We start from the raw sequence: 272,492 nt of genomic DNA, 5'->3' as shown, positions 1-272,492 counted from the left end.
ACAGAAAAAAACTTTTTTTTGGTTGTAAATATTACAATTTTTCAAGACACACACTCACACATTATTTGTTAATCGTTTTTATGATTGTTATGATTGAAAATAAATTTCTCTTTCTAAATATTTTGTTAAGTGTAACAAACCTTTTTTGGATTGTCAATGAGTTACCGAAAAACAAATTTGAAAAATTTGGTTAGACTTTGAGTTCGTTTTTAGTTTAGGCCCATCTGATTTATTGTCATAAATTTCATTGAAATTCATGAGGCTCTTGGATGAACCTCAAAAATGTAAAAAAAAACAGGGCGTGGCCTAAATGATGTGTGTGTGTGTTGCTGCGCCTACGCAATGCCCCAAAAAAGATTTATTTCAATGGAACGAAGGGAAATTATAATATTTTCCAACTTCTATTATCGAATGAGAAATATAAAAGAAATAAAAAGAAATACAATTCTGTGGGGAGATTATGAAAAGAGCTGTTGATGTATGAATTGTATGGGCCTCTCATAAATCTAGGGGCCCTGTCAAGGTGTCCAATACGTTTTTCTTGGCCGTCTCTGTGTGTTTGTGCTCAAGTGGCAGTCATAAATTTGAAATTTATGTTCATCTCTCGTTTGGATTTCGTAGTTTTTTTTTCCATTTACCATTTTTTCGGTTTTGGTCAAGAGAACCTGCCACAAAGCAAAGTTCTTTCTTCGCTTGTTAATTAAATGCGATTGCATCATCGCATCTTTCAGCTGTCCATCTCTATGTTCACAATTGAGGTTAAAATAATAGTAGTGTTCAAAAAGTTTTCAAAATAAAATTTAAAAAAATAATTACGATTGAAAACATATTTTTTATTATAATTTTTAATAAAATAAAAATCTGAAATTTATTTCAAAAACACCACCACTAATTTAACCTCAGCTGTGCGTATCTCTATCCCATTTTATCAAGCTATGACTGGACAGAAATTGTCGCTAATCGCTGCTCATGTACCCCAAGACATGCCGCATTTGTCTTTGTCTTTATTTTTTCGGCTTTGCCGGCTTTGACACATTTTTCTTATGAATTTTCTGTATTTTTCCCCCCTCTCACTAATTTTTCGTGGCGTGTTTGTTCTGACCGCCAAAATTGCTTGTCCGACATTTGTTGGACATGTTTTTGTACTTTGGTTCGGTTTTTTAGGAACATACGAACTACACGCAAGTGCGGAAGATTTTTAGGCAGATCCGTTAAACATCAAAATCAACTCTTTCGAGCTCATTAAACAGCCAGGGAAAAAAACGTGGAATAAAGCCAAAAGTTGACCTTCAAAAACGCAACGCAACCAAGCGAAAATGGCAAACAGAAAAAAAAATTCAAATACATAATACGAAAAATAACAAAAGTCAGGCTTGGAAACAGGTTGTTGTTTCGCTCTCTCTATTGTTAACATTTTATTACGCTTTTTTCAAGCGGAAAGCAACAAAAGCCCCCGAAACTCTTGCATTTTTACGATTATTTACGATCGAAATTCATTTCTCTGGCGATTTTTGACCTTGCAGTTGTTGCACTTAACACGTGCCAGAAATTGATAATGAAAGAGCCCGTTTTCAGGTGTTAATCACACTGCCGAGCTATAAAAAAAACATGCGAAAAAGCAGATATAGCCAGCTGAAAATAAAAGCCTAAAAAGGCGCCAAAAATAATTCAACGACGAACCGAAAAATCCACAATCTCGAGAGGTAATTCACTTAGAAGAAAACCGAATTCCATATACCCTAGGTAAAATGCCAAATTGTATACATATCTGATTAAAACATTTGTATTTCTAAACTTTCTGATCTTAAAAATGATACTTTCAAGGATTGGAAATACATCTTTCAGATAAAAAGTTAAAATTCTTTCTAGATACTCTCTATACGAAATATTCTAATCATATTCTAATCATAAAACAAAAAAGCGCGCTCGTCGCGCGTATCTAGATAAATATCTGTGAAAATACACTTGAGGCCAAGCTACTGTAGATACGCACGGCGACTGCGACGTCGACTGCGAAAGGGGTAGGCACAGTGGGCTCAAATAAATAGTAAAGTTCTTAATGTTTTTTTAATACATTAATTTTTTTAATTTTTTTTAATAAATGGAAAGAGAAGTTTTTCCGAAAAATTATATTCTAACGATAGTTCGTCAAAAGTTCAAAAAATAACTTTAAGTTACAGGAAAAAGAGATAAAACAATTATATTTTATCTTTTTAAAAATGTGGTAAGTGAAAGAAAAAAGCAAAAAATCGGTAAATACTCTTTAATTCAGTATCCAAAACTTTTGGAGGCTCTCAATATTTTGCCCTTAGCTGTGTTGTTTTGTGGCTGCTTTTTCCAGCGGAGGCAACGACCAACAATAACATCAAGAAACAGCAACAACAAGCGATGACGACGCCAAGCAAAAACAATCGTAAACAGATCATCGAACTCCGTTGCTTTGTTGCTGCTTCTTATACCCTTAAAGAGGGTATTATAATAACAGTCAGAAATTTTTTATTTCATTTTTATAATATTTCAAAATTTTGAATTTAATTTAAAAAACAACAAGACCACTTTTATATAAAAAAGACACAGAATCCTATGCGTAACTAACGAAAAAGTAAAAAAAAAACAAAATTATACTATATTTTGTTCAATGAAAAATTTTAATTTTTCTTAAATTAATTCTTCATTTTTTAAACGTTTTTCAAGCGTATAGAAATGTCCGATTGTTGAAGCTACCTTCTTTCCTTTTTTTTGGTTGTTGTTTTGCCGTTTGGCCTTGAAATGCCCCTTGAAATACATTTTTTAACGGTGTATGCCTTTTTTGGCTCAAAACTTTTTAATTGTTTCATTAATTAAAAGACGCTTTTTTCCTATTTATTTATTTTGTTGTTTTTTTTTTGGTGATATTAATTGAGTTGAAAACGCGTGCGGCGCCCACGCAGCAAGCAGCGACGTCGACGCCGGCGTCGGGTCGGCAGAGCGGCTTTCACCGCTGCTTGCGTCATGTTGGGCTACAAAGCGGCAAGGCTACAAAGCGACACCAATATGCATTCGGTGTGTTTGCATGTGTGGGTGAATGCAGCCGCCACAAGTGGGCAATTCACCACACATCACCTTTGGAAAACCACCACCAAAGAAACCCACCACGGCAGCGACGTCGACAGCAACCAACCACGAAACCGCGTGCTTTTCAGTTTGCCGTTTTAGTCGCCAAGCGATTCTAAACAAACGAGGTTGAAGGTTAAAAACGCGGATAAATTTCAAGCGCTTCTCTTTATAATAAAAAAAATACGAAATTTATCAGAACAATTTTTTTTCGAAAATTAATAAGAACCTTTGATTATTTCCCTAAAAATCAATTTACAAATCATGTTTTTCGCGGTACAAAAGATAAAACAATCCGTTTAAGAATACGAAAAAACTGGAATTACTTGATCGGTCAGATACATTCGTTTATATCTGTGTGTGTGTGTGAGTGCTGCACTTGTAGCGCTGCTTACGTGCACAAGTGAACGTCGACGCGTTTTCTAATCTGGCGATTATCGATTGATAGCGATAAGCCTCGGTCGACGCCGCCGCAAGCAGCGACTGCAATACCCACACTATAACAAAAACCACATACACAGAAAATAAAATACGAGTACACTGCAAAGAAACCGCACACATTTCAAAAAATAACTCCATAGCTGCGCGCGACTTTGGCCGAAGTTTCTGCGCGCGTTTAAAGTCGCGCGATCAAAAACCTCCGCTGTGTCGCCGTCGGCGTCGCTGCCAGCCGTCTCTGCCGCAGCCGCTGCCGCTGCCGGCGTCGACGTCGAACATCGCCGCATTTCGAGTTATTTTCTGCGCGACTTCGCTGCGTTTTTTTCAGTTAGGTTTCGGAGCTCCAAAGTCGCGCATCAATCGCTCGCAAATCGCTTCGTGTTTTCGCATTCGCGTGACTTGACGAAAAATTCGTAAAAATTGGAAAAACAATTTAAAAGTGTTGATGAAGAATACAAGGAATGAAAAAATATATGGAAATAACAAGCTGAAAAATAAAACAAATAAAATTTAAAAGAACGTTGAATATTTTTGGCGAATTAAAAAGGAAGTTAATGCATTTAAAACTGCAATTGGAATAAAGGCATTAAATGTTACTAAATATGAGTTTCGAACTAAAGTACATATTAACAAATTTAAACAGAAAATAAAACAAAAAAAAATTAATCGGAATAAAACATGGACAAAAATATAAAAAAATTAAACCGAGAAAAGTTTATATACTTATAAAAAATAAAGCGAGTATTTTCCTAAAATAACGGGATTAAAAATAACAACAAATCCAGATAAACAAAAAATTAAATTTCAAAACCAAAAAAAAAAAGAATTTGGAAACATATCACACCCAAAAATTTAACTAAAATTTCTTTGGAAACTTCCGTTAAAAAAATAATAATATCTAAAGAAATATGCTTCAAATATAATTGGGATCCTGTTTTAGTAAGAAAACAAAATTATATTTGCGTTACTTCCTCTTAAACTTATTTAAAAAACATAAAAGCTTGAAGCAAATTTCCTCTTAATATCCCAAATGAATAAACATTCTTAGAACTCAAATAAACATTCCCACTTTGCATAGACTTCCTGGAAATTACCAAAAACTTTCCACAGCAATCAAAAATCATATTTTGAATAACGCAACAATTCTATTTTTAACTAATATAAAACCCGACACACACACTTCCAGATTATTAATAATGATTTGAAAATTATTTAAATTCAATCAAACAAAAAGTTGATTCAGCAAAAAAACACCGAACCCTAAAAAAACAACACTAAAAAAGCTGCCAAGCGAGAAACGACGGAGGACCATATATAACCTCGTATAACCGTCGTCGTCATCATCATCAAGCTAGAAATTCCCCCAGCACAAATCCCATGAAGAGAATCCCATCAGCAGAATACAACATCTGAAATACTACAGAAAAAAGAGTTGGAATTTTTGTAAGCTGGTATGTGAGTTGTTGTTCGCCTCTTTTACGGTTCGAGTTTTGTGAAAAAGAAAAAGGGAAACGCTGCCAAGATATTTTTTACCTGGTTTTTGCCATCAGCGAGGTATAGAGTTCCTACGTTCATTATAAACTCGTAGGAACTTCATACCGTGCTCTTGGAAGACCAAAAAACAACAAAGTAAATGCAAAAATCCCAAAAAGCAAGACGAAAACAAACAAAAAGTGCGTTTTTATACGATGAGAAATCGCTGGAGAAACGCTGCAAACGATGGGAAAGTAAGAGTTACAATTATTGGTCATGATTATGCTGAGAAGGTCGACCTCGGTAGTGATGTTTATCCCAATGTACTATAAGAATTTTACGCAAGACCTTAATCAAAACTTAACCAGGAAAGTGCCAATTGACAATCCAGAGAAACTGAACAATCTTTATTTTTGATTGGTAAGAAAAGTAAATAAAGTAATATTTCTTAAGTAATGAAATACTAATTTAAAAAATGTATTTAAAGGTGTTGAAGAATATATGACTAGTTTATTGTATATGGTTCTGTTTTAAAATTATTTTGTAAGGTTAAGATATGTTTCTTGTACCGAAGTTTATAATATAACTTGGATTGCAAGAAAGCACCTAAAAATTATATTAAACATAAATTCAAATAATGTGAAACAGTTAGGAGCACTAAAACACAGCTAGCGATAAGATATGGTAAGGCAATTCCGAATGACTAACACCGAGTAAAAGGGTGATTGAGGTGAGGCTGATCCGAGCCACTTGAAAGTACTTGTCATAAATTAACAAGCATTATTTCTAATTTCAATTAATTTCCAAGTACAGATAACGATGCTCTGTCCCGCTCTACATATGCTTATATCCCTCTCTTTCGCCGGCTAAATGGCTTCCACTTTGGATTTGCTAATTGCTAAAGTTGTCTCCCGGCTAATGGAAATTGTTTGTTGTTGATTGGTTAGTACGGGGAGAATTGCTTAATTGTAATTTGAGAAGTGAATGAAGGAGAAGATTGCAGCTGCATTAGGAGGGGTTTAGATGGGGTTACGAAAAAGCGTTAAAATCGTATGAGAATATCACTGAAAACCTCTGAAAGAAATACGCTAATTTGTTTTTTTTTGGAAAAATTTCACACAGTTCAGTCCCATCTCTAAAATGTATTTTACTCGATATGACTGCAAAAAAGAGATATGACTGACCAAACTCAACCGAACTGATAGGAGAAATGCATGCCAGTTTTATTTTATTTCTTTTTTTTCGCTATGCCCGATAAGCAGGGAAATAAAAAATAATATCGCCAACACACACAATTTGCAATGACACACCAAAAGGCCACAATGATAATTTTATCAACTCGAATACAAAAAATGGAGGAGGGAGAATAAAATAAAATAAAATATATATATATTTGCTTTATCGTGCAAAATGGGAATGAAACGAGCAAACGGCTTCCTTGTTGCTTTCGCAATTTTCGCAGCATATTTGCCACTGTCAGTTGGCCAAAAGGATGGCGATGTCGGACCAGGCCAACAACAACAACAGCAGCATTGCGCTGTTGATTTCAACGCTTTAAATTCCTTCACTTCTGCACTGCTGTTGCAGCAGTTAATTTAATTTCAGCTCATAAATCAAAACTGTGCCGCGCAAAATGTTTGCTTTTGACGCGCCGTTTTTGTCGCCAGACTACCGACATCGCTGGACATTGGACAACTGGAACGGACATATAGGACAGCAGCTGGAGGACCGGGAGGCGATGGAGGAGGAACTGGTGTTGGCCAACGGAAGGTGGTGACCGGGTCCACTTCACAGCCGCCTGATGTTTGGCAAACATCGGCAGAATGGAGCCGCAATTGGCAGGGGAATAATAATGAGACCATTTATAAGCTGACGAAGTTAAAATATTGAAAACAGGACCATTAGTTAATTAATAAAAAAAATAGTAATTAGGTTAAAATTTAAAAAAATTTTTGTTTTGTTAGTTTCAAAAATGCGATTTTAAATTTTGTAACAATAGTTACTTGTCATCTTGTATATATTTGAAAAATATTATTAAACATTTAATGATTCAAAATATTAAAATAAAAAGATTAGAGTAAGAAGTACATATAATTTTTGTGTATAAATAAAATATTTTAAGATTGTTTGGGTGTAATACTCTATTGTTTAAATAAAAAATTATCATTCCATATATTTCTGAACATAACCTGAATTGCCTCATTAGAATATTTACATTTATTAATATTGATGAAAAGCTAATGGATTTTTATTCAACCTTATCATAAGCTTACTTTACCTACTGATTCACTGGCCAAACAACTGGGCTTAGCTTTATCGCAGGTCAGTCTCCGTCTCCATCTCTGTCCTCTCGAACTCCCTACACTCCTCTATATCTCTCGGACGGCCCTTCCCAGTTAACCAAGCCCCTTCGGCCACAGACCCATTCCCATTTCCATTCGAGGGGGCACTCAAAAGCGTGACAGTAAATAGTAAACTAAATGACAAGTACTCACAATAGTTAGATAGATAGCCCGGGATAGTTGGGACCAGAGAAGAGATGGGCGACACAGATATATGTGCTGTTAGAAATACTAAAAAAAACGTAGTAAAATACATGAAGGAGAAATAGAAACTGGGTGTGTACTTATGCCAAAATGTTAACCCTATAAGCAGTGAAGCTCGTTAAATGCCAATCGCATTGACACGACCCAAGCTGCTGACTAACTCGGGAAGACAACACGTAGTAACTACTCCAGAAAAGCTCAGATCATGGATAGTAAATTAACTTAGATGACCGCTATCAACATTTCCGTATTTTAAAATTATTTTGTAATTCTATTCGAAATAGTTATTTGAAATTATTGAAGTGAAATTATTGGTATTAAAAAAAATATTACGGGGCTAAAGAAAATAAAACACAAAAAAGGGAAATCAAATGATGACTTAAACAATACTAAATGCCTTAACGGACTCTTAATAGTTTTACATTTATTGTTCTCCCCTTGAACATAAATCTTGTAAAACAATGCTTGTTGTTTATTCCAAAAACAAAAAAAAATTAGAAGATGGTTGATAAAACGGAGAGACAATACAAACTAACGGTCAAGGCATTTTCGGTTTTATCAGTATATTATACAACGTTTATCATTAGGCCCTAATAAAGTTTCCTAAAATGCTTTCTGTAGAAATTTAAATTATTTTAAGGAAATTACAAAATGAAGAATAATTGTTATTTTAATGCAACAAAAAATGGGAACTTTTTTAATTAAAAATCTAATAAAGAAAAGTGTCCCTTTTATATGTTGAAAATATATCTATAAAATCAATTTCTTGCCTTTGGTTTAATTGTGAACTAGTACAACAGATAGAGAAACCCAAAGCCAAAGTGCCAAATTTGTATTCATTGCACAAAAAGAAATCTACCATTTAATGTACTCCTCTCTAGGCGAATTTAGCGTTCAGTTTAAGTTGTTCGTATCGAGTGGCGATTCCCTTCCACCCCCTCGATTTAAAAAGAGCTTTGTTTGACGGCCCAACCCAGTTTTCAGAGCGAACACAGTAAGGCACAGCTAAGGCTGACCCATATCAGCGCAAAATATGCTAATTATCTGGGGGCGAGCACTGTGCCGCCACAGATATGTGTATATACGACTATCTCTAGTCAGTCTGTCAACTCGAACTCGACATCGCCGGCGGTCAAGGCTGGGCTAATGGGCAAAAAGGTTCGGGCCTGCAATTCCCCTTTATTCCGTGGAGGTGGGCTATAACCATTTAGCTATATAGCCTCATGGATATGTAATAAATCAGCCACGTGCATTCGAGTGATTCAGCTCGAGAGAGAGTCGTGCAAAAGATTTGTGCATTTTTTTTTCATTCGCTCATGTAATTAACGCTGACGTCAACCGAAATTATTTACAAGAATCAATTTTCAATCGATTAAGTTTAGTTGCGGCCCGCGGCTTCGAGATCGCTCGGGAGCAGCTCGACTGCCTGACTGACTGTTGTCACGTCGGATGTTGACTCAGCTAAAGATTGCCGGTGCACTTTTCAAATATTTTTTAGAATCATTATGAAGATAGAATAGATAGACGCACTGACTTCTCTTACCGTTAAACACAATTATTTCCATGGTAGGTACTTATATCAATAAAAACCAAAGAAAGGAAAAAATTATTGAACCATTTATGGACTTGCGCTTCCTGTTTAATAGAAAAAGTAAATTAGAAAATATTTCTTGAAAGCTTGCTGAAATTTTAAGAATCAGTATATGTATATTTTGTTGTTTGATAAAATATTTAGAGTAGAGTATTTTCGTTTTTTTAATGGTATATTATTTTGAATTGACTGTTTTTTCTGACTTTGACTCAGCTTCTCAGCTTAATCAGTAAATTAAAAATCTGGAATGAAATTAAGGTCTTCAATATTCCTTATTTCTGAAAAATACTACTTGTTGAAATCTCCTTAAAATAATTTCAACTCCTATATAAAACATTTTAGCAAACTCTTTAAGGGCCTAATAATACTACGGTTGAAAATTAGTGATTACTTTGTTTTACAATTTTTGTTTAAATATTCTCTCCCTCAGCCTATTTTTTTTGCAGTGTACCTCTGCTGGAAAAAGTGGAATATAATTCCACCATACACTTAATGGCAGCAGCAGGAAATGCTGGGCCACGATTTAAGCTCGGCTCGAAACTTGTTTCGTTGGCCGGTCAACCCACATACTACCCGTATTTTACTGACGTCCGATCTGCGAGCGGTAGAACGATCTAAACAAATCATTTAGATCATTTGTTATTCATTGAAATGTATTAATTTTGAATTTAACATTCAGCAGCGAGCAGTCAACATTGTGTGCGGCTTACCGATACAAAGTGTGTGACTTTGTATCTGTATCTTTATACTTTTTTTTTTCTTCTGATTTTTGACTCTTATTTATTTGAGTTATCGCCGGTGTCCCCACATTATTTCACTGTCGGATTTGCGTAGCATTGTTCGGGGACCGAAAACTTGAAAAAAAAGCTACAAACTGAAAACGAAAAGCCAAAAGCCAAAAGCCGATTTCCAACTAGATACGCTGGATTGGCATTGCCCCTAACGGATTGTGCGGCGACATAAGCTTTGATGGATTTTGACATAAATATGAGTTGGAATTTCGTGCGAGCGCGGCCATGTTTGGCATGCCAAAAGCGGGGCTTATCAGTCGACCATATAGCGACCATATAAGCGATCTATGCTCGATCTACCTATTGGATTGGATTGTAGTGGATTGGATTGGCAGCCAAACTGACGACGACAGGCCAGAAAATAAAAACACGGCCGTGTCCAAAAGCCACGACTATATATGCGTATGCTTATGGGCATCGGCATCGATCGGTCTGAAAACGAACAACCGAGCGAGCGAAACCAATACACAATTTATGCTAATCCCGCCGGCCATAATTTGTATTTTGTTGGGCAGTGTAGCCGATGAATTTTAGCAAAGTGAGCGCGTGTGGAGCATGAACAAGCAGCAGCCAGCCAAGCAGGGTCCATCCCATTGCGTTTAAATGATTAATTTACATAAATATTTTTATGATTTGCCAACAAAACGGCCGACAACAGAGTGAACCTGGCCAGCTGCCAGCTTACACTAAAACTAAATTGTCCAAATTTTTACGTTATAAAAAAACCTAATTCAAATAACAATTCCATAATCTTATAAAAAGTTCTATCAAAAGAAAATATTAGAGATAGTTTTAAAATCCGCCTCCAAAAATCCTGACATTAAAGAACATTAATTCAGTTTCCAACAAATTTTTCAACATTACATACTAATTTTTAGGGGAACCTTAAAATGATTTTCATTTTATTTTGACAGAAACAATTGGGCAATACAATTTTTTTGCCAAAATAAATAACTTTTAATGTCTAATACATAATATTTAATACATTAGTGTCCTTTAGTCAAAAAACATTTTATTCTACAAAAAACTAAAAGTTAAACTTCTGGAATTATAAAAAAATTGTCTGAGTGTATAAGGTCCAGTGGCTCTTATGCAATCCAGCCAGTTGGCCGAAAAAGTTGCGCCCCTTTTTTCAAAGTTCTGCTGGTTCTGGCCACGTGCCTTTAACGCAATGTGAGGGAGTGAGAGGGAGCGGCGCAAGAGGGAGGCAGAACTAGTTCAAGCAACTGTAAAAGCCAACCTCTATGGGCTTCGCTGTTTTTTTAGCCGCCACTGGGTGTCATCAACCTCAAACGTCTTTTGTCTTTGGCTTCGGTTAAAAAAAATGAAATAAAGAGCCCAGATGACAGGCTTAGTCGAGGAACCGAAGGAACCGGAGGTTCTAGAGGGGAGGTGCGGATGCACAGGACACAGGACGTGAGCCACATGTGACTCAAATGCTCAAATGCCAATGAACCCAGAAGAACGAACGACGAGCAAAACCAGGAAGTAAAGTTCTGCTTCCTACATCAAACGCACTACTGGCAACAGGTGTAGATTTTAGACCCCTGTTCCCGCAAGATTTTTCCATTGCCATCGAGATATTATATGTACAAGTAACTGCGTCAGCAAATGGATCCCGCTCCTGCATCTTGTCAAATGGCATTTAGATAAGTAAACGATCGCCGTAATCTGCAATCTGTAAGGTAATATCCATAATGGCATTTGCATAAATTAGATAATTCAATGCTTGGGGGATTAGTTATAATGTAAAGATATAGGAGTACGGGAAAGGAAACCACTTTAAATGTGGCATATATTTACACTGCATTTTATTGAAATTTTATTTTTCCTAAAAAATTTTTTTATTTGAAATAAACAATAAACGTTTTTCCTTTAACATTCCTAATATTTTTATTTATTATACCCGTTACTCGTAGAGTAAAAGGGTATATTGTATTCGTGCAAAAGTATGTAACAGGTAGAAGGAAGCGTTTCCGACCCCATAAAGTATATATATTCTTGATCAGGATCACTAGCCGAGTCGATCTAGCCATGTCCGTCTGTCCGTCTGTCCGTCTGTCTGTCTGTCTGTCTGTCCGTCTGTCCGTATGAACGCTGAGATCTCGGAAACTATAGAAGCTAGAAGATTGGCATTTTGCATGCAGATTCTAGGAATTCCTACGCAGCGCAAGTTTGTTTCAAAATGGTGCCACGCCCCCTCTAACGCCCACCATCGCTTATATACGATTTTAAAAATTTTAATATTTTGGAAAAGTAAAAATGCAGTTTTATTGTGTTTATCAATACCTATCGAAATGTAGAAGAAATTTTTCAAATCGGACCATTCGTTAAAAAGTTATGCGTGATCAACGTTTTCTATCTCTATCTCCATCTCCCTCGCACTCCCTTTACCTGAGTAACGGGTATCTGATAGTCGGGGCATCCGACTATAACGTTCCCTCTTGTTTTTAACTGACTCTGTTAAATTTTTTTTTTTTTGTAAACTAAAATACATGTTGATAAGAACTACGTATAAATAAACTTGTCCAAACCAACCTCTCTATTTATAGTACTTTTCAAATTAATTTTAAGTGCTAGAAAATTCCTTTTGATAAGTTAAATAATTATATTATATTTAACTTTAAAAATATGACAAGCAAGAACACAATTAAAAACAAATTACCAAAGCCTGAAATATAAATAAATGAGATCATTTAAAATAATCGTGCTAGTGACAGCACCCTCTTAAAACTATAATTAGTTGTATTTATAATGTAGAAATATAGTGGTTTTACTTATTTGAAGCTTAAATCGTTAATCACATTTTAAACATATGCAGTTCTTATCTCTTTTGGTTGCTGTATAATTAATTTTTCCATTAATAATTAATACTTTCATTAAATTATTTTATTCTCTGTCTATTTTTTTTACAGATAACTTAATGGTGACCCCATGACAGAGGCTTGGTCATCCGACAGCACCGTCATCCCAATCTCACACTCTATAGTTGTTGTCGTTGCTTGTTAATCTTCAGCTACTCAAACCCTTTTTATGCAAATTCAAGAAAAATATATATGAGTGAAAAATATAGCAGCAACAAAATGCTGTATAAATTTATACAAATATATGTATATATGTATATTTATAAAGAGTATGTCTGGAAGTTCATATGTGGAGACTTTGTAGATAAATTTGCATATTTCAGTCGTTCATAATCCAAGTCTTTCCCTAAGTTGAAGTCTGAGTCTGCGACGGAGACCTTAAGGGGAAATCAGCCAAGCAGCAACAAAATCGACAACTACAAAAATGTAAAAAAAAAAATAAAAAAACAAGAACAACAACCTGGGGCCGCGTCACTTTGAGAGGCGTCGAACCATTTGAATGCCACACCTAACTAATTTTTGGTATTTTTTGTTCGTTTTATTTTTGCGCCTACTACCAAGTTTGTTGTTTATTCCTCCGCATAATTATTTTTTTAGCCATATTTTTACCACTCCAAGGAGGAGAGAAAAAACACCCATATCATCTCGACAATTTCTCCTTTTAAAATATATAAGAGGCGGGGGAAGCTCTTGCGGTGATTAGCATTTTTGTTGAGTATTTAATTTGATTTTATTGAATTTGTTATCACGCTGACAAGTTGCCGGACCACTTAGTGGAGTCGAGGAAACGGTTATACACAGATATTTCAATGCTTTAATGTTTCCAGTTTTGAGTTTTCGTTTTTCGATTTTCGAATTTCGATTATTGTTAGTCTGTCGAATTGCCAAACACACGTGTCTCTGGGAAAGTTCTGTCGATGACATAGTACCGTCTGTCGCACCTCAAAAACAAATTGTCATAAAAAATGTTCACGATTTCAATTTAAACGTTGAATTAATTTCGGGTTTCTTTATTTTATTTTGTGGCTGGCAGATCCTTATCTATGCTAAAATATCTTCCAAAATAAAGCCAACGCAAGCCATAAATGTGACTAAGGAGGCGCTGAGTAAGCAAACACGAAAAATCCATACTAATTAATTGTTCAATCAGATAACACTCGACTTTTGATATAAAGACATTTCATTTCCCTACTAAAAAAGATATTTCACGAAAAGAAATTAATAACAGATGCAAAAGTTTTCATTGTTGTTGTGGAAGCTTCATTAATTCGTTGTTTTTGGCCAACAAACTGTTGTTTTTTTTTTTTATTTTGGTTAATTTATTACTGCTGTTGGCTAATTTTGGCAGGCACTGTGTCGTCAGCGCCCTAGTAACAGCAAAGCTCAACAGAATGAGGGAACTCATCCGAGTTTAATGATCTTTGGGCTAATAGAGTAGGCATTTAGGTAGGTTGAAAATGCTTACCTAGGGAATACTTTTATTATAAGGAGGAAAGCTTATATTTTTTTAATTTTATCTTATGGGAATATTAAATTGTTAATAAATTCGATTTATCGATTTATAAACAAATGAAGATTGACAAGACCCCTAATTAAATGTAGATAGAAAGAAAAAACAATTTGTCTTAGAGGGAATCCCCGTTTTTTAAACAAAATATATTAAAAGAAACGGTAGAAAGACAATTAAATCATATGGCCTATCATTTATTTCATAGAAATTTAAACTTTATCGAGATCTAAACATTTTTCTTATTGGGTCTCCTTTTCTTCATCGTTCCACCTTAGCCAATATATAACCGGAAGATTTGGCATATGAACGCACTAAATCACTTCGCCAAGGCGCTTGGAAACAACATGTCAACAAAATGAGCAATTCAACAAAATTTAGCGGGCAAGAAATATAGCTGTGGAAAACAACAAACAAAATAGCAACAAGAAAAAACAGCGAAATAAATTCGCCAACAAACGAAAACATTATTCATTGAATGTCTATAAAGACAGCGGAAAGGAAAAAAACACATATACGCGACCTGTACGAAATAAAATAAAACGATTTTAATAAATACATATATTTATTCACACATATGTATATGTTTGCAGCGGCGACAAGAGAGTTATATTTGCTGCCGCTGCTGGATTTATATTTTTTGAAAGGCAAATTGATTATAAATTATGACGCTGCCAGCTGACTGACAACTATTTAAGATTCAAACAATTATGATTTATGGCGGTGTGTGTGCATAATGAGGATGAGGATACCTTGACATGATCGCACAGAATCGCAAAATATATGCGGACTAGATCTCTGCGTAACAAATAAAAACGTTGAAAATAGCTCAAAAAAAGTTTCCTTAATTTGTTTTTTTTTTGAGCTTAATCAACATAGAGAAAAAATGAATAAAACGGAAAGCAACTGCCATCAATCATTAGAGCAAAAATTAGTCACTCATTCTTTTCGCCGATCTTCTTTTTTGGTTGGCTTGGCGAGTTCAAGGCAATCGCCTTGGCTACTTTTGGCAAACTTTTCAGGCAGCCCCCGCAAAAACATATCAGCTCAACATGCTGGTATGGGTTTATAATGTGTATTTAATAGACCATTTTACAAGCTAACTACAAATGAGTCGCTGAAATCATCAAGGTCAGGTTCAAATTATTTGACACACAAAATGCGAATAAAAATACATGTATTTGAAGATGAAAAATTAAACAAGACAGATGAATAATGTGTAGCTAAAAATATTTATAAACGAAAAAATTAAATAAAATATGAGTTGTGCTTTAAAAATATAAATTAAAACAAATTATGCTTGCAGCTCAACAGGAATTACAAGTATAATTTTTCATTGAGAAAATTGGTTATTAAATATAAATATATAAAATATATATTCTTCTTTATATGTTAAATAGCCACCTTCTCCATTGAATTTTAATAGTTTTAAAACGTATTTCTTTCCATCGACTGCAGCTGTTACCCCTTACTTTTCTGGGGAATGTCACGTATATAGAATACATATTCAATTCTTGATGGTGCATATACAATATTGCGCAAAATTCGAATAAAAAATATTAAGCAAAAACTAAATAACAAATGTCAATATGAAACGTGCCACTTGCAGCTGTTGATAACGAACGGCAAACATAGCTCGACTAAATATTTTTTTAAACGAATTTATAATAATCAACATGATTTATTTGGCAGAGGTCATTGCTGTCTGCCGTCCATAAATGCTGCTGCTTTAATACCCAAACATTTTTCTCGTATTTTAAAATAGTTTTATTTCTGTTTTTTACTTTGCCAGAGCATAAACTTGATTTATTTGCCAGGCCAATGCCAAAAGGAGAATGCATTAAAAAATCGGTGAGAGACGGGGGTATTTGGCTGCCAAAAAATGTCTCAAATGAGTTTTTCCAGCTAAACTGGAAACTTGAAACTGTACGGGGCGACCATTAAACTGTCGTCGAACATTTGCAGCTTGGCGAATGCCCCGGCAATTTGCAACATTTTCCTTGCTAATTAAAACACTCAAATCCATTTAGCAGTCTCGAGCCTCTGGGGTGGGGGACGGGACACCAAAGGGGGGGAATTCGAGGCTGCCCCTTAAGCCGATTAGCGCATCGGATTCCGAGTCAAGTCGTATGACAAGCGAGGCCTAGGCTTCAGTTCCCCTGGCATGACAATGTTATCAAATATCAATAAAATGAGTGCAATGCGGACAGAAGAGGACCCCATTCCCTTTTTTTCCCCGCCTTTGACTGGGTTTCTATATTTAGATGCATTCTATAAAGTGCAACATTGTTGCAAATCGCCTACAGATTAACGGATCGAAAGAGGTCGAGAGGTAGGAGGCAGCTCAAAAGTGTCTGAAGACTCGACTCTTTGATGACCCATTCGCTGACTATTTTAGTGGTCTTAAGATTAAGATGATGAGCCATTTGCAGGGAATTTTATTGGGTCCACGATAAGGCGTTAGCTATGAGTAATTTTATTATGATTGAGATCATGTGTTTCTCTGTTATGACTTTAATCTACAGTTGGTAATTTATTAGCTACATTTTTCTGGTTTACTGATAAATTTAACAAATTTCTAATTTTAAGAAACTGAAATTATTTTTATCATAGTAATTTTGAATACTTTGGATCATGCTTTTTAAGCTAAACAAGACTTATTTTAAAAATAATTTAAAATAATTTTTAAGTGACCAAGTTCCTGCTTGGTATAGAACCCATAGTGGAAAGACCGGGGCTTTATGGAGCGTACCCAGTTATTAGCACATGATAGATTGCTGCCGGCTGAGGGCACCGTTATTTGCACTTTACTTTACATTTTTACAACAGCCAAAACATTTAAGCCAAAATCAACATGCCAGCGACGACAGAGTCATAAAACAGCGAGGAAAATGCAGCGCCAAGCTGAAGGAAAACCAAGTGTAAGGCGGTACAGGGGCGGAGGGTAAATTTTTCACAGGGGGGTCTTCGCACAGGGATGCAGTTGGCAAGTGGGCGGGGCATCGAAAAGGGTGATGGGGGAGGGGAGGCAAGGCGGCAGGGGTAATTGCAACTAGTGATTTTCGCGCATGTTTCATAGTTTTAGGTGGTTGCTTTGCCAAAAGTTGTTTGTTGCTGTTGTCGCCTGTCGTTGTCATTATGTGTGCTCCACTCAACACTTGGGAAAATAGTTTTAAAATTTTGAAAAACAAGATCACCTACTTAAAATAATTTAAAAATCAAAAGGTTTTTTATACACAAAAGAAAGTGTAAATAACACAAGTTTGAATCAATTTTATTAAACTAAAATAATTTTTTTAGTATACACCAAGAAGGATGATGGTAGTTCCTGGAAAGTTCACAAAAAAAAAATCAACAAATTTTTTGTATGGATAAATATTTTTTTAATACATAAAATATCACTTTTTTAAAATAATTATATCATTAATCATTGATTGTTTGGACACCGTGAATGCGAATGGGTTATTTGCAATTTAGAAAGCCCATTTCTTCGAGTGCAGTCGCGTTTAGAGCCCACGGAGAATGGGTGCTGTGTGTGTGCCCTGTCTCGTGCAATTTTCAAATCAATTTTGTTTACTTTTTATGCAGCGAACACTGAAGCGACAAACACGCACGGCCACTTTCCACACTCCACAGCCCGCTCGTCATTTTCCCCCGATCACCAGTTAGGTTCACTTCACTTCAGTTTAGTTTATTTTAGTTCACTTGAGCAAAGTTCGGTGCATCATCGTGTGTTTAACAACATTTTTATGGTTTGGCACACACCCCAAGACGATGGCACACACAAACACAAAAACAAACACAAGGAACACAGAAACGGGGCAAACAAAGTTTGTTGTTCGATGGCTAACTGTAAATTATACATTTCATAATTTTCGCTACATATTTCATGATAATCGCATGTAATTGCACTTTATCTACACCTTTCCATCCCCAGCGCAAACAACTGAAGTTTTATATTTTTAATGTATATATGGGTATATGTTTTATTTTTGTTGTTAAAGGACAACCCCCTGCTTGTTTGCACCTTCAACTTGTGACCAGAAAGTGCAGAATGCAGAATGTAAAATGCATTTTCAGGGTGCGCTTCAATGGCGATTTACATCGGCCGATAGCAAATTATGCGAGCAAACGGTAAATGCACTCGCTTACAATTATATTTGGGTTACAAGCCTGGGCAGCAACCCCGAAAAGGAATTGTCCAGCATTATCCCTCGGGCCTGCGGCTTTCACCGACGTGCCGACGGGTAGCTAATGGCCTCTCCACCTTCTCCACGAAGTCCCCTCGAATGTTGTGATAACAACTCACGCGATTATCAATTTGACACCCAAACACACTGGAATTGGCCAGAGGAGCGATCACGAAACCGGTGGCCAAAACACGGCACCAAAATGTTCTTTTGGCTACCGACTCAATGGGGTTTGGGCTTAAAGGGGCTAAGTCGATTTGGCGAAATGCAGCTGGGTTTTTTGGGCAAATGATGTGAAAACGGAGGGAGCCGAGAACATTAATATAGCAATTTGGCACTGAACAAAATATGTAACATCGGCCATCAAAAAATAATTAGAGAATGCATTTGAATTATAACCGATTGGTTTAAAGAGAAAGCATTAAAAAAAAGATTATAATATCATTATTTAAATTAACTGAATCATTTTTATAATAGGTACTTTTTTTGGTAACAAAAATTAAATATAGTAAAAATATGCAATACAAATTAATTCGGTAAAAGTCTGTATAACAAATTTATTTAACAATAGGCATCCCTTTTTATTTTATTTTCATACATTTATAAACATTTTCTTTGGTCTGGTAACGAATTCAGTTAGAATAGAACGGCTATGACCACTTCATCAACACTTTAGTTCCAGTTATTCATTATGAAACAACTTTTACTCATCTGCATAATTTGAGTGTAAAAGAAATTTCCAAAACTTAGTTATTCAAAAGGCATTTTCCTCGACAAATACGAATAAACGATTCGAAGATATGGCGAGAGTGAGAAGGAGACGGCGAGTTTAATTATGCTGTCAAAGTGGCTTAAAAAAGACTTTCATCTTTCACCAGACCAGAGACCCAAAGAGGCTACCCGACCAGCCAAGGTCCAGCTAAGTAGAGGAAAAACGAAAATAAATTCGAATTTATAATCGCTTAATTACATTTGACATGACATGTTGACGGAGTGGCGAATAAAATGATGTTGGTAGTGTGTGCGTGTCCGCGTGTGTATACAAGATCAAGTGGCATTAAAGCAGCAGCGATTGGAACAATTATACCAACAACTTTTTCCCCGATAAATTCTCTTTGAGTTTGAAGAATAATAAGTGTGGAAATTTCGTCGAATTTAGAAATGGAAAAAGAGAAAACAGGAAAAGAGATCTTCTGGGGTTTTAGGCTCATGATCAGAAATTATTTTTTTAAAAATTAAGATTTTTTGAAAGTATGTAAATAATTTTTTTATAAAATACTACATTTTGGATTTAAAAATAATATTTTTATAAATTTATGGCAAAGCTCATATGATAAAATATTAAGTTGATATGCTTAAATCATAAATGTGAAATTATTCATATTGGCTTTATATTGGTATGAAATAAGGTAAAATTGACCCTATTTGACCCTATAAATTAGATTTAATTTTGGATATTTTGTAGTTCTTTTTAAAATTGTAATATTGGATCTGATTAAATAAAGTAACTTTAGTAAACAATTCCAGGGTGCCATAAGGGTTTTTTCAAACGACGCCTGGTCCCTAAACCGATTAGTACCAGGCCACTAATGAAAGCAGAAAATCGTTTAGCTGTTAACGAATCACTTAGCAAACCACTGACTGCATGCTGCACACTTTTACCTCCCTGGACAATTCATTTGAATTCATTTACGGAAAAAGAGGAGGAGGCTAGGTCATAAAAGAGCTAACTCGGGGTAAGCAATTTGCGCAGGCGCTTTCAGCTGAGCCGATGACATTTATTGTAGTACCTTACAAAAAAATAAAAATAAAATGCATAAAAAGATGAAAAAAACACAAGGAGATGTGGAAAACAAAAGGCGGCCATGTTGCGGCCAACCGCAGAGTTATTATTTAAATGTGCATTGCAGTAAAAATCGACAGTTGGCTGTCGTTGGCCGCCTGCTTCTTTTCCCCATTCCCAGCCGAAAATAAAAAGACCCATTCCATAACCCTAACCATTTCCATTCCCTGACATGTTGTCATCAACCCTTTCGCTGCTCTGCGGCTGCGGCGGCGTCATAATTAATAAGAGAAATCCCTTTTCAATTTGACGGAGTGCATTTGTCATTGCATTTAATTTGCGGAGTACGCGGCGGTCTCCGGGACTCCGGAAGTTTGGGCTTGGGCCTGGGCAAAACGGGGATCTTTCCAATCGTCTGGTGTCAAGTAGGGGCTGTTTCCTTCTGGTCCCTTCTGCCTTTCGGTTTTTGGGTTTTTTTTCGGTTTTCACACGAAGCATTATTTAAATGCCCGCCTAGAGAGCGCTTGAGTTGGCAGCAAGGACTCGCGTTAAGGATGCGAGCCAAATGAAACGCGTTAATTGATTTTTATGTAGTTATGTATCGATATCGGTAGAGGAGAAAGGGTTTTTGGGAAACAGTTGGCTAATAGTCAGTTAAGTGGCTAACAGTTGGTCTACTGGGTGGGATGGAATGGGATATTCGTAGTTATGGCTGATTGGTTGTAAGGACTTTTATAAAGATGGTAGAAATACCAAAAATGGAGGTTCTCTAAATAAATAATACTTTTTAGGTATGTATTAACATATTTTTTAAACTATTGTAGTTTTTCAATTTTAGTTAATTTTTTATTAATTTAAAAATAATAATATTCATAAATATAATAAAATTTGTATTTATTATATTTTAAAAATTGAAGTTTTATTTAATTATTATCCGTTGTTTTAACTATATGAATACGACTAGTACTTTTCTTTTAAGTTTATCTGAGGCTTAATCACTTCGATGCCAATCTGACATTAATCTCCATCAGTCCCCAAGCACACACCGTTATCTACCCATTTAGACAACGCACTTATCGACGATTTCCCACCTCATCGCCCTGAATTTCTGCTCATTTCCTCTGCCCACAAATGGGGTTTGGCAAATTTGCAGTAAGCCATAGTCATTGCCATAGGCCTACTTAACACGGCGATGGCCCAAGGGCATTGCCAATCACTTGTGGCCCCCGGAATTTCCCTACTCTCTTCTCTCTCTCTCTCACCCCTACAGATTTTCCAACGGAAGCGGATGCATTCGAGGAACCAAAGTCAAAACTTTGGCTGAAGCTGTTTGTATTTTAAATTGGCAGCGCGCTTTTGCTGCGTGATTAGAAGGGGCCAAAAAGGGGATTGTGGAGGGTGAAAAAGTGCACGGGGAAAAAAAGTGCACCATTATAAGTTATTTTAAAGAATTTTTCCTTTTTTTGATTAAATGATTAAAATAATATTTTTCATAAAATTTAATAAATCAAAATGACTGCACGTCATTAATAAGAAAAAACTTCATAAGACAGAGGAGAGTTTGAAACGCCTTTCTTTTTCACTTTTTGATTTCGGAAATTTTTCTATCTTTTTCTTTATTCAAAAAATATAGAAAAATCTTTGTATTTTTTTATCCGTGTGGTAGTGGAAAAGTCGAAGGGTAGCCAATAATTGATTGACTAACCGATTGGCTGCAGCATCAGCGATAGCTCAAAATGCGCAAGCGACAGCAGGTGAATCGGGCGAGAAGCAACCGTTACCTGGGCCCACCTGCTCGCCGGAATGCCTTGCAATACCTCCTCCTCCTCCCCAATCCTCCTCCTTTACAGCCACTTTGGCGAGATGAGATTTTCAATTTGACTAGGGCCCGGCCCGAAATGTTTGCGTATTAAATTTGCATGGAAATCTGTCTATATTGACCGAGAATGGCCAATGCAAATGTTTGCGGGCCAAATGAATGGCCAGTGGACACCCGTACAGTGGACACTGGCCACGCGGACAGTGGACAGCACAGACAGCTGAGATCGGCCATTGCACCCGGGAAAGCAAATGGTGAACCAATATCGGAACATCACACAACGGGCATTGGCATTTGCCTTCGCCAATGCTCTTTGGGCATTTTTAATACGCGCCTGCGTTTGGCTTGCCGTTTGCATTTGCCAAATGTTATCAGTCCAGGCTACGACATCATCATCATTACACTGAGAAAAATGTTAGAAAACCAAAAGCACAGAAAATATAATATAATATATATATATTTCTCGATAAAATTATATTGTGTTGAAATTTTTTGTATGGTATTCTTGAAAATTTTTAAAGAAAAAATAATTAAAAACACAACCCTAAAAAGAAAGTTTTTTTAATTTCATTATGCTGTAATTTTAAATATGGTATTCTTCAATTTTAATTTTTTTGTATGTAACATAATGTATGTATGTAACATAACTATTTCTTTTGGTGCAATAATATCATCATCGAGGTCTTTGTCAGTGGCCGGTCCAATGGCCTCAGTTGTTATCGATGAGGCCTACGCCTGCTATCAGCTTTCAGGGTTCAGTTGCGCCACTAGGCCCCCGGGGCGTGGTGCCCCCCGCCTACATCTGCAAACCCCATCCCCGCGATGCGCAACCCATGCGCAATGCCCAACCCGCTTTGTAATCCCACTCCCCCTGATTGCACTTAGAACGGGAAAAAGCAAACATTTTACTTGAGTAACATTTGTTACTTACCCTTTGCTGGGAATATTGTAATTTAAACAACAAAGTTAAAAGTTAGTTAGGTAAAACCCAATAAAAAACATATGGTGTTTATGGGATTTTAATTAAAATATTATGGGTTTAATAAATCAACTGGTAATTGGTAATTGATACTTGTTTTGGGGATTTTTTTTATGTTTTTTTAACGTGTAAAATTTAAAATTGGGTATAGGAAAATTTTGAATAGACGCTGGGTAATTTAATGACACCTTGATTTTAGTATTCACTTTTATTATCATAATAAATAGTTTTTAAAATAGTTTCACTTTACTAGGGTACCCAAAACGTCGATTCCCCTGCAATGCCTCCTTTTCTTGTTTTTTTTTGCCTTCTGCTGTCTGCAAATAGACGGAAAAAGTCGGGAGTTGCTCTCTGCGTTGATATGTGGACACATGTGGACTACTGGATGTCCAGTCCACATCATGTCATGTCATCAAGCGTCAGACTTTGCACAAACAGTTTCAAATTGATTATTTGCTGCTGCAAATTAAAATTAAGTCATTAAGTCTGTCAAATGGACAAGCAGAGTAAAGAAAATGTGGAGGAAGTTTTGCCATCGAAGGGGGGATGGAATGTGTTAATTAACTTTGAAATTGGATTGGGTTGGGCTGCCTTCAGATCGCTCTTACTTGGATAGAGTAGCGTACTCTGCACTGCACTGCACTGCACTGCACCACGAGAATGGACAACTGATATTATAATATTTAGACTTGACTTTCACAAAGCGTACAGCTTCCATAAAAATTCAAAAGCATTCGCTTGAAAATGTGCACAAAGCATTAAACCGCAATCAATATTAATTAAGCAAAAAATCATTTGTCTTATCAATAATATTGCCTTGCATTTGCATTTGCAGCTGCTGCATCGTTAGATGAAACAATAGAATTCGACGGCTGACTTCCTCATTGACCCCGCAATTTGAACTCGAAACACGTGCTTATCAATTTTGCATGGTAGTCAGGCAATGACACATTTTGCAAAAAAAAAGGACATAAATTAATACAAAAAAGACCACAGCAGGCATTACCAATTTACAACATTTATTCATTATAATTTTCTATTTATTTTAATTGATGACTTAATGGCAAAAAGCTCAGGCGCTCTGTTGTCACAACTGCAATTGCAATCATTATGACAAAGTCAACAATGAGGTTCTGCCGCCCTCTCTCCTCGCCAATTGCCGCTGATAAGCGTTTTCCATAATTGAGCCAGCTGAAAACTAACCAGCAAAACAATAAATCAACGATGAGTATTTTGCGGGCAAAAAGTGCGGCATATATTGTTTTAAGGGGAAAATTGTAATTATTTAATCGATAAAGTGGGGGGATAAAATGGTTGAAATTAATTTGGATTATTTTATACAAAAGTAATAGTAAATTAATATAACTTCTACTCAATTTAATTAATATATTTAGTTTACTCTGACTTAAAAAATGTGTATTATAATTTCATAAAAAAATCTTTTTATAAAGCATCAATAAACACATTTTTTAATAATACGTTTAAAACACCTCTTATCTGGTGATTGATTCATTTAAATTTAAAGGGGAAGTGGTTTTGTATTTGTTTTTTTATTTGAAATTAGTTAATGATGTTTATCCTTACAAAAAGATGTTCATATGAATTTATAAATATTTTTTTTATAAAAATAAGCATTTAAAAGGGACAATTATAGAAGGGCAGAGCTTGCCTCTTTCTCATATTTTGCCCATTAATTTTCCCACTTTAGTTGACCAGCTGGATTTTCCCTCTCTTTCTGCTTAGAAAGCCTTCTAAATTTAGCATTAAACCCGCACAAATTTGCAATGAGCAATTAAATTCTGCGTGTTGTGGAGGCCTGGTATTTATAAAACCCACAGCCCAACAGCACAGCTCCCTGAATTTAAGCCACAAATAAAGGTGGATCCATTTCCAGCCACCCAAAGCGGCAGGCGGGGGAAAAGCAGGGAAAACAAGGAAAACAGGACCCGTCGATGACTGATGAGGGGAAAACAGGGACAGTGCGGTCTGCCTGGAATGGACAGCGATGGTTGAAGATGAGGAGCGAAGGGTGAAATTCAATTACATGTTTGTGGCATGCCGCAATGCTCAATAATGCAGTTAATATTGACAGCAACATTGGAGAATGGAAAATGGGTGGTAGAGAAGTCAGGTTGTCTCTCTGTGCTTCCCTGGCAAACACACGGTCTGCTGCATCTAATTCAATTTTCAAAACCCGAAAATTCTGTTGACCCAACTGCGTTGAAGGGTTGATCTGATCATCAACCCCCTCCCAAAAAACCCCCCTCCGAAAGTCCCGCCCACAAAGTGTTTATAAGTTTTTGGCTATTTGACTGCCTGTTTGTGTTGCTGTTGTTGTGGCTGTGGTCCGAAATGGAATTTTGTTAGCTAATTGAATTTCAGTTGCAACTCATTTGCCATGCACAGTCTAAAGGAGTGGGAAGTGGGGGCTTTCGGTTTGGCTTTTGGCCATTTAATTGCTGTTTTAATTTTACCAAACAACACCAGCACCCGTTTTGGCACAAAAAAGGCAACGAATCGCTTTTGGGACAAAGAGTTTTGGTGCGTTGTTGCTTTTGCTATCGATCAAGTTGGAGCCAGAAAATAAAACAACTACAACACACATTATGTTGATTAATGCAACAAAAACTCCCACAGAGCAAATTAAAAAAAAGAAAACAAGGAAACCAAAAAGGTTGGATACAAGAAAGCAAGTTGGTTGAGGTAGAATATACATTTTAAATACCCTTTGAGAATATAAAAAAAACCTAAATAAAACATTTAATTTTTTGTATACTTTCTTTGAATATTACCAGCTAATTTCATATTTACCTTGAAAAAGGGTATAGGAGGGTATAAGAAAGCGACTTGTATTTTAAAAAATTGTATATAATTTATTAATATGATTGCGCAATTTTTATTTAAGTCTTTGTATTTAATTCGAAAAATAAATTTTGGCAAGCTCCTCATTAGTTTTAGTTTTAGATTTTAAACTTTTACATTTCTTGAAAAACAGATTTTACAAAATCATTACCTCATATAATCTTAAACCAGGCTGAAATAAAAATATGTAGTAAAAAATTGATTTAAATACGCGTGACATGCGCCTGACTTTTGCACTCTGCGCGCGCCGCCATAAAAACAAACCGAAGTAGGAAAAAAAAAATAAAATAAATCGCAATAGAGGCAACAAAACCGCAACTGCCCCGCCCCCTTTGTTCCCTCTCTATAAACCCAGTTCCCTCCTTATCCTCACAGACTTTCAGTCAGCACAGAGCTTAGCACAGTTTGCGTTTCGGGCACACACAACTCACTCGCATCGTGTGATTATTTTGGATTTTATATTATATATATATATATGCACTGAGCAAAATACTGGGAAGTGAAAAATTTAAAATTAAAACTAAGTACTTTAAAAAGCGAATACTCCATTTTCATAGATTGGTTTACATTATAAATGTAACATTACTTCAATAGGTTTGGTACTAATTACAAATAATAAATAAATAAAATTTAATAAATAGATATAAATAACCAAAGAAACAGTTTTCTAAATATGTTATACATTTCTTATAGAGTTATTTGATTTTTGTTTTTAAGTTTTAATTATTATAATTTACATTTAATTTGGTTTTTGTAACTAATTGATTTCCTATTTGCATAGCATTTTCTCCCTGTGCTTTTGTATATTTATTCAGAGTTTTATTTTTTTCCTCAGCTGAGCCTGAGCGCATGATTCATGCTGTGATTTCCTGAAAAAAAAACACAACAACAAAAAAGCAAAAATCTTTGCCGCAGCTTTAGACGCGAAGTCAGCCTCAGCTTTTGCCAACAACAAACAAAATTGACGTGACTATGACATGACGCGATGGTTGTTGTTGGTTCAGTTGTTGTTGTTGTTGTTGGTGCTGCCCGCTTGGGCATTATTATTTGCAATTGCCGTTTGCTGGCTTTGCCCGTTCTAGTTGCTATTGCTGATTGCCATTGTCTGCCGAAAAAGCCGCAAACTCCAGCGGAAAAAAGGAGAAAAATAAATGTATAAAAAATGTGAAAAAAGAGCTGGCACAGCTTCGTCCAGCAGCAACACAAACAACAGCAGCAACAGCAACACGAGCAACAACAATCGCTCCGTCTACGTCTCTTTTTGATTGTGTTGCTCGCTTTGATTGAAGCCTTTCACTCCATGCAAGGCAATTGTCGTTGATGTTGCTGCTTTTCGTTTTGTAGTTTTATTATTGAAATTACCAGCAGCAGCAGAAACAACAACAACAAAATCAACAACACCACAGTCAGTTCTTTAGCTACTAAACATAACTTAACGTCTATGAAACAATTAACGAAATGCTGAAGCAACAACAGCAACTGAAATTGATGTCAATATAATGGCAAAATAATGGCATAGCTTCACTATATCTTTCCGACTACACCGGACCATCGATCGGTGGGGAAGAACACTAAACAAAAAAATTATTGCAATATTGCTTTGTTTAAAAATATGACATACTTAGGTATAAACACATAAAACGATTTTTTAGATTTTTTGTATGCTTTCAGTAAGCTGGAATGTAAAAATGTAGTTATTTTTAATAATTTAATGTATTACCCTGAAATTCATTAAAATTGTTTTCGTAATTACAACAAATTATTTCAAACGTTTTCAGTTTTTGGGCGGTAGATAATCTTTAGCATCTTAAGCGATTGTGGGCGTTAGAGTGGGAGTGGCACATTCGCAGTACAAACTGCTGCTGAATCTGAAAGTATGGGATATAAATCTATAACCCCAACTCTTTAGCTCTTAGGGCGGACGGACGGACGGACAGACAGACAGACGTACAGACTGTCGGACAGACGGACGGAAAGACGGACGGACAGACGGACTGAAAGACGGACGGACAGAAGGACGGACAGACGGACGGACAAACGGACGGAAAGACGGACGGACAGACAGACGGACGAAGAGACTCAGCTAGTGATCATTTATGCCCAAGTAAGGAAATGTAACTTAGTTAAAGATTTGTTCCACGTTAGTAGGGTATTTCAGGAAGCATTTTGGTTGACCTAAAATTATTTAGTTTTCGCTCAGTGTACGAGTATTGATGACGCTGATTGCTGACTTGGCCGACACGTTGCTGGTCTTTGACGTTTTCAAAATGATTGCAACGAATTACAGACAACAGCCACAGCGGAGAGCCGAGCAAAACCTTTCATAAAAACAATGCCAATGCTGACATCGAATCAATGTAACTACCAAGCTAAGTTAAGACTCCACTCCACTCGACTCTACTCCAATCCAATCGGCAATCCACTCCAATCGACTCCAACTCGACTTGGCCGAAAGGAAGGAGAGAAAAACAGACGGCACATTAAACATGCATCCTGTCTGTGCCAAGGTTGCCGCATTTGCCGCTCTGCAACTCTGCAACTTGACTGAAAAAGCCAACCTCAGAGAGATATACTTTGCCACCAACGCCGACGCGAAGAAGCAGGTGTTACCCACAATTACTTTGCACACGGCGGCTGCTCCCTCGCAGATGAAGACAAAACAAAAAAACAGAAAAAGGCCAACTCCAACACCGGCAACAACAGCATGTTGCTGCTGCGCCAGTTGTTGTTTACAACTAGACAGCCTCTAAAGCTAGACTCTGAGTTTCTACCCTGGCGGATGCTGGCGCATATTAAGCGCAAACTATTAAAAATAAATCATGGCACAGTATCAAGATCGGGCAACGACGAAGACCCGGTCTGGGATGTTGCATGTGCTGCATGTTGCCGCTTGTATGTCGCTGCATGTTGCTGCTGTTGTGGCCAAGCGCCGTGCGGCGCTTTTGCATGCCACTGCTGACCACACGGGAAAAAAAATATAGTCCAGTTTGATATTGACTTACGATTCATCCACATTATCTGAAATGATTAAAAAAAAAATAAATTAATATTTAAAAAATTAATACATTAGTAAATATTTATCAAATAGAATAGAACCAATCTTCAAATTAGGATGGTACCTAAAATACCATAAATCTCGGTTTTCCGTCCTAAGAATATTAAAACTCCTGATGAAGCCGAAGGTCTCACTCAAAATAACCGAATAAAACCGAAATATACACTTTTTATACAATAAATAGTGTATTCAAAAATGTAGAATTTTATTTTGATTTTAATACCAAGGATAGCGAGCCAATATTTAAATTTAGAACTTAACAAAATAATATTTTAAAGTACGAGGTATTGTATTGTATTGTGTCGAAAAATTGTTTGTTGTTAAAATGGGAAAATATTTTTTGTTATATTTATGAATTATATATAAACTTTCCGAACAGATCAATTTAATCAAATATCTTGTTAAAATGGGAAAATATTTTTTGTTATATTTATGAAATATATATAAACTTTCCGAACAGAAGAATGTAATCAAATATCTTGTCATAGAAGCCCAGATTTTTAAGCCTTTCACCCCAAGATGAAACTAAAATTTCTTGGCAAATCAAATTAAGGTGTGTAATATTTTGTGTCAGAATATTTCAATTTGTCGTTGTTTTAAGCTCTATATTTATTGTGAGTGTACTGACCACTGTCCAACTTTAGCAGCGGAGACTGCGGGCTGGTTGGTTAAACTCCTACATAAGAGTTGCCAATAATGTCATTGTGCTGCAACTGCCATGCCAAAAGACAGCCAGCGATGCCCTGGGCGGACTATGTGGAGCAGTTGTTAAAGGACAAACAAAGGGACAAATGATTGTTGCTGCCGTTGCAGCGACATAAACATGTGGCAGGTCGTACACTTGAAAAAATTCGAAATTATTTTTAAAACAAAGCTTTTGAACGGTGAGATTTATTTTCTAGAGTTATACTTTATTTAAGATTTATTTTTACCTCAGCTTATTTCAAGATTGCCGGGGGAGCTAAGAATTTAGATAGTTAAAGCGTATGATGGTAGGGGACACATGTTGTCGGTAGTTCGCGCTAATGTTGCTGTCGGGAAGAGCCAGATATTGCAGCCAGCCCTGGACTGATAAGTAAATCATTGCACTGTTCAGTGCACCGAAGGGTTGCACCTAGATTCGTGTTGCTCCTAGCCATGATAAATAAACACAGAGCACATGTTGCACATGTCGCTGCCGTAATAGCAATAATGGTTACCAACAATCGCAGAGGAAGCGATCGGATCTTTAGTTGGGAACTTATTATAGATAGATACACCAACTGCTGCTCATTATGTTCATGAGTCTGTAGCGCAGAAAACATAGAGTACGATAAGCCCATAGATACATTATACATTTAGGCTCAATTCAACATTATAATAAAAAAACGTATATGTTTATTGCCAAATTTATGGTTCAAACCTAACAGCTTCATATTTTATCATATCAGTTACTCCATCAAAATTATAAAAATACTATTTTAAAATATTTTTTGAACGCTTAATCTTTATTCATATCAAAATGATCTTCTAAAATATAAATTGATCTGTTCGAAAATATCATTTTTATATGCCAAATTTCTCACTGATATTATAATACCCTCGGGTAAAACCAATAAAAGTTAGTTAGTAATCGCGGTGGAAGTGATCGTATCTTTGGTTGGGAACTTATGCTCATTATGACTCTGGCCTCGCTGGCGCAGCCCGGATATTAGTGTCACATGCAACAGATTTGGCTGGGAGCAACATGTTGCTGCTGTAGCGGTTGCTGCTGCCGCTGCCGCCGTTGCATATCCGGCTGGGCTGCCCACAACAATTGCGCGGCATTTAACTGCCAAATCAGCGTTACTTATTGCCAATACGTATACGTAGCATGTTGGCCAGCAACAACAATCGTCCATTTCTGCACGGCAGCAACATGCAACAAGAGTTGCTACCGTGCCTTAGACATTTCGCTGGACAGAACAAAAAAAAATTTATGGTTTCCCTATTACGGCTTTGACATGTATTGGTGGAATTATTTTTAGATTTATTGATTACGCGTTCGTCGTTCGTCGCTCGTCGCTCTGTTGCTGTTGCTGCTGCCCGTAATCGCTTGGCTCTATTAAAAACAACAAAACGTTTATGCCCCTGCCTTTTGGCACGGATGTGTGGGCCCAAGTCAGCGGCCAGTCAAGACCGAGCACGGCAGGAACAACGATTGCTGCAGCTGATGTTGCTGCTGCTGTGGCTGTTGCTGTCGCTAATGTTGCTGCTGCGTGGTCGCTACTGTGGGCCACTTAGTTTGCTGCATCCAGCCGATCGTCTGACAGCAGTTTAATATTGAAAACGTTGATCGGGAGGCGCCCTAATGGGGCGAAAAGATTGGATTGGCATGCCAGCGAAGAAAAAATAATACAGACTTTCCAGTACCGGTTCCTGTGGACGACAAACCAGTCAAATTTGTTATTGTCGCTCGCTGATAAGCAGCAAAAGATCTCACATTAGCCGGGCGCACAAAACTGTCGGGGGAAAAGCTTTACAAAATTTTACGATCTCAATTAAATGTCAAATGAAATGCCAGAAAATTGCTATTTATGCGACAAACCCGAGCCAGTGGACAATCACAACAGCAACAATTCGCCGTGCAGGTCCGTCTACGATAATTTCTAGGCAAATAAAATCAAATAGAAATCCAAACAAAAACAGAAAATGCACTTGAAAAATAAGATTTGGGATTGCATTCTGAACTTATTTTAGCTGTATTTTAATTTTAATTTATAAGAATTAAAAGTTATAATTTATTTTCAGATTTTATTCTGATTGCATCTAATAACTTTGTAAGTTTTTTGTTATTCCTTGTTTTTTGAGGATCTTTTATCTATGGATAGATACATTTTCAAAAACTGTATACAATTAACTGTAGTTTTATAATTTTTTTACAACTTTCAGAATAAAGTTAGACTCTATATATTTAGATTTATCTAAGTGTAAAGTGCGGAGTGCTCTGTGGCAAGCCGCCACGTTTAATATCACATTTTGATCATGACAATTTCGTTGCCATGTTTATGCAACTGGCTGCGTTCAATTGACAATCTCTGGATGTCGGTAAGGCGGCTGTGAAATTCGATATTTATGAAGCAGGTTTTGCATTTTATGCTTATCAAAATGGTTCGGTATTAAGTTTCACGCACCACTTGCATGCGGGCCCAGCGAATACATCCCAGTCCCAGTCCCCCGAATCCGAATTCAATCGAAAAAAATGCACCAAATGCATGACAATTAAACGAGTAAGGAGCGCAGGGACAATCCTTAAAATGTTTGCCCCAGCACGATGCGGTGGCAGTGGCATCTCGCGCAGGTTTCTTAAGTTCCCCGGGTCTATGAAGACAAAAGGCCACTGCTGGATGATGGGGTGTGTCCGAGGCACACAATGTTTACTTTACAATTCAATTGAAAGTTATTCAACTCACGAACTACTTAAGACTCGAGTGCCGAGCAAAGGCAAAGCCAAATAAAAATATAGAAAAGGCAAAAGAAGCGACAATGCGACGCTGGGAAAGCGTTTGCAACTGCAACTGCAACGGCAGCCACAACAAACTGCAGTAACGGGCTTATTGCACACGTACGCCGATTGCTGTTGCTGTTGCAGTAGCAACAGTTGTCGCTTGTAAGGTTAAGGCAGCCCCCAGGCTTAACCGATCAGTTCGACTTGGCTCGGTATCTGTGTTGATCATTTGTATGCGACAGATTGCAGGATCACCAGGAAGACTTTATAGGAGGAAATAGGGAAAAAGTATATGTAATAAAATATATTTATATTATATTTTAAGAAAAAATCTTTTTCCACCATGAGGCGGGTTTTTTTTATTTTGCCGTTCAATAAAAATAAAACCATTTATTTATGCTTTTAAATAAATAAATATTATGAAAAACGCAGATTAAAAGGGTGATACTGGACCGTTTTTTCCCGACCGATAATAGGAAGAGTAATTGTAATTTATTAGGTCTTAAGTTAAATTAGGCTTTAAAGTCTGTATTCCAATACGTTTTCAAGGTTTTATACCTATTTTAAGTTTACAATGCGAATGGTATGAGAAAACGGCCCTTAGATGTTCAAGCAAAAGCATGTTTTGAATCAAAAAGTAGGAGTTTTTGTTGATCTAAATTCCGTCTATTCGATATTTTTCTGGTCGATCTTATTAAGTATGATAATGTATAAATAAAATTCTAAATATATATTTGCATCATATCCACTGACACACATTTGGGTATCTATGTCCATTTTGTAAGTGGAAAACCGTTGATCTTTCGCTTGGCTCCCGTTTGTTACGTTACCAATGTTGTGTTCCCTGTCCATCAGATGCATACGAAATTTTAGTTGCTCTGCCGGGAAAGATACTTAAAAGCAGGCAAAATAAAACCAACTAGGAAACGAGTCCAAAAGGAATTTAGTGGCTGCAGCAAACAGCAGCAACAAATGGCAGCCTGAAGTTTACAGTTCGCCGGAGGAAAATGTCATTGTATGATAATGAGCTAGTCCGAGTCAGATGCAGCTGAATGAATGATAAAATATACTTTAAATGGTCGTTTCGACTCTTGTCCGTCTAGTGAAATACACTAGGAAAAAATTACAAATAAACTCGAGGAGATAAATGTGGAAAATTTACAAAAAAATTCTTTATTTTTCCTACGCACAATAATCTTAGAGGGTTTTCATCTAAAAAATCTAAAAGAAAATAGACTAAAACAAAAAAAAAAATCCATTAAAATCAAATCATTTCGAAAAAAAACTCGAAGATAAAATGACAAAAAAGAATTTAGTTTGCGAGAAAAAATTAAAAAGAGCTAATTTAGGTTTCAAGAATAATTGAAAAATAATTTCTATAAATTTTTGAGAGTAATATTTATTTGATTTATTTTAATAAATTTCATAACTTGAGCTGAATTCAGAAACGAAAAGATTACACCTTGCCTTATTTTGTATTTTTCCTTTCAGTGCATTTAGCGGTTCAGTTTGTGTTTCTGTTTTTTTTTCAGAGTTTTTCTTCCTATTTCTACATCTTTGAGCAGATCCACTTTAACTGGTTCACATCATTTCAGCCAAAGTAGCTCGCGGCTCGGCGACTTCTTGTCAGCTGCAGATGCAAGCGACTCGATGTTGCTGATGTTGCTGCTGCATTTACTGTGACTGCTGCAGAGTTTGTCAAACGTTTTCTTTTGGGGTCAAAGCAAAGTTCATTTGGGTCGCCTTTTGGACGTGCCTCCCGTCTCGGCTTTTGAGACTGGGCCGCGACGCGTGTTGCGCATGGCCAAGTGACTTGAACTGTGGCCCAAGATACTTTATCTACGAGATTGCAGTTGCAGTTGCATAGTTCCAGTTGCAGTTGCCGTTGCTCCGGAGGTACCACATAATTTGGCGAATGCTTTTTTTGAGTAAAAGGCTTCGGTAGATCATAAATTAATTATTCGGCTGTTAAGACCTTTAATGGGTTTTTACTAACGGTTCGGGCCACTAAATAGTACATCAAAGCCCGGCCTGCCGACTGCATTTAATTGCACTTTTCCCACTGCGCCAGCATAAATTAACGAGAAATATTCTAATTTGCAGACAGCCGATAATGTCGGACCTTAAATGCATTTCAGTAGGAAAAACCTTAAATTGTTCTATTTGGTTATTTTTTTCCCTCCCGTATATTTTCTGTTATTAACCCAATGCGCGTTTATGTACCTGAAATATATGTATGGGAGTGGAAATGGGAATGGGAAGGGGACAGTGGTTCGTTTGTATGAAAATTGAATTCTAAACAGGTCTCGACTGCCGCCAACGCCCCACCCCAAAATGTGCGCTGAAGCACGCACAGCAACAACTCTATACATTTGGCGTTATAAAGTAGCAGCGTGACCAAATCAGATAAGAAAGTTGACACATTTTCACCATATATTTTGACATTTGACATTCCGCATTAGACGCGGCCCGTTGGTCAGCGTTGGTCAACAACAGCAACACCAAAAGGCACACCAGCAACATTGCTCCCTACTTTTGTGTTTTGGGATTTCGCATGTTTCGCTTCGCATGTGATGGGGGTTGGCTTCCACTTCCACTTCGACTTGGACTTTGGCTATAACAACTACCTACTACATACTACACCAACTGGCTGACCAGCGACCCTAGGTCGCTAAAAGGTTACTGAACCTGCAATTAAAACAGCAGCAGCAGCATTATCGCGCACAAACGCCCACAAGAAGCTGTTCAAGAAAGTTTAAGTAAGTAAGCCACCGAAAACGAAAAAAAATGCGGGTCGAATCCCAGCAGACAAATGAATTACAAGTACAAATTGTTTTTATTTTTTGTTCCCTGTCTGTTTGTGCCGCTCTCATGTCGTCTATTTTAAACTGTAGCATTTTATGAGCTATTAAAAAATTATTGTAATGTTCGCCCGGCTTCCACGGCCAATGACAATGTGTAAAAATATTTTATGAAAGTGTTGAAAGCATTTTACAGCAGCCCCTCACTTCTGACGACCGAACTGGCCTGTTATCTGTTGGCAATTCGAATGTGTTTTTCGAGTGTGTCATCGTTAAAACGCCCGACTCGCCTTTTACGACTGAGAACTTTCGTGTTTGCCCGAGACAAACAGGAAAATACTCTTTATCTGAATACTCTCCATATGCTCTGTGATATCATGTTGGTGATTCAGAAGCCACATTTAAATATGATAAAGCTTTAAAATTTTAATATATTCAACGGGGAGTAACATTCATTACTTGAAATGATAAATTGTATTTAAGAGAGTAGCTAATAAATATTTGTAATCCTGAATTTAATCCTTATTTAATTAATAATTTTTTTTATTTATATTTATTTTAATTTTAATTTGTATTTTTTTTTAAATTTTAATAACGAATTTGAAGTTCCCCTAACACCTAATTAAATAAATAAAAATAAAACGTTTAAATATTTATTTTTTAGGAAGTTGTAAATGAGTATTTTGTAATCCTGATTTAATTCCTAATTTAATAAGTTGTTGTAATTTTTTTAAATTATAATTTTAATTATTTTTATAAATGTTTAGTAAATTTTAAACTAAAATAACTAAATAATAAAATGATTATTTATGAGCACCACTATCATTAAAAGTGCATCTAAAATAACCTAATAACCATTCTTCTCTATTTATTATCCAACTGCTTGAGTCTTAACAGATCCGATCCCTCAAGATACATATACCCTAACCCCTTCTATGGGGCGCTAAAAGGGGTCACATTATTGGACGGCCAAAGGGGGCGGGAAGGTCAGCGTCGAACATTTGAGTGGGAGCCTAATTGCTGGCCTCTCACCCCCCAGAAAAACTATTGCCCCATGTGGCACTAATTTGTAAATTGCCGCTGTAATCGCAAACATGCTCGACTTCCAAGCCATTAAGACTTATTAATTTGTGTATGAGGGTGGACCCGAATTTCATTGGTAGCTGTTGCTTCAATTATGCCGATGATTTATTGTATCGGAGGCTCCGAAAATTATTGTGAAATATTAAGGAGAGATTTATGCCAAGGGAAATGTGGCTCTAAAGATGGGGGTGTAGAATGGGTGGTTACAACTCGATATATATGGGGTAGGCATACAAACATATGTGCCCAGCCACGCATAACCAAATGCAATTTTGCGGAGGGGCGGCTAAGACCTTGGCACAGAAATTATGGCATTGCAAAATATGATGTAGTAAGGGCGAGGCTTGGATCGGGATTCGGAATGGGAATGGAAATGGCAATGGGACTGCGAATGGGGCTGGGCTTCCCATCATTCATTGTGGCGAGCGGAAGTGCGTAGCATGTTCATTAGAAATGCAAACGCACCTTCGCCGCAGCGACTGAGTCGAGCTCTCCTATTGTTGTCAGTTACATGCGAATAGTTTGCAGGGAGAATTCCCTATAAAAAAACCCAGATACTCTTCTTAGTTAAGAATATTGCAAAAACAAATATTGCTTAATTTTTATATTAATATTTATTGTAAAAATATTTTTTAAATTTTTCACCCCCGTTTTAAGAATAAAAATTATTTTTAAGCACTAGGCAAGACCGCACACTAAGACCGCACAAAAACGTTTTTTATATTTTCAAAATTTTCATCAAATTTCTTTTCGAGCTCCAAAACAATGGCAAAATTAAAATTCATAAAATAACTTCCTCGGAGTGCAAGAAGGCTCTGTCCGTTCGTTGACTCGACGGGGAGTTCAGTGTACGCCCCACAAATTATATGGCTAAATATTTGCCCGGCACTTTTGGTAACCGGCAATCAAAGAGTGGCTCGCTCGAATGCCAAATACCAAATCAGTAAAGTGGCAAAGTGGCAGCCTGATTGCGGCAAGTATGCTGGATTCTTGTAGCTCTTATTGTTGCTTTTCTATCATTTCCATCGATACAAAAAGCTGGGGAAAAGCGAGGCGAAAACAAAGGCTTACTGCTAATTGCATATTTGTCTAGAGTCGATGACCAAAAAGGGGTTGCAGAGGGGGTCAACTGTTGCTCTGACACTAAGTAGCGACAGGCGGTGGAACGCGTGGAAATTGCAAAAACTAATTAGAGCCTTTGCCCCATGTTGCTGTTGCTACTGCTACTGCTACTAGAAATTGCTGGTTTGGTACGCAGCAGAAACTGCAACAGCGTTGCAAGTTAGCAGTTGCCGCAAAATGTTGCACGTTGAATAATTGCACTTCCGCTTGATAATGCATTGTTGGATTTTATAAATATTTGCCTTGGCCAGAGATTCAAAGGGGGCGAAAGATAGGCGGGCAGACAGATGGACAGGTGAAAACGAAGGCTGAGCTTGATTTATGTCGGCAGCCTGGCAAATATTTCCATGGATTTATTGAAAACTTTCTGGACCCGAGAGGCAATTAAAATATTTCTTATTTTAAAGCTGTAAGTAAATGGTAGTGCAGAAAATGTATATGTAAAGGAAAGCCATTAAAATATTCCTGGTGGATATTTGTTGTAACTTGATATATTATTTGGGATGTAGTTTACTTATCATTAAACTTTTATTTAAAAAAAAATGTATCCAATTACTTTGAAACTAAAGTTAGAAGTTTAGTTATCTTTCAAACTTAAGTACAAAGATTCAATTAAATATAATGAAAATACCTCAAATATTAACATCATTTAATAAAATATTTATTAAAACATTAATAACATAATAACATTAGTAACTGAGAAAAAAATATTATTTGCCCAAAAATTTGTATTAGCAATTTTTCATACGTTAAATAAGAAACTTTATGGCACCTGACTAACTGTATTTACCACCTCTTCAACTGCAAGCTTATCCTCCTCGATTCTAACGAGGATGCAACCTGAGCTGTTATTTTCCCATTTGCCACACGACTCTTGCACCTCCGCCACCCCATCTTTACACCGCAGGCCATAATTATAGGACTCCCCCTACTCCCTACCACCTCTTACTATAATTATAATGCCATTTGGCGTGCAGTGTTGCAACAGTTTGCACCGCTCATCGCTCATGCGTCTTTGATTGCTTTGGCTTTGGCGTTGGCTTTTCAGTGGCTATCGCTGCTCTATCGCCTTGCAACGTCGACGGCAAAATACGCAACACCATCGGGCCACGCCCACAAAAAAGCCCACACTCACGCACTCACCGTCGTATGTAAATGCATAATTACAGCACGCGTCTAATTATGCAGGGGCGTGGCAACGGAAAGGGGTAACAGCCCACTACCAAGTGCAAAGGTAAAGTTAAAACCGAGGAAAAGACAAAGTTTTTACAGGGAAATAAATATTTTCGAGACCTAATAAAGATTTTGAAATATTTGTTAATTTGGTTTTTTTTTTAATATTTGGGAATCTATAGAAGGTGTATAAATACAATTATAGATATTAAAAGACCCATTAAAAATTTAGAAATATAAGAAATTAACATACATTTTCTGTATATCATAGGAAATTTTAGATAATATTATAGATAAAAGTTGTTTTAAAGTTGTATGTACTTTTGGGTAATTCCCATCATACGCTTTTAACAAGCCTGTATAAATGACAAGCTCTAAAAATTCAGAGAACACCTTTTTGCAAGGTATGTAAAGTGTAAAATACGTGCCCTATCGAATGCCTCTGGTGATGGGACGATGCCACGCCCACTGTCCAACTCCGACTGAAGATTTTGTTTTGCTGGCATTTCAGCTTTTTTCTACTTTTTTGCCATGGGATCGAAAGAGTGAGTGTCTAATGGCAAACGACACGTACGTGCCAATAACCATTTGTATCTATTTGTCAGGCCGCATTTTGGCTTTGGCCTGGCCAGCAGACTTTGATTTAATTAACGTTACATTGACCAATTTTGGGCGCAACACGGCGCAACCAAAACGGTTTTGGCCAGATGGAGGAGTTGGCACAGTGGCGGGGTTTTGGGGGCAAAAGGAGAGTGCCAGTCATTACCATCATTAAGGCAATATCATTTTCAGGCTACTCGTATGGGCCTGGCTCGTACATTTCCGAGAAACGCATTAGAGCCGCTCCAATATGGTCTAATAATTCATGCCACATAATATAATTATGGAGCGGACCCGGCCAGACAGTAAGGCACGGCCATGGCCACAGTTCCGATTCCATCCATCCTGGTCTCCGCTCGCTAGTTGCATCTCAAATATGATTGATATCTGTGGATGTTGCTGCCGTTCGTCAGTTGGCTCTTGTTGCAGGTTGCTGCTGGGATGTTGCTGGTTGCCGTTGGCTACACAGATAAAAACGGATTTATTTTGAACTACAATATCCGTTTATCCGTTTTATCGTTTTCTTTTTATTATTAAATAATCATATTTATTTTATATCGATTGATAAACCAATAAATAATTTGATAACTATGATTTGGACTTATCAATTTTAGTTTTAGAATTTTCCTATGGTTAAAAAAATAAGAATTTTTATATGGAATTAAAAAGTAAGGACTTATCAATCTGATGATTTGAAAATGTAAAACCAATATACTTGAAAATTTTTGATCTCAAATTCTTAAAATTTTTTGAAATTTGAATTTAAATTTGTTAAACTGCTTGAAAATTTTTGATCTCAAATTCTTAAAATTTTTTGAAATTTGAATTTAAATTTGTTAAACTGGTTGATACCATATAAAAATCCTAAAAAATATTTGTTTTCCATTCTTAAATCATATTTCTCTGTGTAACTGCCTCGCGCATTCATCTTCACTTAGTTATGTCAGTCAGTTAAGGCAACACAAAAATGGAGCACATGTCTCAAAATGATGATGAAATGCGCACATTTTCTAGGAATTTACAGCGCCGTCGAATCGCAATTGGCAGTATACATAGAGAGAGAGAGACTGAAGTTGCAGTTGCGGATTGGGGATTGGGGCTCATTCCGTGTGCCCAAGTTGGTCATCTGGCCATAATGAGTGGCATCGGCGGCCAGGCCACAAACGTCAGCTGTTGACAGCCGTGGCATGTCAAGATGCTAAAATGCTAAAATGCTGGCTGGCCATCCAGCTAGAGGCATTGATTAAAATTGCTTCTTTTTTCCGCAGCCACCGTTTCTTATTCGATTGCGTTCCCTGGCATAATTAGAGATCAATAGATATCCCGTATACAGATTCCCTTCCTCATTTGTCAGGCTCAGCAAAGGAGCTTAGCACTGAGAAAAATTGACTGTATGAAAAGAATAACACTATTTAAGTTTTGATTACATTAATAGTAAAAGTATTGATCAATATCTAATTAATAATATTTTTTAAGTTTTCTTTTTATCTCCACCAATTTATTAGAAAACAAAAAAGTAGTGGAAAACACTATTTTATTTATTGTACATTTACGCTTTAAATTTAATATTTTTCAAATTGTTTATTACATTTTGATATAAAATGTTGGCCTAATAAATTTAAACATAAAGGAAAACTGACAAGGAATTTAAAAGAATTTTTTTGAAATATGCTGTATGAAAATAATAAACTACGAGACTTTGAGAAACAAATGGTCAAAATTTAAAGGTTAAAATTATGTCCATCTTAAAACTTTTTAGGCACATTCTCAAACAACCTTTAGTTTTGAATTTGCGAGTAACTGCAAAATAAACGATATATTTTTGCTATAAAACCATTTATTTCCTATAAAACCATTTTTTCTATTGGTCAGTCAAGTTTTATCACTCCAACGAGTGGGTATTACTTGAATTCATAGTTTTCTTTCCGGCAGTGCACTTTACCTGCCCAATGCTGATGAACTTTAAGTCGAATCAGCCACAGGGGGCCATATGCAAAAAAGCGGGGTTAGTTGGGGGAAAAACTGATTGAATGCTTTGGTCCGCCATCCGCCGTTCGATGGCCATTAATATGCGCTCTAAGTGATGGGAATTACTGTAATTTCAGTGCACCTAGTCCAGCTCCCTGGCTAGTCCGACTCTTTTGGCTTTGGGCCTTAGCTTTTTCTGGTATTTCCCCCTGGCCCCCTCTTTACCCCTTTTCTTTCTCATTTTTTTTTCTCTCGTTCCGTTCGGGGCGTTTGCAGTAGCCGTGTTCGTAATTGAAACCTCTTTAGTGTGGCTAAATGGCAGGGCCAAGAGCTTCGGGGGAATGAGGAATGTAAATGGAAATGGTGTTCATCCTCTGGCCAATATTCAAAGTGCTCTATGAGCCGAACCGAGCCATAATTTTTGCATAGTTCTTGCCACGTTTTTCCGTTCATCGGTTTGTGCGGTTTGATCTTGCCACAAAAAAACAAAAAAAACCTAAAAAAGTGTTGGTGCCGTAGTGGTAGCCAGCTTTTTGGCCCGAAGGCCGCCGCCACATATTTGCCAAGCATTTTGTGTGGCCAAAGCTGCAGATATAGCAACAGCTTGATCTGCCATGAATTATGCATGTTGAGATACAAAACGAAACGGCAGTGGGAGGTGGATATTCCGATTTGGGTGCGATTTATGGCGCGGCAGATCTAGCAGGCAATGCATACCTAATCGCGATTACAATATATTATAACAGCAAATGTGTATATTACAAGATAATATACATATAGTTTGTATGTCTGTATAGGACAGATCCATCTGCATCGATCGCTGAGGGGGTGGCATGTTTGCACCGTTAGCTTTGCAATTACAATGCAATTACTCTGCAATCGGGCAAAAGGAAGTGCAGTTAAGCGTGCGCCGCCGCACAGGAGGTGAAAACTTTCCCTCAAACATCCGCCTGGAAACCTGCTCGTGTTTGTTGTGTTCGCCATTGCAATCGATGCGTTAATACGTTAATAAAGTGTGTAAATTGCGGCTGAGGCTTATCGCCGGGACACGAGGCCAAAATGCTGCCAAGCGAACGAAAAAAAAGCTATAAAAATGCAGCAAACTTCAGTTATACACTGGGAGAATGTTAAGCCGAAGAGGTATTTTGATTTTAATCAAGGGAGATATTTTAGGTTTTTTTAAAATTCACTTTACATGTTTTACATTTGGTAACAAAACATGGTTTAATTTTATGGATTTTATTTTTCGATAATAAAATAAATTAAAGTCCTCGGAATATATTTATAAAAAAAGTAAAAATAATAAAATAACGCAATAAATATAAAATAATTATAAATTCCATACATTTTTGCAGTACCTTTTTAAAATACATTTTTTGAGTATAAATAATTCTATGAAAATATTAATTGTCATAAATGTCTATGCATCATGAAGTAAGAATAACATTTTCAGGATAAGGATCTATAAAAATTTAAAAACTCTTGATAATACGTAAATTAACTTTCTTAATTTTAAGGCGTTTAAAAATTCCTTAGGTACCCATTTTATAGCTTGAAGAAGTAAGATATCCACTTTTTAACGTGTGGCCTGAACTGCAAACGGAGAATTAATAGAGCGTGTTAACCGTTGTGCAAATTATAAACATAATTAATATGGTAGGCCATACTCGCACACACATGATCGGGAAAATGCGGGGAGGGCGGTGAGATTAATTTTAGCGATAGTGTTTGCTTTTGGCTTGAGGTTACTTGCTTGGCCCGGTCGACAACTGCCTCTGGTTTGGCTTGTTAGCTGATTGATTTGCGTTTTGTTTGCACTCTGGACGTGGTCGAGTATGGACATCAATTAGAAATGCCTGCTAGCCACAATTATGCAGATGAGCCTGAAGACTGGACGGGGTCTGAAATCTCGATGGTTCTCGGGGATGAGCTGGCAATTGGCTTTTGCCATTTGCCAAATAAATCACGAAAAATGTCTATATAACGGGTCACAAAATTGATAGCAGTGAGTTGGCAAATGTTCATTAGCAGATTGATGAAGACAAAGTGGAATATATCGGCTATACGTCCCGATACCCTAAGATAGGATGGGATGATTTACTCATAGACTACAGGAAAGCTATAAAACATTTTTTTTGGAATTGAATCAGTCCGATATTAAGAAGTAAGAACTTTAAGCCTAAAGTTTAACCCATTTAAATTCAATTAACCTTTTCAATCACCAACCCACAATTTAAATTACTGCCATTTACCACTTCAATTCTTCTCCCCACCCAAGAATGAGCCTCAACCGACTCGGATCCGCACCCAAGCATCCGATGCACCCATCTGTTTGAATCCGTATAACCCATCCCAGCCCAGGCAATTTTCCCACAATCATCACATTCAAACACGCCAACCATCAACGCCAACATATTGGCATTTGTCCATTTGAAATGTAAAAAAAAAAAAATAAAGAGAGGAGCCAGCCAAGAAAAATGGCAAGAAATCTTTACAAATTAATGCCAATGGCAACACAGCATTCAAGTATCCGATGGATGGCGGGGCAGAAAATGATATTTACACCACTTACATATAAAATTAGTTTGTACAAGTTGTCTGGGGGCTCCTAGTCCCCCCATTCGCATTGAGCCTGTCCAACTGCCATTGACTTATATAAATACATTAAGTCACAAATCACAATTTCCCGATGCTTGAAATGAGCAAACGGAAGGCATACATTTTAAATTCGCCATGTGTGTGCATCAGCAGCTCCTGCATCTCCTGGCTTTTTACTTCTCTCTCTGTTGCAGACGACCAGTGTCCATTTCAGACCCGATCTGGCCAGTAAATAGCCCGCGGCGATTGCCGGCCAACCAACGGCACCAATCAATGCAATGTCGTCTGGTCCAGACGCGATGTCGCATCGTCCCGAGGTCCAGAAGTCCAGGGGACCATCTCCCAGTCACCCCACCACCTGACTACCAACTGCCCACCTGCCTATCCTCACGCCCCTCGGAACCAGCCAAACCCATCCCCGCCCACCTGCTGCACGGGCCTTGCGTGAGATTGGATATCAATCTTTTTGCAATTTCGTATGCAATTTAAAATTCATGAAACACATTCCGTTTGACTCAAAAGATGCAGGCAAATGTGTCTAGCTGCACTGGTAAAAAGATATAAGATTTAAAGCGACAGAATCAATTTGAAGGGAAATTATAAATTATATATATAAAAACGAGCCTGTAAAAAAAAAGTAAGTGCAATTTTAGTTTAGATTAGTAATATTTTAAAAAAATATATTAATATATTAAAAAAATTTTAAAATCGTACCATTCATTAAAGAATTATGACGCTTTTTGAAACAGTCGCTTTGCTGCATGCATATCACCATTTCTCTCGCGCTTTTTCAGCTGAGTAAGTTAGCTTGATAGTCGAAACACACGACTATACCGTTATGTCTTATTTTTAATGATAAGATAAGAATTATAATAATACATTTTTATGTTTTTTTTAATGCTATATAATTTTTAGATTCCATAACATATTTCTGACATATTTTGGGTGCCCTTTTTTCCAGTGCATTGCCTGCTGCTGTCTCCGCAACCACCAGCAGGATTGGGATTGTGATCTTCCTCATCATGGTCGACCGATGTCCGGTGGGCCACTGCCACTGTCCTCTGTCCGTTGGCTTTGGGGGGCAGAGAGCAGGCTCAAATTGCCGTTTGCATTATTTATTTTGCCTCTATTGATGAGGCGGCTGTCGGCTGTTGACGGCTTTGCCAGCACTGCACTGTTTTGGCCAGGCCAGGCCAGGCCAGGCTTTTTGAGCTGGTGGTTGAGGAGGTCTCTGCGGCTGTCTCTGCGGTCGCCCCACGCATACACAGAATCCAAAGGGGAATCGGGCCGCTGCCGTTACTTGTTTAAAATATTACAAAAAGCTGGAGAACATAATAATGGCAAACTGTGTCCCCGCGCACTCTTCCGCTATTAGTTTAATGTTTTGTTTATTGTCCAACGGCCCGGGTGCGTCTGAATGGCACTCCATGGCCCATTATGCTGAGTAGTTTCACAGCCGATTCCATCCGATATGTGAGTGTTTGTCCGCTCGATTGGTTAGCCTAATGGTCAGTTGGACACTGGGTGGTTGGGTTCCTGTTTTTAAAGTGGAGTGACAGTGGATCTGCCTCTGAATGTGGCAACAATTGAATGCTCGAGCCACAGACGACGAGTGCCTACTATTTTGTTCAATTGGTGCGGAAGAAAAACGTAAAATACATTTTATGGAATATTTTTCAACAGAACTTTGCTAGCTTAAAATTGGATTTTTGTCAAAAATATAAAGAAAACAGGGGTTCGCAAATGCTTCTATAGAGAATTTGTAATGGTTAGAAAATTGTAAAATGGATGGGTATTGCTTCTTAATTTATTAATCTGATCATTTAGGGATAACAAAAAAATGATATAAATGATATTTATATTATGTAATCCCAATCAGTTTTACCTTTTTAATATTTCCAGATTTATTTTATTTATGGCTGCCAAATTGTTATAATAATAAGTTGGTTTTAAATTTTGTTTTTAAATTTACAGTCTAGCCTACAATATTATTTAAATGTGTATCTAATGGAAATTATCTCAGCTTAAGGCTTAGTACTCAACCCTTGTTAAAATTTCACTTCCATTATAAGCTTCCTAAATTATAACGGCAGCCTTTCTCATTTGATTACCCCCCAAGCACCATCAAGATACATTACTTTTGTTGATTTAACCCAAGTTAAATTAGGACCCCTCAGCCCACAGTTTCCAGTGCATTAGTCTCTGCTGTTTACCTGGTTATTTATGCTGTCTTCTAATGCAACTTTAACGTTAGTACAACTGCCATTCCCCACACCCACCCCCTCCGATTTACAGCCATCACATCAACCCTTTTGGCCCGAGTTCACCTGCTTATTAGATTATATGCATTACACCCTCCGGCCGTTGAGCATTAATCCATAGACTGAAACACGAAAGCCGGGAGCGGTACTACTTCTACTTCTACTACCCACTAAACCCAACCGAAACCTGCAACAATGATTACCTCTACTTTGGGGGCAGGTAACATGTTAACGTTGCATGTTGCACATACAAGAACTGCTTATCTCTGGTTAGCCAAAATCTTTCCATTGGGGTGGGAGGGCAACTCCATTCAACTAGCCAAGTTTTCGACGGATTAAGCTGATTAATTTGTGGCGATAAGAGTGCGGTGATGGCCCCCAGTGGATCCAGGTTGCTTTCGCAGGTGGGGGGCACAGGGGCTAATCCCGGCAGTTCGAAGGGTAAACAAAAATATGTTTTGCCGTTAGTCGCTGCCCGGGCATATCAGAAGTCAGCCAGGTAACAAAAAACTTTAGCTTCCTGTCTGCCAAGTTTTTAGGCACGACGTGCCTCTCTTTCTCACAATTTTTAGGCGGCATCGTCTAGCGGTAACCAAAAAAAAATGTATTAAAACAGTGAAGATTTGATAAGGGAAATTAAATAAATTTAAATTAAATTATATAAGTAAGAAAATATATTTTTAATCACTTTAAGTTTCAAAATATAACTTTTTTTGTGCGTTTTAGAAGTCTTGGAACGCCAATAACTTATAATACTTCATACCATCCATATTTGATATTTAATAAATATTTCTTTTCCAATAGCAACTACCAACATTGTTGCCCTTTTCGATTGTTTACTGTATACGGAAAATAAATTTGTACAACAACAAAGAAAACAGAGAAACAAAAATGAACTGCTTTTTCATTTCGTGGGGGGGGGGGGGGGGGGGGGCTGGACAACAGCATAATTTTTTATAAAATTTCAAATTCATTTTAGCATCGAATTACGTGCATGTTCCGAACTTAATAGAGTGGGCGGCTGGAGAGTAGGCGCCAATTAAAATCGTTTCGAATTTCGCAGAAAATATCATAATTCCATGGAACTAACATGCATTTGCCAGCAACAATGTTCCATTGAAATGCGATACTTTTCCAGGTTAACAGGGAAAGGGCCGCGGGAATGGGGTATCGGGGAATCGAGGGGCTCTTTGGGGTCCAACCGCAAAATTCTGACAAGGCCTCAACCTCAATTTCCTCAGAGCTCCTCCACTCAACTCATCTCATCTCACATGTGGGAATCGATCGAGTGTGTAAGCTTTGGGTATAAACAAAAAATTAAAGACGGACTCGGAAAGGGCTAATAAAATATAACGTCAAAATGACAAAAAATATACATATAAGAAATAAAAATTCTAAATAAGAGAGAAATGCCTAATTTTAAAATAATGACTAATATTAATAAATAAATAATTTCAATTCAGTCACTCAGTGAATTCAATAAATTTTAGAAAATAACAATAAATTTTTTTAATACTATAAGTTTTCCTAAAATATTTATAAAAGATGCTTAAAAAATTAAAATTTTATGATTCTTCAAACATTAACTGTCTTTTTATGAACCACATACCACTTGAGATGAACAATTGCTTATGATGTTCAAGACCCAAATTAATAGAATATTTCCTCTGTCGCTGGACCGCTTAAAGCGTCAAAGTTGTTTTTTCCTGCCGCCGCCAATTGAGCTTCTCCCCAATAATCCGTTCAAAGACACAGGCAAATTGGCCGGATTCAGATTCAGATTCAGTTGGCCGCCGATCGTTAAAATGCCTACGCTCAAATGTACCCCTCAATCCGCACCGGTCACTCCCCGATTCCGAAGTTTTGGACCCAGTTTACGGGGTTTGGACCCAGTTTACATGCGGTTAACATGTTTGAGGCTGGTGCCGGGCGTCATTTACATGTCCGCGTGCCTCTCCTCCTCCTTCTGCCCCTGCCCCGCCCCCTAACCCTCCCCTGGCTTCGACAACATGTTTACATTTTTGCACTAATTTAATTTTTTCGCGTTTAGCCGTTGTTGATGCTGTCGGTTAGTTGAAATTTTTTGCCGGCTTAAATTGCTGTTGAGTTAATTTAAATTGGTATTTGATTATATTTGGACGACCGTTTATGGCCAACTCAATTAAGCCCAATCAATGGATTGGCGAGATTTTTGCATTCAGCTGGCTTTATTGGCATCGGTTAAATTTTATGTACAGGTATATTTTCTTTTTTTTCCAAGTGAAGATATGCCATCGTCTGCCGAAAAGCTCCACCCAAGATGATGATGAAAAAGATGGGAGGCCGAGGCCACATGACTTGGCCAAGCCCAGACGGAAAACATGTTTTCTGTGGCCCATTGCATGTCAAATGAAAATTAATTTTGGCACTTAAACAAAAGGATTTGACTTTTAATCCCTGGCTATAAATGGCATGTGTGCATATATACGAGTACCTGGCACATAAATATCCCCGAGGAGTGTGTGTGTGTCGGCTTAAGCCAAAATAATGAAATTTTCTAACAAAAGCAACACCTTGCCTTGTCCTCATCATCATCATCACGTAGACTCGTAGTCGTAGTCATCGTCTGGCTATAGCAGCAATTTGTGCTGACTTAGGTAACCTCCATGGGGAGTGGGCTTCAAAAAGGAGTGGGAGGCGGTGGACAGGTTAGATTTTGATAGCCCAAAATGTGAATAGACAGCTAGCTCTGCAGGGGTATTTTAAATACTCACACGAAGATTTTCGAAATTGGACGGGTTTAAGGCTCAACAAGAAGCCGATTTACTCCAGTCCGGAAAATATGATTGTTATTTTTTATTGAGCTCCTTAATTTAAATATTATTATTATGATTATAATAATAATAATTATTCTTTCAAAAATTGTATTATGTGTTATTTAATTAATAAATAGGGCTCTCATAAAAATCATGATTTTTTTTTTTTATTGGCATTGAAACAGGATAGGTGTAAATTTTATTCAAAAATAAAACTTAAATATTCCATAAAAAATAAGTACATAAATTACAGCATTTTACTGAATCTATAACGTGTATGAATAAATCAGTGATCATTTAATATTTATCACATGAATTATTTGCAAAACCCCTAATAAATTAAAATACGGTTTGAATAAGGAATTTTTCAAAATTTATTTTGCAGTTAATAACAATGAACATTAAATCACCATATTGTTTATTAACTTTTAATATTTTTTGTTTATGTGATTATACCAGTTTTGAATTTTGAAATTGCCATTATTTTTTAACTGTTTCGAAATTGTGTTAAAGGCAATTTACTTTATTTATTAATCAATATAGGAATATTTGTCAAATTTTAATTACAAACATAACTTTGTAATTGCCAAATCTATCTTTATGGCATTTTAAACAGAGATATGGGAATTATCAACTAATATCTTAGCGATGTTTATGGAACTGTCAATATTGGTTTAGAGAAAACTGTTATTACTCTTTTTACGATCTTATAAACAGGATAAAGGGAAAATATTTTTATTTTTTTAACAAACTGAAGAGCTTTTTTTAATTACATACTTTTGTGTCATACAAATTGTAATTTATCTCAGTCATTTAAATATTTTTCTGCGTGGGCAGCCATTTGCAGGAAATCTAACATATAACTGCAATTAGTGAAAATATTTGAGTGTGTTACGACTAGATGAAAAAGGCGAAAGGCAAGTCAGTTGCTGGCCACATATATTAATTTTGAGGCTGGCGAAAAGTGAAAAGTGTCATAACAAGGCGCAGAATGATGGGACTACCGCTGTGACTCTGTATGTAAATACATATATGCGACGGAGATGCGATGACGTTTGCAGCTGAGTTTTAATGACTCACTAAATTATTCATACGCCGTGGATGCCGACGAATGGCGTTTTGTTTTGAGCACGCCAAGCGCTAAATGTAAACAATTCAGCGCCAGGCAAAATGAAAAGTCAACAAACTTGCGCCGAGCATATGAATATGCAATGAATGCGCCAGCCTGTGCCTGGCCAAGATGATGTTGATGTCCTGCCGTTGACAGGATTGTGAATGTGGCTGGATGATGGGGATGTGGATGTGAAGAAGCACGTGTAGTGAAGTCACTTTCTACCCTTTCGCTCAAATAGAGGGATCACATGACTTGATTGCTTACACAGCCGCCATAGAACATGGAATATGGCATGCTGGTTGGTATACGTATACGTATTAATATGAAACGCTTTTGAGCACGTAGCAACACTTATGGCCCCTCAGTCAGCCATCCTGGATGGGATATATCACGACAATCATCAGTTCAGGACGAGTATGAGTGCGAGTACGGAGACGAGGACAACGGCAAACGACAATGACGAGCACAATGAGGACGGAACTCTGGAGTTCTGGAAGCTGTGCGTACGATTCCATTACCAAAATGCCAGTGGAGTGATGACGAGATGACGACGACGATGATGATGATGATGTATCATGCATGAAGCATAAATTCCATTTTCAAGTGCACCTCAGAATCCTTCTGGCGAGCCCCATCACGGGTTATCCTTTTTGTTGGCTTTCCATCTCTCATCTCATCTTTTTTTCGTTTTTTGCTGATTTTTTTATTTTTATTTTCATTTTACTTGAGCCTACACTTCATTTAGCCCCAGCTGTATAGCCCTCGCTTGCATTTATTTGTTCAAGGGTTTTTTCTTCGCTTTTTTTGCGCCCTGGCTCCCTGCTTTCTCACTCAAGTGTCCATGCATTTTCTTCATTGATTGCATTTTTTGTTCGTCCTGCTGATGCTCGTTGCTAATTAGCCGAAGGGGTTGAAACAAAGGACTTCTGAGGGATATCGCATAATAATTATGCTCAAGGGGCGGATGGAAATCCGGGAATAAAATGCAATAAAGATTAAGGGCGCACATCTGAATTTAATTGCATGCAAATAAAGTGAAGTTTTTAAATGAAAGTTGCTTAAAAAATCATGGAAAAAATTATTTGAAAATATTTAATATAAATTTTAATTCAGAAGTGAAACATTTAAATATATTTTATTGTTTTTCTTAGCTTGGCTTCAAGTCTAATAAGTCCCAAAATATTATCATAATACTCCGGAACGAAAGTCACACATTTAGCAACTGAATTCCACACCTTTGTCGCAGCCATTACAACTGTATCAGTTTCATTCACAATTGAGTTGTTGCCATTGTTACGACTTTATAAGTGCCTGTATCTAAGTATCTAAGCAATGGCATAGTTAACGTGTTTTTTTGCCAGCTGCCGCCTGCTATATAAATATTTCTGATTGCGCTTTATAGAGTTATAAAAGAGTAAGCGCAAAAAAATGGCAAAGTATGGTAATAAATGCCATGGCATTTGAAAATGTTATTAAAAAATACTGGAGAAAAAATATACGGCATAGAGAGAGAGAAGTCAGGCCATGCATATAAATTGCACGGCCTGCATATAGAAATAAATAAGTGAAAAAAATAAAATGGTATACCAATAAGTGGTGGACAGGCTATGACGTCAGTTGGCCAAAATACCAAGCCAAAAGCCAAGTGGTGCCAGCCACAAAGATCACAGCTAAATCAGAACCATAAACCAGAAACGACTTCTAAAAACAACTTTCATTTTGTACTCGAGAACGCCGCGCTAAAGTACTGCAGAAAAAAATAAAATTAAAATTAAAATTGAACAAAAAAGAGCTGGACATACAGACTGAAACTTCAAATGATTGGGTTTAATTTCCCATTGAGAATGAAAAGTGCCAGGGGGTAGAGTAGGGAGGAGTGATTGGGAGGACCACGTTCGTAATTAAGTTGAAGTCGCATAATTCAATTAACGTCTTGGCTGTCGATGGGAAAAGGGTGGTGTTGGTGGTTCTAGTGGTTCTGGTGGTTTTAGAGGTATTTCGCACTGCTGCTGAAGCACACGCAAGCGCTGGGCAGCAAAAGCACCCACTGTTGCATTGTATTTACTAAGTGGAACTGGTCACTGATCTGGATTAGCAGCAATAACAACAGCCGGCCAAGTAGACGTCAACACAATCACCACACAGAGACTCGAATGTTGCACTGGGCGAAGGATTGGGAATTAGAATGCTTAAGAAATTGGCTTAAAAGGTTTTGACAAAAAAAGATGAGAAATGTTCACTAATTTTGGATCTAATTTTATTTTAATATCCATTATCATTTATATATCTTACATTTTAATGGATAATCCACGGATTTTTTAATAGATTGACAAAGATTTTCTTTGGCACTGATTAACCATGTTTACAAAACATATTTGGACAAAGATTTTATTCAAACCATTTTTAAAAGATCTGATTTACTTTTGAATAACATTTGATTTTTTTATTTATATTTTTCATTACATAAATACATACATTAAAACTTTCTTAAAAAAGTGTATAATAAAATAAAATAATAATATTTGAGTTTATTAGTATATTTAATTTTAATAGGAATATTTTTTCTAAATTTAATGACAGTTATGGCGAACTTTAAATTGACTTTCGATTGACTGTCACTCTTTTTTATAGAATACTTTCTAGAAAGTATCCAAGATGTGACCCAACGATTTTCCCAGTGCATTAGAGCCGGGCTAGGAAATATTGTGGGGACACCGCTGTACCAAAGCGTGACAGGCATGAATTAACAATTTGAATTAATGTCAGTTACTCATGGCATGGCTGCTGCTCCAAAGAGCGAGTGCGATGGCCAGGGGGGTGGAATTGAGTGGGCGCCCTCGTTTTGGTTCGCCTTAGTTGCACTTACTAATTTCTGACTGCGACTGGCATTGATCTTTGCATTGTCCGTCCGCCGGCGGCCACAAAATGAAAGGAAAAGTAAGTTACGATTACGTTAGAGCAGCGGCAACGTTAACGTTAACCAGAGGGAAAGGTAATTGCGATTTGGCCAAAAAGGGAAAGGAAATGTTTCCTGCGCTGTGATTTTTGCTTGGCCAAGTGTCAAAAATGTGGCTGTCCCCCTTTTGACTCAATGGAGAGCTACCAGAAAAGGGGAAGGGAATACGAGACTGGAACCCGGCTGAGCTGGCGCCAAATTAACCGGAAATGTCACAATGGCAATGGGCGACGTGCGGCCCGCTGCCCGTTTTGGAAATTATACAATTTTGTCACGTGACGTGCATTAGAAAACACAGTCACACAAACACCAAGATATTACCAAGACGTGCCAGACAGTCGCGGTCCAAACAACAAAAAAAACGGCCAAGAAAAAACGAAGAAAATACGAGAGAAACGAATCAAACAATTAAAGGCCGACCAGATAATCTGAACATATTACGAGGAATGAAAGAGGAATTCTGGAGGAGATGTGGTCCCCAAAACTTTCCGACTTATTTTTCAAATATTTATTATACTTATTACATTTTTAAATAAGCTATAACCGTCAAAGGACTTTTTTTATTAAAAATGTAACTATTTTATTAATAACTAAAGAGATTTAAAAAATGTCATTTAATATTTCTAACTTTAAAAAAAATTTTCATTTAAGAGCTAAATACTCAATTCTTATATTTCCCTATTTTTGCCCTATAAAGAATTTCAATTATTTCCTCATAAGTCTCGATAACTTTAAATACAACCCTGTGTAATTCGCTTTAATTACAACCAATCCACCCCTGAGTACCCATTAGAAAGGCATAAAAAACAGTACCGCCCCTCACTTAGACGAGTGTGAACCCGTCAAGTCCACTAAATGTCAACTGAGCACGCGAAATTCCGCAGCGGGACTTTCACTGGTCAGAGTCAGGGTCCTATTCTGAATCATACATATACACATATTAGCATTCCCTCGAAAAAGTTTTCGAAAACCAAAGTCAACGTTCTCTATGTCACAATGGGGGGTTAAAAAGAGTTGGGGTTACCACCGAAAGAAGCCACAAAAGCGCGAGAATATTGGCGGACGAAATGCAAAACCCGCTTTGAAGTCTGAGCCCACTGATTTGCCTTCTTGGGGGCCAACTTACTAACTAAACTGCCACTTTGAAGTGGCGTAGTTTTCCCTCTTAACGCACTTTCTTTCCAAAACCTTAACGGCTACCATTCCACCCAGAAAAGATGGCGGAAATGCTTCAATTTCAAAGGCGAAAAGCCGCCAAACGATGGAAAGAGATAGCTGCTCGTGCGAGGCCACATATGTGGTGGAAAAAGTTTTTCCTTTGCTGATTTCTTTTTTTGCTTTTTCGGGGGTTGAATGTCTAAGGGGGAGCACTTTCACTTTTCTTCTCACCCAAGTTTTTGTTTGCCTGTCACAAGGACACATTTATTTTTTTTGCAGACCCTTTTTGATTGGAAGTATTTGCCAAAATTGTGTGGGGGTGGTGGATTGTGATAAGGATGTGCCCTGGGGTTGCAGTAGAATACAATCGTTTTCAAAGCAAATTTTTGGCAATGATTTCTCTTTGACGAGAAGAGATGAAAGAACTGTGCGATGACAATTGCAAAAGGCAAGTCATAGTAAAGGGTTAGGGAAATTTTTAAAAAATGAAAAAGAACTCAACCAATTTTAAATCCTAAATTAGTGATGCAATAGTGTCAGGTAATGTAGCACCTCCGTTGCTATTATACGATATCCATCTTGAAGAATATTCTATGATGGATGGAGCTGTTCCCCTAACCCATTTTTCTAACCAACCGCTTCATGAATGATCACCCGGATCGCATTTAAAACGAATTTAAAGTCTAGACTATAGACCAAAACGAAATTCACATAAATCTCTGACACACTGGAAACTTGAAATTAATTTTTCGTATATAATTAATATACGAATTCATCGCTGGCCCAGCTACTGTTAAACCGCTAGTCAAGGTCAATCAATGGCGCAGAGAAAACATACATAAATTCAGCTGTCCATGCGAACCGTTAATGTAATAACTCATGCCTCACCGCGACTTGATTATGAGTCGAGAGCCCGGCTTTATACAGAAATATACGCGCATTCTTCTATATCATTTCTCTGGGCCTCGTCGCATCAAAATCAAATTAGTTCCGAGCGCTGATTTTCTTCCACAGTGTCGGCGCTTCATGCTCGTTGATTTCCAGCTAATTTTTGCTTTTCAAATCGACTACACAATACCAGACAAGAGAGTAATTATAATGCGAGAAGCGGGCGAACGCATTTATCGGCGCGATCAGCATACATCCGTTTGCCGCTGATATAAAGCTTGTCATTACCTAGCTAATTTACATGAATTTCCAAGCGAACATCCTTTTGGCCAGAAACCATTTGGGTAGCTGGAGAAATTTTTCCCAAGAATATTTTTCCAGCAAATAGTTGCAGGAACATAAAATACACAGGGGGAAAAAAGATTGGTCTGTTGAAATTAGAAAATAACGGTCAACCAACTGCTTAGCAAGTTATACAACCCTTATATTAATTTAGTTTTATTCGTATTTTACACTCGACATTTTGCAAGTAGCTTTAAATCATTAAAAAAAATTCAAATTAAATAAAATACAAATAATAATTTTAACAAAAATGTATTCTTTAGTAACCTTCTTAAATTTTTGTATAACTTTTTTTTTGTTTTAAGCCTATTTTTTATTGAACTGACTGTTCTATCTATTACTTTAATTTTTATAAAATTCTTACTGAATAACCAACCATTTCTTTTAGTGAACAACTTTAAGTAGGCTCAGAGAAATGCCAGTTGGCCTGGCCGGGATTGTTGGCCTATCAGCTATTTGGCATCATCATTGGCCAGGCTTTTGGTCTTTTGGCGTGGTCACGTCACAGGGCCATCGCTGTTGACCATCATCATCGGAACTGGCCATTTCTTTCGGCCTCTCTCAACGAGATTGGCAATGATAAAGCGTCGTGGTCAACAAGTGGCGCATCTTTGTTGTTATTGCATTTGCATGTTCACAGGAGAAATTCTTGAAATTTTCCACATATGACAAAGGCCACGCCCACAATCGTTGGCAGCCGCCTTCCTCCGCTCCTCTTTTATTTTTCATTTGCTTTTTCTGCAGCAAATGGTCAAATTATTTCCTTTTCCGCATTTTCCACCAAAGCATTCACGCGCACGAAAGGATTTCTTGTAATTTGGCTGTGACTTGAAAAGATGCTGGATGGAAAAAGGGGGCGAGAATGTGGATCTCCAACCCTGCGAACTGATGAAAGGGATTTTGTGGCTGCCTTTGCTGTTTTGGCGACTTTGCATTTTTATTTGTAATGATTTTTGCCAGCTCTTTTCGCTTTACTTGTTTTTTTTTTTTATCCTGGAACGGGCCACTGTATTTGGTGGGTTTTTGTGCGGCTTTTGTTTTAAATAAAAAATAATACAAAAAAATAGCAGGGAGAGAAGGAAAGAAATAAAAGCTACGGCAGCCTTATGAACACGATGTGTGTTTCTCCTCTATAAATGCATAAACTCACATATATAAAATCGAGAACACTTAAAAAAAATTATTTTTACGAATTAATTAAAAAATTTAAGGAAGAAATATCCGTTAAAAAATTACAATTTTTCTTTTTTCTAATGGTATCTTTTTACGATTTTAATATACTGTACACTAAAATATACCAAATTTTAAAAAATGTTAAGTGCTAAACAATATTAATTATAATATTACTTTTTCCTAGTTCTGAATTAAATATAAATCCCTTTCAAATTATAAATAACCTAAATTTCTCCCAGTGTTCTCACACCCAAGTGCAGCTCGGCATGGCAGATTGAGCCCGTTTGTTCAATGAGTGCTAGAGAGATGGGCTGGATTGGGTTGCGCCTGGAATCGTGGAATCCTGGTCCGGGATCCTGCATCTGCATCTGCATTATGCACACTCATTACCCTCTCTCTCTTTCGCTTTCCGTCCCTTTCTGGTCGCCATTATCCTTGTGCACTCGTTCACTTTCATTTCACATATCGCGTGTGTGTTTTTTTCCTGGATTTTATTCCTCTTTTTTATTTACGTGCCTTACCCTTGCCACTTGAGACATTGCTTTGTTCTGTTTTATGCCACGAAGGGGTTATGAAAAAATATATATCCCGAAAAGCTTTTAGTGTGCATGTGAGAATGCGTTGAAAGCGCAGGCCAAATGCATTTGGATGGTCTCTCAACTCGGTACTAAAACAGCATGATTTTTCAAAAACCGCATAGCAACTAACATATAGGATAAAGCAAAGTAAAAAAAAATTATAGTATTTTCCGCGAAATATTAATTTATTGTTTACAAATTATGTTTCAAACAGTTTATACATTTTTCGTAAAACATTACAACTGTCACGTAAAATATTTAATTTTTGTATTAAATAATAAATTATTCAATTTTTAAGTCATTAGCGTTTGGTTGTCATTCAAGAGGAATTGGTTAATGTTTTAATTTACACAGCATTTATTGCAACTAAGGTAAGGTTTAAAAAATTTACAGGTTCTGGATTTTTTCTGGTTTTATTTCCTACTTTCAACACTATTAATATTTCCCAAAATAATTTTTCTAAAAGTTAGGTAATAGGAAATCTTGTCAGGTGTCAACCGAGTAGGTTCAGTCTTCAGTAGAAATACGAAGAAAATACAACATTTCATCGCATAGAACGTGTTCAATATTCCTCAAATCGATACACGTGGTCTGATAAACGTTGTTGCTGCTGTCACTGTTGTTGTCCCATCAGCTCCACAAAAAAAAAATCCCCAAATGTTTTAGGGTTTTGTGGCGAGATAAATTCTAACGCACTTTAGCCCACATGCTGGTAATATGAACTCGGACTCGGAATTCTCTGATGAGGATCACGGCGACTCGCATCACAGTCACATGAGTTGCGGAAATTTCGACAGCGACAGCGAGGATACCTGCACGGGGATCGTTTTGGCGGAGAATCCTAATCGTAGTGCCGATGCAGATGACTTTGTGTACAAGGTCCTTTCGGTGGACCAGATCGTCCAGCACCAGCGCAACATCATCGACGAGGTGAACAATGTCCTAAATCTTTCACCGCAGGTCACGCGGATTATACTCAATCATTTCAAGTGGGACAAGGAACGGCTGTTCGAGAACTATTTCGATAGCAGTCCGCAGGATTTCTTCCAGCGTGCCCACGTGGTGAATCCCTTCGAGCGGAAGAGCGAACTGGATGTGGAAAGTAAGGTCTCGACATCATCCTCTAATTCCTTGCAGAAGCTCTGTGGCATTTGCTTCTGCCCCTGCGAGGAGCTCAAGGGTTTGGGCTGTGGTCACAGCTTCTGCGCCGCCTGCTGGAAACAATACTTGGCCAATAAAACCTGCAGCGAGGGCTTGGCCAACACCATCAAATGTCCAGCTGCCAATTGCGACATCCTAGTGGACTATGTATCCTTTCTAAAACTAGCCGATGATCCAGAGGTTGTTGAGCGATATCAACAGCTCATAACGAACACCTTTGTGGAGTGCAACATGCTGATGCGATGGTGTCCCGCCCCCAATTGCACCCATGCCGTCAAGGCCGTTTGTGCCGAGCCAAGGGCAGTTCACTGCAAGTGTGGCCATCAGTTTTGCTTTGCCTGCGGCGAGAATTGGCACGAACCGGCCAGCTGCAGTTCGCTGAAGAAGTGGCTGAAGAAATGCCTCGAGGACTCGGAGACCTCCAATTGGATTGCCCAGAACACCAAAGAGTGCCCGAAATGCAATGTGACGATCGAGAAAGACGGTGGCTGCAATCACATGGTCTGCAAGAATCCTTCCTGCCGTTATGATTTCTGCTGGGTGTGCTTGGGATCCTGGGAGCCACACGGTTCGTCCTGGTACAGTTGCAATCGGTTCGACGAGGAGGAGGCCAAGCAGGCCAGATTGGCCCAGCAAAAGTATCGCTCCTCGATGGCCCGATACCTGCACTACTATAACCGCTATATGAACCACATGCAGAGCATGCAAATGGAGAACAAATTGAACGCCAGTGTTCAGGCCAAAATGGAGGATATGCAAGAGGAGATGAGCTGGATTGAGGTCCAGTTTCTGCGCGATGCCGTCAATGTTCTCTGCCAGTGTCGCACCACTCTGATGTACAGCTATGTCTTTGCCTTCTACCTGATGAACAACAATCAGAAGATCATATTCGAGGATAACCAGAAGGATATGGAAATGGCCACCGAGAAGATCTCCGAGTGTTTGGAGCGAGAAATTACCGTGAAGAACCTGTACGAGGTCAAGCAGAAGGTCCTCGATTTATCGCACTACTGCCAAAAGCGACGACATGTCCTTCTGTGCCACGTGAGGGAGGGTTACGAAAAGGACTGGTGGGACTTCATCGAGGATAGCGCTACATAAATCCCCACGTCATCATCCGATCTAGACTACCGGCACATGCAACACAGAAAAAAAAAAACCCACCGATCTCATTTCACTGAAGACTTTTAATCATCACACACAATACCCTTTTCGATCTTCTCTCTGGTTGAATTGTTTTCAGTCGATTCGACCGGAGCTCTCAAAATTATACAGTTTATACAGGAATAGAAAGAAATATACCAAATTTTTCATAATTAACTTATAAACGGAATATTTGTACTGCTTATAGAGGGAGTTCGAAATTTGGTTTGAGAATCATATTATCTTTTAAAATGACAAATACAGTGCTTAGCTCTTCTAATTCGCCTTTATTTTAAAATTTAGACAATTTAAGTAGAGGAAAGCTTGTGAAGATTTTCAATGTTAAGATCTATAACATATCTTCAGCCTCTGTTTATTTTGGCCTTTGAAGAAAATATTCCGTAATTTGGCTAGATTTCTTCTTTTTTAATCGACTTTGAGACATTGTCGACAGGGGGGCGGTGAGCGGGGACACCAGGATTAGGGTCAGAAGCTTCGACTTTGCGAGGTGGATCCGGTACAACCGGAACGGGAGCTGGAAGACGGCGAGGTGAATCGGCATCATAGGGAGCGGAAGCTGAAAGACGGTTAGAGCGGCGACGAGAGGGACCGGGGGCTGGGCGGCGGTATGATTCTGGGGTATTCTGCATAATAATAATATTTATAATAAAAAAAATTGCTAAAAAACATAAAACACTTACAGAATAATCATTAAACCTTATACGGCAATTATGAAATTCCATTCGAGGGCAACCTGGGATACGGCGAAGTAAATCGGGTAAATTCGGAGCACTAGTGGAGCGAGGGGAACGGGAAGATGGACTGCGAATTGATTCTGGGGAATTCTGTACAATAATAAGTGATTTAGTAAAAGGAACACAATATTTGCTAAAAACACTCACAGAAGTATAATGAATGCTTATATCGCAATTATGAAACTCCATTTTTCGCATTTTTCGATGATGAGGAAAGTAGGAAAGTTGATGAAAGAAAAATTGAGCGTCTGCCAAAAAGTTTGGCCCAATACACGTGGTTCAAGAAAATACAATTTTTTTAAGGGTCTAGTGTTGGTTAAACTGGTAATATTCGTGTTTTATTTTACGGTCATACTGGCTCAAAAAATTAATTTTTTTAACTTGTACATTACAAGAGAATAAACGGAAGCTAGTCATTTAAAATGTATTTTTCACATTGCGAGTACATTTGAGAGATTTCCGTAAAAGGTTACCTTTCGGAAGTGTATGAAATTCATTGTTTTTTGAGCGGTATTTTAGTATTTTTTATGTGAGGCATGAACCAGAGACATCAACCATAATTTGGTCACCAAAAATTGGGTGCAGTTTTTTAAACATTAAGTTTTTGGTTTTTAACGGCTTTTTAGTAGGTTGAATACTTAACTTTTTTAATTATTATTATTAAATGGTTGATTCGATAATATCGATTAGGTAAGGACTTTTGTCAACCAGCGAATACTGATCTGAATATAGTTTTGTTTTTACATAACAAATGCATTTCATTGATTGAAAAGTTTTACTTTAGTTTCGGAATTACAATTTCTGAAACCTACGACCAATTTCGAAGTGTAGATCAAAATCTATATCGACTGCCCCACTGTTTACTCTCCTCTACGGCCCCCTAATATGCGTCTGGCTTTTGTAATTATAACATAAATCAATCCCAATTTCATGTTATACTTTTCAGCGAAGCAAAGCGATTAATGTCGACAATGGACCAGAGAGATATGGCATGGCAAAAGGAAAATCATAAATAAGCCATATATTGCCATGGCCAATAACGGAATGGAATGGAACGAAATGAACACCCCACCGACCGACCGACCGTATGAAAAATATTTCCTTATCGCGATGCTTCCCCAAGAGAAACGCCGCCAGGTGCAAAACGAAACGTGTGGATAGTGTGGATATATCGAGGAAGGGGGTTTTCTGTGGGGTTTGGGGGTTAGGAACTGGGAACTGGAAAAGCCTTGGCCAATAGATTTACGGCAAACGGCAGCCGAGTCGTGCCTGCCTTGGCTTAGAGTGTGAATTTTCGCACCCGTGATGAAGTTTCCAATTAAATTTTATTGGATTTCAAATTGAGGCTGAGACTCAAGCCGCTGATCCGATGCCTTTGCCTTTTTGCTGCGGCTGGCTGGTAAATATTTGCGCACCATTGTTGTGGCAAGTGTTGAAAGTGGGCGGTGCACTGTTGGCCCCCTCAACCTCCCAATCCACCCACTTCTCTTGCTGCTTAACACCCCCCAACAAATAATCCTCTCCCTCGCAGAGTGATTTCTTATGGCAGTTCAATTGCGGGGTCATCAACGTGTCAGCATTCGAATTGCACCACTGCGGATGCACCCTGGAGTTGACTATTTTATGATTGCATTGTGGGAACGCCTTGAGAATTTCGGGAGGCCAGAATTACGATGTGCGATTGGCAGTATATTTTCCTGAATGAGGTGAAAGTTTAGTCTCTAAACATAATTGACTGAGATACGGAAGTGTGATATGAATTGCGTTTTCATATAAGTAGCTAACAAAAATACAATACTCTTAAATCAATTTAGTAAGACAATTTTAGATAGTTTTTAAGGATTCCTAGAAAATTAAATACATAAATTTACCTAACCCAATATATTAATATTTTTTAAATAATTACTAAAAAGTTTGAATCTAATCCTAGGGATTTTTTTCAATACTACTTTAATTACTCTTCTGATTTGAAACTTGAATGTACTTAAATTCTTTCAAAAATAAATTCCGGTAGCTTTCAATTTCCTAGAATTTACTTAAACAATTTAACAATTTTCTTGGCCCGACTTTAAGCCCTCAGTTTCATCTCTATTTACCTTCAATATCGGCTTGGCCATAAGGCTGCAAGTGCCAGTCAACAGTTGGCCTGCTCCTGGCCCTTGGTCTTCGGCTCATTCAACAAGTCAACAAACAAAACACACAGTAGAGAATGGAGAAAAAATGACGAGCCGAGGGAGGGAAGATGGAAGAAAAAACCTCAGAAAAAAGAAACGTAGTCCTTTCGTCGGAGACCTGCTCCCCGGTCAAGTTGTGCTCAAGTGCGTTCGTATTAATTTTATTTATTGGCCACAAAATCCCAACCGCAGGCCCCCTGCCCCCTTGTTCTTCGGGCTTAACGGTCTCGGTTGGCGTTTCCTGCTCCTGGGCCCTTGGCCTGGCTTATTGAATTTTTATCTACAGTTTGCCTTTGTGCTTATGGCATCTCACTGAATCTTGAATCTCGGGCTGGGCGTTAGCTATTTTTATTATGGTAAATTCTTCTTCAGTTTTTTTCAGCTCAGCGGCTTCGAGCGGCAGACACTTGATGTCCTTACATCTGCTTTACAACTTGGTCGCGTACTTTCAATTACGCGTTCTCGTCCTGCCATTGTCCTTGGCCTCCGTCGAAGGTCGGTTAATAGCCAAGCGGGCTGACAATGGACCCGGCCAAAAAGTGTTGTAAGCCAGCTGAGATTACCGTAGAAACTGTGTCAATGGCAGGGATAAATCAATCAAATGAATAAGGAAGTGGACCGGTTGATAATCTTTCTTTTAGCATCAAGTAGGAATTCTAACTTTAATTTTTAGTATCAATAAAAAAGTATCTTTAAGTGTAGTCTTTATAAAAAATATATAACTCTTACTTAAAATATTAAAAGGTAATTTCGAGTGGAGCATTTATTATTCGGGCTCGTACTGAAAATATAGGTTTGTATATTGGCTTTCCTCTCCACATTAGAAGCACTTGTTCGTAGTGAAAGACGGCTTAGGTAATTCGCGATTGCAGCCAATTTGTTTTTGCACTTTCTAATGGCTTCCCCTTTATTTCCTATCTGCAGCACATTAGTTGTCCCATTGAGCAACAATGTTGTTTTGTTGGATCTTTTTGTGCTGATTTTTGCGGCGAAGTCATAGCTCTGCAATAAACAATATGCAGCTTACACTGGATACACGGAGAAAAATCATGATATTTTGTAAAATATTTGATCAAGGAGCTAGAACTGAAAGACTGTAATTTTTTAAGGATTTTTTCCGAAGAAATCAATTTATATCACCTTAGTTGGGATTTAATTTTTAATATTTTTTTTGCAAGGAGAGGTTGACATGCGAAAGTTTTAGGTGTGAGTTACAATACAATAGATTCTTAATTTAACTTACCACAATTAAATTATCACAATTTTTTGTGGTATTTCCGTAAACTTAGAATTATTTTAACTTTGGATAAAGCTGTATCAAAATCTGTTTTTTTTTAGCCGTGTCGCTATGGCTATAACTGGATCTGAATCTAAGGCTGCCTGTGCGACTCCTTAGCCGATTTTTCTTGACCGTACTCTTACTCTTACTCCTCGCACTATCACTTCATCAGCGACGTGAATTTATGAGGCACTTTGCGCAGTCGCCGAGCATCGTTGGCCATAATTTGCCGCCGTCTTCGCTTCTCGGACTCGGTCTCGTCTATTGGCGAGTGCACAAATTGCGTTGATATGCTGACAGGCGGCACACAGCGGGTACACGGCGAGAAAACCCCCCACTTTATTAGCAGACTCATTTGCCTATCGCCTATCCGCAGATGTGGCAAAGTGCATTAAAAATGTTCCGACTTCGGGCCACTAAATTGAGGCACGCGCGCAGGCGTTAAAGAGTAAACAAATAAACAGAAGCCAGCGGCCTACAGAAACCAAAAACGAAAAACAAGAATAAGAAAACTTCAATTGAATTTAATTGGCCAACTGCGAGGGGCAGACTGCTCTTTTCGACACTAACTAGCTGTCACATTTTTGTGATGCGCGAGAATTGGAGCTCAGATGCGTAAACAAGAGGCGAATATCTGAATTTGAGAATTGCCTAACTAATTAATACTCTTTAGTAAAAAGAAATTTTGGAAAATATATCCAAATTTATCATGTTCCACGTTTCCAAAAAATAAAATAACAATAAAAATTATCTCAACAGCAGAAAATAGGTATATATTTAAATAAATAAATTTGAACAAATATTGATTTAATCTCTTACATTTCGATAAACAAAATTATTATTTGTTAAATTATTTTATTATTAAATTTATACTTTGAAAACCAATCGATTTTTTATTTACAATCTACAACTTTCCATCTTTTATTCCCATTAATGCAGGGTATTTTACACTTAAGTCATCGTACAAATTAAACGCATTCCTCAGGCTTTCAGCTGCCCTGGCTTCTGTTTTTTCTGCTTATCACTCGAATCATCATCATCATTCCTCGGCAAAAGCCACATCGAAAAAGGTCGTGCCAATTTAATTAAGCGACATTTTATTTAATTATTTCATATATTGATTGCAAAATGTGTAAAGCTTTTAATTGCGAAAAATGACCACAATTCCCCAAACAGAGAACCGCACCGAAAGCCCAAGCCTCATATTCGCATTCCCTTCCATATACATACATAAATATTGGGCATCAATAATTTCAATAATTTCGCATGGAGAAAATGGCTGGAATGAAATTGATTTGGGCCGACAGCAGATGCATTTAATGCATTTATATTGCATTTCATTATGCTTATTTCATTTCGTAATGATTGAATTGAAACGGCTGGAATGATGACTGCCAATAACAATGGACAATTGGACAAATCAAACAGATATGGGGCTTTTTGGTCTCGTCCTGGAAATGCCAGTCTCCTGGTTTCTGGTTGCTGTTACACAGGGAAAGGCAAATGGGTATTTAATGATTAAAAACACTCGCTGAAAGGATTGCTTTTCCTTTAAAATATTTGTATTTTCTAGCCTTTTAAGAATTTAATTTTAAAAATATAATTTTAAAGATTTATTGGCTTTTAAAAAACATGTTTTTTTTTTAATAAAATTAAAAATCATTAATAGATCTATACATTATTTTATGGTAGTTAAAAGGAAGGTTTTTATTTAAAAATCTATATTTTGCTCGCACTGACATAACGGCTATTTATTTTGTCAAAATAAATCAAAACTCCTGAACTCATTGAACATTTATGATCCCTGCCCCATTGTTTAGATTTATTTTGCAATGTGTGCCTTTTGGGCAAACATATCAATTATGCGGCACATTTTCACTGTTATAAATATTTACGCAGAAATTAATTATTTTATATTAAAATGACCGCAAAACATTTTACACTCGACTGGGGATCTGGGAAATCCACTCGGGATATTGGCTTTATCCCCGGGCTTCCTGCGGTCGATTTTTTTTTTTTGTATTGTGGCCCGAATGACTGGTTGACTGGTTGAATGGCCATGGCCTGGATGTGTGCACTGTGATTGACACGGTAAATGATATTCGCATTATGCACAGGATATGTTGCTGTCCACTGCGAAGTGCCAGTGTGTGTGTGTGTGATGGTTAAACAGGAAGCGGAAATGGCAACAAGCATTGTGTGCAGTTCCATTGGGAGCCATCTGCATCTGCATATTGCATATTTGTTGTTTCTTCAGCCACTGTGATTGCCATAAGATCCATTGTTGTTTTTGTTGTTTGCCAAATGGCAAATTTAAAGCCTGATGAGCCGATAAATGCTTTAAAAGTGTAACGATGTTGTTGGGTAAGCTTTTGCCTGCTGCCCATCATATTGCTGTTTCAGCATTCAGATCCATCTTCATCAGCATTGCAGACCCCCAAGCCCGGTTTCGCATCAGGCCCATTCAGAATGTAGCTATACTCTCAAGCCCCTGCCCGGATAAAGGCATCTGCGATGGATGGCAGGAGCTGAAGAAATGCTCTTTAAGGATCCACTTGTGTGCCTGGGCTCTCAAGTGTCCTTTGCATGTTAGCGAAACCACTCGAAAATATGACGCGTTTGCTGAAGTATGCAAAAATTGCACATGGAACACGGAACACAGGAGGAAAAAAAAAAACAGAAAAAGTAAAATAACCACCGAGCTCAACTGCTCAACAATAACGCGGAACAATTCAATGTTTTCGCTGCTTTAAGTTGTATGCCGACACAGAACGATTTTTTCCGATTTTTCGGCTTTTTATGTTCGACAAAATGTTATCAATCGATGGCTATCAGGGAGGCAAATTCTAATAATAGTCACATAAAAGAAGCGAGGTCCTTAAGAAAAACAATTATAAAACCATACAAAATTTAAAAGGAATTTAAGTAATTTAAGTATGGATTATAATAAATTTAACAATGTTTCATATTACAATCAACTATTTAAATAATTAAAATTAATTTAACAAAGGTGTATGCTATGCTAATTTTTTTTTAATTTTTAGACTTGAACTAAATTTTGTATAATTTAATTACTGATATAAAAATGATTAATAAAAAAACTTACAATAATTAAAATTATCGAGAGCAAGCCAAATTATTCAGAACTTTAACCATTGCTCTAAGGGGCATGGAATAAAATATTGTATTTAGACGTTCCAATTCCAAATTCACCAATCTTTCGCCTACAGATTCGATCAATCAATACCCAGAACTTTGGCGTTGGCGGCGGCGAACATGAAATATCACAGCCACAGCCAAACCCTTTTTCCCGAGCCCCGAAAACTTTTCGATTGGGAGCTTGGGACTTGGTATCGCTATCGGAGTTTCGGTTACGGTTTTGGTTATTCGGATTTCCCTCAGCTGGATTTGGATTTGGATTTCCTGCAGCCGCCGCCGCGAACGTGAGCGTAACCAAATTTTGCCAGAGGGCTTGGCCGAATCAATTCAATTGCCAAATTATGCCAAACCTAGGAAATACAAATGGAATCGGCAGTAGAAATGGGGAATAGTCATGGCCAATATTCGGCGCTGTTCCAATATTTGTGGCCGCAATTGTTTTGCATGACTCGACTGGGGCTCAAAAGGCCTCAAAAGCCGAGAGACTGAGCGACTGCATTGGCCTAATCGATCATCGGGCCATGTTTTCTTTCCTTTTTATTTTTTCGGCTGCATTTTGGCTCATTGGCTCGTTGTGTACCCACAACTTTTTTGTTATACTATTTTTTGTGACGGCGGGTTTTGTCATTTGGCTTCGGTTCGTTTGTTGGCCTGCTGTCATTTTTAACTGTCTATCTCGGTGTCTCTGAGCCGTGCTAAGACTTCGGCTCTTAGCCTGGCCTGCAACTATTTTCCGTGCCACATTTTAACGTAATTATGCCGAAAAAGTAACACGAGCAACGACGCGACGCGCCGCGGCATTTGATTAATTGTCGAATCATGCACACCACTGGGGCTATTTGTTATCTCAAGGCGTTGAAATTATAAATTGTTTTGAGTGCTAGCCCCACGCCAGTTAAAAAAAATAATGGCAAGAGGAGACTGTACCCGGACATCGCCTGCTGATCGTCGTTTAAGTTGGGACGAAAGTGTGAAAGGGTTCAGCAAAGGGTTCACACGAAACATCACCAAAAGTATGAAACAAAAAATATAATTTATTTCGACAGGGGAAGTGTACTTGATAAGACAAGGCGACATAAAGATATTAAAGAATATGCCAAAAAAATTATCAAAATGTGTTTAATACAATGCATTTTTTTTAAATGTTCTAAAAAATATTTTTTGTTTATATACCTGTTAGTCAGTTTTCGACACAGAGTATTTTTGTTTAAAATTAATTAATTATTACAAAAGAAATACTTTATAATTTGTCTTGTTTATGAATACTAGTGTTCCCACATTTTGTAAGTAATAATAATAATCAAAAACATTAATTAGGATATTACCATTCAATGGTAAAAATAAAAAAAAATTCCTAAGAGATTCAATCATATTAATGGCTTTATTACAAAACGATCCCCCTCAAAAATACATTAATTTTGCAGCTTTTCATTCTACCATATCAGCTTCCTTTGCCATTCATAATTTGGCATTTCCTTAAAGTTCAACCAATCCGGCAAAGTTCTTTGTCACTCCCGCCCCCTCCAATGACCTCCACCCATCGCTCGAAAAACCACCCACTGAGTGCGCGGTGAAGTGCATAAATGCTGAGTATCCCGGTGAGAACATGGATATTTCCATGGCCCGGACTCACATGAACCTGTCGCAGCAGCTAGAAAATCAGAAGAGCACGTGACATTGTGTGACATCATTGAGCTGGAAAACTCCGAAAACCGAAACGACAAACAGAACTTTCGCTTTATGGAGTTATGGAGAAAGACAAAGCCAGACGCCTTCCAAGTTTAGGTTGTTTTTTTCTTCTATGATTTATTCAGATTTTTTTTTTAGAATTTCTCCTCTTTTTATTTTTTTTTTCGTCACTTGCAAGTGCACACTTGAGACAGCGATGATGATGACGATGGGCGATGAGTGACGAAAACCCCATGGGAGGTGTTTGTTTTCAGGGGGTGTGGCAGTCAGGTGCCGAGCGATGCATTCAGCACGTAGAACATAGATCAACGCGTTTGCATACATGAAACACGGGTGGGGAGAAGAAAAACGAAGGTGAGGTGCCAACTGCAATCACGTTAATTAAAAAGGTGCAAATTGTGAAAGGCGCTTGGGGAATCCGAATGCAGAATGCCAAATGTGTTGGCAGCTGTTAATGAACGAGCCAAGTGCCGAAGGAATGGGCCATCATCACTTGTTCGCCAGTCACGTGCTCCACTTGGTAATTAAACGTATCATAATTTCTTATGGCAAACAATCTCACTGGTTCTCTTATTTTTCACATATGTGAGCTTCGCTTTGCCACCACCACCGAAGGGAGCATTTTTCAGCGAAATTCCCAAACCCAAAGGACTGCTGCATTTTTACATGCATTTTAATATTAACGCCCCGCGAAATGAAAGGCGACGCGGCGCAGACAAAAAGGATTTTTTCCCTTCACAGGCACCAGGCAGGCGTCCTACCAAAAAGGATGCGACGACGACGACATTTGCTTTTGGCCATGGCATGGCTCAGTTTGGTCTGCAATTGCTAAATGCGACTGTCTACGCCTTCGGGGGGCTGGGTGGATAAATATTTGGAGTGGGCTGGTTAGTACATTAAATGAAGTCTCAGTCCACTAGAGCCCTGCACAGACTCGATCACTAGAAGAAATATATTCTTGGTTTTATTTGGTATTAAAAAAATTCAAATTGAAATAATGATTAACTGCGCAGAGAAAGAATTTCTAATATTTTTAATAAGACATATTTATTTAAACAAAATTTATAGAACAATTCCAGACAATTTGGGAAATGTTCTAAAAATTATTAAAGTTTACGCTTTTACTGTTTACTTCCTTTTTTCTTATTTGTAAATTGTTTGCTTTGAAAAAAAATTATTTCCAAAGTGTATAAAAATTATGAAAAAATGTTTGCAGTTTTTTTGCGTTTGTTGTGCAATAAGAAAATATGAAATTTCATTTTGCCGACTGCCGCCGACGCGTTGCATGCAACAATGGCGTCAAAGCAGCGGCAAATATGCACGGACACCAGCGGCAAACGGCCAAGAAGAACACAGCTGGGAATTTAAATGGTCGCCCATATGGGACAGCTCTCGGAAAAAAGCAATAGCCATGAAATGGGACGAGCAAAGTGCATTAAAATGTTGTAAATTCGAATTATGATATTAAATTTTAGTCAAGTGGAGGCGCGAGTGAGCACGAAATGAAAGCCAGATGCCAGCACACGAAATGGAAACTAATAAATTCAAATGAGTGATCGTTAAATAGAAAACATCGTGATGGAGATCAGTTCAAGCTTGGAGCGCTATAAAAATGATCAAGAACTTTCTTCAAGTCTAATACAATTCTTGAGGTTTTTATGGTTAGTTTCAACTTTATCGATCGTTAAATGATAATTTGGAAAAATATAAGTATGCCAAGTAGGAAAGAAATGTCAGAAAAATGTTGCAATGTATTTGTTTGAGTAAAAGAACAGGGTAATTGAGTGGTCATAAAAAATGCATTAGGGTTGGGGGGTTGTCCTAAATAGTATTTTGTTTAATGATGGCTTAAGAAATGTTCCTTAAATGTCATAGAGAATTGATTTGTAAATACTACTATGCAGAGACATTCAAACTCCTTTGTAGACCATATAATTTTTATTTTTTTTTTAAGTTCGTAGTCGTAGTTTAAGTTAGTCATAAAGTCAGTCTAGAAATTCAATAACCAATAAATAAAGTTATTAAACAGTTAAGAATTTAGTTCTGACAGTAATAATACCATAATATATAAATAAAAAATTGACCAACATACCCTAGACAAGTTAGACAATTAATCTAAATCAATAGACCATGCCCAAGGCTATGCAAATTTGGCAATAGCTCAAAAGCAATTCCCCCACTTTAAATTGGTTTCTGTTTACGATCTCTGATTTTAATTGCAGTTCTTGCAAATTTTTGCGTTCCCTGCTGTGATTATTTTCATTTATCGAACCATTAATATCAAATCATATATGGAATTCTCAAAAGTCTTTGACAGTTTTCGCAACAATAAAATAAAAAAACCTAACCAAAATACTTGGATTCAAATTACGTTGATCGTGTATTTTGTAATTAACATTTCATAAATTTGCCATCGTGATAAGGCATATTTTCCATTAAGAATCAATTAAAATGTAAAAAAAAAATATTGCTGTCTGAAATTATCGCGATTGAACCACTTTTCACACTAGATTTAAGATAAAGTCGCCGGCGCACTCTTCGTAATGTGTGGCAATAAAAGAAAAATGAATTTTTATTGAAATAGCATAATTCACATGAAAATACCAATAAATTGGCAGGAGATTATGCGGCCGGCTCCATTAAAAAATGAATAAAAATAAATATATATGTGCTCAAATAATATAGATATACATAGTATGGGCTGAGCGATTTAATCGCCGCCAGAGCTCGGTTAATGAATTGAATTGAGCTGGAAAACCCAAGTGGGCAGTCGCCAAGTGGGCCGGCACTCGCTGCTCCGTAGGCTTTGCGCTTTTTGATCTACTCTAGATTGGCACTCTTAGCATAGCGCCATAGATACCAAAGCGCCTGAGAAATAATAATAATAAAAATTATGCACTTGCCACTGCGCAAAAAATTTGCATAGACATACGACTCTATTTCGGTTCGGATCGGTTTGGCTTGCATATCTTTCTCTCTGTCCGCTTAATCGCCATCTATGTGGGTTACTCATGGCATCTGGTGAAAAAGGCAATCGAGCGTGCCAAATGGAATTTTTGTAAGTAATTGAAAAATTTGTATAATTGAAATGCAGTTGCGGGAGGGAAGTATTTGTTGGCGCCACCTATAGGGGATGTGCTGAACTGCGGAAAATGTCCTTCAGGATACAGGTTGATGTACGTGCTAATTGCAAGGATAACCGTTATACAAAACAGCTTTTGGGGTAGGAAAAATAATAGTCCTGGAAATTTTTAAGCTTTAGGCTTTGTAATATTCAATATCCTGCGAAAGGATCTTAAGATATATAAAAATTTCAGAACTTAAATATTAAAGAAGTCAAAGCGACGTGCCAATATATTCCAGAATAATAATAATACATTTTTCTGAAACTTTTTGCCTTTAAACCACTTTTGTGCTATTTCATTTTAATTCCCCAAAGGGTTTATTTTCTAATCTCTAACATATAAAATTAAGCTGAAAATTCTAGAAAAGAATTTCCCTTAAAAACATTTTCTCATGTGGGAAACTTAAAAATGCTTGATATTTTCTTGGGTAATCCCGCACTTAACTTAACCCTGGGAAAATGATCGGAATTCGGCCCACCGAAACTCCCATTGATTTATTGGCATAGAAGGCGAAAAGCTTTAAAAGAATGGACAACAAAAAGAAGCATTTTAATGTAATATGTTGTAAAGCCACCACACGAAAATCACCCATACCGACCACATGCTGGTGTCCCAAATGCATTAGGGGAACCCACGAGAAAAGCGGAGCCGCCTAAAAGAAAATAAACAAACACAGCAACGCCCGCATTCCAAGGAAAGCGCCAGCAGCAGCAGCTGCATGAAAAACAGCGACTAGTAACAGCAACTAAACAGCAAAAAATAATTTATTTTATTGTTAATTTCATAGAATTTTTTTAATTTAATTAACAATTAAATATTCATATTTTTCAAGACTTATTTTAAACTAAAATAAAATATTTTATAAAAAGGTCACTACTTTATTTTTGGGGAAAGCTTTTAAAATATTTAAACTTGCATAGCTAAACCATAAAATACAATTAGTTTAGCTGGAAACAATTATATAAAATTCTTTTAATTATTTATTTCAATTAAAGTAAATATTAAACTATAAATTTTTAATAATTCATTTTCCATAATAATGTATATTAAAAAAGAAAATATACATATATCTAGAAATTTATTTCCGTGTGGCATCGGCTACAACTAGCAGCTTGCAGTCACACACAAGTCAAAGAAATTTGCTGTTAATTCACGTATTAACCTTTTGACATTTGGCAGCATCGCCAGCGACGACGATGCCGAAGTGGGAAAAAAAGAAAAACAAGTCGACAAAATTCCAATATGGGGAGACAGAGTCGCCGGAGGGAAATTCAAGAGGCAAGGAGGTGGGCGGGGGGAGCAGGGCTTGGGCACATCTGCCATGGAAAACTGTGTCAATGTGCCAGCAACAACAAAAAATACAGGGAAAACTTTTGCCAGGGCGTCGGTTTTCCACATTTGGGTGTGTGTAATGTGTGTGTCTTTGCTGTTGTTGTTGTTGTTTGTGTGAAGATGTTGGCATGTGGGAGGGCACAAGCTGTGATCGGCGGTCGGTTCGCTGCCACGCCAAATGGAAAGCTGCAGCAGCTATAAGATAACCAATATTCGAACTAATAGATACCTCTATTACAAATGATAGCTGATTATAATACAATAAGATTAACAATGAATTTTACTTATATTGTAAACTAAGCATATATTTTTAAATTTTTAGGTAATGCATTTTAGTGTGTTTAAATATTATTATTATATATATTTTCAAAATTGCGGATATTATTAAAAAATCAAACAATAATTTTGTAAAACAACATTTTTTTATGTCTATTTTTTTTTAATGTAGATTTTTAAAATAAAAATAAATTGTTATACCTCTAGAAAAATAAAGTATTTAAGCAAGTTGGTAAAATTTCTTAAAATCGGAATAAATAAAAACGAGAATATATTTAAGTTTAATCAAGACCTCCTGTTAATCACATCATACCCTCACTTAATAGGGTACTACGAAACTCGTGTCTAAGAAGTACGTGTGCTTCAATGACTTTCAATTAAATCAATATTCATCGTTTTGGCTGAGGCAGCCGCTTCGGGCTAAATGGCAATGGGGCGACCAAAGCAGCGACTCTTAACTCCGCTCCTTGATTAGACGCGACAACAACAACATAGCCAGGCAACAACTGGCAACATCGGCTAGGAACAACAACAACAACCACAACAACCGGCAACAGCAGCATGGGAAAATGTGCAATTTTGGCCAAAAATAAATAAGCCAAGCTGGAGGACAGAGGACGGCGGAGATTCGACCTGACCGTCCCTCGTCTCACATTCGTTGCGCAAAAATTGCTGCCTGTGTCTGATGATTTTACACACAGAAAACGTTAATATCTGAATACTTTGCTAATATAAAAATAATAAATATTGTATTTATATCCTCCAATATCGGGATTATTTTTTAGTTAATTATAATTATAATTATTTAAAATATTAGGAGACACTTAAGCGCATTAAAAACTATCTATGCAAATTAGACAATTAATAAAATCTTTAAAAGCTTTTTTAATTTAAAACACTTTCTTATTCACTATAAAAATTTCCCCAGTGTAGGCAGCAATCAAAGATACACAGGGGAGAGCAGAAAAATAAACATTTGAACTACTAGCCCAGGCCTTTCACAAAAAAGGAGGCGGGCGCCAAATCGCGCGCAAATAATTAATGTTTGGCAATAATCGAAGACACCTTCGGAGGCAGTTGCAACTTTGGCCGGTTGCCAATTGCCAGTTGCAGGTTGCCAGCTTGCCATTTGGCCATTTGGGCAGTGGATTTTGAGCCGCGACAAGTGCAGCCAACGGGCATGCAAATGAGGCCGCAAGGGAGGCGTCACCTTGCCGGCAAAATATTTTAGCGTATTTTCGTTGTAATTACAGTTGGGTGGAGAGTTATGGGAAGAAAACGGTTGCGACTAAAGTTTATTTTACATCCCCACTGAGCAACAAAATATGACACCAGAAATTGCACTCACAAAACTGGGTATTCAATAGATACTTGCTAAATATTGGTTGCAGTTGTTTATTAAGTATGTAAATAGTATACAATCGATTTGATTTAAATTTTTAAAGGAACTGAGGTATGAACAATTAAAAGTTTAATTTTCTCTGGCATTTTTTAGGAACTATTTTTAATATTTTAAAAATTAAATTCAATCTTTAGTACTAAAGTCTATAGTAACATTAATTCTAGTTGATCCCATAAGCAATTCAATGAGAAAGGTTATGGTGGCTAAAGTCAAGCCACCCAACCACAATACAGCAATCGGGTAATAATATTCCACATCATTCGATTTCACTTCCAAATGCCGATCACGAAAACCGAAATTCAATAAGCCGCTTTGAATTCCATGTCGATAGGCATCGTCCTTCATTTTTAGATAAATTCCACTTTCGAAAATTTTTCTGACAAACCAATTGAATAACTGCAAGTAAGGACGCTCGAATGCAGCTGAAATTTGAAGAGGTTGCTGGTACAGAATGTGTGGAAATTTCCGGAAAATGGGATGTCTTAAAAATTGCTGCTGGTACAGAGCAAACTCAATGCGATCATAAAATCCTGAGTGAATACAACTTGTGTTTAGATTCCTTCGATATATATCTACATCTGCCTCAGATGTGGGCACTATGCGTTTCAGTAGTTTCTTTCGATCGGGGATAAGTTTTTCCATAGTTGTTATGTCCACGTCTATCAAAGGCCAGATTCCATCAGTTTCGTCCAAATCTTCCCAAGTGTTTATTTGTTTTTCGTAGAGTCCTGCAGCCAAGTTACTCGAAAGTTGAGCCAGATACAAATTGGTGAATATAAATCCTGAGCCTATTAATATTATAAAGAGTACGAAACGATGATGAGATGGTCGTTTTCCCATATCTCTGCCACATGAGAGATACAATACCAATCGAAGAATTTTCAAAAAGGAGGCGCTGAGACTTATTTGTCCTCCGGTTAAAATCTTAAAAGCCAAGGAGCAGTATATCAGCATAATAAGCAAAGTAATCCAGGTGCTAAATGAATAGGGCTTGATCAAATAAACCCATTTATGTAAAGGTCTTGACGAGGGTACTATAACCCCACAGTTCTCCAGATAAAGAATATTTGTCATTGCGAACTTTTCAAGCGGTCTGATTAGAAAGGGAAAGAAGTCTATAGAACGATTGGCCAAAAGTTGAAGGCCATCATTTACAGTTACCACATCCCTTAGGCGAACGGTTCCATTAAAATGATTTGTAAAATCCACAATAATCCGAAGCATATATCCCGATAGGATTAATCGGTTATGACGATCTCTGAAGGAAAACCAACGAGGAGCTCCCGCTGTTACAAGACCACTGGTAATATTATATCCATTAAAATCGATTTTCTTACGAGAGTGATCATAAAACTCCTTGACGCTTTTAAAGTGCAAAATACGCAATTCATGATAGGGCATAAAGCTGTAGATTCCTTCCGAATCCGGTAACATTACAAGTAAATTGAAAAATCCTTTATTAAAGCAATAACTGAATACTTGAGTTATTTTTTTAAAAGTTCCTCCTTTTAAAAATATTAACACTTGAAGGTGATGATATTTCCAAAGCCATTGCATAAGATAGTTAAGATCACGATACAGATACTCATCCTCCAGATACAAAACAGTAAGGGTGCAACTACTGAAATTTCCTTCCAGGACCATTTGGTTTTCTGAACGTTTGATCGAAAGAGTGGGTACAAAAGGCTGCCGTGCTGCTTCCAAGATATCAGAACCATTTCCAAAGTTCAAAAACACATTTAGTTCCGTTTGGTACAATGTATTCAGCTCCTGAATTGTTTGACCCAAGCGAGTTCCGTCCAGCAGTGAAAGACTTTGAAGAGTGTTGAGGTGAAGCAAATCCATCGAACTGGCTCTAGAAACCACAGTTCGGTGCTTCTTTTATAGGCAATATTACACACAAGTCCGTAAATGGTATCATTATATAATTACAGGTCCTGAAATAATGCAAAGTGGTAATGCCACTTTTAATACATCTAATGGGTAGCCAGAGGTATATTAGGAAAAGCACATAAAAGTTGCAAGTCATCCAGTGACAAGCTCTAAAATATGATATTTCAAGTTACATAAGTATTTTTATAATTATGGGGAATTACAAATATTAAATAGACGTACCCATTTCTCATAAATATTACTTGTTACCATTAAGTCCTTTTTCCTTGGATATTTATTTTATTTTATTATTTTCTTTGGATGTAGTAAAGATTTTATTTTACAAATTATATAAGTATCATCCATTTTAAAGCCCTTGTAACCCAATTGTGATTTACTTTCTCAACCTTTCTAAAATAAAAACGATAGTGCTGACAAACCATCCCACTCCCAGTAATATGTAGGCGAAGAAATAAAATTCCTTATCAAAGACCTTTTTTTCGCGGGACTTTGACTTCCGAAAACTAATTTCTCCACTGGCGATTCCTTCAAAAAGTGACTCCTTCTGCAGCTTACCCCAAATGCCCGACTCCCAGATTCGCTTAAGGTAATCGTTGAATAGCTCCACATAAGGCAATCCGTGACGAAGTGCCACAAAAACAGGCTGTTGGTCGTAGACCTCCTTTAAGGTCTTGAAAATCGGTACTCGAAGATACTTTTGCTGTAGCAGCTCAAATGCAATGCGATCCTCGTAGGCCTCATAAACATAAGTAGTATTGAGGCTCTTGCGATGTTTAAAAACCTCCTTTATCGAGGTAACTAGTGTAATATTTTCAAACTCTCTTTGGATAATATTGGCTTTGGTCATGTTGTGTAGTACTTCAGCGTCAAAACTTTCCACCAAAAATGTGCGTTTTTCACGGAATAGATCCTCAAAGGTGTTGATATGTCTTTTGAACAAACCGGTAGTTAAAAAACTGGATAGCTGAGCGGTATACAGATTTGTCAGAATAAAACCGACGGTGAAGAGGACGATGAAGGTGAGCACCTGATGTAATCCCAAGTTGAAGTGCCACTTTTTGCTAAAGGGAAGTTGAAACAGCAGCTGCAGCACATCCAAAAAAGAACGAGATAAGGAAGAGTTCTCCCTCTGTCTATATCTTATCCACCAGATGACGATGGAGGCGTAGATAAAGCTCACCAAGAAAGTTAACCAAGCAGCATTACCAAAGGGTCTTATAAAGTACAGACTCTTTGGCAAGGGTTCGGGCCAAGGAACCATGATAAATGTTTTAATGTTGTACAAAATGTGACTGCGGTAGAAGTAACGCCACTCCAAGGAGTGAATAATCCGAGGCATCATATCGATTTCTCCGTTTCCAAGTGCTTTCAGGCCCTCTTCATACGGAATGGTATCCACATTCCCAAAAACATGCTTCTCAGTGCCATTGTAGGTTTCAATAAATCCTTTTAGCATCCTGTACATATAACCAGCATAGACTTTTTCACCATAACGATTGGTATAGTGGTAACATCGGGGCGTCATCGTTTCCACAGAAATGTGCACGACCTGTTCTTGTAGATTTTTCAATTTTCTCAAGGCATAGAATTGCTCCACATTATCTATATTGCGAATTTTAACTTTGGGATACGGTGTATAGGTGTGGAGCGTTCCATTCCGTAAATTCAGAGCCAGCACATGAATAAATCCTCTGTTTAAAGATTCTTGAAAATAAAATTCCATATTGGAATTTACGATATACAATATGGGCAAGTACTGTAATCCCCAGAGAAGTTCCTTTATTCCATTTAGAGTTCGATTATCTTTGGTTTCCTTAGGACAGGCAATGATCAAAGAACGAGAGCTGAATCTACCCAACACTTTATTTTGTTCCCGAGAACTACTTAGCAGTAAGTTGGGCACATCCTGACTTATTTGCAATTCGATGCCACCGCAGTCCAAGTAAATATTAAGTTGTAGTCTTTGATCTTCATTTAGCTGATGTATAACTTCCCTGGCTGACCAGCCTTTGGATCTTCCTAAGCACAGGATAATTAATAAAAGAATTTGCAAGCGACACATGATGCAGGCCAGCCCGAAAAAAGGACACTGAAAACCTCGATACAAAGACTTTGCGGTTTTAAGGCCTGGTCAAGATCTTAATCGGAAACAATTACATTGCATTGTCAATAAGTTAGAGTTAAAGTGGAAGTCAAAGGCGATGTTAAAGTCGAAGTCCAAGAGCGAGTCGTGCGCGGGTGAAACCACTGAGGGAAATATCCATTAATTCTCAAGAATATTCAAATAAATTGTTTTCAATATTTTTATAATTTGATTCAAGTTTACTTGTCTCAGCTGTCCAAACATATTACCTTCATAAAAGCTCTTAAAATTGAAAAAAGAAAATCTATAAATTGTTTTACAAAAACTAGTAATTATAGAAATCCATAAGCATGTAATGAGAATAAAAATTGTTTACCTTTTTTAATAATATTATATTCTGATTTTCGACTCTGTTGTAAGCTATGCACTTTTTCTTTATGTGTACTGCTTATCGCAGCATCTACCAAATTGCCCCTTTGACCACGACCACGTAAACGTAATTGTTTGCGGTCTGGCTTCGGCAGTTCTAACGTGACCAAACAATTGCTAAATGTCATAGATATTGTTAATAAAATTACATGATTGCATAAATGGGCGCTAAACTGGGCGGTGATCTAAGAAAATTATGTCAGCCAGATGGTATGTGACAATGAGTGATTCCAAGTGGAATCTAAACGCTGATAAATGTGGCTTGTTCATGGGGCAAGATGATCACTAAACTCAGAAAATTCTTATAGTATCTTATAAATTTTTTGAAAATTCATTTCATTGTCTCAATAGAGAATTATATTGGAGAGTATATTAAAAAATAATGAAATTAAATAAAACTTATACACTTGTAAATTATTTTATAAATAAATTTAGTACCTTATATTATTTTAAAAATAATTTCCATGTATTTTCTTAATAAATAATAACATATATTCGTTAGCATTTTTTATTGACCCTTTGCTCTGATTAGTTATAAATGCTGTCAGTGACTTTGACTTTGTTATTTAAGACGATTGTCATTGTTGTTCTTGAATTCGTTGCTGCAGTGGCTTTTGGCCAGAAACTCGTTAGCCCACGAGAGAGATCAGCCGGGCCAGGCAAAAGCAACAAACAACCGCATTGAAATTGAAATCGCTCATAAATTTAGCTGCTAATTGTAAAGAATGGCAGACCTTGGAATTCAAAGAGACAAAACTCATTTCCAGTGGCTACTGCAGAATGCGAAAAACAGACAGCCAAACCGGGCAAAAATGCCTCGAAAAAAATTATGAAGCTGCAGCAAAGCCAAACTGGCGAACAGAAATAACAATAAATAAATATAAATTTCAAGCGCAAACATAAAGAGCTATTGACTGTTGACTTTTATGAACAATTAGGCGGCAGCCACTTAAAACGGCCAACATACTTATATGCATACGAATACGTATCCCCTAGATGCAGATACACGCAGCTCCGTTGACGCCGAACAAAAGATACAGATACTCGCACATATAAGGCCGATACGCTAATCGTAATGGTATAATGGCTTCTCTGGGCCTGGCCCAATAATAAAAAACAATTGATTAGATCGACAACTGCAGTCTTAGATATTCTGGGAGGGGGCGTTACTGTGGGTGGGACTTAGGCCGGGTAGAGAGCAAGAGGGAGTCAGGGCATTTGGACTTTAATTAATGCATTCAAAGCATTTATGTAAATGGCGGGAAATAATTTATCACCCATTCAAGACAGCAACAACGAACGGCAACAACGACCAATCAAATGTGGCATCCAAGCATTGCAATACAGTAAAAATACATATATTTCAATGGAGATTGAATAATTATTTAAATACAATTTATTTAACATTTTAAAAACATTAAAATAAATATTACATTTTTCTTTATATATTTATTTAATTGCTTATTATTAAGTTACTTGTTACAATTTAATATTAATTAAGGGACAGAAAATAAAAAACTATCTATATTGACATATAAACAATTGTAATTAATATTTTAATTTATCACTGTTTTTTTGTATTTCGTTGGCTCTACTGTGCATGTCTCTTTTTCCATTTGTTACAAAATGTTTCGATATTTCCATTTTTTCTTGATTTCTGTGTTCATTAGTGCAACGCCCACACATTGGGCATTAGGTGGGCGTGGCCGCAGCGAACATTAAAAGCGGCAAATCGTTTGATTTTCCCAAGATTTCTCGTTGGCTGTTTATGGTTGTTGTAGTTGTCCATGTAATTAGTACTTAATTTATAATTTTTGTACCGCAAAAATTGCAAACCAAATTGCTGAGCAATGTTCTCTGTGTGTAAATGTGTGTGTGTTTGTTTGTTTGAAAAATCGGCGCAAGGTTATAGATACTAAATTCCAGATACGGGCTATAGGAAGGCGGTTCTGTGGGTCGGCCCAAGGCGTTTCTGTGTGGGTGGCTTGGAAATTTTTTCGCAGGTCTCCGATTTGTGATATTTATTCCAATTGTCGGCGGAAATGCAAAATTATTGAACTAAATGTGCCACATATTCACTTCTCTTTAACCTTCTCTTTTTGTCCGATTTTTTTTGCCGGCACTTTGCCAACAATTTCCGCAAATTAAAGAACAATTTCTATCTTCCTTGATACCAGATAGCCAAGCGCTTAGCTCACATTGGCCACAATCATTAACCGGAGCTATTATGGAGCGAAGGATACGACGCAGCACCAAGAATTTCCACATTTCTTTAGAGGCAGAGAGATACACTGGGAAGTCAAATTTTAATTCTAGAAAAGTTAAATCTTATTTTAAAAGTATATTTATATTGGAAAATATAGTATGAGAATTATAATACCATTAAAACTAGTTTAAAAAGAATATAACAAAAATAAATTGAATATTATAATAAGATCGAAATTTAATTTATATAATATTTAATTTTCACAATAAATCATGAAAGTTTACTGAGAAAGTTTTAAACCAGTATACAAATCCTGAAAATAAAAGTTTATATTATCTTTCATTTTTGTAGCAAATAATCAATATTGCTGCTATATTTGAATTAGGATGTTGTGCGAAGGAAACACATAAAAATTTTTCTTCAGTGCACATTAAATCAGGTGGCTGCTTGATGCTCATCCAATCGAGCCATACAATTAAATAACAGTCCAGCAAGATAATGCGACTAACTAGAAATAAATAAACAAGGCAAGCAGGCGCCCAGTGGCAACCACCACCTCGGATGCGAGGACTTTCCGCACCACCGAACCCCACTGCACCAGCGAATCGCGACGCTCCATCACTCAATCCTCATTGTGGTCGTCAATCAAGGTTGGCCTGTACTTTTAGCTGGACTACGACTACTGTGCGTACCCGATGGGAGGGACCGGCTTTGTCTGTCTTTTCCTTGGTCGCGCAGCTTGGAGACCGCATAATGATAGAGCGGACCCGGGGCCTGGCGTTAGCCGGGCTTTCGAGACGGGGCTTACTCAATTACCTTTGACTAAATTATGGCCAATTGTTGCATTGAACATGTGTTGCATAATTACGGGCTGTGGCGGCCACGTACGCTGCAAGTTGGTAGCTGCGAGCTGAAATTTGATTACTGCTTATAGATTAGAGCCGCGGACGGAACGGCGATGGAGTTGCTGCGCGTTACGATGCACTGCTAAAAAATTAAGGGATAGAAGTACGACAATAAAGTAGGGGAACAATGATGTCAAATGTACTACTTAAAATGGCTAATTAAATGTAATAATTAATTTTAAAAAGTAAAATCCTGGAAAAAACGTTTCTATCCCATATCATAATTTAATTTATTAATAAATATTTTCTATAACACAGTTATTTTATCCTTATTTATTTTTTTACTATTCTTAACCTCTATTATGTAAAATATGGTCATTTAAGACATAAAATTTCCATTTTTCTATTTTTCCGACAGTGTACTTAGCACTTCAATTTGAACTTGCGCCTTCGGGCCGGCCACTAAATGTGTTGCAAACTTGGCCACGTTGACAGGTTAATGTCCATGGCCGAAAGGGCCAAAGGAGGAGGTGTTTTTCCTGAAGAGGTGGAGTGGTATTTTTGGGGCCTGGGATTCTGCGGTTTTGGGCGTTAACGCTCAGCGTCAACAAAATCAGTTTTTAGGACCCATAGAAAAAGTGTGGAAAACTGGCGACCCAAACGTGTGTTGGCAACATTGTTGTTGTTACCATTGTTGTGGGCTGTTTTTTATATTTTTTCCAATATATTTTTTTTTTTGTTCACTGGCAATTAGCGTCGCAACATTTACGAGTGCCAGACAAATTACCGGGCAACATGGTGCAATTAAAATAACGGAACGCCAACAACTTTCGCCGCAAATCGTTCGCCGCAAAAATGTTGCGAGCACGCGTGCGACAAGAAAACAACAAACAAACACGCTTGTTTGTTGCCGTTTGCTGTGAGTTTATGGCGTAAAACACTTAGCCAAAAGAGCCATACTTCAGAGCCAAACCTTTCGCACACAAATTCAATTTGTTTGCATTTTAATTGTCGTTTGTCGCCGATGCAGACCAAAAAAAAGAAGAAAAATTGCCAACAACTCGTCGCCAGTTGTCGCAGCAAATGCAACATATACACTCGATATGGGTGTTTTTTTATGGCCTTATCCTACGCATTTCCAATGCTGTTAACAGCTTTGTCCGAGGGTGTGTTAAATATTTTTTATGGCTTACTTTGTGCGCCCAACAATCATTTCGGTTTTCCTCCTCGCGCGCCTGGCATTTTCGGCCTTAAGCTGCATTGACTGCCATTTTTATGGTTATTAAAGCCGCGAGCCGTCTTTTTTGGCCCTCATGTGTTACCTGTTGGTTGTTGGCTGTTCGTTGTTCGCCCCGTTCGCCGTTAGTTGTTCTCGTCGTTGTCGGTGTGGGCGCAAACTTCAAGATAATTACGTGCTAAAAGTCAAGACAACACAAAGCGCTCAAAGATAAGTCTGCATTTTTATGCCGCAAATTTATGAAACTTTCAATAATAGACATGAAATTCAAAATATTTGAGGAAATTGTTGGCACGCTTTTTTTATAGATACAAAGTTTCAAAATTGTATTATAATCTTATGTGGAAATCTTAAAAGAAATAAAAAGTGGGTACAAAATAAATAATAAATAATATTTTCCAGTCAAGCTATAAAAAAAAATTATAACAAAATAATTTATATATTTATCAAAACAAATTGCCGAATTATGAATAATTTCATATTTATATATTGCATATTTTAACCAAAATGGTTAAAATTACAAAATAAAAAAAAATTTTATTTTACAAATTTTTTTTTAGTTTTATAAATACAGACGAATACTTCCATGTAATACAAATTTATACCAACTTTGTTCTTCTTATAAATACTGTAATCTCTGTGAAATCTGAAACGCCTGAAATTGTATCTGAATATTAAAGACTTCACAAGATTATCATTTCACAGACGCGATTTCAATTGGAGAAAAATATCGTATAACTGGGGTTCCCTGTGTGTGGTCCTAAGCCCGTGTAAGTTGTGCCTAAGCCCTGGGACGCAGACTGGTAAGCCCCACTGTGACCCGAGACTGGAACGACCAAAAGGTATGCAGACACAAAAAAAGGTGGCTTAGGAAGGGGACAGGAAAAAAAACAAATCAATAACCAGGCAACACCTGCAGTCCGACACATACGGCTGTCAAAAAAGCAACAAATACAAAGTCAGGCTGCCAATTGTCGACAATCAATCAACTATTGTTGTTAAGTGCCCGTTTCTGTGGCTGATTTTTTATTGCAAACGCATTTCCTCGCCGTAAACTAGAAAAAATGAGGGAAAAAGCAGACATGGGCAAGTTTTTGACTTGAATCCATGAAGTGGAGATACTCTTTTTGAGGCGCAAACAATCCCATTTAAGTAAATAACTTTCTTATAGCCAATATACAGTCAATCTTTCCTAACATTAAAATATTTTTTTATGATTATTTGGTTATAAAATATTTATTATGCATTTTAAAGTGATCATAAATATCATAATATCATATCATCAAGTTCTTGGGTCTCCATAAATCAAACTAGTTTTATTGCTAAACTAAAGTGTAAGTACAGAAATATTCTTTTTTCGTGTTTTTTTTTCTTTGTACTACAGAGGTTTTACCGTAACCTGTTGCACGTTACTGTTGCCGCATCATGTTACCAGCGACATTTGCATGCCGTTTGCAAACTCGCTCTTGTTGCCTCTATCGATTGGCAACAAGTGCAATCAGGTGATGTATTTTTCACTGCCCGTTGCAGTTGCCAATGTTTCGGCCGTGTTATGCAAACGAAAAATGTCAGGCACCTGGGCAACAGCGGCTGAAATCGCCAAATGAATGTCAAACATATTGAAGCGCAGTGCTGCCATCACTCAGCTTGAAAAACAGGAAAGATAAGCCAAAAAAACAGGGAAAAAAGTACAAAAGTATATGCTTTTCTAGGTTTCCGCCATTACCAATGGGTTATATAGTTACTTAATTTAAATGTATTTTATATTAAGTTCAATTATGTAATGTTCTTCTGCGCCCGACTCACAACCTTCTTCGTTTATTCATTTTACCATGGTAAATTTTTGTGCGTATACGTAAGAGTCTAAAATTATTAAAATAATAAAAGCATTTCAAGTAACTTCATTGGTAATACAAAAAAATTCAATACATGCGTTAAACCCCAATATGAGTCGTTCAAATCTGAAATTTTTTCTGAAAAAAAGGAGAGAATAAAAATTAAGGTAATTTTAAAATGTTTTCCTCTTCTTTTTTCTACAGAAAAAATCGTACTATAAAGAAAATCCATCGACTGCTTTACGTCTCTTTGATTTCCGATTTCCGGATAGGTGATGTTTGAAATTTTTTCCGTATAAAGCCGTTAAGAATAGATCTGTCCGGAAAAAGGACAAAATGGCAGCACTGTTGGAGCGACCGTTGCAAATGTCAGTATTTGACAGTAAACAACACAAGCAACTGCACACATTTGCACTTGGAAAATGTATGATCATATTTTTGAACTTATACATTTTTATTTTTTAACCAAAATAATTTTAAACCTCATGAAATTTAGAAAGGCAATAACTTTATTTTAATTTGAGTTAATTATTTAGGAAATAATTTACAATTAATATCTTAAGAATTGTTAGAAAAAAATAACTTTCGTTTAATTGTTTGTTTTAATGAGTTTATTATTAGGAAAATAATTTATTTTTACTGTACTACTACTTTTTATTTTAAAAAAGTTCAAAATTTAGTTCAAAGCATTATCAAGATCATTAAGTTACAAATTGTATTTAATTGTCAGTAAATTATTTATTAAATGATAAATTAGAATACATTTTATGGCTAGAAAAGGTTTAATTCTTTAATTTTGTTTTACTTACTCAAAATTTGTTGGCCAGAAAATTCGTTTGTTCATTTCTAGTACTTTTTCTCCAAGTGCCCTAACTATGTTGCACTTGTTGCGCCTGATTGGCCTGGCAAGCGACAAATTAGGCAGGCAATCGCTTGACTCCGGCTGTGTTTATAGCCCATTAACTTTGGATCGGCATAGCCAACGCCTTGATTAAGCAATTTTCTCTTCCAATAAGTTGTATTTTCGGCCACTCTTATGATGGCCAATTAAGTTGGTGGCATGCGTGGCTGATATATAGATACTATACTATAGTATAAGGTGCTCCTTGGGGGTCAGCAATTTTTGATTAACCCCTCGCTACGGCAATGAAACCATTTGCCGACTGACCACTGACCCACAAGTACACATAACAAGTGCAATCGCAACAATATCGCCTGGCTTTTCAACTTTTTCAGCTCTTTCGCTTTTTCGGCCCACCCATTTGCCTAATCTCTGACATTAGTTGAAAGCGTTTGATGCGAAAATTGCAGTTCTCCACTCGCCCCAAACTGAATTATTATATTTGGCACTCTTTTCTTCATCGAGGATTGTAATTTATGTTTGGCCCGAAAAGTCAATTGATATGGCCCAAGCGATAACAGAAATTTAAGTGTTTTTTTGGCTTTTTTTGAGGGTGGTAGGGGGTATTTCTTGAGGCTATGAAATGCACTCTAAGATTGATGCCAAGCAGATGGAGTTGTCTGGGCCAACTCGGCACTAGAAAAGATTATCTTGCCGTGACACAAAAAATATTTTTATAATAAATACTAAAAAAAATAATAAAAATAAGTAAAATTTAAATTAAGGAAATGGAAATGAGAGCAAAGTAATTCGTGATTGACCCGACAGTAAATTCAATCACGAGCTCATCCCTAGCACTTTAACCCCTCGCTGGCCCCTCTGATAAAGTTGTAGATGTTTTGGCAAATTGATTTTACGGATTTTCGAGTTGAGTTGAGAGGGGGTCGAATAACTCAAGTGTCGCCAGGGGGCATACTTAGACTTTAAACAGATCGTTGGCTGGAGATTGGAGGAGGCGTTCCCAGAAGTGGAGGGATAAGTAAGTGGTAGACGATTGTTATTTTAATGTTATGGTCATGCCGATTTTTTTCGCTTTGAATTGGGTGACGAATTGTGTGGGCGTTGGTAACGGATTGACAACAGATCGAGGAAAACCCCCCTCTTGAAAACGAGGACTTTCCCATACCGCGCTCACTTACGTCACCTTTTGACCCCGCCGACAACTGATCCAATCGGAGACAATCGCCCAGACCATATTTGTTGCACACTTCACTTCATTTGTGCCACATTGTACACCTACAAATGTCACTCAAAGCAAAAAACATGTTAATTTAACTCACAAAATACAGAAAAAGGAGGAAAAAAAATTAAAACACAACTTTAAATACCCCCAAGACAACAATGGCCAGCCAAAAAAGGTTTAAACGAAACGGAGATCACAAGTCACGATAATGATAAATCGCAGCACAAACATTTAGCCAGAGCTACTGCCACAAAAGGTCGAGGGTGGGTACAGTAGCACTGAATTTATTTACTCATTGTACAATCAAGAAATAAATAATAGCAAAAAGAAAAAACAAAAACCAAATCCAAAAAAAAAAAACAAGCAAACAAGGAGAAAATAAACCAAGCAAAAACTTATGGCAAACATCAAAAAAAGGCAACGTGTCACAGTTCGTGAAATAACAATAGTTCAGTATCGGCCCGGCGGCTGGAAGATCAGACTCCAAGTCTGTCTTGGCCAAAAAAATATCGAAATTCGGGGGACTCGGGGATCGAGGAGGGGGTGTAGATCAATATCTCAATGAGTTGACGATTGAGTCGAGGCTGCCGAATAAGTTTCGAGGGGTTAGGTGGCTTGTCATTCGTTCGGCTTCTGTGGTAAATGTAGTTTATTTTCATAGCTTATGACAACAACAGTGGCTTTTAGCCCCCAGCTCTATGGTTTTTCTAGCTTATTTGATTATACCAAATATTTGGATTTTTTTTCTTGGTTGCGCTATGCATAAATTATGGCATATTTATTTAAATGCATTTGTCGCTAAAGGTCATCTACAAAATGGAAACATTTTCTGATTGTATTATATTATTCGGTTTGGAAAATTTGGAGCAATGTTTTTGGCGTCACGAAAAGTAGCGACCCAAATTGAAATCGCAAATTTAGTATTTGGTAATTTGTTTGGGCATATAGCATGAACAGCATATGATTAAGTTTTAAAGATGATGTTTCTATTGACATTTAGTCGTTCAATAAGGTTAACCAAATCTGGGTTTCCTTCAACATAAATATCACATGTGGCAACGAATTGCTTGACCTACGATTATTTATTGAAAAATATTTTAAGCGGATTTTGCCTTTTTAAGCGTAACTTGACAATTTCAAGTAATATTTATCTAAATTGATCTAAATTATATATTAAAAAAAAGAAAATCTTACAAATAAATAAAAAAAATAACAATTATTTTAAAGAGGTTTATTTTAATTAAAAAATTTTCGAATTGAAATATAAAATATTTACTACTTAAACTATAAATAGACAAAAATATATATCTATATTTTTAGAAAATATACATATTCATTTAAAAGATTGTGGCCTTCCTTTTAATCTGCATTTATCAAAATCACCTTTATTGTTGCACCTGATTCGCTACTCTGCTAAAAGATCCTTGTGTGTTTCCCTGTGCAATAATTGCCGATTATCTGATATTTTAATGCACTGTAATAAACGCTTATGTTGTCGTCATCGTTGCTGCCGTATCTGGCATAAATAAGCCTAGCTCGTACTCAAATGAACGATGCTTATCTGCGGCACAACTCAGCAGAAATATCAGAACGGTCGGTCGGAGGGGAGGAGGGGTTTTCATGGGGGATTGGCAGATTGTTGCAAGGGGGTAATGTGGCCAATAAACTTTAACTACGACAAAAGACGCATTTTGCTGCTACTTAAGACCAATAAATCTAAGCAGCTGCACTAAGTTGCTAGTGTTGCTGCTGCTGATGTTGCTAGTTGGCCGCTGCACTTTTCAACTCATCGGCGGCGCGGCCAAGAAAAAACGATCAAGTCGAATCCCAGGCCATGTCCGTGTCTCCAGGTCTATACGATTGTCATCAGCAACGGCTTTATCATTGTTGTTGCTGCCGCTGACTTGGCATGTAATAAGTTTCAAGATGATGCTGCAATTACCGCAAGCAGCAACAACATCGACGCATTGATAAAATAGCCTTGAGTGTTGATGCATCTGCACTGCGAATAAATAGGTGTCTCATTTGCTAAGTGAATTCTCATTCATAGAAGCTGGTAAAGAAATAATTCCAATCGAAGAGTTAAAAAACATATTTTAAATAAATTTTTGTTCATTTTTTTGTACTTTTCAAAACATATTTTCAAGAACTTTAGAAATACAATTTAAATTATTTTGAATTGCCATTTATAACAGTCGATTAGTTCCGCTTTGATTATAGGTAATCAAAAATTTTACAACAATATTTAAACAAGTTTTTAATTATTATTAAGTGCTTGCAATAACTTTTCAATGTACATTAAAATAATGTTAAAAATAATAGTTTTTTTTATGTGATTTCGTGCTTAAAATGGTTGTCTTCAACTTTGAAATGAGGTTTAACCAAATATTTATTTTAGAATATAAAAAAAAAACAGAAAAATTCTAAAAAATATATTTCCTTCTATGTAGTTAATTTCAAAAGACTTCCTAGATTTTTTCCCAGGTGTAGAGTGGGCTCGGCTTTGGTCGCATCGTTTCTGCCCCATCTGTTGCCTCTTGGCTGCGTGTGGGGCAACTCATTAGTGGCATTTGACCTGCTTGCACTCTTGGCTGATTGAATTTGCCATAACAAACAGCAACAACGGCGGCAATAGCAACGATTTCCGCCTGTCAAAAAGCGTTTTTCTCCAACACTCGAGTGTGGCCGACTCGAGAGGCGACATGTTTGCCACCCAGTCCAAAGGAAAAATCGGGGAGGGGCTTTCGAGATTGGCATTTTGTAATCAACGCTATGCAAATGCCTCGGCATAGTCACGGCATAAATTAAGCATCTAAATCGCTGATGTTGTCGATGTGTTGCTGATGTCCCAGCTGATATTCGTGTTTGAAAGAAGAAAAAAAAATGAAAGCTGGGAAAACACCTCGAACGCGATCGGATCGGTGAAAATTGTTTTGATTTGACACTGATCTGGTGCAGTGTTTATGTTGTCGCAATTAATTCTACCATGTTGGTGCTGCTTTTGTTTACTTTTATGCTGATTTTTATGCAGCCAAGTTTCCCGATTTTCCGCTTTAATTACAGATAAAAGACTGGAAGCTAATTTTATGTAGGTCGAATTTATTGTACTCGTATATGTTTTTCTCCCGTTGATGTAAATTTGCTCGTACCATTTTGTTAAGCTTTTATAGTAAATCTCAAATACATTTTTTTAACCGCCTTGTATTTTTAATTAAATTTTTGAATTGATTTGATATCGACATTTAAAGCTCTACGAGTTTTCCTTTACAAGTCTATTCAAATCCGTGTACTTTCTGTCACACCTTTTTAAAATACATTTTCCTCCTTTTTTTTATTCCGTCGTCGTTGCAATTTCAGTTTATGTTGCTCCTGTCGAATGTGTGAATTTGCGCCATTTATATCTTTAGTTTTTTATCGCCTCACCGACTCAACTTTATTTTTCACACCACATTTTGAGATTTGCGTCAACAGATTTTTCCTGACAAATGTTTGCTGGTCGATTTTTGTTGACTGATTTGTTATTTGATTAAACGAAACGATAAATGTGAAAACAGGTGCCAAGAAGTGTGAGAAATAAATCACATGTATCGATAGGATATTCACATAATTTACCCACCGCCTCCAGTGGACATTAACTAATTGAAACATTCTCTCACATTGCCAGCAGTCATCTCTTCGGTAGGTGAACTTTGTGAACTCCTTTTCCGTGGAAAATGGCTTGCCACATACGGTGGTCATGGTGGATATGGTGGCTATGGCCATGGCGGTTACGATTATGGCCCACATGTGCAACCTGACTTCTCGCCACGCTGGAAAAACAATTTCCATCTGCACGGCCATAACTCAGCTCATTGTCAGCCCCACGACCCACACACTGACCCCCCACAAAAAAGGCAGTAAAAATAAAAGACGATTCGAAGAGAAGTGAAACCAACTTGGTTAGGCGGCGTCAGGGTCAGCAAAAAGCAACTTGCAGCAGTCAGCGTGCAACATGTGGCATGTAGCAGCCAAAAGGTCAAGCGGCTGCTGCGGCTATTTGTCAATTTCATAACTCTCAGTCCCACATGGAGAAAAGAGGAATTATATGATCTTCTGGTATGCAGACTTGCGGGAAATGAAGATTAGATTTTTCATATTCTTTGTAACAAACATTTTGATCTAATATCTGGGTTGTTTTTCCCCTATTCTGGTTAAGGCTTCCTAAAAATATTGAAATTATTGTATTTGCAGGGGAAAATAATATCTTAAAATATTGAATAGTTTTATTAACCTTATCATTATATATTTATAGCATTTTTTTTTGTCACATTCCTTTAACTTATTTTTACCAAAAATAATAATTATTAAGTTGTACTTGGATATTTAGAACGAAATGTTTAAAATAAATAAATAAAAATAAATTGTTTACTTTTATACTCAAGGAATTTTTCTGTCATTTAGTTTATTTTTAACTTTGTGCACTGGAGAATGCCTTTGCCTGCATGGCACCTTCAACACTTCTGTTACCCATGCAATATGGTGAAATAAGGGGAGCAGGGAGGGGGTGGAAGCATTAGAATAGGGCAACAAATCATCTCCATTAACCCAAAACAAAACTGCGCATACAATCGCGGAACGTGCATCTGCAGCACGCTCTAACTTCGGCCCTGATGGTGGTCCCCATAAAAACAACATGGAACATAACAGAAACAGATACAAAAAACAAAAACAAAAGCCGGGCTGCACTGCACAACTAAAGGTGGTAAAATTGGTGTCACTTGTCACGTAGAACGTTAATTGTGAAACGGAAACGCTGTTGTTTCTGGCGCGCCTTGTCAACAAGTTGCAGCTCACAAGATCGCCATATAATTTGCGTTTGCAGCTTCTGCTCCTCCTTCGGGTTTTCAGCTTGTTGTGGAAATTGAAAAATGAAATCAAGATACACGGCCGAATATGTCACGAGTGCAATTCTCTAGCGCACAGAGGGAAAAATGGCCCTAAAAGATGTGTATTTCTTATTTTAAAATAAATAGCTAGAAATAGCTTTTATGCTGAAAATATTTAATAATCTCAAATTTTAATTTAAAAAACAAAAACAATTATAATAAATTACAATAATGTAATGTAATATCAAAATAATGTTTTGTAAGTTATAAAATTATTGTTCGATAAATTTAAAATCAAGATTTATTGTTTTATTATTTTAAATAAGAAGAACGTAAAAATCAGTAATGTGTATTATAATGTAGGATATTTCAGACATGCCAATAATTTTATTTTTTTTAGTTTTGTGATAAAACTGAACAAATTATTTAAATATAAATTAAAATATTTTTTGTATTATTTTTTGGACTTTTGTTCTGTTACTTCCAAAGAAAAATTAATTTCGTTTCCTTTATTTTCCTTGTGCAGTAGACGACCCCTTCCCTTTTTGCCAACAGGTTACGGGGCATTCCTTCGAGACACCATTTGGCATTTGCATTTTCTGATAATTGAATTGTTTTTCAGTTGGCTTGAATGCAACATTTATGTGGCGTGAGTGGCCAATCCCGCACCCGTGCAGCCCAAAAATGACAATTTCCAACAATCAGCAATAAAAATAAAAGGAACGCAAAGTGTCTCCAGATCCGAAAGTTTGAGGGTTTGGGGGGTCGTGAGGGGTCTTGAGTGGGTTATGCGGGGCAGGCAGTTAGCCAACATGCAAAGCACATCCAGAGAGAGAGATGCCAAAATATTTAAAAGAAAAACCGGGCAGCTGGATGGCATGTGAGGGCGCCGTAGGCAGATCAAGAAACGGAGTAGGACAGATCTACAGAGAGTTTCTTGACTTGGGGATACCTTAGATTTTGTTGGCATAGAAATAAAAATTATAACAAATATTTTTTAAATTAAATAAATTTTATTTATTCATTTTATCAAAAGAAAAAAATTTTAAAAACATTAATTTCATATAGTTTTTTGATTCCCAATTAATGTAATAAAATCCCCTTGACTTTTTCCCATACACGAATCGCTACCCTGGCCATCATTTCGCATAGAAAAGCAATCAAAACACGTAGGAAAAAAACGGCAGCCAAGAGACAAGACAACGCAACAAAAACAGAAACAGACGTAACAGCAGTTGGCGTTGCACAGTTGCGCGATTAGTCGCGTGGGCAGACTGGAGACTGACTACGGGTATGGGTATGGGACTCGCATTCAGATGCAGATGCAGTTGCAGGCGCAGGCGCAACATGACGGCCAACACACAGCGACATATGCCGTTCGAGATTCAGATTCAGAGACCAAGGCGGACAGGCAGACAGATCCGATCCGTTCCGTTTCGTTTCGTTTCGATCCGAAACCGAAAAAAAAAACCCAACCAATCCTAACCGAAACGATCCCCACTTTTTCTCTCCTGGCTGCTTGAGCTGGCCTAAACGATCGCCGTCCTACGGCTCCCAAAACGACTGGCAACTTGCGCGGGCTTTTGTGATTGGATTTATGTTAATTTCTGACGAGATTTGTGCAATGCAGTTGCTGTTGCCGTTGTCACTGTCAGTTGACGGCTGCTGCAAGTTGCAAGTTGCAACTTTAAACTGTTTTGTGTGCGTAATTAAATGGTGACATTTTCCGATTGTAAAGTGTTTTCTTGCATAATGCCATTGAGCACTGTCTTGCCCAGGAAGAGTTTATTCATTGATAAGTTAATACACTTGGAGGTAAAGGCGTGGGAACTTAATGGATAATACATTTTATATTTTTATTTGAATTTTAAAGAGGAATTGATATAAATGATAAATGTTTTATTACTAAAATAAATAAGTAGTTTGATTGTAAACTTAAAAATATATTATTATTATTAATATTTATATTTACATTTTTATTATAAAAAAATGTACCTTTAAATGCATGTTTTATTGAATATTTACCTGCAGCTGTTCCTCACTAATGAATTTCTTGTTCCTTTTCCCATTGCATTAATCTAAATGTTAACCACAAATATGCAACTCCATTTACATTGGCAGCATTTATTTTGTTGTAAAATTTATAAATAGCCCGCAAGCTGACAACGGCAATTAACAAGCCTGAGAATTTTTGTGCGGCATTGGCATGTCAGTGTTGGATCTAGTTTTTTTTTGTATATTTTTTACTGACCGGCACAGCTGCCTTCATGGAAATGGAACTGCTCCAATTTGCCAAAAAATCTCAGACCACCGCAATAAAATTCCTTGGTCGGCCGAGACATAATTGAACCGGATCGGATATACATATATATATGAGTGTGCTCCGAATTAATTATCGTCTCAGCTGCAGAAACTTATGTGACTGCCGAAAGCCCAGAAAAGCACACACAAATAGAAAAAAATACAAAAAAAATAAGAAAAAATCATAAAACAGCGAGAAAAGTCAAAGACTCAAGGCATTTTCCAGCTTGCACCTGGCAACGGTCGCGACAGGTCAGGCTATGAAAACCCCCCGAAAATCGTAAAAAGAAAAATCAAACAGCAGAAAACCCGCTTCGCAATATTGCACAAAACTTGCAGTCACTTGTGAAAAATTAACTACAAGTGATCATTGTTGCTGTTGCTTTTGTTTGCAGCTGCAAGTGTTTGGCGGCACTTGCATTGCCTCACAGACTCAAAAGACTCTCAAAAGTCCAACAAAAAAAAAACCGAAAACCCAAAACCCCAACTATGCTGCGGTTTCTCCTGCTCGGAAAGACACGGCTGGAAAATTATATGAAAATTTATGATACATTTGCCTGCACTTGGTTGTCAACGTTTTGGCCTGTGGGCTGAAGATTGTCATGGTTTCCAACATTTTTTCGTACTTTGTATTTTATTTTCTGTATTTTCCACTGCTCGCCTAATGATCGCAGTGGGGTTTGGGTCCGTGCCACTTTGACCCAGTTGGCTCCCTAAGCGGGCTAATGGGGAAAGGTGTAGCCAAACAAGCTGGCTAGTAGCCACTGCCATTGTTGCTGCCTTTTTTCATTTTTTTCATTTTTTCAGATGCCGTAGTTGATGCCGAAGTTTCGGTAGTTTAGTAGTAGTAGCAGTAGCTCCAAGCTGGGGGCCAAACAACAAAAAAAACGAAACACTGACAGAGACACCTTTTGTTTGCTCTGGCATTTCGGAGCTGCCTTATTAAGATTGGTGTGTGCAGATGGAGAAGGACTCTAATAAGGGGAACTAATTGCAACTTAGAAGAATATATTTTAAGGTGAATCTTAATTTAGTCATTGGGTATTTCGTTTTAAGATCAAAAGGTTATAAAAAATATGTATGTATTTAGAGTTTTCAGTTCAACTTGATTTTTACAATCTCAGGTAAATTATAACTAAACGTTTTTTTCGAAACAGTTGAGGAATAAGATCTTAAGTTTATAAAATAATAGGTTTAAATTTAAATTGTTTTTATATTTGGTTTAAAATATCTTTAAAAAATAAGGATTTATGTTCATTTTTTAAAAGCACAATACAAATTTTTTAAATGGTCTTAAATTTTTAAAAATATTAGGAACCTTTTTTGACATATATATGAAAGTTCTAACTTAAGGTTTCCCTTCAATTTGTGTTTATTTTTGTTTAAAATATATTTAAATAATAAAGAGTTTAAAGTTTATCTTTTTCAAGCCATTCAGCATAATTAATTTTTTACATATATATTTAATTTTATTTTTAGCACTTGATAGTTACAAATACATTTCATATATTTATACATAACTATTTGTATTAAATGGTTAAACATAAACACTCACAATATTTATAAAAATAAGTGTAAGAAATGCAAATACTATAACCTAATCCCTATTTTCCCATTATACATAAGCCACGCAATACAGCCCCCATAAAGTCACAGCCTTCAACGTATTATTTATGCATTTCCCTTTTCGATATTTTGGATTTTGATTTACCAAATCGGAAACCAGCGGGCCATGCGTGAGTGCCGCAACTTTGTAGATGCCGTGTGGCCCACATTTTGCTGGGCCAATTCACACCGCAGACAGCAAACGACGAACAGCAAACAACAAACAAATAACAAAACAGCTGGCAAGCCGGCCAAGCCCGCACCTCCGCCCACATCCGCCACCCGCTTGCCACTTTGCATAACAAACGACTTTATTAATTTTCAAATTACCGAAAGTCAGAGGCCGGCTGAGCATTTTGTGGCCTTTTTGTGGCACTCCACTCCGCGGCGCAAAAAAAAATGAGAAGAAAAAGATCTGGCTTATGAGCTCCACTCTGCTGGCGGTGGGCGTTGTGAGAAAAATCTTTGCGCCAAATGCCAAAAAATGCTGCAACGAATCGCCAAAGGGGGCCCGCAATGGAGATAAGAAATAAATTCCGTCTTATGCTAATATTGACTAAAAGCAAAATGTCGCTTCGTGCTTTTGCGGCTGGCTAATAAATCAGCAAATTATCAAATGCCCAAACGATTGATGAGCATTAACGATCTGACAACTTGTCTTGGCGATCGAGGAGCGGGCAAATATATAAAATGTTAATTTCTCAATTAACATTAACATAACGCGAAGCGCTTTTGTGGAATGCCATAAATCATACAATTAAAAACTAATCAAGCGGTGACAGAAGGCTTAAAAAAAAAACGAAGTACACAATTGCATTGCCAACTGCAACACTTGGCACAACAATCATTTTTTTTTTGTCGGTCCCACTTCAAAGACAAATTTATGTATTGTCAGACCAGTGAAATACAAAGAAGTACAAACAAAGCGCAGAGGAAACTGCATAATTCCAAAATTGTTAGACCCATTAGAGGAGACAAAAGGGAAACTGCAGAGAACCAATCCCCAGAGAATAATGTGCATTTCCTTCGACCAGGAATGCGACGTCTTTCAGTAAATTATCTTAACTTAATTTTCGAATAGTTTATTTATTTAAAAAAAAAAAGATTATGCGCCCAAGTCCTTCAATTATACTTTAATTTTTTAAAGAAATAATTGTTTTATATAAAGTTGGTTTAGCCTTTTTTTATACGTGGACATTCTTGATAAAATTGGAAATTCAGTTAATACAAAAATAAGTAAATAATTTAAATAAACATTTATCAATTAATTCATCAACAAAAGGTGTCTAAACTCTGATATATTGCACATTTTATTGTTTGATTAATTTTCTAGCAACAACTCAAATATTTTAGAGATAAATCATGCAGAGCTAAGAATTTTGATCTCGCTGCAATATGGGAAATAAATCGCTGGCGTGGCATTTGTTTGTTTCTGTTTTCAACACTTCCCCTTCAGATTTGTGGTGGGTGGCAACCTGGCAGTTGGATTGTTACATTGTTGGATTGCTGGTACGTTGTTAGTTGGCAGTTTCGTTTGGCAAAATTAAAAGCCGCCAACAGAAAATTGCTGGCTAATTAATGCCAATTGGCCGATGGCAAACACAAACACTTGAACACTCAAAAAACAACAGCAACAAATGTGGGCGCAACGTTAGCTTTTATGCACGGTATTTATTAGTAACTATTATTATTATTTCAGGCGGTGGCATTTGCATGTGACATAAAAGTGATTGGAGTAATTGATAATTGTGTAGAGACACGAAAACGTTGCAATGGACAAACGACCAATTACGGGAAAAAACGGAAGACTTTTCTTGGTTCTCAGACAAGTTCTTTGCCTAAATCTTTTGTTTATTACTTTGGCATATTTACAAATATTTTGTTTATTTTTGGTTTAAAATTTAAAACAATTAATTATGTTTAATTAAGTTTGTTGGTATCATATTTTTGTTTAATTTTTATGGAGGTTTTAAATACTGTATCCACTATGCATAACAAATTAAAATATAGTCAATTAGCTGAAACAATAAATGTAAACGAAAATACAATTGTTTACATTTATAACAATCATATATTTTTTATTAAACAAGCTATAGTGATTTATCATCTTGACTGAGCTTTAAAAGTCCTGATGTAAAAAACCAATTACGAATGCAAATTGAATTAGCCAAAAGCAATGGAAATCAAACAAAAATCCCCCAAACATTTTTCATTAAAAACAGCCAGAAAGTATATTTACGAAAACACATTTATTGGGGGAAAAATGCATTTGAAAAATGTATCTACAATTGCCGAGGCTAGTTTCTGTGCTGTGCTGTGTGCCGGCCAATCTCTTGCCATAAATCAAGCGGTAGAAATGACCGCAGGCGCCTTGTAAGCGAGTCCCAGTCACCGACTCTTTTATTTTCAGTCACAGTCACAGTGACTGACAGCCGTACGAACCGAGATCTTGACCAGTCGAAATGGCCAGAAAGACAGCCAGCCGGACAGACGGATCGATGTTGGCCCACGCCAGGCCTTAGCAAATCAAATACAAATTCAAAATCTAGCTAATTTCCAAAAGTCATTTAACTGGCCCCGAGTGGGACAACAAAATAGAAAAAAAAAGTATATCTAACCGCAAAGTTAATTTTATTTTCCACCTACTGGCAAAATCAATTTGCTTCGTGTGGCACGTGCGCCAAATAGAATGAAATTTTTTGGGGTTTCGTCGGCTTTTGGGGGTATTTGGGGGTGGTTGAGGGGGCGTTGGTGGTCCGTCAGTCGGTCATGTCGTGTGCGTCACTCCAAGAGAGGGAGATCTCGGACATCGGTCGTGCCAAGATTGGGCCACAACGGTAGCCAAGAGCCAAAGCGACCGACTTCGACTTCTTGGCCAACAACCGGCGAGCCATTTAAAAAGCAACATTTTGCAATGCCAACAATCACAATTACGAATTTTCGGTTCAATTGCCAGGGGCCAAAAAGAAATTCTACACTGGGAAATAAGGGTTTCTATTCTGTCATTTTTCTATTCAAAGCATTTATAATTCAATCGTAATAATTTTTAATTTCAAGAACTAAGGGCCGTTTTCTCGTTAAACTCGGAGTTCCCATAGGCTTTTAGATTTTATCCTCACATTAAATTTAACATGCGGGCAAGAAAACGGCGCTTAAAATATTAGATTTAAAATTTGACTTAATTTAAAAAAAATGCTTTGAGTTGACTTAAATGTAATTTTCTAATTATTTTTATTAGTATACATTTCTTTCAACCAAGTTCGTTGTCTAAGTCTTTTGTTTTTTATATTTCAGATTATTTTGTTTAAATTTAAAAAAGAAAATTTATTCGTTATATTGTGATTTCCACGATTTAAGTACTGATACTATCTCCTTATATCCCTTCTAATTTTTGTTTAAAGTTAAATTTTCCCTTAGTGTACCAAAACTAAAAAGCAACCCAGAGCCACTAAATAAAAAATTACTCAATTGAATAATGGACAAGGCTACGCCTGCTCTCAGTTCGTTTTTAGCTCTCGGTTAAGTTATCCATTCCAACTTGCGACACATAACAAATGCGTATTTAATGTGTCGAGAAGGGGGGGACGCCACTGGACGCCCCGAGGGGGGGTAATTGCAAAGGCGGCAGGGAGCGAAGGCCCCACTTCGATTTCCATTTAACGCGCCGCAAGTAATTCGCTTAGTTTATGGGTGGTCAGCGATCTCGTCGAGCGTTGAAAGCCCTCCGGGCTCTTTTGCTTGCATTTTTAATTCGTTTTTAATCAACGTAGCCGCCGCCGCAACGGTTCACATTGATATATGTAACCAGATTATAGAGCTTCGATGCTTTGGCACGGGTAATTTGGAATTCAACACTTCGGTCCAAAAGCGAGCCCATAAAATGGCCAATTGCAAAATGCTGGGTTGTCATTCGCCGGCAGTTTATCGCTGCCAGAGATGGTCACTGGAAAATTGCCAATGACAAATTCTGGCCGGCAGCTAAATTGTATCAGAAATAAATTGGGATTTTCCCAAGACTGAGCTTAGCTTAAAATCTTGTCGTACAGTGGTAAATTTCTCTTTTATAGCATGAAAATTATAGTTTATAAAAAAACAGCACCCCTTAGTAATAAATGTAAAAAATAGAATATATTTTTATTCAAATTAATCTTAAGTCCTAATGGTGATTTTTGTAAAAAAAATACTTCAAGCGCTTGATAAAAACTAATTGATCATAAACAATTTTTTTATAATTTTTCTATATCATAAACTTGGTAATTGGTCCATATTGAATAAAATGCATTTTATGATTTTCATTATCCCATAGTTATGGTCAGTCTTAAGAAATTTATGGCCCATTGCTTCCGATTTAATGAGGTGCACAGATAAAGAATAATTTCTTTATAAATGTCAGCCATTGAAAAGAACCCACTATAATTTTAATTGAGTTAGCAAGAGACCAACGTTCTGTTGAAGTTCCTTAGCGAAATAAATCGTGATATTTCGAAAATCAGGGTCAGACATTTCTGGTACTTTGGATGGAATTGTAAATTGCAACTTAATGAGCCATTTTTGTGCAGGAAAATCAACTTCAATTATATAATTTAAGCGTGAATTAGCAGTCGCGGCAATATAGCAATAGAGATCGAGGAATCGAACGAACAACGACAACGACAACAACAGGCAACTGGATTGTGTAAGAACAAGAAAACATGTTAAGTGCAGTCGCATTATGTTGCAAAATGTCACTTTTAATTGGGCAACCTTGAAACATCAATGTGAAAAACGAGCGAAAGAACAGCTAACAGCAATAGTAACAACACCAACAGCAACTACATGTTGCTGAAGGCCAAACACCACCGGCCAACAACAATGACAAAACGCTTAGCGATTGGAGCGGGCATCAAAAGGCCAGGCCACGTTTGCACGAAAGGGACAGAAAGTCGCACAGACGGGGTCAAAAGAATAATGGTGTCACAATAGATTTATTATCAATTTTAGGTATGATGGTAAAAAAATTCAAAATTAATTCAAGGCAAAATTATACCAAAGAATATAGTAATTTCTTTTCTCAAACATGCAATACCATTTTTTCTTTATTTTCATAATTAAAATATTTATCTTTTTCATTCCCTAACACTTTGAGGATTAAAGTATGTATGCATCTAAATTAGTTGATTTTGTTTTTTATAACAATTAGAATTAAAAGAAAGAATTTAAAATTTTTATAAATGGAATATCGACTTATGCAGTCAAAGGAAGTTTGTTTATCCTATAGGATGTTATAACATTGTTAAAATGATATAAAGTGAAACAAAAAATGGGAAAATAAAGAACTATTAAATAGATTTGTAGAATACCTGTTTTAAGTTATTTTTCTGTTTTAGAAAATGCAAAAATATTATTTTGCCCGCAATTGTCGGCGGTTCAAGAAGTGGTAGAAAAGATACCGAGAGGGAGGCCGACCGTTATGTGTTACAATTAGCAAATTGCACATTTATGCTCACACATGTGACCAAACCGCCCGCCACAACCCCTGCCAACCCCTCCTTCGTTCAGCTGACAATATAAATCAATCATTGGGCATTTGGCTCAGAGCCGGCGTTCTTATTGGAAAGGCAACCTTGAAAGCAGCCGCCAAGAGAGCTTTTCAACTGGCTAGAGATTGGCTAAAAAAATATTTCCCAGCAAATTGCAAAATATTACTTGCATACAAGCATTATATCTTAACAATAATATATGGCACATCATTTATAATTTCCGCTCAAAATCAACTTCAAATCCAAATTCAAAATTCAATTATTGTGCATTTCCTGTTGCCGTCATCGCTGATCACCAGTTTAACAGGAAATCTACGGCACTTGTTGGGCAATTTTCGATGCGTTTCGCTTCAGGCACCTCGAAACACATTTAGCACTCTTTTTATTTCAAATACAGTAATTGCGGCACAGCAACATCTACCCTGGGCAGTTGGTTTTATGGAGGTGCATATCTATAACGTGGGCTAGTTCAATAATTGTTTTATATGGAGTTTGTACAACACTTAAATTAAAGTAATTTTATTTTTATGGGTCTCTAAAATGTTAATTCCTCATCCTACAGAAAGCTAAAGCTAAAGCCAAGATAAAGCCAGCTTTTATTAGCTCGTGCAGTAACTCTCTCATTTACCCAAGTTTTTCCGCTGATTAGGAATAGTGCTATAAAAAGCTGGCTTACAGCAAATGTTATGCTTCGAATCATTTACTTAATTGGCCTAAAAGATTGGCCAATTAGTGTCTTTTAATGATACGAAATAAAATGTAAAATATATTTATTATAAGAAGAATTATAGTATAATTGGAAAAAAAAAGTAAATTAAAATTCAAAGCTTTTCCTGTTTTTATTAAAAAGTCTTGAAAAATTTAATCCAAATATTAAATTATTTTAAGAAAATATAATTATAATAAATCATTTAAAATAAACCTCGTAATAATTTCCCTTGCCCTTGGCATAAATGTCCCAGCCTTTTGGAGCTTATATTTATCACCAATTAATTCCAGAAGAACCCATTAAAATTCCTGTGGGTACACCTTTCCAGTATCAGTATATTTAACTCCCCCTTGAATCCCCACAACAATCACTGCCGAAATACCTGAGCAACAGCAACTATTTAGTGTGATTTGCAATATGTATTTTAATTATGGGCCATATGTGTGCGGCAGAATGGACCAAAAGACAGCAGCTGGCTGGTTGGATGGAGAACTTGGATGGAGTAAAGTTGTCTGCGGTTGGTAATGGTGATTTCACTGTGGCTTAGTAAGGCACCGAAAAAAAACTTTTAAAAAATTGTAGATCATTTTATTTGAACCTTAAAAATAGAAGTCAATTTTATTATATTTTTACTGTGGTTTTCTACATTTAGAATAAACAGAAAAAGAACAAAAAGGGACTTCAAAGTATTTATTTATTCAAAATTTAAATTTGTATATTCAAAATGAATATGAAAGAAAAGATAAAAATTTTTGAAAATTGTTTTCTGTGTGATGGCCAACCGTCAGCATCAAAGTCTTGCTCTTGTCATAAAAAATGCGCGAAATGCAACAATTTAAAAATGCTAAATATGCGCGTATGTGCGGAATGATTACTGCCGGGGCTTGAGACTCTGAATCTGGTACTGGATCTGGGACTATGGCTCAGATCGGCACACAGCAAAGGCTGCGGAACTTGGGGGCAGGCGGGTAAAGGTGGTATTAAAAAGCCGCAGTTACTCACCGACTGACTGCGTTTAGTAATTATGCGCGCAACACGTTCAAGGCGGCAGACCATTGCAACATGTTGCCATTGTTGCTGCTGCAGTTGCAGTTTCTACTGGTGGTGACTGTTACTGTTGCCGGGCATTGCGTAAGCTGTTTTGGAAAATTGCATTAGAAAATCCACTTGGCGGCAGTGGCAGCAGCGGCAACAATTAAAGCCGCAGCTCGCATGTTTCGCTCCAAGTCGCCTGGGAACCACAAAAGCCAAAAAGTCTCGCTACCAATTGGGCACCACCATAAAGGCACTTCAACGGTCTTTCCGACGTTCTAAAAGAGGTTTATGATTGGGCTTTGAAAGGTGACCCAAAGTAAGAGGAATTCTGGAAAAACCGGAGGGTCAGAGAATAATCATTGGTATTTTTACTAGATAAAATACAAATATGGACTTAACTGGAAAACTAAAAGAATATATTTATTTACATTTTGTAACTTACATAAAATATTAGATTATAACGATAAAATATCCCTAATGACGCACCTTTAAAATATTTGAATTACTTTTTTGTTTAATTTTTATTTTATTATAAATATGTTTACATTAGCCCTAAAACATTGAGTTTTTAATTATATTAATTTATATTTTACGTTACGTAATTAATTAAACCTGAGTTCTACTACAGCAGCTTTTCAAACAGTGCCTCGTAAAAGTTTAAATCGCATGGGAGTAGTGGCCCCTGATCCCTTCAACTTGGGGCCAACCTCTTGGCCGACGGCTCACCCCGCCATAATGTGCACAATTTATTGGCATTGCGAATCTTTGGGTCGATGTTAATCGCGCTCGAGTTGCGCGGGTAAGGAAAAAAAATGCGACTTCGCTATGGTCAAAAAGGCAGGCAAGGTAGCTACTTGGCAAACCCTTTGGGGCAAAAAAAGCACCGACACCGAGAGCGTGGAAAATCTTTGCTATTTTTCACCAATTAAAAACGGATTCTGGGCAATTTTCCATGCCATATGCAACCTGAAGTTAAGTGAAAAATGCCAGAGAAAATATTTCCTGCGTAGGACTCTATTTATGTGACCCAAAAGAAAACATATGCAAAAGTTTATTTATCACATTTAAAATGCAATAAAACAGCAGTTCTGTGGGGCACTGCATAAATTACGTTTATGCATTTTAGTTATGCATTTGCACAGGCCCTAAGTGTCAAAATAACTCATTATAATTGCCCACAGATCATTTTTGTCAACGGTTTTTTCTCGTTTTGTTTGCTTGGCGCGTATTGCGTGCGCTTTCCTAGCGTTTCTTTTTCGTCTTATTTATTTTATTTATTTTTTCTCTTGGCTTCTTACGCTTTATTTATTTTATTTCTTTACTTTTCGGCATGTCGTCGCGTTTTGGGCCGAAAGAGCAACGAGCGAGTGAATGAGTGAGTGAATAATTGCAGGCATGCCATGTTGTTTATACTAAATTTAATTAATGATGACTTTTATTTATGAATGCGTGGCCGGGCGTCGGGCACCCGGTCACATAAATCGGCGCTGGGCCACTCCCACAAAGTGGTGATAAAGGGGGTAGATGGGGGAGGAGGTGCAACATGTATATCTTTAAGTGCTGAAATCTTAGGTTAGCCAAGGGCTAGTATTAAATTAAATTGATTAGTGCGGTGCCCATCTTAATTGAGATCTCCACTTCATTTATCATAATTTCATAAGCAATAAATTCTAATTAGGAGTTGGGAGACTAATGGATTTTTTTCTTCCTCTGTCTGCCTCTTAATTTTATTTTTTAAAGCTGTGGATATGGATTTTAAAATTAGTTTACGGCCTACCAAATATTTTAAACATAAATAATATTTTAAAATAATAATTATAATTTTAACAATTCCCACATTTAAAAATTGTCTTTGAAAATGTCAAAAAAATGTTTAGACTTTTTGTTCTCAAATTATTTTTAAACTTACACTTAATTTTTTTAATGTTAAATCATACCTATTCCTCATTACTATCTTACAGTTTCCAAAGTATCATTTATACCTTGTTTTTGTTTCAACTAACAATTTTTCACAAAAACTTGAAAATCATATTGATGTTTTGGCTAATTTTCCATTAATTTGGCTATAATTGTTTTTGCGACGTTCAGCAATTTTAATTATTTTGGTGCGGCCCGGTGTGAATGTATCTGTATCTGCAACTTGCCCTGGCCCCTGGAGCGTTCCACTTGACCCCCAGATACAAAATACGAAAAAGCGGCGGCAATTGGCTGTGCCCCCATATATGGACGACGGCGAAACCGCAAAATATTATTGCGCCGAACAAATTTTTAGTTTATTTTGTTGTGGGCCATAAAAATGTTAACATCATTATAAGACTTTAACACCTGCAACAGCTGGCCGAGCATTTTTCGCATCTCGCATTTATCGCTAATCGAATTGAGTTTGCTGCCACTGCGGCAGCGACAAAATGCAGCTCTCCATGTCTCTAGGATCTATAAAATGTTGTCGCTTCCAACTCGCTTTGCATTTGCGATCGGCGGCGCGTTTTCTCACGCTCCTTATTGGATTCGGATCGCAAGGGGGGCCTTCAGAGGTCGGTGGATCGGGGGATTGGGACTGGGATTGGGGCACTGGAGATCGGAGACCACTGAGCAGCAGTCCCATCCAGATGCCGGCTTTTTGCGTGCTCGACCGCAGGGCGAATGTTTTGACTATGCCACCGACGCGGCTGGCCGCCTGTGGACCGTCTCTTTGGCTTAACCCATTAAAAACCACTCCCAAAAAAATAAAAGCAAATATAAATAAATAAAAAAATATATATTTATATATAATACCTTCTTAAATTTCAGCCTGTTATTTAAAATCAGTACTGATACTGCTAGTATACTATCATTTTAGGTAAACATAAAGTTTTCCCCTTATAATATCTTAAAGAGTCTACTTAATATATATCTTAAAGAGTCTACTTAAGATACTACATTTAATGGGTAACCATTTAAAAATGTATTTCAAAAACAAATATTTTAAATTAATTTTAAATTTATATGCAGTTGAAAAACCAAAACTCAACATATACTATAAATAATAATAAATAAACTATAAATTATTATATTAAATATATATTAACTCAATATGAAAATTTTAGTTACTCTAAACTAAAACGTTTTTTGGTTAAGTAAAAAGATAGTTACAATTAATAGTCAATTTCAACTAAAATTTTCTTATCTGTTGCAGTGATTTAAAAATGACTTTCGATGTCCAGTGGACGATTTTCGACAAGTGCTAATTAATGGGTTAACACCTTTTAAGCCAGTTGCAATCAATGCAAAGTGAGCGGCGGCGTGCAACAATGATGCCTGTTGCCCGATGGTCGATGCCGATCCCACTGACTATATGATTTATGTCCCGGCACTCAGTTGGCGCCGCTTCTTTACCTTCATCCGCCTTGCCAAAACCAAGGAAAATGTTTGTTTTCCCATCTCTCAGATAAATTATGGCTTGTGATTAAAGGGCTTTAACTTTCACATTGCGGATTAATTTGTTCGATGCTATTACAGATTGAGTAAACATAAAAACAATTATTTTTGTATATCGTACAAGATAAGTTTAAAGTTTCCAACCTGCAAGAAAATAAGCAAAGTTTTCATGTTTAAATTCATTTATTTTTGGTAACAAAGTCTGCAATTTATTGTTTGCATACAAAACATTCATCGTGCGTTTTCCAAAGTCCATAACATGGTATCAACTATTTTGATATTGAGTATTCAAATGAAAAAAAAAGTTTCAACGGGCTAAGATATAAAGATGTAAAAAGAGAGAGAGACTGATACAGCCTCTTGGAACTGATCCGTATTGTTCGTGAATAAAGTGTTTAGATATATTTATAATGCCTGAGTTTCGACTAGTCTTGCTTCCATAGCAATTTAGTTATAGTTTCGCATGTAGTTGGCCACATGGGATGCAATGAATTGATACTGCATGTTAAAAGTCTGATGCCAAAGAGTTTGGGCATTGTTCGAGACGCTCTGCACGGGTTTGAACTCAGTCACAGTGACCGAATCATCTTCTGACTCCCCATCCGAATCGTCATCTGAGTCCTCCACCGAAGGCTCAACGGCGCTTCGCACTCCCGCAGATCCCAGAGAGCTTGATCCAGCCAAGCTGACGTTGCTTAGAGCTTCCTCCTCCTCTTCCACCTCCTCCTCATCTCCGGATTCATCCTCTTCGTCGGAGGAATCAAATTGATAAGTGTGGTCACTACGAGATTCAACCTCTGAGAGAAGGGATGGTGATTCATCGTTCGATGTGCTTGTTGAATCCGTTTCGTAAACCGAGGTATCAATCCCGGATGAAGCACTCTCGTTGCTCTCGACAAAACCACTCGAGGAATTGTGTTCGTCACTCAAATCGTCCTCATCGTCAATATAGACCTCTTCGCCATCGTCGTAGTCCTCCGATTCGGACTCGCTTTCGGAGCCGTCTTCATTGTCCGCTTGTGGCACAGGTGGAATGTCCATATTATGGGTCACATGAACACTCAGCTTGTTCTGCGTCCCCGGTTTCTGTGATACCAAAGACTCGTGACTGGGACCACGTCCAAGGGACACCAAGTCATCCTTAAGGGACTCCAATACTTGCTTCTTTTGCTCCTTAATATCATCATAGTACAGCTCGAGCACGGTGTCATAGAAATTATCCAGCAAGATGGCCACCTTTGCATTATCCATATTGTATTTCTTGCTATAGTCGTATAGCATTTGCAAAATTCGTTCGCGATTTTTGGCTTTCTTGAGCATAAGATTCAGATTCGTACCAGACAAAAGTGATAAATTGGTGTGTTGCTCAGGTTTCTGTAAGGGAAAATAAAAGGTTTCAGTAACTCATTGAGATTTTCGTTTGACTTTTTACTCACCTTTAGTTTATATTTACGTTTGGCCTTCAAGTTAACATTTTGTTCCGGAAGTGGTTTCTTGTACAGAAGCTGACGACGTTTTATCTTGCTTCTCTTTAGCAGACGCTTCTTCTTAGTCTCCAATCTTTCCCAAATTAGCTCCTCATCACTGGTTGTGTAGAAGGTGTCGTAGGACTTGTCACTGTGATAGCCACATCCCAAGCTATCCGAACTAATGCTGCTGGCATCGTCCACCGTGTTTGATATAACCATATTTTGGATGGTCATCGAGCTGGTCTGTGTGGGAGCAGCCAGGCAGTAGGTCTTGTTGTTAATCGAGTTGACTGGCGGTGCCGGTGGCGTCACAGTTGTGGGCGATGGTTCCTGCGTCAGGGTTGGAGTCAGTTCCGGGGAAAGTATCTCCTCGGGGTTTAGGATATTCTTCGTCTGCAGTTGAGAGCTCGTTCCGTTATCAGGTTGATTCTCCTTGTCGTCTGTTGGCTTAATGCCCTCTTCAATGTAGTTGTCTATATAATATTCATTCACCTTGATTATTGGCGTTTGCGGCATTTCAACTTTTTCTGTTGTTTGCTTCTCAATCTGCGATAAAGCATCTGCAAATAATTTGGATGGACTTATGGTTTTACTAGTATCTTTGCCTTTTACGGATTTTTCCGATCCTTTGGAGCAAGCTTTCTTCAAAATTTCCTCCTCGACTTGTTTTAGATCCTTGATATTGGGACTCTTATTTTTGTGCGAGGTACTTGGTACGTTTTCCAAGTCCAGCTTTTCCTTGTTTGACTTACTTTTTTGATTACTATCTCTAACGTTTTCTAAGGCCTCTGGTATAATTTTGGCAACAACCTGCGATGTCTTCGCATTCGTTTTCAATTCAATAATCTCCTTTACATCACCCTCTTCCTTTTGAAGATTTTCTAAGGCCTTTGGCACTTTTTCTGAAGTAACATCAGATTTATCCAGATCTTTGCCCAATTCCTCCTTGTTGGGATTATCTTTTGGGCGCTTCGCAGGCATTTCATGTAGCGGATTGTCCTCCTTGATGAAATACCCAAAATTGTACTTGTCGAAATCCCAGAAATTGAAATCCTTGGGCATGGGTTCTTTGGGAAACTCCAGAACCGACCAAGCCGTGGCGACCTTTTGGGACATTTGCTTGAATTTCTGGCTCTCCTTTTGGGAGGCAATAAAAGTGATGGCTATGCCTTTTGATCCAAATCTACCAGCTCGGCCAATGCGATGTAGATAGGTCACATGGTCGCTGGGAGGATCGAGATTAATAACCAGATTGGCATGCGGCGAATCCACGCCGCGTGCCATCAAATCGGTGGCCACCAGAGTGCGCATGGTGAAGTTTCTATAGCCCTCGAAGACATTCAAGCGCTCGGATTGTTCCATGGCTCCCGAGATCAGATGGCACTCCACACCGCTGGCTGTCAGGTAGTTCTTGTACGAATCCGCTCGCATTTGCGAGCTGGCAAAGAGGACGGCCTGTTCGTAGGGGAGTTGGTTGAAAATCTGGGATAAAATCTGCAGTTTAAGGCGCATTTCCTCGGCACTATTGTTCTGCGGCGGCAGCTCGTAGACAAACTGACGGATGCCCACAAGCACCGTGGCCCTTTCGGAATTCGAGATCAGCATTGGCTTGTTCATGATCCTGGCCAGACGCTCGTCCAAATCCTGATCGTAGGTGGCACTGCAGGCGATTATCTGACGGTTTTTGGGCAGAACCTCTATGATTTGACTGACTGTGTCCTGCAGGCTCTTCGTCTGATACAACTGATCGGCCTCGTCGAGAACGAGGAGCCCCAGTTTGGAGACATCCAGCACACGATTTTGATAGAGATGCAATAGACGTCCGGGGGTTCCAATGATAATGCGACTCTTCTTGATCCTCCGGCGATCTGTGGCCACATCAGTGCCACCGATAAACGACGAGGGCTTGAAGTCCCTATAGAACTCGCAGAGATAGAAGAACGTATCCTCCACCTGGATGGCCAGCTCTCGAGTTGGGACCACAATCAAGGCATGAGGACGCGACATTCTCTCATGATAGCCCTGCATGGCGGCTATAACGTAGATCAGCGTCTTGCCAGTTCCGCTCTTCGACTGGACCAGCAAATCTGTGGATTGTGGTAGCACCGATTATTGGTAAACCCCCTGGAAATCACGTACTTTCTCTCATATTTACCCATATTACTCAGTGCCATCGGAATGGCAGCCGCCTGAATCTTTGTTGGCGTCACAAAATTGTGGCGCTTCAAGCCCCTCATTAGGTTTCGCGATAGACGCAGTTCCTCGAAGGTCTTCACCTGACCCGGTTCCACATCACTGCTGCGCTGCTCCCCGCGGGACAAGTTGTGCGCCATTTTGCGCTCCATCCTGCGTGATTTTCCTATTTTGCTGGAAATTTCAAAAGGTTTCCGTCGTCTCAAAAAATGTTTTTGCGAATAGTGTGGTCGCAGAGTTACCGGCCGAATAATAACGCGCGTGGAAATAAATACTAAAAGTATAATACTTAAATCTTTTCACACTTTTAGCAAAGATCCACACCAGGTTCGGTGTCCGTGCTAACTTTTGCCAATGCACAACACTAGTTAACAAAACAACTTTTTGAAAATCCACAATGATGGGGGTAATTACTGAAAGAGTTTAGCCCCTAGATCACAAAAACGATTTAATACCATTTTTGTCTCCTCGGGCTTAAATAACTTAGCTGATATGTGAAATAATTAGTATGTAACCCCGTTACATCGTCAACGAAATTAGTATTAAATTAGTAAATTTCTATTCACTTTGGAAATATTATAAAATTATAATTAAAATTGTACAACAATTCGAGACGAGTTCCATTTTAAAGGAGCCACCCAAATAATAACCAAATTTCAATGCCTTATAGAGAATTGAGTCAAAAATAGCTTATAATTTGTAAAGCTTCGCCAGCTAAAGCGGAACCAAAATTCAAAGATAAATGGAATCCATTTTATATTATTTTACGATTAGTTAGATAAAATTACTTTTTGACTTCATGCCGTGAAATTTGGAAGCAATTTAACTAAGTTTATTTATATATAAACTAATTATCTATAGATATGGATGACCCCATGATTAGTAAAACTATTTGGTTTTAGTATCATCCAGGTATTCAAGCTTCCACTATGTCCGAAAATTTGAAAAGATTTTTTCAGGTTGTTGTTATTGTATTATTAATCAATCAGGTGAGTGTTTTCCAATATTCCCTAATTGAAACTACGCATTATTATAACTTCGCAGATCTTGTCAAAGTTTGAATTTACAAATTTAAAGTGCACTTCTTTGGATAAGCAATTTGATGACTTTGAATATTGCTATCTAAAGTCCGTAAATAGGACATACAAGTACATTTCCATCAAAGTAAATTTATTCAAGACTCCTGTGACCAAAGTGAAAGTAAGCCTATGCCGATGATAAGTATATTTACCATACGATATTTCGTTTGATTCTTTTTTTTATTTTAGGTAAACATAGCAATGAAGAAACGCTTTAATGGATACAGACCTTTTTTATTCAATATCACTGTGGATGCCTGCAGATTCCTTTCGAATCCCTCGTCCAACCCGCAAGCTAATTTTTTTTACGGATTCTTGACAACCCACACAAACATAAATCACACCTGCCCCTTTGTTGTAAGAAGACGTTTATGTGTTATGGTTTTTTATATGTTTTTCATAAACTTCTTTTAGACGGATATCATCTTCGAAAAATTAAGCGCCGAATTTATTAACTACAGGCTTTCGAAAGTTTTACCCTTTCCTGAAGGCGACTATCTTCTGGAAACCAACTGGATTGCTTACGATATAAATCGAGCTCTTCTACAGATTTATGGCACTCTATCTTAAGAGAAAGTTAAACATTAAATATTTTCACTATTATTGATAATTTTCAAGTAAAAATTCACGCCTACAAACCGAAACTAGTTTTATAACTTCTTCTTAAAAATACAACTTTAAGCAAACTAACAAGACCATTAACTTAATTAACAACCAAAAGTTCGATTTTATATCTATTTTTTAAGCTGGGCAAAACGGTCAAAACTGGTCTCAGTTAACAGCTGTAACCGGACAAAACATCATCGTTGTCCCAAACTTAAAAAATTAATTTAAAATTCATTTCTGGTGGATTCTAATGATCATTAGCTCGTTTCTTTTGTCAAACAATCTACCAGAATAAGTTATAAATTTCGGTTTTTAGGCGTGTATGTTTAACGAAGCCATTTATGCCAAAGCTTTTGAATTTTTTTGAACTTTCTAGCTTTGACGCGGTGTAGCTTCTAAACTAATGACTGGAACTCAATGTATACAAGAAAGTTAAAGGACATTTTGTTACATGTAAAATGAGTCTAAGATGACCAAAATCGGTTTACCAGAACAAAAGATAGAAAATAAAAAAAGGCCAAAAACGTTTTTTACACTGTTCTTTAGCAGAAAATTAAGGTTGTCTTCAATTAGGGTGACGTCGAATTTTTTTGTAAACGTGTAATTTCTTAAGCTTCGCCAGCTAAAGCGGAACCAAAATTCAAAGATAAATGTAATCGATTTTATATTATTTAACGATTAGTTAGCTAAAATAACTTTTTGGCTAAATGCCGTGAAATAACTACATTTGGAAGCAATTTAACAACTATATGAACTAATTATAATTACATGTATAGTTAATTATCTATATTTATGGATGAATCCATGAACAGTAAAACTGTGTGGTTTTAGTACCATCTAGGCGTGCAAGCTTCCATTATGTCTGAAAATTTACAACAATTTCTTCAGCTTATTGTCATTTTATTATTAATCAATCAGGTGAGTGCTTTCCAATATTGCCTAATCGAAACTACGCATTATTTTTAACTCTTTTTTGTAACTTCGCAGAACTTTTCGAAGTTTGAATTTACGAATGTAAAGTGCAATTCCTTGGATAAGCAATTCGATGACTTTGAATATTGCTACCTAAAATCCGTGAATCGGACATACAAATACGTATCCATTAAAGTTAATTTATTCAAGACTCCCGTGACCAAAGTGAAAGTAAGCCTATGCCAATGCTGAGTATATCTACCATTTGATTTTTTGTTTGGTTTTTATATTAATCTATTTTGTAATTTAAGGTAAACATAGCAATGAAAAAACGCTTTAATGGATACAGACCCTTTTTATTCAATATCACTGTGGATGCCTGCAGATTCCTTTCGGATCCCTCGTCCAACCCGCAAGCTAATTATTTTTACGGATTCTTGACAACCCACACAAACATAAATCACACCTGCCCCTTTGTTGTAAGAAGACGGTTATGTTTTATGGTTTTTAGATGTTTTTCATTAGCTTCTTTTAGACGGATATCATCTTCGAAAAATTGAGCGCCGAATTTATTAACTACAGGGTTTCGAAAATTTTACCCTTTCCTGAAGGCGACTATCTTCTGGAAACCAACTGGATTGCTTACGATATAAATCGAGCTACAGCAAAGTTTTATGGCACTCTATCTTAAGAGAAAGTTTAACATTAAAGATTTCAATTAAAATCGATAAATATCAAGAAATAAAGTACAAACTTAATATTGTGATGAAGCAATTAAATAGATTTTTAAATAAGCCTGAAATAATGTTTGGTAATTAGTTTTTAAATGGACAAATATTTTTAGATTAAGAATATTTACAGGATCTGTTTTCAGACCTTTAGACACTTTTGTTTTTTCGTTCCAAACCACAATGTCAGAGCATTTGTACCCCCTTTATTAACTGATAACAAATTTATCTTTGCTTTAGAAAATTTTTTCTTCCAACTCCAAATTCCAAAAACATGTTCAAAGCCAAGATACGTGACATCGGATACTTTGTGCTGCTGACATCACTGCACTTGTGCTCAGATCTTCAGCCCGTTGTCGAGGCACATGCCAATATCAAAACGGTTTATCCCTCAGTGGACCGTAACCTAACGCTCCAACTGGGCTATATCTACAATCACTGGATGTTTGTGAAAGCGTTGATGTATTCCCTGCTGGTTATGATCGGACTGTGGTACATTCGACATTTACAAAGTACCGAGCGGCAGGAATCGGAGGAAAAAAAGGGCATCCTGAAGGTATCGGAACCAAAAACAGCCGCCGAGGTTAAAAATAATTGGATAGCCAGAAATAAACAAGATTCTGCAACGCGATTGACCCCCTTTTCGTGGAATAAATTCAGTCTATTTGCGCTGCCCTGGATATTGACTTTTGTGGCCAGCGGATTGATCAACTATATCCGACTATATATGGTGATTCAGCATTTCTGCATTTCGAACTGGAGGGCCACTCAACTTTATGGACAACTGCAGGTGCTCTTTTGGCGCCGCCTTTTGGCAGTGGCTTCGGTACCCTATTGGCCGCAAATAATTGGGGGAGGAGTATCCTTGGAGGAGACTTCCAACCTGCCCGGAAATGTCATCAACATTGAAACACATCTGTTGGACTGAACGTGGAACTTTTGATAAACCTTTTGTAATTTTGTTGGAAGCCTAAATTATAGAATTAGAAAAAATTAAAATTATATATTTGATTTATTATTTTTATATTTTCCAAATGCACACTTGAACTTATGGCTGGTTAGATTTAATTTGTCAACAATATTTTTATTGTTCATTCTTCGTTTTGTTTTGCCTGCGACAATAAACGACATTTGCTATCAACAGAAGAGTAAACTTTTCCATAAACTTTACTGCACCGCTTGCCATTTTATTGTTGGGAAAAACTTTTCCACCACGTGGGAAATATGCGGCAATCAGTTTTTCTTGCTCACTTTTATTCAGTGTGAATAAAAGTGAAAAAGAGTTAATAACTACGCAAGTGTAACCAGTAGGAAGGGGTCGTTTAAATGACAATAAATTCGGAGATCTTAATATTCCCAACATTTTAGGAACGCTGAAAATGTTAAAATCTGGTTTTGGATTTAATGATAATAAAATGATTCCAAGAGCTTCGTGCTTTGATTACATCAACCTTTTATGAGGGATTTAAACAAATATTTGAATTTGTGTGGACATCATAGATTGTAATAATTTGTAATAATAATTAATAATTATAAAAGAAATCCCGATATCATCGACATGACAGTCAATCGATCCAAGTTCACTTTAAAACGAGAATTCCCCATGAATATTTCAAAATTTTACCCGAATAAACATTTTAAGTAAATTGTATTTGTGCCGAACGTTAATCGCGCTTTGGACACTCAAAATATCGAGCTGTGTCATCGGCAGGATCAGCAGGAGATTTGTCGGCCAGCAGACAGGGATACACGACACTTCCAAGGATCGCTTCTTGAGTTCTCCATTGGCAACGCACACGATTCGGAGCAGTTTTCGATTCCCCTTTCGGTCCACTGTTTTGACTTGCTGGTAAGATATCGAATTTAAAAGTAAACGTGGTCGAAGCAAACAGATTGTTAGGTTACGAATTTCACTGTGCAACTTTTTTAGGTAGTTTAACTGCAGTTAGGAATTCAAAATCTAAAGTACTAGCCCACATTTAGATATTATAGCGATGAAAATATTTCAAGTAAATAATGGCTATATTTTAAGGGCCAATTGCCCTTTTTTTAATCTTCGGGATGTAATGTAATATTTATTTTTAATTAAAAAAAATGGTTTTATACGTATATTTTTCCTATGAAGTAAGTGCTGTCTTACGCTACATGATCCAAGCAGGATCTAAGCTAGAGCAACCCGAAATAGGGATTGACTCGTTTCGATGGGTACATTTAGGTTTGAAATCCAAAGTGCGGTTACATTTTAAATTTATTTATTTTAAGTGCAAAAATTGCAGTAATAAATAGGATTGGATTAACTATAATGTGCACGTTTAGTAGGCAATGAATGCATATTTGGTAGAAATTTAAATGTATGTTAACTACTATATTATATTTTAAAAAATATTTATACATTTCTTTAAAAATAAACAAGTTTTTGGTTTAATATTGATCAGAATAGCGCAAAAAATATTAGCAGGTCTATTCTGCGTTTTTTATTATTAATAATTATAAATTTAATCGTATTATTTATCTAACACTTCCCAGTTTGAAATTCCGATTTGTAACCGATCTAGTAATCTGTCTCTTTACAGTTCATAACAAATTGTTCGGGTTGATTTAGTCTTTCGGTTTTTAACAAGGAAAGCAGACTCCGCATTTCTTTTGTTTTATTTTTTACTACACATTTTGAGTTGGTATACCAATACATTTTTGAACATTTTATTTTTTGGACACTTGACAAAACTTCTGAACGTAGTGACTCCAAATTCTTTAGAGACCCCAACATACACACACATCCTAAAGAGAGAGTTGGCCGTAAATCGTGAAACGAAAAGCAGTTGTCAAAATTGTGCAGATACTAATCGCGCGTATACATAGTATAGTATAGTATATCTGGTACTATATACCTCTAAAAACTATGCGTGGACAACTGTTGCTGAAGGGACCGGCATTGGCGAGGAGTTTGAGCCGAGTTCGAGTGCCGACGTGTCAAATAGGATCGGTTCGCCATGTGACCGCCGGTTGTGGAGCAGGAGATGCCGTCAAGGGTGGCAAGGGAATCGTCCTGGGACTCTACGAAAAGGAATCGGGCAAGGGTCCGCGACTAACGCCGGCGGGCGAGAAGTTCGACGATCGCGTTCAGGGCAAACTATCCGAATTGGTCTGTGAGACCAAGTTAACTGGGCGACTGGGTCGCGGCAAGGTCTTCAACAATGTGGACAACGACTTTCGGTCGATTTGCGTGGTCGGCGTTGGCCTCGAAGGCATTGCCTTCAATGAACTGGAGATGCTCGATGAGGGAATGGAAAATGTCCGCATTGCCGCTGGAATTGGTGCAAGATCTCTGCAGAGTATAGGCTGCTCTGAAGTCCATGTGGACAATATGGACTATGCGGAGCAGGCTGCCGAGGGAGCCGCCCTGGCCATTTGGCGTTACGAGGAGAATCTGGCGAAGAAATACCGCAGCACTATACCAAAACTAGAGCTGCACGGTTCACCGGATGTAGAGTCCTGGACGAGGGGTTTGTTCAAGGCGGAGGCACAGAATTTGGCGAGGAGAATCTGCGATGCGCCCGCGAATTGTATGACCCCAACTATTGTGGCCCAAGCGGCGGTGGATGCCCTCTGCCCCTGCGGCATCACTGTGGAGGTTCGAACCATGGAGTGGATTGAACAGCAGCATTTGAACTCATTCCTAATGATCGCCAAGGGCAGTTGTGAGCCACCCGTCCTCCTGGAGGTCGCCTATTGCGGCACTGCGCCCGAGGACAAGCCCATTCTGCTGGTGGGCCAAGGGATTACCTTCAATTCGGGTGGCATCAATCTGCGTCCCTGCAAGGGAATGGACGAGTTTCGCGGAGATCTCACCGGTGCCGCCTCCATTTTGGCCGCCATGCGGGCAGCTGCTGCTCTATCTTTGCCCATTAATATCACGGCTGTCATACCACTTTGCGAAAATTTGCCCTCTGGAATGTCCTGCAAGCCGGGCGATGTGGTCACCCTGCTGAATTCAAAATCCCTGGCCGTGCGTAATATTAGCCGAACTGGAGTGGTGGTCATTTCGGATCCAATGCTCTATGGACAGATCACCTACAAACCTCGACTCGTCGTGGATGTCGGTTCAATGTGCAAGGGCGTCAAGAAGGCGGTGGGCGGTGGAGCCACGGGCATCTGGTCGAATTCGCACTACATCTGGAAACAGTTCCAGAGGGCCGGTTCCCTGACCGGCGATCGTTTGTGGCGCTTCCCCCTGTGGCGCTACTACAAGGATCGTGTGGCCGAGCATTTGAGCTTTGATCTCTTAAACGACGGCGAGGGTTATGCCTCGTCCTGTCTGGCTGCCGCTGTTCTCCACGAACTGGTGCCCTGCAGCGATTGGGCCCATTTGGACACCTATGGCACTGGATTGCTAAGCACCTATGGACTAATACCCTATCTCACAGCTGGACGGATGACTGGCAGGCCCACAAGGACTCTGGTGCAGTTCCTCTACCAAATCGCCTGCCCCGAACAGCCCAAATAAGTTCTAATTTTCGATGTCGGGATGACTACGATTACGTTTTGGTTCTGGTTCTTTGACAGGCGACTCTGGACGCCCCGGGAATTGAATATTTGGCTTCAAATGTGTATATATACATATATAGATGTGAGATGACAATGGTGATGATAGTGTGTTCACCCAACGTTTTTAGCTTCTGACCGACGTCCCAGGACTAAGGGATACCAGACCTTGTTCAATGTTTGTATTTAATGTTTATGACTCGGCCGCATCCCGGGGCTGAGTTGGCTGGCAGAGAGTGTCTCGAGTCCAAGAATATCTAAATTGCCACAGATAAATCATTGTACTATAATCATTCATAATTATTTTTGGCTATCGACCAGATGTAATAAATTGTAGGGTCATTAAAGAAATCAAAAAAGAATTTTAAATGGGTGTGGGTTATTAAGTCTGCGGACCTTTAAAAGGAAGGAAAAATATATCGGTAAAAATCTAAAATATATCAGCGATTAAATTAAAATAAATTAAATTTATTGGTGCTAGGAACAAATTACCCACAAAAAAAAAAAGATTTCAAATTCAAATCTATGTTTTAAACAGTTAAATTAACCATCATAAGATTTTTATTTTTTAAATTGATGAAAACGGCAATGGATGAAAAACATAGCAAAATATATTTAAATTCTTTAAAGATTAAAAACTCACTGTATTTATTTCACTGACTCAACTTTTTCATCTCCATCAACTCTTTTTCTTTAAGCCTCATCGATTGCTTTAATCCAGATTTTCCCAAAGTGGCTTTAACTGCTATTCATGCCACCTATTACCCACAGCTTTGACCAATTTTATGCGTTTCTGGGTGGCAAAAATACCCACTAAACTGCAGTCCAAGGTCCTCAGACTGGGCAACGTCAAAGTCAGACAAACACAAAGAACTGAACTGAACGACGGACCAGCCGAATTCCACCCACTCTGCAAACTAATTCGACTTTTGGCATATCAATGAGGCGACCAACTGAGGGATGAGGTCGATGGTGATGTCTGCAGAACAGGAGTGACAGGATATCCAAGAGTTTATGGCAAAGTTTTTAGCACGTTATTGATGTCCAGCTCAGCTTGGCTAAATTTCAAACTTTGCCGGCACACAAGACGTGCCATTTTGGCCCGGGACAATTGAAAGTCTCCCACCATTGCCGTCTATTTGTCGACTAATTCAATTGGTCGATGTAAAAACGCTTTAGATTAATACTCAAGAATGGTGAGATTGCAAAAAAAAAACTAGGATCACATGCATTTTGAAACAATTTCTCGCAGAAGTTGCCTGCAGTTGACACCACATCATTTATCATTATCCGCAGTTTCAATTGAGGTTTCGACTTCGATTTTTTCTTTGTCGACAAACTACTAATTGAGTTCACTGGTAATAAGTGAGTGAATGTGCAAGGCAGCTAATCTGTCAATGTCAATATTATATATGCCCCATGTTTGGCCTTAAAAATATTTTGCAAACATATTTCACCGACCAGCGGAAATTTGTGGCCATGCACTGGAAAAATGTCAATGTTTATGGATAAATAAATTGGTTATATGAAAATGCAAAAAAAAAATTAACGTAACTTTATTGTAAAAAATATTTAAATTTTATAATTCGAAAATTAAATTTTGGTTTATTTTTACTATTAATGTATGATATTTTAAATTTTTAAAGTAATTTTTTGGGCAGTGATTTCTTTTGTTAAAAACATGCAACGAATTTCTTTACGGTCCCTGCACAAAATCAGCGCTTTGAATAATTATTCCAGAAGCTTCTTATACGGCAGTGTAGCGCTCATTCACCGCCCTGTCAACTTTGGTAATGATAAAGTGTTATATTATGAGCCTGGCAACCCTCTTGTATGGAAATCGTGCAAAACTGCTGACAGCAAAGTGCCCCAAAAAAGGGGGAGGGCTGCAAAATGAGGAAAAATAGGGAGCTGGGGGCCGACAACCTGTTCTGTGTGAGAGAGGTGTAAAAACTTTTATGGCTTAATTTTGCACTGCTCTCCGTCTTTTTTTGGCAGTGTTGTCAGCAAGTTTGGTAGCCTGCCAACTGAGCTTCCGCTTTTCCGGGCTTGAAACTATTAAAGTGTCACGTGGTTGAAAATAGTTGCCGCACATTTGGTTGGATTAATTTTCGGGGCTCAGGTAATTAAAGGTAAAAGACAGTTTGTCACTTTAATATGATCTGTTAAAAGCACATCAGAATTTTAAACTTATGTTTAGGTTGAAGACTACGAACTTTTACTAATTGAATGAAAAGTAAGAACTTTCTTTGCAATGACTTAATTCTTATTTCATGTATAAAGAAAATCAAGTGATTGATTTATCGTAAAATCCGTTTAAGCCTCAGATAATTAAAGGGCAACTGACCGACAGTCCGGCCTTTGGCCGCCATTTGGATGTCACGGCGATATGATCAACCTCTGTCCATCTCTCAGCCATCTTAATTTCCCCCATCCGCCTCTGTGCATTGTTATTTATGACGGCCATTGGCAGGAAACGAATATGCGTGCTCGGACGTCAACGTGTCACAGTCAGCAAAAGCAAAAGGGCGGCCAAGGTGGCCCCAATGCATTGGCATGCAATGCCATTTGGCTGGACGAGTTGGCCGTCAGACAAATCGTTTCGACCGTGTCTGCAGACCACCCACCCTCCGGCCCAACCAATCGAAGCACCACCCACATTTTGATGGATGCAGTTGGCCCGTTGTGATAGGTGGCTGTCAGAAAGGTCAGCTGGCGAACTGCGATGCTGTCGATAAGGTTGCAAGGTTGAAGGCCATAAAAAAGGAGGATGTAGGACATTGCGTACGTGTTCCGTAAATGGAAAGTCAAATAGCTTTATTGAAGTAAGCTATTAAATTTAAATGATTGGTGCATGATAGCAATTCTTTTAAAAAGTTAAATCATTATTAAGTTCATACATTTTTGCCTTTTGTTTGAATGTATATTTATCATGAAATTGTTTAAATAAAATCTCTTTAAAGAATTTTACATTTTTATGGTTTATAACTTTTAATCCCTTTAATCGCTTAGGAAACAATTTAAGTGCAACTGAGAGGCAACTAAAAATTCTTACGTTAAGGGCAATTCTGTGGCTAGTGCTGTGGTACAGTCAGTGCCAAAAATAAGCAACCATAACAAGTCCATTTAAAGGGCATATTAAGCACACCGGTTGTACTGCGTGTTCTGTGTGGACCATGCGTAATGCCCATAAATGTTGTGGTCAGTGTAGCTCCGCCCGCACTTCCGACATCCCTTTCGCCTACAAAACCGCAGAATAGCCGAGCGACGGAATGAAGTCGCTTTTAATTAATGCCACAGCATATTCAGGGTGCATAATTTTGTGTTTACCTCTCATCCCCCCGAATAAGGGAGCCAAACAACCGCCCACAAAGGGCGATGCTAAATTAAAATTTTCCCCCATTTTCCATTCAATTTCGGGATGCCGTTTTAGCTGCCATTTATGAACAGGTTAGTGCATCAAATGTGTTTTGCTTATATCAGTCCTTGAAAATGTTTTTTTCACCAACTACAAATTTTCAGCAAATGCTCTTTTAATTTAATTGCTCTTGATCCAGTTGTTTGTATTTAATTACTTTCATTCAATTCCGGCTGCATTTTATTTTATTTTATTTTTTCATGCCACAAAAATGAGTGTAAACAATCTGCAAACAATTTAATTAAAATAATTTTGGTAATGAGATAAAGTATTTGGGAAGGAGAAATATTTTTAACACGTTCTGTGTAAAATGAAAAATTGTTTTTTATTTAAGGTTTAGGAAAAATATTTTCCTTTCGGGGAATAACAATATTTACCACAATTTTTTGAGCATATTACATTACGTCAATCTCAAGTACATTCCAATTCATAGCATACATTTCGGCGACGACTTTTGCTCGAGGAAAAATTGACAAGTAGAGCTGTCAGTGAAAATCCACTTAAAATGACTGCCAACTGTCAAAGTGTCACCTGTTCGAGCCTAGCGGGTAAAAAGGCGTAGCCAGCAATCCGTGAAAACCGTGAAAATGGAGCAACAATCGAGAAAATGCCTGAGATAGAACGCAATTGTCACTTCTTTTTTTTCTTTACTATTTTCACATTTCTTTTTTTCGGCCACTTCTTGATTTTTTGCTTTTTGTTACTGCTGCCTTTGTGCTGAATTTTCGCGCACAATTGAGAATTTATAAAAAGCGGATGTTGTGTTTTCCGGCGGAAAAAACTTGGCTGCATCCATGGCAAAGAAAGTTGGAATAAAAAAAAAGAAAATAAAAAAAATCATTCGCGTTCACCGGAAACGAGGCAAACTTGATTCAATTCACAGACGTAAATGAAAAACAGAACGACGGCGACGGAGGCCAAAAGTCAAGGCAACAACACTGGCTCCCTGGTAATCAAAGCGCAATGAAAAGCCGGCTCAAATGCATTTGGGCCAAGGGTAAAACGGAGCCAAGGGAGGAATGAAAACGGACATTAAAGAAAATAAATGCTGGAAAACAAATTTGTTTTTTTTCCATTTAAGTGGCAAAGAATTTAAAGGTCTTAAGCTAATTTTAATTTGTGAGTACATTATTTACAAAATATTTAAACAAGCTTTTGCTTTTACTTAAATTATCTTTGGTTAATAGTAACAAAATCCTAAGCCATTTCAATTAACTATTGGGTCATGTCCTTTCACATTTGCATAACAAAAATGTGCTATGACATATGATAAAATCCATGGCAATGCAAAATATTTAATGCAAACTGGCTTCTAACACAACGTCATTCAAATATTCCGCCGCAATTTATTGGTTTTCCATTTAAATACAAAAAGGTCAACATTTCAGGAATAAATATTTCGCCACAATTTCCCGCCAACTTACACACACACACATCCTCTGCCCATCGAAATTGTATGAAAATCTAGTCTTTGGTAGGATGAAATTAAATTTTCAATTATGCGCAATGGATTATGTAATTCTGTGCCAAACACTGATTGCATTTAATATTGTATTTTAATGGTGTGCAGCATTTTCATTTTGTTTTCTATTTTTGCTTGATTTATTTGACGTGGCACCCGCAAAATCCCATTTGTTTTTCCTGCGTCAGTTTTTGTGTCCGGCTCATTTGGAAAATACGTTCTTTTAATATTATTTTTTTGCACAGCAAATTGATATTTTGACATAGCGAATGGGAGAAAAACAGAAATTTGTCAGCCCGGGACATAATTGGATTTGATAAAGCCCATAATGAGGCTCACTGCAGCAATCCCATCGGATCGATAAATAAACAAAAAAGAAATATTCACGCTTGAGTATGTTTTTTGGTGTAGCAAGCAAAACACGAGGCTTAACACGTTGATAAGCCGGTTTCTTATCCGCCGGAAGACCCAAATCAAAAACACCGACAACTTGATCCCATTTGCCCAAGTAAAATATATCCCGAAAAAAAAGGAAAAAGGAGGAAAAAAGCAAAAGGCATCTAAGCGCACACATTGGCTATCAAAATATCCTTTGCTCAAAGTCCTTTGGCAATCCAATTGAATTATGTTGCCAAGCATTGTGAGCCTGTCCGAAGGCTGTCGGCCAAGTGAGCCAGGTAGGAGCCAGGTTTTTCTCGTTTTTTCCTTTTAACATATTTCCTCCCCAACATTATTGTTAAATATTCAATATTTTCCTGCCTCAACTTTATCAATAAATCAGTTTAATTAGGCGATACCATAGAGTTTCTTAATGAATTTTCAATCCAAAATGGGGCCATCAAGACTTCTCTTTCTCTCTCACCGATTTTACTCTTTGGGCAAACTGTTATACGGATTGAACACATTTGGACCATTATAGCCAGCCTCCTTTTTCGATGTTACTTGCGTAAAATTTTATGGCCATTTTTGGGCCTTTACGGACCTGCCAAGTGACTTGCCAAAAGAATATTTTTGTTTTTATTCCTTCTGTGCAAAGGAATGCCAAAGGAAAATTAAAATTGATTTTACACGGTTGAATGCACAGGAGCGTGGGTTTCGGGTTGACTTTAAAAGTTATTTGCTAAAGCAGTCAAGCTCTTATGTTCAAAAAAAATAGTTTAGTAGCTAGGAATTTGTACTATCTAATCTATTAAAGCTTCTTTTTATAAATGAACCAAAAAATCTTAATTCCGCCATTCAAAAAGCACAATTGGTCGTATCGTTAAAAGTATCGCAGTTATAATATGCTGCTTAAAGTTTCTATTGTCAAACCAAAATAACCAAACATTTAGCCATTATCTGTGCAAATAAATAGTAATCATTGGCGGGCTTTGCTTCCCAACTTTTCGTTTGCATAAGTTTCGGCAAATGTTGGCCATCAACTTTAAGACAGACAAAAGTCCCGCAAGATAAGCCAAAAATCTGCAGTGCATACATTTGCCAAAATAAAAAAGAAGAAAAAAAACGAACAAACACTCGAATAATGAAGGAAGAATGAAAAGAAACTTTGGCAGAGACACTCGCTCACACTCGGAGTCATGGAACAGAAATTTCTATTTAATAACGCCAAAAGAGAAATTACACTGCAGCATTTCGGTGTCGAGAAGGATGTGCATGTGAGTGAGTGTGACTGGCTTTCTCCTTTCTCCCCGAGTGAGTGAGTGTGTGTTTGTGGAGTTTCTGTGGGCATTGTATCACTACTGCATTAATTTATGTACGAAATGGCATGGCAATGGCATTACACTGCGATGCACAGCACGTACCGAATAAAACGATCTCTACGGAGCTGAATCTGCGGCCAAAAGTCAGACAGGCAAAAGGCTCAGACCAGCACACCAGCTCGCAGCAAGATGCAAAACCAGTCGAAACCGGAAACGGAAGTTACGGATGGGGCAAAAACAATGTGGCTTATAAAGGGGCACTGGTAAAAACAATAGAGTGCGTTCAAAAAAATATAAACCAAAAAAAGAATATATTTAACAAATTGTTACTAAAATTATGGTTAGAAATTATGATTTCCTACATTTTATAATTTATTAGATGGTTAGGTTTGAACGTATTAAATATTTTTTTATCACTCTCTAATTTTACATGTGTAAATATATTTTAATATTTCCAATTTATATACCGATTTCAAAATATTATTTTTAATGAAAATATTATTTTTAATGAAAATATTATTTTTCGCAGTGCTTGAGAGTGCAGCATTTGTGGCAAATGCTGATTGCAGGCTCATTATCTCGGTATCCACTGACACGTAACTTTAGGAGTTGTATCTGTATCTGCATCTTGGGTTTTTGATGGCGATGCTCGAAATGAAAATTCGGTGGCTTAAAGCTAGGGGCAAAACATTTGGCCTAATGTATGCAAACTTTTTCGGTTTCTCCGCTAAGCTAATATGGGTTAAAGTGTCCTGTCTGTGTCCTAAACAAACGTCCAAAGGACCGCTAGCCAAACAATGGAGAGAAGGAAGGACCAAGTTCTCGTTCTCATTGTTTGCTTGTTGCTTATTTCCTTTTATTTCCTGCCTTCAGTTCGCGTTTCCAGCTTGGTAATTTACATCTAAATGGAATGATGGGCGTTGGAGCGCTTGCTCTTTAAACACACATGACTCTAGGTTTTTTTTGGGGCTAAGGGGGTGATAGTCAGATGTCGTGGCTTTTTTTATTGTTAATCTTAGTTTTCTCTGAAATTGAAATTATTCAACTAAAATATTAAACATTAAATGGATTTTAATGGGTTTCTTAAATCTTAAAACTAAAATCATATTTATCTACCATTTAATAATTTACCAATTAATTGAGCTATTATAAAAAATTTTGCAAGAAAAGATAAACCTCTTAAAGAAATGACTCAATATTCCAAGCAATTTCATTAGTTCTGTGACATTCCTAAACTGACAGAATTTCGTATTTGTATGCATACATAATCCCACAGACAGATTTGCCGCATCCTGACTCAAATTTATGATCGGGTGTCATTGGGCCCGCATTATTGTTAATTATTTGGGACGGACGTAATTCGCAGGGTCACGCCCTCTCACGAATCGGATGATGACTGTGCCTGACATTTCCCAGTGTCAAATGCAAATGGAATTTGCATTTGAATGACTTCGCTCACCTCAGTGCAAAGTTATGCAACTCAATTTGAATGTTGCACGTCGAGTGGCGAGTCCTTGGCGAAATTCCATAGTATATGCCACATCCTAGATTACGGGTTAACTGTTTATAATGCACTGGCACTCAGAGTCTATGCTAATTAGGTGTGCATAATTGAAAAATTAAATATGCAAATGGAAAACGCTTTTTGTTTACTCGAACTGCAACTCTTTTTGTTGATGGAGCATAATCGAAATTCAGTCGAAATGCAGTTGAATCCATAAATAATTTGCCATAAACAATTTATAAATGAAATTTATCTCAGGGAAAACTTTAAAAGAGACACACACAGATTGTCGCTATCTTTGTCCCGGCAGTTTATTGTCCCCATAATTTAAAGCGATTTAATCTGCCCGCCTCCGCTGTCTCGTTCACAATGGAAACCAATTAAGTTCTGTCACATCATTTTAATGAAATTAAAATAAAATCAGTGCGAATAAATAGGCCCATGATGGATGCCTGAAAACCGCAGGCTTTGCTTTGTCTCAAGGCTGAAAATTCTGCTACCGACGGTTTTAAAATTCAGGGCATGTCCGCCGGCGTCTGACAAGCCCACTCAGCCACACCCCCCCAAAAAAATAAAAAAACGGAGCCCACCCACTTTCACCCACTGACTGACTGACTACATGAACAAGGTGCTGCCTGTTTGCTTGCGGCTTCAGCTGCTGCATGAATCCTTAAGTGACTATGAACCAAAAGCAAAAAAAATAAGAAAAATGAGAAAAAATGCGGGGGAAAAAAATAAAATGAACAACAAGATAAAACGGGTAACTGAAACGGATGCCCGGGCGAAAGTAGACAAAACGCTTAGTCTACTCAATCCTCTGGAAAATTCAAAAGAACGCAACGCCCATTTCTTGTTTGCTTTTGCCACTGTGTGAAGGTCGAAGGCGTGGTGACGTCGAGCTGGGAAAAAAATTGCCAACTAAGTGTTGAGCATAATAATGAGAATGGAAAATGGAAAACAGACGCACTAACAGCAGGCGGTAAAAGAATATTCCTGAAATAGTTGAAACATAGCCTACAATCCATAAATAAATAAATACAAAAATATTTCTTTCCAATCTAAATTATTTATAATCGACAAGTCAAGAGTAATCTACCTTAAAGTTCAAGGAGATAATAAATAGGTAGTATAATCCTATTCATTATTTTTGTTAAATAATTATTTGTTGTGTTTTAAATTCATTTTATTTTCAAAATTAGAAAATTATAATTAACAAATTTTAAAAAATTCTTTAAATATTTTATGTTCTAAATCCAGCTTTTTAAGCTTATTTATCCGCAATTGTATTCAAGACAGCTCATATATGTACATCTGAACGCCCGCTGTGATTCTGTTTGTATTTTCACAGTTTATCCTCGTCCAACTTTTACTTTATGCCAGCTGTGTGTTTGTTTTAAATAAATTATGTCTGACTACGAGCTTTATTTAACTTCATCATGTTAACGAGTCGGCTTACTCGGAGAACTACTTCTCTTTACGTGACACATATTCTGATTGCATATTCAAATGCGTTAACCGACATGCAAATTCATTTCCTGTACTTGGCTCCCCAGGCAATTAGTCGGCCACTTTGGTGCAATTGGCTAAATTACAAGCGGCTCGATTTAATTTTTGCCATTTTGATATTCTCTTATTTGTGTGAGCGAAGCTCTCGGCCACAGGAAGTCATTGCCATTGTCATTGGGGTTTTTTGTGGCCTGATGGTGTCTGCCTGGCAGTCAAGTGAATTAGCATAAATTATTGGCCTTGCCGTTGGGAAATTGGCCTCGCTTTGGGCTGCTGGAATATTTTGTCTAAATGGAAATTTAATGTTTCTTGCAAAGGACATTTAAATTTGATACTAAAGTTGATTTAAGTAAATCAAGTGATTTTCACTGAAATAAATTGACCTATCAATCTGAATATTTCAATAGGATTATTTACAAAATAAATTATGATAATTTTTAGTGTTTTATTACAAATATAAATGTAGTTCCAAACTAATTTGTCATTTTACTGTTCAGATCGTAAAATTACTTTATCGTTGGCTTAAGCTTAAGGATTATCATTGATCTGCGCTAATTTCCCGGCAATAATCGCAGCAATTAAATTTACGACCGTCTTTGCAGGATATCAACAAAACGCTTCGGCAAGCTTCAAATTTTTATTACCCCATTTCTTACCCCAAAGCCCAGCGCCAATAACGAAGCCATAAAATAGGGCGTAGCACACTTCTTCATAAGCATAAATCAAATTACATACATAAACTAAAGGAGGTGGAAGAAAGTCAGCCATCTGCACAGCTGCCATTAAATGTTACGCATACGCAATGTTAACACTTTATAAACGCATTAGCGTCCATCCGACATCTTGAAAAGGGGAAAATATTGTATATTTTAGTGCGGGTCCTGGATCCCATATTAAAATACAATTTTCAACTTGAGCGACAGAAAAATTGGAAACATGGAATATGGAAAAAGGAAAAAAAAACAAGAAAGGAAACTAACTTCGGCCAGCCGAAGCTTTTATACCCTTGCAGATAAAGTAATGCTCACTCGGTGCAGTTCCAGGGATTCCAGATTCAGCGTTTCTATTTTTGAATTTTGTTTTTAAAGAGTCAAGAATTAAAACGCCTACTTCCTACAAAGTAACAATGAATTTTCTTATATATCTTTGAATATTCCTATGGGAGCCTTAAGATATAGTGGTCCGATTCGGCTCGCTCCGACATATGTACTACCTGCAATAGAAAGAAGACTTTCGGGAAAGTTTCATCGCGATAGCTTTAAAACTGAGAGACTAGTTCGCATAGAAACGGACAGACGGACAGACGGACAGACAGACAGACGGACAGACGGACATGGCTAGATAGACTCGGCTATTGGTCCTGATCAAGAATATATATACTTTATGTGGTCGGAAACGTCTCCTTCACTGCGTTGCAAACATCTGACTGAAATTATAATACCCTCTACAAGGGTATAACAAACACAGGCTGGCAAAATATTTATGAGCCAAGGAGGAAAAGGACCTCCCTGACCATTGTCAGCCATAAATCATGCGATTATTGGTCGAAAACACGTGGCCAAATAAAGCTAATAAACGGTGTGACTCGAAACTATAAGAGAGGTTTCTGTGAAAATAAAGCTAAAATAAATAAAAAATTTGTTTTAAATTTGATAATTATTTACAGTGTTATTGTTAGTGAAATTCATTCATAGTTTTACTATTTAAACTTACAAAATCAATTTAGCAACATAAAATGATTATTTCTTTCAGTTACTATTAAATAAAATGGTGTGCCTATTATTTATTTAACCGATATTTTTGGTATTTTTACTATTATTAAAATCTTAGTGTTGAAACGCACTGTATCCACGTGGCAACGAGTTCTTATAAATGGCTGTGCCGCGCCCATAAGGCGCAGGACATTAAACTCAATGAGTTGAAATTATTTGCAGCTGAAGGTCAACTAAATGCGGACTGAATAAATGGCGGGGGAATCTGGGCAAAAAGTGGCTGGAGCTCTAGAGGAGTAACCATGCTTCGATGGGCCTTGTGGGTGTGGCTGCTCGCTCGGGCGCCATTAAAGACAACTTCCGCAAACAATAAATTTTGCTTACCAAAGAAAACTGGGCTGCCTGATGGCGAAACGGAACCCAAAATGGTTTGGTGGATGCTAAGAGCTTAAGCGCTATTTTTTATACAGAAATATATATGCTAGAATTTCGGGTTTTTTTTCATCCGCCAAGCGAAGTGGTGCCGATTAAACTGTTATACATTTTGGTGTTTTTGCCAGAGTCTCGCGGTTTTTTTGCTCCATTTTTTTGGATGGCTAAATGTGCACGGCTGCGTTAATTTGTATGGATTATTTATGGTGGCCGCTGCCGTTTCTGCGGCTGGCAGCAAATGAGGCCACAAAGGAAGTGAAGCTGGCAGAACTCGAGTTCGCGCGGGGAAACCCGGATGAGCTGCAAGTTTTCAAAAGTTTGCAGCCTCACGAGTGCCAGGCAAAATTTATGGTGCTGTTTTCAAAGTTGGCAGAGCATCGCCAATGTTTCACCTCGTATACATTTAATTTCCCTGACTGTACAAAATCAATTACCAAGAAATGAAGCCACAAGTTCGACATCAAATCGATGGCAGTTTGATTTACTTCTCCGAACGAAGATGTTGCTAGTTCTTGTGTTTTTTCAAATTATAAGTTTTACTTATGGAGAGTTTCATGGTATGGAAGAGTCCACAAAATTATTTCTCAACTGCGAGGAAGTGCATAAAGATGACGCACCAAATTATGCCAACAATTTCCAATGCCTCATGGAACATTATAATTTAACTGAAACCCTTGAGGATGTTATGTGGAAAATGAATCAAATTCAGCAGCTTTTGGATCAAATTTCCGATGATCAGAAATATAAACCTTCGCCCTTTAAAAATATAGATGACATTTTGGAGGTGCCGATTGAGATTTCCCAACAAAATTGCCAAACAAAGCGACAAATTCTGCAAGCCATACGCCGAAAACTGGAATGGTATAATGTGATGAACGATAAGAAAACTACGCTTTTTGCCTGGCCCTCGAATTCCGATGTACATAAGGCTGCGATTTCCAGTCTTTATTCAAAAACATATCTGAGTGGCGATTACACAAGAGTTTTGAACGGAATCCGATGTCTGCTGGCAAAAGCCATCCGAAATACAGGTAATAAATTAAGCTTTTAACCTTTTGTTGGCTCAATTGATTGCGACAATTAAAAAGGCAGAACAGTGGTGACAGGTGCGAAAAGTGGCCGGAGGGGCAGGGCGACTGCATTTAAATTGTAAATAAATATGTAAGCATCTCGCCGCACAATGGCACGCAATCAGCAAGCCCGAAGCGAAACTCTATCACAGAGGTGACTGATGCACTGCGAAAAATATTCCATCTAACCACTGCTTAATTATTTATAATTTTGGGTTATTTAATTAATGATTTAATAGGTTTAATATATGTTTATATTGTTACAGAATCCTCAACAAGTGCCAAAGGAAAAATTTATATATAAACATTGAAAATTTTTCAAGAAAACGGTTTTTTTTTCTATTTGAAAATAATCCTAAAAATGTATGAAGAAAAAGAATTGGAATTATAAGAATTGTGAAGAATTATTGTAGAGACTGTTTTCATTGTTTTCAAAAAATATAAAGTTTTTGTTATCTCAAAATAAATAATTCAACCTTATTTTAAAAATCTATGCAGTTGTTAATTTCCCAAATTAAGCTTTCTATCTTTGGGGTCTTGTATCTTTTTTCAGTGTTTGACACAACCTGCTGTGCTGGCATAAAAACTTGTGGTCACATGTGTGTGAAGCCCCCTTTTCCCTTTCGACCAACAGTTTGGCCTCGTTTTTAAATTGAAATCTCAGCAGCCAACGCTGGACATTCTCTTTCCCCGCGGACAGCGAAAGGGAGAAAGTTGTATCTGCATTTCTCCTGTCCTTGGTGTGCTTTAAATAATTGCTTAGAAGCCGAGGCAGCACACACACTCGTAACAATAATAACCGCCCAAGCACTCCGACTATGATAATAATAGCAAATAGAACCTGCCGCAGATGGAGCTGCCACTCGGTCAGCCCCCTTTATCCCACATAAGCCTTTGCCTTATGACCCCTACTGCAAATGCATTTCACTTACTATATATCTACGGTAGAGTAATAGTGGAGAAGGTCTAGAGAGTGTGGGCGTATGTGTGTCTATGGTCGCTTTTAATGTGCCATATAAAATAATTTAATGACCAGCCAGAGACGAGGGCGTCTCCTCCTGGTAATGAGCAAAACGATTGGGGCCACTAAAGCGTGTGGCTGTAAATGATAATAGTGGCGTATTATGGTTCAGATAGCCGTGACAAATGCCCTGGCTGCACTTTAATTGGTAAACGTATTCAGTCTAAATAGTCAAATATATAAAAATAAACTTTTATATCTATAGATATTTGCGATTTTAAAAGGAGTAATAATACCAATGAGGTTCAAATGGAGGGATAACTTAATTATTGTCATTTCTAATAGCCGAATTTATTTTTAAAAGATGAAACATTGCACTCCAAAAACTCCAGTTATAGTAAAACAATAATAAAAATCCATAGATAAGTCAAATTTATTATTTTAATTTATCAAATATTTCCTAAAATGTGACTTTTTATTTAATTAATATCTGCCTTTAATGCAAAAACCTTCCCCTTTTTTATTTTCTGACTTTAAATTTATATTTTTAAACTTTTCCCCAAGCATTTTTTAAGCCTAATCTGCAGAATTTTACCCATCGCTTGCTTAAGTCAACCGTAATTAGGTTATTCTTGGCCCGCCATAAGCAATCCCTGGACTAAATCCCCTTTTAAAGAGGCCTTAAAAAGCGGAATTAACTTCGAGTATTTTTATTTTCCTTGAATTTCTTTCGGTTTCCGAATTGTTTTGTCTCCTTCTTGGTGTGTCTCTTATTTTCTGACTTTTCCCCCATCCATTTTGCTTCCTTGGTCATTTTCTGCAAAATAGTTGCGCTTTATTTCCAGCCAACTCTGTTGCTCAAGTGACAGCTGTCCTCACCTCCGCTTCCGCTAGAATGTCAATAAAAATTCAATTACGTTTTCCGCCGAAGAAAAGTTGTCGCTGAAAATACGCTTTCTTTATGGCCCTCTGTTTCCATTTAAAATTGCCGCTCTTTGTCAAGCGGAATTTGTTTGCCATCCTGATCGATTTGTGATGCTGGGGGGAAATCGGAGAAATCAGAGACACAGGCACTTATATTTAATGGCCTAATTATGTAACCAAACGCCCACACATAAATAGGCTGAGTAAATAATCATAATCATCAGTGTTTCGGTGGGGGAGAAGAAAAAACAATAAAGTTCTCTGGGTCCAAATAAAAATAAATTGCGCTACTCGGCTTGTGCAATTTGGCGGAAATGTTTTTCTGGCTTGAACACATATGTTTATACTATTTTTTTTTCGTTTTTGGTGGTTAAATAGTTGGGCCAAGTTTATGCTGATGATGCCGAAGGTCGTTGTGCATTAAACCAAATTTTATGTTACCTTTTAGCAGGTAATATCAAAGAGCTATCCCTGTACAGTAGCTACATATATATTTTTCCCACTCTCTCACGCATAAAACTGTTATACTGGCTGTAGTGTTATACGGCAAAGGCTGCTGCATACTTCCAGGCTCTTTTGCTCGGAAAATTTCAGTCTCCCTTTGCAAGTGCTCACGTGAGGACGGAAAAACTTTTGCTCATCGCTTTTCGCCTCGCATTGGCAAGTCGCGTAAAATTCTCGTGAAAACAGGCAAACCTCAGAATTTATCCACCCCCCAGCCCCCAAGGGAAAACATCGAAATTTCTTGGGCTATCCGTATCAATCATCGACTAAAGGCTTTAGTCCTTCTGCGAATGTGTGTGATTTTTGTGTGTGAGCGCTGTGTATTTTGTTGTGCCGGCTTTAATTAGCAGCTTTTCCTTCTTCTTCCGCTGCTCTTGTGTGCGTTAGATTAATGAGGCAAAAGTGTTTTATCGTGTCGTGCGTTAAATATTTAATACAATATCAAATAAATGTTGCATAAGCCGCCTGTCATTTAGCATCTTGTGCCAAAAAATAAAAGTGTGTGCATTCTGCTTTTACCATAAGCAATTCGGACAGACAGAAAGCGGATTCCCTCCTTCGCAAACAAGTTGATCAAGTAAGTTCTGGGTATTAAATAACACAGAAATAAACATGAATGTTATTTTATATATCAAATTGCCTCTTTCAACATCTTTTATTGGACCATTCTTCCGCTAAGATATCTCCAGCATTTTCACATTTCCCAAACGCATTTAAAGCATTTTTATGGCCCATTTTTGCTTTATGTCTGGCATAAAAAATCTTTCGCCAGGTAGATAATTTTGATTTGACATTCGTGTAATTTCGTCTCTTGTACATTTTGGTTGAATTCCTTTGTTGATGGCCTGCCAGGGAATTTCGATTTGCCTGTACCCTTCATTTGTTTCCATCTGGAGATGAAAATAATGGTAGATATGCCCGCAAAATACTTTTACAGCTACAGGACTCCGGGGCCGGTTTTCATTTCAAATTGCTTACATTAAGGGGCCACCCCGAGCATCTCAACCCCCATTATAGCACCCGCATCCTCTGCCCAACGCAGAGTACGGAATTAATTGTAACCAAACGTTTTGCTGCTTGCCGCAAACTTACTTTTATCCTAGTTCATTTGCCACGCCCCTATTCCCCACGGAATGGACACACTCACACATTTAAATGGATGCACAGTGTGTTCTACACACGCACATGAACACTGAAAAAAATGCTTAAATTCTTTTATGGTAATTTTTCCCTACGTTAAGAGACTTTCGTATTTCAAGATTTTTTGGTCCTCAAAAACATCGATGTATCGGATAAACATCGATGTTTGAAAAATATCGTTAATATCGATACTGACATCGAAAATGATGCTTTAATTTAATAAATTTAAAGATACTTAAAATAAAGAATTTTGAGCTTAGTAAATAAATGGGTCACATGGAGGTTAAAATCATTAAAATACATGCTAAGTTTTAAACAGTTTTTACAGTATTTACAAATTAACACTTGTTTTTAGAGATTTCAAACATTTAAAATCAGAATTTTATATTAAGATACAACTTTTTTCGTGAATGTAGTTACACAAACACGTGCACACGTAAATGGGGAGCATAAGGAGCATGGAGCAGCATCCCCAACTAAGTAAATAATGCGTAAAACAAGTCAAGCGTTTTACAAACCCACCCATTTCACCACCCCTTTACCCGTTAAATAGGGGGTTTTCACTGCGAAACGGGGAGTTTCCCCATTTAGAAACTGTAGAAACAGTCAATTGTAAAATTGCTGCAGCCAACAAAGCGTGGCGAGGTAGCTAAGCGAGTGCTCAGAGCTTTTTACTATAGGTAGTTGCCTGATGTTGCTGATGGCAAGGATTGCAGGATTCCTGGAACAAGGATTTTTCCGGTGGCTCTGTACGTACGCAATTCATTATTATGCTGACTGGAGCAAGGAGGCAAAAAGAAGCCAGAAGCAGGAGAAAAAAATATTTGCGCACATGTGGCTAAAGTTTCCATCACTCCAGTCGGCTGCTGTTATTCTTGTTAACGCTAAAATTGTCTGTCACTTTGAGACTTCCGTCATCGGCAGGATAAAGGATGTGGAAAAAATATGAGAGGGAAATATGAGACGACCCACGTTTGAGTTGTTTTCAAATTACTCCACAGTCCTTTGTTTATGCAACAAGAGCATTTAAAAATAACATCCTTTGGTATCAGCTAGATTTATTTATAAATGTACTATATTATTTTGTGTTAAAGTGGCTTTTCTTAAAATAATGTAACCAATCGTTCAAAATATTGATCAAAGTAACCATCTATCATTTTCAGAAAGTTTATTTAGCCAATTACAACACTCACTTTAAAACTGTCATATTTTGAAAGCTACAAAACAAGCTGAAAATGTTACTTTCAAATAATGGACATATCAAACTCCTCGCAAACAAAAGAACCAGAAAACGACAAAAAAGATCAACAATTAAATAGTCCACCTGATTTTCAGCCAAAATAAAACTGTCAAAAGGAGCAAGAAGAAGCTGGAAATGTACAACAAATGCGAACAAAGAACAAATGGCACACGAAATAAAAGTTTTGTTCGCTCATTATACCCGTTACTCGTAGAGTAAAAGGGTATACTAGATTCGTGCAAAAGTATGTAACAGCTAGAAGGAAGCGTTTCCGACCCCATAAAGTATATATATTCTTGATCAGGGTCACTAGCCGAGTCGATCTAGCCATGTCCGTCTGTCCGTCTGTCCGTCTGTCCGTCTGTCCGTCTGTCCGTCTGTCTGTCCGTCTGTCTGTCTGTATGAACGCTGAGATCTCAGGAACTACAAAAGCTAGAAGGTTGAGATTTCCCACACATATTCTTTGGCTTATTACGCAGCGCAAGTTTATTTTAGCCGAGCGCCACGCCCCCTCTAACGCCCACAATCGCCCACTAACGATTTTAAAATGGGTCCTGCGCCCACATCTTTAAAGATTTCCGAGAAGTATAAATGCAATTTTGTTGTATATATTTATACCTATCGAAATGTAGAAGACATTTTTCAAATCGGACCATTCATTAAAAAGTTATACGCAATCAAAAATTATATATCTATCTCCCTCGCACTCCCTTTAGCTGAGTTACGATTATTAGTCGGGACACCAACCCGACACAGCGTTCGCACTCCCTTTAGCTGAGTGACGGGTATTAGATAGTCGGGACAACAACCCGACTATAGCGTTCTCTCTTGTTTTTGTTTTGACTTTTTTCACTTTGACCCACCAAAAAGTTTTATATTTTTTACAACGAGCCTCGAAAATTGTAAGCCATAAATCAAGGGGCGTAAACGTACCACCCCCACATGTATGGACTAACAAAAGGAAAACTTGCACAATAATTTGGTATAAACAGCAATTACTTAAAAAACTGCGAACCTTGACTTGTTTAGCCATCCAATGAAAAACTTTATTGTCAACTATTTCTCAACAGCTCCATTTGCAGTTATTTACATGAGAAGACACACATATATTGGAAAGCAGATGAATGGGAATGGGTCGCATATGTTTTCTTATTTTCTGCATACTTGCGACAGAACATTTTTGTACAAGTCTTGTAGAATTTATTTCGGACAATATGCAAAATGATACTTGCCGTCCAGTGAGCCAACTTGTGCATAACTTTTTCAGAATTTCAATAAAATAAAAAGGAATTTATGTGCAAGATTTGTTTCTGAGATTCTATGAGCCAGCTATTTGTTGGTATTTCTGTCACAATTTATTTCTTACAAAAATGTGCATTGCGATTTACGAAGATCAGACTATTTTGACTAATTTTGACATTTTTATTTATCACAACCATTTATTTTTACCGAACCCTTTTTCATTATTTTAAACATAATTTTCCTTATTATGCTCTCCACTTTCGGGTATCATCCATCTTAATCGCTTTGACTTCTTTGGGTGGTTTTCCTCCTCGTTTTTCACTTCCTTCTCTTTTCTAATAAGCCTAATGGCATTGCTGTAGCCATTATTTCAAGGAAAAGCGTACAAATATAATTTATTCCACATAAACTTGATTAAATGCCTCTCTTTTCCACTTTCTCTATTGCATTAGCATACAAAAAGGGGAAATGGAAAAAATCCTACTTAAGTTCTTTCTTTCTGAAAAAAAGTAAACTTTCCGCACACGCAGACCACATGAAAAACCCAGTAAAAGAACAAAAAGAAAACTCCTTTCGTAGATGATGATGATGGTTCTGGCTGAAATCCGCTTAGCGAAGGATACTTACATCCTGGCAACCACCACCTGCTGCAAGCCGTTCCATTGTGAACCATCTATCTATCAGGCACTTGGACGAAAACCCATTCAATCAGACATATCATCAATCATGCCAAGCATATTTCCAGCGATGCCAAAACGAATGACAACGAAAATTGTTGAACCAACAGATCGCAAATGTCGCATTCAAATCGCAAAAAGAAAATCAGCAAATCGATGCAAAAATTCCGCAAAAATTTCAATCACTCGGTTGGATGCGATTTGTGTGTGCGCGAGATGAATTGCTTTCCATATCGAGAATTTGGGTTAACAAACTCATTAGATGTTTGGCATCATTATGCAAGCAGAGAAAAAAAATCTGATCAATTTTTGCTTACAAAATATTTTAAAAGTATTTTAAAATGGAATTCTTAAAAAAATCTTTAAAAAGTTCGTAATATGATAAATTTCTGAAGATAAACTATTTATTTATTTATTTATAGAAAATGTAATTTTAAATATTTTAATATTTATATTTTGTAAGCGTTAGTTAGTTTTAATAATGTTAAAACTTAATAAAACTTATTGTATGATAATTACAATATAAAAACTAGCTCTTTAAAATTTGTTCCTGTAATTCCTACGATAGAAAATTGTTTTTCAGAAAGAACTATGTTTTTTTGAGTGCTTATACACGCACCCATTAAGTATGCGCCGTGTGGTTCCACTTCCGCGTATCGATGCCGTCACAATGACGCTCTAGCTGCTGCTGCTGCTCCATTTAGCGTGAAAAACATTTAAGCCAACAAAAGCAGATACCAAACACACGCACACACACACCCTCGCTAAGTGGCACACACACAAACACACAAGGCATTTTTTCTGATGCTTAAAAAAAAACGAAGAACTGCGGTAATGGTGAAGGTCAGCTCGTTGTTACGTTTTTTGGCCTAAGCCCATGGCCTTTTGGTGTTGTTCTTGTTGCTTCGCAGTTCGTAGTTATGTTGTTGTTGTTGTAGCTACTGCCATTGCATCCGCCCTTTCATCTTACATCTCTCTCTCGCTCTCTTCGATCATGCGCCCTTTAACCTTTCGCGTAGCACACTTTTTGTGATGCTGTCTTGGTCTGTATAACAGTTAACAATTGCAGACTTTTCTGCATTTATTTTCCTTTCTTTGCTTTTTTTTCTCAAAACTTGTGTGTGTTATGGCCCCGGGACACGGGGAAAAAAACTTTTGTTACAATTTTTTATTTTTTTGATTTAGTTATTTGCGCGTCAAATTGCCACTGGCGCCAAATGGAGAAAACACAGCGCAAAAACCACAAATAAAATTATACGTATGAGTTATGTTAGCTGGATCAACATGTATGGGATTAGGCGGTGGTCGGTGGAGTGCAGAGTGGAACTTTTGTAATTTCGTGTGGAAAAAACGAGGAACGGAAGTCTAACGAACAGGTTAAAATATTGTTCAGCCTGGTAAAAGGGAAGGCCAAAGCTATGATTACGAAAATGGATTGAAAATTAGATTGAAATATTCCTTATTACCTACCCTGAGCAATCCCTAAAGATCGAAATACTTTTAAATTTTATTAAGAAAAAATAAAGTTTTTTAACTAGATTTTATAAAACACCTAAAATATGATATGTTTATAGAGAAAATTTCATAACATTACTTTAAAAAATGTGTAATTAAATGTTAAGGAGTTTAATCCTCAAAGCTTTGAGCAAAATTAAGAAAATATGTTAGCTTTCATGAGACCACATAGTTTGAAGATAACCCCCTTTATTCTCCCGGTTTTTCCCTTTACCACCCTTCAGATGTGTTCAACCCCCGTCAAGTGACGTTCAAAAATTCCACCCAACATTGAGCATTTAGTTAGGCTGAGTAGTGCTTAACCAGCAAATCGTTTCGGTTCTCTGCACTTTTAAACTTGGAAATAATTGCCATTTTCTTCCGTAATTTGGCCCTTGCAACGAGAGAGATTTACTTACCAACTAGGGCCCTTCAATCCACTTTAATAACTCGACACTCTCTCTTCCTCTCTCTCTATCGTTTTTTTATATTATCTAACTCTGATGATCCTTTTGTCATTTTAATGTCATTTTCATAATGCGTCCCGGCACCTTCACATTTTTATTATCCACCGAGTGGCCTGGGTAAATCTCTTTATCCCACCTCATCCACCCACCCGAGGCTTTCACAAACTTTTATGACGCGCTCTTCAGATTCGCTTACGCTCACTGTGAAGCTGACAGGGCAAATGCGTATTTAATTCCACTTGTGTAGATTCTGCCACGCCCACTCCATTGGGCGAAGCAATTGTTGTTGATGCGTTAACATTAATAAATGTCAGCGCGTTTTCCGCTGCACTGCCAAAAGGACACCGACACTAAGTTTTACATATTGCATACTTTTGAGCTGTCATTAGGGAGGCAGACAGAAAAGGACATCGTGATAAAGTGGGAAAGTTACTGGCAAAAATAATGTTAAATTATACAGAAACTACTTAAACTATATTAAGATTTTAATACAAAACGCGGTTTAAAAATTTATTTTAATGTTTGAAAGATGGAAATATAATTTGGGTATGGAAAATGTCAGCTATAATGCTAAAGATATTATAAGATTGTTTTCCCTAAAATGGAAACCCTTAGAAATGTTAATTAAATGTCTTAATTTAAAAAAAAATTGACTTTAAATTTACAATATTTAGTGGGGATTACTTATGCTGATAGGGTTGAAAGAAAATAAATAAAATAAATATTTGTATTTATTTTTAAAATATTTTTCCTTTTCATAATTTAAATTTTGTAAAGGTCTAATGCTCAATTAAAGATTTTTCCCAAGTGCGAGACAAACAGATGCTGATTGTCGGAGCTTCTTAAATTAATTAGTCTCATTTTTTGTCTCGGTCAATCTCCGGACTTGCCATCCCCTTCGCAGACTTTCTCTTTGAAAAGTTGCTGACAAGTAGATTTTCGTCATGGGCCATTTTTCTTGGAGGCTATCGTGACCAAACGAAATTCCTCAGGCATTTGGCATGCTTTCCTTTTGGCCTTGGCCATAATCGGCTTATGCCAGAACAGTGCAAATTGATAAATGTTACGGAAATGAAAGGAAAATATTGGGCAGTCGTTGTCTCAATCAATCAGACTAATGATGAATTTCAATTACCTTAAATCGTCAATTAAAAAATTGAAATTGATGCACCCAAGGCAGGATGACTTTTTGATTGCCTGCCAAAGGGGGAGTAGGTAAAATCCCATTTGGCCAACTAAGCTGCAGCTTATTGTGACTAACACACACTCATGTGTTAGCCAGGATTTTCCCTCGGCTTCTGCTGGCATTTTTTGTCCTTTTTTTTCTGTGAACCTCTTGCAATTTTCATTCGAGAGCTGCAACTTTTCAATTTGCCTCTGATGGGAAATCAGAAGGGGGAAATCCAACTACATATTTGCCTTCAATTTAAGTGATGAGAACATTTCGTTTCTGCCAATTTCCTCCCTGTCCTTTCCCAAATAACTCAATTATTTATATATTTGCTTGCAGTTTGCCAAACTTTAGTCAAGCGAGATGAAAAGAGAAAGAGCTTCAGCAAATTCCGACTAAGTTTGCTTAACCGACTGATTAAGCAATTTGAAGGGAATTGGGAGGAAGCGAATTAAACTGCAAATTTTTAGTTTTATTGGGATACCTAACCTATAAACTTTTTTAAGAGAAAAATTTGATTTTATTATACATTTAAAATTAAATAAAATGATTAAATCTAATCAAATGTCTGTTTTTGAGGTTTTGTCTGTTTTTGAGGTTTTGTCTGTTCAACACAAAAATAGGTAAAAATTATATAACTGATGTACAAGTAGATTCAATTCTAAATTACATTATATAACATGCATTTGGAGCTAACCTAATAATGGGTAAAACATTTTTAACTGAAAAAGAAATCTGTGACCTGTTTTTGTCAGTTGACTAACAAAACCGTCAACAGGAAAAAATCTACCCAATAAATGCAGATGCGAAAAAGCCGCAAAACACAAAAAATACAAGAAATAAATAGAATGCGGGTCTCGATGGCACTGACATATTCTGCAATCAAATGATTGCAACTTTCAATAAAAAGGCAAACAAGAATTGCTCTGCTCCACATTCAATAGCAAACAAATGAATGCAAATGGCCAGAAGGGCAGGAAGAAAAAAAAAATACATGAAAAGACCAGTGTTCAAATGCCAGATGATGGGTCCTTCAGTGACTTTCGATATCCCTACCATCCCAATCCCACTCATGCGGATGCCTACTAAAGCAAAGTAGAAATTAAAAACACTCAAACTGTGTGTTATCCAGTCAGCCACTAGAGAACGAGATTGAAGATTGAAGATTGGCAAAGGACTAGAATCGGACCAGGATAAGTGCATAAGTCCTGCCGGGAGTCATGCAAAAAAGGGGAAGAAAAAAACCCAACCGGGGAAATCAATATTATGCAGACTGGCAGACAAGTAGATATCATCCTACCTCTCGTTCCGATGAGTGGAATGTGAGTTCAACTGTTGCACAGACACTTGCCACCGGTCGGAATTGCCACTTGACAAATTTCCACACCGCCGCCGCCCTTCCTACCTCCATCCATCACGAAACTTTTCCGGGAACTTGGTCCGGCATGAAAATCACCCAAACATATAGGGCAGAAAAGTTTTTCCTTCCTCGGAACTACAGAACTACGGAGCTTGACCATTTCACATGGCTAATCGTCAAATACCAGGGACATGCGATCTCGATTTCCCGACATGTCTCTCTCATTAAAAAGTAAAATAAACAAGCGTAAAAAACTTTTCCGAATCAAATGTGAACTGCAATGCTAAAAGCAACAGCCAAAAACAGTGCGGCAAAATAAAAAAAAACTATATAGAGAAAAACCACTTGAGAAAGCAGCAAAAGTTTTCCATTTATAACGAGCTCAGGCTCTCCAGTGGATTTCAGAGGGCAGAGTTCAGGGGGCAGGGACTGAATGGATGGCCTGACTGCTGTACAAATAGAAACAGCACCGACTGCCGGGCTTAGTCATAAGCGAGAGTTGAGCGCGAGTTTTTACCAGGGCATACATACATGTGCACAGAGAGAAACGAGGATCTTAAATGCCGAAATCCCTTCTTGAAAAATCATTAATTAACTGTAGTAAATTCTATATGATATGTTAAAGTGTCACACTCTTAATGTGACCAAACCTGTAATCTTTCATATTAAAGTGACCAAATATCCAGTATTTAAACTCCAACCATTTTTTAATTAATTGTTTTCGTTTCCAAAAATTATTAAATATTTTTTTGGAAAGGAATATTTTAATTTATTATTAAATATCAAATAAAAACACCTCTTAACGAGGTAAAAAACTAGTGACGATCGCACCTTCAACATACAAAAGTTCTGATATCAACATTTGTGACGAAAAATTATTACACTCGTCATTAAATAGACTTTCTAATATTTTTTATTCGGCCCGCCCTAGCAGACTATTCCAGCCTTTTTCCCTTCACAGGCATTTTCTATTGCAGCGTGCCGAATAAAAAAATATTAGAAAGTCTATTTAATGACGAGTGTAATAATTTTTCGTCACAAATGTTGATATCAGAACTTTTGTATGTTGAAGGTGCGATCGTCACTAGTTTTTTACCTCGTTAAGAGGTGTTTTTATTTGATATCAGAAGTTTTTGTTTGTTTACATTTGCTCTCATAGGAGCTAATATATACATTTAAATTTAAATTGGTCAATCATAATTTGTAAGCCATTGTATTTAAACAAATTAAGTTAAAAAGGCGTTTAAGTATTTCAAAATACCTTTTAAACGAGGTATAGCACATGTCGGTACCTTTAGTAGTGTAGAACTTACAAACTAACGAAATTTAGCTATTTTTAGCTTTTTCCCGCTAAAGTAGCGGCTTTTTCCAAAAGTCGTAGAACAAAAGATTCCTATATGGAAGTCTTAAGTGCAAATTTACTGATTCCATGACCCTAAAATACAGTTCGGATACCCTCCCACAAAATTCAATACTCAGGGAGCGTTAATTGTTCGAGCTGGCAACAGTGGCTATTTTCGTATAAAAATAACTTTTAAACGTGACTTTTTACAGTAATGTGTTATATACCAAAATTTAAGGAATCTCAAGGGCTACACAGTTTAAGGTTTTAAAGAAAATCGTTAGAGCCGTTTTTGAGAAAAATAAAAAAAGCTAAAAAAAAAAGGTTTAAAAAATTGTCTTTTGTTCATATTTTTTTAACTATTACATTTACACAAATTGCATATAGAAGGCGTTTATAGCATTTCAAAATACCTTTCAAACGAGATGCAGCACAAGTCTGTAGCTTTAGTAGTATAGAAGTTACGGCTTTCCAAATTTTAGCTATTTATAGCTGTTTTCCCGCTAAACTAGCGAGTTTTTCCAAAAGTGGTAGAAGAAAAGTTTTTTATATCGATGTGATGAACGTCATATCAAATTTTCAAAACTTAAAAAATCATTTGATTTTATTTCAAATCATTTGAATTGATTTGATTTGATTTGAATCATGATTTGATTGATTTGATTTGATTTGAATCATGATTTGAAATCAAATGAATCATGATTTGAAATCAAATCAATTCAAATCAAATCAAATCAATGATTTCAAATCATGATTCAAATCAAATCAAATTTGATTTTATTTCAAATCATTTGAATTGATTTGATTTGATTTGAATCATGATTTGAAATCAAATGAATCATGATTTGAAATCAAATGATTTGAAATCAAATCAATGATTCAATGATTTCAAATCATAATTCAAATCAAATCAAATTTGATTTCAAATCATGATTCAAATTAATTTCAAATTTCATATCATGATTCAAATAAAATCAAATTCAAATCATGATTCAAATCAATTGAATTTGATTTGAATTGATTTGATTTTAAATCATTTGATTTATTTGAATCATGATTCAAATCATTTGATTTTATTTCAAATCATTTGAATTTGATTTAAATCATGATTTGAAATCAAATGAATCAATCAAATCATGATTCATTTGATTTCAAATCATGATTCAAATAAAATCAAATTCAAATCATGATTCAAATCAATTGAATTTGATTTGAATTGATTTGATTTCAAATCATTTGATTGATTCATTTGATTTTAAATCATGATTCATGATTTTGAATCATGATTTGAAATCAAATTTGAATCATGATTCAAATCATTTGATTTTATTTCAAATCATTTGATTTGATTTGATTTGATTCATGATTCAATGATTTCAAATCATGATTCAAATCAAATCATGATTCAAATCATGATTCAAATTAATTGAATTGATTTGATTTCAAATCATTTGATTGATTTGAATCATGATTCAAATCATTTGATTTTATTTCAAATCATTTGAATTGATTTGATTTGATTTGAATCATGATTTGAAATCAAATGAATCATGATTTGAATTCAAATGATTTGAAATCATATCAATGATTCAATGATTTCAAATCATAATTCAAATCAAATCAAATTTGATTTCAAATCATGATTCAAATAAAATCAAATTCAAATCATGATTCAAATCAATTGATTTTGATTTGAATTGATTTGATTTCAAATCATTTGATTGATTTGAATCATGATTCAAATTGATTTTATTTCAAATCATTTGAATTTGATTTGAATCATGAGATTCATTTGATTTCAAATCATGATTCAAATCAAATTCAAATGATTTGAAATCAAATCAATTCAAATCAAATCAATGATTCAATGATTTCAAATCATGATTCAAATCAAATCAATTCAATGATTTTAAATCATGAATCAAATCAAATTCAAATGATTTGAAATCAAATCAATTCAAATCACAAAATTCAATACTCAGGGAGCGTTAATTGTTCGAGCTGGCAACAGTGGCTATTTTCGTATAAAAATAACTTTTAAACGTGACTTTTTACAGTAATGTGTTATATACCAAAATTTAAGGAATCTCAAGGGCTACACAGTTTAAGGTTTTAAAGAAAATCGTTAGAGCCGTTTTTGAGAAAAATAAAAAAAGCTAAAAAAAAAAGGTTTAAAAAATTGTCTTTTGTTCATATTTTTTTAACTATTACATTTACACAAATTGCATATAGAAGGCGTTTATAGCATTTCAAAATACCTTTCAAACGAGATGCAGCACAAGTCTGTAGCTTTAGTAGTATAGAAGTTACGGCTTTCCAAATTTTAGCTATTTATAGCTGTTTTCCCGCTAAACTAGCGAGTTTTTCCAAAAGTGGTAGAAGAAAAGTTTTTTATATCGATGTGATGAACGTCATATCAAATTTTCAAAACTTAAAAAATCATTTGATTTTATTTCAAATCATTTGAATTGATTTGATTTGAATCATGATTTGATTGATTTGATTTGATTTGAATCATGATTTGAAATCAAATGAATCATGATTTGAAATCAAATCAATTCAAATCAAATCAAATCAATGATTTCAAATCATGATTCAAATCAAATCAAATTTGATTTTATTTCAAATCATTTGAATTGATTTGATTTGATTTGAATCATGATTTGAAATCAAATGAATCATGATTTGAAATCAAATGATTTGAAATCAAATCAATGATTCAATGATTTCAAATCATAATTCAAATCAAATCAAATTTGATTTCAAATCATGATTCAAATTAATTTCAAATTTCATATCATGATTCAAATAAAATCAAATTCAAATCATGATTCAAATCAATTGAATTTGATTTGAATTGATTTGATTTCAAATCATTTGATTTATTTGAATCATGATTCAAATCATTTGATTTTATTTCAAATCATTTGAATTTGATTTGAATCATGATTTGAAATCAAATGAATCAATCAAATCATGATTCATTTGATTTCAAATCATGATTCAAATAAAATCAAATTCAAATCATGATTCAAATCAATTGAATTTGATTTGAATTGATTTGATTTCAAATCATTTGATTGATTCATTTGATTTCAAATCATGATTCATGATTTTGAATCATGATTTGAAATTTGAATCATGATTCAAATCATTTGATTTTATTTCAAATCATTTGATTTGATTTGATTTGATTCATGATTCAATGATTTCAAATCATGATTCAAATCATGATTCAAATTAATTGAATTGATTTGATTTCAAATCATTTGATTGATTTGAATCATGATTCAAATCATTTGATTTTATTTCAAATCATTTAAATTGATTGGATTTGATTTGAATCATGATTTGAAATCAAATGAATCATGATTTGAAATCAAATGATTTGAAATCAAATCAATGATTCAATGATTTCAAATCATAATTCAAATCAAATCAAATTTGATTTCAAATCATGATTCAAATAAAATCAAATTCAAATCATGATTCAAATCAATTGATTTTGATTTGAATTGATTTGATTTCAAATCATTTGATTGATTTGAATCATGATTCAAATCATTTGATTTTATTTCAAATCATTTGAATTTGATTTGAATCATGAGATTCATTTGATTTCAAATCATGATTCAAATCAAATCAATTCAATGATTTTAAATCATGAATCAAATCAAATTCAAATGATTTGAAATCAAATCAATTCAAATCAAATTCAAATGATTTGAAATCAAATCAATTCAAATCAAATTCAATTGATTTGAATCATGATTTGAATTTGATTTTATTTGAATCATGATTTGAAATCAAATGAATCATGATTTGAAATCAAATCAATGATTCAATGATTTCAAATCATAATTCAAATCAAATCAAATTTGATTTCAAATCATGATTCAAATTAATTGAATTGAATCATGATTCAAATCAAATCAAATCAATTCAAATGATTTGAAATAAAATCAAATGATTTGAATCATGATTCAAATCAATCAAATGATGATTTCAAATCATGATTCAAATCAAATCAAATCAATTCAAATGATTTGAAATAAAATCAAATGATTTGAATCATGATTCAAATCAATCAAATTCATGATTCAAATCAATTGAATTTGATTTGAGATGATTTGATTTCAAATCATTTGATTGATTTGATTTTATTTCAAATCATTTGAATTGATTTGAATCATGAATCATGATTTGAAATCATGACACGCTGCAATAGAAAATGCCTGTGAAGGGAAAAAGGCTGGAATAGTTTGCTAGGGCGGGCCGAATGAGAAAATATTAGAAAGTCTATTTAATGAAGAGTGTAATAATTTTTCGTCACAAATGTTGATATCAGAACTTTTGTATGTTGAAGGTGCGATCGTCACTAGTTTTTTACCTCGTTAAGAGGTGTTTTTATTTGATATCAGAAGTTTTTGTTTGTTTACATTTGCTTTCATAGGAGCTAATATATACATTTAAATTAAAATTGGTCAATCATAATTTGTAAGCCATTGTATTTAAACAAATTAAGTTAAAAAGGCGTTTAAGTATTTCAAAATACCTTTTAAACGAGGTATAGCACATGTCGGTACCTTTAGTAGTGTAGAACTTACAAACTAACGAAATTTAGCTATTTTTAGCTTTTTCCCGCTAAAGTAGCGGCTTTTTCCAAAAGTCGTAGAACAAAAGATTCCTATATGGAAGTCTTAAGTGCAAATTTACTGATTCCATGACCCTAAAATACAGTTCGGATACCCTCACACAAAATTCAATACCCAGGAAGCTTTAGTTGTTCGAGCTGGCAAAAGTGGCTATTTTCGTATAAAAATAACTTTTAAACGTGACTTTTTACAGTAATGTGTTATATACCAAAATTTAAGGAATCTCAAGGGCTATACAGTTTAAAGTTTTCAAGAAAATCGTTAGAGCCGTTTTTGAGAAAAATAAAAAAAAGCTAAAAAAAAAATTTAAAAAAAATTGTCTTTTGTTCATATCTTTTTAATTATTACATTTACACAAATTGCATATAGAAGGCGTTTATAGCTTTTAAAAATACCTTTCAAACAAGATGCAGCACAAGTCTGTAGCTTTAGTAGTATAGAAGTTACGGTTTTCCGAATTTTAGCTATTTATAGCTGTTTTCCCGCTAAACTAGCGAGTTTTTCCAAAAGTGGTAGAACAAAAGTTTTTTATATCGATGGGATGAACGTCATATTAAATTTTCAAAACTTAAGAAACATGTTTTGGACAAACTGACAAACTGACAAACTGACAAACTGACAAACTGACAAACTGACAAACAGAATTAAATTTTCATTTTGGGAAGAAGAAGGAAATCTTATTTTGGCTATAACTTTTGAACGGAGCGTCTGATTTTGACAAATGACCCCTCATTCGACGGGTATTTTCAAAAGGAATACAACTAAAACATTGCGAGGGGAAATTTATCCCCACCGGCCCCAACAGCTCCAAATTTCGAAATTTTCATTTTTTCACTTTCACCGCTCTCTCTCCCAAGCCAATTGATTTTCTTAAAGTCCTTTAAGTTATTGCAATACCTTTCGATTGGTGTATTACTCATTACGATCGGACTATCACAGCAGATTTTCAATTTTGCGGCTATATAATAGTAGTCGCCTTCGCACACTCTCCTGGTGCGCTTCGTCACTACATGGACTGCCGTCCATAGTGATAGTATTCATCGTTTCCAAAATGTAAGATTCAAACTGTTGCAATTATTTTGAAAAGCTAAGAAAATCAATATTATCGGAAAAAAAAATCATGTCCCTTACATATTTTTAAAAACTAATGGTTTTTAGAGATAAGTTTTACTCATCTGTATTTCATTCTATTTTTTTATTCTAATATTTAAGATATATTTTTTTCAGTGCCATCATCTAGAAGGCCATGTATCTTCTGCTGTCTCATTTTCAATGTGTGCTTGGCAAAACTTTAAATGTGGCGGTAATGAAATTGTTGGCACCAAATGTTGTCAACACTAATACTAAAATACCTCCTATATATATGTGGATACACATACGGGTTTCACATACGGACCCACACTCAGACAGACATCATCAACACCATTTTATGACATGGTTCCGGCAAAGCGGCATCCTGCAGATTCCCAAAGCCGAAAAGTTCTTCAAAACGCTAGCCCAGCTGAAACAACAAATATTCGGGCAACTTTAAGGGGAAACTGTGTTGGGCTTAGAGAGATCCATAATGTAAGATTCATTTTGTTGTTTTGGGTTACTGTTATGTGAATCGCTTAAGATTCCAAGGAGGCGTCAGAAATGCTTTAAAAAAATTAGATTTTCTATTCGATTATAGGAAAAGTTTTTGGGGGATTTGTTGGCTCTTAAACATCCTACAAGGATTGTTTGTTTTTAAAGATTTAAAATGTAAACAATCTTCTGAAGCCCATTTAAATCCACATTTTTCCATTCCAACGGCTAAACGTTTATAACTTTTTTGTAACTATTGATTTCACTCAGTCATTTGCCATTTTAAATGGAGCACATTATTCAGTACTTGTCAAAAAGAGTTATGGAATTGCAGTGAGAATGTGTGACAATTTACTAGTTTCATTAAAAATTACCGAGTTTATTATTTTAGCACCTGTTGGGAATTGCGAATCGAATGGTATGTGATTTTATTCAGTTAATCATGTAGAAAATCAGGGCAGTCCATTTGTATTAATTAACGAGCGGGTTAAGTTTCGCGTTTAATTAGCTGCTTAACTCATTTTGGACTCCATTAGTTTCACCTTAAATTATGCAATGTGGTCGAGCACAATTCAGGGAACAGCCGTCAGATTGATTCAGGCTCCTAACTTGCATAACAAGTGGATGATTAACATAATGGGACTAAATGAATACTCAGCGAAGGGAGTGAATCCTTTTCAGCAGATAAAGTTAAAGGTAAAAGTATGCTTAAGAAGTGAGAATAAGAAATATATTCTGATGGAAATTAATTTAATTGGGACTTAAAAAAATATAAAATAATATTTATGATAAAAATAATTTATCCCCCGAAAACTATCTTATGAAATAATATATAAACATCTTTAGAAAATGTTTATTTTAATAACATTTTAAAAACCCATTAAATAAACAAATAATGATCAATGAAGCAACCCTTGAAACGAACTTCCGATAGTTCATATTTTTTAGGCGTATGGATCTTGAATATAACCTCAGTTTACCCCTTGCTTCGAGAGTGTCGTGTGCCTAGTCTGGTTTTTTTTGGAAAATATAGAAAAAAACATTAATTTTTTTCATCAAAATTATTTGTCGTGTTTCGTGTCTTGTGTTTCATGTTCGTGAATTTAGTTGTAGGATAGCTAGGATTTAAGCGCGACAAATTCCCGAATACACACCGATTGACGAAAGACATTCTCAAGTAGTAATAACTTTTTTGGAGGACACGAAATTTGCAGTCGTAACTAAATTTGGTCCGAGCAGGCAATTATAATATTTATATAAAGATATAAAAAAGCTACACCCACTATGAACAAAATGCGAAATGTTTTGAAGTCGGTGGTCCAACGGCGACTGCCGCAGGTGAATCAAATTCGCAATGCCTGCGGCGGTGAATCGAAGACCTCGAAGGGTCTGGTGGTTGGTGTTTACCAGAAGGAGGGCGACAATGATCCAAAACTAACGCCCGCCGGCGAAAAGGTCAACGATCGTCTGCACGGCAAGCTGCAAGAGCTGATTTGTGAGACCAAGATCACGGGTCGCTTGGGCAGGGGCAAGGTCTTCAACAACATAGATCCCGAATTTCGCAGTCTGGCCGTGGTGGGCGTGGGTCTCGAGGGCATTGGCTTCAACGAACTGGAGATGCTCGATGAGGGTATGGAAAATGTTCGCGTGGCCGCCGGAATTGGAGCCCGTTCTCTGCAGGCGATTGGCGTTACGGAGGTCTTTGTCGATGGCATGGATTATGCCGAACAGGCAGCCGAGGGAGCTGTGCTAGCCATTTGGCGGTATTGTGACATGAACTCGAAGAGGAAACCCCCACATATCCCCAAGCTGGAGCTTTTTGAATCACCTGACTACGACAGTTGGACCCGGGGCGTTTTCAAGGCGGAGGCTCAAAATTTGGCCCGCAGGATGTGCGATACGCCCGCCTGCTGTATGACGCCCACTCTGTTTGCCCAGGCCACCGTGGATGCTTTGTGCCCCTGCGGCATCACCGTGGAAATCCGCACCATGGAGTGGATCGAACAGCAGCGCCTGCACTCCTTCCTCATGATCGCCAAGGGCAGCTGCGAGCCACCCGTTCTCATGGAGATCACCTACTGCGGAACCAATCCAGAGGATAAGCCCATTCTGTTCCTGGGCAAGGGCATTACCTTCAATTCGGGCGCCATAAATCTGAGGGATTGCAAGGGAATGGACGAATACAGGGCTTGTATGTCTGGAGCGGCTTCTTGTGTGGCCATGATGCGATGTTGTGCGGCCTTGTCGTTGCCGATTAACGTATGTTGCATCATCCCGTTGTGTGAAAATATGCCCTCGGGAATGGCCTGCAAGCCGGGCGATGTCGTGACCCTAATGAATCACAAATCCCTGGCTGTACGAGATCTGGACAAGGCTGGAGTGGTCGTGATGGCGGATCCCATGCTCTATGGACAGAGCACCTACAAACCGCGACTCGTCGTCGATGTGGCCACTCTGGGGTCGGGTGTGAAAAAGGCTTTCGGCGGCGGAGCCACCGGGATATTCTCAAATTCCCATTACATCTGGAAGCAGTTCCAATCCGCTGGAGCTCTCACCGGCGATCGCGTGTGGCGTCTGCCGCTGTGGAACTATTACAAGAAACAGATCACCGACGAGATGGGCTACGACATCAGCAACAATGGCCGAGGATTGGCCAGTTCCTGTTTGGCGGCCGCCGTTCTCCACGAACTGGTTCCCTGCGTGGATTGGGCCCATTTGGACACCAGGGGCACCGGGCTGCTGACCAAGTTCGGACTGGTACCCTATCTCACCGCCAAATACATGACTGGCAGGCCCACCCGCACTCTGGTTCAGTTCCTCTATCAAATGGCCTGTCCCGCCAATCAGAAATGAAGGAAGATCTAATAAGCAGTCGGTGGAATCCGACCTGAAATAATTAGAATGCAGTTCTTGACATTGCGGAGCAGTGTCAGTTCAACAGAACATTTTGTAAGCCGTCTTGTGGAGTGATTAGTATTTCTGTGAAGTGTTCAAAGTTGTACAAATTTGTTGTGAAATATGTTTAAAACAAATATAAAAAACAAGCTTTTAAAAATGGTAATTGATTTATCAACCTGGGGAGTACCTAAAACCAAATTATGTAAATCCACCCGGGGGCGCCAAAAATAATTTTAATCCAATTCTTCTTTGATTAAAGTCTGAAAGCCACACCTGCTCCTTTGGTTACATTAAAGGGCCACAAAATACAGGTAATGGCCATCCTAGCACACGTTTCCCTTCCAATTAGACAAACAAATTTTCCCAATTTTCACACATTTGACACGTTTCAGCCATTTCGAAGGAGAGGCCTTCAACACACCTCGACGAGGGTCTTGGGGGTTTAAGAGCATCCTTGGCTGGCAAAAGGATATTTGCATTTCCATATGAGCTCGCCACCTCGCCCTTAGCCGTGTCTTTGTTGATGAAATTGCTCCAGGATATTACTTTGAATTATCATAAATAACCGAGCAAGGCAATGGCAACGGCGATATGTGTGCCAGCTCGTGTGTATCCTGCGGTTAGAAGATCAGGTGGTCCTTGCAACATACTCAAGGGTTGGATATTAAACCAGGCTATTTTCTTGTTGCCTACACTTAAAAATATATTTTTGCGATTCTATAAAACATTTTTAGAATAATTCTAAATTGCTGTTTTATTTTGCTATCATAGTTTATCACTGTAGTTAATTTTTTTAAAAATTTTTAAATAAAATAATTTTTTTGTTAAATTAACCCACACATTTTAAGAGCCGTTTGTTGGGTCTTTTTTCCGAGTGCAGATTTATGATAACCAATAAAGTAGACACAAAATGTTCAGCAGGTAATCGGGTTGCCTTCTTCAAAATGCTTCCCTTACAATTTAAAAGCCACAAGCCACGGATAAGTTTTCAAGTTGCCGAAAAGTTTATTGAAAGCTTCTCACTTTTTCTTACTGGCAAATGGATTGCGGCAATCGGTTAATGTGCGTTTCGGATTGCCAATTAAAAGTATTTGTACTCGTCTAAGTATTAAAATGAAGCAACGCGGAAGTTCCGTCTTCCTTTCTCTCGGCTTATGCCGATTTTCCATTGATTGGCATTTAAAATTTCATTAAAATACTTTTCCGTTTACACAAGCATTTTTTCGGGCAAAAAGCGAACGACACTCTCCTCGAGATGGTATTTTATTTTATGTAAGTTCGCATTTTTTCAAGCGAACGGATATTAACCATTTTCGTCATTATCCAGTGGGCAGCAGTTACTGCCTTCACACGTGACCGTCGGACATTTATCTACTGATATTCGATATTATGGAAAAGCCTTGGTCTTTGGTCCTTGGTCCTTCGTCCTTTGCTGTGGGCCACACGTCCAGGCCACAACGTTTTCAATTTATTTCGCTTTCCATGTGCGGGCGTGTTGGCAGCCATTAAATATATTGGATTGTACGTAAACCGAATTAAATTCGCATTTCTCCGGCAAAAGTGCCAAGAGTACAACGCAAAAATTAACATAATTTACTTCACTCTTTTACGGCCTCACTGGTTAAGTCAAGAATAATTTGTTTGTCAACAAAGGGCCAAATTCAATTACAGTCTCCCAACGACAAAGCCTCTTTCGAACTTGAGCCACAAAAGCCAAGCGAGCACAATGGGCTTAGGATATTTCCCCTCCATCATCATCATATGTGTGAGTGGCCCGGAAAAATGTGGAAAAGCGAGTGGAAGAAGAGGTAGTCTAGTCAGGGTTATAAGGCTACAAAAGCGGGTTATGTGTGTATAGCATGTAACTTTTTAATTTGATTTGCTCTTGCCCACACTTTTTTCACAGCTTTTTAATTTCTTACTTTTCTCCTTTTAATTACGCAAGGGAAAAGTTTTTCACATCTGCCGCCGCCGGTCTTGGAAAATTCATATCTGCACTTTGATAACTTGATCAAAGTTTTCGAGTTGGTTTCACTTCACTTCACTGGCAGATTGATTGCAATTATTTTATGCATGTGCCTTGTGCCATTGCGTTTGCCACAAAAGAAAATTGAATCATAGACTTTTCTTGGCGTTAAAAAAATGTAGCCCAGTAGTTGGCTGGAAAAGTTAATTTTTTCTCACCGAAATAATCCCTTCAGTACCACTAAATTTTATATTCTATATCAAATTTTAAGGTAAAAAGGACAAGAAAGAAAATTAAGAATTTACATAAACAAATAATACAAACAAAAACTCGAAGCTAAGGAAATACCATTATTCCACGTTTTCCAGTTTTATAGAAATACTTTAAAAATTGAAGTATGTCTGTCGTTTATTAAAAATTCGTATCGAAAGTAGAAATTCGTTCTCGCCCCTTGTTGGTCTGGTCGCTTGGTCAGTAGTCACCGCTCCTTTGGATGTTCTTCAAAAGGTCTACGTTCTTTCGAATCCCAAACTGGGTGAATCGGAGGGCCCAGGAACTGTTGCTGTTACTCCCAGCTGCTACGGCGGCTACTACAGCTGGCTGAATTCGGCTTAGATTTTCCTTGCTGGCTTCCTGACGAACCATTTGCATGGCGGCGGAATTGCGTAACCGATTTGTCATATGCGGCAAAACAAACAGAAGATTTCGATACATTTTTGGTTTTCAAAAAGGTTTTTTCTGAAATAATATAATTTAAATTTGGATTTTGGTTGTTTTTTTGTTGTGACTCGTGCTTAAAAATGATTTCAACTGAAATATTGTTTTTACGGGGCTGACATCTGAATGAATTTTCGGTTTTTCAGTTTCCATGATAGTCTGATGCTAAAGACTTGTACTTTATGTTATTTCAAGATAAATTGAGGTAAGCTTAAATAGAAATGCTCAATAAATTGTTAAAGAAATTTCAATAAAATTATGTAATTGCTTACAGTTTTTTTTTTTAGTTTATGCATAAGTTTTTTTGAAACGTTAATAAAAAATTAATAATTTGTCTCTTTATCCTTTTAGCCAAGCAATGGCTTTCATTAAATACAATTCTGAATCACTATTTAATAAAACCATATTAAGTCATTAAAATCCCTTTTCCCTGTGTATTTCTGCATGTCGATAAGCAAAGTGTCAACTTGCATCCGGTTGACTGCTTTTGACGTTGGCCAAACTTAGTTTGCTGCCAATAAATCAAATTCCCAATCACATCAAGCTGAGAGCATCGAGCCAATTTTTACTTTGCCACTTCCCAGCCTCACGCCGACCCCCCCGTATCCGCCCCCAACATTCTGAAGGCCATTAATCAATCAAATAGAGAGATAGAGAGAGGCCAACACTCAAAACCAAAAGGGCACAAACTGAGAATATGGATGGATTTCGAACCCACACATGCATTTGACAGAGTTTAGGGGTTTCGGTTAATATCGGACTTAATTAAAGTGCACTTTATTAACTCCAACTAGCTTCCATCGAAATCGAGATACCATTCAGGGAGCTTGCTTGTGGCTAACCGGAGGAAGCATCTGGCTAAACATGCCGGGGAACTCAGACGCAAATACCCATCAAACGTTGCCAAGTCAGGCGACGTCACATTGCCAGTGGCAATAATCGCAATTTAATATTCATGACGTTCTCACAGTCAATGTATTTGGGGAAAATTTCCACCACGAGTTGCAACTGTCGACGGAGCTCAATGTCCTCCGGACACTTCAACATGAGTCATTTTTTATTCACTTTACTTTTATGTTTTTTCCCAGGCGACAAATTCTAAATCGCAGAAGTCTCCCAAATTGGTGATAAGAATATGGAACTCTGAGTTCTAAAAATATATATTTTTGATTGAATGAATTTTATAGTTTTATCCCTGCTTTGAAATATGAGTCAAAAAGGTCTTTCAAAATTTGTTGTAACAAAATGTTGGTAATCTTATTTGAATCCAATTCTTCAATTATAGTCCTAATTATTTGTGTGTCGCCTGTGCAGCCATCATGTTTTGGATCTACTGCTAGTGTTAGCTTCGTTGTCGTACATTCAATAAGCAAAGAACCCAATTTACCCCGCTTCTTCTTTTACCCAGGACCCCCGTTTTCCCCTCGAGTCAACGGGGGAGCAACAAAGCTGACACCCTTTGCTCATCTGTTATTTATCATACTGGGCCATATCCTTGCTCTTCCCTCGTAGTTTTCCCTTCCATGGATTCCCACAACGCGAGCTTTTCCTTCTGGCTCCTTTCACTTCCTCCCAGGCCTTTTGTATGTTTGTTGGGGTTTTGTGTAGAGAGAGAGTGGCATTCTTTTGGCTTTACATATATTTTTTCTCGAGCACTTCCGCTTTTTCCTTCAGCTTCTTCCCCTGGCCCTTCGACTTAGGCTAGTAGTTTTGCCTGCTGATTTTCCTTTAGCGATAAGCGAGGCGGGGCCATATAGTTTTTTCCCATGTTCTACTACTCTATTCTTTATACACAAAAACAAAAAATGGGTAAAATAATATTAAGTAAGAAAAATAGAATTATATGTAGGAAAAGGGCAAGCTAAACCACCATTGAATTTAAAAAAAATTAAAAAAAACATGTGTACAAATTGTACCGTTTTATTTTAATTGTTTTTTTGAATTGTTGAATTTTAATTTTTATTCTTTGACTGAAATGCTTTTGTAAATACTTAAATGAAAGATGCCTTGTCAAATTAGTTTTGCCATTATTATAAGGGATTTAACCCAGCCAACGGTGCGAATACTTAATATTTCCCCGTGTATTTCGAGCAATTTTCGCTTCCATTTTGATGCAATTTTCTCCTTTACTTTTTCGAGCCTCCGGCTAAATTTATGACTACTGACGATTCAGAGGTCTGCGAGTTAGTTCCTCCCCTCTGTGGGTTTTTCCCTTGTTTTCCCGCCCCCGGGCATTATCAACGCATCAGCTGCTTATGCTGATTGGCGTATTAATAACAGGCCTGTTCCCTAACTGATTTCGGCGCCATATGCCCGGGAGGAATTGGGAAATAGTTTGTGGGGATAGAGATTCCATTGGTTTATCAATTCGTAGGTTTATGCCTTTTGAATTCATCATCGAAGTGGAAAGAATATTTCCTTTTGCTCGGACGATAAGCTGAGTGAAATCTCTGCGGGAATTTGCCTTCAACTTAATATTCGGTTGGGTTCCATTGTTTGCGTGCTTTGTGATAGATATTTAGGACAGATACAGGCAAGTGATTAATGATTCCGAGGAGAAATTCCCCCATTGTTGTTCGGAGGGCTCCATCTTTCAACACACAAAATGTGGTCCATAAACAATTTGGCTTATTGGCATAATAGCCCCTGGAAAAAGAGAAACTAGAAAAGGTTCGCTGCATAATGAGCAAACATCTGGCCTAGAATCAACATTTGCGCTGCCCCCTGAATAATTGCATAATTAATAATGAAAATTAAATGTAAATTTTAGGCAAGAAGATGAAGGTGACCGTTTGTCCTGGCAGAGACCTGGCAAATCTCCCTGCATAATTGAAGCCGCTCTCGAGGATGTTCCATTTTATGGCAGTTGGCAAAAATGTCCCATTCGTTTCCGCCGGATGCAACGCTGCTCCCGGCCGGACTTTTCCTTGGTCCAAGGACCAGACAGGAAGCCGTCGCACAAAAAGTTTCCAGTCATCCCGGCATGCTAAATTTGACAGGGAAAACTTGCCCCCTTCCCCGGTGGCCAAATTGAAAATGTCCACCCACTTCACGACCAACAATGGGCTATAAATTTGACTAGTTAGGGCCTGAAACTACCGAGAACTTAAGCCAAAGGAGCTCTCTATTTTTTGCATAATTGTCTCATACTTTCGTAGTTATCTATTTTCTTTACTACAAATAAATATGATTTGCTTTGCAAATATATAATTTGTGCATTACGTTATAAAGGGTGCCCCTGTTGTAGCAGGAATTAAGAAATAAATTAACTATATTAAACAAATTGAATTAAAAAATGCCTCCTAACCAGAAAACAAAAAAAAAAAAATTGTTGAAATTCTTTTTAAAAAAGTCTAAATTAACAAGTTTCTTTACTTCTTCAGAAAAATCACTTTTCTAGCTTTTTTAGCCAGTTTTTTTCGACCTATGGAAATGGCTTTAATAGAATTTACCCAAAATTTTTGTGATCAAAAGTCAATTGTAAACTTTTTCTTTCATTCAAAAATTATTATCAAGGATCACAAATTACAAATAAGAAATATGTATAATATCAAAATCAATTAACATACGATCTCTAATAAAAACTAAAGATTCAAACGGACTAAAAATGCATAGGTGCATTAAATCAGAATAATAATTAAATTCAGCTTTTTATAACTTTTCTGACTATAATTTTGTAAGGTTTTTTGTGACAATGGTAAATCTTAATAAACACGCAGAAGCTTCTACACATTTGTTTTCCGACCCTAAAGTTATCTTTCTGTCTCAGTGGTTTATTTTTCAAATTTTTCCTCAGTTTTCCATTGGCTTCATTTTGGCGATATGACGTGCACAGTACTTTTGTTCATCTTTCCATTACATTTTCCCCAGCCGCATTGCTGTTGTTGTCGCTGTGGAAATTAGCCGCATTTCAGTGTAAACAGAAACGTGAATTACCCCGAGGGAGAATTTCGTGGTGTTTACTATGGTGGGGTCGTTGTTTTTCTCGCCGTTGCTGCTGTGCCATGACACTTCAAAGTTGCGCCTTTCAGCCAGCCAGGATTTTCCACCACCTCTGGTTATCTATTGTCGGCCAGAGGAAAAGTCGTTAGCTTGATGTGCCTCATTATGTGTCAGAGGCAAAAAATATACATAGGACACCCTGTATACACCACCAGCTCGTTTCCTTTTGTTCCAGATGATCCAATTAAAATTTTGCGCCTGCGGCCAGCTGACATTGTCTAAAATTTGTTGCCAAATATTGTCTCTCTTTTCTGGCCGGCAGTAATATGAAACCAAATCTCTGCCCACAGAAAACAATAATTTGATTTCATATCTTTTGCTTGCTTTGTGTTATACCTCCTCTTTTCTTAGATATATATGCAAATATTTGTTTAGAAGCTAGGGAAACAAAAGTGAGACGATGGTTAGACCTAAAATAGTTTTTCTATGAATTCGCATATTTAAAATTGCAAGGCCTTTGGGGAAAACAAAGTAATTTCATTTAGGAAAGGCATTTAAGCAGAAGAAATTGTTTAACTGAGGGTGCAAATGAAAGCCAATTAAATGTGGATTTGATTTACTGCATTTGCTTGCCATTTATTAATAAAGAAAATATTTCACATTTTAAAATACCAAAATAAAATTCAATAACATGGGAAAAGCTTCTATTAAAAAAATGGCTTAAATTGAAAGTATTTAAAATTGTTGTAAATAATACTACACCCTTACCATTCAATTTTCCCGTTTTAACCCCTTTTTTTCTCCTTCAATTAGTCCCTACAATTTCAGGCATTTACAATTTTTCACAAATTAATTCAATTAAATCTAAAATGAAAGGCAAATGTCTGTGCAATTTAAAGACATATTTTTTGCCCGTCCGTGAAAATTCCTTTCTCCTTTTGAAGACTCATTTTGCGCTCCGCCATTTTCCTCTTGAGCGAAGGAAAAACGAAATATTCATAGCATATCCACTTAATCCTGCTAAAAAATTTCTTCATCAGCTTTCGTCCGCTCTTTTTCTCGTTTTTCTTTCTCTAATGATGAACTGCCGCAGCTGCAGCCAACTCAATTAAAAAGGAATTTCGAGTGGATTTTCCTATAATTATTCGTTATTCGCTGCGGTTTCGCGATTCTATAGCGATCGATTGCGGTTAAGAGTTTGTTGACTTTTCAATTTACAGCAGCAAAAAAATGAAAGCACATTTTTTTCTGACTTAATCATATGCAAACTTATGCATTGGACATTCGCCGGTATGTACATTTAAAGTTGCTTGTTTTTCCCACTCATGTTTGGCAAATTGTCATCACTCATGTCCTTGCTTTTTTTTGTATGGTGGCCTTTCATGTAAAAGTATATTTGCATATTTTCAAGGATTTTAAACTTGATAACACTCACACAGTTACAAAAATCCTTGAGCTTACGAGTGTATTTATGTGTGTGTTGCGTTACCAAAAAATATTTGTCACAGAACGCAGCTTGGACATTTTTAAGATGTTTTTTACACAAAATTGTGACATGTGTTGGTCCTCCGGTCGCCCCACTTTTCATCTCCCGAATTTCCATCCTTGGTTGTCCTTAAAATTTTTGTTGTCCCCATTTTCGTTGCTGCCGTCTGCTGTCCACCTTTTTTGGCATGTTTGACCAACCGCATGTTGTTTGCAGGACGACGGCTAAAAAGGTTTCTAGTAAAATATGTATTCAAGCCATCAGAGATTCCACAGAATGAAATTTAAATTTAAAAGCTTTAAAGCTAGGAATTCTAAAAAAAAAGATTGCCACTTTAATTGGATGAGTAAAATATCTGAAAGTGTGTTTCAGATGGATGACTAAAATATCTAGGATAAGAAATTAGCTTTGTATTGTTAGAACTTAATTTATAATTCGATAACAAAGAAAATGGTTTTGACATTTAATTGTGACCTTTCACAGCCATTCTTTATGTTTCGTTAGGCTCCGGAATATAAACGTAGAAAATTAATCAAATAATTCAACCCTTTCAAATAATGAAAGGTTCAAAACTCACAAGCGTAAAAATCAATTCAAATAATTGAAGGCTTCCCTTAATGGCACAACAAATAAATCTAGCAAAGTCATTTGTAATATTGTAATAAAAAGTATTTGCAAATTAAACAAACATTAAATTAATGAAAATGAAAGGGAAAAGGTTTCAAGAGTAATAATGAAAATGAAAAAGAAAACCAAAGTAAAATTCATTATACAAAAACCACAAAACCATTCACAAAATTGTACTTCCATTTTATTTTCTAAGCGCTAGAAAGTATGCTACAGCAACTCTTTTCAGTCCTTGTCAATCCTTTGACATCCTGGACAATATAAATCACCAACCGAATGGTGTCAGTGCAACAATCCACCGAACAAAGACTAATTGCTTGCACTACCACACCCCCACCCCCTCACCATCGCCCTTTGAATGCAGTTTTCCATCTCAATCAATGCAAAAAAAAAGGAAAGCTGGGAAAAACGGAAAAGAACGTTAATTGTTTCAATGTCAGGCAGCAGAGCACAGCAATTAATTGAAGGTCAAGCAATTGACATGAAAACAACACCAGCAACAACTGGCTGCAGGCAACAAACGATTTATGCGCCAAGCGATAAACCTCAAAAACCAACAAAAATACCAACAACACCGACGAACTACAGGTAGCAACTACAACAAACAAGCTCAGCAAAAGGACGTAAAAAATTAAGAAAAGGTTTTTAATACCCTTTTTAAAGGGTAGTTGAGAAAATGTAAAACAAACAACTATGGATAATATTTATTTTATTTTAAATTTATATAAATATTTTCTTTAACATTCTTCAAAAAATGTGTTATAAAATTATAATTACTAAATTAAAGTACACTTAGTTGCTCTTCTAATGAAAGCCGCATCTATAAATTTTAGTATTTTATAATTTAATAGGTAAATTCGAGCGATTGCGTACATTTTCTTATTTTTTGATAATATTTAATATTTAAATAATATTTTAAAAATATATATTTTTTTTAAGATCTGCTTCAAGAGTATTTCAAACTGGATTTAAAGTTCTTCATCTTTTTTATGTTTCAATCCTGCGCAGCAATTTGTAAATGTAAACAAAGCTAACGATAAAGCAAAGCAAAGAGCGGGTAGAGCGATTTTTCCTGGGCCAAAAGAGAGCGAAAAACTGTTATACGTTCGCCCAGCCGCAGAGGAAAACCGCTTTCCCTCAATTTAGTTCGCCCGCAGTCCTCGTCGGTGTGAGTAAGTGCAAGCGGAAAAACCCACCCACTTATTCGCAAAAATACCGCCTCTCTCTCAATTATAATGGTAAGACAAACCGAAGCGATTCTCGGCTTACCAACGCGTTTAATTTAATGCGCAAACAAATGTTTTTAATGGACAACGTTTCAGAACATAACAAAAAAAATAAAAATCGCGAACGTGTTTTCCTCTGCGTAAATATTTGCGGCTAAATTACCGAAATTCCCAAGCCAGGTGCCAAGAATTTGCCATGGAAATTACTTTAGTTTGACCATTTTCCCTTTTCCTTCACATTTCCAAATTAAAATATTTTCCCCAGGATAATTTTATTTTTTTATCTCTTTTGTTTGTTTGCTTTTCGATTTCCTCGTTTTGTGCCAGAGATAAACAACCGGAAAGAAATCCGAAAAACAAACCTCGCACAGAACCAATCAGCTGCAATTCCCATGGGTGAATACCTCCCCCTAATCAAGAAACGGAAAAATCAAACCAAGAACAATGAAGAAACAGAGGAAACCTGCAGCATCAGCTGCGTTAAAATAAAAGATTCATTCCGTTTATAGCCAAATGTGAAGCAAGCAAAAATAAACGGAAAAAATGTCACAAATTGGATTGGGAATATTTAACGAAAAAAATAGATGGAAATTCCTATGGTCTAAATAAAGAAAGTTTTATTGCGAATAAACTGATCGAATGATTGGCAAAATCTTATATTTGGAAATATTTTAGGAAAAATAGATGGAAATCCTGATGGTCTAAATTAAGAAAGTTTTATTGTGGATAATTTTATCGAATGATAGAAAAACTCTTATATATTTTTGATTTTAGTTTCTTTCTATTATTATTTTGATTTTCATTTATTTAAGACAACATATAATATTTTTGCTATTTTAAAGCATTTTTTCTTTTTGTAAACATTATTCTATTAATGCAAAAAATATAATAAAATTGAACAATCATCATTCAATTATTGTGTATGTTAAAGCCAAGTATTTCGATTTAAAATAAAGGTACCCATGCAACCTTTGTATCATTTATGGTGTCATAAAATGTCAAAAATTTTCTCCAATTTCCATACTAAATTGTCGTATTTTCCTATTTAATTTCACACATCCCATATGAACACACAATTTCCCGCATTAAATCACTCATAAAACTCCGTGTGGGGGCACCAAAAAGCGAGCTACCATTTTTCACTTCAATGCCAAAGGTTGAGCAAACATTAAACAACGTAAGACGAGCAACAATTTCTCAGCATCACAGGGCAGAATTGTCATAAAGTGAGTAAAGCTGCTTGGCAGGGGGTTTTCTCTTCATTGGGGTGACTCGGTTTCTTGTCAAATGACCCAGCGGGCTCACCCTAAACACGAGTGTTAGCCAACTTTCCCCGAATTTGGTCCCCTTCTCCATGGTTTTTAAACAATTTTGCTGCGTAAATTTACGAGCTCCGCAGTCGCCATATTAAAAAGCATAAAGCAAACAACCAAACCCCAGAATAAAAGAAAAACAAAACATAAACTTGTTGCCAAAAATGCTTTTGTTAAGTGTTACAGTAGTAACTGGTTTCCTAGAACTCGTTAAAGTAATTATTTTTTTTATTTTTAATGACTTTTAAAATTTTTTAAATGCCTGATTGTAATATTTATGAATCCCAATATATATGTTTACTTTTTACTTAAATGAGAAATAAATGGAAATAAATATTCATCGTAAAATTTTTTTTAATTATGTAGAGACTCGTTTTTTGTTTGTTTTTGCTAAAATTGTCCAGACCATTTTAATATGCACACAATTATTACAGCGAACTTAATTAAAGTCAATTAATTTCATTTATTTATAATGTAAAATAGGTATTACACCAAGCATATTATTTAATATTTATTAATTCTCTTTAAATTTCACATAGTCACCTTAGTTTTCCTCTCCTTAAAGTCACGTTGCATGCAATGAGTGGGCGAAATTTATGGATATATTTTACGCGTGACAGCGAAACGTTTTGTTTTTCCTCGATGCGTTGCCTTGGGTTATTCGCTCGAGAGTTTCCCAGCAGAACAAACAGAGAAAAGCGAAACGGAACAGTGCTGAACAAACAAAACAAACACAGCACAATGCAAACAACAAAAGTTTTTCTTCATGCGCATAAAGTAAAAATACAAAAAAATATACGAAAAGAAAACGCAGCGAAACAAACAAACAAATAAATAAAGCCACCCAGACGAAGGCAGCCAGTCAAAAGTTCATCAGAAAAGCAAAAATGTACTTGCAACTTTGCCACCGAAGGCGAAATCCTTCAAAGTTTCCAAGTTTCATTTGCAGCAAACCAATGAATTGAATTTCTGAGCCATTTAAGGCTTCGACCAATAAAGTTACCAGTGTTGGGCAAAAACTTGAATTGGAAAATGATAATAAGGGCAACCAGTCAAAAGTGTTTAAAAAATAAATGTGGAAATCCACTTAAAAGAATTATATCATATTCCTTGAATCCTTAAAATAATTATCAATCTTTATTAATATTAAAAAATTATTCTGAGGCTACGGACAGTGGCAAATCCAGGATTTAGTTGTGGATGGATTTCAAAATAAATTTTTTGTTACATACTTTTTGAATACATCATATTCTTGCTCCTTTTACCAATTATCATAATAACTGGCAATATTTAAAAACAAGAAATTATACTCAAAAGTGTGATTTAAGAGTGATTTATATTTTATAAACATTTATATTTAAAAAAGAACGAAAATGTAAACTTTTTACATTCTACACAATCAAGTTAATTTTAAAAGAAATGTAACATCGCAATATAGGTATAAAAATGCACTTTTGAATTCCCTGGACAACAATTTCAGTTGGTCTTCTGTGCGATAAGCAGCAAGCCATGACTGTAAAACACAATCCGCAACAACTTCAATTTGTTAAACCCATGCAAATCACATTCACTTTCCCACACTCACGTGGAAAAGTCGTGTTGGGCAGGATAATAGAGGAAAAGTCGGGCTGCTGGCGAATGTATATGTATAACAAATGCACCGAGCATAACTTTGTCTGCTTCGAATGACCATTAGAAAAGCATTTCCATTTGCTGGTCGGGAAAAAGAGTGAAAATGGCTGTATGGGAAAGCCACCTTAATGGCTATTGAAAGCGACTGATGGCAACTTGTACTGTTGCATTGCTCTGCTCCTTGGGTGGCCTTCTTTTTTTTTGCTACCTTTTTCCTGCACATCCTGTTAACCGAATGCCCTTTTCATTCATTTATGTAAAACACACACAGACTCACTCACCGAGTTAACTGCATTTCACATTTGCTAACAACATTGCTACCTCATATCCTCCCTGAACTTTCCTTCCCACTCTCTCTCTTTGGGTGAAATGGTAAACGGAAATTGTGCATATTTCACTTACCATCAGCGCTGAAATGGCAAATGGCGCACTCGAGTTGTCAGCGGTTGCTGGCGGAAAAGCGGGGTAAATCACAAGGAAAGTGGATGAAATCAGGTGTCTGGAGGAATCCAAGGAAACAAGATAGGGGAGCAAAATCGATTAAATCGAATTTTAAATGCTCTTAATAAAAGAAAAATTAATTATAAATTAATTCAAAAGCTTTTAAAAAAATTTGGTTTCCTTATAAAGGTGTTTTCATGAAAGTACAATTAAAAATTAAAAATAATGAAAAAAATTCTTTATAAATAAATAAATTAAATAATTTAATTTTATAATAATTTTATTTTAAATAGGATCTAAAAAAATAAAAAATTTTCATTTAAAATATTGAGTTTATTTCGTATATTTTTTAAAATATTACCCCATGTTGAATTAGTACATTTAAAAATATAAAATGTATTTTACTATGCTTTTTAATAAAATAAATAAAAAAATTGTGAAAAGGGATTAAATATTTTATTAACCTATTTTAAACATCACTTGAATTTACTTCAATTAATTTTTAAATCGGCTTTTTAAAATTCCTCAAAATGTCCATATACCTTTGCGGAAAAGGTTCAAAAATGAAAGTGCAAAAGCTGACTGCAAATATTTGTTAAATCAAATGGCAGCCGGGGGTCTCAATCGCATTCAATGTATGTGTGTGTGTGTGTGGATGTTGCGGGCTTATAAAATGTTAACTGTAAATAAATTATTAGCCAACCGGTGCTTCGATGGGGAGTCCTGAAAAGGCAGGCGATAATAGGGAGGGTGTTGGCAGCTACTTCCGCCTCTGTGCCTCTGTGTACAGTGAAGCCCGTGTCCGTATGCACGTGTGCACGGAATGTTTACCAACAAGCAGCGAGTAACGAGACAATTACCACTGGGATTGCATTGCCTTCCATTTTTCCCCTGGGGTCCAAGTCAGATGCAACTTTGAATAGCTTTACACACTAGCACACTTTCACAATCGCAAATGTGTGCCAACAGACGCATACAGTGGTCACTCGATATAGGAAAAAGTCCTCATAATTATTAAGAATAATAAGAAGGCAAATATTTAATAAAAATCACAATTAATTTATTTTACAAAATTTGTCAAAGTTTTATTGACCAAAGGACTAAATTAATTTAGGTCAAAATTACATTTTTATAACTCAGGGTTTTAAAGGTATTTATATAGAAAAGACTTTCAGTGACAAGGTTTTTTACCACAAATAAATTAAAAAAAAAATAATTTTAGACATTTCTGTTCTCTAACATCTATTACCCACTGTACTGTACACACATTGATAAGCAAAAACTATAGCACACATTGCAGGCGGCAATGCTTCTGCTTCTTCTTCGCTTGTGTGGGCGGCTGGAGGCTCAAAGGGGCGTGGCTGCCGGGCGGCTTGTCTGCGTAGACAACGTGTTAAGCTTCAGTGGTTCGCCACTGCAAATGGGACACATTAGCAATGTAGCATGTTCGGTGGGGGGAAAATGAAGAGGGTAGGGTGGTCCAGGAAAAACGGGCTGAAGAGGAGGAAAAGTGGTGAAACACCCACCCTACAAGGCATGTGCCAAATGTGTCAGTAGCAGTTGCAGTTTGGTGGCCCTTCATTAGGCATCTCCTATCCCACAAAAGGGATACACATAATATGTATAATACCCTTTATAAGCGAAAAGAAAAGGGCGTAAGGAAATATGATTAATCATTAGGAATGAAAGAGAGTTTAAGTAGATTTTTATCATCTCCTATCCTTCAATTCATTTCAAATATCCTTTTTAAATAACATTCTGATTATTAGAACATATAATTTTCGGAACAAAAAATGGTTCTTTAAAAGTAGAGACAGTAAAACTATGCAAACTTTTATCCAAATTTTAACTTTGGAAAAAGAATATAATATATCAAAAGGATATAAAATGAAGAGCAGGTTGAAGAACTCTTCCTTTTCTGAATTGCTAAATTTTTTCAGCTCCCTGGAACGCCCCATTCCCAATTGCCGGTTTTTTTCTGGTACTCTTCACTCTTTTCGCTGCAGCAAATGAATTTTTATGTCGGAGTTATTTATTTAAATTGGAATGCAAACGATGTAAGAACCGCGAAAACATAAAGTGAAATTAATTATGCGAATATGAAGGGAATTAGCTAGAAAGCACACTCAAAGAAGAAGAATAAATGTAAATATTTCCCTTTTTGTGGCTTACTTTAATGGCTGTGCAATCTAATGACAGAAACATATCATATGTAAATTAGCCTTTACTTTATGTCAGAAGTGCATTTTGTGCAGGGTTTCTTTTTGAATTGAGAATGCTAGTGGCTTCTATTTCAACTTTTTTCTAACGTGCTATAACCATTTCCACTCCTTTCTCTGTCCCTTTTCATCTCATCTATCAAGTATCAAATGGGGGAATCTAAAAATATCCAACAATCAATTGAATTTCCCTCACATGCCAATTCCTGCCAATTTGGCCGAAAATGTATTTCCATCCCTTACACAAAGAAAATAGGTTTTTTTTACATCTATTTTTATATGCAAAATTATGGATCAAACATTTTAAAAATAAATTTATTATTTTATTTTCCAATATATTTTGCCCCTGTTTTTATACAACCATTAAAAGGTAATAAGTTTAGATTAAATAATTTTAGAACCAAATCATTTTCAACTAACCCGAACTAACCAATTCATGAAATCAATAAAAGTGGGTTTAAATTCGTAAGCCATTATTTGTCACTTAAGCTTTAACATAAAATTACCATAAAGTTGAATTTGCTTTTTTTTTTATTTTGATAGCATCGATTGTCTTAAAAATGTTGAATAAAATCAATAATGAATTCTCCCTTCATAAAATACTCACGTCTTATTTTCCATCCTTATTTTAGATACTCGAACATAAACAAGACATGAGGCCGAACCAAAATCCCTAATAAACTGCTAGAATCAAGAGGTCAGCCCCGCCCACAACACTACCGCCCACTTGGGATTTACCGTTGGGGAAATCACGTCGGCATTTTGTAGTGGCGACACGTACCACTGGTCAAGATAAAAACAACAACAAATACAGCAAGAAAAGCCACAAGAAAAACCACAAAAATAACTGCGCTTCCTTACAAAAAATCTCAAAAAAAAATCCCCGACGCGAATTCAATTAGGTGTTAAAATAGGCGAAAGCCTCTAAAAAAAAACCTGACAAATGTCAAGTCACAAATAATACAATAAAGTGTCAATTGTGACTTAGTACGTGATATTCGTAATATAGATAAAGAACAAGTGAAATATCTTTGGAAAAATAAAACACTTTAAAAATTGAACTGAAATCACAACAAATGTCTGCGTCGGCAGTTGAAGTTAATGGAAATGTTCCCCCAGTGGAATTTCATATGAGAGAGGTAAGATATTATTAAAAAAATTAAAGTATTCCTTAAAAATAATGTTGTATAATAAGAATCAAAAGATGTATGGTTCTATTGGGAAAATATCATAACATGTAATAATTTTTGTTATTTCTTTTAATTATTTTCAAAAGGGCAGGAAAAATGTAGAATAATAGTTTTAATATAAAAATTTTATAAAGGCTCCACTTACCTTATTACAGATTTGGTTTTCGTTGTTCACATTCTGCATTCATATTTTTAGAATCATTAGATGTTGTTTTTAATATTCACACAGATTTACTTTACTCGATTTTGGATTTAGATTAAATACTAAAAAAAGTTTATAAGATTTCTTACACTTGTCCCTCACCTTATTTACACTAATTTCAATATAATATTTAAACACATCAATCGCTTAATATAAAACACCGCCACTATGTAATTTGATTTTTATGAAATGAAACTAGAACTTTATTCTGGACTCTATTCGTTTTCAAACGCGACGTTCGGACACAAAAATACGTTTGAACTGAAAACTTCTTATTTTCCGCTTTGTTCGAAGCCTTCGCAACCGCTGCAGGTAGCTAAGTACAGTTACATTTTCGCTCTATCTCGCTCGCACTTGCGCTTATGGCTGATTTTTCGCAGACTTTTTGGCGCTCCTTCTGCGTCACCCGCTTTATCAGTGCTGTCAGCTCGGCTGTTTTCTAGCTAAAAATTTGGAATACTTTAGGTGACTAGCTGTATTTTGAAATTAAAACAAGTATCTTTAGGCTAAACCAATATTTTATAAGCAAGGAAATATTGCAAATTATTTTGAAAAATAGGCGTGTATAAAAATTAAATTAATTAATTTACTTACAGACGTCCTTATTTTAAAATTTCCGATATTAATCCAACTTTTTTTGGCCTTTTTCTTGTATAAAATTTTCTTAATGTTTAAAAGTTTTGTTTTGTTTGAAATATTTTTTGAAAAGATAAAATATTTGCAAAGGTTGGCAAAAAAAAAAACCAAAAATAATAGTTTTTAACGGTTTCTTCAAGACATAAATAATTTCATAACTTCGAAGTTATTCATACATAATTAATTCCATAACAAAATATCAATTTTTAATTTACATAGCTATTTCAGATTTATTAATGATATTTTCTAGCCAGTTTTAAAGTTGCCGTTTCTAATGCACGAGTGCAAACTTGTAGTTGCGTCGGCGTCGACCGCTCTGTTCTCGATCTTTTTTCTCGCTCTCTCGCTGACTCTTCATTGGTTCAAATCGGGTGTTATCTTTGATCCTCTTCCTTAGATCTTTCGCTGCTCGTCCGCTGCTTTTGCCTCTGCCGACTCCATTTTTCATTTTCCTTTCTATGGCTTTCCTAACTTCAAACTCTTTTTCAATTTTCTGCCCGTCGTGTACAGTACGCTTTTAATCGCTTGCCCTTGGATTTATTTAATTGGTTTTTTTCTTGTGTGATTTTATTGAAATTTAGTGTGAAAATCAGTGAAATTTTAAAGTGGTGTCAAAAAAGAGTCAATAATCAAAAAACCAAAATGGATAAAGATTGGCCTCTAGAAATTGAAACTCAATGTGGCGGCATTTTCGGAATTTCCATAACTGGAAATTGGGGAATTTTCTATCGCTGCTGTCAATTAAACGGTGAATTGAACGATGAGTGGAGCAATCTGAACGAGGATATTTGGGTGCGTTTTTATTTATTTATTTATATTTATTTATTGTTTCATTTTATTTTCCCGCCTTTGCCTAAAAGCTTTTTGCACCTGTTGCCTTTGACGAAAGCTTCTTTTAGTTCTACTTTTACCCGCCAAATGTCGCTAGTTTAGGTTTCAACAGAAGCTTCGATTTCAAGTTTCTCGGGGCAACCGAACAGGTGGCGCCACTGTATGAAAAGGATAAAGCCTAAAAGCTTAAGAACGGCAAATTCAAAAGCTTTCGCCGCGGATAAAATGGCGAATTTATTTGCAAACAAGTCTGGCAACGCTAGTCCTAAATATTACGGCGAATCCTCAATGAACATCGATATTTGAAACTTTGACTAGATCCTAGAAAATGTCTATCGAGTTTAAAATTTGACATAATTTTACACTTATCAAATTCGATTTTAACATAACTATGTCAATCCTTCTCGTTATTTCTTTATTTCGATTCCTCAAAAATCGCGGTATATCAAGGATAATTTATTTTAAATTTTATTAAATTACTGTTTTTTTATTTGAGCTTTACATTAATTACCATAATTTTGGTTAATTAAATATTTTCTTTACAAACTAGGTTTATTGGCTAGTTTATAATTTAAGTAGCCTTCTTTGTTCTTAAATTTTCCTTAAAAAAATTTAAAGAAATAAATCCTACAGAAAATATTTTAAAGAACTCAATGTTGTTGTATTTGAACCGCCTAAATGCTACCTGTCCTAAAACCGAATCCCGATCCTTGCTAATTTGGTTAGTGGCTGTTGGCAATTCACTCAGACAGTCGTCCTTTTCACCGTTCCACGGAGTAGGCCAACTTTTATTGACTTCCGCCGCAGTTCGCAGCCATCGCAAAGTGCAAACTTCTGTCGGCTTCCAGGACCTCTTGCCACGCCCCCCTCACCCGAATCCCTCTTGCTCCCCTCTTTTTTGGATGGCTAACACAATCACAAACAGAAGTGGGTGGGGAGGGGTAAAAAGGAGTAGTAGACAGCGGCTGGCCAAAAGCAAACATCGAAAATCAACATCAGCCACCGCTACCACCAACAGCCACAACAACAGCAATAGCCACTAAAATCACACATCCACACTGGGAAAAATAATATAGGTCCTTCTAAATAAATCTTAAATTAAATGGGTGTGAACTTATTTCAAAAAAAAATGTATACAGGTAATAAAATTAGCATTTTCTTGTCTTTACCATCATTTTCCAATATTCTAATATTTATTTAACGATTAAAAAAAAACTTTTTATATTTTTTGTTAGAAAAAAAGGTGTTTTCGTTTTAGGACTATTTCATCGAAAATGTTATCTTTATATTTCTGAAATATTTTGCAATTCAAAAGGACAAAATTCTGGATACAATTTATCAAATAAAAACACCTCTTAACGAGGTAAAAAACTAGGGACGAACGCACCTTCAACATACAAAAGTTCTGATATCAACATTTGTGACGAAAAATTATTACACTCGTCATTAAATAGACTTTCTAATATTTTCTCATTCGGCCCGCCCTAGCAAACTATTCCAGCCTTTTTCCCTTCACAGGCATTTTCTATTGCAGCGTGCCGAATGAGAAAATATTAGAAAGTCTATTTAATGACGAGTGTAATAATTTTTCGTCACAAATGTTGATATCAGAACTTTTGTATGTTGAAGGTGCGTTCGTCACTAGTTTTTTACCTCGTTAAGAGGTGTTTTTATTTGATATCAGAAGTTTTTGTTTGTTTACTTTTGCTCTCATAGGTGCTAATATAAACATTTAAATTTAAATTGGTCATAAATCATAATTTTTAAACTATTGTATTTTAACGAATTCAGTTAAAAAGGCGTTGAAGTATTTCAAAATACCTTTTAAACGAGGTATAGCACATGTCTGTACCTTTAGTAGTGTAGATCTTACAAACTAACGAAATGTAGCTATTTTTAGCTTTTTCCCGCTAAAGTAGCGGCTTTTTCCAAAAGTCGTAGAACAAAAGATTCCTATATGGAACTCTTAAGTGCAAATTTACTGATTCCATGACCCTAAAATACAGTTCGGATACCCTCACACAAAATTCAATACTCAGGGAGCGTTAGTAGTTCGAGCTTGCAAAAGTGGCTATTTTCGTATAAAAATAACTTTTAAACGTGACTTTTTACAGTAATGTGTTATATACCAAAATTTAAGGAATCTCAAGGGCTATACAGTTTAAAGTTTTAAAGAAAATCGTTAGAGCCGTTTTTGAAAAAAATAAAAAAAATTGTCTTTTGTTCATATTTTTTTAACTATTACATTTACACAAGTTGCATATAAATGGCGTTTATAGCATTTCAAAATACCTTTCAAACGAGATGCAGCACAAGTCTGTAGCTTTAGTAGTATAGAAGTTACGGCTTTCCGAATTTTAGCTACTTATAGCTGTTTTCCCGCTAAACTAGCGAGTTTTTCCAAAAGTGGTAGAACAAAAGTTTTTTATATCGATGTGATGAACGTCATATCAAATTTTCAAAACTTAGAAAACATGTTTTGGACAAACTGACAAACTGACAAACTGACAAACTGACAAACTGACAAACTGACAAACTGACAAACTGACAAACTGACAAACTGACAAACTGACAAACAGAATTAAATTTTCATTTTGGGAAGACGAAGAAAATCTTATTTTGGCTATAACTTTTGAACGGAGCGTCGGATTTTGACAAATGACCCCTCATTCGACGGGTATTTTCAAAAGGAATACAACTAAAACATTGAGAGGGGGCAATTATCCCCACCGGCCCCAACAGCTCCATATTTCGAAATATTCACTTTTTTACTTTCACCGCTCTCTCTCCCAAGCCAATTGATTTTCTTAGAGTCTTGGTATGCAATCCTGTTAGTTTTCGCAATACCTTTCGATAGGTGTATCATTCATTATGATCGGACCATCACAGTAGATTTTCATTTCTTCGTGTATATATAGTAGTCGCCTTCGCACACCCTCCTGGTGCGCTTCGTCACTACATGGACTGCCGTCCATAGTGATTTGTTTTATCCCTTAAATAAAAAACTTTTTTAAGGTATTTCACGTATATTATCTTTTTTAAGTTTGGTAGTGTATCCTGATTTCTCACAGTGCAGCCCACACTCACTCTTTTGCACTCACTCACGAAATGGAATTTTCGGCTCTGCAAAAGGAAAAAGTGAATTTAGTTTGCCATTAATGGGCCAACTTTTGAGCTAATGCCGCGAACTGAAACTGGCAACCAAACCCTCGACAACAACAAAAAAGAAGATACAAAAATTTCGTGTCTAATTGGATAAGCAGGCAGACCGAAAACAACAAAAACTAGTTGGTAAAAGCCCAACAACACAGAGATTCCAAAATATGTTGGCTGTGTCCAAAATTCAATTAACTTCAGCTGCATTTCACACTTTTTTGTTGTTACTTGTGGGTTTTTAGCCACCCCTTTTTGCGGTTGTGGGCGTGAGAGGACATTGATTATGCGCTTTGCAGATAAAGTTTTTTTTTGCGGCCATAAACTACTTAATTTTGACAAATTGTTTCTGTTTTGACCCTCATTAAGTAGTTTGCGTTAATTTTAGTTAGCCCATATTGTACTTTCTGAAATATAGAAAAAAATTTAAAAAAAAACGATAGGGATCAATTATTATTTTATAAATATTCTTTTAATTTAATTTTTAAAAATTTAAGGAATTTATTCCCTGGAAAATCAAATTATTTTTAAATTAATATTCTTAAAACTTTATTTTTAAAAATTTTAAGATATACATATTTTCTAAAGCAGACATTATAAAATAATTATTCCTATAGTTAAGCTACAAATCTTGTGACTTTATAATTTAAATATATAAATATAAAATCAGCAAAACAAATAATAAATTGAGAGGAAAAAAGAGGAATTTATTTCTGGCGACCAACCTGCTTTTGGGCCATCATCTTGCATAAGACCTCTTCAATTGACTCCATTTGGGCCTCCTCTTGGCCTCTGGCCAAAATGTCAATTTCAATTCGCTCATCAGGTTTTTTATTTCGTGCTCCTGTCGTTCTCTTTTTTCTGGTCTGTTGTTACTGATTTCAAAATCAAACTGACAGTCTGCCATTTGTTTTTGTATAAAATACTGCGGAAATTATCATAGCAAAAAGGGGATATACACTGTATAAAAAAGGGGGGTTTGAGGAAAGTAGAGAGATTTCTTGGAGGGAATTGTAGGAAAAACATATAGTTTATTCTTTTTTTTTTGGCTTGCAGCAAAAGGCAATCAAGATTTACTTCAGAAAAAAGACGAGGAAAATGAGGGGGAAAATTGGGTGGAAAAGTGGGAAGAAGTGCGATACACAGCCTCTGAAATGGAGGCAGACATGCATGGCGGCATTTCCGGTTGCTTGGCACCATTAGTGCAACTGCCACGCCCCCTTAAGAAACGCCTTTACGCCCTTTTTCTCTCAGTCCTTTATTTTTGGTGTTTTTTTTTGTGATTTTTTTTGGCTTTTTGCTTTCTGTTGAGATAAGCAGTTTTGCCATTTGTCCGTGCAAGTTTTTCGAAAAGCTTTCCCCTAGAAGTAAAAACTTGTTTTTTTCGCCAAAAAAGGGGTGGGGGCGGAAGGGAGGGGGCGGGGCATTTGACATGTGTTTGCTGCAGCAGCAACCCATTTTTGCGCCCTTGTGGCTAAAAAGAACTTGCCAAGTTTTGCGGCGTCTCTAAGCTTCTGCCGGCCAAGAAAAGTATATTCATTATTTTGTTTTCATTTTCTGCGGCTGCCCGAAAGCGAAGTTTGCAATTGAATTTTATTGTATCTCCTTGGAATTTAGTCAAAAACAAGAGGGAACGTTATAGTCGGATGCCCCGACTATCAGATACCCGTTACTCAGGTAAAGGGAGTGCGAGGGAGATGGAGATAGAGATAGAAAACGTTGATCACGCATAACTTTTTAACGAATGGTCCGATTTGAAAAATTTCTTCTACATTTCGATAGGTATTGATAAACACAATAAAACTGCATTTTTACTTTTCCAAAATATTAAAATTTTTAAAATCGTATATAAGCGATGGTGGGCGTTAGAGGGGGCGTGGCACCATTTTGAAACAAACTTGCGCTGCGTAGGAATTCCTAGAATCTGCATGCAAAATGCCAATCTTCTAGCTTCTATAGTTTCCGAGATCTCAGCGTTCATACGGACAGACGGACAGACAGACAGACAGACAGACGGACAGACGGACAGACGGACATGGCTAGATCGACTCGGCTAGTGATCCTGATCAAGAATATATATACTTTATGGGGTCGGAAACGCTTCCTTCTACCTGTTACATACTTTTGCACGAATACAATATACCCTTTTACTCTACGAGTAACGGGTATAATAATACGGCTCTTTTCAAATAGATTTTTATGTGTGCGAGTGCCAAAAACAACCATCGAAAATAAAGTGGAAAATCCATTATGGGAGGCATCTTAGTGGCTGCGGATTTTATGGCAGTTTTCTCGTACTTTATCACCCCATCGATCGAATTAAGCTTAATGTTTGTGTATTTATTTTTATTGCCATTACCTGGGGAGCTTGGAAATAGTTGAAGGCACCCGCATTTTATTTTCCAAGAAAAAACCCACACACATTATCTTCCCAACTAAAATCCAGAAATATTACGCAAATCAGCAAACGAAGCAAAAGGAAAAGCGACCGCAGCTAAATACATACACATAATACACAAACCAAATGAATGGAAATGGGTGAAAAGTTGTGGTAGTCAACCAAGGGAAATGGAGAAGGGAATCCCGAACCAGGACCTACAAAATGCTTTTATCATTCCTCAAATTCTGCATTCATTTTGTTTTATTCTACACAGAAAAAAATGTTATTAAAAATGGTTATCAAATTTTTTTTTTCCATAATTTTACATTAATTTTATTATTTTTTCCCTTTTTAAATATTTTTCTCAATTTAATTTTTCATGTTTTTTTTGTAATTTTTTCTTGTGTGTTTTTTTGTCATAATTCTACATTAATTTTATTATCATTTCCCCTTTTAAATATTTTTCCCAATTTTATTTAAAATGTTTTTTTTTGTAATTTTTCCTGTACTTTTTTTGGTGCACCTCCTGCTCTATTTTATCCCCAATTTTCCCTGCCCCAACATATGTCTGAGTTGCTTTTTGCTAATGGCCTGATGACGCGTCATCATCGTCCCATGGGCGGCCTTTCTGTCTGAGAGTCGCTCGCAAATTATAATTGAGTGCATGGCGAGCGCATTGAACTGTGGCGCTGTGGGTCCCAGCTCTGCTCGACCCCCTAACTAAATACAATGAACAATCTGAAAAGTAATACGGCATACAAAATACCGATTATGTCGAGCAAAAATAAGAATAATAGAAGAATAGACCCGAAAATATTTGGAATAAAACTAACTATTTATGCAGAAATTTAACCTAATGGATATAAATTAATACAAACTTAACCAGGGTGTAATACTAAAAAAAGTTGGTAATAAATACAGAGCCTAAGTTATATTTTTAATAATTTCTAATCAATAATTTGTATAGCCATACAATAACACAGGGTATCAAAAATACATAGTTTCCTTGCGACCAAGTCCACCTGCTAGTTTTATTCGCTTGTTTTTCTGTGGTAAAAACCTAAAGATCCAAGGGAATTCCACGCAAACCACCGGTTAAAGATTTGAACCGCTTCTGAGTGAGGAAGCTGCTTCTGTTTCTTTTTCCCGGTTGTTTTTCCTTAGCCACTCGAGACGACGCACAGGTCTCCCTGCCATTTGGGCCATAAATTTGAGCGCCACATTTCGCCATTTTAATGAATGGTTTTTTTAATGCAATGGTTTTTGGCTCGTTAGGAAAAAGAGCGAGCGGAAAGCGGCGAAACAGCAACATTCTGGCTGCCTTAATTTATTGACTAATTTAGGAGGCTGGCGCGGTAAGAGCCCCACTAGCATCAAGTAATAGATACTTTTAGCCTCTGCTAAATGGGCAAACGGCTTTTGGCTTTTTAATTAGACGCTATGCGTTCTTTTTGGCAGCAGAATTTAATTTAATTAATGCAGATTTGATGGCAACACTCAAGGTCATGGGGGCGGTTTTGCCTGGCTGAGATAAATAACCTCATAAAGTCTCGATTAATTGGAGCGGGGAGAAAAGCTCAACCCGAGGCTTTTCAATTTACGCTCCAAGTGAATGAACACATGTGTTTATGGGGATGCTGCCCCAAACAAAACAGAATAACCCTTTTCAGACCCTCCTCATTTCCAACCCCTTTTTTAAGCCATTACATTTCCTGTTTAACATATGTAGACAGTGCTTCCAAGGTTTAAATATTACATGAAAATTATATAGAATTTTTGTATAAAGCCTAATTTTAAAACGTCAATTAAGAAAATATTTAATTAAATAACTTACTTAACTATGAATAATTCTTTAAATTTGTAAAAAGGTATTTTACATTTGAGTTTGTTTATATACATTTTTATAGCCTGAACTTAACTTTTACTAAATTTTCTCATTTGAATAGCCGGCCCAAAAATGTATGCTTTGTTTTTTTTTTCGTATATATTTTATTGGCTGCGTGCGAGATGTTATCTGCTTTCCACGCCATTGCTGATTTTCCCAGCCCATCCCCCTGGACTTTCCCAAACATCCCCCACCCCCCTCCAGTGGGCACCTTTTGTCATCGTTTTCCCCTGCTGTGCGTCCTTCGCGCTTTCTGGGCGCGATAACAGGCATCATAAATCCTTTGCTCCTTGTAAATGGCACCCCGACAGATCCCCCAGCAGCTGCCACGCCCCCCGCCTACGTAGCTCCAGGGGGGTGGGGCAAAGAGGCGGTGTAGGTGTAGACTGAAACAGAAACAGCTTCTGTTTCGCTTTCGGCCATCGTTTGTTATTGTTTGCGGTTAGTTGGCCGCATTTCCCCCTTTTCCCTCTTTACATATATCAAACTCAGAGGCAGGTCAGCTCCCGGGGGATAAAGGCGGTGTGTGTGTGTGAAAGGGGGGGATTGGGAAAACAGGAGTGAGGCATTTTCCTTTAGTTTTCCCCAAGTCGCGCTTGGCTGCAGTTTAAGGGGATGTCGAAAGTTTAGACATTAGGCGAGAATAATCTTGAAGATGGCTTTTCAATGCATTAAAAAGGTGTTTTTGGTAATAAATATAATCTTAGCAATAAATATTAGTTTTAAAATAAAATAAAAATAAATAAAATAAAATAAAACTAAATCTAAATGTCTTCTGAAAACACTATTTCCCATGCCAAGATTATAAAATAAATATTTTAGTTTTAGTTTTTTCTTTGTCATAATTTCCGAAATTAATAAATTTTTTATTTATTTACCCAATCAAACCTATTAATTTTATTATTTTCCCTTAAAGTTGTAATTTATTTAGAACCTTGTTCATTTATCTATATTTTCTTGATATAAGTATTGTAAGCATTGTAAAGCTACTTTTGTATTTTTTTGTATCGCACACAATTCTCTTTGATTGAATCATTTTTCATCGCATTTCCATTAAGCATATTAAAAGTGATTTATCCCATTCCCCCTTTTTTTCCATTTTTACCTTTCCACATTTAAGATACTTTCATAACTTATCTCCCATACTTTACCCTATCTGCATTTCCCTCGACTCGCCTGCATTCAATTTTTCGCGATGCTTTGGCTGCCTCAAGCAGCTTAGCCGAAAAACGTGGAAAAGCGTGGAAAACCGGGGAAAAGTGGTGAGAAACCAGGCACGTTGCTCATTTTTACAGGCTACCGTTTTTCAGAGTGTTGGCGACAATTTGCCGGCCAAAAGGGATTTAAAAGTTACCGCCGTGGGGACTTTTTGCATTTATGCGGGTGGCGGGTGGAAAGTCCACGGGGGAGGGGGAAAATCTAAAGGGGGTGGCGTATCATGTGCAGCTTTTTGCTCCGGATGCCGAGCGAACATTTTCTCACTTTCTATGACTGACTATCTCGTTCGGTCAGCCAGCGCCTTTCTCTTTCACTCTGGCTGTGAATGCATTTGCATTTCAAATCTGCAACTCCCCTTTTCCCCGCTTTTTACCCACTTCCCCCCGATTTTCCTCCTGTTTTCCACTTTCAAACTGACGCCTGCTGTTGTCCGTCGCGTTAATAAGCCTCCCCGACAACCACGCCTACTATTTGTTGCTAGTTATATACTGAAAAAAAATGTATTACCATACCAGAAATCTTTATATTAAATTTTCTGGAGATTATCAATTATAACTATGTTACATCACAGAAAGGGTTTTATAAAAATAATACAAATGTTGTATTTATTTAATTTTTTTAAAAAATATTTATTATTTTTAAATAAAATTAAAAATGTTAAAATTATAATTCCTATACCTATCATTTAAGAACAACGATTATTTTAGTATTTTATCTTTTATAGTTTTTAAATTGGTTTAAAGTTTCTAATGCTTATTTAAAAACAACTTTTTTAAACCCGTTAAATATTCAACAGATTTTGGCGTGTATTTTTTAAGCAAAATGATAATAAATTTTTTTTACCAGTTTTAAGGATTTTTTCTCTGTGTCTTGACAAGTGTTGTCCTGGACAACCTAAAATGAGGCTTGACACTTTTGATTTGGTTTTACTGGACCACCCGACTATAATCCAACCACCCAACTTCCCCGAAAACCTCGGTAGCAGAACGATTTTCCCTGTACCATCCAAAAAACCAAAGCAGAATTTTCACCCTGTCCGAGTCGACTCATGCCGCATTTTTGATTTGTCGGACCTCGGACGTTGTTTGTTGAGCCTATATGATGGTCATATATTCGGGAGGAAAAGCGGGAAAAGGGGAAAAACTGACGGGGAACTGAGACAATGCCAGAAGGCGACTTTTTGATGGTCAGAAACGGGTTAACAGTTTTAAGAGGGCGAAACGGCACTCGTTTTGCAGCAATAAAAACATGGGATGCGGTAAAGCTGGCTGGATTTGGCTTTAAAACTGAATTTTTAAGATAATAACTTTATTTGACTTTTAAAAGTAGTTTGTCCAAGTCCTTGAGTTATAAGAGTAGGTTTAACCAGAAAAAATACTTAAGATTTTTACACTTTCTCTAAAAACGAGTTAAAATAATGAGATTGTAAAATAAGTTAATAATTCTTATTTTATCTCAAATACCTGTTAATAAATAAACATATTCATCCTGAAAATTGATAAAATTGTCTACAAGCAGTTTTATACTTATTAAAATGTAATCGTAATTGTAATGTAATTGCTTGTGAGTTTACTTGTATGATCTGAATTATATTTTTAATGCTTTAAAACAGCGGTCGGCAGCGTCCTATTAAGTGAGCATAGGGTTTTGTTCTGCTCAGCCGCTGCTCGCTCACGTACACTGTAGAACAGCGGTCTGCACACACACATCGATGAGCTGCCCAGTGCAAATTACTCACACAAATATAAAACAAAATGTAATTGTATGAGTGTGCCGACCGCTGTTTTAAAGCTGTTAAAATTGTACGGGACGGCTTAACAGTGTGTGTGCGCAGACCGCTGTTCTACGTATACTGGTGGAGGCAGCGCTCGAGCAGAACAATTTCCTATGCTCACTTAATAGGACGCTGCCGACCGCTGCTTTAAAACCTGTGTTTAACGAAGCCATTAAAATCAATTAAATAAAATGATACAAATAATGAGGAAATGTAATTCAAGTTCCTTTTCTTTTAAATTTTAAATACACAAACTTTATTCGTATAAATATAGATTCCAATTCGGTATAAAAAGTTTTTAAAATTTGAAAATTGCCTAACATTTCGATACAATTATCGATATCGAGTGTTGAACAGCGAGTACAAGTGGCATCCTCAACGCAATTTTGAGCAATTCACTAACGTGTTTCCAGCAGAGAGCGCCGAACACTTACGTTTCGTACACTTACGTTACTTGCGATTGGGTCAAAGCACTAATGGGTTTTTACGCTCTGAGCGATTTCTCTCTCTCTCTCTGAGACTATAATACGTTTTATAACATTACGTTTTGCTTAAGTTTTTGGGATAAAGTCTCGCATACGACATGGTCACACCGTAATTGGATGAGAGAGCGACCGTTTATCGATAGCCGCAGTTGCGTTGTCACTCTCCCTCTCTTCTCACTGAGTTAATGACGGAGAGCCGGCGTTACGTTTACACTTACGTATAACGACACTTACGTATAACTGACTCTTACGTATAACACTTACGTTTTCTCTCTCTTCGCAACAAGTCGTGGGTGTCGGAGTAGCGGAAAATCGTATTTCCCAGCGGAAACTCGGCACGCTTGAAAGTGAAAACAAACGCACACACGCAGCGCATCAATACAAAGCAGCCAAAACGGTACAAAACAAAAATCAGAAAATAACAGCGAGTGCGGGGGAGGGGAAGTTGTGTTGAAAAAAAAGATGAAAACCCGTGTTTATTTTTGAAACGCGAAAAGTGCAGTGCCGAAATCAGCCAAAAGCGAAGGAGATGAGAAAAACGCGCAGAGATAAATGAAATGAAAAGTTAAAAATAAATATATATGCCATGCGGCTGGGAGCAGGCGAACGAAGAAGAAGAGTCCGCCCCGCCCGCCCGCAGCATCCCAAACTACAAAATTCATTCACGGCGCACATGTTTTTGTGGCCATTGCTGTGTTGTTGCCTTCGCCGCCTCCGCTTCGCCTGCTCGTTTATCCTGCCATCCTTCTTGGCCGCTCTCCCGAGATTCTGATTCGATTTTTCCCACTCATCTGCTGGCGCTTTCCCTCTCTCAGGCGACAGCATCGCTCTGCTCTGCTCTCTCTCAGCTGCTTTGTTTGTTCGCCTTTCGCGAAAATATATATGCAATTGTAATAAAATCGGTAATAAAGTCGGAAATAAACCCCTCAGAACATATGATGAATTTCGTTTCATAAGTCAAAGCGCACGGAATACCAGGAAAAGTGCAGACGCGCGAAAAAAAGTATCTCAGGGATGCGTAGTAACGCAGACAATCAAAGGCCTTTGTGTGTGATCAAAAATCGAAAGGCAGACATCGGGACTACAGTCAACGGTCCATAAAGTGGACTGCATTCTTATTGTAACTCGTTTCATTCAAAAAAATAAAATAAACGCACTATAAAGTGAACTTATCACGAAGTAGATTTATTTCAGTAGTGTTCGATTTTCAATATTTAAACGTGATAAGCACAACCGAATTCCAAATAAATTCCTCTTATCGTAATATGATAAGGAGTAATTGTTCGCCAAAAATTTCACATTGTTTTTGCCATAGCCAAATAATTTAAATTACTTTTTCAACTTGATTTCCGGTTCCAATACAATTTTAAGATTTACCGATTACGTATAAATGACTTTAGAAAAGGTTTTATTATGAAGAAGAATACATTTAAAGTCAAATTCTTAAAACAAAAAAATTAACTAAATTATCCCCAAAATTTGCGTAGTTTTTACTGTAGCCGTCTGCTTTTCGGTCGCCCCCTGTTCGTTCCTCTTGCTCGCCTCATTCGCATCATCTCTTTTGTCTCGCGTTTGCGCCGTCTTTTTTGCGCATTCCCCTTTGGCTCGCTGTTTCGGTTCTGTTTTCGTTTCGAAAAATTAAAACATCCAGGGAGTTTTCAGTTCAGTTTCCCAGGAGGCCGCAAAAAGCCACCCCTATAAAAACAACTAAACAAGAATTTGTACTTTATATCGCCATTTCGTCCCCTCTCTTTCGCCCAGTCGCGCCCCGTCTCGCTCGCTCGCACGTGCGACATTGAAAAATATAATAGTTTTGCGTGTGCGGAGAAATAATTTCCCATAAAGTGCAAAAGCGTGTTCCAAAATATATTTTTATTTTTCCTAATTTCTGACTTACTTATTTTGTAGTCAAAGTCAAAGTGTATCTAAAGAAAAGGAGAAACAAAATTGTGCCAAAAACCAAGAGTATAATCAAAATAAATCAAATAGAATTTGTAAAACAAATGTTATATTTGCAAAACAGAGAATAAGTGAAAAAAAGAATAGTGAACTACCCTTGTTGTTGGCCAACCCCCAACAAATACACGCAGAGAAATTGTCGAGTGCAAAAAGCAGAGAGGAGTTAACACCATTTGCGACGCCACTGTGAACATAAAAAGCCGTCAAACTGTGGGGCTCAGGGGCATTTTTTCTTCCTCCGCAAGGAATGTATTATCCGGTAAGCAAAAAAACTCAGTAAACCCCCCTAGTAAAAAAACAAACATTGCCAAACATCGCAAATCGTAAATATCGCAGGCAAGCAACAATAAAAAGCAAACTCAGCTCTATTACGCTGTTTGTTTGCCGTCTGAAGTTGCATTTTGCAGAAGCGTTTTGCTAACAACAGTGGTCACTCGACTAGAGTTGTTTACAATAGTTTGTTAGGATCATCCACTAACAATTTTCTGAAAGTGCCTCGGAAATTAAATATATATTTAGAGGCTTTGCACTAAAAATATACCTCAAAAATATATCAATTCAGAGTACTGTAAAATAAGCCAATACGAACAAAATAATATTAAAAATGCCCATGTTTTCTTTTTTCTTTACAAATTATTTTATATTTTAATTTTGTCATAAAGCTGAGAAAACCAATAAGCTTTTGTTGAAAAAATATTTCCTAAAAATATTAGTAAGACTTTTTTATTTTGAAAATCTTAATTATAACATTTTATAGACGTAACCAGTTATTTTATATAATAATATTAAATTAATCAGCTAAGATGAGTAAAGTTTTATTTTTCTAAAATATGCCTTTTTCGCTTCTTATTGAGAACGTCTAAAATTCTAGTGATAGCTGTCCTAAGCCAATAGTACAATATTTAATCTGCGGCCACTGTGTTTTCTGAACCACTATTTACTTGTTCTTTCATCTTGCAGTCGCAGTTGTCTGTGTGTTTTACTCTCGATTTAAGGCGAATCTTAGCTCGTGCTAAAATCCTTATTAGTCAAACTCTTTGTTTTACACACCTCTCCCAGCCACTTTTTCTGTCTCTGTTTGTTTACCTATTTGCTTAGACGACAACAAATAATGTTGAATGTTGTAGTCACACGTGTGTAAAGTGAAGTTCCCCCCGAAAAAAATGGAAAAATAAACCCCTCTTAGAGCCAAATGTTGACTTTGACTTCGTTTTCTTTTTTTTTCGTATGCGGGACAATTGTGTTTGCTGGGGAGAAACGGGGGTAATTTGATAGCCAAACCAAAAATGCGGGTCGAATTTGCGGCTTTTTGGATTTCGGATTTTCGCTTCTCCCGATTTCCACTTGACTTTGGTCGTGTTTATGGTTATTTTTCTCATTAAAATCGAATACATATACCATACACAATATATTCTTAATGCCTCCGTCATTATATAATTATCTGGTCCCAATTTATTGCTTGTTCATTTGATACTTTCAATGTGTTAACAAGAATTACTCTTTTTTTCTGGCTTGTATCTTCGGCAAATTTTCCCACGTCCGCGAATAAATTTCAATCTTTATTAATTTATTTCATTTGTCTTCTCTTCTCTTTTCTTTGCAGGTACGTTTGATATGCAAATTCTATGGGTAAAAAACTACTCTCATGTCGTATGATTGATAAGGAAGTTGGCCTGGCCTAAACATAGACCAGATTTTGATGAATGGCACTAGAAGCTGCTGTTTGTGGTTAACGATGGGGTTTTAATGATGTCAGACCGGTGATTTGACATTGAATTTGTTGCTTAAGCCAGAACGAGTCTTTTTGTGGAGTTTGTATTTATGGAGAATTAATGAATCGTCAAATGAATGGTTTAATAGTGGCCTAGTAAAGAAACTATAAATAAAAACCAATAGCTACATTTTTTTAGGAGATAACTAGTGTTACGAAATTGTTTAGGATTAAAGAAACATTTTTCGGTTTTTTAAGCTTTTTTAAAGTCAGAATACAGCCCAAAATTTTTAAATATTCAATTAATTACTTTTTATTTGTATTTCATCATTTTCAAATTGGGGTTTGTTTCTAAACATTCTACTTAAATTGCTTTGAAATTCTCGCTGCAAAAGCTTTAATACAACACATCCTTTCAGATGACCACCATAATATTTGCAATATTTTTTCAATTGCTCAATGTCGTCACCGCCCTGAATCGATTTATAGTTTCAGTTTATTTCGCAAATGTCACTCAAATTAATTGCAATTAAAAGTTCGCGTAGCTGTCATCGTGCGGCAGTAGTAGTAACTAAAATCTGAAACGTTTCGCACATGCGAATTTAATACTCAACAAACCGAGAGAGAAAAAGAAAAAATTATTTTAGGTAAAAAAAAAATAAAACTGAAATTGCGTCGCATTAAGTGAAACCTTCCTGGCCTGGTCCGGCGATTTTTCAATTGAAAAATTGCACATAAATTGCATAAAACTGTTATACGTCGACGGCGGCTCGCATAAATTGTATTTCAGATGTGGTTTTTATGAGGAGGTGGGGTTATTCGGGAGGCAGAGAGATCAGAGGAAGTCCATTGTGCGTGCGCACTTAACCGCAAAGTTTTGGTCAAGATTTTGTATTTCAATCCAAACAGATTACACAGTGGCTTTCGAGATTGTAAAACTTTTAAGGGGGCTTCTTACCAAAATCATAAAATGGGCATAAATTTATAATTGATAAAAACCCAAAAATCTTAAAGAATAACTGCAAAATTAAATTCGATTTTTATTGGTAGTAAAACGGCATCTTAAATCCAGCTAAAATCACGAAACGCACTGTATCTAAGCAGATATCTCACTTTTTATTTCTCTCGGTCTTTATGCCTGCTATTAATTATGTTTATTTTGTGTTTATAGCGCTTCGAAGGTTGTTTGGCATCTCAAATGATTTTCATGTACAAAATGACTTTCACTCAATTAGTCTTACAATCTATTTAGGCATGTGTCCAACAATTTTTTAAGTAGATTTTCCATTTTTCCATTACCCAGAGTGGTCATCAATCCCTCGACTGATTGTATAGGTTCTTGTCATATTTCAATTTCTCATTTTCCCCCCTTGATTGATGGTGCTTTATAATGTTCCATGTTCCAGGGGTAGAAGAATAAGAAAGAGCATTTTTTTAGGATAGGCAAAGTAATGTAGTAAAGTAGAGCCGCACATGGCCCGCATCTAATTGAGTCCATTTCCATTTCCAGGGCAAATGATATGACAATTTATTTCAATTAAAGTTGATTTAAACAATTTTCATTCTCCGCCTACCGTTGTTGTCGCTTTCTCATTCTGTTTCCCATCGCCTTGATAAAACCGACCGTATTTAAATTTAAATTCCTAAGCCAATCCAAATAAGCAATTCCTGAAATTATATAAAATTTGGGTTACCTTTTACTTTCAAACTGTTCGATGATAAATTATCCACAATTAAGCTCGTAAAAAGTATAAATACAGGCGGTCGAGATAAGATCCCTTTTGCGTAATATATTTGGAATGCAAATTGCAAATTAATTGTCAATTAACTGGGATTTTTCGTAAATAATTTAGGTATTTAAAACTTTTGCTTAACCGTCATTGGTGCTGCTAAAAAGCAATTAAATCCGGGTGCGATAATCGTTAAAATGCTCTTAAAAATGCATGTACCAGTTTTGCACATTTCAAAATGCCTCAAATAAAATTAGCAAACGAGTAAATTGAATATTTTAAATTAACACAATGCAAATTTGCTGTAACTGACAAGTTCACAGCTCGAGATGAAAGAGCCAAAGATAAACAAACGCCAACAATAAACCTGCGGCAAAGTGAATGACCGAAACTTTGTTTTTTTTTATTTTCCCTCTCTTTCTCTGCGCTGAGTGAAACGTTTAAGCCGAGTTTCATGCAAATTATTCGGTTCAACGATTATGGAGCTTGGAGGGGGGATGGTTGTTGGTGGCAAAAAAGCGGGGGCTAAAAGCTAATCGCAGGTGTCAGTCACACGAGTCCCAGGTATATCTCCCCTCGTTTTTCTGCCCCTAGCAATTAGCAAGATCGTCGCACGCCCGATATTTTTTTGTTTTTGTGCTATGAGTCAGCAGCTAGCGAACAAAACTTGGTCAAAAGTGTAACAGGTTTTCACGTTGTCATTGTAGTGCAGTCGCCAGAGTAACGGTATCTGTAGCAGCCAGACAGATCGGAGGGGTCTCTATTGGCATTATCTTAGTTATTAGAGCGGTTTCATAATAGCATTCGTTTCGCATGAGTGGGCAGCTCAAGATCGGCTCATTTGATACTAATTGAATTATAATAATTGTAGAACAATGTTGACTCAAGTGTATCATAACATATTCGAGAATTCAATGTTTGAAAATTATATTTTTTTTCAAGCCGTTGAAGAAAAACCAAAGAATTTCCCAAAATTATCAAATATAAAATCTTTAAAAATACAAAACTTCTTACAAAATATTTAAAATATTTTTTTAGATTTGATTGTCATTGATTTCTAAATATATAAATTTTTTTTATTATTTGTAAAAATTCTCTAAAGTATTACCCTCTAACTTGCTGCATTTGTCACAATATAGCCAGCAATGGGTAATTAGTTGCACTCTTTCGTACTCGATTTTTATGGGCCTGTGAATTGGTTTCACTCCATTTCCCGGCTCTCTTCAACTGCCATTCGTTTTCATTCATTAGCAGCAAGTGCAGTGCATCAGCTCTGCTTCTTCGTCACACTTCTTCGTTCATGCCGTCTCTTTCGCTGGCCCTCTGCCCGTCTCTTTCTGTCTCTATCTGGCTATTTGTTCCGCCCCCACGTGCTTTTTGAACGCTTTTGATCGCTGACACAGTCGACAAATTTTTATTGCCGCCTCGAGTCGATCTCGGGCTTTTGTTTTGCTTTTTTATTTATCGCGGCCGGCTTTTGTTTTTATTTATCTTGTGCTCTTCGCTCTCTCATATTCGCTGGTACATTTTTTATAGAATTTTATTTCGTTTTGTTATTTTTATTTTGCCGTGGTCACTGTTGGGCTACTAAATTTACATTTTATTTGCATGTCATAAACGAGATTTTATTGTAGGCATGTCGTTCGTGCATACATATATAATTTTTTGTTGACTTTATTTTTTTAGACAAAATATTTTGCTATTGAGTAATCGTGAAATATGTCTACAAAGTCAAGTCAAGAACACTGCGTTTCGGTAGGAAAAGGTATTGGATATTTTAAATTTAAACATGAGCAACAATATTTGCGTTATTTTATACAAGTTTATGTATACTAAACATGGTCTGAATTCTATGGAAAAAAAGTAGTTCAAACAGTTATATTTACGCCTACGTTACGCACTGTATTTCCATGCATTCAGTTACTGCTCACTTGATTTAGCATTGAGCAAGGTTTTTAAGTTTTTTTTAGGGTTGGTCAACAAATAAAATGTGGGCAAACAACTTTTGAATGGATTTATACAAATAATTGTTGTATTACAACTTTGTCAAACTTTGAAGTAAATAGATAGACCTCAACTTAATTGATATCAAAATGGGGTTTGGTTTGGTCACACACAAACTTTAAACTATGAAATATAGTATAACAGTATTTAAATTTTAGGTTGCACACTTATGGCACTTTATTAAATTTAATTAAAATGTTTTCTATAAAACTGTATCTAAGTTTTTAATGAATTCTTCTGATTCATCGCCTCTCTTAAACACTTACCATGACATCCATTAAATTGCTTAGCCGATTCACCTGAATCATTCCACAACCGGAAATATCTAGAGACATGCAGTCTGTAACTATTTATAGAATGCTGGTTTAACTATGAAAAATATCTTTGTAAATATCTTGCATAATTGAAAAGTATGCATAATTTATGCAAATACAATTAATCGACGATTAATGGAGTTTCGTCCCCTCCACAATTTTGTATTTCTGTAATTACCAACAACAGTGTATCGTTTGCATATTTACACGATTTTTTGCCATAAATTTACGCTTTGGAAAAAATGCCAAAAGCATTTGAAAGCCCGCGCAAATCACTTAAACGATTCAAGAATGTAACTTTTTATATAGCTCCTTTCGTTTATTGCTTTATTTTTGTGTTCCTTGTAGTTGCCTTTATATATTTTTACATTTTGCTTTAATGGCGTCTCGAGGTTTTCGCCTTTTCGATGAATTTAATTTATTAGCTAGCTGAAAAGTGCAAATTTGCTACTCGTTGCCACCCGTTTTGGTGGAAAACTGTGCTCACTTTGCCTTAACTGTTGCCAATTAACATAAAGCGACAGCACCGGCAACAACAAGGTGAACCAGTCAGGTTGCAATGCAAAAGATAAATGGAAGATGCGCTCTTGGTTTAAGTGCGAATGGAAGGGAGGGGTATATATTAAGCGTCTGGCGCCATTGTTTCGATTGTCTTGACCATAAACGAGTTGCTGACATCATCGGCGGCTAGTAAACCTGGCCAACTTGTGACCTTTACAGCCAGTGACCTTGATAGCACCACCTCTGCCTCCCTTTTTGCAGCCTTTTAATTATTCGCCATGGCAAATCGAACCTGCAGTTGCAATGACCCAGAACCTGAAATAAATGGGTGCATCAATAACATTTTTATTAAAAATGTGTGAATTAAGCAGCGAGTTTATGGTGGTAATAAAGATCAGTGAACTTCAATTTGATTACTGATTAATGGTAATAAAGTTCACACAACTTAAAAATTAATAATAATTTGATTGTAGATTTTATTATTTTTTTTTTAAGTTTAAAACTTTAAACAACTAACTGCTAAAACTAATAAAGCCTTGTTTCCTTGTGTAGAAATAGAAATGGAAACCATGCTATTATTTCTTCTTAATCACGCTCATTTTGGTTTACAGAAATATTTACATCCATCATATTTATCCATATTTACCAAATATTTTACCTTTTTATTGCCCTAAGGATATTCTTTCATGTACTGCAGTTCTCGATCTTTTTCAGTGTTTTTCCATTTACATAAAAGCTTTAATATTTTATTTATTCTCTTTCATTTGCCTTTTGGCCCGCGGTCGTTTAATGTTTAATATTAATTTTAATGGCCATCTGCCTGTTTTGTTTATTTCATTTATTTAGTTTTAATTTGTATGTACGTTTATTGAAGTTAAAGTCTGTACAATAGCGGCCTTTAACTTCAGCACGAATTTGTCATCAATTTCCATTTATTAAAAATGTAAAAAAATCATACTCCTATGTGCGCATATTAAATTGCAATTAGCATGGCTATTATAATGAAAATCTAAGGGGATGAGTAGGGAGCTAAAAAGGTTAATGCACAGCTGCAGTTAGTCAGAGACAGACGTTAGAACCACATGAAGTTGTTTACACGATTTGTCTGAACGAGCTAACAAAATGTGGCAGCTACCTATTGGAATACATTTTTATTTTAGGATCAGACATCTCTATTTCCTATATATTTCCTTTCGTTTATCCCTCTGATTAACACACACACTCGACTAAATCTCATTTCGAACACTTCTTAATGGAAACCCAATCCTTAGCCTTTTCGGTGTATTTTTTCTTGCCCTTTTGCTAATTCCCATTGATTGCGGATGCACAGAAGAAAATTTGAGGTCGTTGTAATATGAAACTTTCTGGTAAAAGAAGGGAAATTTGGCAGAGAATACAAATTTGTTATACTTTGAAAATACCAAAGGTGCTATAAACATTTATTGTGGGTAGACTTGGAATTTGAAGTTCATGGTGTTTCAAGATTTTTTTGATTTTTATATATTTTTATAATGTACCAGGTTTTTGAGATTCTGCAAGCTATTTTTTTTTCCGTGTAGATGAAGTCCATCCTCGAGTTTCCTGTCGTTCAGCCTGCCTGCCAAAATAGACAATTTCCTTTTCTTATTAAATGTTATTTGTATTTCACTCACAGCGAAATGAACGACGTTGAAATGCCCGCCGCTTGACTATTTATTTGTTTTTAGCTCTGCGAACACCGCCCCGTTCCAGATCTCCCGGTTCCCAGATTCCCAGATTCCCGACATCCCATCCCGTCTGTCCTTTGAACATCATCCAATTACACAGCGAACCGCACCCGAGACACGTGTGCAGCATCTGTTACCAGTTTTGTGGGCCACTCGTTCTCGGCATCATCGATTGATGATGGCGTCTCGCTGGAAACGGTGCTGAGTAAAGAGAGCGGTCCACTAAAATCGGTTGGTTGGGTCGTTGGGATTGTCAGAAGTTTGGCAACGTCGCTATATCGCGCTGACATAGCTGAAATGGCCCCAAACCGAAAACATTTTGTAATTGTGTAGCCTGCAAGACCCTTCACCCTATCCAGTTTTTCTTTTTTGCACGCCGCTTGAAACAAATCAAATTGCGAGTCCGTTTCGCCTTCAAACATATGTGAGGATGTTATAAACACTCGAAAAAATTTGGTTCAAAACAAGAATGAATTTTGCTTTGTTAATAAACACAACGGAAAAAAACATGATTTTTCATTACTTTGCAAGGAATCGTTTATATAGACATTTTGCCTACAAAAATAAACAAAAATTATGAAAAAAAGGTTTACTTAATCGGTTCTTAGATATAAACAATTTTTTTTTGAAAAAGGTCTCTTTATTTGAAAAGTTTTCGTTAGACCCCAATAACTTTTTTTCCGAGTGAAGAAAACAAAACGTAACGATCCGGAACGAAGTCGTAGGACAACCGTGGGTTAACTATGGACCTGGGTCAGGGTCGCCCCTTCGTTCTCCGGCAAGTGCAAAATAATGGCCAAGAAAGAACAACAGCGGCAAAGAAACTCATACATATTATATTTTGTACCTCTCTAACCGAGCTGCAAGAAAAAAAAGAAAAACAGAAATGAATAAATGGCAGGGTGGGTGAAAAAAGGGGGCGTTGCAGTGGGGTTGGTTGAGGGGGTGACCTGAGTGGCAACCCCAAAGCAACTTGGCATCACCATTGTGACATTTAAGAGGCTCAAGAGAGGCAGCAGCAGCAGTAGCAGTAAAGCTAAAAACAAAGCCCACGCACATACCACCAACCCATCCATCCTCCTCCCCCAAAACCACCCATAAAAGACCCCACCCACCCACACTCGCAATTCCCAGAGCAACCCTCGGGGGAAGGCCACCAGTAGCGTAGCGAAAGGTGTGAGAGTCGAGTCCTTTGCCCAGTGTGTGGCCCCTCAGGAGCTCCATGGGTGCTGAATAGATGCTGTATAAATCTATATATACAAAGGTATATATACTACATAATATATATAAGTGTGTGCCACCTCTGGAGCATTGCACACGTTGTGGTATTGGTGCTGCTTAAAATAATTAAAAATCAATATTTAAACTATGCAATGAAGCCTATCAGGAAACTCAAAGGAGAGACACACAAATGATGACGATGGTGGCATTAAAGCAGTCAGGAGTATATCATGTTTAACTTGATGGGATGGGTTAATTAAAAATATTAAAATGATATTTTTTTCAAAGCGATATAAATACAAAAATCACAGCATTAAATTTAAAACTTTTAAATTGTCTATCCTTTCTAACGAATACCTTCAGCTTACATTGTAATTTTAATTTGCATTCTAAAGTATATTAGGGACCCCCCACAGATCCTTATCCACAATTTCCTTGCCTTTGTACATTTTAATATTATTCCGCTAGCATATCGCTCTAATTTATTATTTACGCCTAAAATTTACAAAGATACGAGCAACAGCGACAACAGCAAGTGTCCATCCCGCCAACCTGCTCTAAATTTTCTAGAAGAACTTTGCATAATTTGAGATACAACAAAAATGGGAGAAGAATTTAATTATACCATCACCGCATTACATAATTTCTTGCAATTTGCATACATTTTCACCAAAACGCCCATTTTATGGAAAAACTTCCCCCAAGCATGACCACAAAATCATTCCTGGAAACTCTATTTGCCTACGGTTTAAAAATGATTTGATTTTTGTGGTTTCTCTCGCACAGCTTTAAAAGTCACCATAATCAAATCAATGAAACACGAAAAATTTTCGGATTTTATTTTAATTAAAATGAAAGCAGATAAATGCTGATAAATTGAGGCAGAAGCAAGTCAAAGCCTTGTCTTAAAATATGCGAATATTTTTATTTTCATACATTTTGTCTGGTTATAAATAACGTTTGAGCCTGAGTTCCAAACAGTGGGTGGTCCAAAAGCGAGTGATTAAATAAATCACCGAAATATATATATGTATATATCAAATTAAATACTTATAATTCAGCAAACAAAAGGCGAATATGCTGATGACAAGCTCAATTGATTTATAAAGTGGAGCAAAATTTCGAGAATTATTTTATGGCCATTTTTCGATTGGATTTATGGGCAGAATAACAGCAGGTATATATTTGACATTGAAACAAAGAATGTATGTTGAAAATTGGTAAAATGTCGGCCTGTGTGGTTTGTAAAAGCCGAAACAAAAACGTTTATATATTGACCATCTCTGGTTACCTTTTCATGCTGTTCCCATTAATTAAATCAGTTAGGAGGCAAACCAATATTTATTAAATTACAGGGCACTTCTTTCAATCAACTGGAAACAAATTTTACAACATTCCTAAATGAATAAAAGCAATGGGCATTCTTTTTATAACACCACTGTTTGCACCTAATTACTTTGATTTTATTAACTAGCCCAGTTAAAAAGTAAAAACCATTTAAAAACAGTTACAGATATTAAATATCCTAATTAATTAGTAACCAAAAAGTTGGAAATGAAAGGCTTTGGTGGGGCCACATTTTAATTCCATTTTCCACTTAAAATAAAAACTTTTAGGCAACCACTAGATATTAAATTCCCCATCTTACATGCATACATTGTACATCCTGGGGGCCCTTTAATTAACGGTGATTTTCCAATATATATAAAAAATCCCGCATTAGCATTGTCATTTCGCTGATAACCGAAAAATCCGCATCAGGTGAAAGGCTAAAGGTTCATTAAATGCTCGTCACATTTTGCTGGGTGTGTTTGGGGCCTCATTAGATAAATCCCAGCAGTATTCAAACACAAGTGTATGGTATATACCGTGTAGAATATTGGGTAACATTAACGCTAACTGTCAGTCTTGCGGGCCAATGACAATTAGGCTGGTGATAAGATAAGCCGCCAGAAAGCTGCTGCCTAAACCAATTTCGGTTGGTTGGTTTTTCGGTTTTTCGTTTGCGGTTTGGGGAACCCCTTTTTATCTCAAAATTAAATGGCGGCAGCTGTCGCACACACACACGCCCCTAACTTCGAACTTTGACTTTGAGTGCGTTTGCCATTTTGTTGCCGCTTCAATCAAAAAAGTTTGCCTCACACACAAAATTAGTCTTTTTGTTGTTTCGCTGTTTTGTTTGTTATCTAGATATATATATATGTAACTGTCAAAGCGGGCTAAAGTTTTATATCTATTAGTTTGCCTGCCAATCAGGGTTTTGTATGTGAAAGGAATTTTTATTGTTATATAGGTGCGGCGGCATGACAGGGCGAAAAAGGCTTTAAGTACGAATATCTTTCAGATCCACATGCAGTTTGACAGCTTAATTTTTGTACTCTTTGCAATTGAAATCTTCAACTGGGGGCTGAATCTCGAAAGTATCTTACATCCATCGCCTGTCGCAAGCCAAATAAAAATTCAATTTCCAGAGAATTTCCAGCATAAATTTACATTATCCCCCAGCTTGATTGCTTTGGGGCCTCACATTTTATATCCCCACTTTTTCACCCATATATTCATGCGTCATATGTGTGCCAGCTCATCTTCGTTTCTCGCCCAACCCAGCGTCGCTCTTCATTTTTTAAATACCCCAAAAATTGTTGTTAATTACGTTGTTGCAATGCGGCCAGGAAAAATGGGTTTTTCTACCATGAATAAAATATTAATTAAAGACTTTGCTTGGACATCCGCACACACACAAACACGCACAGAAATGGGCAAAAAACTTTGTGGCCTGGTTGACCAGATTTCGGCTGGATGTTGAGGGTAAATGGAGGTTTCGGCTTGTGACAACTTTCCATGAAAATTTATTAAATGTCACAGGCAACTGATAATGAAAAGACCGAAAAAATTATATATGTCAATTTTTCTTGTTTTTGCGGTTCCCATCGAAAAGTAAATTAATTTAAAATTTGAAAAAATTTTAAAATATGCTGACAGCTGGGTGGCTACGAAAAAAGGAGGAGGCAGCTGACTCATACTTTCTATTCAGTGTTTTTTTCAGTTAGTTCGGGTGATCGAATTTTTTTAAAATACTTAACGAATATGGCTATTTAATAATATTCATATTTTGCAATATGTTTTTATACATGATACATTGAGTACCAAAGTTTCATATTTACAGAAGTACAATTTTTAATTGCTTTATTTTGATAGATTAGGTAGTAGTTCATTTGGATAGAACACTTAATCAAGTTTGTATTAATATTTATTAAGCTTAATTTATTTATTGAATCGACTAAAATGTTGGATGTATTTCAATTAAATTTTGATTAAATTTTGTTATCGAATGCGATCCATTTTGGAGTGTGTTCTCGAGCACAACCTAATGAAGTTTGTCGTTGTGCAGCCACACATAATTTTGAAAAGCACTGGCAAAGCAAGTTGGCATCTGTTTCTGCTGACAGCTAATCTAATCTATGAGGATGCTTATCCTGTTCCCAGACATGGATATATATCTAAACATAGAGATGCAGTTGCAGCTGGCGAAGAAAATTAGGCACTCGAACATTTGGGAATAATTTATATACACATATTAGCGTGTGTGCTTGTGTATGTCAGACTATGCAATTTTGCGAGATCCCTGGGAAGTGTCGTAATAAATTTCTGACTGAAGACAACCAAGAACTCGGCAAATAAACTTTTGCTATTTGCGCACTTGGTCTGCCTTGGAAATAATGCTGCCATGTCATGCCAAATGCAAATCCCCGAGTTTATAGAGATGCCAAGCTGTTTGTGCCGAAGGTGTCAGATTCATTGACTGAGAAGTTTACACAACTCAAGCGTAGCGAAAGTACATTAATGTATACACAGAAACAAATTGTCCATTGATCAGATTGATATGTGCAGGTTATTTTAATAATTAGGTTAAGATCAAGTTATACTTATCATTTTGATATGAATAAAGATTATGTTCATCTTATCTTAAAAAAAACAGTATTTTTATAACATTTATGAATTGATAAAATGTCAACTTGATGTGGTCAAAGAAAAAAAAAGATATTAATAATATTGGCTTTTAAAAAAAGGTAGCAGTGACTAAATTTCGTATCGAATTTTTTTCTGTGTGTATACATTTAATATACTTCTACAGGGAAAGGGTCCGTGTTTGGAGCTTTGATCTCCGTGCTGCGAAAATTAATTAACCACACAGCCAGCGCTTAGGCATAATAAATCAATAATCATAAGTCAAGGCATATTTCCATCATCTTTTTCCATCTATTTATACCTATAAGCTAAGCCATTTAAGCCATTTGCCATGGCTACCCCCAAGCCAAAAGATTCTGGTTTCTTCTTGTCAGTTCATTAGGTTAATTAAAAGTACAACAAATTTTCTGAGGGTTTCCTGCTGTCATCGAACCCATCATTAAGACAAAATCGAAACCACAAAAAAATAAGCAATTAGAGCCTAAAAAGATTTGTTCTCAAACAGATTGCGTTACAAGCGTTTTGGGGCTTTTGATTTATATGCCTGCCCGCCCAATTTTTTTGAACAATTCAATCAGCAAAAAGGAAACGCAAAAATAAAAAAAATAATTAATCAAGATTTCAGTTTCATTTTTTTTATGGCCGTTTGCTGTGCAATAATTTAAAAGAGAACGCACAGAACGTAGGTATTCTTATTGAGTTTCGACTTTGAGATATTTTTGCACGCTTGAAGCGATTTGTCCTTGAGTCGAGGCTGTTCAAGTCGAGCTCAAAGCCCTCGGAGTCGCTCATTTTTTCCCCCTGTATTTTTCTTTCTTTTTATTTTTTTCTGGTCAGCTCTCGCGGTTGTCTGGTCTGATTATGACACTGCCAATGCCTCTCGAAAAAGCCCGGCTTCTTCTGCGTTAGAGGAACCGGAATAACCAGTGGAAAACTGCGCCGACATCATCAACAACAAAACAAGAAAACAGAAAACTAAAAACACAAGAGCAGTAGGCAGAAAAGCGAATTGCGGCTGCGAGAGTGCATTAAACTCGGTTAGTGACAGTGAAAGTGGTTGGCGCAGTTGCTAACTGGGCCTGTCGACTGGTCCACGATTACATGACCAATTTTAATTTATGGAAAGGATTGTGACGCTCACTCCTAGGGCGAATAAACATGTTACCCAATGGTAGTTGTAAATTAAGAGCTTAGGGGGAAAAAAGTGTGTAGATCATGTGGAGATTGCAAGCAGAGAACGTGAGTTTCTTGTTAAATTTTTTATAGAAGTAATTTTTTAATACAAAAATATTTAGATTGTCAAAAAAATACATTAATATTAACCTTTATGACCCATTTAAATTATTTCTTTTAAATTGAGGAAATTGAATTAGGTTTATTATCAAATCCGGCAATTTTTTTATTTGGCAACTGATTTTATTACTTGCAAATTGAGGAAATTTTGTGGATGCACTTATCTATTTTTTACTACAAACATGGTGCCGTTGAAATTGCAATTACACCTCTGTAACACCACAACTGAATATTGCATCACAGATATGGCGACGATGCGCGCATAATTTGCAATTTCCGGTGGCAAAGCACACCTCTAAATACAGAGGCAGAAAAAAAGAATCCGAAATGAACAGAAGAGAAATGGCGGGTTATAAAAACCGAAGTGACAACGATATTTTCTTATTTATTTAATTTTTTTTGTATACGTTCTTTTTTTATCATTTGTATTTTTTTTGAATGCATGCGCGAGTGGCAATAATTTATTCAATCAACGCAAAAGCCAACACCAAACGAGCACTCACATGGGGCACTCACAGATACCCAGATACATGTGCACTCAGAAACTCAGATACCCAGACACTTGGCACGCGGAGAGCCTAAATTGTCTAATGATGCCATCATTTGAGGCGGACACACAGCAGACAGCGTTTTACGATGGCCACGGATTGGGCATGGGCCTGGGACTACTGGGCTAATAAAAATTTACGCATTGTTGCCTGGGCCATGAGGCAAGAAGAAGTCAACGGGAATTTGAGGGGCAGGAAACAGGAAGCAACACTTGATGCGCAGTTATGAAATACAAAAAGCAAGAGATACAATATCTGGCATGTGTGTGTGTGCGTGCGCACGAGGGGTCGAGTGGGATTGATGGCCGTGTGGCAACAATGGGAATATCTATGGCTACCTGGTCGTAAGTGGCGCACAGATACCGCCAAGGTATTTCATAGATACTACGTAAAATGTTCGAAAGCCTCGAGGGGGGAAATGTCTGGGCAGAAAGTATGAGGTGCAGATAAGCATAATGTATCTGTAAATGGAATATCAGAAATTCGATTCCACATTTAAATAGAGGCTACATAAGAGTAGTGTCAAGTAAAATTATGTGCACCTATAAGTATTCCATTTGGAGTTTTTTTTATTGAGGATGGTAATGGTTAAAATAAAGATAATTATAAAAATTTTACTACGACTGCATTTAAAGAGTTGTAATAAAATAGTATGATTATTTACCATATTTATTTTCCACAGTATTTATTTTCTTTTTGTTCTTGTGAACTCAAAATAAAAAGCCCTTTTTTTGAGAGTTCTCATAATTTTTTCTTCTGGTTCGTTTGTCGCCAACCCAATTGGCAATACAGATTTTTTTAGACTCAGCCATCAACAAATTGTGCACACGGCTAATTGCAATTTGTTGCGCCTCGCTTTTGGCAGCTGATGGGCCATATTAAAACCAAAAGCAACAAGAAAATACATAAACCAAGGTAGATATGTGCATTTTTATGTGAAATTGAAACAAATTTGTAATGACAGATGGACACAAATAGACCAGGGCGCTTGCACAAGAAGAAAATATGCATTTTTAAACAATTCCGAAACAATAGTTCGTTTTAAAATGGCACAAATTTATAAAATTCAAATTTAAATGTTTTCAAATGCCAATGAATTTTAATTACCTTTGTGATAAATTCAAAGATTTATATTATTTACACAAATCTTAATTTAGAACTGAAAGAGATAAATCCCCACAATTCCCTTTAGGTTTGTATCTCTCGAATAATCCCCTAAAGCCCCGAGAAATTCTTTTTCCTACCTCATTTAATCTCGTGAAGGAACTCCCTCTTGCATGTAACCCACTCATGTCCAGCTTCAATGAACTGACAAGCTCACATCATTAGCAAGATGGAGGGGGAAATGGCATGGAATGGATCCACTCCCCGCTGTCAGAGAACTTATGTGCTGGCATTTTTTCGGCAGCTTTTTCTCCATCCCCCTAAAACTAGCGATGGGAAAAAAACCGAGTGAAGCACCAAAATCGATGAATCTCCAGTGCTGTTTTTATGCTTGCCGCATCGCTAATTCGAAATCATCCATCAAGCTGGCAAAAAGGCAACTGTGGCAACCCACCAAAGAGTCATTCAGTCACTCGGGGACCCCGAAAAAAAACCTAAAACGGGAAGACAAATGCAATCTCCTGACTGGTGTCTCCTGGGCGTGTCTTTACTAAGGGCGTGGCAAAAAAAAACGAGAGCAGCAGGGGGAAAAATAAACTACCCAGCAACGCCAAAGTTTGCAACTCTTTTGTCTGATGACAAAAGTTTGTTGTAGGCGCTGTGCGACTTTGACAATGAATTTAGCCTTAAGGCAGAAGCAAAACAAAGCAAAAGCCAGGCCGGGATAAAATCCTGTTTTTCGCCCAGGAATGAAGGCGAACTGGTTTTCGGAATTGTGGGTGTGGAACTGGAGTGCAGTCTCAGTCGACTACGTCATCAAGGCGACTGCTTTTTTAGCTCTTTTTGTATTTTTTGTAGTATTTTTGCCTTTGTGCAGCGACTACAATGAGGCAACTTGACTGGGCGCTGACAAAGCGAGATTGATGCCCATCTAGGGCATGTCTTGGTCGCATTCTGGGCGTTGATTATATTGATGGGTGGCTAGCAGCCGCAGCTAGGCATCTTTGCCACGAACAGGTAACAAGAAGACAAAAAGCTAAAAGAAATTAATGAAAAGGGGGGTAGTATGCAAAAAAAGGCAGTGAAACTATTGAAATGTTACATAAAGGGTTTCGGTTTTCTTCATGTATTTTAAAACGTTAGGGATCCTCATGTAAATTTCTAATTTGATTTCTAGTTTTCATTATTAAAGCAAAGATATTATTTTATTTTAGCTTTTCTAATGATATTAATTTTCTTTTTTATCCCATTTATACGGCCCTATCTTCATAATTCTTTAAGAATATTTTTTAATTTTAATTTGTAAGGGTCACTTCTAGCAAAAACCCACTGTAATAAGGGGCACTTACATCTGGGATCATCCTAAATGAGGGAAAACCTTCTTTACAAAGGCATACTTCTCATAACCATAGCCTAAGATTTTTTTTCGGCTAATTTGTGCTAATTACTTATTCCCTCTTCTCTTTGCAACTTTTTCATTACAGGTAAGTTTGAAGAACTCATAAAATTGCGCCAGAGCAAAGTTACCTCATGAGTGTGGAACCCCCTGGGCAACTTTAATTAGTAACCAAAAAAATAAAAACAAAAATCTTCACGCCTTCGGAGGAAACTTTGGACTGGGATTTGGTCATAAATCTTGCAAAACACGAAAGCAACAGCAACCAAACAGGTGCTCCATTGGCCAAAAGTCCGGTAAATTGAATTAAGATGAAAGGCCTAGCCAGCGATAGATAGAGATAGCAACAGCTGGAGGACCAGTGCAAGAAAGAGACGGAGCATCAACAACTTTTTAATGCCTTGGCAATTTTATGCTTAATATTTCGTTACCTGCATCAAAAGTACAAGCCCCAAGTAAAAGTCAAGACCCACGGAACAGATGCTTCAAGATTTCCTCAAAAGATAAACAAAACAGAAAGGAAGCGAGAACGAAATATAAAGAGTGAGCGGAACGGGGAGATAGATAGGGAAAGGTAAAGACAGAGATGGACAGTTTTAAGCTTAATAAGATCAAAATCTCTGTGGATTATTTTATACACTTTTTTTATACCAAAACTTTTCTTACCTTTTCGAGGGCCACGCCCTCTACCGGCTCTCTTGGGAACTCAAGGCCCCTTTGCGGTTTTTGGTCAAGACACGAATTTCGTATTTTCTATATATATACGCTTTTTTTTTTTCTTTTTCGGTGTTACTTCTTGTTCTTTATTCATTTTCTTCATTTTCCTTCTCTTAAGTCAAAAGTTTGTTCTGTGTAAATTATTCGCAAAGCAAACAACTCAAAAGCCAAGCGGGGAATCCTCGGGGGGATTGAAAAATGTGTGAAGGAAGCAGCGGAGCCATGTGACATGTTTTGGCAGTTTTTTAACAGAGATTAGAACGTCGTACAAGTTGTAACTTTTTAAGCAGCAGCACGAAAACATTTCCCGAAGAGAGCGACTTGCCACAGAAAAGTTTTATATTCATTCGAACTTGTTCCGATTTCAAGTGCTGCAAAACATTTCGAAGAATGAATATTTAATGCCCCTGGGGTTCGGGGGCTGTGGAGTATGGAAATCATTTGACACGTAGGAATCTGTTCTCGATTGTAGTAAAAAATAATGCAAATGACAAACTATGCATGCATATGGAAAAAATTTGATGATGATGACGATGTTGATGATGAGGATCGCGACCCGTCATGTTGCATAAATTGCTGCATAAAAAATGCAACTCCCTGCAAATGCAACGCTTATCTTTTGGCTCTTTTCAAAGCCCTTGAAGCAGAAAGAAAAATTGTCATTGTAACTACATAAAAATGAAATGCAATAAAAATACCAGCAGAAAACTGAAAACCACCAGAAACAATAACAATTCGAACAACAAAACCAGAAGGCAACACATAAAAATAATTTCAAATGAGCAGTCGGGGAATGAGAGAGACAGACAGTGAGGGAAACAGAGCAAAAGCTAGAGAAAGAGAGGGTAAGAACATTTGGGGCAACGGGAAGTGCTACACAGTAAAAAAATACCTAACATTTTCAAATTAAGAAATATTTGCATTTAAAGAATACATTTTTAGAAATATTTATAGTTTATGGGTCTTTTAAAATCTTTTTTTTCTGCCTACTTGTTGTTTAAAAAATATTTCTTTTGTAGCAATTCACAGTTATAAATTACATGTTTTTAATTTTTCCAGTGCATCAAATATAAATGAAAATTGTTCGCTTTCTGTTGTTGTTTTCGCTGTCGCTTTTCCCCGTTTATTTTTTCCTCCATTTTTATTTTGCCACAGAAATGAAAACTATTGAATGTCAAACAAAACGTGCAATCGCATTCGACACAAGCACACGCACGCATATACAGAAATTCAGACAGTCGGAGATATTAAGGAATATTTCAGGGGAAGGAGGAGAGAAGCGAGTGCACACACACACGGCGTATACTTAACCAAAATATTTACTCGCTCAAAAATGGTTGTGGGTGCGCACGGTTTCCTTGTGTGTGATTATACATTGAAGATTAAATGATTTTTTATGTTTATTGCACAAATACTTTTGTTATTATTCCCGTTAGTTGTTGTCGAGGTTTTTCTCCTGCTTTTAGTGTAGCAATAAGTTTTGAAAAAGATAACGCAGTTTCCATTTGGGGTGGATATAATTTCGATTTGTGCATTGGGAATTGAAATAGAAGATATGAAATACGTTTTTTAGATTGAACATTAATATAGAAAACCAATTGAAAAAGTAATAATCGTTAGTAATAAAAATATCCTAATATTTACAATTTGATTTGATTTTTGGAAATATTGTGAGATAAACAAAAATGGATACGCCTTTGATGATTAATACTTAACAACCTAATCATAGCTATTTATATACATTTTTCAATAAATATGCATTTAAAATTCCAAACATTCTCAATTTTTGTATTTATATTTCAAAGCGTTTAGAATTGAATTTTGATTGCTTATTCTGTTATGCAAACTAGGCAATTGTTTTGTTTGTACCGCTTGACTTATTTGAATTTCTAATGCTGATCACAATTTCCTTTCGCAACTCCCACAACTAATTTCGCGCACAATTAAATTCAAATTCCAATCGAGTCTCTATAAATAAAAGAGTATGCAATTTATTTTTAATCCACTGCCTTGATAGATATGCACCTATATACATATTCGCCAAAGCCCAAATGGCAATCGATCAATGCAAAATGGTTTTTCGGCTAAGACGCCCTGACCTTGAGGATGATTTTTGGCAGAGCTCGTTAGACTGATAAATGCGTTTCAGTTGCAGTTCCCCCAGACATAGACATTGAATATATATCGATGCTTGTCTGGTCTGAAAAATAGGAAGGCTTCTAGCCATGTTATTGTTTAATTAGAACAAACGAAGCGAAGTATATAATTTCTCAACATATGAAAACTGCAAGTTGGCGTAAAAACAGTGGTAAAAACCGATGTTTTCACTGAATTTTATATTCGTGTTAAATACAAAAAAATAATTCAAATAAATGTTTTGTAATTTTAATGAATTGTCCTCTATTCTTTTAATATTTTTTTAAAGTGCTGACATCCTTTCACCCAGAAAAAAATCCGTTCGAAACGTTCAAAAATCAAGCCCAAACGGGGTCAAAAAGTGCGTAAGCCCGTTTGTTGTCAGTTCATGAACGCTTGTTCATAAAATTTGACCGAAGTACTGGCATGCTTTGAACGAATGGGGTCACTTTTAGAACATACACTCAAAATAAATTTAACCCTAAATTTTAGAAAATCGCCATTAAAATTTCTTTTTCCTAAATACAAGAAAGTTATTTCTAAATCTAAGGAAATTTTTCTTAAGTCAAGAAAGTTTTCCTTAAATCCAGGAAGTATTTCTTAAATGTAGAAACTGGTTACCATGAACTAAAATCACCCTAAAATCTAGAAAAAATGCCCTTAAAATTAGAAATAATTTTCTAAAAAATAGAAAGGCAAACGAAAATAATAAAATATTTTGGCAACACTTTTTCTAAAAATGAGTGCCCTAACCCTAAAATTAAGCTAACCCTAAATAATAGAAATATTTTCTAAAAAGTAGAAAGTTTTTCTAAAAAATAGAAATAGTTGTTTTCACATGCTCTGGCACACCAAAATGTTCAATGCCAGAACTTGTCAGCTGCCGGGCGGCTGTACTCGTAGCGCAGACGGTTAAAGCGCTTGGTTAGAAATCGAATCGACCCTGGTTCGAGTCCCAGAGCAAACTAATTTTTACCTTTTTTTTTAAGTTTTTTTTTTAAAGTTTTTTTTTAAATTTGTTTTTTTACTCTTTTTTTTATTCCTTTTTTTTATTGATGGCAAGCGGTAAACCGAAAATAATTTGGTTTATATTTAGCTATTTACTATATACTACACATAATATAAATTGCTATAGCATAAATATATACATAAGTATATATGTATGTAAATAAGTAAAACGCGAATGGTCAAAATTATGCAATTAGTATTCAAATGTATTCTCCGCTTGACTCTTTACATACAATGCTCGGTTTGCCACAGCAAATTTAAGTGCTACAATGGCCCAGTATGTAGGCCGTTCGCTCCTCGCGCGGGAGACCCGGGTTCGATTCTCACGACGGACAAGTAAAAATTGTAAGTTTTTTTCATGAAGATAAAATATTAACTAATCATAATTTCTACATTCCCAATCTTCCGCAGTCCCGTAGTCCACATTTACAACAACATTTGGCTTTGGTTAGATAAGAAATCCAAGCGCAAATACATAATAATAAATACATAACCTTTAACATTCACAATATATTCACTCACAACGCCTGCATATGTATATAGGGAGGAGTACATAATATAAACGTATATTCAAAAAAAATCATGATTGAACATGTTTTTTTGTTTTGTTTTTAATTTCTATTTTTTAGGAAAATTTCCTACTTTTTAGAAATTTTTGCCCTTAAATTTAGTAGAATTACCCTAAAATTTAGAAATATGACGTCAAAAAAAATCAAAAATATAGAAAAATGTGACCCTAAAATTTAGGGCGAGCTTGTCTTGAAGACAAAAGTAGGGCGATTTCCTTGACTTTAGGGTTAATTTTATTTTGAGTGTATTGGTGTTGAATTAGGAAGATTTGAGAACAAACGTTCAAAATGTGAGAACAAAGAAAGGAGAACGGATTGTTCGCAAATCATGAAAAATGTTCTTGAATTTTTTCGTTCTTTTTTTTCTGTGTGTTGCTAGGCGACAAATTACACCATCATTTAAGCCTGTATTAACTCCTTTCTCTTTTTAACTCCTTTCCTTTTTAATAATTGACAGATTGGCTTAAATTTCCAGCCATCCAGGAAAAACTTTTGCACTTGTTTCGCCAAACGGAAGGAAAATTCGTCAGGCCCTTGGCCATGTTTCGAAATCCACTTTAGCATAATTTTCCGAAGCCCTTTGGGGGGTGAAGAAAAGGAGCTCTATTAAATGCTTATCGCTCGCTTAGCTTATCCGCAGGCCAGAAACCATCTAGGGAAACCCCACAAAACTCCTCGGCTCCCTTGCCCAAATAAAACTTATTGATTAAACGCGAGGCAAAAACTAAAACTCAGCCAAGGCAAGGGAAAATTACTGAGGCGGCGGAATGGAAGTCGGGACAAAATACCGAACCGACACGCGAGCCAGCAATTTTCCAGTTTAGTTTGAACACCAGCCCAAGGCAGCTGCCTTGGTTTTTTTTTGTTTTCGCGGGGTTAAAGGGGAGTAAGGTAGCGCTAATAAGGCAGTCAATTGTTGCTGTTGCTTTGGCTACACACACAAAATTTGTGCTGGCTAATGGGCCAATACAAACAATTTACAAATTTAACGCTGAATTATTTTTTTTACGTCTCTATTAGAATGGATGGAGGGGTATAAAATCCATGCTTTGTTATAATAAAGTAATTAGTTTTAATTCAAACAAAACTTGATTTTATGATGAAATAACATTTGATGTATAATGGCTATTTTTGGTAGTATAGAAATGACTAAAAGGTTTCTTAATCCATGAACAGCAAGTAGTTATACTCATAGAACTACAATAAAGTAACTACTTGTTATTAAGCTTTCTTACCAGCATTAGAGAAGTTTGTGAATCTTTTTTATTAGGTTATTAATTTATTTCTTATTTCCGTTGAAGAGGCTGGGAAAATAAAAGAAGGGTAATTCAATAAAAGACGGATTAAATAGCCGCCCAAATTAAAACGAAAGATGGGTGTTTTAAATCAAAGAAAATGTATTGATTAACTAATTAAGCCACGGGTCTTATACCCATTTCATTAATTTGACTTCAAGTGCTTTATTAATCAGAAAAAGAGGATTTATAATTTTTATAATTAATTTAACAAAAAGGCGGAAGACAAATTACCTATTTTAAAATAAAATAATCTCTTGAAATATTGTTAGCTTTAATTATACCCTGAAGCCATTCTTTAGGTACTTTCAGTAATCCTTCTCCCCTGCAGTCGACGAAAGCTTTAATATGCAATATTTTAATTAATTTTTCGCACAGTCATGCAAAAATAAAAACGACCAAGAGCTTTTTCCTTTGACTCTGTGGCACCAACAAAAATGCGCAGAATAAAAACAAAGCAATGAAAAAAAACATTTGCGTCTCTGCGTCTGGCGATGAATTAAAATTATTGTAGACCGGGTTTCCCATGAGTTTTAAACTTCAAACGGAATGGGAATCCAAAGGCTCTGATTTATTTCATTTAAATTTAATTTATCTTATTTTATTTCGTTTCTGCCTGCATCTGAGTAATTGCAATAATTGTTGTTGGCCATGTTTCCCATGGGAGAGCTGTCAAAAAGTTGGCCAAAAACCCTTTTGGCACTCACCTAACAAATTATGATCTAATTATTTGGCTTAATTGCCCTGTCGTAACTAGAAATTGAAATTGAGTTTTGCATAAAATGTAATTTGTTCAGAAATTTGCGCAGGCAATCAATATAATTTCAAATATATACAATTTACAACATGCTAAATTAGATTTGTTGTCGAATTGCATTTGATGTTAACATGAATATATTGTCGGATACATTTTTTCTGCATATAATTATAAAATAGCATTCTTTCGTTTTTTGTTTCCATACAATGATTTTGTAAATTGGTTTGCCAGCAGGGGAAATAAATAATTTCGCATTCATTTCAATGGTAATTTATTATCTGACAGAATTTAATTTAGCTATACAATTTTGGGTATATTTGGTCCATGTTTTTCTAAAAGCGCCTAATGCTTTTCGTTCGATTGGCTTTGACTCATATTTCAGTGACATATTTAATTTTAAATGGGTTTTTTCCTTTTGATGCTTTCAATACTTTTTTCTAAGCTGCTGACAGTCACAAATTACTCTGAAGGTATATTGACAAAGCAATTTCCACATCCTTCGCTTCGTCTTAAATTTCTTTTTAGGCCACAGGCGAAGGTGCATATATATATATAGATTTTTTTTATACATCACATCCGTATAGGCTGTCAATAATGTAGGCATGTGAGTTCAATCTTGTCTACCAAGCGCCAAATGCTTAAACTCTTTGACAATTCCAACGATAAAAATGTGTCAGAAAATATTCCAATTTCCCCCCGCGTACACTTTTCAATTTTCATAAATTCTTTTCTTGTTTCTTTTTTTTTTTCGTTGTGTAAGTTTTTTTCCCCGATTTTTTTTGGGCATGTGCCAACCAACTGATTTACGGCAGCTAGGGAAATGAAGCGGGGGTGGATGGGTCTTGCTGACTCAATGGGGACTTTTTGGATCTGATGGATAGCTGATGGAACGCTGACTACGTAAGCGGAAGTTGGCAGTTTCAATTATTTATTTAGAATTTTTTTTCTACGTTTCTTTTAGAACCCAAAATAAGTTGCTTTTGTTATACACGCTGGCCCAAATATTATTTTCTCCTATTGTTAAGCAATTGTTATCCTATTTTCGGTTTATTTTTGCGAGATTAGCTTGGCAAAGTGGTGGACAATTGCAATTGTTGCGCTGACCTCGGCCACCTCTTTTCGCCCCGCCCGTCTGATCCCATCTGGGTTCCTTTGTTTGCATGTCAATCTCATGCTTATAGAGAGGGCGGCTCCGGCTTGTATGTTGTGTCATTTAAGTGCCTCATAAAAGTGTCAACTTGTTGTAGCCAAACCCCCTTTTCCATTCACCATGTCCTTTGTCCAATTCTCTTACATATATATCTCCTATATGGTCAGTGTGTGTGAAAGGATTTCATTTCGTTTCTTTCAGGCTTTTTGTTTTTCTCGCTGTCGGGTGTTATTTGTTCGCTTTTATACCTCTTTGCTAGCCAAATGTCGACTGCTTGTCCTGCTGTCCTTCTGTCTACCTATCTCTATCTCCGCCCCACATTCCTTCTCTTTCTTTGAATCTCCACTGCACTTAATACATATTTTTGTCACCCTTATCTGGCCATGGACGTCATGTGCCGCTTTTTGCCTCCACAACCCGATAACATTGTCTGACTTTCAGGCTCAGTGTGAAGTGGATTCTATGATGAGTGCAGAGAACGGCTCCTATTTTTCCGGCCTGTGACAGCCTGGAGGCCTGTTATGATTGTCATGTGAATGAGTTGTCCGAGTTTCAAGCATTCGGGGTCTCTTTAAAATGTTGGCTCTTAAATTTTCGAGATAAGAAGCGCAAGATGTGCAAGCTTGATGATTTCTTGAGTGCCTCTGAATTGCGGGGTAATTAAATTAAATAGCTTGTATGGAAAGCATGGTCACACTGTGTCTTGTACGGAAAAAAGTGTGACCATTGAGTCTAAAAAATGCCCAAATGTAGGATAATTTAAGCCTGGCCAAATAATTCAAGTCTTTTCTTACTTTAATGGCTTTTCTCGCACATCCCCCTTTATTTTCTTGGGGTAGCGATGAGTGAGCAAAGTTTCGCTATTGCAGTTAACCCCTTGCTCTTTCATTTCCAATTATAATTTACACATTCAAACCATTTGTCTTCGCCGCTTTGGTTCTTGGAGACGGCTACGCGACATTGCCATAATTTAGCCACTTGGCCATAATTTAAAGCGGGCGCTTTCTGACATTTCGTTTTTACGACTTTTTAGCAAGTTAATAAAGTGTTCTTTTCTGTCCTCCCCCCAAGAACCACCCACCCAACCACCCACACATGTGCATATAAGTTGAGCCCTTTGCAGACAGTACGTGACTTCCGGCCAAAACAAAACGGTTTTTGTTGGTTTTATTTATATTTTATTTTTTTTTTTGGTCGCCAGACATTTTATGATAATTTATTTGATTATTTTCTTGTTAAAGTGCAAACTTTGTCATATTCTTTGTGCTCTCAGCTCCTTCTTTCCTTGTTTTTGTTATTTCGCGCTATTTTCCTTGTTGGTTTGTTAAAAGTTTATGCATGGTGTATGAAAAATCGTCGGCGGAAACGGAAATGTTGCACAACATATGCGCCAGTGCGGAGTTTTGTCTGCCACATGCATATATATATGTAGATGTATAGAAATCCTTGTGTTTGCACAAGTGTGAGCAAATAAATTTTATTGCATATTTTTCGGCGCCACATGACGGGGCAGCAAACGGACTGGCAAGTGCTATTTATGTGGTGTCCTATGCCATTCTGATTTTCGAATCAGTTTTTTTGTGAGCCCCATCCTCTTGTGTTTTTTTGCGGTTTTTCCTGCTCTCGCCATTCAATCAGCCAACAAATGAAATGAAAACTCGAGCCAAAGTTTTTCACCCTCACCTATTTTTCCTCTTTTTTTTCCTGTTTGTTATTTGCCCTGTGGCAGTCTAGTCAAAACTTTTGTTTGGCATCGGCAATATCCTGGCGGCAGCTGCGGCTCCCCTTTAACCTTTGCTTTCGTTTGGATTTTTCAGCTTTTTGTATTTTTTCTTAGTTGCATAGGTGAGAGGCAAAAACAGCAATCAAAGAGATGCATTTTCCTTGCCGCAGCGCTCTTAATTAATTTTTGGTCCTTTTGTAAGTTTTTTTTTTGGGATTGAAAAAGTTGCTCCACAGAATAGCATTTCCTGCCTGTTGAAATTATTTGATCCCTCTTCTTTTTGCCATAATTGAATGCATAAATTTTATTTCTCAGCCGTTGGTTTTATTTACCATATTAAAATAATATTTTTCGGTTTGCCCGCGTTTCCATTTTGAATTCCGGATTTCACTTGTCTGCCTTCGCCGTTTTTCCCTTACCGCTTATTCAACTTTATTTCTTTTGCTCGATTTGCGTCAACGAATTAAATGCGCATTTTGTGCTAAACAATTATTTTTCTTTTTTTTTATTATTATTAGGGAAGTTCTTTGTTCGGTGGAAAGGGGCCGTGGCATCATTTGTTATAATTCCGGCTGCGGGAAAATGGCAAAAAGTATTTCGCTTTTTTTGCGCGCTCCCGACAGCGGAGTTTTCTTTCCGTTCTGCCACCTTTTGCGGCAAGCATAAAATACGCATTTGTGCTGACAGCCTGCCGCAGCTTTTCGCCAACTTCTGGCATTGTTTCCCACCCCGAAAATAAAGGCATAAAAAGGCAATAAAACATACCGACTCGACTGTAGAGAGAATGAAAAAGAGCTGGAGTAAAAGACATTTCCCCCGCTTGATTCCATTTCCACTTTTCGCCACTTTTCCACCAACTAATTACACGCGTTTGCATAATTGCCCGTCTTTCGTTCAATTTGGTTTCATCGCTCGATTCCCCATTTCCACTTTTCCACTTTTATTCTGCGGTTCGGTTCCCTTAACATTTTGTAAATCTTTAAAGTTCTTTTAATTTTCTTTTATTTTGCGCAGTTTTTCAACTCGTTTCTCATGCATATGCAAATGGCATGCAAATTTCACATTGCATACAAGCAGGCGCAGCAAAAACGACCAAAGTTTTACAGTTTCAAAAACCCCAAAAACGATTTGTTTTGTTGCATTTTAATTGAGTAACAGAATGCAGAACAAGCTCAGGGAAATAATTTCCCAAGTCGAGATGTGAGTTTATTTAATTGAAATCAGGCCGGAAAACTTTTACTTGGCCAGGTCTTGATAACAAATTGCCGAAAGCAATCAAAGCGAATGACTCAATTTTTTCCGTGTGGAAAGAGCTGTCACAAAAGTTTATCAAAAAAAAGAAGGAAATTTTGTATTTGCCTTGATTTTTTCTCTCTCCATTTTTTCTCTGCTGTAATTAAGGAGCGAGACGGGCGGCATGGGGATGGAGGTTTGTTAAATCTGCTTTGAAAATGTCATTTTACTAAGCTCTTGCCACTCTCCCGTTCAATCCCGCTGAAGCGTAAATCTCATTTTAATGCCAAGAGAGTTCTTAATTTAGTTTAATTACACCAAACACACGAAGGGAGCGAGCGGAAAAGCGGGACTCCTTTAGCACACACACACGTTAACAAGTTTTTGTTGCTGCTGCCGCTGCCTCAAAGGCAAAGTCTGGCTTGGTTTGGCTTGGCTTTTCCGCACCCTTTGCCCCGATTTTCCCAGTTCCTGTTCCCTGTTTCTGGCTCTGTTTCTGTTTCTGTTCCTGCCATCGCTGCATGCTTCAATGCGATTTTAATTACAAGAAATATATGCAGCCGGAGCAACTCTGCAGAGTCAGCCAAAGTCGCGCCACGAATCCTCCGTACAACATGACGTATGCGTATTCCAGATGAAAGGGATAGACACACACAGGGGGAAAATAAATAATAATTATTATCAGATATTCATAGTCTCATTTTTTGGTAGAAAAAGATTATATATTTTTTAAAATATATGCATTTTTTTTTAATTATTTTTACTTTAATTGAGATTTTAATAAAAATGTATCTTTAACTTTTTTTTTAGATTGTTATTTATACCTAAATTATGCACAATTCCACATGTGAAATCTTTATTACCAATATCTAACTATAATTCTTAATACACACCCGAAATACTAATTTGTATTCCTAAAATGTGTATAGTAATCTAGATTACTAAAAGTAGTCTCAATAAAGAAAATCGATATAATAATATATCTCCATTTATAGTTTCCATAAAGATTATCATCACTCTGGTGATTATACCCGTTACTCGTAGAGTAAAAGGGTATACTAGATTCGTGCAAAAGTATGTAACAGCTAGAAGGAAGCGTTTCCGACCCCATAAAGTATATATATTCTTGATCAGGGTCACTTGCCGAGTCGATCTAGCCATGTCCGTCTGTCCGTCTGTCCGTCTGTCCGTCTGTCCGTCTGTCTGTCTGTCCGTCTGTATGAACGCTGAGATCTCAGAAACTACAAAAGCTAGAAGGTTGAGATTTCCCACACATATTCTTTGGCTTCCTACGCAGCGCAAGTTTATTTTAGCCGAGCGCCACGCCCCCTCTAACGCCCACAATCGCCCACTAACGATTTTAAAATGGGTCCTGCGCCCACATCTTTAAAGATTTCCGACAAGTATAAATGCAATTTTGTTGTGTATATTTATACCTATCGAAATGTAGAAGACATTTTTCAAATCGGACCATTCATTAAAAAGTTATACGCAATCAAAAATTATATATCTATCTCCCTCGCACTCCCTTTAGCTGAGTTACGATTATTAGTCGGGACACCAACCCGCGTTCGCACTTCTTTTAGCTGAGTGACGGGTATAAGATAGTCGGGACAACAACCGACTATAGCGTTCTCTCTTGTTTTGTCAGTGTAGACTGGAGCTGGGAAAGCAGGCAGGAATGGGAGGTAAAAGGACATAAGGACAGACAAGGATGCGGCTCCAACTCTGATGAGTTGACTGCCTGTTGGCAACACTTTTGTGTTCCAGCCGCTCCTCCCCTTGGCTTGCTACGTAATTATGCGCACACAAAATTCCAACAAATTTTTGCACGTGGAAAATACAACAGGCTAAGAGCTGGAAAGAGACAAGGACAGCATAGGGAGACAGAGACAGGGACAACAGATGGCTGTTGCATTTGACTGAGCCCAACTGACTTGGCCATGTTCCTGATGTCGCCTCGTTTGCCTTGTTTGCGTTTGTAACTCATACTTTGCAGCTGAACAACCCCATAACTCCACACCCTTTTTGAATTTCGTATCTTCACTTTTTTGCAATTAGCAACAGCCGAGGGCCAGGCTAAATTGTTTGTGAATTTTCCATTTTCCAAGTTGAATATAGACAGCGGCTCACTGAGGAAAAAGAATGAAGCTGCAAATCTTTGAATTTTTTAAGGCCTTTTTTACATAAGTGTACAATTTGTTTAAACCTATGTTTGCCATTTAAAAGCTAGTTAAATATTAAAAAAAAACAGGTTGTAAGTGCAAAAGGTTGTAAGTAATGTAGACATAAATGATACCCATCTTTTATATAAATCTTAATTTTTCCGTGTGCGTGTGTGACAAAGCGGGTGCGATAGCAAGTCAAGTTCGTTCTCTCGAAGTTTATGTACATTCATTTGATGGGAAACAAGTGGCCTGGTTGGTTGGCGGGTTGTTCGGTTGGGTAAGTGCATTACCCCAGTTGCATGGCGAAAGGGAAATGCGAGTGGGGGTTTTTCCAGCTGAGGGTTGGAGGCGCTGAAACGTGACAATGCGGCGACATCCTCGAGGGCTGGGAGATGGAGATGGGCTAAAAGAAGACACTGCAACATCGCAAGGCAGTCAAGGCAACACTTTATCATGTCAGTTAGCAAAGTGGAAATGGAATAAAACAGAGCAAGATGCAGAGCAGGTCAGAGAAACGGCGCCCCAAAAGTTGTTGGGGGAATTTTCTGTTGCATTTTTTTGTTTTAATTTCATATAACCCGCCCAAAGGTGGTAGGATAAGTAAAATAATCTAAAAAAATATCAACAAAAGCTGGACAAATTTGCATGAGATAGAAATGCCCTTTGAAATTATTTTAAGGGGAAAATTGTTAGGAAAAGCGAGACCATATGAAATAATATATACAAATTTAACATAAGCTGATATATATAAATGCTATTAAAAGGAAAGGAAAGTATTTATATTAGTCGTATTTATTTAGTAAAATCACGATAATAAGTTTAAAGACAATATTTAAATTAAATTTTTAGAGCTAAAAGTATAAATGTTGTGAAGAAAACACTTCCAAAAAATTATGAAAGATCATTAACCCCTTCGCAGTTGGCAAACTTTGCAACAAAGTGGAGTTAACCCTTTCGGGCCATCCTCCTTTTGGCAATATAAAGGTGTGTCATGGCCTGTGCAAGTGTTGGAAAAACCAACGACAACTCGGCGAAAAATTCCCTCTGAATATGCAAATGAAAATGCAGAAACAGAAACAGAAGCGACAGGCAGCAGGACGAATGAGGTTAAGTTGAGCAGCGTCAATTGTAGCTGACGGAAATGAAAACAAGATGTGTGGCTGGGTGGAGGTGTTCTGGGGACTGGGCATCCCGATGCAGATGCAGATGGAGATGGAGATGAGCTAGTGCCACCGGGGGATGCGAAGGTTTTACTTTTTGTGGCCCTCCTCTTGGGCATAAAATTTGAAATGAAAATGTCGCGAACTGTACGCAGGATGCAACAATGCAAAAGGACCAAAAAGTCAAGACAGTTCGAGAAACCAAGGGGAATTGAAAGAAAAGTTCATATATTAAAATATTTTTAAAAGTAGGCATTGTCTTTGTAAATGCAATGTATTTTGCAACAACAGTTAAATTTTGTTTAATAATATTACTGAAAATTCCAGAACTAGACGAATTTTCTCAGTGTAAATTTTGTTTTGTCAAATATCTGCTGTGCGTGCCTGGGAGCGAAACAGACCTGAATGAGTTTAATTCAAATTTTGAGCAACAAGCTTCAGAATGAAAAATAGGAGAAAAAAGTTTAATTAAAAATCGACTAGAAAGGTTACGAATGCACAAGGGAGAAAATAGAACTGGAAAACAAGATTGAGTGCTTGAAGAAAACAAAGCAACTAAAATGAAGTCAACTGGCAGCTACGTTTGTTGCCTATCATTTCAGCTAGAATTTCAAAGGAAAATCAATTTAAGCCTTTTCTGCTCCTCAGACTTTCAGTTTTCTCCGCTTTCTCATTCACATATTGATTGCCACTTGAGAAGAAAAAAAACAAGACATTCTGAAACAATTTCCCAGGAACAGGCTAAAAATGGATTTGTTCGGTTTGTACTCCCCCATTTTTTTTGTTCTGTTTGATTTTGGGTGCGTAACTATGGAACTAACAATATTGAAATCTCATTTCGCCAGAGAAAAATTAAAAGAGAATTTCCATAGAAGCAATCAAGGCTTTGACCCAGACTGGGCGATGGAAATTACATGGTCGAAATTCAGGGTCCGAGTTGGTCAATGGGGCAGATCCACAGATACTTAAGCTCAGTCATTAGACCGTCTAGTTTGGCTCATTTCAAAAACATTTTTTTCCTATGCTTTGAAAATTATTACTTTTCCGCACTTTTGTGAAGAGAGAAAAACATTATCCATTCAACTAGGTTTTTAGGCCAGCAAGGTAAAATCTTTTTCGTTACTTCGCTTTTAATTATGCCCTCGTCTAAGGTCTCTTTTTTCGGCTTGGCTAACTTGTGCGTGGCCAAAGAGATCATAATGTGCGGCGGCCCCAGGTGGCTCATTAAAAAATAAAGAAAAAATCGCCTCAAAACCAACAACAAGTCATCGCACAGATTGGGCAAAGTTGAGCCACGTTTAGGCGCCTAACGAGTTCCGAGTGGATATGAACAGCACAAATTTAATTTGTTTGCGCCGTGTTTTGTCATAAATTTGTGGAAGAGGGCAAGAAACTGCTCGGTAATGCCAAAATATTTTGAGCACCGGCTCTGACAATTGATTAAACATTATAGTTATGTTGTTATGTGTTTTGATAGATGATTAAGTCGAGGAGTTCAAGTTTCAATCATTAATCATAATTTGTATTCTTCTATTTGCAGGTACGTCTACTTTTTGGGATTGGTCTTTCGGTTCTCACTGAAAAAGATAAATGCAGTGCTAAGTACAATTTTTTTTTAATAGTAAACAAATTTGGGCGGTATGGGAACATACAAGAAATGATACTTATAAAATTCCAAAGTCTCGGAATTATTAACGAAGGTTAAACTTAATTATTGAACAAGTTCGCTTACCTAATATCATTCAAACCCTTTTTTTTCCCAAGTGCAACAATGTTTCGTTAGATAGTTAACGTAACGACGCACAAAATACAGATAAATTTAACATGAACCAAAATATGATCCACCAATAACGTTGTCGTCTTAGTTTTCTTTGTTCCCGTTTCGATTTTCTTGAATATTCTGTTTTTGTTTGACTTTGTCGTGTTTTATCCAAGTTAATCTTGGTCAACAGCGGATCTTTCTTTCCTTTTTCGCCGCTTCGATTATGGCAAAGTGTCTTTTATCTTATTTTGCTGAACAAAATTTCCTACTTTTTCCATCCCAGTTGATGTTGGCAATATAAACAGCATCCTGTCTGCGTTGTTGACACATAACAGCATTGCGTACTTTAGCTGCCATCTATAAGAGGAGCATTTCCCGGCATTTTCGTTCTTCTTCCTTCTTCCTACTCCAACTTTCATCCTTTTCCCCCCGCTTCACTCCAAACTCCCCATTTTCCTCACTCGATATCGCGCCATTTCGCCTCAATCATTTCAATCAGCTTTGGCTCACTTATAGCTTCACTTACATTGACTTGCCTTTTGGCTTCTGTCTGCCACCTTATACCGCCCATTTCTCCCTTTCTCAATAGCTCTCTGGTGGTTAAAAACAGGGGCGTACGCTCAGGGAGATGTATTTTCAGGGTTACATTTAAGCCTAAAAGGATAATAGACATTTTTTCTTAAATCAATAGATATAAAAAAATTATAAATATGATAACATGTGATTAATAAGGATTTATTTTCAAATAAACATTTATGATTTGATCTGAATTATGAAAAATATTTTGTTTCTATTTTGTTACATCGGAGTTTTAAAATAATTAAAATTTTCAAATTCTTAACAAAAAAGAAACTCTAAGAAATAAAATCCCCCTTATTAAAAACTCCGTACGCCTCTGATGAAAAAATATTTTTGTATCTGTGCGTACTTTGTGTATATTGTGCCTTAAGATCGAACTTTAATCAAAGTAAACTTTTATGCGCTTTGGCTTTGGCTACACACAATTTTAAGGCGCTCTCTTTTCGGTTTTCTTTTTTTTGGACCCGTGGTTGATGGATTTTGATACGTCCCCCCTTTACCTCCTTCGACCCATCAACACATTGTGCGTTTTTCAGGAGTAACAAGTTGCCTGGCCATATAAAAGGGATATTCGCTGGAAGGAGTGGGGCAAAATTGAATGGTGTACACCGCACCAGCAAGTCAGAAATAAGAAAGCTGTGTGTGGTACCAAAAAAAAGTAAGCGGGAAAAAGAAGTGAAAACTTTAAATTGAAAACTGTATTCAAGCGTTAAATTGGCTTTTTCTGCGTTACCCTCTCTCGCTCTCGCACACACAGGAAGAAGCAGCAGCTGCCTGTTTCTATACCCCTCTTCTGCTCCCCTTTCACCTCTTAACCCCTCACACAATTCTATGCCACAATGCACCTCATTCGACGCTTGCACTTTCGCCTTTCAGATGGGGCAGGTTTTGTTTTTCGGTGCTTTTACACACCCCGGCATTGCCCCAAGTACAGTAATTTTTCAAGAGTCTTGCTCTAAAGAAAAATAAAACCCTTTATGTTGCTTTTAAAAATGTATTCTTTCAGTTATGGTTACAATAATAGCGGAGGCCACATGGGAAAATGTTAAAAAATGTGCAAATGTGCAATTAGGCGGAAATATAAAATGATTTGTATATTTATTAAGTTTAATGTTACAAGTTTCTTTACCAAAATGCCCAAAACAAAAACTAAATAAAACCGAAAATTATAAAAAATATATTTTAAATATATAAGAAATCGGGAATACAGGGTATTTGATGGTTCGTTCTCACCAAAGACTGAAAATCAATTTTAGCATTTTCCATTTTTGACCAATTCCGAACGCTTAAATCAGCTTGACCAAGTCATTCAAGGGGTCTCACATTGGCTTTGCCATTACACACATCTGTCCAACCGATTTACCCCCCTTTAGTCTATTATCTCTTGCACATAAATTCAAATAATCATTGTATGTTTTGCATGTTAATTATGCACGCTTTGTCTGTGATTCTCTTCGATTGTGATTGGGTTTGTGATTCTGTTTTTGGGGCCGGCTTTGTCTTCGATGTTTTTGCTGCAGCTGTTGTTCTGTGCTGCCTGTTTGTATTTGTAGTTGGTGCTGGTTGTTGCTGGCTGCCTTCGTGCTTTATTGTGCTGTTCATGTTTTGCGTATTCAATAAGCGCAAGCGGCACACACACTCATGGTGCTCGACCCCACTTGAAAATCCTGCCTTCTGACCATATAGACACCCAACACCACCGAATCTCCCCCCACTCGGTAGAATCTACATTGAAGCATTTGCCACTACATAAGCGATTGTCAAATGTGTTGAGATGGGTTTTGGATGGTCAACTTAAATACCTATGGCTGTGTACGTACTAGACAAATACTTTTAAAAATAATTATACGTTAAATTATAAATATAATTATTAAGAATCTTTAAGATTTATAAATATTTATTTTGTTCTGTAGGTACATTGAAATTTGTTTTTTTTTTCATTATTTATCAAAAACATATTTATCGCTAAATTGTAAATTTGTGTGGGGTTTTTCTTTATTTTCACTTTTTCTTGAGAATTTGTTTGTTCCTTTTATTAAAATAATGAGAAAATTTTCATTTCCAATCTCAGCCGTTGGGATATACAGTAGCCCACAACCTTCGGGGCAGACAAACACTTATCAAATTATCTTGAGACGGGCAAAAAATATAAGATTGTAAGTTAGTGCTGCCTTCGGGTGGGTCGTTGAAACGATTGGAGTCTAGTTGCGTGCCAGATAGCCATCAATATGCTTTGGCGATATTTATGAGGCGCGCCCGCAGGATACGGGCTTTAATGATAGCTCAAAACAGGGCACTTAATTTCCAGGTCTCTCTTCTGGCATCAGCAGCACCACCACCGAAAACCACCATCGGCAAGAGCTCAGCTCCTCCACACACAATCAATAACGATTTGATGAGGGCTCCCTTTTGGCAGCAGGATGCGAGTATCCAATCCACCTAGGCCATGGCCACTTAATTGTGTGTATACATATGTGTGTATAAAACGAAAGCGAAATAATAATGAGGGTAATATTAGGCGGTAACGGGGGAGAGAGAATTGTACTGGAACAAAATAAGAAATTGAAGCAGCTAAGAACTGGAGTATAACTAATTTGTTGTTGTTTTCGTCTTTGTTTCCTTTTTGAACTGCCAAAAAGGGTGTTAAAGTTTTGGTCTCCTAAGTAAAATAAATAAAACATATATTTAATATTTATTTTTAATAAACTGAACTTTATGGATTTTTAAAGTGTATTTTTATTTATGGCTCATATTTCAACTGTTTACATTATGAATCATTAAAGAAAATTAAGTGTACTGCTATAGAACACACTGCTTATACTAAAAGCATGTGTTGAAGTGTAATAAATTAGACTTATAAATAATTTAAAAACTATAAACTGTGAACTTTTTATTAGAGATGTTATAAGTTAAGATTTAGTGTAGGTTCATGAAATCTTTATAGAGTATCCTGAGGTATTGCATTTCTTTTCTCCATTTTTTTGCCTTTGTGTCCGCAACAAAGAAAAGTAGCGAATAAAAACTAAAAGTGGCCACGTCTCTTGCCATCCCATCCCTTGTAGTCCTGGCCGAAAAGTTCCTTTTAATGCGGCCCAAACACGCAACCCAGTTTGTTGTTGCTATTGTTTTGATATTGTTCCTGTTGTTGTTACTGCCGCTTATTTACAACCGTGGAAAACATTTATTCTACTTCTTAGGGTTATCGCCGTTGTTATTGTTTCTGCCGGCATTCATTTCGCCCTGTTTAGTGTGTGTGAAAAAACTAATAAAGGGCAATTTGGGCAATTCAAATTTGATCGCTTGTGGAAATATGTTCGTCGTTTCAACGCTGCGGGTCCTGACTTTTTGGAATTTTTAATGCAATTATGACAAGTATATTGAAATATGCTGGTGAACATTTTGTACGAAGGGTGGATTGTTTACCCTTGGCACCCGCACCACCCCACTCCACCTTGAGTTTCTACATGTGTTCGCATGTGCAAACACAGGGGCACTTAATCAACGCCCACGCACGCACACACACGTACTCATTTGAGCCATAGATCTTTGTTAAGTTAACGCTTTTTCTGGAAATCAAAGTAATGCATAGCCCTGTCATAGCCACGCCCTTCTAAGTCAGCTAAGGCTGCAAATAAATTGGTAGCTACTAGTGATGGAAATATCTTTGTTACGCGGTAATACCGTGTAATTCTACAACTGATGGGTAATATTAACTGTAAGGTAGATACATTAAAATAAATATAAATTAGATCAATACGATACATTTTTTATCAAAGCCGAGTATACAGATTTGGTTTTTAATATTAATGATTTATTTTATTATTTGGTATATTTATTTCTCTTTATTATATGTAAACAATTTTCATAAAAAATTGAACTAACAACACTTTAGTATTTCTGAATTTGACATTTTTTACGTTTTTGAGCTTGGTTACAGGGCATTTTGAAAGCTTAAATCTCGTTTAAGTAAGATTTATTGCTGTTGTTATTGTTGTAAAAAGCCATTACGTTTATTTATGTATTTGTATTTTTTTCGCTCGAACAGAAGCCTCTTCATAGGTTTCCACGTCGACAGTATCTACGCCAAGGCGCCTCCACAATCTCCTCCACTGCCACCTCCGCCCATTTCATACTGTCTCTCGCCTCGTTTGACACTGAGCGCTAAAATATTTTGTTTAATTTCAATGCCAGTCACGCATATCCTGCAAAAGGCGCTGTTCTGCCTGCCTGCCCGCCCAACTCCGTTTGTTATTCCGCAGCTATTTTTAAAATTATCTATAGACTTTCGCCTTGAATTTAATTTTTATGATTTTTACAAAGTTCTTTACAGTTTTCAGTCGCCTCAAGCGATTTCCGGGGAAGCAATAATTACATTGGCCTAGGTGTAAGTGTTGCGTAGTTGCCGCCAGGAATGGAATGCTAATGGAAAATGCCTTCAGCACCGCCCGCCAATCTATCTTTATTTCGTAAATTTATGATTTTTAAAATTCCGCCTTCGTCTTCGTCGAGAGGTTTTGTCGACGTTTTTCGTCTCGTTGTCGTTGTCGCATGAAGCCAACGCCCAGAGCAGCTAAGCAAAAACAAAAAGGAATTCTATCTTAATGAATTTGACCCCCAGTGTCAATTTAAACTGATTAAATGGCCAGACCCGAGAGCTCAGCCCTCTCATTCGTTGCGAGATGAGTGAGAAGAACAAAAAAATGGGAACGGTATGGAAAGAGTGTCATTGGCGGAAATGTTTCTCTGTGTTTTCGTTTTTCGTTATTTTTAATTTTGTAATTGAAACATTTTCCATACCCCCCATTTGTTTACACATTTTTCAAATACATTTATGTATTTCGGCTTTATAGACTGCAGACAATGCCAAAAACACAACCTGGGAATCTGCTTTTGGCGCGGGAATTCCAAACAATTTACGCACATTTAAATTGAAAAGTCCACATATATATGTATATGTATTTCGATGGATTTTATAAATAATTTATTCCATTCGGTTTTTTTGTTTTAAACTTTTTTTTTTCGTTTTGCATTTTTGTCACGCAACAAATCTGCGTTGAAGTGCAGATGTGTTTGGGGTGAATTTTATATTTGCTTTTGACTTTTTGAACTCAATTCATGTGGAAATAAGCGGATTTATGTGAATGTACTGGGGCGCACTATTTTATTTTATTTTATTCTAGCCAGGGGCATGAGTTTATTTTAAAAATAAATTTCATGAAAAATATTTGTTCATATTAATCTAAAGTAATTTGGTCGAAGTAAAGCGGATCATGCGAATATCCGAACTAAGCTATGCTATCAAATTATTATACAAATATGACTATTTGGAATTGCTAACTAATTTTGTGTTTGTCAAAAAGTGACCACCACAGGCTAAATTAAATAAATCTGCTTCTTAGGGGGAAATGTTAAACATTTTAACTTAAAATAGCTACATATTTAAGTAAATATTTTTGTATATTCTATCTAATTAGCATTTTTCTCCTTTTCTTCCAGGTATGTCGAACCTAAACATTAAATGGGAAATCACGTATAAACCCACCTCAAATCATGTAGCTACTTCAACCCTTAGTAAAGTAGGACCATTTAAATGCTATCGGTGAATCTTTACTGTACTCCTTTAATCGCTTTTTAATAATACTCATTTACCGCTGCCATTACAAATCGTCGTAGTGCCAAAATGAGGTTCAACATCCTATTGCTTTCTATAAGTTTTTATGCGGAAATGGCTGGTAGAAAGGTGGAAAATACCAAAAGGGGGTTCTGGCCTGACTCATTTACTACGCCTTAATTCTACAAATTAAAATGCTGTACATGCGGTACGATTGCCATTGGTCGCTTAATGAGCAAACTGCTGCCATATCGACATCGTCTGGAGTCTAATTTTAGCTGCCTTTGGCCTCCGACTTCAGACTGCCGAGGGATCTGGAATAGGCTGTTGTTTCTGCTTCTGTTTAACCATAAGGTTGTGTGGATGATACATATAAATACACTGGCATTTTCTTTATGCTCTTTTAAGATCACTTGAGAGACTTCAAGAGAATTTAAACTCATAGATAAAATATTTATGTGATGTACAAAATACTCAGAACTTGAATAATTTTAACTAAGGTTTAATTCGGCATCACCCTTAGATAATCTTTTATATTGTTAGGGATCTTTTGGGATTTTCTTCTTATAAGGAGTTTTTCTCTTACTGTATGGAGCAGACAGTCAAAAACGCAGCATGGGGTTGTCTGTTTCAACAGAAGCAGCAGCAAGGCAGAAAAAAGAAAATAAACAGGCGCAAAACCGGGAAATAGGGGCTGGCAAAGAGGCAGTGGAAACTTTATTAAAGAGGTAGCCGGAGCTGCGATGGACGAGAACACTCCATACACAATTACGACAAATCCACAGCTCTCTTGGTGCTCGGCACTCCGAATCCCCCCCAACTCTTGGGTGATAATGCGAACGAACCCCAAAGAACTCAGAGAAACTCGGTGCTCGGAGATAAAAATAGACAGCAGAAAGGATATTGTAGCAAAGTGGAGGAACTCTGAGTGCCAAAGAAACGAAAAAGAAAAACGGAGCAGAAAATCAAGAGGAAAAACACGGGCAAAAGCGAAAATCTCTGCAGTCGCCATGTGTTGCATTTCAAAGTGTGTAAGAGTTATGGGTAGGGGGTAAATGGAATGAAAAACCCCGAGCAGAAGAAACACTGCCAGATGAGACGACAAATTACAAGATGTCGAGGGGAGACTGTACCATGCTATGCAATGTATGATGCTCTGCACCTGAGAATCAATCAAATTCCAGTGCAGTGAAGCAAGCTAACTTCCACTAATTGGACTTCGTATACGGGGGAATTTGATAACGCGAATTAGAATTGCAGGACTTGATTTATAGGTGTTGAAAGAGAAGTGGGACTTAAAAATGAAAATAATACCGGTCGCCTCTTTCACAATTTATATTTAATAATAATTTTTTAAAACGATTTCATTCCCGATTTATTGGTCAAGTAGAACGTTACACATTTTCGTTCAGTGTTGAGATGAAAATGATTACCTGGCAACACCATACTCTCATGAGGGTCAAAGGGAATCAACGTCCAAGTATGCAAATGATTGTTGGATAATTAAAATCGACTCCATTTTGGCCCTACTCAAAGTCTGCCTGCTCCAATTGCATATTTTGCAAGTGCTCTCATATCAAAAATTCCCAAAATATTTGCTATTGCATGCATAATACTTAGATCGGGATGAGGAAAAGCCAGAAGGCACAAGTTGAAGACCAAGAATTCGCTTTGCTTGGGATGGGAAAACATAATTCAAAGGCCAGGATATGCATTACATTTTTAATTGCTTCCGAGGAGATAGTTTGATGTGGGTAGAAAGGATGGATCCACAAACCCCAAAGCATATTGAATTTCAATTAGATTGGAACAGGCGAAGCATGAAAAAAGTTTAATAATTTTTAATTAAGAAAATTGTGTTCCACATGAGTTTTAAATTCTATCCAGAGAGTAACAAGAAGACAAGTTGCTCCAGGATAATTAAGCGAGTAAAAACTAATAAACTGAACTTTTAGTTATTTCTCTTAGGGACGAAAAACTACAGTAAATATAGGTGAATATTCTCCAATTTCTTTTATTTGATGAACCTGTTCCAAAGCTTTCGCCCAAAACTTTATGCTTCATTTATTTAGTTAGATCGTAAACCAAATCTCTGTCTAAACTACACTTTTTATCATAACAAAAGTTCAATGGGAGTTTTTTTCCCCTGTAAAAAAACTTCTTCCTAGCTCTAATCCAAAAAGTTTTGTGTAATTTTCACCAAATTTACTTCCCACTCTGGAGCAGTTTTCATGCAAATAAATTTTAGCTCCTACACTTTAAGTAAAAACAATTTCCATAAAATTCGGGCTGCCTTTGGCGCAAGACCTTTGAAAGTCCTGTGAAATTCCCAGGACATTTATCAACAGAGCTTGTGCCGGCAGCTTATTATTCTCCGCCCGCATTTCAATGGGGAAATTTTAATTAAGGCTGCGATGGGCGATGGTCGATGGCCTGTCCACTCACCACTAAATCTCAAATGTCAATGGGGCTGTGGTCACAAATTTTTGCCTCCAGGCCTCTGCATCCGCATCCAAAGCCATTTGTAATGGTCCACGGGCGGAAAGGTGGAAATGCCAGAGGCAGGTGTCGTTGTGGCCAACAAAAAATGGAGAAATCCCAGCTCAAAGTTCGGTCCTCCTCCCTCATCCCCTACCAAAAACCATCTAAAAATGATAAATTATCCGAAAAATTTTGCAAACTCCTGAAAATTACGCATTAAATCATGCAGAAAGCAGGAAAAACTGGGGGAGCCGCCCAGAGGGTCACCAAAGGGTTAAGTCATTGTATAGTTTACGACTGAGATTTCCCAGTGAAGGAGGGGAGAAGGAAGTTGCGTTTTATCGCTCGCATGAGCTGCAATTTTATTACATTTTTATATTTATTTTTTGTGTGTTTTGCTCCCTTTGTGTTTTATTTGGCCAAAAGGAAAATATTTGTATGTTGTTCCTCCACTGGTCACGTTTGCTTTTTGTGCCGGCTCGTAAATTCGGGCAAACAAACTGCAATTGCACAAGGTGAAGCATCAGCCAGCCAGTCAGCCAGCGATGAATATTCGCCCGCCCCCACAACAGTTGGGCTATTTTGTATTTTCATTATTATTACCAGCCAGGTGTAGTCGTCTCCTCGCTTGGCACATATTTCATGGCTATGATTTACTCCATTGTTCAGGGCTGTTGGCCACCCCAAAGTACCTACAACAAACAGCACAGCTCGAGCAGAACAAGTGCCCAGTTTTTGGCAACGCCCCCGCAAAACCCCAAGTCCACATCATCATCGGCATTTCGGCATCGAAATGTTTGTTTTGGCCCCTTGGACTTGGGTCAAAACTATAGTTGAGACATGAACCTAATTTACTGGCTGAGTGCCTTTCATGCTGTTTGGCCTTTTGCAAAGAATTTCCAAATGTCTTTATCTCGTTGCCGTTGGAAAGCACTCTTTTAGCCCATAAACCTTGTGAATGAGAGGGATGGCTAACCAGATTTATAAAGGGTTTTCCAGCTGAATTTAAAAATAAATACAAAAATATTATTTTCTAAATATTCTTATAGGAAATATTTTTTAAAAACTCAAGTTAATTTCAGTGTTTTTCGACTTGCTGTTTTTTTTCTTTAGCCACTTAAAAAAGCCAAACCACAACTTTTTATGGCTTCACTTGCCACTCAACATTATTCGACCCTTTAATTGCTTAACGCTTCGAGTTACAAAAGTGGTTGGTTAATTGCCGGGCAACCGGGTTGACCCAACAGAATGTCAATCGATGGGAATATATCCAAAGTTCAAAAGCCTTCGTTAACGTTTGCCTAATTGCCAGTCGAATGTAGAGCCCGAGTTCCACTCGGCAAATGCAAGCAATTTACGTCTTTTTATCAGCCAGTTGTGTGGGGTAAACGCACTTCATGTAACCAGGATCCTTGAGCATCCTTCGAGCCACTTGATACCCAACACACATACCCACAGAGAGAGGGAGACAGACAAGCTCTTAGTTTTTAATGAAGGCTCATCATCAACAATGTTGGCCCATAGAGGCACACGGCAAGACATCATAGGGCTGCTAACCAATTACTTAGTCATTGCAGCCATTAGGGCGAAATAGTCGGGCGGGATAATTGACACTCCACCCATCCAAAAACTAGCGCCAGTACTTGCTGGGCGTGCGAATACTGCAGAACGAGGGGAATAGCCCTCTGCTGCGAATCCTTAGACCGGGGTCCTCCACCTCTTTGGGGTCCTTATCACCGCCCTCGCCACCTCCATCCATTTGTTGGCAGGTGAGCTGGTGCCTCTCGATATTCGGATCGTAGCAGATATTGTGGCGCCAGAAGGAGGAGGTCATGTCGAAGTCCACGGCATTGATGGGCGCCAGCATGCAGACGACCACTATCTTGTCGCGGCCCTTTTTCGAGAGCTCGGCATCCTTGCACATCGTTATGAGGACATGTGAGTGCTCGTTGGGATTCAGGATTCCCCAGCGGGGTCGGATATTGAACTTGCCATACACTGTGCTTTGCACCTATATAAAAATATTGATTTTTTTTATGGAATTTTGTTTTAAAGGTACAAATTAGAGAAAAGCTTTATAATATTTATCACCTTATAGGTCACCGACTTATTGGAAACATTTCTTATGGTGATTTCATGACTGTTATTGACTTGTGTAAATGTTAAAGAACCATTCGGGGATATTTCTAGAGATTTTTCAGACATGTTGAGTACAAACTTTTTAAAAATAGTTTACTAATCTTTATACTTAAAATTTTGATAAGAAATAAAAAAACTTTTATTTACACACAGATTGTGATAAACCTTCTGAATTTTGTTATATAGATAATAACATACAATTGATAAAGAGCCTGCCTTGTTCAAAAAAATATTTTTGAAAAAAGTCAAAAAAATACAACTTTTTTTTAATACAAATTTTTATTGTGGTACTAACATTATTCGATTTTCAAAGAAAAAACCCCGAAATGCGGAAATCAAATTCCTTTTTTTGCTTAAACTCCCAGATTTAATCCCTGCGGGTTCTTAGCCCTTTCTTGCCTATAGAGCCATAATAATCACCTTTCGTTCGCCGCATTGCGGAGGCGCTCCTTTACACACAATTGACCCCGAATGTGTGAGACCAAGTGGTCGGCCACGTATTAATTACATTTCAACGGTCGCCGCTCAAGCAAATCAGAAAATCCAGTCAGCGCGAACAACAACCTACAACAGGCAACAACATTAACAGCCAACAATTTGCTTTCAAAAACAACAAAAGGGAAACAAAAGTTCCCACACACACAAACACTTGCTTTTCGAGTTGGGCACTGCAGAGGCTTCACAATCCTTGGCCCAGTCGAGCATTTGAGCATTTTGAGCTTAGCCGGCGCTTAGGCTAAATGACCAACCAGCAGGTGGTGGTAGCATGTAGTACAGTAGTCAGTAGTCCAGTAGCCAAACCACGGTGGCAGCTATACATTCACAGCAACAACAATAAGCTGTAAAATTAATTGATTTACAAGTGTGAAAATGCGCAGAGCGAGACAGGTGGAAATGCCAGTGGGTCATAACAATAACGCCTGCCGGGAAAAGGGAAATGGGAATGAAAATGAAAACGTACCGTAAGAATGCACATTTAGTTCTAGCTTAGTTCTGTGTATGTGGCAAAACAGAGAGTGTAAACTACAATCCGCTTAACGGTAATTGCCGTACAACGCCCGCATACCCTAACCCATTCATTACAGTGGGAAAAAATATTTCAAATAGAGAATAGAATGAAGAAATATAAAAATATAAATAAAGAAATAACAGAAGTATGGAGCGAAATATTATGAATTTTTGAATAATATTAGTGTATGATTTTCGTATTATTAAAACTTGTTTTTTTATTTTTGAATAATATATATTTTAAATATTTTGTGGTAAATGTATACAAATTTTCTAATCCGAAAAGTTACACATTTTTAACGACTTGTTTATTATAAGTATTTACAAAGTAAACTTTATTTTTGTTTAATTTAATTTGTTAATTTAGACTTTTTTACAAATCACCTAGTAATTTCCCCCTGTGTAGCGCCATTTTGTCGCGTGCTCTTTAAAGCCAACTTAATGGCCCCCGGCCACGCCCACTTCCTGCACCTGCTTCATCCATAAATTGCGTGTAATTTTGGATTTCTTACTGTTTGAATGCTCACAAAGCTCATTTATATTTCATAAACTTAAAGGTTGTGGGGTTGGGGCAATGGGTGGCCGGAAGTAAGCTTTTGTTTTTCAGCCGTTAGTTCCTTCCGCTTCGACTGCTTGTTTATTTGACTATGTATGTACGTTCTGTTCAGTTTTGTTTTGCTTTGTTTGTTTGGGCCTTGTTTTGGGAGGCAATTTAATAAGCGTCTTGGAGCTTTGCGTGTGTTTTTTTGTGCACCGTATAAAGAAAGCTTAAGGGTTTCTATTGAAGAGTTGTTCCTCATAGATTGAATGGAGGGGGAGGGGGTTTTGCCGGATTTATTCTTGACATCGTTGGGTGTGTGGGCGTGTCTAGAGGACAAATATTGTTACTTTGATTGCATTTAATGTCTAAGCGCGGAAATCAATCAATGGCAACAACAACGGACAGCGTCTCGATTTCGCTGCAATCGGTGCAATCATGAGAGTCGTTTATTTGTTGCGAAATCACAGCTAAAATGCTGCTCAATTGCTGGTCTAGCTTTTTGGGGGTGATTCAATAGAGGCAACTAAACTCGACTTCTTGGGCACACAGAGAAAAACAATCGTATCGAAAGCAATTATGTTAGCACTTATCTGATCAGAAATAAATGCGCTTATAATAACAAGGGTTCAATTCATTGGGGAGTCGACATATGGTTTTTATCCACCCTGAATACAAGTGAACAAATTAACTAAATAGGGTAAAATTGAGATAACAAAATGTGGAATATTTTTATTTATCAGTCAAAGTTTTGTTTGATTAAAAAAATGTTAAATCATGTGAAAAAACAAAAAAATTGTTTTTTTTAGGTTAATTTATGTGGGTAATTCCTATTTTTTGTATAATAAATGATACCTTTGCTGCCTTTTTTCTCTCCGTGCAATCTTTAAAATATATATGAACCTGGGAGTAATTGTGCCAATGTAACGTGATATTTCTGGCTTGATTGCACTCTTGCTTCAATTGGCGATTTCAGATTGGTACTTTATCATTCCGTAACGATGTCAACCAAACTAAATTCGGCCACTCGATAATATCGCTATCCAATTAAAAGAGAAAACTGAAAACTGGGAAAGTGCAGCTGAACATCAAACATGCTGAGTTTCCATACTTCTGAGGAGGCCACGTATTTAGCCTGGGTTTCGCATCATTTCAAATGCTTTTCGTTGCTGCAGCCCTTTCGACACGCTTTCATGATGCCTGTTAGCCCATGAAAGAAGCCACATCAAAAAATATATATGCTTAGGCGAAATGAAATAAAAGTAAAGTTTATCTCGGTTTATTTTTTGTTTTTGTCTGTGATGTTTTTTGATGGTGCGCCAATTGACAGGGCCTTTAATTTCTTCGGCTTTTTTCCCCTCGTTGCTCTTTATTTTTGGTTTTTTATTTCCTTTGGTCTTGTCAACGCATCGTTCGGCTGCCATAATTCAAGTCTTTCTGTCTGTTGGTGGCACGCCGTTTGCATAGCCAAACATTTGCTCTTAAATAAAAATTTATTTGGTATTTGTGCGAGTTTTTTCACTCACATTTTGCCTTGTTTATTGACAAGTTGAGGGAACGTGAAGATCTCTGCGCTTTTTGTTTTATGTATTTATTTTATTTTTCCACTCTTTGTGTGCTCTTGGATATTTGTCTTCATTTATTTATATTGATTTTTGTGCTACTGCCGAGGGTTTCGGTGCTGATTTAGTACCTATATGTACGATGGTAGACAGCGAGTGGTCAATGGCCAATTTCGTTTTCATTTGCTAAGCCAGTGAGTAATCACAATGCATTTATCTATCTATCGACCTTTCGCACACTTTCCTTTCCCCCTCCTCACTCAGCACAGTAGCTTTTCAATTATTTAATTTTCCGCTCACGTTTTGTTAGTTTTTCACGTAGTTTTTCATTGGCCCTCAAGCTAAATGCGACAAAAGGAAAATCCCAACGAAATTTGGTGATAAAAATCTTCGAATAAGAAGCGAACCGAAAGTGCATCTTCAACTCTCGGAGGCGGCGACATTCTCACGTTTCCATTGGCATTAAGGTTTAGTTGATCGCCTTCGCCATTTAAAGGGGATGAAGGAGGGTTTTACGAAATACACTTGGAATTATTTGGTACTTAAAATACTTGATTTTGAAGCTAAATTAGTTTATTTCGGCTTTAAATTGTTTGCAAAATTAAGGTTATTGAAATTAATTTTTATTAAAATGTTTCCTTTTTTTTATTGCTTTTTGAAAAGTTTTTTTTTTTTTAACCATAAAAATAGTTATTATTTTATGGTGTTTTTTCCAAGTGTGTGTGTGGGTGTGTGCTACTTTTTCCCATTCACTCGCTTCATGCTTCATTTGGCAAAGCTGATGATGATGATGATGACAGACTCGGAGTTGGAGTTTCGACTTTGGGTAAGGCAGCATAAATTCCATTTAAATGGCAAACCAGTCCTCAGCTCCATCAACAATAACATCAACAACAGCACAGCCGTGATGCATCTTCGGCTTCTTTAGGTTGGCCATTAACAACTATGGAAAATGCTATGTGGGCAGCCCAGTGACACACTAAAGTGGCACCCAAGAAAGCAGAAAAAATCTTATTTTTTATATTTAAAAAAAAAAAATGGTCTGCACGAGGTAACAGAAACCGCATTTAAATGCCGGGCTGCAGTTCAAGTTTCGCTTTTGGTTTTTTGCAGATGCGCAGGCAGGCACCCCGTCCTCATGTTTTTCCCTTCTGTATATCCCGATTTTTAAACCAACCGGTTTTATGGCTTAGCCAAGCTCGCCTAGGGCCATCTATTCTTCTCGTCTTTTTCCCCCTTTTTTCGTTTCTGGTTGGGTTTTTGCCGTTTCCCGTTGCCAAACGTTTTGCCGTTGTTGTGGATATTGCTGCTGTAGGCACCTGCATTTGACGTTTTAGGTTTACCGTTTTGCAGTGGCAGTTTTCCACTGCTAACCTGGTCAGTTATTGCCCACTGCTCTGGCCTGGCGAGGCCGTAATTTCATTCATAAAGTTGGCTTACTATTCGTGTTTCGTAACTTTAAGGTTAATGGACAAAAATGGTCAAGCAATTTCAGAAAGTTCGGCTAAAGGGGCTATAACCAAAAGTTATTTTTCATGGGTGGTTTCACTAGATATCCAATTGAATTTTTTATGTTTAGTTAAAGAAGTAGCTTATATATTTTTTGTGGTATTCAATGAATTTTAATAAATAAATTAAATAAATAGATAAATTAATTAAATAAAGGAAAGAAATCAACGTATTTTTCGAATTTTCTGTTATAATTTTAAAAATTAGTGAAATCTGATACCTGCCTTTTTCGAATAATAATTTTCTCTCTCAACAATTTTCATTAAAATGCGGAAAGCTCAGAAATTTGATCAGGATAATTAAATGAATAACTGCAGCAATTTACCATTCCGAATTTTCAAAAAACCATATTTAAATAATGGCATTTTCAAATGGTAATTTTATCCTTGGCTCGCAACGTGTTTCTGAGCTGCGAGCTGAGCCTTAATTATAGACAAGCAGAGGCGGCGGGGCTTATTGCATTACAGTGCTCATTACGTATACGAGACGTGTGACGCGCTTTTCATTAAATTCCCACCCAAACACCCACGCTGCCGTTGCGATGGGATGTGTGATGATGTAGTGTTTGTCTTATTAAAAGGATGCAGAGTGGCGAACATGGCATTTTGTGTATTTTGAAATAAATTTCCGTTCTGTTGTTTGCGAACAGATGCACACACCTACGCACACACATGAGTATTTGTATCTTGTAGCTCTCGGTGCTGCAATTTCAGAGCCATTCTGCAGAGCAATTTCTGCAGTCATATTACATGTCACAACACAACCCCCTCACACCTGAACTTCCTCTTACACTTCAACACGCTTTCGCTGTAATTTCCTGTTTTCGCAAAAACCGAAAACTGACAGAGGCAGAAAAGCTTTCACTCTATCTCTCTGGTATTTGTGTGTAGTGTCCTAATTTGCACAAGGACTGGCTCTCCAGCTTAATATCCTTGGCTGGCTCTGACGATAGAAATTGCCATGTAAATTGATTTGGCACGTTCTGCATTTTGCTTTCCGTGGCAATTATGGAGATGTGACCTTCGACCAGGCCAAAAAAAAAGTAAAATACCTGACCGGATCAGATCTCTCCAAAATAGGCAGTGACATATTGCCCTGACATCGATATAATACTTTCCAAATGCAATCTGGGCGACAGACGTGACCTGCAAGTTATCCGCCCATTGAGCAATCACCAAAAATCAGTACAAGTTGAATAAAAGCCCAAAGAGACACCCACCAAAGCAACTTTAAATCAAACAATTGGTTGGCGCGTGTTAGGCAAATTTTCAGTTTCAATTGGTAGCCTTTAATTGGCATTCGCGTCATGAGCCAAGCCAGCAACCAACCAAGTTGGCCCGGCTTTTTAACGAGCGTCGCCCCAAATTCGCCATTGCATCGTAGACCAAAATTGGCGCTTCGATCGCTGAATTGCGTCAGCGATTGAGCAATTGGTCAAATGCCTTCTGACTGTGTCAGGTTCAAACTGGGGAGTTGGCATAGGAATATGTTATGGGTAATGGTAATGGGTAATGCTAATCGAAACGGACGCACACGGCCGAAAAGATTGGAGGAAAGTACGCAGTCAAGGCACACCAAAAAATTTCACTCGCCATTCACGTCACGGTTTATTAATATTCCGTTGATGTAATGCGACTGAAAGCGCACACATTATTTATATATAATTTGGTTTGACTTCTGACAAGTGTGGCAGCCTTTCGGGTTTGTTTAGTTTTTGTCTAAATATTTTGGTTCATTATTCAACAAAAATGTGAGTGATATTTTAAGGTATTTTTGTTTTTACCAAGAAAGAATACATAAGTGAAGGGAACATAAGATCAAAGTGAAATGAAACAAGAGAGAACGCTATAGTCGGGTTGGTGTCCCGACTATCTAATACCCGTTACTCCGCTAAAGGGAGTGCGAACGCTGTGTCTGGTTGGTGTACCGACTAATAATCGTAACTCAGCTAAAGGGAGTGCGAGGGAGATAGATATATGTTGACAATTTATAAATCGTATAACTTTTTAATGAATGGTCCGATTTGAAAAATGTCTTCTACATTTCGATAGGTATAAATATACACAACAAAATTGCATTTATACTTCTCGGAAATTTTTAAAGATGTGGGCGCAGGACCCATTTTAAAATCGTTAGTGGGCGATTGTGGGCGTTAGAGGGGGCGTGGCGCTCGGCTAAAATAAACTTGCGCTGCGTAGGAAGCCAAAGAATATGTGTGGGAAATCTCAACCTTCTAGCTTTTGTAGTTTCTGAGATCTCAGCGTTCATACAGACAGACAGACAGACAGACAGACAGACAGACAGACAGACAGACAGACGGACAGACAGACGGACAGACGGACATGGCTAGATCGACTCGGCTAGTGATCCTGATCAAGAATATATATACTTTATGGGGTCGGAAACGCTTCCTTCTAGCTGTTACATACTTTTGCACGAATCTAGTATACCCTTTTACTCTACGAGTAACGGGTATAAATATAATTATAAGATGTTAATATAAAATCATTTTTAAAAAATCTAAGAATTATTTAATAAACAAATAAAAATTCTGAATAAAAAAGAAAGTACCAGAGCTAATGGACATATTGTATGTTTTTATTTATTTACACAGTGCCTAATAAAAATAAACTTTTTTTCTGTTCGCCAGTGTAATTATATTTCACTCACTTTTCCAGTTTTGCTTCTTTTTGAAATGCATTTCCCAGCGTGATTTTTTCAGGCTTCCCCCACAAATATTTGAACGCATTTTTCTTTCATTATTTATGTTTTTTGAGGAATATATATAATATTTTTGCGGCGCCCATCAATCACCAGCCGTGGAATGTGTGACACACTTAAACGTAACGCATACGCAGCGTGTGCTGCCAAAATGCAATATATTTAATGAGAATGGAAAATTGCTCTAATATTTTGTTTTTTTTTTTTTGCATTGAATCGCCGAAAAATCTTTGGTAGACAAAACGCTTGAAACGCGGGCACTTGAAAGCGCAGCGAGCGAAATTGTTGCAAAATGGAAACGTAAAGTGTTTTGTTGAAAATTCTCCAAAAACAACAGTGGCGAATGTAAACAAAAAGCGATGGCAGTTGGCGCTGGCCCCAGTCAATAAAACAGTGCCAGCTGCCTCTTGTTGTTTTTTTATTTTATTTTTTTTCTGCAGAGTAACTACAAATGCAAATTGCCAGGGCCGCAGTGCCGAACGAAATATTTGCCATGTAAATATGGCCCCCAAAAAAAATATATATAAAAAGAATATTCTTTTCGTCCTGGCCCCTCTGTCGTCCTCTCTGTTCAAGAGCAATTAAATGAAAAATATTTGCGAATGCAGCGAAGTATTCGCTTCAAGAGCCTGTGACCCAGCCCGCCCTCGAAAGCGTTGACAGAAAATTATGAAAACTTATTGGGAGTTGTTTAAGGGAGAAGTTTTTCAAAAGGAAAACTTTAGACGGACACAGAAAGCAACCCAGACACAAGCACATACGCAGACTCATTAAGAGAAGATGGTTGTGGTGCTCAAGTGCAAGTCACCACATTCCCTACGTCAGCAGCTGTCGGAAAAGCGGGGGAATAGCGGGGGAAAAACATTTTCATTGGCACAACAGAATGAATTTTCATACAAATTTTTATGTAAATTTAACATGACAAGTTTTATTTTTCGTACACGCTGTTTAGATATACGCTTAGGTGTGTGTGTGTGTAGGTATAGTACGTTTGTGTTAGAGTGCGCATATATCATGGGTTGGCCAACGTGGCGGATGAGCAACATGAGCACCAATTTGCACACTGCGGATTATGTCACAAGTTGAGGGGGGAATATCAGGGCACAGATACTTGCACCTCGCCGACTTGTCATTTGTGGCTTGCATTTAATTAACAAGCTAATTTTTCAAAGCGCAAATCGCCAAGAAGCCGAAACAGAGCGCACACACAACTATGACGACTGCAGTTTGATGGCCTGTGCCAAAATAAATATAAATAAAAAGAAAACAAATATAAATACTACCCATAGCGCGTTGAAATAGCTGCCTTTATAGCTTATGCATGGCATGATAGATGAACTGTGTCCAACGGATGAAATAGTTGAACGTCTAGGAGGTATTTAAAATCGTTTTTGGGTATTTTTAAACTACACCAATTAAACGAACTAAACTGCAACAACAACGGAGGCATATTATTCAGTGTGTTTTCGCAACCAAATGTCATGCACAAAACATGTACAACGTTTCTTAATTGAAAAGCACAAATATTTGGCAGTATTTAGCATTTAAGTCATACCACTTACCTGCATTTCTGTGACATTTGCATTAAATCGCAAAATTAATAACCATTTCATGTAAGCATCTGGGCCAGAGGGAAAACATATTAAAATGCCACTCGCACGATAAGCCTCGTTCTTTCCATTTTAGCACCCGAACAAATACAAAAAAATATATCCAGAAAAGTTTCGTTTTGCCTTGCCATGTTGCTCCTATATGTGTGTATTCGAATTTAGCCAACAACCAACAATAAGCTGCAAATTTTGCATATTTCATAGCTGCTGACAGAGGTTGGGTTGGGAAATCCGGGCGAGACAAGCCAAATAATGGCAAAAATTTATACAAATAAAACTGACAATTTAAAGCGCATTTTGTTATCCCTCCCAAAAAACCCAAAACCCAACGAAATCCTGGCCCACATCCTGACTGCCTGCTTGTCTGTCTGTGTCCTTTGTCTAACCAAGAGCTTAATACGGAAAGCTCTGGACCAGCTCCCGATGGGGTTACCACCTGCAAAATAAACTACCTGGATTTAATTTTGCACTTTTACGGCACGGCACCAGACACACACACAAATAGGAAAATGCTTAGCAAGAAAGCAGGGAAAAGGGGAAGCTCAAGAAGTATGAAAAGTGTACCTGGGTAAAAACTAATACTCATAATGTTCATTTTAAATGTGCACTCGAAAAGGTTGTTTATTTTGTTGGGGAGAATATCCCTTTAAAGAAATTTTTTTGTTTTTAATATTTTGACTTAAAATACCTAATAAAATGGCGACAATATTTGCCTTTCGAAGCGAATGTAAGAATATTTTTAAACATTTTTACTGTTATGTTTTTCATAAATACTGATGTTTGATCAACTTTTTGTTCTATTCTAAGTAACACATTTTAATATTATTGTTAGTGTTGGCAAAACAAAAACTCTACCTTGTGAAAAAACTAATAAAATTATTTTTTGTAAACAGTTGCTAAAAAAAATATTTGACAAAGAAAAAGCTTCAATCCTCTTTCGAAAATTTTAAATAATTAACTTTGGTATTTAATGTTGATAAGTTATCACTGATTTAAAACTTCTAAGGAGTATTTTTCCTAAACAGATTTAAAGAGCGTGTTTCTTCAAGGGTTCTATAGGGGGTACTTACACTTTTACGACCATTACTAATCCATAAACCCATCTCTCTCTCTCTGCTTCTCTTTCCCCGTTCTCTCTTTCTGATCTCTTTTCTGGAAATGCAGCACATGGTGCAGGCGGGCGTGGCGCCTTTTCCGGGCGCTCCGGCCGGCTATGCCGCCGCACCGAATCCTGCAGCAGCGGCTGTTGCAGCAGCGGCCGCCGCTCAGCAGCAGCAACAACAACAGCAGCAGCAGCAGGCCCAGCAACAGCAGCAGCAACAACAACAACAGGTGGCCGGAGGACCGCCCACCGCTGCCGACAGTTTGTCAATGGCGGTGGCAGCGGCGGCTGCAAAACAGTCTGCCGATCCAGTGACCCAAATGAAGTCGGGCGGCGAGGCCGCAGGATCTGCCAGCAACAATAACAACACAGCTGTGGTGGCAGGAGCGCCAGGATCCGCCGGAGGCTTGACCACAGAATATTCAACTGGCTGCGGGGGCGGTGGTGCATCAACGGCCAATCCGGTGGTGGTGGCCACCAGTGTTTCCGACGTTGTCAATGCCTCGCTGTACATGCAACAGAAGGTGAGTTTGCCTAGATAATTGTTTGACCTTCCCCCACCTGTTTCCCACTCCCCCTCCCCCTTACTTACTCCTCCATACTTTCACCCACCGAAACCACCCACCCACTCGCTCGCTCCCACACTCTGTTTGTGTTTGTGTGTCTTTGATATGCATTTGTAGCTGTGTTTGGTTTTTGGCTTCTGGGTTCGCTTCGGTTTGGTTCGGTTTGGTCTGCTTTGGTTTATAGCTCTGCCTTTGATTTGGTTACGCACACTCAATACACAGATGCCAACTCACACAAATACACAGATAGCAACGCTACACTGAAATAAAATTCATAGCAACTCATTACTACACAGAAAAACCCGTAAATGTCTATTTATTATTTTAAATATATTTTATTAAATATAATTACTTGGAAGCGGTCTGACTTTCTAGAATTTTATTGAATATATTTTACTGCCCACAATACAATTCAAATATATATGTATATTTAATACATCATTGATCATTAAATTCATACTTAAAAAATAAAAAAACCCAGAGAACTCATAATTTAATTGATTCATATTTATTTTCTATAAGTTTCTATAAAATATAAGGCTACATTTTTAATATTTTCTTACATCGCAGACTAATATCTTTAAAATGTTAACTAAGTAGTTCTCGAAGCTATTTTAATTTTTGTAACATGACATTTTATAATAATTTATCTCAGTGTAGGCCAGGGCATTCAAATAGAGGCCGTGCTTGTTATCGCAGCTGCACCTGCTCTTGTTTAGTCAGTATTTGTTGTTGGTGTGAGCGCTTTGCTTTTACATTTTTAATTGCAGCGAGGCAGCACAGAGAAAAATGCCAACAGCTAGCAACACTCACGCACTTTGGCATCCACATAGAGACACACACATCCGCACACCCACACAAACTCACCTGCCTCATCTGCATTTATGTGTGTTTGTGTTGGTCCTTTTTGTAGCATACTTTTAGTGGCTGGTCGCCCTCGTTCCTCATTTGACCCTGGAGCTGGGTTTCAGTATGCTTTGTAGTTTATTGTTTCTTCGCTTCTAATTAAAAATTGACTATGGCACACACGTTGGCTGAAATTTGCAAGGGGCTTCCTAGAATATCCCTCAACTCAGTAGTTGCATTCCACAAAAACCCAAATTATATATTTTACCAACTTTGCGGAAAGCAAAACAAAAATTTATTCGACGCAGAAAGTCGAGATGGAAAATGGGGAATCAACAGTTTTTGGTCCAACAAAGTTTAAATAAATACAAGAGATATTTGCCCAAGAGATATTTGCTTATGAAAATTGATTCGTGCATTTGAATAATTTAACAGATGAGAGCATTAGGTGTATTTTTCACATGGAGCCTAATGTGTACAAACATGTGGCTTGCATTTATTTGGAACTAAATTTCTGCCTTGCAGGTGTAATAAATAATCAAATATTGAATTAATTGCACTATATACGGTTTGTGCTTTTGTTGTTTTTTAACCTTTGACCGGCTTTCTGTTTTACATAGTTCACAATTAATTAAATAGTGTGTTCTTATATGCCAACAATGCGCATTCGCCACGTTGAACAATATCAATTCTCACACTATCAATAGCTGCATTGTTTTTGTTGCTCGTGTTTGCTTGGCCTGCGGCAAAATGCACCGAAAATGCCAATTAGTTTTCGACTTAAACATGGTCTGGGAATTTAATACGCATATTTATGTGCGTGTGGCACAAAAGTCCGTGGTTAGTTAAAGTAAATGAGGTGAAAAATCTTCAGTAATCTTAAACATTAAATCTAAGTCTTAAGTCACTTGAATGTGCATTAAATCTAAGGATTAAGTCACTTGAATGTGCAACAACTTTGGTCAGCTGAATTGTATTTATTTCCACTCGGTCACACATTCAATTACTCAGAAAATTGTATTCAATCAAAAGTTTATTAATATTAATTGGCAAAAGTAAAACAACAACTGAAATGGCTGTCAAAACTTGACATACATATAAATCAAACATAAATTATAAGTGACGTAAAGCAAGAACAGTTTCTTTATTTTTATTATTTATCTATATTGTTAGTTACCATTTCAAAATATATTTACTAGAATATAAACTATGTGATCCAAAAATATTTAGATTTATTATGTGGAAACCTTGTATAATTCATTTAGGATTGGATGATTGTAAGCCAGCATATAGTTTGTAACCACCAAGCATTTTGTCATGATTCATTATACTTTTATATTAATAAATCTCTATATGGTAACTGTTATAATTATATATTCAAGGCATGTTCTCCAAGCAATTAAGCAGCTGTAAAACAGTTGAGAGTAAAAAATTAAGCTACCCATTTAAGCAAATTGTTGGTGTTGGTCGCCTGCCTGTCTGCCTGTCTGGTTTTTTAGCCCACTACTTCCACACTCTATCTCTTAATCCAAGTCCTCCACACATACAGAAACACACAGATAAACACGCAGGCTGCAACTGCAACTAAAACGCAAATCCTTGTTGTTATCTGAAAATTTATCACAGACAAATCTGTCAACACAAACACAGACACAGTACGAGTACGAGTACAATGGAACCAGCCTCGCAGAACCAAGAGTCCCAGGTCCCATTCCGCTTCCACTGACAAATGGACATGCCATGGACCAAGTGCAGCAGCAGCCACCAGAACACCAGCAGCATCTGCAATCATCGCTGCCCCCACAAAATGTGCTCAGCATAGTGAGTCAGCCACCAACAACAAAAAAATTATAATAAAATAAACAGACGAGGAAAAAATATAAAAGTGAAAAAATCCAACAAAATATATATAGAGAAGAGCCGGGCGGACAATTGAAATTTACGTGCCAGTTTCTTGGTCTTACCATGTTTTCTTTCTCCCATTTTGTTCTCCTATTTGTTTACCAAGCTCATCTTCATTAGGCGACCAACCGACTGGCCAGGGTAAAGCTGCTTTTTTCCTCAACTTGAACTCTTTTGTAACTACATTTTTGTATGCATTGTCATCATCAGGAAAATGTTGTTCTTTATGCTTTGCAAAAACAGATGCTGGCCAAGCTTTTTATAATTAATTGAGTCGAGAGAATTAAATTTCAGCTATTATAGTACTGTTACCGCAAAAGAAGCTTATTGGCTTAAAGCAATATCTTTAAAATATTTTTTTAAGGGGAGTCAGTTTACATCAAGCCCTTTTAGTAAGAAAGTCTTATTTTGGCTTGGCGAAAAGTTGATTAACAGAAATCCTTATTTGGTTTTTCATTTATTTATTATTTAATAATACTTTTTTAATTTTATTTATAATTGGATACCATTTTATTTTACTAAATAAAAGAAATGGAATTTTTTAAACCAGAGATAATTAAATACAAAATGTGTCACCGTGCCATGCCAGTTTAAATTAAGATAAAACGAATAGGGAACTCCAATCTGATTCGATCTTAAGCTAGAAAGTAGGGCCACAGAACGTATTCAAAGTTCAAGAATAATACCCAAGTCAAATATTCAAATCAAAACAATTTAGAGCAAATTTCTTGCCTTTTTGCCGGGTCGAAAACTTTTCAAATTTATGCAGAAATTCTTTTAATGCCGAATCAAAGCAGCGCCGGAGACCTTTTTTCAGCCGTGTCGCGTGCCGCACAAAAGCATTTCGATAAACTAAAAAGCGTTAAATGTCATTTACGTGTAACCCGATACCCGAAACAATAAACCCTCCACCTCCGCGAGTTGGCCATTTATGGGGCCAAAGTTTTTCACGCCATTTCACTTTGGTCCCGAAATGTTCGGTAAACATGCAAACCGAGAACCAAAGCAAAGAAAAAATACAAAAAGAACTGCAAAGCGAGGAAAAAATGTGTTTTGTCAGGGCGGGCAAAAATTTGTTTAGATTTATGTGTCAACAATGCGCAGCAAATTAAGTTAAGCGTTATTTCTATTGCCTACATTATGGGGCGAACGCAAATATCTCTTCTTTTTTCGCTGCTGTTCATTCTGAGTTTTATTGCATTGTCATCGAATTTGGTCGCCTGCGTAAATTGAGAATTTTTCCATATTATTCCCGATCGTGGGGAAAGCGCGGGGGCGTTGAAACAACAATACCCTTCGATGGCAGTGCATTTTCAGTTTTAATAATGCAGAAATACAAAATGCAAACATTTCCGCGGGCTCGCTGGGGAATTGCTTCTGCAGTGTGGTGGATTGGGTATATTGCAACAGTTTGCGCGACAGTTTTATTGCATAAGTCAACACAAGTTTGTGCCACAAAATATGTACGTATGTGTACACGGGGCTTTCAGCCCCCGTATTCTCCTCCAGTCTGTCTGCCTGGGTGTTCCCATTGTCTGCGCCTGTGTATGTAACTTTTTATTGGGTCAAACCCAAACCCACACGCTTTTCCGCCCCAACCTCTCACAGGATTTTCATCTCTCTCCTGGGATGTAAACCACTTGAAAATTGTATTTTCATTTCAATTGTTTATTTATTGCGGCACTTGTTCGCATTCGATTTGCCGAGCAGCACTGAAATTTCAACTGCAAAAAATACCATTGGCAAACAAGAACGGCAAACAGCTGGAGTGCTTTCGAAAGTTTTACAAAAATCGCTTTTCCACTAAATGAAATTGGAAAATTAAATTTTTCTCTTTTCAATTTATTTGCGCAACGAAAAATTTTGATTTTTTAGAAAAAAACAGAACGGAAGCTAGCTTTTTAAAAAATAGTTTATTTGTCCAAGATTTACTGGATGGGAACTATAGGATACTGCTAATTTAAAAGGAAAAATAGAATTGAGAAATACATTTTTTTTAGCTGCCTTAATAATGAAATCATTTTAAAAATAATTTTAATTACCCCAAAAACGCCTCCTAATTAATTAATTTATTTCTCTTCTTGTCTTGCAGTCCACAGTATTGATCGCCAATGAGGCAGCAGATTCCCAACAGAGCTCCGCCATGCCCAATTCTGGTGGCGTTAATACTGGCGGCGGTGGCGGTGGAGGCGGTGGCACACCCAGTTCACCGCTCAGCAGCTCCCCGTCCAGCGTAACAGCCTCGCAGGCGGGCGGATGCGGACTGACTCTCAACGGCAGTGCCACCGAGGGCAGTATGTCCGGGGATACATCGCCGGTGGCCAGTGGTGAGCCGCTCCTGCAGACGCCGCCCGCCCTCCAACAGCAACCGCTCCTGTGCAGCAGTCCCACATCGATGCAATCGGCTGGTACTTCGGTGACGGGCAGCTCGATAGCATCCGGCACATTGGCGGCAACCAGCAGCAGTGGCGTTGGACTCTTGCCCACCACCGGATTGGACAGCATTGCCAATGGAGGTGCAGCAGGTTGTGCCGTAGTGCCGGCCAGCACATCGCAGGTGATCGCCCACCTGAATGCAGCTGCCGCAGCGGCCAGCGGCATCATGTCGCCCACCGCGAACGTGGCCACTAGTCTCAGCAGCGCTCTAGTCCCGGCCCAATCGGTCGCCGTCGCCGCGGCCGCCTCCCTCGATGCCAAGAGTCAGCCGAAACGGCTGCACGTCTCCAACATACCGTTCCGCTTTCGGGATCCCGATCTGAGGGCCATGTTTGGGGTAAGTTTAGCCATAGATTTCTTAAAATAATTATGTAGAATTTGTAAAAATTATTTAATTTTTACTTATCAAAATAAAAAGAGGACGAAGTTTACAAATATTTCGATTTATAATATGTCAGTGTCAATAAAGTAAATCAGGATATATGAAAACAAATTAAAAGTATTAAATTTCAAGGGACTTAATAATATTTTAATAAATAAAAGACAACCAAAAATCCTTTTCGACAGCGGGACAACTGTAATCACTGAAATTATCAATAGTTTGGAAGTTTTTTTGGGCATATAAAGAAATAAATAATTCATTAAAACTTTAACTCCTTTAAAGAAATTAGCGAATAATTTTCTTTGTGAGATATTCCTTAGGAAATTTACTGTCCCCAAATATAAACCCTTGAAAGCTTTCTAAATATTAATATTTATTATTTTTCTATTCCTCAGCAATTTGGCACCATTCTGGATGTGGAAATCATTTTCAACGAGCGCGGCAGCAAGGTAAGTTTCGCCAAACTTTCTATCCTTGTAGAAAAAAGCTCGCCGTCTCCGTCTGCAACTGCTTTGCTCGCCTGCTCTCGCTCTCTACCCATCTCTGTCTCTCGCTACTGTCGCCGTCCCTTTTTCTCTCTCGCTCCGCCGCCAATTGTGCGGGACATTTTGCATCTAATTGTCGCACAATTCATTTAAATTATGCACTTCAAGTATTCCCAGATGAGATGTCTTTGTCCGTCGCCAGGGCAACCTTGTCGAGTTGTCTTTTTTACAGCATTATTATTATGCCCGGTCTGGAACCTGGTGAAAATAATTGCATAGTTACCATAGCAGCAGGAATTGTGCATAATTCAGGACCGGAGCCCCAACACCTTGAGATGCTCGAGGAGTTTTAGGGGACAGTACAAGAGAGCGAGGGGCGATGGAAGATGAGTTTGGAGAGCAGGGGAAGGAGAAGGAGGCTGAATGAGGAGTAGTGGGCAAAGTAGGGCACGTGCATGTCGCAGTCGCCACCCAAAGATAAAAAAAAACCCAATCCAACCCAACCCAAAATACCAACCCAACAACCCCACTTAAAACCCAGGAGTAAAAAGATGTGCCAATGGCCCCTGTCCGAAAGCATGTCCTTGGCCGCCTTGTTGATGTATTTGTAGCTTTAGCTTTATCTATTTATAAATATAAACATACGACTTCAACAAAACCCAAAGAAGAGAACTGACTTTGTTGTACCAAATCGTTATTTTTTAGTTTTTTTGAAAATCGTAATCTATATACTCTATATGTTTCTTTAATTGCATGTTTGATTGCGAATGGCAGGGATTCGGTTTTGTAACATTCGCTAACAGCAACGATGCAGAACGAGCACGCGAACGTCTACACGGCACCGTGGTTGAGGGACGCAAAATCGAGGTGGGTGCATGCCATATCATATACAACTTACCATCACACACACAAAACACAACACACACACAAAACACAACACACACACAAAACACAACACACACACAAAACACAACACACACACATACACCCCCAACTAATTTCACACAAACTGTTATAAATGTATCGCAGGAGTAGCGGAAAGAAATTGCTTTTCAACTTTTAATCCTTGCGTGTCAAAGCGATATGGCTTTAAAAATCCAGCATACTACCCTTTCTTTTTTTTTTTTTTGGTTTTCATTTAATCCAAGGACTAGCGCACAGTGATTGATTCTTATTTGCCTTTCATTAAAAATTAATTACACATTTCTCCTTTCGCCTTCCTTTCTGATTAATGCTCACTGGGAGAGAGCCGCAAATAATTGGCATTTAAAATATGCTGAAAATGCGCAAAGTACGGAAAAGTTCGTCTGTCCGACGGTTGGTTAAACAAATTAACAGAGCCGCATAAAAGGCTGAAATGCAATGTTATTTCCCTAGCAAATGGCAACGGAAATCGCGCGAGTCTAATTAAGTCCCTGTGTCCGCAAATGGATTCCATATACGTATGTCTGTGGATGTATACATGGCGCAACCGGAAGCGGAAACGAATGTCCGTCCGTTCGCTGAAAGCCTTCAAAAATTAATTTTCTCCATTTTTTCAATCGAAACAAATGAAATTTAAATAAAATTCAGGTTTGATATAAAAACATTTCAATGGCAACGTCCTTTGTAAAAAGTCTTTGTTATTTTTTACGAGACCTTAAACAAATAATAATCCTTTTAGTATTTCATAAAAATTTAAGTTTAAAACCTAAAACAGAGTAGGAGCAGTGAATAATTTCAATAAATAAAGAGCATTTTACATTTTTTTTCATTCATTAAATATATTTGTCGTAAAAAATCCTGAAAATTTTACTTTGAGCTTTGAAGTTCTTAAAAATAAAATGGTCGTAAATAATAAATAAAAAAAGACTTTAGAAATTTTGTAAACACCCTACCGAAATACACACTTCTACAAAAACTTTGAACACTATTTGCCACAAATTTTGTAATTGTTAACTAACACATAATTTATTTCTACATTCTCTATACATGCGATCTTTATAAATATATATACTCTGCTCATATGTGTGTATATGAAAATAAAAAAAATCTTTAAAAACTCATCACCAAACCAACAACAACAACTACAACCACCACGCTCGCTGATCTATCAAAAATAAAATAAAATAACCAATTGTGAAGGTGAATAACGCCACTGCACGTGTACAAACCAAAAAAGTGACAACAGTACCCAACGGTAAGTGACCCTAACACACTCACACTATCTCACAGACAAATCCACGTATAATCTCACACACAGCCATATATACAAAAATATTCACATACATGGCAGCTAAGTTTAAGCCACATAATGAAACAAGTTCAAATGTTCGGCTAAGAAATGCAATTACGATGAAATGTGCAACAGTAGCAACAGCAGAAGCTACGAAAATAGCAATAAAAGTCTGCTCAATTTAAGTGTGCATTGTTTTTGCTGCTATTGTTTAGTTTCTTAACATTCCTCAAGTTTTCGTTTTTTTTTTGTTCTTCGTCGTTGTTTTGTTTGTTTGTTTTTGGAACTTTTCACATCAACTTCTTTGGTGGCCAAAAACTGAAACTAACTGAAACTGAGAAATTGAGTTGCCGGCGAATGTGTGTTTCCTAATGAAAATGTTACAATTTTTTTTTCCTTTTTCGTTGGCAGCACACGCTAGAAAATTTTCCCCGGCTTGAAGCAATCAAAAAAAGTTGTTAACTGAAATGCCACTAATTTGCGGGAAACCATATTCAATACATATCTATAACCCCATTGCCTTCTGTATATTTTTGTAATTTAATTTCTTGGGGTTTTGCGGCTGCCTAACTAAATGCACATTCAAGACACATTAAAATAATATTTAATATACATCACAATTAATGCGTATTTGTGGTTTCGATTAAGTTATGTTTAATGCCTCTGCTTTGACTATGATATTGATATTGATGATGATGATGATATTGATTGACCAGCGTTATTTATATGATTTTCATTTTGTTTTCTCTCAAACACCCCACACAGTTGTACTGACCAAAGATGGTGCCATACCGGCCCCAGCTCTAGGTGAGCCAAATCCAAATCCAAAAAAAATAAAACCCCACCCAAAGAACAAAAACCAAAATGAAATAATGAACGTATTTCGTAATATTTTTGTTTTTGTAATATGTGTGCCTGCCAGAAAAACGTAAACTAAACTATGACACGAATGCTCGCTGCTTGCAGCTTTCGATCCCCTCCGCCCTTCTATATATAATCGTTAGACTTAAATGAGAGGTCCTCAGATATGCCTTGGCATGTTGCACGTTAACTGTTGCTAACTGTGTAGTGTACTCGCCCACCCCTTTATTGGCTGAATGAAATCAAAATTTAAACTCGTCCTAAACGATATACCCTACAAAATAAATAAGCTAAAGTTTAAATCCATCCCAGCATGCTTAAAAAGCTAATGGAGTAAATGTAGAGGTGCTGGGAAATCTAAAAGATTCTAGAAATAGCACATATTTTATTTTCTAAAAGGTACGAATTTTTAAATTTATTAAAATATTTTTAAAGGAATTTAGAAGTCTATAGATTTTTGAGCACCTTTTTAAATAATAATAGGATAATAATGTCAAGGCCATAACTTCTCTAAATTTCGCATCAGGTGGCATACATGTGTATTTAATTATTTATATGATAGTGGGAGTTCCCTATTATTTCATTTCCTAATACTTCGTTCTTCATAAAATTTCTTAAATTTCATTCAATTCTTTGAATTTATATATACAAACATTTTGGAAATACCCTAATCCATATTAATTCTGTGCGATTACTAAGCTCTTTACCCCAACTTTTATGTTATTTCTTTCTAAATTCGAGAATCAAAAATATCCATCTTAAAGTTCACTCAGCTAGAAGTTCTTAGTTATTTCTTGTACCATTTGCAGTTTAGCGCAGTTCCAGTTGAAGTTGTTGTGCGCCCTTTTGCAGAAATAACTATAAAAAGTGAGATGAGAAGAACGAAAGAAGTTGAAACCGAGAAAAGTTTTTCCATGCAATGTATAATAAATAATACTGCTGATTAAATCGTCTTCTCTCTGTTTGCCATTAAAAAGTATTCACAGCGCAAAATCTATACTTTGGGTACGTTCAATACGATAAGCCGCTTACAAAACCGAGCAAACCAAACCAAACTGAACCGAAACCCAAGGCATGAGATTGAAAAGGATGGGATGGGAAAGCGAGGAGCCATCTGGTAAAGCGGCTCAGGACGTTGGCAGCTTTGCTCCAGCTTCAGCTCCATCTCCGTCTGCAGTTGGCTGCTATGTCCTCCTGTTCCCTGGTGGTCGGTTATCCTTGTGCTGATGCAAAATGCTTTTGTATTGCCAACAAAACTTAGACTCGGACACAAAAAGGCCAATATGACTGAGCAGACGGGAGGGGGCCATGTTTGCCATTTTCCCAGGCAGCATCCTCCCATCCTGACAGCTCCCTTTTGGCCCTGTCCTTGTCCATGTGCACGTGCACCTAATGCGCTTCATTTGCGTTGCACTAAATGCTGCTGGAGACCAAGAAGTTTACCGGCTGTCGCAGCCCATCTCAGTACTATTGTGCACTACAAAAATGTCGCAAAATGACATCATAAAAATACCCTTTAAATTTGTATTTATAAAAAAAGTTGCGGACTTAAAACTGATGATCTAGTGGAAAAGTGGAAAAAGATCTGATTAACATGAGCAGATTCATTTTATATTTTTTAAAGATCAAGATCATATCGACTTTTTATTGATAAGAAATATGGTAGAAATGACCATATTTCATATCGTTTTTATTTTCTGTGTAGAAGTATTAAATATGTTAAAGGAGAAAATATTCCATATTTTCGTTAAGTGTAGGCTGAAGAAAGAATCTAAGGGACAGCAGCCAGGCTCCATTTTCTCTAGGTCCTGGCAGTCACTTTATCACGTTTCGAACTGGCTTCTTTTGCATGGCAAATCGCCTGCTGCATTATTACCCTGCCGGAGGACGCCTCACGTCGTTGTCCTGCTCGTTAGGCGGCAGTCGGGCTTTCCGAGGAGTCAGTCAGTCACTCAGTCAGACAGTCAGTCAAGCGGCAGTCGGGATAATTGCAAATAAACCACAAAGTTGCAAACATGTGGTGGCTCACCCTGCTGGCAAAACAATCCGCTCGAAAGCCACACTCACACACACACACCCATAAATTTAGCAAAAAAGTTAAGTTTCCTGGTTATCCTGGGGGCGGAGTAGGACTCTTGGGGCGTGGCTGAGGGCAAGAACGTTTTATCCAAGCCCTATGTTTTGTTATGTCTTATGCAAATGTGCACCCCACACACACTTACTTTGTGCATTTGCAAGAAAATTTACTCCGTATAGGTTGATTTTCCCGCACAATTTTCCCCTCTTCTGACTTCTGCCTCTTCTCCTTGCCATTTTAACTTTCTTGGTGTGTTTTCCTTTTTTTGCGTTGATCCTTTGACATGTTAAACTTAATGCGCCCTATCCCCCGTCACTCTGCTCCCCTTTTTATATGCCGTTCATGCTGGTGTCTTTCTGTCTGACATGTCTCTTACTGCATTTTTCCTTGGTATTTCGGGTATTTATTTTGCCATTTTCCAAGGCAATTGCAGACTCCTGTGAATTTCCATGGCACAAAGAGACGAGAGCTCATTGTGTAATCATTCGATCGGTGGAAGGAAGCAATCATTGCTTGCTTATTTGCCATTTTCTTAAGCATTTCGAAAGCATTTGCAATGAATGCAAAGTTTAAACTTACAGAGGCAAAAAGCCCTTTGTTTTTTATTAACCAAAGTATTTTTTTCACTATTAGAAAATTAGTTACATTCTTACCTAAAAACTTTCCAACTATAATTTCTTCTGGATTAAGCTCTTTTTCAATTGAATGCCTGCCATATTTGGTACACTAAATACTGATATACCATCTGTCTAAATCCCTTTTCTCTGTGTGAAAAATAAGTTTTGAATTCACACATGTATGCAAATACCCCTTTTCCCCAAATGAGAGAAAACACAAGGATGCTGCATGCAACAGCAAACAATGAAAACACAATGCCACAAATCAATAAGTATTCTACAGTATTTAACCAATTACCATAAGCACTAAAAAAGGAAATCAATCAAGTATCTGTTATAGAGCTGCCTGTTTTTTATGTGCCTAAGACATGTATCCAACAATATTATTATAGACAACCCGACAAAAAAATGCAACAAAAACCCAATTTAAATGCAAAACTAATGAAAATATTTTCTTTTGCCTTTTCCATGCCAACGATAAAAATGCACAAATATATTTGCAAAAATATATATAAATCTCTTGCCGGACACAGTCTGCGTACAATGGCCAGAAGGTAAGCGTTTTGTCCCCATTTTTCTCTTCAATGTTTTATTGCTATTATTACGTATTTATTGCCTGCCGTACTTTCGTTGTAATTTCTCAAATAAATACACACACAATTAAACAATAAACACCACGTCCATACAGAGAAGCAATAAGTTATCATAAATGTACAATAATTGACCAGTTTTCGTTTCTGTAAACATACATATAAAACTACATGTATTTATAAGAGTTTTATCAACGAATTTTTTAGCTCGTAAGCCGAAAGACCGAAAGCGAAAAAACAAATATTTAGGCAGGCCACCAATGTTGATACTGTTTCATGACTATTGATATTTAAGCCCATGTGTAGGTCATCGTCGGGAGGATTAAAAAGTCCCACAGTTCACCAAAATGAAACCATTTTTGCGATTGCATTTGTTCGTTATTCTTAGTTTTATTTTGTTGCAATCTGCAAATATGTTTGGACAAAGTACATATATATTTTTACGAGCATTTTCTTTCGTTCAATAGAGATATATAACATAATTTATTTTTTTGGTAGGTCCCGACGAAAATTTCGTTAATCTATATAAACTATGCATACAATCTACATATATATGAATATAATGCTGCAACTTATTTGATAACCGTTTGTAAAAGTTTATCCTTTAATTTTTTGGATTATCATTTATTCTTTTTTCGTCTGCATATAACCAAAGTTCAATCAAAGTGAAAAATACCAAGCAAGCTAAAATTACCAAACCAAATTAAATTGAATTTTAAATCATAAAAAGTCACATTAACACCCGCTCGAAAATCCCGTTTTTAAAGCAGGCCCGTCCGCCACTTTCTTTATAGTCCTGATTTTATATTAATAATCGATAATGCCGAATAATGATGATGACAATGACTGAGATCATTATACTGATGGTTATGAGTTTAGCATATTGCGGCTGTGTTGTCTTATGCATACTACCTACTATATATACTTTATATATCAATTTACATGCCAACTACTTTATCTACATATCCTTTTCTTAACCAGTTTCGTTGTATGTGCGTTCCATTATGATTATGATTATGAATTTGAATTTGACTTTGATTATTGTGTATTTCTTTGTTGTCCTGATTTACATTATTGTTATTACACGTCTTACGTTTGGTCTGGTATTCCTTTGGTCTGAACATGTCTGAAATGCTCCTTAGCGTAAACTATTTATACTCGTACTCTCGTAACTGTAACTGGTAACTCTCGTCGCGCGCCAAGATCCAACCAGAGTCTAACTTAGCACTAGAACTAAGCCAAAAAAAGCAACAACAACAAAAACAACAGCAACCTCATCATGCATCCCTCGACTATGTATATATACTATTTATTAAAAAAAATGAAAACAGAAAAACCCCTTCGCACACACCTAACACACTTGCATTCTAAGTTCATTTTGATGGTGACCAGCAAGCCAATCGAAAAAAAAGAAAATAAAAACCCAACTTATCTGAACCACCTGTATGCCAAATCCAAGGTTATCGCCTGCCGGTCGCCGCCTGGCCGTTCCTGGGCGCCCCCGTTGGCGCCGGAGCCCCCGCCCTCACCCACCTTCAGCTGCCCGTATCCATGCAGATGGCCCAAGCGCCGTCAGCGGTCGCGGGCGGTACAGCGTCGCCGGCAACGGCAGCAGCAGCCGCCGCCCATGCCGCGGCTGCAGCGGCGGCCACACCCATAATGCTCGCGCCACGCCCACCGCACACCGCTGTCCAAGCAGCAGCGCCCACAGCAGCAACGACACGGCGGAGGTACGACGACCACAAGAGTTCCAAAAAGGATCCTGTTCTCAGGGTCCTCGATGAAAACGCGCACCTAAAAGCAGAATTCAAAAAGCTAATGAAGAAAATCGTTTACTATGTTTATAGGCCAGCTAATTGCCAACAGATTCTAAAACGAAGTAAAAATTTAATATTTAAAGTTAAAACGCTAAATAACTTCCTAAAAATTTAAATTGAATTTTCCATTAAATGATTTGGAAATCTTAACAAATTATAAGAACTTAAGATTCTAAATTAAAGTAACGGAAACTATATAAAACAATTAATTTTAAAAACTGCTACTTAAAATTAGTTACATTCCTTCCAAAATAATGGCTTAAGTTCATATATTTGCTGATAACTATTCAAAGCTTGCTTGTAAGCATAGTAATCGATTATACGATTAAAGTATTAATAAAACACTGCAACAACAACTAGAACCAGAACCAAGATCACCAACTCTTTAGCTATGAGAATCTTTGTACCATAATACAGTATAAATGTTTGTTGTCTTGTTACTTTGGTTTACGCATTTGGGTATGACTATTTGACTATCGATATATTCCATAAATATTGCATACTTTTTGGCGTCCTTGAGATTGCATTGTTCAACGTCTAGGCACACAAACTCACACGAACACACTCGATCGAAGCAGTATCCTTTAAATAAACAAAACTAGCGACATCCACCTGAAACTGTAACCGTAACTAGCTGTTAAGAATGGCAAGGTCTTAGATTTAACCATAGTCTAAATTCAATATCGTAACTATCGAATATATCGTAACGTTTATCGGTAGAGATCATTTTGCCGCAGCAAGCATTTCTCGTAAGGCCTTTCTCTTAGAGCATCACTATCTAGCAACCATACTCTCGTACTCTCTTTTTAACTCTATCCAACTATCCCCCTATATTTTTAGCTCTTGTTTGTTATGGGTTCTTTTACTCTTGAAGTTTGCACGATTTTCCATTTTTGTGTTTGTCCTTATAACTTGGCTTTGAACAATTGAAAAGAACACGATTTCCATTTGCCAATTAAAATCAGCAAAAACAGAAATCGAATGGAATTTTAAAAAATTGATTTGTGCATGCCACCTAGACCATCTCTGAAAATTGAGTTTGTTCCTTTTATTATTTCGTTGCCAAAGCATTTAAGTTGTATAGCCATGAACATTAGCAAAGCATATTAGAAAAATATTTCCCCTCAAATTCAATGAAAATTTTCTATGAATTTGTTTGGCACTCAAACTATTCAGGCTTTCGACCAAAAATTTGCATACAAATATGGCAAATCGAATTTTTAATTGCATGTTGGTCAAACAAATTTTCAATTTGTGGCGCTATGTTGCCAAACTCAGAGCACACACTCACAATCAAAGCTCGAAAATAATTTCATACATTTCAATTATGATTTGTGCACTGATTTGCACTGAAAATGTCACATTGCCACGCATTCCTGTGGCCGATCATAATGAGCAGGCTTTCTGGTTATCGTACGGCTTTTCTGGCAAAAATGTTAATTATGAGGCCTGCATATGCCATTATTATAAATTGAGTGATAAAACCGCGTAGAATTAAAATATTTAAACTGCGGCTAGGTGTGGCCACCTGCGAATTAAATGCAATTTAATTGCAGCAAAAAGAAACATTGAAAATTATTAATTTAACTCGTCAATTTGAAAGATAAATTATAAAACAATCATATCATAATTTAAAAAGACATTTTTGATTTCTGACTCTTGTCCGTCACTATCAGATATCTCGAAAAATATACAAAAATTTATTAACACCTGATAAGCCAGTTTCGAAAGTATAACAAATAAGCATTTATGATTTTATTCTTATTTTCTCTCGTTTATGATTTACCCTCTCTGCATGCAAATCAATCTCTTCTCCTATCCAAACCTTATAGAGAAACTCTATTGTCCGGAAAATATTCCCAACCTCTCTAAATCCAAAACTGCTTTTCAATCGGCCTACTTGTTCTATCATTCCACTTAGCACTTGATAAATGTTCTTGCTAGTTTTTAATGTATTTGAAAGGTGCAAGGGTTAAACAAAAGTTAAATGTACTTTATTTACTTAAACGCTTTTAACCCCTCACAAACACACAGCAAAATGCAATGAGTTGTTGAAACAAAAAGGTCTTGCCGCATACGTACACATATGGATGTATGTACATATGCTATATACTACTGTACTAAAGATCGGTCCAATGTTTTTTCGTATTGTTGATGATAATATCTCTATATATACAATTATGCAATATAAAATGCAACTAATGCGTAGCATTTCTTGGTAATTCAGTGTTCTAATGTTTAAGTATGTTTCGATATAAATCCCATTTACATATGTATGAGCTACACGTATGTCTTATGTATTGTTATATGTATATACCAACATCATCTCAGCGCTATGAATATATACCAAAACAAAAATCGTTACTACATAATGCCTAGATTTGCCATATACTATATATACTATATATAAATATTTACTTATATATCAAGAGAGAAAACTAACCGCATGCGTTTTATGTTCTTTTCTTTTCCTTTTTCTACTTTTTGCACACAAAACACACACATAAACCAAAATCAAAAAAAAAAATACATAAATAAATATAAACAACAAAAAACACACTGGTCAAAAATGTTGTGTCAAATGGTTGCAAAAAACAAAAACAAAAATGAATCCCTCAAAAATATACGAATTTCCGTATCGGTTCGGTGATCCCTGCAGCCGCCGTTGCCGCCGCAATGCGTGGAGTGGCCATCCAGCGCGGACACGTGGGCGTGGTCGGCGCCGCCCCCTACCATCATCCCCATCATCCGCATCACCATCCGGCGCTGCTGGCGGCCTCCGCCGCCGCCGCCCAACAGCAGCAGCAACGCCAACTGGCCGCCGCCGCCGTGGCCACAGCAGCAGTCGCCCAACAGCAGCAGCAGCAGGCCGTCGTACAGCAGCAACAGCAACAAGTTGCTGCCGCCGCCCAGCAGCAACACCAGCAGCAGCAGCAACAGCAGGCGGTGCAACAGCAACACCAGCAACAGCAGCAACACCAACAGCAGCAGCAGCAACAGCAGCAACATGCCGCCGCAGCCGCCGCCGCAGCTGCCGCTTCGCATCCGCATATGCATCCCGCCCATGCCCACGCCCACGCCCACGCCCTTGGCCCACAGTTGGCGCAACTCCAAGCGGTCGCCGTGCCCACGGCAGCCAGTAATGCAGCATTGCAGCAATCCTTGGCCGCTGCCATCCAGAATCCGAGCGGTAATCCAAATGCTGCTGCCGCCGCCGCCTATGCCGCCCGTCTGTCGGCGGCGTCGGGCGCCACACAATCGTCGCAATCGGCCGCTGCTGCTGCGGCTGCTGCTTCCATGGCTGCGTCGGCCAATGCGGCCAACAATGCGGCCGCTTTGCATGGATTCGCGCCGTAAGTAGAGTCCGCCGTGGACTTCACTCCGTCACACCCGCGATCCCGCCGTAGTTAGCCCGTTGTAGCTGTAACTTTGTACTTTAGTTGGTTCCGCTGCGAATGTAGTTTTAGCGCACCCCAAATTTCAATTACCTACTCATAGTCCATACTACGTTTATACGCACGCCTTTTAAAATGCAGAATGTTTTATTTTAATTTTGAAAATATATATTTAGGACATGGCTTTATTATTCAATATTATGTCATTGCTTCATTGAACATTGTATTTATAAAGTTACACAAATCAATCAAAATTCTAAAATAACTTTTCAAATACTTTTTTTTTAATTATCAGAAAAAATAAAAAGAATTCAAATATTTTATCATTAAACTTTTCAAGTAACTTGCGTATAAACGTAGTAATGTCCATTATTTCCCTAACCTCCAAGTTTCTTTTTGTGGTGTCGAAAGCATAACCGCAGAAGAACCTCCCGCTCATTTGTCATGATTTTAACCTAAGGCTTAAATTGTTTATAGCTTAAAGATTGTTTTTCTTTCAATCTCTCTCTGTGTTACTCTATCTATACGTCTCTATCTTGTTGGTGACAAATGTTTTTTAGCTATCTTGTGTGTGTAAAGTTTTAATATCGCATATAATGAAACCTAGACTTTGACTTATTTTGTATAAAACCAGCAATAGAAGAGTATAACGAACCGAACGCAAACTGAATACAAAATTGCAAAAGCTGCAACCGATTAACGCACGCTAACACACACCGTCCACGTATATACTATCTATAACTCTATATATAAACACACTCGCATATATATTTGCTCATACTCTGACTGACAGATGTGTGTTTTTGGCATCGTATGACTACCTAATTATCGTTATTTTGGTTAAGGGACCTACTCGGTTGTATATTGTGTACCACTAGGCGTATGATGAATTTCGGTTTGAATTTGAATTTGAATTGAAAGTGTTTTAATGCGACTGCGTCGCTCTCTGCCAGCGCCTTGCGTGCATGTTCTGCCCCGACATTATATATATATTTATATAGACCTTTGATTAACTTATTCTTTTGTGGCTGCTCTCTACACACACACACACTCACCCATATATTCAACCTCACACCATAGCGTACGAATGAATGCTCCATTAAATATTGTATACTTATAAACACACATCAAGACATGCCAAACCAAAGAACAACAAAAATAAGAAACATATCCAATTAGCTAGGTGCATGAGTGTCTGTTCTGTCTAAAGATTAAATGCTAAATTGAAGCAAGCAAGACTATTTCGTAGTGTTGGGTCAAGGAATGGAATGACCCATGTATGTGGTTGGTTGGTTGGCTATCTTTGCTAGTACTCTATTTAAACGACAATATCTAAACCTTTTAATTTCCCTTTGTTTCGTTTCCTCTGTCTCAAACATTCCCTCCAATCAGTTCGTCATCAAGTGGGGAATCAGGTCAGATCAGGTCAGTTTAGCACAGGCTATTAGCTAGGCAGGTGAGGTGGGGTGTGTACAATTAGGTGCCAACTTTTGTTTTTCAGTTTCCCCCCTTAAGTTCCAGCCATTTACCCACAACAGCATCCGGTACCATGAAAAACAACAACAACATTTAATAAAAAACAAAACCAAAAGAAAAAACAACGGATGGGGATAGAGTTTTATTGGCCAAAGTATTAAAGTATTTGGAATTTTTTTTAACAAGCAAACTTTATCCCGTCTGGTTTTTCATTGCGCCCAAATCAAAGACCACACAAGTGCGTTAAAAAAATGAACCAAAAGAAAAATTTTGAATTTTGCTTTTAAGTGCCATAAATTGTGTGAGAGGTAGACCAATTCAGAGGTTTCTCTGTCTGGCTTGCCTTTCATTTTACTCACCTACCCAGATGCCAACCTACCAGGAATTATTTATTAATATATGATCTTCTCTTATCGTCTTGTCCCCAACGCAGTGTATACTATGATCCCTTCTTAGCAGCCGCTGCTTCCGCTGATCCAAATCTACGCTTCCAGGTGAGTTTCGTCCAGCCAAATGAACGTTTAACTAGTCCTAAGTTTACTCTACGTATTTAAGCTAGTATAAAGCCTAGTCTAGAGCTAAAACGATCCCCTAACTTTCCACGAAAATACATGAAAATATTATATAAATCTTACAGGCAGCCAAACCGGTCACTGAAGTTCCAGCCGCTCAGCCAGCCGCCATATTAAATGTAATAAAACTTTTTCAAACTAATATGCTAACCACAACCACCAAAAAAATTAAGAACAATTCAGTTTTAATTTGTATATTTTTTATGGTAGCTTGTGAAAGACACCGTTTGAGTTTTGAAACATTTGACTTGGTTTTTGGAACAAACGTTATTATCTATTACTCATACGTATATTGTTTTAAGTCGCTTCCTTTGAGTTTCCTTATGCATTATCCACGTCCATCCTGAACTAACGACGCGTCCTAATTTCTTGCTGTGTAACACATTTAAGTTGAGATCGAACTTGGTTACTGGTCGTAAATCACATTATTTTTCCTGACTTAAGCTCAGCTAAGCTTACTAAATGTCTGATTAACTGAACACTTTGGTATAAGCTCTCTACTGTATAATTGCATCCTTTGTTTGGTTTTTTTTTTAAGTTACAATAAAACAATTAGTGATCACAGGTGGCTTTATGAAACATAAGCTCTCTTTAACTGCTCTAATCCCTATACTTTTTTCTGCTAGTTTCCTTAATTTGTTTCACATTTTTGCTTTTGCTAAATAATAACTACAAACTATTTATATAAAATACTTATTATTCAGTGCTGTAAACATTTTGTAACTACTACAAATTCTTCTTTGGTTATTTTTCACGACTGTTACAATATACTCAACTCAACAACAACAACCACAACACAATTGAAAAAATTAAAAAAAAACTGATTGAAAAACAAAAACCATAAATTACAGCGCCGCACTGTGACTACGCTAAACAGTAACCCACATACGATCAACCGCATTCCGGTTCCACAGAATGTTTTGGTAAAAATAATCATATCTAGTTCTAGTTCCATACCCATGCACCTAGATATCCTGACTTTCCGTTTGATTGTTGTCACATTATTTACGTTTTGCTCAATGCCTTTTTGTATGCACCACTTGAACTGTATGTCTATGCCTTAAGAGTTAAGTTAACCCTAGCGAGTAATCCAATACGATAAGTTATTTACTGGTTCGTGCCGCGCTTTTCGGTTTTATGGCCTGGCATCTTGGGTTCTCCGTAGCTCGGTTGAAAAAGGTTATATCACCTGGCCTAGATTTTTAAGTGTAAATAGAATATTTTAAATCACACTACTCCACTTGTTTGCCCCCCGTTTTTTTTTTTTTGGTTTTGGTTTCAAAATATTTATATGTGTGTATACTTTTGGCCGCCACCGGTTTGGGTTCCTAATTTCTCACCACACTTGCTCTCACCGACTCCTCCGCTAGTCTTGTCGTTTGCCGTTGTCGCCCCCTTAAAACGAAAAAAAAAAAAAACAAAATACAAAACCCCAACCCCGATTTGTAACTGCGTCTGTTCCTCAAGTCGCCGCCCTCATGTTGCCCCAGTTTAACGCCCCATTTGCTTACCATTATTCCAGGCCACTGCTCCGCTGTTAAAGACACCGCTGTCTCAGGCCCAGCAGCAGGCGTACGCCACGGCGGCCACCACCTACACGGCGGTAGCCGCCCGAGCCGCCTATGGAGCCGCTGCCGCAGCAGCCGCCCAGCCGGCACTAGCCGGCTACGCCACCGTAGCTGGGTAAGTTATATAAATACATCTGACCGATCTTATCCACAGAGGATGGTGCCTTACTCATTAAAACATAACAAATCCTTCCGACATACGATGAATTCAGTTGGTATCACATATACTTTTAAACGTGTAATATTTATATAAAAACCCTCCATAAGAATATTAGATCAGGTCTTGACTGAAGTATTTACAAAATATTTAAATAATAGGTCGACTGTAAATAGTAAGAAATGTATTAAGAATATATTCTTATAATAACAACATAAAGTACATTACACTCAAAATTATAATATGTAAAATATATTATTAGTTTCTGATTTAGTACGTATTTTTCAAATATTGCCTCTTATTTATTAAATTATCTTAATAATTTATTTATGTATATGTATTTAAACTTATTTTATCACATTGATTACCATATTTAGTTTATGTTGATTTATTTACTAAGTTTATAAAAAATGTGAAATCTATTCTTATTAGTTCATTGGATAAATCTAAACTTTATTTGAAATTTGACTAATTATTTGATTTTACCTCTTCTTTTGTATTATTTGTCAATAAATGTGTGTAATTGGGTAAAGTGTAGAAATCTAACACCGAAAACTGAAGAGCTACAGCTGTCGATTGAACACTTTTGCAAGACCTTGTCTAAACTAAATAACTTTTATTAAAAAATACAAAAATAAATACAACTGCATATTGGTGCCATATTAAATCGCAAATAATAAATCCAACTGGAATCATCAATCACACAATCAATAATCTTAAAGACATAAAAAATCGCAATTGAGTAATACTAATATGCTGAACATACATCACAAAAATATTTATAGATATGCGCGCGAATATGCAGATCCTTATCTAGGACATGGCATTGGACCCGTTCCTGGATACGGGGTAAGTTTTTGTGAACTAAAATATTATTTAACAATTTTAAGTACAAAAAAATTGAAGTTTAGCATTTTTTATATTATTTATTTTAAAAAGAAAAGATAGTAATATTTTTTACTAAACCACACAACTTTTGTTTTATTTTTCTTCACATTTTTTCCTAGGCAACCATGTACCGCGGTGGCTTCAATCGTTTCACGCCATATTAAGAACAATCTACGCCAGTCAGCCAAATAATGCACTTGAACTACTCTCGATGAAAATGCTCAATATATGAACAAAGCAAAGCAAATAAGTAACTTAGACGTAAATACTCCTCCCTACGTGCAGTAAGTAGAAGTTACAACTAAACCGATAGATGCAGGATACTCAAACCCCAACAGCAACCACGGCAACACCAACAACAGACGCTCAAAGTCCTTGGAGAGTTGAAAATCAAAGCTAAGCAACAAAGAAACAAAAAGAACATAAACAAATCAATGTCGTCCAGTAAAAGCAAAAAAGCTAAACCAAAAAGAAAAAAGTACGCCGCTAAACGCAGTTCTATGGAGTTTATATAAGTAAACCTAACAAAAAGTGAAAAAAAAATATTAAAACATAAATTCAAATTGCAAAATAGTTTTGCAGAGAATGAAAAAAAATGTGCTTCATGCGTAGATTTTTACCAGAACAAAAGCTGAAACTTTGTGCGGCAGATCAGAATTTATATATATATACATAGCGACATGATATATAGTTATTATATACATATAGGCATTGTATTTGTATATCAAAGCAACCAGGAAAAAGAGCAATGTTTGAGGTACTTTTAATGCTGAAACATCATCAAAAAAATATATATAGACCCTCGGTTGTTGATTTACAAAACTTCGTTGAACTAATTTAGTCCTTATGATTTACAAATTATTTTTATTAGCATTGTAGTATGTAGTAAGGGAATGTAACAATGCAGCCACATTAACAAATCAAATTGTATATTATTTGCAAACTGTTAAAGCACAAACAAAAATATATATTTATTCGTATATACTTTAGATCGATATCTCTAATTTGATTACCCAAAGAATACTCATTTCTGTATTGTACTGTATTGTCAACGAATTTAATTTTAATGCATTGCTTGGTTGTTCCTAATAATTTTATATTTTGGCAGCTAAACCACTCACTCAACTCACGACTCAATTCGAATTGCTCAAAAAAATTGTAGCGCATAGGTAAATGCAAAAGATCAACACGTAGACATATCCTTGAAATATACAATAATATTTACTTTAAATGCCGCCATAGCAGCAAAGCGACAGCAAAAAAAGAAAAATGAAAAAAAATATTAGTTTTAAAAAGTCAAGCTTCCAGTGACAAAAAGCCATTGATGAATGATGTGGAAATCGAATAATAAGCATTAAAAATTACAATTTTTAGCTCTTACTCCGTAGCACTTTCCTTGTGTGTTGTGTAAAGAAACAAAAAAAATGAAAAAGAAAAAGGAACGTCGTTTCGATGTTGTTCATTTTCGGTCTAGACCGAAGCGAAACTTCCCTAAGCAAACTAAGAATTTATTTTATACACACTTGAATCTAATGCACACACAAAACAAAAATGAAACCAAGAAACTTTTAACGTTGTGTATTTTTCAAATGTTAACGATTAAATGCTCAATGGAAAACAACCAAACAAAAAGAAGTCGTTCTCTATTTTGATTCTTAGGCAGCTACTGTCGTCAAAATTATACTAGTTGTTTATCAACCATACTATGCTAAAAGAAAAAAACAAGCTACTAATTATTGTGTGTGTGTAATCGTGCAATCCTTTAGGTGTTCTTCGAATTCCTTAAAAATCTACTAACAATTACTTGAAAAGAGGGATGAAGTGAGGAATGAAAATTTCATCAACTCCAAAGAGCTTCAACTTTGATGTTTTTTTGTTTAACTAATCACTTAGCAACTGTCTCAGATTGTACATATTTATGACGACATATGGTATTTTACCTTATTCCTCTTAACGCACACACAAACAACACACGCACAGGCTAGGGTCCTGGGAAATCGAAGCAATTTATGGCATACTCATTGTACCCTCATTAAGAGGTACCTTTTGTTTGATTCTCTCTCATGAACATGCATTGATATACTATTTTTACGTTGACATTTTTAAAGCCAAAGTCTATATTTTAAATGATTTTAGTTAGGTATTAGTTTATATGCTGACGACAGACGACACAGAAGGATAAGTAAATGATTACGAACTAAAGGGAAAACAATAAAGAAAAACAAATCGAACCCAACAATTGCCAAATTAAAAGTAGCTTTCAAGTGAATTATAAAATAAAGACGTAATTAAATTTAATGAATTTTTCAACTAGAGCAAAAAATAGTTTGCCAAAAAGCCTAGTATACTTTTTGGCCCACCCCGATCGCACACCAGAACACACAGATATTTGGGTTTGATGAGCAAAGGCAAGAGGGAAACCATCTAGTTATAGAACAAACTTAAATATAATACGGTATGGTATATACATTTAAATTATGAACTCAACTTCCACCGCAAACTTTTAAAACAAACGAAAAACAAATCTAAGAAAAACACAATTTTTGTCTTAAGCAATGCGTTGAGGAAAGTCAACCTACAATTAAATTATAAAAGCAAACGCAACTCAATCAAACACTGCAGCTATATGATAACAATACGATATATGATGTATATGATAAAGTCTTCATTTAACCCGATCCATTTTGTGACCCCCAAAAAACTGTAATCTGTGTAGTCTAACCATAAGCCAGCGCCAGCTTTTGTTTACTTTCACATAGATCAGATGCCTAGGCGTCATATAAAGTATAAAAATAAAGTATATAAATATATATTATATGAAAACTCTAATCTTTAATGATGTGCCAAATTGTAAGTTGTACCATTTGTTTTTATGAGCAAATGCAAAACACAAATTGAAATAAAAATATGAAATAAAACATAAAACATTGAAAATAGCATTACAGTTTTTCCCCTCCCGCAAGCCCCAAAAAGGAAATATGCAAAACAGAAAGCCTATTTTGATTTTTAAACATTTAGATGGTAATGGAAAAATATTTTTAAATTTAGCATTGTGTATAGGAACGGGCAAGGCTGCAAAAAAAAGGCCAAGCCGAGCGTTCTCAGGCGCTACCTTACAAAACAAAATTGATAATAGAACCGCAGAGATGATAAACAAGTATTATATTAGTAACAATCGCAGAACAAAGCCCAACCAACAGCAAACACAAACAAACTAAAGGTAAATCCAGCTCAAATTTTATTTACTCGACATACAAATACCGTAAGGTATTGAATGAGAAATTTCAATAATAAACGTACACAATTTCCAAAACTTTTTGGTTTATATCAATTTTCAATTTGTAAGGTTGTGACAAATTGTAAACAAACATAGAAAACAAAAATGAAACATGAAACCAATCCATGAAAAATTGTAATATTGTTTGTGAATGGCAAATAAAATAGCAAACAAGTGGAAAACATTTGAGATTCATACAAAATACATTTGAAAAGAACGCCAGAAGGAAAGAGCGAGAAATGCAATAAAAAATAACTTTAAAAAATGCAAAATAATCCAAACAATGGAGTTTTCATTTAGGGGGCCCAACTCTGTTGACAGACCTCCATAAATTACGGATGTTTGTCTCGTTTTTGTATAGCAAAGGAAAGGTTATGTAATGGAGCATTTAGCAGCACACAATCAATCATAAGGTAGCAAAAACTTATGGCTGCTTATCCTACATCACCGGAAACCCTTTGACGGCTCACACCTCTGTGGAAAACCTCTCCAGACACTTCAGTCCGGCTCACACGCACACCTAAAAAAATTTCATCAATCATCAATTTACCTTCCGTTAGAGCCCGGCAGTTTTTCTTCATTACTCCAAAACTCTGTGGCACTCGGGGCGTAATTAAAGTTGATGGCCGGCCATTTGCATGCAAGTTTATTACAATGCAACCGCAAACATTTAACACCTCTAAGGCCATACATACACACACTCACATCGTTTCTGTACGTATAGAGAGCACCGCGACATGCAAAGGCTATTAACGTGATTAAATCAAATGGCTCCACCACTTGAGGCCTGCAGTCGGCCAGCCTATAATTATACAAATTTTCGCATTTGATTGAAGAGCCCGACAACCGACATTCTACATGACATTTGTAAGGTAGAAAATTCTGAAATAAATGTACCTACAGTGGTAGGTATTTGAATAAAACAAAATATTAAAACATTCGTTTCGTTATTCTTAAAATTTCAATTTTATGTTAAAAAAGCAGGGAACGAAAATAACTGTTATTGTAAATTTTTCATACAAAAAAATCACGCACTTAGAAGCGTCCTAAAAATTTTTTAAATACACCACAATTTTTATTAGCCATTGTAGTTTACAAATCCGTAATGATTTTTATTTTTTGATTTTTATAATAAAACTCAAAAAATAACTGTTATTTTTTGATTTTTATGAATAACAGTTATTCCCTTGACATTTTTGAAAAAATGAAATAATTAAAAAAAACATGATACCCGTGCTTTTTATAACTTACTAAAAATTTGTTAAAAAAGGCAACCGCGCATATTTTATACCTATATTTTTTTAAAATTTTGTTTACCCACAAAATCGCCATAAATCAAGTTTGAGTTTTATTTTTGATCACGACGAATAACTGTTATTTGTCAACTTTTATTATAAAACTCAAAAAATAACAGTTATTCTTTGAGTTTTACTTTACAAATCAGAAAATAACTGTTAAAGTGTGATTTTTAAAATAAAACTTATAACAGTTACGTTCCCTGTAAAAAAGTTAAGTTTTTGGTTGTGAATTTTTATACTTACACATATAATTTTTTAAATAAATTTTATATATTTTTTTAATTGTGAACTTTATCCTAAAATATTAGAATTATTTAAAAAATGGTTTATTTAATAAATTATTTTTGTTGCCAAATATAAATTGATTTAACTAGAGTTTTTTCTGAGTTTTTCAATTCCTAAAATTTTCTTCCGTTCCTATAATATTTTCCTGCGCTGTGCATTACAGAGCATCAGAGACTGGACTCTGTTTTTAACTGTGTCATGTCAAACCGGCAACCGCAGGAAGTAAACGCCTCTCCGGCCTCTGGTTTGATTTGGTCCTGCTGGCAGTTTTGGGTTTGTGGCCAATGCGGCCGCTGTGTGACATAATAAATTATGCTGCATGCCAATGATTAATTTTAGATGTATGCGACATGACAGTTTCGGGAGTGTGAGGCATTACGCATACGCAGCGCACCCAATCGAATGCATACAAAATTAACAGCAGTAACAGTTGGAATTAGCCATCGCCCACACTCTAGGCAGCAGGCAATCGCAGGACGAAATCTGTGGCAGGCCGCCCATGGGTTATTCGCTTTCTTCTCCCTATCTATCTCCATTTGAGCGGCCCGATGGGGCCCATGAATTATTACGTGCAATTATTTTCTAATTAATTATTTGACAGCCGAGCGAATGGTCGACGGCCGAGCGACGGCGATGGCATGCCATGGTGCGATAATTTTTTGGGCACAATTGGCCATTCGATATGGCGCGTAATGGGCGCCATTAAATTGGCCCGGTCTGCTTTCTGATTCTCGCAATGGAATGTTTCCAAAAAATACTTTTTCCCGCCAGATACTTAAATATGTAGGCCACAAATGGAGCCGGAACCCAGACGGCCAAAAATAGAGGAATGGAACGAAACAATAGAGAAATCCTGTGAATTAAGAAGAGTTAAGCAAGTCCAACGGCTATTGGAGTTTTAGTAATGGGATAATGTAATTGGGATGATATTGAATTGGTCCGCTAAGCGCTGAGATTTACTATGTATCGCACTATAATGACAGGGCAAAGGAATTTAGTTGGTATGGGTAAGTAAAAATTAGTTTGAGTTACTTAAGATTTATATAGTTCCCAAAACATGTGCTTAAAAATGTATAATACATACGTTTTAAGTTAAAAATATTTATTATTAATATGAAAAAGTAATATATTGCATACTTTAAAGCTCGAATTTTAAATTTACAGGTATAAAAGGGGCACTGCAATTATAAGTGCAATTGCAAATGCTTGCAACCATTGGAAAAGTGTCAAAATTTCTCGCCATCTAATCAAAGCACTTATCATTACCAAATTCCAATCGAAACAAACAGTCCCAAAGCCACCTTTTTGGCAACTCTCTTCCACACAAAACAAACTGCTAACGAGGCCCCAAAACATCAGACAGGCAAACTTGTTCGACCGTTGCCAGGGTCCCAACAAAACCCCAAGCCACATCAGCAATCCCCACTCCACCGAATTGCATCCTGCTCCCGACCGCGGCACAAAAACTAATTACATTATTTCAACTTGATGCAATCAGAGAGTGCGTATGCGTGCCCCCTCGACCCCAACCCCGCCCATAGGTTTACCCCAGTGACCATCCGCGTTTTGGTTCAATTGAATGGCAGACAGGGATGCGAAGCTACAAAAATTCCGGAATAAAAAAACTTGACATCGGGATCGAACTCAGTATACCTACTAAATATAAATCATAAAAAGATTAAGACAAAGATAATTGGCCAAAGGCCAAAACTAAATAGTTCTTCAGTAACTAAAGAACAGTACCATTAATATTCCCTAAAGTTTTTGCCAAAAAAGTGAATTCAGAAATTAATTATGAGAAAACGTTGAGCAAGTTAATCTTTATTATCTTCTAGTCCTTAAATATTTTTTTGAGATTTCTTACAAATTTGCCTTTTCGAAAAAGAGATTATTTAAAACAAAGAAACTTTACCGCAAATGCCAGTTACAACTGAATGAAAGAACAAATATTTTTCTAAACTTATTCATCTGAATAAGGCTGAAGAGAATTGCTAGCGGAGTCGTGTATCCTATGGGGAAGTTTTAAAACATAGTACGCCAAACATAAACGGTTTAAATGTTAAACATGAGGCTTTTTTTAACCCCAGAATACGTCTTCATTGGAATATCACCTAAAAATACCAACCACTGAGCAGATAACCGAGATACCCCAATCAACTACACGATATGCGGCGTACAAAAACGAAACAACGAGAAAAGCCCCGTGGCCAGAGAGGTCGAGATCCTCGCAGGACATGCCGATGCACGCAAATCACTGCAAAAAATGCCCATTGGCCGGGTCTGATGTCGAACCGAAGGCGAAATCGGGCTGGAATGGGCCATCTGGATGGCGGTGTTGTTGGCCATTGTGGGCCTGCTTTACGAGGCGCATCGGTTAGATCTGCCATAGTGCACGGGTGTAGCCTGGAACCGAGCGTGTTGGATTAATGCCGGCAGCTGCGGCATGAACAACCGCCAATAATTCAACGACCGTCCATCGTTGGGCATAAAAATCGCAGCATCTGCAAACCTGGCTGGCAGTTATTTGTTGTTATATTTGTCTGTTAATTGCCGATGCAGCGCAATAAAAACCCACACCAACACACAGCGAGCGAAATTTATAATTAACAGTGTCGTTGGCGGCTTGTACGTGCCTCGTAACGCGTTTCAATTAAATGTTTTTAAAGGCCCCCGGACCCAGATCCCATTTTCGATTATGCAAATTGAGTTCGGGTTGAGGTTAAGGTGACACTACTTTTCGTCTTCAATAAAAATTGATTAATTTCTTAAAACTGCAATTAAAGTAGGGAAAAATGCTTAAATGTGTAAAAAAAAAGTACTTTAAACCGAAATGGAAAATTATCACTTAAAAAATCAGCCTAAATTAGTAAATTCAGTTTAGTTTCAAAGCCATTGATAAAAAGTTTATCTGGAATTAAGTAAGGATCCCTAATTTTCTTTGCTTTTTCATTGCGTTTGAGAATTTGTTTTTACCAAAAAAGTGAGTACCGCCTTTAAGCTGTAAATTGCCGACAGCCTTCAAAGCTAAAGCTAAATGTCTAATTAATCGAACATCCAACGAACATTTGAGAAGCTTTCACCCTTTGACCTCATTTGCGCGTTAAATGAAAAAACCCCCTTGACTTTTAGCTTTCAGATTCCTCCTTTGACTTTGCTTTTGGGCTACTTCTCACCGAACCCCCTTGGAACCAACGAAACCACCGGCACCGCAAAATCGGGCAGCAACCGAAACGTAAACGAAATTCCCATGACTGCAACATTTGCCAACACCGCAAAGGAAGCAATGGGTCCGGTTGATTCGAATCGATTGGGAAGCAAGCATCTTAACCACAAAATAAATAGCTTGCCTGCCGCAAATCTTGTTTGATTGTCTAAATATTTAGACGGCCAGTAAGGACACAGCAGATATTCAGTTGTCCAAGCACTCCTTAACCCTTTAAATCGTAAATTTTAAATAATATTAAAATTTTAAAACTCAATTGCAATAACAAAGGAAAATCAACTATAGGTAACAGCAATAAATATCAAAGTTTAATAAATACAAATTAATAATAATTGAACTTATCTATTTAAAATTTGAATTTAATAAATTGTATTTATATTTTGATATTTTAAACTACTTTAAGAAACAATACAATGTGAAAACAAGAAAGGAAGCTACCTTCGGCCAGCCGAAGCTTATATACCCTTGCAGATAAAGTAATACTCACTCGGTGCAGTTCCAGGGATTGAATTTTGTTTTTAAGTAGTCAAGAATTAAAACGCCTACTTCCTACAAATTAACAAGAATTTTCTTATATATGTTTGAATATTCCTATGGGAGCCTTAAGATATAGTGGTCCGATCCGGCTCGCTCCGACATGTGTACTACCTGCAATAGAAAGAAGACTTTCGGGAAAGTTTCATCGCGATAGCTTTAAAACTGAGAGACTAGTTCGCATAGAAACGGACAGACGGACAGACGGACATGGCTAGATAGACTCGGCTATTGGTGCTGATCAAGAATATATATACTTTATGTGGTCGGAAACGTCTCCTTCACTGCGTTGCAAACATCTGACTGAAATTATAATACCCTCTACAAGGGTATAAATATATATTTTGTTCAAATATCCAATAAGCGAAGCACTGGGAGTTAATGGGTTAATCAGCTTTGGAACCACAAAAATTTCGAAAATGTAATATGACGGGAATGTCTATTGATTGAGGTGGAGAATTAATATCCGTTGCTCAAGAGCACAGTACATCATTTGCAGCGACCCCCTTTGCCCGACCCTTCGAAGAAAACCAAGGATAACCCAATTTCATGTGTAATCATTTTGCTATTTACAATCAATTGCCAGGCACTTGGCAGCCTCTCAGCCCGGATCGCTCGCACATCCTTGGCAACTGTTATTGCCGCATCATTGCACTTGAGTCGAGGCAAATCCTCGAACACCTCGACTTCGACTGTCATTTGCCATGCATGAGAACTGTCCAGGCTCACTTTGCCAGCCATCACCGACAGCTGCTGCCAGCGTGACCTTAGACGACTGTCATAACTCAGCCTTGCACCTTCCAGTTTTCCCGCCTTCTCCATTTTCCACCGCTGTGCGACTGGTTTTTCCCCCTTGAAGCTGTCTGCGGCGGAATTATGCAATGGCTGCTGGCCTGACTGTGCAGCCATTTTTCAAAAATTCAATTGTATATTCAATTCAATTTTTTTGTGATCAACATCGCCTTTATTGACGGTCCCCCGGGGAAAACGGGGCTGTTATTACAAAAAAAAAAAGATTACATCAAGGAAAAATACAAAGTTAAACCAGTATAAAGTTTATACAGTAAACTATAAATTAATTTGTTAAATTTCAATACAATTTTCGTGTATACCGAAAACTGATATATGAATAAGGATTTTCTTGCCCAAATATTAATTATATTTATTTTAACTATGTTTTCATGGCAAATTTCAGCGTGCTTAAGCCAATGATAATAATTCTATTAATTACCATTTAAAGTTTTCTAATTACTGAACGTAATAAAAACATAAAATAAATAATTGAGAAAAGGGCTTTATTTAGCTGTGTGGTCGATAATTTAAAGTAATGGCAACAAATTACCTTAAATTATCGAAATTAAATTAAGGCTAATTTCAATAAATTGTTTCAATGTATTCCTTATTCATCCTTATTTTTTCAGCGAACGGGAATATCGCTTTGAAGTGGAAAGACATTGAGGCAAGTGCTTGAAGGGCGAGCCAAGTAAACTCCAGCCAAATGTGAGGGGCTTAAATCGAAACACAATTCGCTGCTGTCAAACAAATGGCCGAAATAATTGCGTTAATTAAGCATGAGTTTAATAACACACTCAAATGAATAGGCGACTGACAGCCGAGCATCCCGGGACCCCGGGGCCATCAATCAAGGAGATGACAACGGAAATTTTGTTTGGCAAATAAATCATAAAAAAAAGAACAGAATAACAAACGAGGCGGTTCTTTGTGGTTGAGGCTGCGCCTATTTTAGTGCTTTGTTTGGGCTTCTAGTGTCTGCTTGTGCGCGTTGGGTGTCTGTATGTGTTGGCGGTTTTTGCGGTTTGCGTTTTGGCCCCCAGCTTTACCTGGACAAACACCGGAAGTGGGTGTGGCTGCTGTGCGGGAACTACGCTCCACTGCGTGTTCTCTGACCCTGTCTCCAACTTTCTCTGTGTATAAACACATGGCGAAAAACCATGTCAGTAATTTAATAGATTTTAACTGGTCGAGAAAAGTAATATAAATTATCAATTTTATTTTTATACCCTTGTAGAGGGTATTATAATTTCAGTCAGATGTTTGCAACGCAGTGAAGGAGACGTTTCCGACCACATAAAGTATATATATTCTTGATCAGCACCAATAGCCGAGTCTATCTAGCCATGTCCGTCTGTCCGTCTGTCCGTCTGTCCGTCTGTCCGTTTCTATGCGAACTAGTCTCTCAGTTTTAAAGCTATCGCGATGAAACTTTCCCGAAAGCCTTTTTCTATTGCAGGTAGTACATATGTCGGAGCCAGCCGGATCGGACCACTATATCTTAAGGCTCCCAAACAAATATAAGAAAATTCATTGTAACTTTGTAGGAAGTAGGCGTTTTGATTCTTGACTACTTAAAACAAAATTGAAATAAATCAAAACGCTGAATCTGGAATCCCTGGAACTGCACCGAGTGAGTATTCTTTTATCTACAAGGGTATATAAGCTTCGGCTGGCCGAAGGTAGCTTCCTTTCTTGTTTAACTTGAATTATAAAAATGTGGTGTTGTTTAGATAAAAAAACAAGAGAGAACGCTATAGTCGGGTTGGTGTCCCGACTATCTAATACCCGTCACTCAGCTAAAGGGAGTGCGAACGCTGTGTCGGGTTGGTGTCCCGACTAATAATCGTAACTCAGCTAAAGGGAGTGCGAGGGAGATAGATATATGTTGACAATTTATAAAGCGTATAACTTTTTAATGAATGGTCCGATTTGAAAAATGTCTTCTACATTTCGATAGGTATAAATATACACAAAAAAATTGCATTTATACTTCTCGGAAATCTTTAAAGATGTGGGCGCAGGACCCATTTTAAAAGCGTTAGTGGGCGATTGTGGGCGTTAGAGGGGGCGTGGCGCTCAGCTAAAATAAACTTTCGCTGCGTAGGAAGCCAAAGAATATGTGTGGGAAATCTCAACCTTCTAGCTTTTGTAGTTTCTGAGATCTCAGCGTTCATACAGACGGACAGACGGACATGGCTAGATCGACTCGGCTAGTTACCCTGATCAAGAATATATATACTTTATGGGGTCGGAAACGCTTCCTTCTAGCTGTTACATACTTTTGCACGAATCTAGTATACCCTTTTACTCTACG

The 272,492-nt window shown here is 36.9% G+C and overlaps 12 protein-coding genes and 3 long non-coding RNA genes across 28 annotated transcripts; 9 read left to right on the top strand and 6 right to left on the bottom strand.

Moving 5' to 3' along the window:
• Positions 1-23,112: 23,112 nt before the first annotated feature.
• On the bottom strand, positions 23,113-23,739 carry LOC138913192 (uncharacterized). Its single transcript, XR_011418849.1, has 2 exons — positions 23,683-23,739; positions 23,113-23,533 (listed from the first exon to the last, which is right to left on the bottom strand). It is a non-coding gene; the product is annotated as an uncharacterized lncRNA (long non-coding RNA).
• A 5,743-nt stretch (positions 23,740-29,482) lies between these two features.
• LOC138913156 (uncharacterized) lies at positions 29,483-30,412 on the top strand. The gene is made up of 3 exons (XR_011418787.1): positions 29,483-29,544; positions 29,636-29,875; positions 29,929-30,412. It is a non-coding gene; the product is annotated as an uncharacterized lncRNA (long non-coding RNA).
• A 27,158-nt stretch (positions 30,413-57,570) lies between these two features.
• On the top strand, positions 57,571-59,450 carry LOC108062229 (E3 ubiquitin-protein ligase ariadne-1). Its single transcript, XM_017148814.3, has one exon. It carries the CDS (start codon positions 57,785-57,787, stop codon positions 59,327-59,329), a length of 1,545 nt encoding a protein of 514 aa, XP_017004303.2. The 5' UTR covers positions 57,571-57,784; the 3' UTR covers positions 59,330-59,450.
• Positions 59,451-59,637: 187 nt separating this feature from the next.
• On the bottom strand, positions 59,638-60,403 carry LOC108062232 (uncharacterized). Its single transcript, XR_011418538.1, has 3 exons — positions 60,274-60,403; positions 60,073-60,216; positions 59,638-60,015 (listed from the first exon to the last, which is right to left on the bottom strand). It is a non-coding gene; the product is annotated as an uncharacterized lncRNA (long non-coding RNA).
• Positions 60,404-74,685: 14,282 nt separating this feature from the next.
• Ir67b (Ionotropic receptor 67b) lies at positions 74,686-76,407 on the bottom strand. Its single transcript, XM_017148812.3, has one exon. It carries the CDS (start codon positions 76,405-76,407, stop codon positions 74,686-74,688), a length of 1,722 nt encoding a protein of 573 aa, XP_017004301.3.
• Positions 76,408-76,828: 421 nt separating this feature from the next.
• On the bottom strand, positions 76,829-78,517 carry Ir67c (Ionotropic receptor 67c). Its single transcript, XM_017148811.2, has one exon. The coding sequence runs from the start codon at positions 78,515-78,517 to the stop codon at positions 76,829-76,831; it is 1,689 nt and encodes a 562-aa protein (XP_017004300.2).
• Positions 78,518-106,793: 28,276 nt separating this feature from the next.
• Positions 106,794-110,528, bottom strand: Gem3 (Gemin 3). The gene is made up of 3 exons (XM_070214925.1): positions 110,250-110,528; positions 108,062-110,181; positions 106,794-107,999 (listed from the first exon to the last, which is right to left on the bottom strand). Exons 1-3 carry the CDS (start codon positions 110,437-110,439, stop codon positions 107,073-107,075), a joined length of 3,237 nt encoding a protein of 1,078 aa, XP_070071026.1. The 5' UTR covers positions 110,440-110,528; the 3' UTR covers positions 106,794-107,072.
• A 773-nt stretch (positions 110,529-111,301) lies between these two features.
• LOC108062225 (uncharacterized) lies at positions 111,302-111,978 on the top strand (the record flags this gene model as incomplete). The annotated part of the gene is made up of 3 exons (XM_017148810.3): positions 111,302-111,487; positions 111,556-111,723; positions 111,781-111,978. Coding segments are annotated over 3 exons (510 nt in total), but the record flags the coding sequence as incomplete, so codon positions are not given.
• An 840-nt stretch (positions 111,979-112,818) lies between these two features.
• LOC108062223 (uncharacterized) lies at positions 112,819-113,575 on the top strand. Its single transcript, XM_070215434.1, has 4 exons — positions 112,819-112,890; positions 112,960-113,115; positions 113,196-113,363; positions 113,420-113,575. The coding sequence occupies exons 1-4, from the start codon at positions 112,831-112,833 to the stop codon at positions 113,573-113,575; spliced, it is 540 nt and encodes a 179-aa protein (XP_070071535.1). The 5' UTR covers positions 112,819-112,830.
• A 206-nt stretch (positions 113,576-113,781) lies between these two features.
• Positions 113,782-114,630, top strand: LOC108062230 (uncharacterized). Its single transcript, XM_017148815.3, has one exon. It carries the CDS (start codon positions 113,887-113,889, stop codon positions 114,538-114,540), a length of 654 nt encoding a protein of 217 aa, XP_017004304.3. The 5' UTR covers positions 113,782-113,886; the 3' UTR covers positions 114,541-114,630.
• A 574-nt stretch (positions 114,631-115,204) lies between these two features.
• On the top strand, positions 115,205-118,516 carry S-Lap3 (Sperm-Leucylaminopeptidase 3). The gene is made up of 2 exons (XM_017148813.3): positions 115,205-115,461; positions 116,186-118,516. Exon 2 carries the CDS (start codon positions 116,512-116,514, stop codon positions 118,114-118,116), a length of 1,605 nt encoding a protein of 534 aa, XP_017004302.2. The 5' UTR covers positions 115,205-115,461; positions 116,186-116,511; the 3' UTR covers positions 118,117-118,516.
• An 11,853-nt stretch (positions 118,517-130,369) lies between these two features.
• Positions 130,370-168,829, top strand: LOC123002982 (uncharacterized). Of its 2 annotated transcripts, none has more exons than XM_070214916.1 (2): positions 130,370-130,919; positions 168,801-168,829. In XM_070214916.1, exons 1-2 carry the CDS (start codon positions 130,388-130,390, stop codon positions 168,812-168,814), a joined length of 546 nt encoding a protein of 181 aa, XP_070071017.1. In that variant the 5' UTR covers positions 130,370-130,387; the 3' UTR covers positions 168,815-168,829. The 2 variants fall into 2 exon arrangements, with proteins under 2 accessions (XP_070071017.1, XP_070071016.1); XM_070214915.1 differs by lacking the exon at positions 168,801-168,829 and adding an exon at positions 131,225-131,447.
• Positions 150,683-152,756, top strand: S-Lap4 (Sperm-Leucylaminopeptidase 4). Its single transcript, XM_017146951.3, has one exon. It carries the CDS (start codon positions 150,986-150,988, stop codon positions 152,552-152,554), a length of 1,569 nt encoding a protein of 522 aa, XP_017002440.1. The 5' UTR covers positions 150,683-150,985; the 3' UTR covers positions 152,555-152,756.
• Positions 168,830-168,964: 135 nt separating the features above from the next.
• On the top strand, positions 168,965-264,318 carry Rbfox1 (RNA-binding Fox protein 1). Of its 13 annotated transcripts, none has more exons than XM_070214910.1 (17): positions 182,169-182,319; positions 183,831-184,140; positions 237,979-238,440; positions 240,955-241,149; positions 243,323-244,003; positions 244,444-244,497; positions 245,308-245,400; positions 246,658-246,712; positions 247,514-247,555; positions 250,837-250,857; positions 255,370-256,063; positions 258,015-258,075; positions 258,219-258,272; positions 259,005-259,076; positions 259,676-259,836; positions 260,664-260,727; positions 260,886-264,318. In XM_070214910.1, the coding sequence occupies exons 2-17, from the start codon at positions 184,129-184,131 to the stop codon at positions 260,928-260,930; spliced, it is 2,766 nt and encodes a 921-aa protein (XP_070071011.1). In that variant the 5' UTR covers positions 182,169-182,319; positions 183,831-184,128; the 3' UTR covers positions 260,931-264,318. The 13 variants fall into 13 exon arrangements, with proteins under 13 accessions (XP_044249698.2, XP_044249705.2, XP_044249699.2 ...); XM_070214911.1 differs by lacking the exon at positions 182,169-182,319 and adding an exon at positions 182,362-182,824; XM_044393763.2 differs by lacking the exons at positions 182,169-182,319; positions 183,831-184,140 and adding an exon at positions 168,965-169,307.
• Positions 227,199-228,057, bottom strand: LOC108061095 (uncharacterized). Its single transcript, XM_017147140.3, has 2 exons — positions 227,819-228,057; positions 227,199-227,738 (listed from the first exon to the last, which is right to left on the bottom strand). The coding sequence occupies exons 1-2, from the start codon at positions 227,930-227,932 to the stop codon at positions 227,358-227,360; spliced, it is 495 nt and encodes a 164-aa protein (XP_017002629.2). The 5' UTR covers positions 227,933-228,057; the 3' UTR covers positions 227,199-227,357.
• Positions 264,319-272,492: the final 8,174 nt, after the last annotated feature.

Source organism: Drosophila takahashii, chromosome 3L (genome assembly GCF_030179915.1).
Source record: "Drosophila takahashii strain IR98-3 E-12201 chromosome 3L, DtakHiC1v2, whole genome shotgun sequence".
NCBI classification, from domain to species: domain Eukaryota; kingdom Metazoa; phylum Arthropoda; class Insecta; order Diptera; family Drosophilidae; genus Drosophila; species Drosophila takahashii.
The sequence above is the reverse complement of the archived record's forward strand: the minus strand, read 5'-3'. Positions and strand labels throughout refer to the sequence as shown.

Coding starts and splice junctions, on each gene's coding strand:
- LOC108062229 (XM_017148814.3), top strand. CDS start 57,785: ATGAACTCGGACTCGGAATTCTCTGATGAGGATCACGGCGACTCGCAT.
- Ir67b (XM_017148812.3), bottom strand. CDS start 76,407: ATGGATTTGCTTCACCTCAACACTCTTCAAAGTCTTTCACTGCTGGAC.
- Ir67c (XM_017148811.2), bottom strand. CDS start 78,517: ATGTGTCGCTTGCAAATTCTTTTATTAATTATCCTGTGCTTAGGAAGA.
- Gem3 (XM_070214925.1), bottom strand. CDS start 110,439: ATGGAGCGCAAAATGGCGCACAACTTGTCCCGCGGGGAGCAGCGCAGC. Junction 110,182..110,249: donor GATGGCACTGAGTAATATGG/GTAAATATGAGA, acceptor CACAATCCACAG/ATTTGCTGGTCCAGTCGAAG. Junction 108,000..108,061: donor AACGTAAATATAAACTAAAG/GTGAGTAAAAAG, acceptor TTTCCCTTACAG/AAACCTGAGCAACACACCAA.
- LOC108062223 (XM_070215434.1), top strand. CDS start 112,831: ATGTCTGAAAATTTACAACAATTTCTTCAGCTTATTGTCATTTTATTA. Junction 112,891..112,959: donor TTTTATTATTAATCAATCAG/GTGAGTGCTTTC, acceptor GTAACTTCGCAG/AACTTTTCGAAGTTTGAATT. Junction 113,364..113,419: donor ATCACACCTGCCCCTTTGTT/GTAAGAAGACGG, acceptor AGCTTCTTTTAG/ACGGATATCATCTTCGAAAA.
- LOC108062230 (XM_017148815.3), top strand. CDS start 113,887: ATGTTCAAAGCCAAGATACGTGACATCGGATACTTTGTGCTGCTGACA.
- S-Lap3 (XM_017148813.3), top strand. CDS start 116,512: ATGCGTGGACAACTGTTGCTGAAGGGACCGGCATTGGCGAGGAGTTTG.
- LOC123002982 (XM_070214915.1), top strand. CDS start 130,388: ATGTTGCTAGTTCTTGTGTTTTTTCAAATTATAAGTTTTACTTATGGA. Junction 130,920..131,224: donor AAAAGCCATCCGAAATACAG/GTAATAAATTAA, acceptor ATATTGTTACAG/AATCCTCAACAAGTGCCAAA.
- S-Lap4 (XM_017146951.3), top strand. CDS start 150,986: ATGAACAAAATGCGAAATGTTTTGAAGTCGGTGGTCCAACGGCGACTG.
- Rbfox1 (XM_044393763.2), top strand. CDS start 169,245: ATGTCTGCGTCGGCAGTTGAAGTTAATGGAAATGTTCCCCCAGTGGAA. Junction 238,441..240,954: donor CGCTGTACATGCAACAGAAG/GTGAGTTTGCCT, acceptor AATTTATCACAG/ACAAATCTGTCAACACAAAC. Junction 256,064..258,014: donor GCTTTGCATGGATTCGCGCC/GTAAGTAGAGTC, acceptor TCCCCAACGCAG/TGTATACTATGATCCCTTCT.
- LOC108061095 (XM_017147140.3), bottom strand. CDS start 227,932: ATGTCTGAAAAATCTCTAGAAATATCCCCGAATGGTTCTTTAACATTT. Junction 227,739..227,818: donor ATAAGTCGGTGACCTATAAG/GTGATAAATATT, acceptor ATTTTTATATAG/GTGCAAAGCACAGTGTATGG.